Consider the following 288,358-nt stretch of genomic DNA (forward strand, 5'->3'; position numbering starts at 1 on the left):
GCCATTACCATAACCACCATTACAAAACAGCCTACCACAACTACCATAACATTTTCATACCTACCACAGCTACCACAACCATCACAACTATCACAGCCACCACAGCTGCCACAATCACCACTGCTGCTACAGCCACCACAACTATCACAACCACCATAACTACCGCAGCCACCACAACTACCATAACCACCATAACTACCACAGCTGTCATAGCCATCATAACTACCGCAACTACCACAACCACCACAACAACCATAACCATAACTACCACAGCTGCCACAACCACCATAACTATCATCTGCCACAACCACCACAACTTCTGCAACCACAATAACTACGACAACCGCCATAACCACCACAGCTACCCCAGCCATTACTACCACAACCATAACTTCCACAACCACAGCTACCACAGCCACTACTACCACAGCCACCACAAATACCACAACCATCACAACTACCACAGCCACAACAACTGACTACCATCACAACTTCTACAACCACCACAACTACCATAACTACAGCAACCACAGCTACCACAACTACCACAACTTCCACAACCACCACATCTATGACTACCATTACAACTACAAGTACTACAACTACCACAACTTCCACAACCACCACAACTGTGACTACCATCACAACGTCTACACCCACCACAGCTAACACGACTTCCACAACCACCACAACTATGACTACCATCACAAGGTCTACAACCACCACAACTTCCACAACCATCACAACTGCCATAGCCACCACAACTATGACTACCATCACAACTTTACAACTACCACAACCACCACACCAATCACAACCATCGTAACTACCACAACCATAAATACCACAGCTATAACAATCACTAAAACTACAACACCATAAGCACTACAACTACCACAACCACCACAATTATCACAACTTCCATAAGCACTACATCTACCACAATCACCACCACCACCACCACAGCCGCCATAACCACCACAACCCCCCACAACTACCACATCCACTGAAACTACCACAACTACCACACCCACCACATCTACCACAACTACCACCATCACCTCCACCAGTGTTAGACCGCAATACATTAGAATTTAACCCGTTAGAATGTTAGTTAACGGAAGGCATGGGTGTTTATGGTGTTAACTTTAATGTAAATACATATACATATATATATATACATACATGAAAATATATATGTCCATAGTGAGGAGGATGTCTTTAGGTGTATATGTGTGTGTTTATATATATGTGTGTGTGCGTGTATGTGTGTGTGCGTGTGTCTGGCTCATATACATAGATCTATATATATATTTTGCCATGTGTGTGTGTGTGTGTGTGTATGTGTGTGTGTGTGTGTGTGTGTACCGCTGTCTGTGTGTAAGCGTGTATATATATTTACGTTGCTGTTGGTGTATATGTGTTCATTGGTGTTTTTATGTGCGTGTGTGCGTTTTCTGAATGTGTCTGTACGTCTAGAATTGCATATATGCCTGTGTCTTCAAAATACGTGTGTGTGTTTGCGTCTGAAAGCCTCTGTGTGCGTGTGTGTGTGCGTGCAGGGGAATCAACGCTCGGCCTGTGTACGTAGAAAAGGGTACACACGGCTTTATGTAGACATGTTCCCGCCCTCACCCCCACCCATCTATCTGTCTATCTATCTGCCTATCTATTTCTGCCTATCTATCTATCGGAGGGGTGGGAATCTAGAGGAAGCGGTAACAATTATACGTTTTATTATCATAGATGTTCAATATGTGCTTTACACCCTAGCCTCACCCTCACACTACCCCTCACGCACTCACCCTAACGCCCTCACTCCCTCTCCCTCACACCCTCACCTTTACACACTCACATCCTACCCCTCACTCACTTTCACACCTGCCCACTTACATCATCACCCTTTCGCCCTCACCCTTACCCTCACACAGTCACTCCCTCTCCCTCACCCTAACTCTCACCCTTATACATACCCTCACACTGTCACTCCCTCACCCTCGCTCTAAAACTGCCTCACATCCCCAGCCCTCACACTACGGCTCACTCTTACCCTCACACCACACCCTCACCCTCACCCTCACACAGTCCCTCACCCACACCCTCACCCTCACTCAGTCCCTCACCCTCACACAATCCCTCACCCTCACACAGCGCCCCACCCACACCCTCATCTTTACCCTCACCCCACACCCTCACACTCACTCACTCTTACCCTCACCCTGTCTTACACCACCCATTCGGCTCACCCTACACCCTATCACTTATTATTATTATTATTATTTTCTAGGCTAGGGTGTTCCAGAATTCTTGTATCTATGTCGGCCTCACCTCACCCGAATTTTTGAACTTTTTTTTCTATTTTTTACCAATATAAAAAAGTATAAAATCTGTAATATATATTTATGTGTATTCTTATGGCTATGTATATTTGCCCATCTTGAATATTTGTGTATAGTCTTTTTAGGTGTTTATGTATATCTTGGAGTCTATGTATAACGTATGTATAATTTTTTAATTTTATATGAGCATTCTGATATGTATAGATATGTATGGCAGTGTCTTTAAGCTGATTTCACCCATATCCTAATTAAGATATCTATTTTATATAACAGTCTACTTTTATATTTAAGCTCACTATTATCTCTTTCATACTCTTGGTTGTATGACGTGGAATTCATTAGATATTTTTATTATATTCTGAGTACCTATAGATTCAAGAACCCTGTGTTTTTAAGAGTTAATGGAAAATAATATAATAATTGAATTTATGATAGAGGGTACGGGGAATTTCGTTGGTATAATTTGATGTTTCAGGATTCAGTGGTCCAGTTTCTTTGATATTCGGTAGTGTATTTGCATTATCGCTTCAGTTAAGAATGTTCAGATCTGATTATTTTCATTGTTAAGTTACCGAAGACAGTTAGATATGCGTAATAATTTCTTAGAACACTTATCTTGAGAGTATTATAATCTTAGGATAGGTTTCACAGTCATTTGCTTTGCTTTGTTTTGTTTTGTTTTGGTTTGCTTTTTACGCTAATGTGCTACGTTTGAGTCGGTCACGGTACCAAAGTGTGTGAAATTTTTTGAGTACGTTCATATCAAAATGGATAAGGTTTGAGTTGTAAGTTCACAGTGTTTCAGAGTGTTTATGTATCTGCAGTTTACATCATTTTACTTTTGTGTGTATAGAAAGGGAGTTGTTTGCATAATGTCAGTGCATGGCAAGCACCATACATCTAAAAATTGGTTAGAATGTATACAGTAGAATTTGAGTTTTCAGCATGTGTTAAGAGTACTTTTACTTTGAGAACCACATACTTAAATTTCAGTTGAAATACACGCTATGACAAAAGCAGGAAGCAATATATGAATTGTGTATGATGATTTTGAACTAAGTTAAATAACCATTTGTTTGAAATTCGTCAATACTTGCAGCTGCATGGGTTGTAACACGAGTGTAAATTGAAATACGATGCATGAAATATTTCGTTACAGTGTTCAGATTAACTGAATTTGGTCACAATATAGTACGAGAACGTAAGACGTTCAGTTAGAATGTATAAATTAAATTTCTGAAATTATATAATGGAGTTGGAAATCTGGATAAATATACAACAAAAAGTTTATTTTTTTCTCTACATGTGTACAAAATTGTAAGACATATTTGGACTAAATGTACAAATTGTATTCCAGTACCCAACGGTGATGTATATTTGGTTGAAAACCATGTAAGTTGAGTTTCTCGTGCATTATGCAAGAGTCTTTATCATGGATTCGACTGAAACAATGGAACTGAGTTGCTTGCATGGAACAAAAACTAAGTTAATATAAACAAACAAATCTTTGCATTGCTAACTTGGTGTGCGGCCATTTAGTGGACTAATTTTGAGTGTGGTGGTGTGATGTCTCGGGTGAGGTGAGGTAGGTAGCAGAAAGCAATACTCCGGTTGCTTGGGTCTTGGGACGTCACCCCACGCACAGCACGCCCTTGGACACATCTATACTTACTCTGGACAGCATTTTATCAGCATAATATATTACAACTCTAGTGTATCATAAGCTACATACAACATTATCTGTAATGACAGCTTTTTCCGTTTCACTTGCACTACTGCAGTCGTCACCCAGCCACTTGTTCTTGAACACAGTCTGTTTATCTTTAAAAATACTGTCAGTCTAGCCCAACACTTTAATCTGCTGGTAAAACAAAAAAAAAGCCTCGTGTTCCTCATCACAGCTCGATTATCTTTTATGCAGGTATACGGTAGCTTATTTTAACTTAGCTTTACTCGTACCAGTAGATCTTCAGCATAATACTTTCCATGATAGCACATCATAATTCAGGTTCTAGATAAGTCTTTTAATACAGCCTGGTCTTCTTCAAGCCTTTGCCACAGCAGTTTCCAGTATAGTCAGTCTGAAATAAGGTTTTAATAACATATAACACAGCTTGGACCTTTTTTAAACTAAGCCTGGCTAATTTGCTTATGTTTCTGTGCACATTTGACTATTGCAGTTGAAGTTAGTTATCATTGCTTGTTGAACTCAATCTTACCCGACTTACACCCTAATTTATAAGTTTCAGCATAGCTCAGCATAACTGGAGAAGCAGATGATTTATCATATTATGAACTTAACATATATCTTATCCAACATTTGAAAGCATGAATTAAGATTTTTTACAAACAAACCATTTTTATTTTAGCCACTTTTAGTCATAACTTAAGCTGCGAAACCTGTTTCGAATGTAGTCTGTCATTTTCTGATAATCTGTATCTAGACCATACTATAAGCCAGCTTCTAATTTCAGTCGCAGGGGCAGGGTGACTCAGTAGTAGAGCGCCTTACTCGAGACCGAAGGGTCGAGAGTTTGCTCCCCGCCCGGGTAGCTGCCTTGCTGGGAGAGGTAGCGTTCTCCCGTCACCTAGGGGGGCTATATGATCTGTCAAGGTCTAGCTCGGGGAATTCATTTCCCTGTATTTTGTATTTGTAATTTCAATCCACTTGTAGTGCTGCTTTCAGGTGTCGGCCCTTTCCTGTCCTCCATCCTTCTTTCCATTCATCCTCTTCTGTCATGCTTTGCTTCATTCCTCTTCTTCTGCCTGCAGGTGACTTTACACTCCCTCTTGTGTCTTTCCTTCATTCTTTCCTCCTTCTTCTGCCTGTGGGTGACTCTACACTAAGTGACAAACCAAATGGTTTCCTGTACACCAGGAAACCATTTACTACGCTGGGTGGTAACCATATAACCAGATTTTGGCACCTGGTGGTTTAGTGGGTAATAGTGGTGCTCCAATCGGATTGAGCCGGTGAAGGTTTATATCCAAGGGGTGGTTGGGGTTTATTGCTCACGTAATGCCACTCAGAGATGAGTGAGGCTGGTCACTCATCTTAAATGCCAGGACCAACTTGCCTAGCCCCGGGCTCCTACGCTCCTCATGGGTCAACGAAGGATTAGATGATGGATGGATGGATGGATGTAATTTCAATCCATTTTACCTTGTCTGACAGAAGCTGCAAATAACACATCTAATTTGCAACCCTTATGAATCTCACGTCGACTACTTATTCCATCCTCACCCTGCAGTAACCCAATCAGACTTTACCTGCACTAGTTAAATCCCCAGACTCACTCTGTTAAATTCACTTATTCAGACTTGTGCCAGCATATCCTTTCTTCAGTACTAACTGCAGTGTTCCCTTTTCATTTAACCATAGTCGTGCCTGAACAACTGCGTGCCAAGTCTAACCTAACTGTACCGGAGATTCCGCAGTCTGACCATGCCTGTCATGCTCTTTTATTACCTATTTTATACTTAGCCTAATATTAAAAACCAGTGCAGTGTCCAAGGGTAGTGCTGTCTAAGGGGTTCGGTCCAGTGCTTAATATCTGTCCAACATCCTGGGCTTGAGGCGAGTTCTGATTGGCGGAGTAAATTGTGACGACATCTGCTGAATCCGGATTTGAATTTTAGCGTTTTTAGCCGATTGTTTCTCATATTGCATGATCCACTGGAAAGAAAAATATTAGGAAGATTTTTGACATGTTTACGATGTGTCTATTGTATAACGGGTAGTCTGTTGTAATTATCTAACGTTTTCACTGGAATGTTTTCGAAAATATGCTTTGGATTTATATTCTTCCGCGTCTCATACTCTGACCGTCACCTCGTCCTCAGGCTTCGGAAAAAAATGCCAAATATAGCCAAAAGTATATAGATTAAGCTGATGTTGAGATAGCCTATGGTTCTTTCTTTTTTGGAGAGTGAAGCGATACTCGGCTGAGAATACAACCTTGTCGGTGTTCCAATAATATTTTTGTTCGTGTCCAAGTCCCAAGAAGTGGCAACGAAAGCATGTTATTGTTGTTGTTATTTTTATATGGTATGTTGTTGTTCGTCGAGTTTATAACAATAAAAGTATTCTTGTGAACTGTTGGTATCATTAACACCAATATTCACGCTGATAGCTTGGGTTATTAAGATTCATTATGGAAAACCAGTGATTTGGCTCTACATCTTTTCCGTAGCTCTCCGTGAGTAGCATTATATGGTAGGGTTAATCTACTCTTACAACGCAGCATTCGGTATGAAATAATTTTAGGCCAAGTAAATGAATGTAGTATACAGTATCTGTCATCGAACTGACAGTTCATATTAAACACATTTTTTACATCTTTATTTTCAATGGGAATCTTTATTTTCAATGGGAATTCTGATGATATTATTAACATTGTCGAGTGGTTGATCCGCGCCGAGCTTTCACGCAACGTCTGCCAGCAGCTCGTCAACAAGAATCCACTAGACAGTTGTTCTTTGGCATCATTATTTTACTGCGATGTGTCATAACAAGATAATAAACATTAGGTGCGTGTGATATATAGAAGGCATAACTTTCATAGAAAGCATGAAATTTTATTAATTTTGAATCACAGCATGTCTAGTTCAAGACGTTAGCTCCACCTGTTGAGCGTTGTGTGGTGTTCTGTCCAGTGTCCCGTCCTTTATTTCGTCGCTGTTACAGTTCTTTGCATCAGAACCAACAGGCGAGTACATAGGTAAGTCAGTAATGATTTTGTGATTTTGTATGGTTCTTAAGGTTCAAGGAAATGATGTATCTGTAAGGAAACAATCAAGGATTGTGCCATGTCAATCAACATGGCCAAAATACCCAGGGCGACAAGAACGTTGTTTACGGTAGACGCTTCACCTACAGTACTCACACAACACCAATAATACCGGGTGACTGGGACTGGTCAGTATAATTAGTGTATCCTGGTCAGTAAAATAAGTGTACCCTTATGTTTGTAAGACTTTACGAGAAGCCAAATTACCCAGGGTACAAGTACAGTATATCCAAACCTTTGTCAACATTGATCCGAATTCTTGTTGGCAGAAGAAACTTCGCAGCACCTCTTTCGTTGTCATACATTTTGCCAGTTGCACCTAATCGTGTGTCATATTTGTGTGTATTGACACTACATCATTAACATACCAGAGGCTACCAAAGTGTAATATGCTAACTAAATCGAGGAAGCGGCGTTCTGATACGTAACCGACAATACATGGTTAATTTTTCGAAGAGCACGTTCATGGGTTTCACCATTTTTGGCAGGTTATATATAATTAACCCACCACAGTTTTTTTTTTTTTTACCCAGTACATTTCTCTCGCAGATCAGTAATGACTTCATTCCAGCCTAACCTAACTGGGTTTTGAGGCGAAACTCCGCGTGGAACTGGCTATAAACAGATTCTAAGGATGAAAAAAAAAAAATAAATAAATAAATTTATAATGAATTTTGCAATTTTACTTCACAAAAGGATCGCAAAGTATAAAAACAACGAAATCATTGAGCTGTAAAAAGTTTCCAACCATGGACTATTGGCGTGCGTTCGTTAAGTTGGTGAGAATATTAATACCAGTGAACAGTTACGGTGTATTAATTCTACAGACCGCCATTTTGTGCCTCTGGTATAGGGCTGCAAATTAATTAGTTGGCGTGAACGTTTATGAAGGCCATATTTGTTACATAAAAGGTTACGCTACGCGTTTTATTAGTAGGCTACGCTTTTGTCGTACCGGTACCGTACGTTTGTTACTTTCATTATGCCCTCAACTAATATGTTTTACTTATTACTACTGCTGTTACTACTACTATTACCTCAGCTTGGCATTATCAGTATCATAAAAATTCCCCACATCCTGTGAGAAGTTTCTTGTTTTGTCAATAATTTTATTACTTGTTCTTCTTTTATGATTGCGATATTTTCAAGGCTATTTGGCCTAGAGCCTTCAGACTTGGTTAGATTAATCTGACAGCTGTTCGCTTCTTTTGGCCAAGTATGGTGACTCCGTTAACCGGATCTCGGGATATTATCTGGAACACAGATGGTGACTCAGCCACTCTTTTTCAATAAAAGCTTAAGTTTGGAAGCTGAAATTATACTACAGTCTAGCCATAAGGCGGACGCAGTGCGGAAAGGAGTATGGTTCCAATCGGTTAATTGTTCTCTGAGATCGCCATGGGTAAAAAAAAAAAAAAAAGGGGGATTTTTCGGATATTCTGGATGTCACCTAATTGTCCGTGAAGGATTAAAGCTAAAGCCACGAAAATTGGTGGACTTATAGACTGTGTTGACCTAAAGTGACATGCACAAGATAAGTGACCTTGACCTCAAAATCCATTTATAGCTTGGCTTCTAGTAGGCAATGGCTGTAGGAAATTATCAAAAGTTTCCTTGAACTATTTCATGGTATTAGTATTATTATAGTTTTATTATTAATAGTGTTGTTTTTGTTGCTGCCGTTGTGTAGCCTAGTCACTATTTCTGTATTGCTGCAATATGTACAGTTTCTTCACTCGATTCTCCTCCTACTCATACTGCTACTACTACTACTACAACTACATATTTTTCCTAATACTGTGATGGAAAATAATACAAGGTCAGCAAAGTGTCAAAATATTTATACCAGGTGTAAAACCGTGCACAAAATCTCCACACACAAAATCGGAAAATACCCGAATAACAAATTTGGAAGACCAAGTATGGAGAGAGAGAGAGAGAGAGAGAGAGAGAGTTTGTATAACATTATTGTTAGTGTTAAATATATTATCATTACTTTTCATTATATTAATACAGTTACCTGTACTTGTATTATTAGCACGTATTAGATTTCTTAGATTATGGTACGGTAATATTGATATTAGTGTCATTAATATGCACATTACTTATATATTGTGATAATTCTTGAATGTTGCTTTCATTATAGTTATTTCCTGTTCCTCCTCCACTTAACCCATTGAGTAGCATAACTTTTTGTATTTTGTATTGTATTAGTGGTACCGCCAAATTTATTTAATCCAACTTAGGACTGAAGGGGTTAATCAAAGGAAACAAGCACAAGACATGCTTTGTATGACGTACTGAACTTTCAGAGCTTGATTCATTTTCTTATTTACCAGTATATGGTATTGGTCTCGCTTCGCTTCTTATTCGCGTTCTCTTTTTCTTGTTCGCATCTCTTGTGTGTTTTTCCGCGCGCCCAATCATTCCTTGAACATGGGAACATCTGGAACGAGCCTGTCCGTCAGTCACTCACTAATTAATGGACGGTAGGTGCTTCACTCCCGTAGACTTTAACGAAGACTCATGGTACGCACCTGTGCTCCAGTGTCTATACTCTTACACCTGAACTTGACCGAGATTTTCGTTTTTCTGCAGTTTATTTCACATAGCTGGTAGGAAGACAGCACTACGGCTCTACATCCTTTCCATAGCACTTCTTCGTGACTACCACCATATTTAAGTATTTAATCTGCACTACGGCTCTACATCCTTTCCATAACACTTCTTCGTGACTACCACCATATTTAGGTATTATTGCTAGAACTCAGCTTTCAAGGTGGGGAGATGGAAATATTTAGGAAGAGTTAGAGTAAAAAGGTTAAATGTAATAATTTTGTGGCTGGGACTATCTTTGTTAATTATTTTTCATTGTATGTTGTGTCTTAATGTCTGGATAATTTTTTATGATTATTTGGTTTTCCTTTACTTTTGTGTATTTTCATGTGTGTGTGTGTGTGTGTGTGTGTGTGTGTGTGTGTGTGTGTGTTTTGCATACTGCGTTGTGTTCCTGTGTATTTTTGTCAGACTTTTTCTTTTATTCATGAGTCTGAGTCTTTCTCGTGTTTGTTTTATAGCTCTTACTACGGCACTTATTTGTGTTGATGATTGTTAATTCGGCTGTTTTCCTAAGGTGGTTGTTAATTCTTCGTTGTTTTTCGTCCATGTTTTGTGTTTTTTTGTGTGTTTCACGATTTTCTTACTTGCTCTTTCTTTTTTCTGTTTCCTGTCCTCTTCATCATCAGGGTGTTCAATATCCATCTGGGTTCATCTGCTGAAATCGCCAAGCATCCGTACCTGCCATACATAAAATACAGTAGAATAAAATACAATAGCAAGAAATCATTTGAATAATAATAGACACAATACAGTAGTCATACACCACACACACTGAGTAATTCACACAGACCAAAAACATTAGCCATACACTATACATACTCTGAATATTACACCCAAAGACCAAGTACATTAGCCATACACCATACATACTGTGTATAATACAGGCATAGACAAAATACATCACACATACATAATACATGCTCTAGATCAGGGCTACTCAACTGGCTGCCCGCGGTCCAAATCCGGGCCTTCTGAGTGTTGTAGCTGGACCCCAGGCATCAGGAGGAGAAAAATACAATTAAATAACATGAAGGTCCTGGTGATGGATTTTTGCAAGTGTATTTCCTCGACTGACTGTAGGGTAAGTTAGGGGTCAATTGTACATATGTATTTAATCTACAAATGCTCTCAGGGCCTTATATATAAGTTTAGAATAGTTTCCATGCAATAGCAATAACAGTAAATGGGACAAATCAACTGGGTGGTGGTGTTTATGGCGGTCGAGAGACAGCTGAATTTTGGCGTGAGTTGTATTTGACGTGCCTGATGTAAATAGTAGCCTGTGTTCATGAATAAACCAGGAGTACGTTGGTAGGGTACTGAGTATTGAAATATATTGTGTTGTGATGAATCAAATTGGTAAAATCGTTTTTCATCCCCACAAGCGATCGTTCTGGTTGTTTATATTTATGTGGAGTGGAAGAAAACATGATTTATCATAATCGGAGGAAGGCCGACTTACCAAGTTATAGTATTTTTTCTTTAGATAAAGCAAGGTTTTTACCTAGGCCTACTGCTATTCTCATGATTTATCCGGACCTCTGCATACATTGGAACTTGTCGAACTGGACCTTTGCTCATAATAGTTGAGTAGCCCTGCTTTAGATGATACAAGAATAAGCTGTGCATTGGCAGTATTCTTGTGTAATTAGAAGGCGGCTTGTTTAGGTTAGATACTCCGTTGTATATTGTAACGCAAATTGTGGATATCTAGAAATTTAAGAATAACAAACACATCACCTACGTGTACATAGATAAACATACGGGTACCATAAACATACAACATAGGTATTCACTTTACTGGTTGTCTCTCTCTCTCTCTCTCTCTCTCTACTTACACATATCCTCCACACTCCTCGTTGCTCTCCATCCCAGCACCTCCCACGCGCGTGCGCACGAGCACGTGGTCTGCGGCACATCTCCCCTACGCCTGTCCACTACCTCACATTTTATCTCACATCCGCTAGCCCTGGGAAAGAGAGAGAGAGAGAGAGAGAGAGAGAGAGAGAGAGAGAGAGAGATATTAGTGAGGCAGAAAGAATTGGAGGGAGAGAGAATTTATTAGTCGTTGTGTGCACCCCACATCTGTGTGTATGTGTGTTTTATTGTTTGTGTGTTTGTACGGGACCCATGTAAGTATGTATAATAGGTACCGTGTATTGAAGTATGTGTGTGAATTTTTTTACAAGTTGTGAACCTATTATACATTTTTCTATATGTGTGGATATGCTGATGTGTTTATGTATGTATGAATTATTACGTGCGTGTAACTTGTGAACGATTTGTGTGTGTGTGTGTGTGTGTGTGTGTGTGTGTGTGTGTGTGTACATTTTCGTCTGTCTATGTACGTTTGTGTACGGCTGTATCCTGTGACCTGCATTAGTCCTTTATGTATGTATCTGCGTATGTATGAATGTGCGTACCGAATAACCTAGTGAATGAGTAGTGTGCGCGTGTGAATTATTAAAGGCCCTCTCAAACGACCCCTCATTAAGGCTTATTACCACCCGCCACTCTCTACTCTCACGGTAATGACCTCTAATGTACTCTTCGTAATGACCTCATACATTAAGGTCATCAGATGCATGAGTAATTACAGGGCCTCCTAGCTTACGTAACCCCTTCACTACGAGGTCATCCCAAGACTTCATTATTCCACTAAGGTCTTTTTTTTCTGCTCACCCGCGGACGATTTTATTCAGCTGAGGGAAATAGCAGCCACCGAACGATTTTTTTTATTTTTATCTATTTATTTTTTACAGGGGGACTGCTTGTAGTGAAGGGGATAAACATTAATGACATAGTTCCTGGAATTCGAAGTGTCCTAGGCTGAATGAAATCGTCTCCCCTTAGCCAGAGTTTAGTGGGATGGCCTGCGTTTTATTCTCGCTTCCCCCAGACGATTTTCCTCATAGGAGAGACTTTTGGCTGGCAGTGACGGGGTGGAGGGAAGTGCATCACCGCTGGCAGTATCGAGATGTCTCTGCATTTTATTTTCGATACCGCAACACGAATTTTTCCGTTCCTTTTTTCGTTTTTTTTTTTTTTTTTTTTTTTTTTTTTTTAAAGCTCAGGAAACCTCGTAGTCCCCCTACCCCTGCTCATTATGTTCTTTGTTTCTTTTTTTCTATTTGTTTTAACCGAGGTCGAAATTTGTCATAATTTAGAAGACTTGAAAGGTGTGTGTGTGTGTGTGTGTGTGTGTGTGTGTGTGTGTGTGTGTGTGTGTGTGTGTGTTAAGCTGATGATATTTACCCTATTAATTTTGATGTAAGTGGGTATTTAAAGTTACTGGTGTCTGTACTTAGGCCTATTAATGTATTTCATTTTGAGGTTTTCAGCAATGTTTACTTACTGCGCGATCTATTTATTATGTTTACTTATATACTTATCCGTTTGATGTATCCAAGTTACTGGCATTTGTGTTGATCTGTTAGCTACTGGTATTCATCTCTGCATTTATTCATGTAAGCTTGTAATTTTTTTTTTGTTAACGGGATTTAGTTACGTTTATTACCGGTATTTCTATATTTACTAACACTACTTATTTACTTCTTAACGGTATTTATATTTCTTACCGGTATTTATTTTTATATTTACTTATTTATTCACCACCTCACCTCTCAAACGCGTGCACCATCTGCCTGACGGACACTCCCTGGCCGCGCCCCAGGTTGAACACGTGGACACCTGCCCGCGACTCACCCAGCACGTGCCTTACCGCTGCCACGTGACCCTCGGCCAGGTCCATCACGTGCATGAAGTCACGGATACCTGAGAGAGAGAGAGAGAGAGAGAGAGAGAGAGAGAGAGAGAGAGAGATTCAGAACGATGTCACACGGGGTAATACGTGGTTAAGCTAGCATACACTCTCATATTTTCAAGGTTAGACTCAGGTACAAACATAATTACAAAATGCATGCATCCTGTAGAGAGAGAGATGTATACTGTGTGTAATAAAGGAAATCTGGCAAATTAATCAGTCAAAATCGAACTTGGACCTTGCGGGCTCTGAGTCCGCGACTAAACCAAGAAGTGTACGCGACTTGACTAGGAGACAATACGGGTTTTTGTATAGTTCACTGCGTATGGAACGAAGTGGAATTGATAGGGATATTGGGGTTAGTGGAGACGATGATGCCTTTCTTGTTATGCGTGTTACTGCAGACGACTTTATTCAGTTCAGAGGCGATTTTACGAACTGAAGGGGTTACAGTACATATAGCCTCTTCACCACCAGCGCTCTCTCTCCCAAGCTGAATAAAATCGCCCTTCAGTAGCAAGAAATAAAATGAATAAGGCGTCATGCTAGTGAGTGGGAATACTGGCCTATATGACTCACAGGTGCCATCAGGTGTGTTCCAGTCTTGGCCAAACAAGTGAAACACGTCCCGCCTGCCCGCCGCCACCTGCGCCAGGGCAGGTACCAGGTTGACCGGTCTGCCTGCCACCGGGGACTCACCCACCAGGCCGGACGGGTGTGCCCCCACAGGGTTAAAGTACCGCAGCAGCACCGCACACCACCGCTGGGGGGGTTAGGAGGGAGGTTGACAGGGGCGTGGGAGGACGTTAGGAGAAATGTCGTAGATAGGTAAGAGGAGGTTAGAGGGGTGACAGAGTGAAGAGGCTAGTTAATAGGGGTAAGGATTTTGTGTGTGTGCGTGTGTGCGTGTGTGTGTGTGTGTGTGTGTGCGCGCGCAACTTTGGGCATAGGCTTGACAGTCTGTTCTCAGAGACTAAATGCTCCTCCAATCTCCCACACACTGCTGACAAGTCATTACTTGGGCAATAATACAGACCGTCTGTACTGAATACATGCTAAGTCTCGTTCAAAATATTACAATGGCTTTATGAGATATTGGTGTGCCATGAGAAAGACCACCAATACCAGTTGCAAAAGTACTCAGATCATTAAATATTTGTCTCCACACCGTTTACATTTAATCAGCTGACTTTTATTTACCTCAGGAAGTTGACTAATTTATATTTACTTAAATCAACTAACTTCTGTTTACCTTACCCAACTGACTAATATTTACCTTAATCAGCTGATCAATGTTTACCCCACCCACGTGCCTCCCTCTCCCTCACCTTATCGCTCTCCACCACGTCCGTGATGATCCTCTCACAGAAGTGCTTGGTGCGTCCGTAGGGGTTGGTGATAGTGGGTCCGGTGGGGTGGGTCTCGTCCGTGGGGAAGTACGTGGCGGGTCCGTAGACGGTGGAGGAGGAAGAGAACACGAGACGATGACAGCCAGCTCGGTTCATGACCTGGAGTGAGTGAATGACGGAGGGATTAGATTGTAAAAGATGTACAGGTGAAGGAAACTGGATATAGAGATGAAGGAAACTGGATTATAGAGGTGAAGGAAACTGAGTTATAGTTTAGGAATGATGGACACTGGGTTATAGAGGTGAATGAAATTGGACTATAGAGGGGAAAAACCGGATTATAGAGGTGAAGGAAACGATTATAGAAGTGAAGGAAACTGGATTATAGAGGTGAAGGGGACTGGATTATAGAGGTGAAGGAGACTGGATTATAGAGGTGATGGAGACTAGATTATAGAGGTGAAGGAAATTGGATTGTAGAGGTGAAGGAAACTGGATTATACAGTAGAGGTGAAGGAAATTGGATTATAGAGGTGAAGGAAACTGGATTATAGGGGTGAAGGAACAGATATATAGAAGTATGAGTTGAAAGGGAAATAGGTTATAGGAAATTATATGAACTGAGAGGGGATCACATTATAGGAAATATTATACCCTACTGACTGAGAAGGAAATTGAAACTGTATGGAATTGATTATAGTGGTAAATAATTATAGTGACCTCTGACTTTTGGGGCTCGGTGAGTTATAGGAAAATGCTACATTGATTATAGGAGTCTTATCACAAGGGTATAGGGATTCAGTTAACAGCATTGAGTGGAAAATGTTTTATGATTATTGTGCTTTGTGAATTATAGATCTGAAATTTCTGTAACAGTGTTTTGATTAAGTAGAAGGTAGTGGGATGATAGAGGTGTCTGACGATGATAGTAATAGTCGAATAGTTGGTGTGTGAGATTATAATGACGCTTGAATTATAATAGGATGGTGACATGATAGATAAGTGACGATTAGTGATGTGCAAGATGATGATAACTATTTTTTAGATTATAGTGATTTGAATTATAGGGAGACTAAAATGATAGAGGCTTTTACGAACTACCAACACCGAATGAGCGGTAATGAGAGCCCTCCGAATTATAGAACTTTCGCGAATTATGGAGATGGGCGCGATTATACAAGTTTTGCGAATTAGGGAGGCGCGATTATCGGAATTATCGGTTTCCGCGTATAATGAGACCCTTGCGAACTTTGTGCTGGGTTTTGCGAAGTGGTTGTTGCGGACACATTTATTTTTTTACTACCTACGCTATCGAGAGTGGGGTGGTTGTGTGTTTGTTCCATTCTGTGTGTGTGTGTGTGTGTGTGTGTGTGTGTGTGTGTGTGTGTGTGTGTGTGTGTGTGTGTGTGTGTGTGTGTCTACCTTTTATGCATCCATCCATCTCTCTGTGTTCCTCTGTCTGTCTGTCATTCTGCCTATCCATCGTATTTGTCTGTCAGATTTCTATGTCCGAGTGTCTTTATCTATATCAGTCAGTCTATCTATCTATCTCCTTGTTTATTTGTGTAGTGGTATGTATGTATCTATCTGTACCAGTAGTGTTTATCTTTAGCCTATATCTTGAGCTGATAATGTAGTGTAAGAGAGTAACATTTACTGATTTAGGCTGATTTACATTTTAAGTGGAAGACAGGGTTAGGTATGAGAGTTAGATTTACATGAAGAAAACTAATTTACATGGAAACTGAACCACATACTTTTTAGGGAAGTATGATGGTTATGAAGAGCCTACATACAGATGGCTGACTTACATAATTAATGGGTAGTAAGGATGATGATGACAATGATTGTGATGAGGTTGATGATGAAAGGGGTGGTGGTGGTTTATATATGTAGATGATTTTATTTATTCATTTATTTATTTTTTGAGGCGTGGTGCTAGGAATGTGATGATGATAGTTTAAAAAGAGACAGTTAATTTACGTGTAGGTGTTCCATACCTGCATGAGTGTGGTAGTGCTGGTGAGGTTGTTGCTGTAGTAATCCAAGGGTCGCTTCACACTCTCCCCCACAGCCTTCAGTCCAGCGAAGTGGATTACGACGTCAATCTTGTGCTGGGGGCAGATTGGTGGTTATAATTATGAGGACAGTGTTAATAATATGTAAATGCAATAGTGTATAATATTAATAATGTTATACGTAAACAATAAACAGGCTTTGTAGGTTAATCCGCGCCACCAACGCAGTTCCATCCTCAAAGGGTATCTCAAGAGCATTGCAAACGGCCTCTCGTTGCATAACCTGTCCGTGTGTGTGTTTGTGTGTGTGTGTGTGTGTGTGTGTGTGTGTGTGTGTGTGTGTGTGTGTGTGTGTGTGTTTTACCTGTCTTTCTGGTAGTGCCATACTCTACCTTTGTCTGTCCATCCATTCGTCAGTCTTATCAGTCTATCTCTCTGTCTCACCTTGTCAAACACCTCCCTCAGCCCCTCGGCATCTTGCAGTGGGAGGAGATAGAAGTGCAGGGGGATGGGTGAAGCACTGGATCCCTTCTCCCCCTCCCCCTTCCCCTCCCCCACCAGCCTTTGCACTCTCTCCAGGGACGGGGGCACGGAGCAGGGGGGACGGGGGTGCTTGGAGTTGATGCAGTTGTCCACCACCACCACCTGTGAGGGGCAGACAGATAGATTAGTGGATAGAGATACGGATGACGTGATACATAGGTAGATAAATAGATGGATGGTTATGGAGACAGGTGGACAAACAGATATAAGTAGATAGGTCAGTAGATACAGATGAACATAGACAATGAGAAAGACAGATTGGAAGGTATGATGCGGTACATAAACATTATACCGGCATTTATTATGTACTTCTGTATACGTAAAAATAGTGATTTGCTATGGTGTTATATATATATATATATATATATATATATATATATATATATATATATATATATATATATATATATATATATATATATATATATATGTGTGTGTGTGTGTGTGTGTGTGTGTGTGTATGCACCGAATGTATAAATATTACCACGGTATATACAGTATATGCAGTATTCTTTAAAATTTAGGTGTGGTTGTGGTCAGGCCCCGTCTCGTAAAGGAAAAAATGTTGCTGATATTTTTCTTGATTGTGTGTGTGTGTGTGTGTGTGTGTGTGTGTGTGTGTGTGTGTGTGTGTGTGTGTGTGTGTACCCTCACGTTAGTTGGGTCATCAGACACCACTGGCCACATTTCCGTTGGCCAAGGAGTCTCATATCTGCATCTGGCATGTTAACATTTCTCTTCATGTTATTTTACGTTTGTACTGATGTTAGGTGAGACAAGTCATTTACAAGAGAATGTTAAAATATAATATAAAAAAAATGAATAAGTGAGGAAGTGCCAGGAGCCTCCAAAGCCCACAAGAGTAAGATGGCATTAGTCAAAACCCTTAAAACAAACGTATTGGAAATTGAATGCTCGTTTTAAGTTAGCCTAGGTAGCACTTTGAGTGGTAAGAGGAGAACCTCGTGGCTAAAGGAACAGATGAATGTTGGAGTTATAATCAGAATACCATACTGACTGCAACAGAGCTCCATCATTAATATATACTCTTCAGACACTATCCAGAATAATATTGTGAAATGTGTCCGTAGAGGGAAAAAAATATGGACAGGTCTTGGATTCACTTGCAGAAGATAGTCCCTCCGTTCACTGTCAGGGTAGCCATTTCATTACGATGACGGTATTTCTCTTCTGACGATTTTTAGTCCAACACAGAAAGGATCTCGTATTGAAAGAGTTAAAAGAAATACAACTCATGTCATGCTGGGAGGAGCAATTTACATCTTGGACCTGTAATCCTTATTTTTTTTTCTCTCTCTCTCTCCATCCTGACAGTGGACAGATTGGAGGTGCAATAACTCACACGCCTATATCATGAAAGTAACAAGGTGAAGATAGGCAACGTGTGAAAGTTATAACCTGTGGGATAAAGTCGATATACAGTATTAGTGGCTGTCAGTGGTGAATGTATGGATGGAGGGGCCACCAAGGATGAGGTCATTGTTTTTTGTTATTATTAACAGTAACCAGACGTATACCGCCCCCCAGAAACTCAATACCTATTTCTGTCAGATATATTTGAAACCCGGGTAAATATTGTAATCCTATTAACCCTCTTTATTAACGTGTTGGTGGTTCCGTCAACCGTCAGCCAGAGTAACGCTGGTCCGGTCAGTTCAGGAATGCAGACAAACATGTAATTGATACTTGGGTTGTAAAGGTTTCGTAAAGATGTAGCTATCTTATTTATGGCATGTGTACACTACTTCGTATTTTCAGTGTACTTATTATTCATTTCCTGAGAATTTTGAACAGTAATTCACTACTTAACCAAGATGAGTTGTGTAAATGTCATTACTTAGGCGTACAGTGCCAAAGTAATTACCCCATGCCTGTGACCTATAGCACGGGACACTGGTGGTACTTTGTCCTATTCCAGTATTTTGCATGTTCTGGATCCAGCCCATCCCATGGTAATGATGGATCGCTGAAATTTGACGGGGACCAACTGCTACATAAACTCACAGACACACTCATGAAATATACATTGAAGATAGAAAGATGTGTAAAGATAGAAAGGTAGGCTTGTCTACATAGATGGATTAAAAAAAAAAAAAAAAAAAAAAAAAAAAAAAAAAAACGATATTGCCACGTCTTACCTCATATCCAGCTTGCAGTAGTACCAGCGTGGTGTGAGAGCCAATGTACCCAGCTCCTCCCGTTACCAGCACCGTTGCTGGGGCGTTACTAGGCTTCTGGAGACCGTGACTGGGGTCGTGGAGTGCGGTGATATTAGTGGTGTTGCTGCTGATGGGGTTACTGGAGGCACTGTCGTTACCATTGTCACAGTTTCCGTTACCAAATCCGTTACTGGGCTTCTGGAGGCCATTACCAATACCTTCAGGTTCGTTGATGATGATGATGGTGTTACTCCTGAAAGTGTTACTGAGGTTGCTGTTGTCATTACCGTTATTATCAATGTTACCGTTGCCAAACCCGTTAACATGGTCTTGGAAGCCGTTGCTGGTGTCTTGGGACTCGCAGACGTCACCGTTGTCACTTCTGACAGGGTTATTGAGGCCAGTAATATTGCCATCGTTAGCAAATTCGTTACTGGACTTCTGGACTGGGTTGCTGGTTTCTTGTGGCTTGGTGTCACTGTTGTCACTTCTGATGGCGTTACTGAGATCGCTGGCCTCGTTACTAGCGTTATTGCTGCCGTTACAACCTCGTTCGTAGCCATTTCTCCTGTTTCTAAGGTGTGGACACTCGCTGGCGTCATTCTGGATATCGATACTACCGTTATTGATACCGTTATGACCGTTACCTGAGTCGTTACTGACTTTTGAATGCCTGTTGGTGTCACTGATCTCGTTACTACCAATACTGCTACCATTTCTACCACTACTTGAAGCGTTACTAGTGCTGGTTGCTTGTCCACTATCATTACCATCACAACTACCACCATCCCCAGCACTTCCACAACTGTGACTATTTATTTCACAGCTACCACCAATACTACCACCTCCTCCATCACTACCACAGTTACCACTATCACTTTCACCAGTACTGCCACAACTACCACCACCATCACTGTCACAACTACCACCATCACCTTCACTATTTACCACACAACTAACACCATCATTACCAATACTACCACAACTTGTCAGATAGCTACCACCAGCATCACTACCACAACCATCACGATTTGTAACATAACTACCACTTGAGTTATCAATATTCTTTAGCTTCTCAGCAGTACGACCAGCGTCCCAACCACCACCACGATACCTACCATCATTACCACAATTAGCAACGCTACCACAGCTACCAACACTACCACAACTACCAACACTACCACAATTACCAACGTCTCCCTTCATGTTGACCATCACAAATTCTGTAAAAAAGAAAAACAAGAAAAATTAATATAGCTTACAGTAAGAACCATACATATACATTGATTTTCCTGTGAACGAAATTTGTTGTGGGGATAATAATAATAATAATAATAGTAATAATAATAATAATAATAATAATAATAATAATGTGATGAAAATAGTGATGTTATTGGTCTCTCTCTCCCTCTCTTTCTCTCTCTCTCTACACACACACACACACACACACACACATACACACACACACACACACACACACACACACACACACACACACACACACACACGCGCACGCACGCGCGCGCGTGCGCGCATCCCTTCAATACTCTTTAATTACTTCCATTAAAGTAAATGTGTGTATATTTATATATGTATATGTTGGGTGATGTGCTGGTGTTTAAGTTATATACCGCACCGTAGCTGTGTGTGTGTGTGTGTGTGTGTGTGTGTGTGTGTGTGTGTGTGTGTGTGTGTAAATATGCTTACGTATAGCCTTTTCTCATGTATGTGTTAAGTATTCGTAACAGAAGAACCATCTATGATTGTCTAGCCTAATGTTTATCTTTGTATCACCTTTGTTTATCTATCTGCCGGTGTTATATCTATCTATCCATTCATCAGTTGGTCCATCTATGCATTTCAGTCAATCCATTAATCCATCCATTCATCTAAATCCATTGTCTGTTTGTGTGTTTTGGTAATACTTGTTTACATGTGTACGACAGTGTATATTAGCCAGAGTGTTTTCCATTCTATATATTTCCAACGTTCGTGTGTGTGTGTGTGTGTGTGTGTGTGTGTACGGGAGCACAATATTGCATACAGCGTGCGAGTCATGCAACAATGTTAATAAACTGTTTTGATAAGCTGTATATTCTGGTATGCACGGTATGCCAGGGGCCTGTGTACGTGTATATGTATGTGTGTATTTTACGCTTGTCTCAGTAGGTGTTTACAATAATGGCTGTTTGTGTGTGCGTGTGTATTTCTCTCTCTCTCTCTCTCTCTCTCTCTCTCAGCTATAAAGACAGAGTGGTGGTGGAGCGGGTGGATGGAGGGTGTGTTGATGAGTGGTAATGGAAGGGCTTACAGGCTTTACCATAGCGGCCACCATGGATCAGCTCTGGGATCAGGCATACAGCAATAGAGTTAGATAGATAGGCAGATAGATAGATAGTTAGATGGGTGGATAGATGAATGAATAGATAGTCAGACGTATACTCCTAATTGTTGATAGAATACATTGGTACTAGTAAAAAGAAAGCCTATATATATATTTTTTTTGTTACATCTTCCCTTGTAGGCCTATACGCGTCCTAACGGGATACTAAAACGAATCCACTCTATGATGTACCCAGATTTATATGTTAATATTGAAATATCTCGATAATAATTACGTATATTTGATGACTGAGTTTATTTTCTTTTCTCATATTTGTCACATACACCTGAGTTGAAATTTGTGGTTAGTACGAACAAATAAATCTTGGTACTATCTCAGCTGGGAGGCTTTCTACAAACAACTCCTCGGCAAAAATTTTCGATAATGCATCCAAAGATTTTTTTTCTTGTCACTTTCACTGCAACATAATGCCTTTTCATTTGGTTTTAGGTGGTGGCGACAATCCTCCACCCACCTGATGTGCTGGCTACTTCTCCCTTCACCTTTATCGTTCTTTTTCTGTGTCTGCCTTCCTCTTCTATTTCCTCTCACCCTTCCTTTCACTTTTTATTACTCTTCTTTCCACTTCAGGTGACCACACTGGACAAGACTTATGGTTCCCTATACGCCAGGAAACCGTTTAAAATGCTGGGTGGTAATCATAAAACCCAGATAACATGGTGAAAGCCTACTGTGGTGCCTCTGTTAACTGGGTGGAGAGACGCAAATGTGGCGTCCACGCAGGAACCACACCTCTACCCCTCGCAACGCCTCGCTGTTATTTAGACGTAACCATTGTTACTGGTATTTGCTTTATTTACCGTTAAACATCTAGTTTTCTGTGTGTAGAAGGAACTTATATACAAAGGTCTTGAGATGAAATTGTTACTTGATAATCTGAAGCAGTCTCTTAAACTCTTATCTTAATTTCTGCTTCTACAACTTCGAGTATTTTTCTCGGCTATCGGTTCTTTGGATGTGAAATGACCTTACCGAGATATCACCCAAATAAACAAGATAGTGTTTATTTAGGCCCTGGTATTTTTGCTTTGACAATTCGACTGCGCATTCCACATAACCTAGCGTGATAAACACATATACATAAATAAATAAATATATATATAATTATAATTATATATAATTATATAATTATTATATATATTAACTTCACGCCACCATTACCAACTTGACTATGTTTAGGTTTTTGCGAGGTTTGAAATGCCGTCCGTCTGACCTCCCCGCCGCCTCTGCTTCGCGCCAGGTTGCATATAGGTGGCGTGGTGTTCGTGGCTGATGGAATTATTAAAGCACTCCAGCCATTTTGACACACGCTATTCATGTTATGCTTATTGGCCGGGATTTTTGACGAATAGTAATGACATGGTAACGCATCTGCCTTTTGAAGACATGTTGGTAGATTTATATTAATTGCGAGTATGTTTTTGCTCTCTCTCTCTCTCTCTCTCTCTCTCTCTCTCTCTCTCTCTCTCATGAATTTATAGAAGCATGCATATTCTGCACGCAGATATATATTCTCTCTCTCATGAATTTATATAAGCATGCATATTCTGCACGCAGATAGATACTGTACATGCAAGCGTACACGCTTTTTCACACCGCACTTGCCCACACACACACACACACACACACACACACACACACACACACACACACACACACACACACACACACACACACACACACACACACACTTTACTAAGGATGCATATCTCACACACACACACAAATACATACATACATACATACTGCACATCGTATCGTTTACAAATGCTGCAACATGTTTGCATGCATCGGCCTTGGTTGCCTGATGGCGGCTGTCCACGCGGCTTGATCTCTGGCAGCCTCCCTATTCAGTCACGTATCCTTGAAGTCACACGCTATGAACTCGTTCCAGGTCATATTCGGTCTGCCTGTCGCAACCCTACCCCCGACGTTCATACTTCTCATCTTTCCCACCTAATTGCTGTCCTCCATCCTCTTATCCTGCCCAAAACCATCCCAGCCTACCCTTCATCACAACACCAAAACACTCCAGACCCATCTTTCCTCTCAACTCTTCAGTAGCAATCCTAGCCTCCCCAGGATTCGTATTCAAGGACCTCCTGCACATCCATCTAATCTTTGTCTTTTCTGTACGTTTGAGCCTATGAATATCCTCTTCCATAACTGCCCAGGTCTCGCTACCATACAGCATTACACTGTTAACACATACCGCATAAAAAATCCCATAGCACGGAGGGAGAGCCCCGTCAGTGTTAGGAGAGGTAATAGCTTCTTGAACTTCCTCCACCCATGCCTTACCCTAGCCACAGAACTTGCTCCAGTCCCACCTCTAGCACATAACATGTACCCCAAATAACAGAACTCCAAACACTCAAAAGACTTTCCGGATCATTCCTTTTACCCCGGACAAACTCTACATTCTTTTCCCGACACACGGCACACACGATATCAGCATTATGTAGCGGTCTACCTCCAGTAACACTGCTTTCCTTATGCGCCCACTTATCACAAACACTGCAAAAGATGGAGTTACACCCTTGTGGCAAAGTGCACGTAGCCACTATCCCTCTGCTTTGACAGTACCGCAACCAGCCCTAGATATTACCACTTGCTTTATCCGCATTTACTCTCACACCCATATGCCCCATTCCGTCTCTCCATGTCCTAAATTTCCTCTTTCTCCTTTTCGTTCTCCGCAGTGAACACCAAGTCATTACGTACACATATATTTGATGTGCTGTATAAACACACACACAAACACGCACGAGCAAACATACATATTGCACATACACGCATACTGTACGTAGATCTTAATGTGTTTATTCACACACAAACACACGCGCACACACATACATACTGCACATACACATGCATAATGTACTGTACGTAGGTCTTAATGTACTTATTCACACACACAAACCCCCCCCCCACACACACACACAGTTCACTCCCACGCAGTCACGCGCGGAGAGAGAGAGAGAGAGAGAGAGAGAGAGAGAGAGAGAGGGAGGGAGAGAGGGAGTGGTATAGCATAGAGAGGGGGGGATATGGGGAGGAGACTGAATAATTGAATGGTTTATTAGTTAATAATGATGGAAATTATCGTGCACCATTATTATTATTATTATTATTATTATTATTACGTAATAGGCAGATAACTCCTCTCTCTCTCTCTCTCTCTCTCTCTCTCTCTCTCTCTCTCTCATATATTAGTTAACAACACTGCATTACCACCTAAATAGCGCCATGTGAAGCAATCAGTTAATTACCTTTAAATAAGACACATTAATTACTCTTGATAATATCTCTCTTAATTAACTCACCTAATCCCGCCGTTATTTACCTGCTCACTTTTTCCTTTGATTACTTTTTATTTATTTATCAAGTATTTACATTTTCTGTATGTCACAAAACCAAACCTATCCTAATTTAACCTAGCCTTATCTGAGCAACTCTCCCACCACTCCCATAACCACAACTACCACTACCATAGCTACTACAACTGCCACCACAACCATTCCATGACGCACCACCACCACCACTCCTATAACTACCGTAACCAGCCCACAACAACCACAACGACTACCTCAGCTACCATTGCCACCCCCACCACTACCACAGCTACCACCACCACCACAGCTACCACCACCACCCCGACAAGAACCACAACTACCACCACACAAGCCACAACAGCTACCACACCCACCACTACTTCCGCATGGCTGTACCATATGCTGAGCGTAAAGTGACTTTGTGGTCTGGGGGAGAGAGAGAGAGAGAGAGAGAGCAGGGGTAGTCCCACCTCCGCTAAACTACCGCCTCTTAACATGCAAATTACAGGGAACGAAGATTTTGAAGGTCAGGTCCGTTTGTTTTTGTTTGTATGTTGGTAAGTTACGTGATTTCTTGTTCCCTCCGACAAGGAGAGTATGTTTTCACCCGTTTGTTTGTTTGCTTGTTAGTTTGTCTGTTAGCAGGATTACTCAAAACCTTAAAGAGATTTGGACCATATTTGGTGGGTAGATTAACCCATGTCCCAGGAAACAATCGCTTAACTTTTGGGACCGATGTTTGTGAGTTTGTGTGTCTGTCAGCAGGATTGCTCACGAACTAAAAGAGATTTGGACCAAATTTGGTGGGTAGATAGCCCATGTCCCAGGGAACAGTCTATTAACTTTTGGGACTGATCCGGATCGTATTACAGATTCTAGATCCGGAAAACACTTTTTTCGAAACCCTAATCAGTAATGAAAAAACTTAACCCATTATGAAGAGTGGTTTGGAAATTACGTTGCCCTTGTCGGAGAGATGCGCTCCACTGAGTGCCCCTCTAGTTTTGTTATGTGTTGTGTTATGCTCTTTTCACTTTAACTTGGCCCAAAATGTCCATCTATTGAATGTCGGGATACAGTAAGAGATCGGCATTTACTGTATTGTGGTCGTCACGAAGAAGTGCTACGGACAGGATGTAGAGTCGTAGTATTATCTTATTGTGCCACTTAGTTATGGTTAAAGAGGCTGAAAAAGACAAATAAAAGCTCAAGTAGAACGAACTAAAGTGGGTAATGCGCTTTTTTTTTGTGGGGGGGGGCTAGTGGGTTGAAGAAAACGTGAGTCGGCTCAGCACATCCTACATCCGAGAACCCGAATTTTTGAAAGAGGTGCTGTGATATATCAGGGGAAAATAGGATACCAAAACTGTAGAATACAGTGTAGAGAAACGATGAAAAAATGTACTGTGTGTTGTTCAGGGAAAGGGGGTGGTCTTGTGGATTGTGACGAAGATATATATATTTTTTTAATGCATCATCCTCTTTAGCTGTCTCAGAACGATTTTTATTCAGCTCAGAATGAACATGAAAAGTATATATCCATTAACTCCTTACGGCGATTACGATTATCGATTTTAGTTATACTACCGCCAAACGATTTTATGAAAGACAGGGAGGATGTCTGGTGGTGACGTTGAGAAAATATGGAGTTTAAGTGATGCCTGAGTTGTGTGATGCTTGGGGTCAGGGGGGAAGTCACGTGGAAAGTGTGGAGAGTTGAAAGATGAAGGAACTGAGTGTTGATATACTAAAAAGAGCGAGGACGCCTGGTGGTCGAGTAGGATAAGATGCTTCAAGTGGGTGTGGCTCATAAGGGGCGGATTCCAAGGGTTGGCTGGTACTATTCACATAATGCCGCTCTGGGAAGAAAGACTGGTCTCCGTCTTAAATATCTGAACTACATAGCCTAGCCCCGGACCACTACACTGTTGATGTAGTAATGTAGGACTGGATGATGGATGGATGGAAAGCAGTATCTTTGACCCCATTGATAAACAGGAGATAAATCAGAAGGCAAATGATATATCGCCTCATGGCATGCGTGGAGTGCAATATTGACAGAATAATGACAGAGGCGATACGGTGGCAAACTGAAGGGTGGATTTTCTGTACGATTGCAAAAGTGATAGATGTGCACGAGCCCTTGTGTCACGCACGACGGTGGTGATATCCTAATTGATCGATGTTGGTCGTGGTGTCCCATAAAGCTTAATGTACCATCATCTGAATATCTACCGTACTGTATATGATAAAGATACTGTCTAGAAAACGGCACAAGCAAGTGATATAATGCATCCTCATGAAAACAGGATTACCGACGTGGTGTGGAATCGGGCATCTTCCAGCAACCATCGCGTGGTGTGAGTGTTTTCGCGCCAAATATGCACCGATAAATTTTGGAGCTTGTATACAGTTAGTCTCTCTCTCTCTCTCTCTCTCTCTCTCTCTCTCTCTCTATATATATATATATAATTTCCGTACCCTGTCTTCAAACTGTCAGAATCTGGTGATATCCTGCTAAATTAACCAGTCATATTCAAGCAGTGATGGACGCTGTAAGAGGGGGTCTGGTGGAATAATGTAGTCTTTATCAGCGTTATCAAAAGGCGTGTGAGACCCTCGTTGTGACGGGGTAGAAACATGCGCACAGATTAACCCCTTCACTACCACAGATCCTTCCAGACATGAACAAAGTCTTCCGTCGGTAACATGAAAATAACACGTACAGGTGTGGTCATAATTATCGATCCACATCAACGATAAATATGGGACTGAGCAATGACTTCTGAAACCCGGTGATTGGATATTCTAAACCCAACACACTTCTCAGAATATTACGTAAGGATTTTATAACTGTTCGCCTAAAGATGAAACGATATAAATGACCATAATATACGTACTTTCCGAATTGGTTAACCCCGTCAGGCCGAGAACGTACCATTTATATTTCTTTGACTAACGGCCGACGGATTTACTGGGTTTACAGGAGAGCACGACCGGATTCGGTTTAAGAGACTACCACCTGGAAATCTGTTGGTCTACATCTCACCATTGCTTTGTAGCTAACAGGGGAACATTATTATTATTATTATTATTATTGGTAGTGGTGATGGTGGTGGTACTACTACTACTACTGACCACCACCACCACCACTACTACTACCACCACATTTTCTTGTCATTTCTATCGTGCTAGTTGTATTAGTGTTGTCGTTCTTGCTGTGACTCGGTGTGAGCTGACGTGACGGCTTGCTGCTTTGATGGCTACAATTTCTGCCTTAGTGTTTAGAGGGATTAGAGACGGGGGGGGGGGGTGATGTCCGGGAGTGTGGGTGTGAGAGGGGTGAACGGGTGTATCTGGGCGAAAGTGCGTAGCGATGAGAGAGAGAGAGAGAGACTATAAGTTGCAGGTACAACGTACATTAGTCATTCTCACTTCATCGCATATCATTCAGATTTGGACAAAAACTAATAAAATCAATATGACGGCCACATTCCGTCGTTCACTCAATGCATATACACAACTACAAGCGTGGTGGTTTTGGAATGCGCATGCAGGAACCTATGGATCGACTTCCGGGAAGCAGCTTGGCAATACAGAAACTCATTTATTCTATTCATTTTTTACTTTTATCCGACGATGGCGTCATTTATAATTTACTTTAGCTGCCGGACATAGAATTTTATGCTAGGAAAGGCCAGGGGTTAATGAAGGCAGTATTTAACTCCTTCATTTAGAAAAGTCTGCTAAGTTGGAGAATACATCGCTTGAATGTAGCTAGAATTAACTAATGAAATACGTAATTGTGGTGAAAAGGCAAATAAACCAATTCCCAGATATGCAGTTTTTGCCAGGTGTAACAATTTACTCATCAGGATACAAAATCATTTAAAATTTCAAAATGCGAAAGGCTTTGCTAGGGCAGTAGTAAATATCGTAAACTGAATCTGCTCATACTCGCTATACACCTACCTGATATACAGCGGATGTCTGTATATATTTTCACTGTCGCATTTTCTGAGTCACTGCGATATGTGTGAAAGCTTGAAACTGCACTGCCGACAAGGGGAGTGAAGTGCTGCTACTGCTTTCGTGGTGTTAAGTGTTGGGAGCGAGTATAGCACCTACCTACCAATGAGGGTGCGGGACGGCCGTAACCATGGCAACCGGGGACCAATCACGGCGCGGCTGAACGTCAACAAACCCGTACGGCGCTACAAAAAATATGCCCAGGCACTGAATAATTCATCGTGGGCTATAAAATTGACCTTACGGGGAGTCAATTTAGCAGTTTTATGATGAATATTGTCAATTGATGAACCCTAACGTTAAAAAACTGTTAATTTGGTGGGGAATTTGATGTTGGCTGTTAAATTTTTCGTTGAAATAGATTCTGACACCTGTTGCCCCACTCGGAATCTGCTTGAGATGTTGATAGACAGCTCCCTTCATGCTGAGTGGCATTTTGAAGAAGTGGTGAGTTTCGCAGGCTGATCAGACTGGTGGATAAAGGCTGTTTCTCTCGTCTTTGTTCACCCAGGAGTTCTACTGTATGTGTGTGATAAATTTTGTGTGTGATAAATTTATTAGGCGCTTTAATATTCAGTTCTCCAGTTTTACACCTCTTCTCTCTAAAGTGAGTCGCAGTATAGTTTATGGAGTAGTTTTCGGTTGATATTCACTGAGTGCTAGTTGTGGATTTACCTGGATATTGTTACATTGATTTTGTATGATAACCATTATTTACCATCTTTTCCCATCATCAGCAGCAGCAACATCTTCCTCCTCACCATCATCATCATCATCATCATCATCATCATCATCAACAACAACAACATTCTCCTGCTCCATCTCCTCTTCATCATCATCATCATCATCATACCAAACTTATTTCCCACTGATGAGTTAAAACTGAGGAAGACCAAGTGGGGGTATGCTGTGAATGAGGGGGGTGGAAGGAAGAGATAAAGACAGAGTGACAGGGTGGAGAGAGAGAGAGAGAGAGAGAGAGAGAGAGAGAGAGAGAGAGAGAGAGAGAGAGAGAGAAAGAGAGAAGGTGTGAGGGTATGGAAGGGAACGGAATGATGGTGTCATGGGAAAAGGGGTCGTTACTGAGTAGGGACAAAACTACTTATCTCTATTTCATTACCAGTCATCATCATCATCATCATCATCCGTACCTCTTTTCCCACCCTTGGATGGGACTGTAACCATTTATTTATTGATTTATTTTATTTATGTATTGTTTATCGAATTCCGGGCGTAGAAGAGGCAGCCCGTACCCCAAGGCCCAGCAGTCCTTCACGGTCCCACCGATGGCGCCCCATTCACTTGCCACCACTTAGGCACTATACTCTTTTCACTTTATCTTGGCCTAAATTGCCATCTCTCCATCGTGAATGCGGAGTTGTAACATTAAGCACCGGTAAACACTAAACTGTCTTTTTATGTCATCAGTCTGTGTGAAATGAGCTGCAGTAGGACGAAAATCTAGTCCAAGTTAAGGTGAAAATTCTCTCATACCAAATCAACTATACTGATATAATATGCTAGGGCTTTCTTGCTCACTCTAATACCAACTCTACTATACTGATATAATATGCTAGGGTTGTCTTGCTCACTGTAATACCAGATCAACTATACTTAGGGCCGTAATTTCAGAGGGGCTTGGGGGGCTATAGCCCCCCCAATGTTTTCTGTATATTAATTTGTCAAAACTTCAACTAAGATTAAGGATTCAATAACAGTTCATGGAATTGCATAAGTTTTTAAGTATAGTATGATACTATGTGACTAATATTATCATAAATCTTGTTGGCACAACTATTTGAGACACGAAGAGAGACTCACCTTGGTAGTGTTATGATGTTTTTCAGTGTTTAAGTTGTGTGGCAATGCTGTTCTTGTCATTCGCCAAGCGTTGTCGATAGCTTTCTGTTGCCTTCTGGCCTGTGAGTTTATTTTCTCTCTATTGTGTTTATAATTATGTTTCTTTGTTTTGCTGTCGTAACTCTGTCTACATATTGAGAGACGAGGAGCATAGTGACCCACAACCAGCTAAACCACACAATGTGTCTGGGTGTTCATTCTAGGGAAATTGCCAGTCTTGATCTGAAGGCGGTTCTGAACGAATTTATTGACACGACGGAGAGAAGAAAAGCCATGTTTGCTCGTGATTGACATGTTGAATAAATGTTAATATTTTGTGTAAATCGTATGTTGGAATCTGCATGTTAAGATCAAGGTTCATATGATGGAATGCAAATGTGTGTGTGTGTGTGTGTGTGTGTGTGTGTGTGTGTGTGTGTGTGTGTGTCAGTTACACGTTATGTTATGGAAGATGAGTGACCTTTAATATGAAAGAAAACAACACTGGACTGAACTTGAAAATAAAAAGGAAGATAAAGTTGGATTGATTTTGTTGAAAATTCAAACAGTTCTACGCGTGTTTGATCGAATATATCTAAATTTGATCCAAACTGATCATAAACCCAATCCTAAAGGTACCGAGATTTTGATTATTTTATCATTACCAAAAGAACAAAGGCAGGGCGGTATATTTCTACCAGTTATCCTACCTCAGGCGTGTAGGCACAATCTTGATAATTATCCAGCATATTACAAGTATGTAAAATGGCCAAATTATTAAAGTTAGTCGCAGTTTGAGTTGAAAGTTCAGATTGGCAGAATGTGAAGCCTTTTAGTTAAACACCCAACTCCATCACTAAACATGTATATACATTTGATCTAGACCCTCAAAAAAATCTGTTGAAAATTACGGGCCTGATACTGATAAAATATGCTAGGGCTACCTCGCTCACTGTCATACCGTCATCAGTATTTGCTTTGTTTACGTCTGAGGATCTCTCTCTCTCTCTCTCTCTCTCTCTCTCTCTCTCTCTCTCTCTCTCTCACACACACACACACACACACACACACACACACACACACACACACACACACACACACACACACACACACACACACACAACTTGAATACTAAGTTATGGTTGCAGGAAATTCAGTGAGCTTTAATTATGAGTTAGGAATGACTGCTTACTTAATCCACCTTCCAGTCTGACTACATTTGTCCGTCAGCTGAGCAGAAAAAGGGATAGAGATTTTTGTCAGATAAAAACAGACAGACTTTAACCTAATTACAAGCAATTTATTTCAGTTAACTCGTCACTTTTCCTTCCAGCTGAGATTTCCGTGTCTGAGGCGGCTAGAACATCGAAAATACTGACATTCGGATCTTCCCCTGTATAATGGACTCTCCTCATGGCCTCTTGGATTATGCTGTAGTCCATTCACCCTAACTAAGGTCAGATTTTCGTCACATTTATATAATAATTTCACATAGTACAATGGCAGAATGTGCATCTTTTATGTTGCTTCGTGAATAGCTCTGTAATGTTAATCTGTTACAGCTCTAAACTCATGGTGGAGAAACGGTAATTTTAGGCCAAGGTAGAGGAAAAAGAATATTCTGTAATCGAATTATATAAGATAATATTCCCAGAGGATGAGGAAACGGTGTCGTGGTGTTAGTAGAGGTAGCATCATAGATGGAATTCGGGGCAGTAGTGTTAGTTTTATAGGTGGGCCCATTTTCAGATAATGTGAACCACTCTTTAGATTAACAATGTGGCAGTTGTGTGGGGTATACGGGGCTTACGATGTTACACTGTGAACTTATAAAAGATTTTAGAGGTACATGTAAGAAGTACTGCGCATCTACACGTAAATATTTACTATCTCATTGATACCCAGGGTTGCTGCGGGTGAAGTGTTTTTGGAAAGATGCTTGGCGTACCGCCTTTCGCCTCTACTCTCATAGTCGCGAATCTCATAGGTCCTAATCCCGGGGTTCCTCCCTTTATTAACGCTTGTAAAGACCTAATTTGGGTCATCCCACTGGATCTTGGTTCTCAGTATATATATATATATATATATATATATATATATATATATATATATATATATATATATATATATATATATATATATATGCTGTGCATATATACACAGAGTGATGCACAGGGGGAAAAATATTCAAATATTTTTAGAACCAACGAAGAAGAGTTAACAACACTAAAAGTATAACATATACAAAGACCCAAGTGTCAGCACTGGTGGGGAGATTGCAAAACACGACGACATCCAACGGTGTGTTTGAAATAATGGCACGAAATGATGAGAGGCTGTTGTATATATGCTGCCGGTGAGGAAAAGGAGGAAAACAAAACAAACCTTTGAGCTGGGCGCGATTGAGTCTGACTCAGTAGTATTAGTAGTTGCAGTAGTTACAACCGCAGGCTCATCTGAAACTTGAACCCAGTAGACTGCAGGTTGAAGTTGCCCGTTTCCAGTAGTTCACCATTTTCCTTTGGGGGGGATGGGAAGGAAGATAAGTGACGTATGTAAGAACTGGGCTGTAGATCCTCCTCCCGGCGCTATCGGTACCACCACACGAAGGCGTCCCTCCAGCACCAGAGACAGGAAACAGCATGGGAATAGCTTAGAGAAGGTGGCCAAAGGATATCTGAATGAATGAGCACTGGTAAAAAAAAAAAAAAAAAAAAAGTGTACCTTGCACATAACACCTAACGACAACTGTGGTATAGGAAGTGTTAGTGGTAAAATTCTAGGGAAAGAAATTGCCATGTTTCAAGATCGTTGCTGGAAAATGCGTCATCGGTCTGAAGGTGTTTAATTCCGGGAAGGCCTTTTATTTATTTATTTATTTTTTTTTTAAAGGAAGAAGCTCAGTCGATACGGATTTATGACTGTAGTTTATGTATTGTTACGTTAGTGTTATTGATGTTGACCATGAAAAAAATATGCATGTGAGAGAGAGAGAGAGAGAGAGAGAGTGGGGGGAAGGGGGAGGGAGGGAGACTAATTATATACTCCCTGGATCCTGTATAGTTCTCTGTGCTCAAGTTCATGACCGTTTCACTGCCTGGCTGTGGTTTGTGGTGTAGGCGCGAGTGACAGGTGGGAGAGAGAGAGAGAGAGAGAGAGAGAGAGAGAGGTTGGCAACATAGAAGAGGATGAGAAACTGTACGGTAATGCGCAAAATAAATGGCAAAAGAAGAGGTATTAGGAAATCTCTCGAGCCACATCAAAACACGCCCTATGCCTGCCATCTCACTCGTCAGCGTACACACCATCTGCCAGAAAAAAAAGAAAAAAAAAAAAGAAAGAAAAAAGGGCGAATCCGAAATAGTTAACTAGTAGAAATATAACGCTAGACTGCCTATAGATTTTTCGGTAACGACTGTTCTGGCATCTGATTCCAGTGTTCCCATTTGTGAATATTAAAGCCATTTTTTCCCTGCCTTTGTTTTACTTCTGTTACCGTTCATCCTGCTGCTTCTTGTTGAAATATCAGTCTCTATATTTCAAATACTTTTTTACGAATGACGTTGGTGACTTGTTAGGCTTGAGAAATTTAAATATTTGAAATATTTCTCAAAATCTGCGCATTTCGGGCAGGAAGTTTTTACTTTCTGTTGTCATTATTCGTTGGGCAGAGGTCGCAGTAATGGGATCATTTCAGTTTTTTGTTTTTCTGTAACCTGTTCATTTTATCTATGCCATTAATTGATTTGCAACGAAAAGTTCTCTCTGGGTTGAATGAAGTCGTCTTATGGTAGCTGAAATGAACTCAAGTGTGGAGAGCTCTTATATAATCCTTGCTACGGGAAGTCCTCCCAGGGAAAATACAATCGTCTTGTCAAGGGAATAATAAAATAATAAAGACGTCATCATACTGAAAGGCAGGATGGATGGATTTAAACCAATGGTTTAAACCAAGTGGTTTACATCATGTTTTTTATAAACCGATTTTTAAAAAAATTGTCTTTATTTTTTAAACTTTGAATACGATTCAGGGAATTTCAAGGTAATGTAACATCATATTCATTGTTACATAATGTTTATTGTATGAAATATTGCAAGAATTGTTAGACAAAGGAAAGTTTTGTTAACATTTTAGCAAAGGGATGACGGATATTCTTATAACTGTATTGTATTTTATTATTACAGATATTTAATGATCAAAACTGGTTACTGGTATTGCAAAATATTAGATTTTATCCAGCATCTGTCTCTGTTAAAGATGTAGAGTTCTTAATTTCAAATTTACCGGTAGGTCTTGATACCCACTACTGTACTTCATAATCTAATGATGGAAAAAGACGTATCTCAAAATTGGGGAAAAACAACAAACTTTAAAACAAGATTATTTATGCCCATTATTTGCACATAATGCAGTTGTGGAACTGGTGCAGGTTCTTAACTTACAAACTTAATTGAAAATGCCAAAAATCATTTACCGATATTAATCTAAATAGAAAAAATATACACAAATATTTCTTTTAAAAAATAGTATTCCTTGCCAAGAAGAAATAACTCAACCACTTTACTTCAGTGTTCTCGATAATATAAGTTAATCACCTTTTTAATGTTTGTTATTTAGAAGGCCGATAGAGCATATAGTATTCATTATCACAAATGTATTTATTCCATGGCAAAATATTTTCACGTGTACATCTTTTCAGCTTTTATTAATAATTAACATAATCACAGTGATAATCTTATGCCAGTAAATTATTAATTACTTTGTCTCAAGAGAAGCAATAAATTTGTGTCTTGGCTTTCCATAAAAAGTAAATTAACCACTGTTTTTACATTCTTATTTCTTATGAGTCAGAACCTACTCTGTGCAGGCCCCACTATCACAGTTTTTAGTAGTTTAGTTATAATGATCATATTCTTCATCCATTTCTACATCTTTGTTCAGTACTTTAAGACGAGCGTCCAGGCACATTGAACAAATCTTCAAGTTACAGCAAGATGGGCAGGAGGCAGCACCAGGATTGCTCAGTCTAGCCTTCTTGTTTTAACCAGTTTTCAACAGGATCAATACAGAGTTTGCTTGTCGCAGTATTTGAAATATTTTTTTTAAATGAGTCTGAGTCTTGTAAATCACTATTGTGATAATATATATATATATATATATATATATATATATATATATATATATATATATATATATATATATATATATATATATATATGCAGTATATCTATCTGTCTGTCTATCTATGTACATAACATGCACAGTCAACGTGATTAATGCGGGGAAAGACATTAAAACCTAACAAAGCATTAAAACATTTTTTTTTTTAATAAAAAAAAACATGGTATTTGGTTTTATGAAAAAAACGTTCTTTTTTTTTTCCCCCATCCTGCTGCAAGGACTGGTGTACAAGGGCTAGTATTGCTGCAATAATCCTGATGTGGTCTAACTTGTAACACATAAACTTTCAGGATAATAAAGTAGGTTTTGTGGTCGAAGTTCTGTACAATATAATAAAGTAGGTTTTGTGGTCGAAGTTCTGTACAATATTTCGTAGCGTTCCAATCACCCCTCCACTACGATGACAGGCATTTTTTATTCTTGTTATCTCCAGACGATTTTACTCTGATTCGGAGATAATTTTTGACCAAGAGGAAGTAGACATAACCGTCATTAACTTCTTCAGTGCAAGCGACTCCTTCCAGTGGTAGAGAAACTTGTCAGGCAGTAGAAACAGTACACTAGAAAAGATTATTATTATTATTATTATTATTATTATTTATTTTTTTATCAATCTGGCTACCCACAAACTGATTTATTGTACTTAGGAGAGACCCCCTTCTGTGACCTGACCCTTGTGTTGTTGCTACTGCCTCCACACCATTGTATTTAATAAAGATATGGCCTCTTAGTGCCATGGTTAGCCTTATTGATGGCCGATGTGGACTGGTATAGACTTATTTAGCTATATTACTGATGACAACACCTAGATCCATAACATAACATAGCCTCACAGCATACCAGCGACATAGCAACTGGACAGCATAACATAGCATAATTACGTAACATACCCTGACCTAAAATAACTTAAAATAAACTAACCTAATCTAACTTACCCAAACCTAACACAAAATAGCCTAACCAAATTTCACCTTAACCTAACTTGCCATAATCAAGAGTTATCGCGCGTTGCTCTTCAGTGTTAAAAAATAATATGATGTTTTACTGATAAATAATTCCTGTCCTTTTATCTTTTACTTCCTTCAGTGCTGAATTAAATATGCCTTAGGGGTGAAGGTTTGAGAGAGAGAGGGGGGGGGGAGAAGTTACCAGAATTTGTAAGTTATGGTATCAGAGAGAGAGAGAGAGAGAGAGAGAGGTTATCAAAGAGAGGGTGATGGGAATATTGGACAGTGGTTTGGTAGTTGACAGCAGGTGTAATTGCTTGTTAGAGAGAGAGAGAGAGAGAGAGAATGTATGCAAAGTATATGCAGTGTGTGTGTGTGTGTGTGTGTGTGTGTGTGTGTGTGTGTGTGTGTGTGTGTGTGTGTGTGTCTGTGCTTTGAAATGACCTGACTTTGATTCGTCATGAGAGAGAGAGAGAGAGGGAACTGTGTGTGTGTGTGTGTGTGTGTGTGTGTGTGTGTGTGTGTGTGTGCTTTGAAATGACCTGACTTTGATTCGTCATGAGAGAGAGAGAGGGAACTGTGTGTGTGTGTGTGTGTGTGTGTGTGTGTGTGTGTGTGTGTGTGTGTGTGTGTGTGTGTGTACACATTGAAATAACCTGTCTGCTACTGTTTTGATGTCATGACAGGTGGTGCGAGAGAGAGAGGGAGAGAGAGTGGAAAACGGCTATGTGTATGTGTGTGTGTGTGTGTGTGCAGTTTGATATGGTCTTCATGTGCGTGTATCCAATGTACGTACCATGACTTGACAGACGGACAGACAGGCTGACGGAGAGTTAGTGTTTGGTATGATGTTCTGTTTGTATGTATGTGTGCGCAGAGAGAGAGAGAGAGAGAGAGAGAGAGGGAGAGAGAGAGAGAGGTCAATAAAAGGAGGAAGGGGGAACGAAAGACAAGGGGGTGAGGGAAGGAAGTAAAGGAGAAAGAAAACGAGAGAGAGGGAGGGAGAGAGAGAATGGAAGGAAAAAGGAAGGAAGGAAAGAGGGGAGAGGAAGTATGGGAGGAAGGAGGTGGGGAGGGAAGGAGGGACACAAATTGCTCCTGAACAAGGGCAGGAGGGAAACTGATGGAGAGAGAGAGAGGGAGAGGGAGGGAGGGAGGGGGGGTAGTTATGAGACAGAATCGGGAACAATCAAATAAATAGATGGGGGAGGAAATTGGGGGAGGGAGGCGGGGGCGGGAAAAAATTGGGAAGGGAAAATGAAGTTCGCCTAATGGAGAGAGAGAGAGAGAGAGAGAGTAATGGAAATAAAGAAGAGGTAGAGGGAGAAGGAGAGAATAAAGAAAAGAGATAGTGAGAGAAAAGAGGGAAAAAGGGAAAGAGAGGGAGTCAACGAAGGAAGTAAAGAAGTGGAATGTGAATGAAGGAAGCAGGAAGGAAGGAAAGAAGAAAGGAACGAAGGAAGGAAGGAAAGAAGAAAGAAACGAAGGAATTTACATGTATGAAGAGTTTGGATCTCGGGAAGGAAGGAAAGACTCAGAGAAAGAAAGAAAGAAGGAAGGAAGGAAGCAGAGAGAAGGGTAGGAAAATAATAAGAGAGGGGAAGGAAGGAAAGAAGGAGAGAGTGATGGACTGAATAATGTTTGTAATGCCAGGGAGGGATGGAGGGAAGGAGGAGGGAGGGAGAAGATGGAAAAGAGGAGGAAGGAAGAACAGGAGGGAGAAAGGAAAGAGGTAGGAGAGGAGGTAAAAGGGGGTAAGGAGAAAAGGAAAACGAGATGAGCGAGAAGGAAGAAAAAAAACCTGAACGGAGGAAAGAAAAATAAAAAGGAGGAAGGGAGGGAAAAAGGAAGGAAGTTGTGTGTGTGTGTGTGTGAGAGAGAGAGAGAGAGAGAGAGAGAGAGAAAAGGGGGGGGACGAGAAGGGGAAAAATGAGTGTATCTAAGTTCATCTAACAGTAATACGGTGCACTTATGAGAGAGAGAGAGAGAGAGAGAGAGAGAGAGAGAGTGATGGGTAGGAAAAGACTAGAGATAATGAACGAGGGCAGAGTAAAGAAAAAAAAAGGTGAGAGTGAGAAGCAAAGAGAGGAAAAGAAGAAAACAGCTAAAAGAAACAGAAGGGAGGAAAAAAAAGAGCTAGGAGGGGAGAGAGAGGGAAAGAGAGGAGGAGGAGAGACAGAGGGGAGAGCAGGAGGGAAGGAAAGAAGAAAAAGAATAAAAGAAGGAAGGAAGAAAGAAGAAGGAGACTGGTTAATGTAAAAAAAGGGAGAAAGACGGGAGGTAAGGGAGAGAGAAAGAGTAAGAAAGTAGGAAGGAAGGAAGGAAAGGGAAAGGGAGGGAAGGAATGAGAGAAGGTAAAGAAGGAAGAAATGAAGAGAGTGAGAGTAGGAAGTATGGTGAGAGGAGGAGGGTTGGAGGGGAGAGGAAAGAGGAAGAAGGGTGAGAGAAAAGAGGGTCATAGAGGGAAGTATGGAGGGAAGGGGGGGAAGGGAGGGAAGGATATATGAGGGAGAGGGAGGGAAGGAGTGACGCAAATTGCTCCTGAACAAGGGTAGAAGGGAAATTGATGGAGAGAGAGAGAGAGAGAGAGAGAGCGAGGGGGGGGGATTCTGACCCCTTCCTGTATGAGGCCTTCCCTGTGCTGAATAAAATCGTCCGTTGTAAGCAAGACAGTAATAAACATCGTACTGAATGGGTAAGAATGTTAGTCCGTTGGGTTTAGAGCTTCACTTACAGGAAGAAGGGTCAGGCAATAGATAAGTAGATAGACAAAGAGGCAACGTGATTGGTGTATTACTGCTAGACAATACGAGTAGATGTAAAGATTGTGTGTTTTGTCTGTGTTTTCTGTATCTGTTTGTCATGTGTGTGTGTGTGTGTGTGTGTGTGTGTGTGTGTGTGTGTGTGTGTGTGTGTGTGTGTGTGAATATTTACAGTCATACATACTCACACCCCATGCTTTATCTGTAGTTCCCTCTTATACATACACACGCAAACGAAGTACTGTGCGTACGTCTAAATATATATATATATATATATATATATATATATATATATATATATATAATATACACACACGCACATACGCAAGTATGTACACACACACACACACGCACATACGCAAGTATGTACACACACACACACACACACACACACACACACACACACCTCTCTCTCTCTCTCTCTCTCTGTCTCTCTCATCCGCATGCAAAAAACTTCCATATGATGCCTTGAAATTAAGCCATTACTTAAAATTAGCTTTCCCTGACCTAATATGACCCTTTATGGGTTCCCAGGGGTCAAATTCACTCCTCTAACATCCCCCAGCCCACCAGCGCTTCAAATCCAGTCTGGCGGTTCAGGCCGTTAAGTTTGATTTTGAATCGTCCAATCAGCGGCCGAGTTTATAGAATCCCGGCAATATTTGAATTTTCCGTTAACTTTTACTGTTGTCCCTGAGCTTTGGATGAGATGGAGGCGGTTGTTTATATAGATAGATAGATATAAACGGAGACTGAGTGATATTTAGATGAATGAATGGATATAGATAGATGGAAAAAGTGGGGGAGTGTGAGGATAAATTGTTTACTTAATACAAAGAATGATAACGAGAGCCATCGAAATTCGTCCCTTCCGAGGAAAATTGAACGGAGAGGAAGCCAGATTCAAAATATGTTCTTTTTGAAATGCCTAGACAATGTGCGTGTGAAAGACTGGAGATGATAAGCTGTTGGAAGGAAAGACAGAGAGAATCAGAGAATGACAGGTAGAGATACTAAAAAATGTATGTAGATAAGTAGATATAGATTGACTGATTATGTAAGGACACGTTAGCGCCTCATTAGGTAGATAGAGATAGATCTAATGTGAATCCACTAGTCCTGTATGAGGCAGCCCTAGCGTGTATTCAGTATGGACGGTGGGTGTTAGCGCCGAAGTGGTGACATGTGGAGGTGTGTGGCATATAGGAGGACTGCTGGGCTCCAAGGAATGGGTGTGTGCCTAGAGTCGAACACATTATTAAAAAAAAGAAAAAAGAAAAAAAAAAAGACCCATCCACCAGCTGACTTACCAACTGACCTACCTGTCTTCCTATCTACCTTTCTACTTACCTACCTACCTACCTGCTCACTTGACTACCTACTCGCTTGCCTGCCTCCCGACCGACCAACTGACTTATATACCCACTCACCCAACTACCTACCTACCAACCCTCCTACCTACCTACCTACCCAGTTGGCTACATACACACATACCTACCTACCTACGTACATAGATACATACATACACACAGTCTACATACATAAACGAGTATACATTATGCTTACGATATGTAACTATGACGCTTCCTGTCTACCTCTGTACCTGTCTGCCTACCTGCCTGCCCACCTACCTACCTACCTACCTTTCATCCCCTCCACTCACCATCCTACCTACCTACCTACCAGCCAACCCACCTGCCCGCCTACCAATCCACCCACCTACCTACCTGCCTACCAAGCCACCTACGCAGCGAGAGAGAGGAGGTTCACAGAGAATAGGCAATGAGCAGGGATCACACACACACACACACACACACACACACACACACACACACACACACACACACACACACACACACACCTCAAAATAAGTCAGAAAAATGAATTAATAAGGGAGTTACAAAAATAGTGTAAATAGTAAGTGTCCATGCATTCATTCTTCCCTTCATTCTTTCCTTCATTTTTCAGTTACTCATTACACTCCTTTATTTATATATTTATTTAATTATTCATTCCCATATTACTTGTACTTTACTCATTCATTGTTCTGTAGTTATTCATTCGTTTATTAATTCTTTCGCTTGTCAGTTCCTTCCTTCCTTCATTCATTCATTCATTTAGCTGTAGAGTCATTTATTCTCATTCACCTACTCATTCAGTCGTTCAGTAAATCATTCCATTCATTCATTCATTTTTTCGTTAATCGGTGCACTTATTTTACAATTCATTCGCTTCATTCACTCATCTATTCATTCCTCCATCCATTCATTCATTCAGTTATTCATTCATTCATTCATTTTTTCCGTCCTTTCATTCATTCATTTTTTTCCACCCATCCATTCCTCACTCATTCATTCATTCATGCATTCGTTTCTTCATTCCTCCATTCACCCATTCATTCATCAGTTCATTCATTTATTTATCCATCTATTCATTCATTCATGCATTTATTCGTTTCCTACATACTTTCATTTACATACATCATCCTTCTTTCCTTCCCTTCCTTCCTTCCCTCCTTCCTTCCCTCCTTCCTTCCCTCCTTCCTTCCTTCCTTCCTTCCCTCCTGCCTTCCTTCCTTCTCCTACCATCCCTCATTTTCGGGATGGAGGAGGGGGAGGAGAGGAGGGAGGATGCTTAAAGATGAGTGGTAGGAGAGAGAGAGAGAGAGAGAGAGAGAGAGAGAGAGAGAGAGAGAAGTGATGTAGGACAGAAAACCATGTATTCAGATATTTTGAGAGAGAGAGAGAGAGAGAGAGAGAGAGAGAGAGAGAGAGAGAGGGAGGGAGAGAGAAAAAGATGATGTGATGTAGGACAGAAAACCTTGCATTCAGAAATTGTGTGTGTGTGTGTGTGTGAGAGAGAGAGAGAGAGAGAGAGAGACATTATTACCGGTCCTCTTCTGCATAATCTCTCCCTCTTCCACCCTACCCCCTCCCTGCTTCCCTCCTTCCCCTCCTTCCTCCTTCCTTGTCTCCCCCTCCTTCCTCCTTCCTTCTCTCCCCCTCCTTCCTCCTTCCTTCTCTCCCCCTCCTTCCTCCTTCCTTCTCTCCCCCTCCTTCCTTCCCTTCCCTTCCTTCCTTCCTTCCTTCCTTCCTTCCTTCCCTCCCTCCCTCCCTTCCTTCCTTCCTTCTACATACTTTCTCTCTCCCTCCCTCGTTACCCTTCCCCCCTTGCTTCCATCCTTCTGAATTCTTCTCTCGCTTCCTTCTTTCTTTCCTTCCTTCCTTCCTTCATTCATTCATTCATTTCTTTAAATCCTTCCTCTTTTCCATCCATCCCTCCTTTTTTCATTACTTCCTTCCAGTTTCCTAATGTCCTTCTGTCACAAACTATCTCTTCCTCTTTCCTTCCCTTCCTCCTTCTTTATTTCTCCTCCCTCTCACTTTTTCTCCTTCCTTCCACTGTCCTACCCACCTTTCCCTCCTTCCTTCCTCCAACTTTCTTCCTTTCTTCCTCTACTTCGCTCCCATGCACTCCCTCCCTTACTTCTCTCCTCCTCCTTCCTTTTCTTTCTTCCCCTTTCCGTCCTTTCTCCACACCCTCCTTCTCCCAGTCCTCCCCCTGTCCTCTCTTCTCTCCTCCTCCTCTCCCTTCCCCCCTTTCTTCCCTTCATGACTCCCTCCTTTCTTCTATCCTCCCACGCGCTCCCTCCCCCCTCTCTCTCTCACACGCACTCTCCTTCCCCTCCCTTTCTCCTCCCCCCTCATTCTCTCCTTCCTCCTTATTCCCTCCCCTCCCCTCCTCTCCCCTCCCACGCACTCCCTCTCTCCTCCCCCTCCCTTCCTCCTCTCTCATCTCACCTTTATCTTTTCTCCTTTATCTTCTCTCCCTCTTCAAACCCTCCCTCTCTCCTTTACACCCTTATTTCCTCTCATCCATCCTCCCAACCTCTCCTCCTCCTCCTCCTCCTCCTTTTCCTCCTCCTCCTCCTCCTCCTCCTCCTTTCTTCCCTCACTCCCTCTCACCGCTTCTCCCTTCCCCCCTTCCCGCCCTTTCCTTCTTCTTCATGTTTTTCTTCCCTCCATCATACCATCATCTCCCCTCCCTCCCTCCTTCACAGGCCTCTTTCTCCTTCACACTCTCCCTCCCTCCTTCACACCCACTTCCCCCCCTCTTTCTTCCCCCCTCCTCTCTCCCTCTCCTTCACACCTCCCTCACTCCCTCCCTCCCTCCTTCTCTCCCTCCTGTATTAATCTCAAATATTGACACTAGGGAAATGTCCTTTCTTGTCTCCCTTCTTCCCTCCTTCTTTCCTTCATCCTCCTTCGTTCGCTCATTTATTCATTTTTTGTCTCCTTCATTCGTTCTTACATGTCATTCACTTCTTCATCTGCCAGCCTTTCATTCATTCATTCATTCGCCATTTTGTTTTTCATTTTTTTTCTTGATTGCTTTTCGTCTTCCTCTACCTTTTTATTTCATTCTTCCTTTTTCTCCCTCCTTTCCTCTTCTTTCCACCTTCCTTTCCTCTCCTTTCATCCTCTCCCTTCTATTCAATCTTCCTTCCATTTCCCTTCCATCTTTCCTTATTTCATTCCTTCCTACACATCCTCATTTAAAAATTATTCCTTTCCTTCCTGTTTATTCTTCCTTCCTTCTTTCATTCACATCTAATCCTTCCTTTCATTCATTCCTGTTTTACTCTCCCTTTCTTTCATTCCTTTATTCATCCTTCCTTCTTCTTCCTATATTGCCGTTCTGTTCTTCCTACTTCCTTCAGTCATTCCATTTTCATTTTACCTTCCTTGTTCCGTCATTTCTTCCACATTCCATCCTTCCCTCCTTGCTTCTATATTCCTTCCTTCCATCCTTCCATATTCTTCCTTTCCATTCTTCCTTCCTCGTTCCTTTCTTCTTCCCCTTTTCTTCCCAGCCTCTTCTATCTTATCTTCAATCTCTCGTTTTCTTCTCTCTGCACCCCACTTCTTCATCTTCCGCCTTTACTTCCATCCTCCCTTCGTTCGTTTATCCATCCACCTACCCTTCATCCATCCATCCATCCACCCATCCATCCATCCGTCCATCCACCAATCAATCCTTCCATCTCTCTCTCCATCCATCCTTTATCGTAATAACTGTTTCTTCAATCACTCCTCGTCATTTGTCTTCATTACTTAACCTCTTTCACGCTAAATGAATACACAAACTTGAGTGAAACTTCGAGGAAATATCACTCATAACTTGAAGTCCCCCATAAAGTTTCGAAACAGATTGGACACCAAGTTAGGGGCATGGAGGTCTTTAAGTACAATATTTAGGGCACTTTGCATAACTAACCCCTTCAGCCCGAGCACCTCTCAGCGGGTTAATTTCTTTCCCTACCTCCAGACGGTTTCATTCAGGTTGGAAAATCGTCTGGGTGTACAGGGGGTGGAGGAAGGCTGTCTCTAACCCCCGCCAATTTTGAAAAAGTCTGGTCTAAGCTAAATCGGATCGTCGGGGATAGCGAGGAAATAATAGCAAGAAAATAACAGCAAGAAAATAATAGCAAGAAGATAATATCAGAATAATAATAGCAACAAAACAATAGCAGAAAAATAATAGCAAGAAAATAACAGCAGAAAAATAATAGCTTGAAAATGGGCAGGAAAATAATAGTAGGAAAATAATAGCAAAAAAATAGTAGCGAGAAAATAAGAGCAGGAAAATACGTCAAATGATAGTAGGAAAATAATAGTAAAAATATATATAGTTGACATTTTCGGGACGGAGATATTAAACATTTCCTGACCAACCAAAAATACAGTATCTCCAAAATTCATGGGTGGGCTGAGATTATAATTTTGAATGAATGTTGGTTTAGTGAAGGGAGGTGTGCGTACAGAATAATAATAATAGTAATAATAATAATAATAATAATAATAATAATAGCAGTAGTAGTAGTACTAGTAGTAGTAGTAGTAATAATAATAATAATAATAATGATAATAATAATAATTGTAAGTCGTAAGGTTTCGTCTCGGCAGCCATATTTATCTGACCTTATACTCCTTTACTCGTAGGCAGATGACCACACCTGACGGATGAGCCTCCTTATAATAATCTGTTCACCTCACCTTGGGCTAAAATTTATATCCCTCCATCTGGAATGTTGAGTTAAAGCAATTCTGTGTGTGTGTGTGTGTGTGTGTGTGTGTGTGTGTGTGTGTGTGTGTGTGTGTGTGTGTGTGTGACTCAGCAGGTTCCGTCAAACTTCAGAGAGAAGAGAGACCTATCACACATCTTTCACATTCTCTCTTTCTTTCTCTCTCTCTCTCTCTCTCTCTCTCTCTCTCTCTCTCTCTCTCTCTCTCTCTCTCTCTCAGTAATACGTCACTCAGATATTTATACAGTATAGTATATTGACTTACTTATAATTGTACAGAGATAAGAGAAGGGAGAACAAAATTACCCACATATTCCCTGGTTGTCATAAGTAAATAAATAAATTCCACCCTTCCCCAAGACTTTATACAGCAAGCAGCCTCGTATCTTTCACAAGCGAGACGGGGATAATATGTTCAGTCACCGTCAATAGCTCCTTCTCGCCGTCTCGAAATCGTGTCGGAACCTAATGATACCTCGCTAAACAAACCTGTAATAATTAAGTCCACTGTACGTCGTTTCGGTGTTTCAGAACCCAAGATATGGAAAAATATCACCCACGGCGACTCTTTACAGTTGTTGTCATAAATCCTGATACACCACGTCGCGATTGGTGACGAAAATGTGAGTGACGAATTTCGAAACCCAGTGATTCGATCGTCGGAGCTCATTGCGCGTTTCAGATTAATATATAAATTTCGTAATTGTGCGTGCAAGATAGAACAATGTTATTATCCGTAACTGTACCTGTGGCTGCTTTTATTATTATTATTATTATTATTATTATTATTATTCCATTTCCCCCTCCGAAGAAAGCAGAATCTGTCAATTTTTCTTTGAGGAAATGTACAGTATATGTGAAGGAAAAGACAATAGTATAAATTAATAAATAAATAAAAGTATATTCAGCGTAGCAGTGCAACAGTTCTGTATAATGGAAACAAACTTGGAAGAAATAAAATGAATTTTTTTTTTCTCTCTCTCTCTCTCTCTCTCTCTCTCTCTCTCTCTCTCTCTCTCATGCATCAGACCAATCACAGGGCTCGAGACATGACGCTCAGGCCTCCACTTTCCCGCCAAATAAGTCGTTCCAAGTATCCGATTTCCACTAAGCAACGCCTTCGGATACGCGCTTTTTAAAGTTCCCGCGGCAATGTTTACGCTTTTTACTTTAATCCTGTTCCAAATTCCTAGTTCATTTTTTGGTTTTTATAATTTTGCTGCTTTTTGGTATATAGTTTTTTTTTTTTTTGTGGGATTGTGAAGGATTTGGGTCCAGTTGGGAAGTCGAAGTCACCGCTAGATGTAAGGTTTCTTGGAGAGGATCCAAGATGGCGCTCAGAAGGGAAAAAAACGCGGGAAACTTTATTGTGATTGGGGAAAAAATTGAGTCAAGTGATGGGGAGGGGAGGGAGGGAAGGGAGGGGAGAGGGTGATGAGATAGGGTGAGAGAGGGGAAGGGGAGAGGTGATAAGTGAGGGGTCAGTATTTGAGAGAGAGAGTCAGTGGTGATGTACTCTCTTTGTCTGTCTGTCTGTCTGTCTGTCTGCCTCTGTCTGTCTGTCTGTCTGTCTCTCTCTCTCTCTCTCTCTTACCATCCTGCCTCCATTCTCCCATGTGTCTTCTACTCTGCTTTGGCTCGCCTGCCCACCTGTGTGAAGTGAGCCCGTTAGTCAGATTTATCATATTGAGGTTTATTACCAAGGAGGCAATGAAATTATGTACAGTTAAATGAGGGATGTATGTGCTTTCAAGTTATCATCATCGTCGCCGTCGTCATTATCTTAAAACTATGGATAGAATGAGGTAAGGTCCAGAAAGCAAGGAATAAGAAAACACGATAGGGGGAGAATTATGAAGAGCATGCTTAGTGTAGTGGGCCAGACATTCATTCAGTTACCATAGAAGGCTACGGAATCCTGTACACACAGAATTCAACCTCAGAATTCCTTGAAGGTGGGATAAACATTGCAACTGGAAATCTATAGGGTCTCTAATGACAACTAAGATCCCCCGTCTTATACTTTATTGTACCGGTATACCTGGGCCAGGCGTTAGTGTGGCATTGTTCAATTGTGCAGAGTTGCTACAAAGTGAGACTTGACTTTAAGAAAATATCTCTGTATCTGTCCGGGTGAGGAAGTGACGTGCTACAATTAATTTTTTTTCCATATTCCTCAGTTTTGGCTGTCTAAATTGGTTGCCCTATATATATATATATATATATATATATATATATATATATATATATATATATATATATATATATATGGTTTAGTAGACTCAGGCCTAAGCTTGCCCATTGGATCCAAAATACAAGGGTGATAGTATGCTTAAAGATGTAGGTATGGAATTCGAATCTTTGAGTGGCACCGTTTATTTTGTCATGTATATAAAGTGAATTGGAACGCACCTGCCACAGTTGGTCTTGTAGATTATGGTTTTTTAGGATCATGTTATTGTGTACTGAATACTTCTGAGTCTTACTGATGCTGGCTTTCACAGTGCCAGAGAAAAAAAACGGACTGTACCGGTTCTTATGGTAATATTGCAGAAAACGTGGCTCGCGAACTTTATCTAAATTTTGAAACCTTAAATCCTCTGCTAAAATTGAAGATACCCTTCCAGAACGGGAAAAATGCATGCACAGTAGATCAGCGTTAAAAATTATCTGATCATTCCCTTAATGTCGATTTGATCGTCTGTCCACGCCCAAAAATTCTTTTATGGGTAAAAGATAATAAAAATTTGCCTTGTCTTTTTTACCCATAATTTTCAGGCATTTTCCGTTGAATTAGTCTGTTTATTGATCCTTTTTTTTTTTTTTTAATTGGTTCGTATATTTTATTGATGTTATTATCCAGGTTCACGTACAGTACATCTAATGAGAACCCCCTCCCCCAGTTGTCGATCTCACTAACCTCTGTTCTCATCTAACCATTTACACTGAGAAGCAAATTTCTCTTTTGTATACCATATTTGCACTGTGAACTAAGTTTGACTTTCCCAGGATGGTTGGTTACCCTTTTTTTTTTTTTTTTTTTTTTCATAAACCAGCTAAAATTATCCTAACAGACTAACAAACAAACCTAATTTGACATAACTCACGAACAAACCTAACCAGATAAATTATCATAACAGACCGAGCAAACTTAACCTGACATTAACTATATCCTAACCCAACCAACTAAACAACATAACCTACTAAACAATCCTAACCCAACCTAAACTGGGCTTTCCTGGATAAGGGAAAGTGCCCACATTAAGTATATCTCAATATACCCAAACGCGTGACATAGACGATAGTATATATTCAAGTCCTTATATATACTGTATACATATTCGCTTAACATAAATGGCCTCCTATGCTAGTTATATGCATCCGCGTGACAGTCGGTACCCTATGGCTAGCCTTATGCTACGTGTGCGTTACGTAGGACGAGAGAATAGCATTCACGATCTATCCGCGCGTGGGGGCAGAGAGGGGGAGGGAGAGTGGTGATCTAGACTTCCTTACGAGACAGGAAGTTGGGCTTATACCTCGTATATCACTTCTATTCACTTCATATGGCCAAAGCAAGAGGGGGGGGGGGAAGGGGCGCGGCACTGATGCTGTCTGTCCCTGTGTAATACTGGGGGGGGGGGTCACACTTGGGGGCGGCCCATGGCCTAGCGCCATGTACTCCGTTCATGAGCCTATTGGTGGGGAGTTCACTATTCCACACGGGGAGGTAACACTGAGGGGGGAAGACACTGGGGCGAGGGGGCGGGTCCACTGGGGTACGGGCTTCCCAGATACTAGGCGACAAACAACCTCAGAGTCTTTTACTCACGGAACAGGCGGAGAGGAGTGCTTGGGTCACGGGCGGCAGGAGGCCCTGCGCCAGGAACCGCAGGTGGTGGCTGGGCATTGGGGGTGGGCTGTCCGAAGTGTATTCCAGGGGTACCCTGTGGGGTCGCCACGAGTCCCATGGGAGTTGGTGGGTGGCGTGGTGGGCGGTCCTTTTTCTGTAGAGGCCCTGGGTGATGCAGGGCTCTCTGGGCTAGGGCCGAAGAGGGCCAGGAGGCGCGCTACTCGGCACTGACCCTTAATCGTCGTCTGGGTCCTGAGAGCAGACCTGGGGTGGCCCAGGGCTGGGGTCAGCTGTGGGGAGGGCGGTGCCCAGACTGTGCTGCCGTCTCACCCTGCAGAGGCAGCCGTCAGGGAGGGCCTGCGGTCACCGTCGCTGGGGGAGCCTCGGCTACTGCAACAGGCGTTGGGGGAGGCCTGCTGACTCCAGGGGCTGCGGTCTCGCCGTCGGGGGGAGGCTGGCAGGGGTGAGCTGCGGCCTCTCGTCCTGGAGGAGTCCGACAGCACTTGGGGCTGCAGGGTCGGGACACTGGACCTCGGGGACGTCACGCCCACTCTGGTCTCTGGTGGGGTTCCTGAAAGGGAGCAGAAACCACCCTCTCGAGGAGAGAGGCGGGGAGAGGGGCACCTGTCCTCGCTCTGCCACCGGAGGGGTGGGCGGGGCAAGAGGCACCATCCTCTGCTGGAGCCTGGGGACAGGCGGAGGGAGAGCGGCTGAGGGCCGACTCTCCTACTTGGCGGGGCAGGGAGGCCCCGCCGGAACTCTGGTCCGGGGTAGACAGGGGAGGTCCAGGTGACTTTCCCTCCATCAGGCAGCCCTGTTGGGCACTGCCTGGGCTCTTACGGGGGACAGGAGGGCAAGAGGAGTCGGGAGAAGTTCCTCTGGGCACTACAGACTCTGATGGCTGGGAGAAGGCCCCCGATGGATTCGCCCGGCTATTGCCACAGCTCGCACGGAGGCTGCACTCCAGCCGTAGGGTCTGAGACTCCTGTCCCGGAGACAGCACTGGGGGACGGCGACGTTTCGTCCCGCGTGGTACCTCTGACAGAGCGTATCCCAGGGCCCGCCTTCCTCCTTGGGGGCGCCGGCGAAGGTTGTCTGGTGGACGTTCCAACGTGCGGGCTCCCTAAGGTGGTTGGCAGAGAATGGCTGACCGACGGTCCTTCCACCCACAGTATACCCGACGGGTGATATTATGCTGCTGCTCCTTTGGGGGAATAGCAACCCTTAAGGCTCCTCCTGAGTCCTCTGTTAAAAAGGAGGCCGATCCAGGGGACTCAGCGTCCAAGGGTTTGCTTGGGATGATCTTGCCACTGCAAGTCCCACCCCGATTCTGGCGAGTGTTCCCTCCGCTGAAATGTAGTGTACCTTTACTGTACACTGCCCAGTGGTCTGGCTGTGGGGAAGAGGGGCATTGGGTCACAGAGGTGATACGTTGTTTATGCCCAGAAGGCTCAGCAGGTGAAAAGAGCCTCCCTGTCATCCTGTAGGGTGGGGGTTACCTCCCTGTACCCTCCTCCTAGGGTGGTGGTGTCTGGCTCACTCCACCGAGCCGGTATTTCGCCCCTCAATCTGAATAAGGAATTATTGCCCTCAGCTGGACCTAGATAGATCATAATATAGCCCAGCTAGGGTTACAGGAGAGCGCTACCCCTCCCAGCAACGGCAGCTACCCGGGCAGGGCGCGAACTCTCGACCTCGCGATCTAGAGTCCAGCACTCTATCAATGAGCCACCCTGCTCCCCTAAGTCCAAGTAAGCAGTGAAGAAAATTGAGCCAAGAGGAATATAGTACTGTGCCCTGCATACCTAACAGGCTGCTTGGGCTTTTATATAGCCCACTGTCTGACAAGGTTGCAAGCAGGTTGGCAGGTTGTAGGTGGCATGATAGATGACAGAGGACACTTATGTGAGACTAGTGATAGCAGGGGTGGGTATAGATACTCCCAGTAGACTGAGGGATAAGTAGACAGACTGCACACATGATTGATAAACTGACAGATAGATAAATATATGCATCTTTGCTTTTTGTGCTTGCTCAAGCACTTGTCTGGACAGAAGGCTTGGCAGGTCACAGAGGTGGGGAAAACCACCCAAAAGAAGATAAGATGTAATGTGCAGTACAGAAGGAACTGCTGAGAGGTATTATGGAACAACTATTGTCCTCTCAGAATACAACCCTGAATGAAATCTAGCAGGATGAATCTGATTCAGAGGACATTAATCTGGACCAAATGCAGTGTCAGCTATCTGACCCATAGTGGTTGCTATTGCAAGGTTGCATTAAAAAATGATAATCAGGGTTCTGAGTTTTGTTACAGACGTATATACAAACAACACCAGCAGTCTGGTTGATAGTGTACACTACATAGATTTTTAAAAGTCCTTCTTTCATGAACCATATTATTTCCAGATACATTATATCGTTAGAGGATTCATGAGTGACCAGTTAGTGAACAGTATTTTTATCTATCTATAGCCAGATGTCATAATCCTGTGAGGGACGGCTGTTTGTCTTTAAGTTAGTTGTTTTATGGGGAGGGGCACTAACCCTCTCCCAACCTACTTGTTGACATGTAGGGAACACGTATGGGTTGGTTATCTGGTTACCACCCAGCTCTGTAAACGGTTTACTTGCCTACAGGAAACCATTAGGCGTGTCAGTCAATGTAAGGCCACCTGTAAAGGAGAGAAAGTAATAAAGTGACGGGAGAGATGGGAAAAATAGGAAGAGAGAAGGGCAGACACAGAAAAAGAAAGATAAAGATTGAGGAAGAAGTAGGCAGCACTACATCATGTGAGTGGATGATGGTCAAGTACAGTATATATAATCATTCATAATCATCTACAGTATATTCAGAAGGACCTTATACTAAGACACAGTGAAGTGGACACAGATCGAGCCAAGTTTGGAACAAGGTGTGTGTGATGTATATGATTGAGTCATAGCTACCTCACTAAGAGGCAAAGAAGAGAAATAGAAAAAATGTAAAAGTAGTGTCCTCGCTGACTTCTATTACTTTAGCTAATCAGATGAAATCCCATATTCTTTGTATCTGCCAACAATAAGCAGAGTTAAAGTTGAAAGGTAGTCAGTCAAGTATGAAATGTGTTGGCTGCCCTCAAGCAGCACTGGACTATGTTTGTTATACGGTAAAAGCTTCTCATTTTCTGAAATGTATCCACATGTCACCAGTACTGTTCAGTGTAACATGTATCACCCACTGAAGCATTAATACAGTACACACACACCTTGAAAATAATGCAAAAACCTGGAGAACTTTTAAACTAAAGAAGGATAGGTTAGGAAATGCGTATTATTTGTCAGCTGTTGTGGCCAGGTAGGTTTAAAATTACTCCCATCCACACTGAAATAGGTCAGGCTGTGGGATCCAAAAGGAAATGTCATAAGTGTATGATGGCCTTGCGTCTTTGAGACTTGCAGTGATGAGGTAGACTTTGAGGCCTCTATAAGGTGTTAAACAGGCCTAGTGGCATACTGTACCTTGTCATTCTGTACGATCAACTATTTAGTGTGTACTTACCAGTCAGCTGTCACTTTTGACACTCTTAGTATGATGAATCCTTTAAACCTCTCATGGTTAATACTGTACAACTCTATTCAGTTAATGGCATACAGTACAATATAATTTAGCTGAAATTGAGTTAGGAACTTTAGTGTTAATAGAAATTACTTGCATTCTGGTACTTGACAGCAACGTGATAACTGGCATTACAGTATTTACACATTTTTTTTTAACCTACTGATGTCATTTCAGTGATAGAGGGTGCCATGTAGTTCCAATATCACCAGTGTGCCACCACCATTGGTGGCCTCATGGTCTTACTGTTCCTTTATGAGGTACAAGTGCAGGCACTAGAATAAGCAGGTTTTATTAATGCGCCATTATCTTTAAATACTTTACTTTACAAAAGAACAGACTATTTTACAGCTGGTCACTACATCAGACTGTGACCTGGTATGTACATATGACCTCACTTCACCTCACCTGCTGTTTGCTACTACTCTGTAAATACACCATCACATACTGTCATAACAATCTTAAAATAATGAGATGACTTGCCATGGTGGTTATATACTTAGGTACTTAAAATATTCATCAAGATCATAATCTCCTGGCACACATAGAGTACCACATGTATAATCAAACTGGTACTCTATTTATACTACCAGTACTTTCTTCACTTGCATTTTTCCGAGGAATTGACTTTTTCTTCACTTAATTCCTTTACCACACATAAAAAATAAAATATTTTCCAGAGAATAAGTACTTGTATTGAAAACCCTCATCTTTGCCAATGCCCCTAATGTCACATCAAATTAATGCCAGACTCTTAAATATAATCTATATTGGCCAAACTACATCAATACTGAGCAGCGCAAAGTCCCTGTAAAAATACAAATTTCTTTTAGGCTATGAGTGTCTACATTAATGTTCTCCCTGCTTGTGGTAATAGTCATACTTGTGATTACTGTACTCTTGCACCTCCCACCAGGTACATTCGAGTCCTCCCTATTCTTTATAACACACAAATGATCTTTCCTCCAACCTCTACTGGTTGTACTGTCAACAGTTTTCCTCAATCATCATTATCTTTACACTCGTGTCAACCGCATTTCACATTCCCTGTCTTTCACTAAAATTTTAGTTTTATCACTTGTTCCAGTTTACATTGTTTTTGAAATGACAGCAAAATACATCAGCTGATCCAGACAGGCCACATACAGTAATAAGTTACATCAGATCAATGTATTATTGGGGATGTGTTAAAATTTGATCAAAAAGAAAGAACAGCAGGATCAGCATAAAGACAGGTTTCATAAGTAAGGGGAATACAGTACCTAGCTCTGTGTTGTTAGATTTAGTATGGCTCAGGAGTTCACTTTGGTTTGGAAATGTGACCCGTATGGTAATTCGGCCTTTGCATTTTTGGTACGGCTCTCACTTTACTAGGTTACATAAACATTACTTCCCATTACTAGGTTACATAAATGTTACTTCCCATCTTTTCATCATTGTCATCATCCCATGCCGTATTCCACCCTCAGCATCAAAAATACTGCACTGTTGTAAACATACTGAACTGTATATATACATTTACAGATTTCTTCATACTGTACAAATTATTGGGGGTTTAATAATCATACACAAGTGACATGGGTTAGATAATTATGGCAAACTGTATATGACTTTCTCTCTCTCTCTTTTTTTTTTTTTTTAAGTTGCTTAAGCAATTGCAGGAGTTCTTCAAGCTGGACTCCACAGACAATGAGATAAAAATGAGTTGTGAATCAAGCACTCGGGATTTACAAGTTTTATTTCCCCATTGGGATTTGCAAATGAGTAGCCATCATAGTAATTTGGTCAAATTAGGCTTAAAAGACTGCTAAGATCTGCTGAATCTAAAATTTCCCATAAAAAAAAGGGTGACATTTCATTAAAAAGTAATACTGTACTGGTGATACAGAATACAGATGCATTATACAGTTATTTAAATACGAGCTGTTAAAAATACCAGCCTGAATGGGTCAGGCAGTGAGACAGTAATTTCTTTCCATCTAATGTCTATATAAAACCAGTAATACATTTAATAAAAAAATAAACAACAAGCATCACAAAGATAATGTACTGTATGTACTACTAGTTACAAGTATGAGGATTTGAAGTGGATCAGGACAAAAGGAATTATAATTGCTGATAGATGCACTCAGGCCACCAGGATAAAATGGAATAAGTTGGTGAAATTAAGGTCCTGGTAGGTTATCTGTGACTTTTGATAAACATATGGGAATAGATGAAAAGCAAGATTTCAGAGTAAGAGGAGGAATATTTGAGCACAAACGTGCAAATTAGGGGGGGAAAAAATAGGGGAAACAAAATATCAAGAGAGTAATAAAGGCAAAAAGTAAGGCATCACAAAAAGTACCTGTATCGCTAATAGACGAATGTGAGAGGAAAAGCAACTCTCACTTTTCAAATGAAAAACTTAGTTATCAAGGCAACACTGACATCACAAACAAAGTGCCAGGACAATCAGTCTGTCAGTCTAACATGAGGAGGTAGACGACAGATGATGCTAGTGGGGATCAAGGGGAAAGGGGGGGGGGGGAGAAAAAAAAAAAAAATTACTGCCTCACGCCTCTGGAAGATCATACATAGCTTATAAAGATTCTCTGAAGACTATACATATTCCTAGGACTTTTAAATAAGTTTTAAAGCTGCTCTTACTAATCATTTATACTTCAAATCATTATTAAAGCATAATATTATTGCAATGGCACCTAACGTAAAAAATCATGACCAGAGACACAACTGATGAGTCTGCCAAAATCTGCTTTAAATTTGGATTTCCTGGACTTGATACCCAATGAGGGCATGCGTAAAACAAGATAAAACACAGGACTGGATAATGGGACATACTTGGAGAGGTGAGGTTTAGCTTTAGCATCACTGAATACTGTCAGTATCAAGGTTCTCTACCAGCCAGTGAACTATACTTTGTCTGTTCTTACTGGTCAAAGTTTTCTTTCATTGTTGGAGAAAAACACACACACACACACACACCTTACTTTACTATATCAGTCCTTGGTTCACTGATGGTAGCAGCAGGTCTGGGAGTACAGATATACAATATAGGATACATTTGGCAACATAAAATCCAATCCTGTGCTGAAGTCAAGGGGAAAAGTAAGAGATCTTTTTGCTAGGTAAGAATTTCCTGCCTACCACAGCTTATATTGTGAAAACTCCAAACAGACAGGCTGGGTACATAGCTTACAAAATTGCAGCAACATCTAGACATAAATAATTGCACAGTCAGGAGCGAGAGTATTGGAACACGTCAATTATCAGTGTGTGTGTTCAGCTGTGTCCACCCACACTTTGTCTCCAGCTGATGAATACACAAGGAAACTTCACCCATCTTTTCGGTCTGTTGTGCAAGATGTACGTAAGTGCTTCACTGATTCAATCACTACTTATCCTTCAAGTCGAACACACCTAGGATCATCACTCCAATGGTGTCTTGATAGTAGAGATGTGTGGAAGTGCTCAGCCAACATCTCACTGTTATACAGTAGGTATGACCTTTTAATTTTGAACTTTTGCAACCACTATTCCACATATTGTCTTTGCAAGAGGGAGATGTGTGAATGCATCATTTAGTTTATGGAGGCTTGTTCTTAAGTATCCAAGCAATCTCTCACCATTTTACTTTACGATCCGTGAGGTTTAAGTTGTGAATGTATCAGCTGACTTTAATAGGAGCTTGTTCTCAATTTTCCATGCACTTTCTGTGTTACTTGAAGGTCCTTATTAAAGTGCAAGATATATACGTGCATCAGCTAATTCAGTCATGGAAGCCTGCCATATTTCCAACACACAGTAACCAACCCAGGGACCGTATTCATAAAACCTTTGCTAATTTCTTCCATAAGCTAATCTTCATTTCAGTTAATTATCAGGAATACTTTTGCTTGGTGATATATTTCTGCCTTATTATAGTTTCTGGTAGTTGTACAGTATTAGTAAAGGTAAAAGTATAAACACTCATATATTTCAATATTTACAGTACAAAGCTACAGTTTGGTTGTGAAGTGATTGTTAGCTATGCAAGTGAAGATAATATGTAAACAAATAATCAGTTTCATTTTCTGTGAAAATAAATGCTTCAACAATCAACTTTAGCAAAGGAATTTTTATGAATACAGTCTCAGGCGTGTGGGGGTTCAAGATATGAGTGTGATCGGCTAACTCACTCACCGCCACGCTGGTCATGGACTCTGTACGGAAGACACTGAAGCAAGAGGGAAACATAGGTAGCAGATCAGCAGTACAAGTCCTTATTATATGCTGGTGATGTTTTCCAAAATGTCAACTTAAAAAAAAAAAAAAAAAAAACTGGCACTGTACATGAGGAGGAACTGGCAAATGAGCTTCACAAGTAGTATTACAGTATACAAGGCAATTTTTCTTTAACTTACCATGGATTGTATTAAAAAAAAAAAAAAAAAAAAAAAAAAAAAGGGGGGGGGGGGGAAGCATATAACAAGGACTGCTGTATGAGGTCTGCAGTTGCAGTGGTAAGCAAGCCATTACTTCCAACCATCTGCCTGTCCATCCTTGTACTTTAGAGGGCAATAGACCACTTGTGAAAATATAGAAATCACAGTAACTCTGAAATGAGGTGTTAAGTATTGTCGTTTGAACACTACAAAGTCACACTCATGTTGAATTGGGCCCAAGTTTACTTCTTCTTCCTCTCTGCTTTCTCTGCTAACTTTTCTGCCTTCTTCTGTAGCTTCTCCCTCTCCTTCTTCTCCTTCTCAGCTTGCTTTCGTTCCTTCTCAACTGCTAACCGAAGTTCCTTCACCTGTGGGACATAAAAATTATGCTAAATGTTAGTGAGGAAAAGTGAAGATAAAGTGTTTGTCTTCCTACTACAGTACTGGTAGATGTCTGTAAAATGTAAAATGAAAATGATATACGATGTGCCCTGAGTCATATGCAGATCTCATTTGCATGAAACACATTTTGAATGGTGCTATAAATCTTGACCCTAAAACGAGCAGTGTTGAAAGATTGCATTTTTGCACAATAAAATTCCTGAGGTGACACCTGCCTTGGGGAGGGGGGGTGACACACACTAACATGGGGACCATGCATATGCACTTTGTTTCCTACCCCCCCCCCCAACCTCATTCATGCACACTGTGTTTCCTCCTTGACCTGTCTCCAAGTGGCCTTGACCTGCTGCCTCACATGTCTATATCCTGTGCAATTGCCATGTTGTGCTTGTGTCTGAGAGTAATTTATCTGTGTGATGGCATTGACTACTCCCACACAACCTGCCAGTGGACCTGCTAGTGACAGGCATGATGAGTTTCACCAAGTTTAGACAAGAAAGGATACTGAGGCTGCTCACTGCTAAAGAATGAGTGACTGACAGCAAATTTTTTTTCATGATAATGAACTGACCATTCAGACTGTGAAGTAGAACAAGAACAAAATCCTACAGGTTAAAGAATTTTGTGGTGGTGGTGAGGATACACTGTACCAGTGGTGTGTGTGGAGTAATATGCTACTGAAAATGGAGGTGGTATATAAGTACATTTGCAATGTGGTAAATCACTATAACAATGAAAATTAGACCCATTTTCAGAATAACAATGGCAGAATTATTGTGAATTTATATTTAAGACGGCGGCCTATGAAAATCTTGTGCGGATGCAGTGATGCATGGAAGCTGAAAGGTAAACATTTGACCTAACACCTGCCCAGTGTTTACAAGTGCAGAACCCCCATCTCAGGCCTCTGTGCAGGCAGCCTCCTTCATGTCACCCCTTTGAAGACTTGGTATCACTCACCCAATTGTTAACATGTCCCATGCCTGTGGTCACCTTCGTATTTGCCAGGCTACCTAACCTTCTCGCTTGGGTAAGCTCACCAAAATGCCATTGAGGTCACCATATAACAGTGCAAGCATGCAATGAATAGTGCTCTGTGCGAGTCAGACGAGAGGGAACTTTGTGAATTAAGTGAAACTTGCATCTTTGAAATTATGTCTGGTGCTAATCTCAGTGGAAAGAGTGGTGCTGCAGATGTTGCTAAGGGCAAGGCTAAAAGGCCAATGTGTAGCCTTTCCCTTACTGTGAAATTAGACATTTTTAAGCGTCACAAGGAGGGGCACAGAGCAAACAAGATTGACAAAGCCCTAAAGCTGCCCCAGTCCTTGGTCTCTACGATGATAAAGAAATAAGATGCTGTACTAGCAGTATCGAAGAACTTACCTGCCCTGACTGCTAAACAACTAACCAGACAGAAAAAGGGAGCCTATAATGGAGGAAATGGAGAATCTCCTAGCTTTGCGGGTTAATGAAATGAACTGTGCGAAGCACCCTCTTTACCAAAGGTTAATATGCACAAAGGTTCAATCTGTGGAAGGATTTCAAGGATAAGCAAGGTATGGAACCCAAGGAGGAGTTCAAGGCCAGCATGGGTTGGTTTGAATGGTTTAAGGCCTGTGCTGTCCTTTGACATGTGACCATGGTGAGGCTGTTAGTGCTGACCATGTAGCAGCTGAGGCCTTCCCTGTAAAGCTGAAAACAATCACAGAAGAAAGGAGATACTCTTCAGAACAAGTCCTCAACTTTGACAAAACAAGCCTGTTTTGGAAACATGCCTCCCGGTTGACATGCATAAGCAAGGAAGAATGATGTGCGCCAGGGTTTATGGCAGCCAAGGACCGCCTTACCCTCTTCCTTGGTGTGAATGCAGAGGGAGACCCGATGCTCAAACCACTCCTCGTGTATTACTGATTAAGCCCCCAAGTGCTGGCAGTGTTTATGAAGGAGAACCTCGGGGTTATCTGGAGGAGTAACTCCAGGGCATGGCTGACCACTGCATTCTGCTGCTCTTACATGGCAGGATACCTATCCCCCGTGCCTGCATAACTATGCCGGCTGAAGCATTCTTGCCAACTGTTTCCTTTTGCTGGTTTGACAATGCCCCAAGAGACCCTGAGGAACTGGAGGACTGGGTGGATAATATCATAGGGGTCTACCTGCACCCAACACATCACAGCTGCAGCCAATACATCAGGGTGTCATCGCCACATTCAAGACCTACAACCTCCGCTGTATCATGGGGCAAATGGTGAGGGTGAGTGACTCTGGCGTAAGTGATGCAGTGTGGAGATTCTGGATGAACTATAGCATCAAGCGTGCCATCAACAACTTCACAGTGGCATGGGAGGAGGTGCAGTCAAGCACAATGAATCCCATCAGGTGTAAATTATGGCCAGAATGTGTGTGCTCCTTCACAAGGTTCCTGGCAGTGGAGAACATCTGTTGTGACATCTTTGACCTCTCACATGAGGTGGGATTTGAAGAGGTTGACAAAGATATGCAAGAGATCATGGACAGCCACACAGTGCAACTCCCTACAGAGGAGCTCGCTAAGATAAAGGAACAAGTAGTGGAGATGCTGGAAGGTGGCAAGCACAGTGGTGGGGACAAGCCCCTTCGTGTTCTCAGCATCAAGATCTTGAAGGGGTTCCTTGCAATAATGGACAAGGGAATTTCATTCATACGGGACAAGAATTCAAACCCGGCAGGGAGTGACGTGTCGATGCACAACATCGAACAACACTTGAGGCCACACAGGGAGCTCCTGACCACTAAGAAGGTATCACAGCAGATCACTTCTTCCTTGCCACCAGCAACAAGGAACCAAGGCTACCAACAAGTGGTGTGCAAATGCAACGTCCTGCATCACCTAGCCTACCTCCATCACATCTGTCTTGTCTTCATCGCTGCCTGGCACACCCGTACGCTGCCCCACTGTCAAATTGCCATGCTCTCCATCAACTGTACCACATTGCCCTCCCTTGGTCTCACCACTTCTTTCTCCCCTGATTTCAACATTTCACTCTCCCCATCTATCTTTATCTTCTCCTGAGGACCTGGAATGATCATCCAGGCCCTCCAGCTGTTCCCTAGCCTCAGGGGGAACCTTTGGTGATGATTCAAACTGGTCTACAACATACCTCTTTTTTAAATATAATATATATATATATAACCCTTTCCTTGCCGGAACCTTTGTCGACTTTTTTGGCCCTCAGTACTGAGGGTTTGGGAGGCTGTGTGACCCACAATGCAGGCCATTTTCATCCCCCACCCCACATGAATAGACCTGGGAAAGTGTAAAAATATGCCCAGTGATCACTCTCATCTTAAATGTCGGGACCAACTGCCTAGCCCCGGGCTCCTACGCTCCTCATGGGGCAATGTAGGATTGGATGATGGGTGGATAGTAGAAGTGCTCACTTTGACTGTTTTCCACCTGAAAACAGGTGCTTTGGTCCAGCACACCAAGATTTGCGTTGGATGGCTACTTTCAGATATCGTCAGCAGCTGATGTGGATAGACAGTCCAATTTGGTGTGGAGCAGATGGATGCAAGTAGTGCTTGTAGCATGAAAATGCAACCTGGTTTACGTAATGTGGCCACAGTCGAAACTATGATGATGGGAAGTTGGGGTTTTGTGCCAGTTTTATGTATTTTCACATTTATTTTTTTTCATACATTATATTAGAATGAGGCACTTAGAGGCACTATAAACACTCGTGCTGCACAGTCACATTAGTTACGGTAAATCACACATTTCTTACGTTATTTTCCTTGCATTACTTGCTTTTATGATTTACTTCAATTTATAGTACTTACATTTGCTTATATTACAGTAAACCCTTCATAAGTTAAACTATATGGGGCTCTAGGATTCAACTTACCAGATTTTCCGACTAACGGGGGGGGGGGGGGACTTGCCTCCCACAAGTAGCAAATTACTATATATGATTACTTCTTTATTACCACTAAACTAAAGATGCATTTTAAGGCATTAAAAATAAACGGTAAAAACAATTCAGTGCATGTCATAGGCTAGGCCAGGATAGGAGGTTGCATAGCCTAGGCTAGGCTAGGTTAGGCTAGACAGATAGAGTTGGGGAAGTACTGTACCATATGTGAATCTCTGAACACAAATCAACAGTGTAGGCTATTATCATGTATAAAGCAACACAAATAAACAACAGAAAATAATTCGGAGCATTTCATTTCTTAAATTGGTGGATGTCTGTGCGAAGAGCTCTCGCTGGTTTGGCAGCTTGGTTTTGGAAATGGAGGTGGGGCAACAGTCAATTACTAAAAGTACTGCACTTATTTACTTCACTTTACAATCGATTAAACTAAAATGTAACACCTGGAATATAATAATCTAAAATGTACACTCACGATCACTTATTTCTGCTTAGGTCCCCCCCCTTACTACCCCTGTATACCCAGGGAAGAGGGGGGGGGGGAATAAACAAGCTCCACCCGCTTCTACCCCAGCTCCCAACCCTCCCCCATACCTCTACCCCCCTCATCTGTCATTCTTAACTAGCAGTTACATCTCAAGCTGACTTCACACTTAACACTCTAGGTCCTACTACAAATACAAACATAGAACACTAGGATATGTAAAAAGGACATTATATAACCATCAACACGCCGCAGCAGGAAATTAATGCAATATGACGTTGACAGTAAAACCAAAACATTAACCATGGCCACCTCAGGCCTCATGCGTTGGGTGCTCTGCTTTGCACACACACACACACACACACACACAGGAAAAGCAAATGGTCTTGACAAAATTTCATGTTGGGTGCTACATGAGTGTGCAAAAGAGTTATGCAGACCAATATATTTATTATTCAAGGAATCCTTGGGTCAGGGTAAATTACCTATTTGGAAGAAAGCAAACATTGTTCCCTTATCCACGAAAGGGAACAGACAAAATCCACTCAACTACCGACCAGTATCACTAACCAGTGTTGTAAGTAACATACTGGAAAAGCTGGTAAGAAAAGTTTGGGTAAACCATCTAGAAGAACACAATATGATACCAGAAGGGCAGACTGGTTTCAGAAAGGGAAAATCATGTGTTACTAATCTATTAAGCTACTATGATAGAGTTGCAGAAATATTACAGAAAAGAGAAGGATGGGTGGACAGTATCTATCTTGATTTAAAGAAAGCATTTAACAAAGTACTGCACCAAAGACTTATGGAAACTGTACCATCAAGGAGGAATCCAGGGCAACCTGTACTGTTGGATGCAAGATTTTCTCAGAAAAAGGGAAATGAGAACAGTACTAAAGGGGAAATTACTCATCATGGAGGGATGTGACTAGCGGAGTTCCACAGGGCTCAGTGCTGGCACCAAGTATGTTTTTAGTGTTTATAAATGACACAGACAGTAACATTGGAAATGAAAGGTACTTAAATGTTTCCTGATGATGCAAAAATACAAAGGAAAATTACTAACAGAGTCTTGTAGACAGCTACAAGAAGAATTAAATAAACTTCATGAATGGAGTAAATGGCAAATGGAATTCAATGTGGACAGGTGTCATCAAGAAAAAATAAATGATAAAGTTACAAATATATAGCAGTTGTACAGTAGCAGTAACCCCAGGTCCATCTGAGTGAACACCCAGTAGCAAGATTGCAGGCTGACGATGCCACCTCCTACTGTCCACCATCCTTTTTCCGGGGATATGAAGTGAGCTGAAGGGCATTTGCTGAACCAGGCAGTGGAGCTTCCCAGCCATGTCAGTGGCCTCCTGTACTGGACTAATTCCATACTGGACAAATAATTAACCTTATAGGGAAAAATGATTAATTCAGACAAGAATTTAACTTATGGCACAAGATTCCCTTGAATGTTGTAAACAATGATAGGCAGACACACAAAACTGTAATTTGGCAGGATGAATATGGGCAGCTTGGGGGGGATCCAACACAACATTATGGTGTTAGCACATTGGCAAGAACAAGGAGACTGAAGGTCAGTGATGTCACCTCTCCCAGCCAATGCATGTTTTCATTGGGGGTGGCACCTCTCAACTTCACAGAATAATGGAAACTCACCCACCCCTCAACAAACCTGATTTCTTGCACATTAGTGGCAGCATCCATCCATCCATTGTCCAATCCTACACTGCCCCATGAGAAGCGTAGGAGCCCGGGACTAGGCAGTTGGTCCTGTCATTTAAGATGAGTGTGCAAACTGTACTAATTAAAGTTTTCCATACCATTTTTTTTTTTTTTCTTAATACTGAGTGTTTACTGTACTTGAGGCAATCAGAACTAAAGCAATGCATGCTGGATGTACGGCCACTGTGTAAATACACACACACACACACATGAAAGACAATAAATGACCTTGCGCTTGAGTCTGGTGCGATCATCGGGTGGGAGGTGGAGAGACTTGAGGTCGCGGAGGTCGAGGTTGAGAAGGCGCGGACCAGTCATGCCAACCTCCAGGAACCTGTTCACACAGCCTTCCAGTCCCTGCACCACAAGCCACTGACCCACCTGAAAACACATCATTATGATCAAAGAGGCTGATTAACTCAATGCAACATTATTATTATTAAGTCATCATCATCTGGACCTCCTTTCCTACTAGGGTGAGGAATTGAAACGTCCAGACAACCCAAGTTTGCCCAATTCAATGGGCCATGCTTCCATTCACTCGTCATTCAAGCCCTTGATATCCTGGCTCCATCAGATATGCCACAAAAAATTTCACCATGTGTTGTAGCTTCACATATACCCATCTGACAGTCAATCCGAGCATTGTCTCATTAAAAAGAGGTGCCAAATCCCTGGTCATGCACTTCTCCGTAAAAAATTCATCTAGCCAGCTCAATCTCTTGTTAGTCCCTTGGCCTCACCAACTTCCATACTTCCTCACACACTCATCTGCCATATCTCTCCATCTTCTTGGCCTACCATGCCTCCTCCCTCCTTCAGATTTGCTCATATATACCTTTTTCACCATTTTATTATTATCAATTCTCTCCATATGACCAAATCATCTCGGTACACTCTCTCCGATTGTGGTGTCCACAAACTTCCTCACTGCATCTTTCACGAATCACATTATTTCGTATCCTGTCCACTCTCTGTACTCCACATACATTCCTCAGTAGTCCCATCTCCACTGCTATTACAAGTGACTTTTCATGTTCATGTCACACCATAGTCTCACATCTGTATCTTAAAGTTGGCACTAACACTCCTTCACGTAAGCCTTGTGCAGCTGCAACGTGCAAGCCTCTGTTTCTTATCAAGCCCCTCATAGCACCAGCAACTTTCATTCCTTGTGTCACTTTACTTTCCACTTCTGTTGCACATTTTCCTCTCTTTTTTATCACTGTTCCCAGGTATTTGAATTCTCTCACCAATTCCAGTCTCTCTCCATTCACTGTAACATCACACTGGAAGTCACCTTCTCTCTCAATAACCATCATTTTATTCTTTTCTACATTGTCTTTCTTTCCTTCATTCTTTCCTTTCCTTCTGCCTGTGGGAGACTCTACACTGAGTGACAAACCATATGGTTCCCTGTACACCAGGAAACCATTTACTATGCTGGGTGGTAACCATATAACCAAATTTTGGCACCTGGTGGTTTGGTGGGTAATTATTGAGCTCCAATCGGATTGAGCCGGTGAAGGTTTATATCCAAGGGGTGGTTGGGGTTGACTGCTCATGTAATGCCACTCAGGGATGAGTGAGGCTGGTCACTCTCATCTTAAATGTCAGGACCAACTGCCTAGCCCCGGGCTCCTATGCTCCTCATGGGGCAATGTAGGATTGGATGATGGATGGATGGATACTCTCAAGGCACAGTGCTCACAGACATCAGCAAAACTGCACTAGTCTACCAACCTCTTGTCCGGTATTTGCAAGTAGCACTGCATCATCAGCATACAACAAATTTGAGATATTCCATCCATCACCATTCATTACCAACACGATCCCTCTCTCCATTACTTGTGTTTTCACTTCTCTCATCATCCCATCCATATATATATATATATATATATATATCTATATATATATGTATATATATATATATATATATATATGTATATATATATATATATATATATATACTGACTGAACAACCATGGGGTCATTACACAACCTTGTCGCACACCCATACTGATCGTGACCATTCACTTAGATGCCCATTTATCCTTACACATGCCTCACTACCATCATAAAAACTCTTCACGGCACCTAGTAGCATCATCAGCTAACATTTAAGTAGCTTTCGTTCCCAATGTTACTGTCTATATCATTTATATACACTAGAAACATAATTGGTGCCAGCACTGAGCCCTGTGGAACTCCACTAGTCACTTCCCTCTATGCTAAGTATATTTTCCCTTAGTACTGTTCTCATTGCTTTTTTTTTTTTTTGGGAGAAAATCTTGCATCCAACAATACAGTTTGCCTCGGATTCCTCCTTGATGGTACAGTTTCCATAAAAGTCTTTGGTACAGTACTCTGTCAAATGTTTTCTTGAAATCTAAATAGATACTGTCCACCCATCCTTCTCTGTTCTGTAATGTTTCTGTTACTCTGTCATAGTAGCTCAACAAATTAGTAACACATGATTTTCCCTTTCTGAAACCAAACTGTCTTTCTGTTATCATATTGTGTTCTTCTAGATGATTTACCCAAACTTTTCTTATCAGCTTTTCTAATACCTTGCTTACAACACTGGTTAGTGATACTAGTCGGTAGTTGAGTGGATTTAGTCTATTCCCTTTCTTGAATAAGGGAACAAAGTTTGCTTTCTTCCAAATATCAGGTAGTTTACCTTGTCCCAAGGATACCTTGAAAATTAAAGATAATGGTGTACTTAACTCCTTTGCACATTCATGTAGCACCCAACATGAAATTTCATCAGGACCATTTGCTGTGTGTGTGTGTGTGTGTGTGTGTGTGAAGGCAAAGAAGGAAACAAGGGCTGGAAGCACACAAACTGTACCCTCCAAGAAAAAATAAAAAAAAGAAAGTTCTGTGGGGTATGCTATGTGCTGGAGGTGGGGCTGGAGCTGTAGCTAGGGTAACGAGTAGTTGGAGGAAGTTTAGGGAGCTGACACTGAGGGCTATCCCTCTGTGCTGAGGGATCTTGTATATGGCATGTGTTAGGTGTATTGCTGTATGGTATTGAGACCTGGGCAGTGAAAGAAAAGGATAATCATAGGCTCAACAGTGAGCAGATGGATGTGTAGTGTGTCCTTGAAGGTGAGACCTGGGGGTGGGGGAGCTAGATTTACGATTGAAAAGTTGAAAGGAATGCTGGGATTAGAGTGTAATGGTGCTGTGGTGAGAAGAAACAGACTAAGATGGTTTGGGCATGTGGAGAGGATGATGACAGTTGGGTGCAAAAAGTAAGAAGTGTGACTGTCAGGGGGTAGGGTTGTGAGCAGCAGACTGAAAAAGACCTGGGATGTCACAGAATGTGACGTCAGGGATAAGGGACTGAATAGGGAGGTTGCCAGAGATCGAGCAGCGTGGACAGCCGCCATTACGTGACCAAGGATGACACATATAAGCATGCTGGAGTCTTCAAAAATGATACGATCCTTGGATTAAAGGGTTAAGTGTGAGTGGAAAAAACAACAAGATGTTAAAACAACTGCCAATCCTACATTACCCCTTTCTATGAGTAGGTAGCCAAGGGCACTATGCTAGTGTAATCTAGTAAATTAAAGGTAGGTGACCAACCCACTTCCCTTGATGGCACTACATGATCACACTAGAATAGCCAAGCTGTTTACTGCCAGACCCTCCAGCCTCTTAACCCAAAAAGGATATAAAAGGACCACTATGAACTTGACTAGACATTCACAAAGAATATCAGGTAATAAAATGTTTAACTTAAGATCACTGTACACCAAAATATTAGGTAATAAAATGTTCAACTTAAGAATATTTATTAATACACCCTGCAATTTTTAACAGTATTAAGGAAGAGAAACCTCAAAGTGGACCTAAAGAGGACAATTCATGAATTTAATTTCTTGTAAATACTGAAATATCTGTACAGATTTTCAACCTAAAATCTTTATGTATATGACTTAAGTCCCTAGGCATAGTCTTGGGAAGTCCTACAAAAATACATGTAAGTCTTCTACAGGCTCTTGGGGTTGGGTCAGTGTGTGGGGAGATTGTTAAGGGTTGATTTCAAACTGGTCCCTCAGTATAACTCATTGCCAGTGGCATTTCTAGGCTGGCCCCTGGATCTGGCAAAAACTGCTATCACCTCTTAGCAATATCTCCAACTGGGGCATTGTATCCACTAGACCACCAGACACAAGCCAAATAAGACGGTGTGTTGTGCACCCATCTGGCAGCAAACTCTCAGCCTTTTCTGTCCAACTTTTTAATGCAGGAGTTAGCTGACACTCCTTGTCTTCCATGTATGCAGGAGGTCAGCTCTGGAACTGCCTTCCTATGTCAGTATTTCCCTCTGCCTATGACCTTCAATCCTTTATATGCGATGTGTCCAGGCATCAAAATGGCTCTTGATCCCCCCCCCCCCCCCCTTGAGGAAAAAGTCTTGCAGGCTTCTAACTTTTGATTCTTTTTCCATACAATATATTGGGGGGGAGGGGGGGGGAGATGAACAAGGTGTGAGGGGGAGTGGGAAACTGAGGATGAGGTAAATGGATGGAGTAGAGGGGTACAGTATGAATGAGGGTGGTGTATGGTGGAGAGAGAGCACTCTGATGGTGCGGGACAGGGTGACATGGAAACAATCTAATAGAGGTACCCACTCTGGGATCAAGGCATCTGGTGATAGATAGGTGACAGTAAGGCTGCTTGACATACTTGCTCCTTGGTCCAATCAACAACAGGCGCAGTCTGCCACATGTGAGCGCGACGTGAGCGATCGGGTCCAGTAAGGGAGGTCTGGGATCCACCCAGTGATGCCCCTGACCCCTCATCACCTGACCCTAGTGAGGCTGGACCACTGCTCAGGTCACCACTGCTCCCACCTCCACCCTCACCCAGACCTGCAACATATAACACATCATCAACATCTCATTCAGTATGTGAGGTGTTACAACATACCACTAGCACCTCATTAAACATTTGGGTAATTAAAAGATGAGTACAGTGTGGTCGGTGGTAGGTGGGGGCACCCATCATCCACTCACTTTATGTAATGCCGCCTACTTTTCACTTTTACCATTCAATTTCTTTGTCTGCCCTCCTCTCATCCTAAGTCCCCCATTTTTCCCTGTCACTTTTTATCACTCTTCTAGCATCCATTCAGGAAGCAAACCTCCACACTTTTTCCTGTGCCTCACTGTAAACCGCAAGGGAACATCAGTTAACCGGACAGGTGAGCCATGCAAGGATGGTTGCTTGCTGCAGCTGATGGGTCTCCTCAGCCTGACAGACTAGGTTTGATCAACAACATAGTATGGTAGTTTTGGTAGAGCAGTGGAGGGAAGGAAAGGATAATGAAGAACTAGCACCAAGCCATAACTGGGCTACATGGCACTAAGGAAGAAGGGCGAGGAGAAATAATTAAATTAAATGTAAGATGTGAAGAGCAATAACAAAAATGGTAATATTAAAACAGAAATAATGGGATAGTCACCAAGGAAATCAGGAAGCAGTGGGGGACAGCACAGTAAGCAAAGAAGGTGCAAAAGTTAAGACAGTGTTCAAGTGTATATGAGCAATCAAGAAAAAGTTGACAGCTAGTAACAGGCCAGTTACAATGGAAACAGAGTGGTTGAGGGTCATGACTCATTAAATGACCATGAGTGAGGCAGGTATGACCTAAGTGAAGACAAGCAGGGATAGTCTCCCATCGACAGCCAAAGTGGGTTGATGTGTGTCAGGGAAGAACTGAATTTGTCGCATTCATGCAGGTTCCATGACGATTGAGAATGATTATGAAAAAGACAGATTAGAAAAAAAAAAAACAATCGAACAGGAATGGTGTGGAGAATGAACCTAGAGGAAAGAGTAGCCAGATGTGCCACCGAGTCAACTTGTTCATTACGGTTGCAAATATGGCTAGGGACCCAGCAGATGCAAACTGAGTTTTCCAAATGGAAGGACAGAACAGCCACTCCTAAGTCAGGGTGATCAGACGATATGAGTAAGATGACGTGTGTAAGGAACTGAGTGCAATATGAGAATCAGAGAAAATAAAGGTAGAGGAAGAGAATTTGGGAAGCGACTCCAGGGCAAAAGCAATAGCATACAGTTCTGCTGTGAGAATACAGTGCCCTCGCACAGAGAACAAATTCAGAGTAAACAATTCGCTTAGTGAATGAGCAGGGGATAATCGGGTCCACAAAACCACAAGGAACAAGTTGAGCCCCGAGTGAACGAAATCTTGGGAAACAGTAGGCCATAACTGCCATCTCTCATATTGAACAAACCACCCCCCTTAGTATATGCTCCACAAGAGACTAGATCTGAGCAACCTGTTGAGCAGAATCCAATTTAGGACGAAGATTTGCCTATGACGAAGATCAGTAAAATTCTAGCGGCAGTGGATGTTCTGAGAAGAGGTCAAGGCAAATGAAACCAGCTGACTTGGAACACCGGAAGTGCTCAGTGGAGTAGTAACTACTTTTCGTTATTACAATGAAAGGCACAATATGGAAGTCAACAGAAGAAAAACACTCATCACACTCTACTACCTAACTCATGAACAACGGGAGCCAGTTGCCTCTACTTCGTCTGCTACACTTCCTGGGGAAGGCGATGATGATGCAATGTCAGTGGTGTTATCTTTGGACTCTGAAGTTTTTATGGGAGAGGTGATTGAGGCAGAGACACGTGGGGATGTGGTTCAGTTGGGTGATGAAGGTGAGACCGGTGACGGGAACGAAGGAGTGGAAAGTCATGTGGCGGGGACACCCTAAGTATGAGTATATCTCCCTGCCTCGGAACCACTTGTATTCAAGCCAAGCAGGACTGGCATCTGCACCATTTAAGGTAAATAACTATATGTTTTATATTTTATATATCGTACTGTATGTGTTTGAAATGTGCCCTTTAGTACATCTCTATGACTCAAAAAGTGGACTTTGAGGGAGCGGTGCCACCCATTTGCTATTTTTCCAAAAAGATATGTTGTTCACAGTGAACAAGCTTGTCTGCCGCCCATAAACTCATTCACTGTGCGAGGGCACTGTACTTGCAATGAAAGGAAGACTACTTTGGAAAGAGTCGGGAACATAACAGCAAACCTGACACCATGATAAAATTTCAAGCCATCAGTACAGTTATATATGGCAGAAGAGTGACAGGCCATGTGTTCAAGAAAAAGGGAGCAAAGAGTATCTGAGGGAAGAAGAGATTCAGAACAAGGGAGAAAAAAGGTAGAAGCCAAAGTGAGAAGGACACTGGATGAAGAGGGAGAAAGGGAGGAAAGATGAAATCAACAGACTGAGGGAGGGTGGGGTGCCAACGGGGAAACAGAAGGGGATGGGAGATCAGTGAAAAGAGCACTGAAGAAGGCTGGGATTGCACAGTAACTTATTTGTAGGGAACTGAAAGATACGCACATGGGACCCAATGGTGAAAAGAGAATGATAATGAGAAAGGGTGGCGAATGCTTGATTCAGCACAAAGACTTGCAGCGGGAGTTGAATGAAAAGTACCTATAGCTAAATGAAGAGCAATACGACAAAGTGAATATAGTTTTGAAGGAGTGCAAGTCAAGGCCGAAGAACAGACTTGGCAACAATAATCAATTTTAGAGAGAATAAGGACAGCGGGATGACATAGAAGTGTGACACGATCAGCATCCCATGAAAGATGAGACATGTTTGCTGCCAGCAAAGACAATAAAGAGTAGAAGACTTAAGGGAAGAAACATACACATTCCAACTTAATCGGGAATAAAAAATGATACAAGAAAAGTGGTTAAGTAGCATTATGGAAGAGGTGTTATACAGGCAAAGAGAAGACTGCAGTACAGCTCGTGAATGGGTAACCAGTACTGCACAGAGCTTATAGGCAGGAAAATGAAAACCATGAGTTGCAGTTGATGTTGAGGCAGTACCAATGGTGGACTGGAGAGGGGACTGGTGATGAGGCAAGTCTGGATCTGCAGTGTAAATAAGAAAATCAACATAGAGTGAGGCCAAAACAGAAGGGGGTAGAGAAAACACAAGTGCTATTTATAGCTATAAGAAAAAGGGTGGTACTTAGGATGAAGCCCTGGGGGACACTTTTGTTGGGGAAGGGCACAGAGCTGCTGGGCTACTAGACAGACATGGAAGGTTCAGCGGGAGAAAAAATTTGAGCAAAAACACCTATGTTACCATGCAGACTAAGGGAATGAAGACAATGAAGAATATGATGTCTCCATGCAGTGGGAACTATTATCTGTGAACAGGATAACTCATCATGGTTATGACAGGTGCTATAAAAGACCTCTCATTATATACCTGCTTTGCCCTATTTTCTCTCATTTTCTATCCCTCTGACCCTTATTTTCTTTCACTGAGTACACTATCTACCCATCTGACCCTCATATTATTTCTTTTTCTTTTCCTCTCTCTGTAATAAGCTACTTGTTTGGTACTTATTTTTTATCCATCTATTTAATTACTTCCAGAATCCCTTTTTCTTCCATCCCAATTTAATTACTTCCGATCAACACGCCTAGGTGCGATGTTACGTACTCTTGTGAAGATGATTCTTTGTGTCTTGACGAACCTGGAGCCATTAACTATTCATCTTTCTATGATCGTTCTTTTGTGTATAGAACCCCTAGGTTATATAACTGATAGCCGTTGTCCATGAGACAACTCTCCTCCGTTGAATCCTTTAAGAGAAAGCCAAGAGTCTTTCTCTTATCAAAATGCTATAATCTGGAAAGAGGCACTGTGACAAATGATTATAGGGTTTAATTATTGCCACTCTCTCTCTCTCTCTTCCTCTCTTTTTTTCTGATGAAATTTTTACTGTATATGAGAAATGTCACAATTCTTGTAGCTGTAAAATTAATGTATATGAGTAGCGAGCGCTAGTGAATTCCCAGTGGAAGAAATGGCACTTTTGAGAAACAAAAGACCAGATCATCATCATCATCACCATCCGGAACTCCTTTACCACACTAGGGTAGGGTGAGGTGCAGCAATGTCCAGACAGCCCAAGTTTGTCCCATTCAATGGGCCATGCTTCCATTCATTCATCATTCAACCCCCTGGGATCCTGGCTCAATCTGATACGCCAAAAACTTTCACCACATTCTGTAGCTTCACATAAACGTATCTGACAAAGTTAATCCAAATGCTGTCACGTTAAAAAGAGGTGCCAAATCCCTGATCATGCACTTCTCCTAACATTCATCCAGCCAACTTGATTTTTTGTTGGTCCCCTATCCTCACCGACTACCATACCTCTCTTACTAACACACTCGTCCACCATATCCCTCCACCTTCTCCTTGGCCTACCCCACCTTCTCACTCCTTAAAATTCATTCAGATATACCTTTTTATCACTCTGTTATCATCCATTCTCTTCATATGACCGTACTATCTCAGTATACTCTCTTCAATTCCAGTGTAAACAGACTTCCTCACTCCACATCTTTCACAAATCACATTATTCTGTATCCTATCCACTCCCTGTACTCCACATACATTCCTTAGCAGTCCCATCTTCACTGCTCTCACTCCTGACTTTTCATTTTCATGCTACACCATAGTCTCACATCCATATGTTAAAGTACACCATAGTCTCACATCCATATGTTAAAGTACACCATAGTCTCACATCCATATGTTAAAGTTAGCACTAACACTCCTTCAAGTAAGCCTCGCACAGCTGCAACACTCAAGTCTCTGTTTCTCATCAAGCCCTTCGTGGCACCAGCTACCTTCCTTCCCTGTGTTACTCTACTTTCCACCTCTTTTGCACATTTTTCTCTCTTTTCTGTCACTGTACCCAAGCATTTAAACTCTCCCACCAATTCCAGTCTCTCTCCATTCACTGTAACTTCACACTCGGAGTCACCTCTCTCGATTACCATCACTTTACTCTATTCTACACTTGCTCTCAAGGCACGATGCTGACAGACATCAGCAAAACTCTGCACTGGTCTACGAACCTCTTGGCCGGTATTTGAAAGTAGCACTGCATCATCAGCATTGAATCAAATTTGAGATATTCCATCCATCACCATTCATTACTGCCATCCACCTCTCCATTACTTGTGCTTTTACTTCTCTCATCACCTCACCCATATATATATTGAACAACCATGGTGACATCATGCAACCTTGTCGTATGCCCACAATGATCGTGAACCATTCACTTAGATGCCCATTTACCCTTACACATGCCTCACTACCATCATAAAAACTCTTGAAGGCACCTAATAGCTTACCATCTACACCGTACATGCAAAAAACCTCCCACAATCCTTCTCTGTCTATTTTGTCATATGCTTTTTCCAGATCATGAATGCCATAATCACCTTATAGTCCTTCTCACAAGCTTCCTCCATTATCTGTCTCACTGCAAATATTTAATCCACATATCCTCTACCATTCCTAAAGCCACCTTGTTCATCACTCACTAGGACTTCTGATATCTCTCTTACTGTCTTTATAATAATTCTTCCATATACCTTCCCTCCAACATTCAATAAACTTATGCTATGATAGTTCTTTCATTCACTTCGCTCACATTTATTTTTGTACAGGGGTACAATCACTGCCATTTTCCACTCTGCTGGCACAGTTTCACTCATCCATGCCTTCTTACATATCTCCAACATGTACTTCATTCTGCTCTCTCCACTACACTTAATCATCTCTGCATACACCTCATCAACCCCAGCTGCTTTCCCATTTTTCAGACGCTTCACGGCGTTCTTCACCTGAGTGAGTTTCACGTTTCCTGGCACTGCATTCCTTCTCTGCACACCCCCAAAAATTAATCATGTTTACAGCTGCACTGCTTTCTCTATTCCCATTCATCAGGCTATCAAAATATTCTCTCCATCTGGTCCTTACTTTATTCCAATGGGTTAATAATCTACCACTTACATCCTTCACACTTTCACATTTCTTTCCACTGTCACTTATACACTTCTGCACTCTTTCAAGAGTAGCTTCATATTTTCAGTGTAGTCTGCATTCATTTTTTCCCCTAGATTATTATGTAAAGTGGAGGGACTGTAAGAAAATGTTCTGGAAAGAGGTGAAGAGAGTAAGACAGGGTGGAAGTGAAGTTAGCAGGGGAATGAAAGATAAAAATGGTAGATTACTAGTGGAGAAGGGAGAAAAAGTGATCAGGTGGAGAGAACACTTTAAGGAATTGTTGAACATAGAAGATGGAAGTGATGCGAGTATAAGTGGCTGGGGAATGGCTAGGAGAAGGAGGGAGGTGAGAAGACAAGAAGAAATCAGTAGGATAGAAGTTGTGGAGGCATTGAAGAAAGTTAAATTGGGGAAAGCCCCAGGAATTGATGGAGTGTGTGGTGAAATATTGAAGCATGGGGGAGAGATAGTTGTAGAATGGATGTGGAAGATGTGCAGATTGGCCTGGGAGAAAGGTAGAGTTCCGGAGGATTGGAAGTCAGGTATAATTATTCCCTTGAACAAAGGAAAAGGGTAAAGAGAAGTGTGTGGTAATCATAGGGGCATTTGTCTTCTTAGTATAATAGGAAACGTGTATGGTAGGATACTTATTGACAGAGTTAGGGAAATAACAGAGGAATTAGTTGGAGAAGAACAGGGAGGCTTTAGGAAGGGAAGAGGTTGTGTAGATCAGATATTCATTCTTAGATCTTTAGTGGGAAAGTTTCTAGAGAAGGGAAAGAAGTTGTATGCGGCTTTCATGGATTTGGAGAAAGCATATGACAGGGTGGATAGACAAGGACTGTGGAAAGTATTAAGAATATATGGAGTAGATGGGAAGTTGTTGAATGCTGTGAAGAGTATGTATGATGGTGCTAAGGCTGCAGTGCGTGTGGATGGTGAACTGAGTGAATTTTTTTCTTTGAAGGTTGGGTTGAAACAGGGATGTGTCATGTCTCCATGGTTGTTCAATCTGTACATGGATGGGGTAATAAAAGAGGTACAAGGTAGGGTAGTGGATGTTGGAGTGGACCTGGTGAGAGAGGGTAGGGCTGGAAACTCCCTGTACTGTTGTTGTTGTTGTTTTTTTTTTTTTTTTTTTTTTTTTATGTGCCCAACTCTGGGCATAGGCTTCACAGCCTGCTATCAAGGCCCAGCAGTCCTCCTACATACCATACACCTCTACATGTTTGCAGATGATACTGTGTTGTTGAGGTGAGAGAGGGTAGGGCTGGAAACTCCCTATACTGTTGTTTGCAGATGATACCGTGTTGTTAAGTGAAGATGAAGGGGAGCTGTAAGGCTTGGTGGATGAGTTTGGGAGTGTGTGTAAGAAACAGAATCTAAAGGTGAATGTACGGAAGAGTAAAGTGATGGTCTTTGAGAGAGGTGAAATCAGTGAATGTACAGCGAGGTTGGATGGTGAGGAATTGGAAAATGTGAGTACGTTTAAGTACTTGGGTAGTGTGATGAGTAATGATGGAGGTTTGGAGGGTGAAGTGCTTGAAAGGGTACAGCAGGGAAGAAAGGTTGCTGGTTCCTTGAAAGCAGTGATAAGAAACAGGGAAGTGAGCATGGAAGTGAAAAAGTTACTACATGACAGTATTGTGATACCAACTCTAATGTATGGAAGTGAAGCTTGGATGTTGTTGGAAGGGCACAAGTCAAGAGTGAGAGCAGTGGAAATGAGTTATTTAAGAGGAGCCTGTGGAGTCACATGGAGAGACAGGCTGACAAATGAGGATATAAAGGAGTGTTGTGGTGTGGATGTGATGGGATGCGTTAGGAGGGACACACTGAGGTGGTTTGGCCATGTGGAAAGGATGGAGGGTCAAAGACTGACAAAGAGAGTGTATGTGAGTAAGGTGGAGGGGGAGGCCGAGGATGAGATGGAGGGATGGGGTGGAGAGGTATATGAGAGAGGGGGATGCAAGTTGGGAGCAAGGCAGTGAAATGGCGGGGGACAGGGCGACGAGGAGGCGATTTGTTTGTGGCCACCCTGAACGGGATTGAGGCGTCTGGCAATAGATAGATAGATAGATCAATCATTTACTATACCTCTTTTTTCCTCTTCACTAGTCTTTTTACGTGTTTCTTGCTCTCAATATATTCAGTTCTTATTTCAATTGAACCCCTGTTCTGTAACCACTCTAGCCACTTCTTCCTCTTTTCTTCCACTGCACTCTTATCCTCTTCATCCCACCATGCCGTACCCTTCTTTGTTGTTACTCTTGCCACACCACACACTGCTTTCGCATTCCCAAGCAATCTCTAAATGCATTCCACAGGCTGTCCAGATTCATTTAATTCCAATTCACTGATTCCACCTCCTCCCCAGTTTTGTCCTGTATTTATATGCCAATTTCTCTGATCCTCAGCTTCTCAACTTTGTCTTTCTCCCTGACTGCTCCTTTCTCTCTTGGTCCACCTCACTCCTCTCAGCTTGATCTTGCATACCACAATCATATGATCTGACAGACCTCCACATCTTCCCCTCACGGCCCTCGTATCAGCAACCAGATTTTTATTATTAGTATTACTTTATCCTCAGCATTTATCCACCTCTCACTACCTGCCTGATCCACATATTAATCTTCATTATTAATTAATCTCTAACTACTGATATACACAGTACCTGCTTCATCCTCAGTTTTCTCTCCTTTGCATTGCCCCTCCCATCTGTGTCTGATCCTTCCATTTGCTTACCTGTGGCCACCTTATGTGAAGATGAGTCAAGGGGCCGCTGACTGAGTAGTACCACGCCTGATGGGTTAGGACTGACTGTGGCGGGGCTGGGGTGATGAGAGGTGATACTGGTGCGGGAGGGCTTAGGGGACGGGGGGCTGCCTCCTGTTCCACTCTCTCGTACTCCATCCCTGTCCCGCAGTGACTCCCGACCAGCCTGGGAGTCATTAAAGATTAAAACTAACAACCAATTCTATATCGCTCCTTCAAGGTGTATAGACCCACGATAGGCTCCAAAGTTCAGTACGTTTAAGCGTAGACAGCCACTTTACTCCCCTGGTGGTGTTACTTATGACTGAAAAAACTTTAAGCTGCTGGAAATCAAACCTATATGATTGACAAAAGTGTCACTCCAACCAGTTAGAAATAAAGGACCTAGTCATCATCATTACCCTGATTTTTTTTTTCCCCTAAATTTTATGGCAAAAGTGCCTTTCTCTCCTTGCAGCTTACTGCAATAAAACATCTCTGCAGGTGCTGATGAGGAGTCCACATGTGGTGGCTTTGTGCACTCTGGGTGGAGTAGCTGCAGAGTCCATGTGGAAACCAAACCTCACAAGTCTCTGCAACTTGCCAAGGGAAGGACCCTGGTGAGGTGCTTTCTACTATGAGTGTGTGTCAGATCCCTACACAGTGTATCTACTGTACAGTACTGTACTTGTAAGACAGCCCCACAATTACAGATGCTTACCTATGGTTGACAGGTCTGCTTGGACAGACAAACCTGAGTTAAGCAAAACCAGCAAAACATTTCTTAGCATTCAACCTTCTGTATCACTGTCAACTTCATATCAATGGAACAAATCTTTAGCCCCAAAGTACAGGAAGAATAAATTACTATCTATCTATTGCCAGACGCCATAATTCCGTACGGGGTGGCCATTTGACTCTGAGTTATTTGTTTTACAGGGAGGGGCACTAACCCTTCACCAACCCACTTGACACGTAGGGAGAATAAATTACTAATTATGATGATTATCAACAATATGGAGTACATACATCTACTCCTGTGTTGCCCCATGAGGAGCGTAGAAGCCCAGGGCTAGGCAAGTTGGTTCTAACATTTAAGAGGAGAGTGACCAGCCTCACTCACCCCTGAGTGGCATTATGTGAGCAGTAAAATTCAACCACCCCTTGAATACAAACCTGCACAAGCTTATTCCGGGGAGCACCTTAATTACCCACTAAACCACCAGGTGCCATATGTTGGTTAAATGGTTACCACCCAGCATAGTAAGTGGTTTCCTGGTGTACAGGAAACCGGCTTGTCATTCAATGTAGAGTCACCCGTAGACAGAAGGAGGAGGAATGAGAGCAGCACTACACCAAGTGAACAACAGAAGTATTTATATATATATATATATATATATATATATATATATCTATCTATCTATCTCTATACAGTACCGGAAATATTATGATGGATTTTTCTGAAAATGAGCATTTTTATGTTTAAACCGCTGAAACTCACTTACAGTTGAAAGTGCATCTGTATTTTGCAAAATCTCTATGTACACATATTTATGTCGGGTTTTGATGTAAAAATAAACCTCTTTATGGCAACACTGATAAAGCAGGGTGGACATGATTGAACTTGACTCAGCTTGGAACCCACAGCGCTGCTTAGAACTTGTTGCAGCATGGATGTGAGCTGCTATTTTCTGACAGCTAACAACATTTATATGCATAAGGAATTTTTTCTATAAAATTTCCACTTTCCTTGTGCATTTATTTTTCTTGTTTTTAATTTCAGGGGCATATTGTTTGTTATACGTGCTTTATTGAAAATGGGAAAGAATAAAGATTTGAGTCCTAGGGAAGTTGGACAAATCAAGATTATGTTGCAGGAAACATGTATGAAACTGCCAAGAAACTGAACATTTCACCATAAGCTGTTAGTTTTTTCATGAAAATAGCAGAAAATGGTTTAAATTTGAACGAAAAAAGGATTGAAGAGTAGCAGAAAAAGGAAAACTATACCCACAGTGAATAGGAAGATAGTACATATGGCTTTAAGAACCAAAGAATATCATGCAGAAATATTGCAAGTTTGACGGATGAGGAGGAAGTGAATCTGCACCCCAGAACAGTGAGTTACAGGCTTCTGGAAGCAGGATTGCGGGCATATTGACCGAGGAAGAAAACGCAACTTACAAAGACCTTGATGCAGTCCCTTTGTTAATAGGCCAAGCAACATGCCCAATTGACTTCAGATGACTAGAAATTGGTAAAAAAGTCTGACTTACAATTCTAAAGTGCAAATATGAGCTATTAAAATAAAATCATATGAAATTTACTAGCATGGAATGATATCTACACAAAAAGTAATGCCTCATCTCAAATTTCTGACACACCACTAGACATCACAATGTTTATTTACTCTCCTTGCATTGATTCTAATGGTTTCTTGTTTCAATTTGCTTCCGTTGGTGTTATCCAATGAGTCCACCATCCAGGTACTTGGCGATTGCATCCAGACTGTCTGACGAAGAGCCGGAGAGGAATTCATGGCAGAATGTCTGAAGAACACCATGAAATTTCCACATAAAATCATGTTCTTGGGGCAATATCAGTGAATGGTATGAGTTGTTTGCACACTGTTGATGGCACCATTAACCAAGACATGTATATCAAGATCTTAGAACTTGCCTCATGCCTCAGACAAGGGAATGGTATGGAAAAAGACCATGGATTTTCCAACAGGACTCTGCCCCATGCAATACACAGAAGAAAGTCAAGACCTGGTGCAAGCAAAATGGTGTTCAGTTGCTACCATGGGCTGGAAATTCACCTGACAGGAACCCAACTGAGAATTTATGGGATGAACTGAAAGATGAAAGAAACAAAGTACCAATAACAGACAAAACTCATCGTATACAGCAACTAATACATGATTGGTTCCATTTTCTAACGGAGACTCAGCTGTCTGAGGCAACTGACAGCAAACCCTTTTCTGTATCCTCCTACTTTCTCTATACTCATTTCAAAGCCAAAGGTGGCTGTTGTGTATACATACGCAACATCTTATCTTGCTCTCGTGTTCCTGAACTTGATTCTTCTGAATTCTCCACTCTCTGGCTTCGGCTTTCCTGTCATTCTCTGACTAAATATATCTGTGCTGTTTACTTATCCCCTAATTCTACTGACTATCAAAAATTCTTCGACTATCTTACTTCTACGATGGAACACATTCTGTCCATTTCTCCTTTCTCTGAAATCTCCATTCTTGGAGATTTCAATGTTCACCACCACCTTTGGCTCTCCTCTCCTTTCACGGATCCACCTGGTGAACAAGCCTACATCTTTTCTATCCTTAATGACCTAGAGCAGCTTGTACAGCACCCTACCCGTATCCCTGACCGCCTTGGAGAGAGCTCCAACATACTTGACCTCTTCCTCACAACTAATCCTTCTGCTTACTCTGTTAATCTTTTCTCTCCGTTGGGCTCCTCCGATCACAACCTTATTACCTTAACCTGTCCTATCGCTCCAGTACGGCCTGCGGACCCTCCAGGGAAACGTCGTCTCTGGCATTTTGGAGCCGCGGACTGGGAGGCCCTCAGGCAGTACTTCTTTGATTTTCCCTGGAATGATTATTGCTTCCATGGCCGTGAGCCATCTGAGTGTGCCTTGCGCATTACGGAGGTTATTCTCTCGGGCATGGAAGCATACATTCCTTTCTCATATCCTTTGACTAACGCAAGAAAGCCTTGGTTTAATCACGCTTGTTCTAATGCTGTCCGCAACAAGGAGAAGGCCTACAAAAGGTACCGGAGCCAACCCACCCCTGAATCACATAATCTTTACATTTCTGCCCGGAATCGTGCTAAGTCTGTTCTTCGCTCTACTAAAAATAATTTCATCCATACTAAATGCTCTCAACTCTCCAACTCGAATTCTTCCCACTCCTTCTGGCACCTTGCCAAAAATTTTCTAACAACTTTACCTCATCATCCTTCCCTCCTCTTTTCTACTCTGATGGTTCTGTAGCTATTTCTTCTACTGATAAAGCAGATCTCTTCGCACAGACTTTCTCCTCCAATTCCACCTTAGACGATTCCGGTGCTGTTCCTCCATCACTTCCCCCCTCTGACTTCCTCATGGCTGACATTAAAATTTCTTCAGTTGATGTATTTTCTGCCATTACTGGCCTCAGTACTAACAAGGCATATGGGCCTGATGGGGTCCCTCCTGTTGTTCTCAAAAACTGTGCTTCTGTGCTTACACCCTGCCTAGGCAAACTATTTCGCCTTTGTCTGTCAACTTGTACCTTTCCTTCTTGCTGGAAGTTTGCTCTCATTCAGCCAGTCCCAAAGAAGGGTGACCACTCCCAACCCTCCAACTATCGTCCAATTGCTTTAACGTCCTGTATTTCAAAAGTTTTCGAGCCAATTCTTAATAGAAAAATTTTAAGGCATCTTTCCTATCACAACCTTCTTTCCGATCGTCAGTATGGGTTCCGTCAGGGATGCTCCACTGGCGATCTTCTCACCTACCTTTCAGACTCCTGGTCATCCTCCTTTCGGGACTTTGGCGAAAGCTTTGCCATTGCACTTGACATATCAAAGGCTTTCGATCGAGTCTGGCATAAATCTTTAATTTCCAAACTGCCCTCCTACGGTTTCTATCCTTCTATCTGTGCTTTCATCGCTAGCTTCCTTTCTGGTCGTTCTATAGCTGCTGTCGTAGACGGCCATCGTTCTTCTCCTAGATCTATCAACAGTGGTGTTCCTCAGGGCTCTGTCCTATCACCAACTCTCTTCCTTTTATTCATCAATGGTCTTCTAAGCTGTACATCTAACCCTATCCACTCATAAGCTGATGACTCCACCCTTCACCTTTCCATTCGGTTCCCGCAACGCCCATCTCAACAGTTACTTCAAGAAACAAGGGATGAGGCTATGGCACACCTAATGTCTGACTTGGCTCATATCTCTGACTGGGGTAAAAATAATATAGTTGTCTTTAATGCATCTAAGACTCAGTTCTTACACCTATCAACCCGACAAAATCTTCCACAGGTATACCCACTGTTTAATAATATTCAGATTAATCCTGCATCATCCTTGAACATGCTTGGGGTTTCATTTACTCGGGACTTATCTTGGAAAGATCATATTACATCTCTTGTAAAATCTGCTTCCAAGAGATTGGGTGTGCTAAGCCGACTCCGCTCTTTCTTTACCCCTGCTCAATTGTTGACTCTATACAGGGGTTTTATCCGCCCCTGTGTGGAGTACAACTCTCATGTGTGGGGAGGCTCCCCACATACAGCTCTTCTCAATAGGGTGGAGTCAAAGGCTTTTCGTCTCATTAACTCTCCTCCTCTTACTGACTCCCTTCAACCTCTGTCTCTTCGCCGCACTGTTGCATCTTTATCTCTTTTCTATCGCTACTTTAATGGTCACTGCTCCTCTGAACTGTCTGCTTGCATTCCTCCACCTCTACGACGGGCGCGTAGCACCCGTCTGGCAGCAAACTCTCATCCCTTTTCTGTCCAACTCTCTAATGCAAGAGTTAACCGTTACTCCCAGTCTTTCATTTATGCAACAGGTCAGCTCTGGAACTGTCTCCCTCTGTCTGTATTTCCTTCTGCCTATGATCTCCAGTCTTTCAAACGTAGTGTGTCCAGGCATCTCAAAATGATCGGATCTTGAATTTGGCTCTCTATTGTATTTTGTTTTTCTCTTGGAGGGAACTGTTACTGCGGGCTCATGGCCTTTGGTTCCTTCTTCCTCGCATTAAAAAAAAAAAAAAAAAAAATCAGCAAAAATCAAGGAACTGTGTTAATCCTACATTTGTGGAATGTCATGAGGTGTCCAGACACTTCTTTCAGCAATGTACTAAAGCAATGTGTGTATATAGATTTAGCAAAATACAGATGCACTTTGATCTGTTAATGAGTTTCAGCGACCTTCAAACATAAAAATGCTCATTTTCAGAAAAATCCATAATAATTTCTCCACAACTGTGTGTGTGTGTGTGTGTGTGTATATATATATATATATAGCCTTGACAAATTCGGAGTATTGGGATTTTCGGATTACTGGAGGCCAGATTGGGGGACTTTTACTGTAGAGAGACAGATAGATAGATATATATGTTATGACTAGAAAAAGAAATAATTTGCCTGCAGTGGGAATCAATGAGCATTTTGGTACATAATACAAATGTACTGGTCATTTTGCTTAATTCCATCAAAAGATCCCCCACACAAAATCAAACTGTTTTGCAAAAAACACAAAAATCGTAAAATGTAGGATGCACACTACATAATTACAGTGTATTTGTTGCCAAGAACCTCACATCTGTGTCCTTCTTGCACTTTCCACTCAACTTCTCTGTCAATTTTACTGCCCTTTCAGCAACGCTGCTGGTCCGTGGTATGTTCAGAGCAGATCTTTCCTTGCTCCAGTGAGTTTCAAGGCACTTCAGTTCTTTATCACTGGTCAGTAGGTTTTCACAGGATATCTCTTTGAATTTCTGATCAGAAAACCACGCCTCTTGCCATCCACAGGCAATAAAGCGTGCTGGTATCTCCAATGTGCCTCCCCAGTTTGGAACCAGAAAATATGCGATTAGGGTTGTAAATTGCCCTTGAATTCAAGTGAGCACTATGTAATGATGGTAGTTTCCTCCATTTGATTTCTGGAAATGCCCCTTGTTCCCTGTAGAATTGGAATGCTTTGCACAATTAATACAGTAATTTGAAGTCATCTCTCCATCCCTGATTTTCACCCATTTCCATTTTCTTACCTGCTTCAAAAGAACTTTGTAGTTCTGCATACTTTTCAATCAGTTCCTCATCGAACTTGTAACTCAAATTTGGCTTAGCGGAAACCTTTGTCACAAAGAAGTCCTAAACATGCATCATGATCCTGTCCAGTATATGATGCTGACATCCAATATATTGAGGCTTGTCCAAACCCTTTTTAGTCATTTTTTCATGTATCCTAACCACAACACCATTCATATGTCCTATGTTTACAGCCGCTGTATCACAAATGATCACTGTAATACTTTACCAGGCATCATATTCATCTAGAACTTTCTAAAGGCCATTGAAAATATCCAGAGCTGATCCACTACTACATTTCATGATTTCCAAACTGATCTTCCTAGTTTTGCTGTGAAGGCAGACTACTTGGTACTCTCTATTGGATAATTTTTTTTCCATCAAACTGCAAACAATAGTTTTTCTCCTCTTGTAGTTGTGATTTGATTTTTTCCTTCTGTTTTTCTCCAGCCCTGACAACGGCACACCATACACCAGACTGCATAGGTGTGGAAACATTACCAACAGTTGAGCACACACTAGATGCTTTATTCGTTGACAACGAATGACCTGTTACCAATTGCATTGCATGGTATGTTGAAGATGGCATCTTCCTTGTACTTGGGGCTTCTTCATTGTTACTGTTCTCTGTATCACTTGTGGTAGTATCTTCAGTTTCAATCTCATATGATGTGCCAACTTGATGTGTTATTGGTGGATGGATTGTCGATAATGCAGCAAGTTTATGTGTAGTGTATTGACTTTTCCACCAGATGTAACTTGTTTATGATACAGTTCCCTATCTTCCCAGCAAAGTCACTCCCCATCAACTTTGGTTATGTCAAAAAGATTTTTCAACTAGCTTTGAAACACTTCTTTTGGCCTACTTTGGTAGCTTTCATATTCACTGATCAGTTTGTTCAGCAGTGCTTTAATTTCTTGCTGACTCAATGCAGGAAAACAATTTTTGCCATAACTGGATTAGTTTGCAATATACTTGCTGAATCCTGCTTTTCTTCAGTTTATCCTCTTCTAATAACAAATGGTACCTTCCCAATATATCACATTTTCATGGCATTCTGACACAAACTTCCTATCCTGGGCAGATTACACCACTTCGTATAATTTGACTTTGGTAGGTTTGCACCCCATTTCTGCGCGTTCTTCACGACAGAATCACAAGATTTGAAGTATGTCATGGTACTGCCATCTCAATAAACACTAGGTACCCTGCAAACACAAATATTTTAAAATATATTGATTTTGACTGAACAGCACAAACTGTAAAAAATGTGCAAATTTAGCCCAATGAAATAAGTTTGTGTGGGGAGGCTTTTTTAAGGGAAATCCAAAACCAACATCATATTTGTGATTTATACATTAAAGTTCATCGCCCAGCATAGCAGGGTTTTTAAAATTAGGGAAATTTATTTTTTTTGTCATAACCCTAATATATATATTAGCGGCAGAGTGACATATGCGCCAAAAATGGCCGATGGTGAGTTATTCCCACCAATATATAGGTGGAGCCTTCTAGATCCTTCCTGTATAAAGCTACATATAAAAAGGACCTTTATGGCTGGCTGGCAGATGGGCAAGCATCGCGTGTTTTAGGCCTTGAAAACCCGTAGAGGAAGTTTGCTCCCACATGGCAGAGGGAAATATGGGCCACGAGCAGCTAGCCATTGGGAGGCTGTGTCTCAGTACTATAGTAGCCGCAGCGAGAAATGAACGCTGTGGTGGGGCAGCCGGGATGACCGGGGATTCCCCCACTGTAGCCATATCCACATGTCACCGACCATAGAGGTAGGATGTCACCGACCATCAGCCACCGCTGCAGCCCCGCTCCATGATCCTTACCCTGTGTCTCTGGCTTTCTCTTTCTCTCTCGGTTTCTATATAAACTGGTGTATTTCCAAAACTAGTTATGAAATTATTATGACTTTTGTTCCACACCACCACTGAGGTAAAAATCAAGGAGAGTTTTCTGTATAAAGGTTTCCCCCCCCTTGTCTGAGGGCAGGTCAGTTCTGGCGAGTGTATAATTATAGGTCAGGCGGAGGTATCGGCAAGGCCGCACTCCCCCGCTCATATGCCACATTTAGGAGGGGGGGAAACCTTTATACAGAAAACTCTCCTTGATTTTTACCTCAAAGGTGGTGTGGAACAAAAGTCATAATAATTTCATAATTAGTTTCGGAAATACACCAGTTTATATAGAAACCGAGAGAGAAAGAGAAAGCCAGAGACACAGGGTAAGGATCATGGAGCGAGGCTGCAGCGGTGGCCGATGGTCGGTGACATGTGGATATGGCTACAGTGGGGGAATCCCCGGTCATCCCGGCTGCCCCACCACAGCATTCATTTCTCGCTGCGGCTACTATAGCCCCCAGCCTCAGCCAGTCCCCCACCAGTGTCCCCCTAAACCTCACACGTGGTTGATGGGCTGCACTGTCCTCTGCCCATTCTAAGTGCTTTTCATTAAAAATTTACAATATGAAAATTAATAAAAAATCAAGAAATTGCATTATTAATATAAAAACTTTCACACTTTATTAGTTTTTATGTTTATTTTTATTTGGATCACATAATTATAACCCATGTTAATATTTTGTGTATGACCCCCAATGGGGGGGGGGTGCATTTGTGTTTGGTTTTGGTTTTTGTTTGTTAGTTTTTCTAAACAGTGGATTCATTAAACTGCATTTTTTGTAAGCATTACATTAATATAAAACAACATTATTTTTTCTTTATATCTTTTATGTACACATTCTTCAAATTTAAGCTTTAATTACTTGAAAATAACCCCCTGGTGCATACGTCACTCTGCCGCTAGACGCTTCATATATATATATACAGTAATCACTCCAATATCCGGATCAATAGAGCCATCGGTAGGTTCGGATATTGGTTTTGTCCGGATATTGGGCCCCAGCTTATGGACTTGTACTTACGGACCCTAACACAGAGAAACACCTATACAACTCCCTCCGGACATGCATAGCACCTATTTAACACCCAAATCACACCAATAAGGCACATAAATGACTGAAATAAATGCAATAGACACATAAAATGTGGGTTTAGAAGTATGTTCATACATTAATAAACATTCTGGTACTTATGGACTCTAACCGAACCTAACCTAACCGAACCTAACCGAACTCTGAAAAACACATTCCTACTGCACATGCATGAGGTAAGTTTAGTATGGAAAGAAGTACAGTATGACACTTTCTGGTAAGTATAGTATGGGAAAAATACAATATGAAACATTCTGGTAAATATAGTATGGAAAATAGTACAACATGAAACATTTTGGCTACTTACAGCAAGTCCCTGGCCACCTCGATGAATAACCGCCTCCTCTCTCGGACTCTGACAGTAAGAACGATTTCCTGAAGCACTTGCACTACACTCTTCCTGAAGTCTTGCACTGAACTTAGTCACTAACACACAGAAGTCCGTTCTTTTCACAGTGTTCACTTTAGTCCAAATAATGTTCCATTAAATTTAAGTGTTGCACATTAACTTTTCCCAAGTTTTTTTAAGTTTCCAAAGCCAAAACAAGAAGGTTAGTTACGTTAAATTTCTTTTCTACTTAGTCTTTCTCCCAACTTGAAAACCTTAACACAACACACCGTTTTTTTCACTGCACAACACTCAAAATTCCCGTGTGGTCTAGTGGAGAAGTTCTTGCTGTTTATTCACTGTCAGAGCCGAGAGTATCACTGGCAGGCGTCCAAGGGTGCATCGGTGGGTAGTGGTGATGGCGTACCGACTACAGAAGACTCTGAAGACAGCCGCAAACTCACGTCGACGGTGACTCCACTGTAGCTGATGTGCTGGGCTGTGGCTCGGAGCATGAGGGCCTGTCTTGGGGAGGCAACGGAGTGGAACCAGGGCTTGGCACAGCGGGGGTCACGGGCCTGAAAAAACTGTCAATCGTTGACTGACGCAAGGACCGACGATTCTGGCGATTGATGATGCGCTGCCGGAAAGCACGCACTTCCTCCACGAGTCCCAAGGGCCCCATCTCCCTGTCGCAGTCCGGGTGTTCCAGGTAGTCTGGACGAACTCTAGATGTTCCCGGAGTGCGCTCAGCTTGGGGATGGCTGGAGTAGTGTCCTGCTGGGCGGAGTCTGCATCATCATCGCCTTCGTCGTCAGGATCTTCAAGTTCGGGACTGACACCAGCAACCGAAGACGCGATCTCGATATCAGACAACGTCTGATACCCAGGATCGCCCTTGTCGTCGTCCAACCACTCACGAACATCGTCCACATCAACATCGTCGCCGTGCGTACGTGGCCGTGCATGGAAGTCATCCACGTCAAACCCTAGGAAATCGTACTCCACATCTGTTCCGAGAAGCAGACGAGACCAACCATTTTCAAGAGTTTTCACAGGGACTTCCTTCCATGCACTAGCCCCAGTTGTACAGCGCAGACTTGATGTTGTAGCGGCGAAAGGTTTTCAAAGTCCGCTTGCCTCAGTGTCACGTCCTTCCCTGCGCTCGTCCTCGTCCTCGAGAACCACCATCACCTCGTCCAGGAACTTCCGACGGTACAGGCGCTTTGTTGCCACGATCACTCCTTGGTCCATTGGTTGAATGAGAGCAGTCGTATTAGGTGGCAGAAACATGCACCCTAATACGGCCATTCTCAGCAACCAAGTCCTTGTCTTGCGGGTGGGCAGGTGCATTGCCGAGGAGAAGGAGAGCCTTTACCTGGTCGCGAGGAATTCCCAGTGTCTTCGTCTGGTAATGTATGACCTCCATGGCTTAGTGATGGTGAAACCAGTCTTTGAAAATCACAGCTGTGAACCATGCTTTCAAAGAATGGTACCATACGACAGGAAGGACATCCATCACCCACGAAGGCACCGAGGCTGCTTTGCACGGCCAACAATAACGGGCTTAAGCCGGTGCATGCCGTTAGCATTGGCACAACACAAAGCAGATATCCGTTCCTTAGAAAGCTTTGCGGCCAGGTACACGCTTCTCCGTCTCATCGGCGAGTGTTCGTTGGCACCGAGCGATAGAATAGGCCAGTTTCGTCAGCGTTATAGACTTGACCGAGAGTGAGGCCCTCCCTGTCGATCAAGCCTTTCACCTTGTGCCGTCCCTCCATCCTCGTTAGCGTCCAATGCTTCGCCATGTGCTTTACGGTTAGTAAGGCCATGTCGCAACGAACGCGAAGAGCCAACCCTCGGATGCCTTGAAGTCTAGGGCGTCGTGAAGCCTTGCAAACTTCTCAGCAGCAGCCTTCAGCTCCGTTCCACGTACCATCACACCAGCTGCACGTTGCTGTCGATACCAAATCAACGTGGGCGGTCGAGTCTGCATGCCCTTGGGAGTAAACATAACCTTCCTCTCACGTTGCGTTTGCTTCTCGACGAAGTCAGCCGTGTACTGCATGAGCTTGTCTCGGGAACGCTTGATATCAAACAAAGTCGACCGGGCCAGGTTGAACTCGGAGAATGCGAGAGGAAGACCAACCCGCATCAACCTTCTCCAATATCTCCCGTTTCTTCTCCAGAGTCAACACCACTCTCTTCCTTTTCTCAGGAGGCGGGGGCCATCATCACACACACTAAGAGTAGGGCAGAGAGCAGCAGGAGGCCTTGCAGCAAGTACGGCACCACCACAAGCGAGCACGTGGGCAGCCATGACGAAGAGCGTAGGTCTTGTCGCGGTGAGAGACAGGCGGGAAGTGGGGAGGATGCAGCGGCGCTCTATCGGACGTCGGAGGAGAATGAACCAAAACAATGCTCTCACGCGGCGCGCGGCAAGTTCAAATTACGGACGGCAAAAAATCGATTTTTTTCCAATTTTTTGGATTTTCGGACCATTTTGGGAATGTTTGATCCCAGGACGATAAGGTTCGGTTAGTGGGGATGTTCGGTTATTGGGCGTCCGGATATTAGAGTGATTACTGTATATATATATATATACACAGTATATATACACAGTATATATATATATATATATATATATATATACAGTAATCACTCTAATATCCGGACGCCCAATAACCGAACATCCCCACTAACCGAACCTTATCGTCCTGGGATCAAACATTACCAAAATGGTCCGAAAATCCAAAAATTGGAAAAAAATCGATTTTTTGCCGTCCGTAATTTGAACTTGCCTGCGCTACTGCCGCGTGAGAGCATTGTTTTGGTTCGTCATTCCTCCGACGTCCGATAGAGCGCCGCTGCATCCTCCCCACTTCCCGCCTGTCTCTCACCGCGACAAGACCTACGCTCTTCGTCATGGCTGCCCACGTGCTCGCTTTTTGTGGTGGTGCCGTACTTGCTGCAAGGCCTCCTGCTGCTCTCTGCCCTACTCTTAGTGTGTGATGATGGCCCCGCTCCTGAGAAAAGGAAGAGAGTGGTGTTGACTCTGGAGAAGAAACGGGAGATATTGGAGAAGGTTGATGCGGGTTGGTCTTCCTCTCGCATTCTCCGCGAGTTCAACCTGGTCCCGGTCGACTTTGTTTGATATCAAGCGCTCCCGAGACAAGCTCATGCAGTACACGGCTGACTTCTCGTCGAGAAGCAAACGCAACGTGGGAGAGGAAGGTTATGTTTACTCCCAAGTATGCAGAGATCGACCGCTCCACGTTGATTTGGCATCGACAGCAACGTGCAGCTGGTGTGATGGTACGTGGAACGGAGCTGAAGGCTGCTGCTGAGAAGTTTGCAAGGCTTCACGACGCCCTAGACTTCAAGGCATCCGAGGGTTGGCTCTTCGCGTTCAAGTTGCGACATGGCCTTACTAACCGTAAAGCACATGGCGAAGCATTGGACGCTAACGAGGATGGAGTGGACGAGTTTCGGCACAAGGTGAAAGGCTTGATCGACAGGGAGGGCCTCACTCTCGGTCAAGTCTATAACGCTGACGAAACTGGCCTATTCTATCGCTCGGTGCCAACGAACACTCTCGCCGATGAGACGGAGAAGCGTGTACCTGGCCGCAAGCTTTCTAAGGAACGGATATCTGCTTCGTGTTGTGCCAATGCTAACGGCATGCACCGGCTTAAGCCCGTTATTGTTGGCCGTGCAAAGCAGCCTCGGTGCCTTCGTGGGGTGATGGATGTCCTTCCTGTCGTATGGTACCATTCTTTGAAAGCATGGTTCACAGCTGTGATTTTCAAAGACTGGTTTCACCATCACTTCAAGGAGGTCATACATTACCAGACGAAGACACTGGGAATTCCTCGCGACCAGGTAAAGGCTCTCCTTCTCCTCGACAATGCACCTGCCCACCGTAAGGGACAAGGACTTGGTTGCTGAGAATGGCCGTATTAGGTGCATGTTTCTGCCACCTCAATACGACTGCTCTCATTCAACCAATGGACCAAGGGGAGTGATCGTGGCAACAAAGCGCCTGTACCGTCGGAAGTTCCTGGACGAGGTGATGGTGGTTCTCGAGGACGAGACGAGCGCAGGGAAGGACGTGACACTCGAGGCAAGCGGACTTTGGAAAACCTTCGCCGCTACAACATCAAGTCTGCGCTGTACAACTGGGCTAGTGCATGGAAGGAAGTCCCTGTGAAAACTCTTGAAAATGGTTGGTCTCGTCTGCTTCTCGGAACAGATGTGGAGTACGATTTCCTAGGGTTTGACGTGGATGACTTCCATGCACGGCTACGTACGCACGGCGACGATGTTGATGTGGACGATGTTCGTGAGTGGTTGGACGACGACGAGGGCGATCCTGGGTATCAGACGTTGTCTGATATCGAGATCGCGTCTTCGGTTGCTGGTGTCAGTCCCGAACTTGAAGATTCCGACGACGAAGGCGATGATGATGCAGACTCCACCCAGCAGGACACTACTCCAGCCATCCCAAGCTGAGCGCACTCCGGAACATCTAGAGTTCGCCCTAGACTACCTGGAACACCCGGACTGCGACAGGGAGATGGGGCCCTTGGGACTCGTGGAGGAAGTGCGTGCTTTCCGGCAGCGCATCATCAATCGCCAGAATCGTCGGTCCTTGCGTCAGTCAACGATTGACAGTTTTTTCAGGCCCGTGACCCCGCTGTGCCAAGCTCCTGGTTCCACCTGCCTCCCCAAGACAGGCCCTCATGCTCCGAGCCACAGCCCAGCACATCAGCTACAGTGGAGTCACCGCTCGACGTGAGTTTGCAGCTGTCTTCAGAGTCTTCTGTAGTCGGTACGCCATCACCACTACCCACCGATGCACTCCCTTTGGACGCCTGCCAGTGATACTCTCGGGCTCTGACAGTGAATAAACAGCAAGAACTTCTCCACTAGACCACACGGGAATTTTGAGTGTTGTGCAGTGAAAAACGGTGTGTTGTGTTAAGGTTTTCAAGTTGGGAGAAAAGACTAAGTAGAAAAGAAATTTAACGTAACTAACCTTCTTTGTTTTGGCTTTGGAAACTTAAAAAAACTTGGGAAAAGTTAATGTGCAACACTTAAATTTAATGGAACATTATTTGGACTAAAGTGAACACTGTGAAAAGAACGGACTTCTGTGTGTTAGTGACTAAGTTCAGTGCAAGACTTCAGGAAGAGTGTAGTGCAAGTGCTTCAGGAAATCGTTCTTACTGTCAGAGTCCGAGAGGAGGCGGTTATTCATCGAGGTGGCCAGGGACTTGCTGTAAGTAGCCAAAATGTTTCATGTTGTACTATTTTCCATACTATATTTACCAGAATGTTTCATATTGTATTTTTTCCCATACTATACTTACCAGAAAGTGTCATACTGTACTTCTTTCCATACTAAACTTACCTCATGCATGTGCAGTAGGAATGTGTTTTTCAGAGTTCGGTTAGGTTCGGTTAGGTTAGGTTCGGTTAGAGTCCATAAGTACCAGAATGTTTATTAATGTATGAACATACTTCTAAACCCACATTTTATGTGTCTATTGCATTTATTTCAGTCATTTATGTGCCTTATTGGTGTGATTTGGGTGTTAAATAGGTGCTATGCATGTCCGGAGGGAGTTGTATAGGTGTTTCTCTGTGTTAGGGTCCGTAAGTACAAGTCCATAAGCTGGGGCCCAATATCCGGACAAAACCAATATCCGAACCTACCGATGGCTCTATTGATCCGGATATTGGAGTGATTACTGTATATATATATATATAAACTTCTGCACCTGTGTCCCATCAACGTTCACCCAATCACAGCTCAGCATTCAAGCTGGAGGTATGGCTCAGTTCTTGTGTCAAAGAAATGGACTTTAATGGAGAGTAAAAATTATCCACAAATCCTAAACACTATATACAGTATTAGCATTCACTTGCTACAAAATCAGGAACAAAGAGATACTATCTCTGAAGAGACAGCAGTGAGAGCAAAATGCATGAGTGAATGATTATAAGTACCATTAACTCACTTACCATCCACTCAATCAATATAGTGCTACTCTCGGGTGCCTGCCCTTTCCTCTCTTCCTTCTTTCCATCCTTCCTCTTCTGTCTTTCTTTCCTTCATTCTTTCCACTTCCTTCTGTCTATGGGTGACTCTGCACTGAGTAACAAGCCAAATGGTTTCCTGTACACCAGGAAACCATTTACTACATTAGGTAGTAATCATGTGACCAAATTATGGCAGCTGGTGGTTTAATGGGCAATTAAGGCACTCCAATAGGATTAAGCCAGTGCAGGTTTGTATCATTCAGGTAGATAGACAAGGATTGTGGAAAGTATTAAGAATATATGGAGTTGATGGGAAGTTGTTGAATGCTGTGAAGAGTATGTATGATGGTGCTAAGGCTGCTGTGCGTGTGGATGGTGAACTGAGTGGATTTTTTTCTTTGAAGGCTGGGTTGAAACAGGGATGTGTCATGTCTCCATGGTTGTTCAATCTGTACATGGATGGGGTAATAAAAGAGGTACAAGGTAGGGTAGTGGATGTTGGAGTGGCCCTGGTAAGAGAGGGTAGGGCTGGAAACTCCCTGTACTGTTGTTTGCAGATGATACTGTGTTGTTGAGTGAAGACGAAGGGGAGCTGTAAGGCTTGGTGGATGAGTTTGGGAGAGTGTGTAAGAAACAGAATCTAAAGGTGAATGTACGGAAGAGTAAAGTGATGGTCTTTGAGAGAGGTGAAGTCAGTGAATGTACAGCAAGGTTGGATGGTGAGGAATTGGAAAATGTGAGTACGTTTAAGTACTTGGGGAGTGTGATGAGTAAGGATGGAGGTTTGGAGTGTGAAGTGATTGAAAGGGTACAGCAGGGAAGAAAGGTTGCTGGTTCCTTGAAGGCAGTGATAAGAAACAAGGAAGTGAGCATGGAAGTGAAAAAGTTACTACATGACAGTATTGTGATACCAACTCTAACGTATGGACGTTGTTGGAAGGACACAAGTCAAGAGTGAGAGTAGTGGAAATGAGTTATTTAAGAGGAGCCTGTGGAGTCACATGGAAAGACAGGCTGATGAATGAGGATATAAAGGAGCGTTGTGGTGTGGATGTGGATGTGATAGGAAGCATTATGAGGAACACACTGAGGTGGTTTGGCCATGTGGAGAGGATGGAGGGTGAAAGACTGACAAAGAGAGTGTATGTGAGTGAGCTGGAGGGGGGAAGAGGGAGGAGGAGACTGAGGATGAGATGGAGGGTTGGGGTGGAGAGGTATATGAGAGAGGGGGGTGTGAGTTGGGAGCAGGACAGTGAAATGGCAGGCGACAGGACGACGTGGAGGCGATTTGTCTATGGCCACCCCAAACGGGATTGAGGCGTCTGGCAATAGATAGATAGATAGACAGAGGTTTGTATCCATTGGGTGGCTGAGGTTTACTGCTCACGTAATGCCACTCAGGAATGAGTGAGGCTGGTCACTCTCACCTTAAATGTCAGGACCAACTTGCCTAGTCCCGGGCTCCTATGCTCCTTATGGGGCAACACTAGATTAGATGATGAATGAATGAATGACCATTATCCCAACCCAATATTCTCTTATTTCAAAGAGAGGAATATAGTATAATCCAGAAATAGGAATATGAAAATGCTGAAGTCAGAAACGTTACAGACATCTCAGTGATACAGTGTATGACTGATCATTAATAAAGTATGACCAAAGAAATGTAAATCCATCAACCTAACCCTATTTCCAACTACGGTAATACATGGGGTGAACAGGATCAGGAAATGAAAGATAAGAACAGCACCAAAGTGGAAGAACTATCAGTACAGTGCCCAATGAAATGACCTCATTATTCACACCTTCAAACATTGCTTCACCTCACATGCTGCTCATCACCACAATCACCAACCCAACCTTCATTCCCAGCCAAAAAATGGGGCGAGACTGGATCCACAGTGAGAAGTACACTGTTAAAAAAAGATATGAAACAGCATGCCATGCTGAATGGGAAAAACAATACGGTAATTCATCTGTCAACTAAGCTTCACACATCCTGGCTCCATTCATCATTCAGGTTTCTCTAACTTTTTCCTTCACTTCATATGCTGTACTATTACAGGCAAATGTTCACCAACAACCCCACCAGCACAGTGTCCTACCTTCGATACTTCTCATTTATCTTCAAATATCTGAAAATATCCTTCCTTCTTATACTCTTTAGCTGTGTGCTTCGTAATGTTATAAAATATTTCATACAACAACTTCCATCACCAAAGTAGGCAGGAGGTGTCAGCGAACTTTTGATTGTGATAGTACTATACCCTTTTTGTCTAACTTTGCCTAAAATTGCCATTTCTTCACCTTGAATGCTGAGTTGAAACAACATATCCGAACTGGAATGCTATGCTAGTCAAGCAATTGCATTATGAAAAAGATATATAACTGCAGCATTAAGTTCCTGCCGCTAAAGTACATGAAATAAGCTACAGAAGGACAAAAATCTGGGACAAGTTAAGATGAAAATAGCATATCATCATCATCATCATCTAATCCTGTGTTGCTCTAACCACAGTCCAAACATATAATTATTCTACAGGTTCCTCACACTATCTCACTTAAACAACCTACTTCTACCTCACAACCAACTGTGCACAACTCACGGGAGAGTAGAAGGCTGATGGTGCCCTCTGTGGTGATACAGTGGACATGACTGAAGACGTGGTGGTGGTGGCAGAGATGTGGTGCGTGGTGGTGGTGGAGGAGGAGGACGAAGTTGAGATGTGATGATGGTGGTGGTGATGGTGAAGGGCTGTGGAGGACACATGGAGAGGCCCGCTGATCATTGGCTTCTTGCCCACTGGAAGAGAAAGTCTCCTGGTTGGTGCACCCACACAGTTGGGACTTGGGGAAAGTTTGACACAACAATTTGTAACCTTGAGCACAACTACTAACAGATGTTATCAGCAGTTTGGAGAAGAATTGGCAATGAACAGCTATAAATTTCAGGTAACTTATAAAATTCTCCTGGTTCCACACTAACAGTACAGGCATCTCTCATTTGTTCCACTTCATTTTACATTGCCGAATTCAAACATTAGCGGACATGTGACAAAAATATCTTACTTAGCCGTGTGCATATACCATGCCGATGTTATTATGTCACATCCTGAACTATTTTCATGATACAAAACTGGAATTTTTTGCCAAGAGCTTGCTGCTACTTCCATCAAAACTAAAGTAGTGCTGCCAATATTAAGTCACACAACGAAATGCCAGTGCTGTATATGCACAGCAAGTACTACACTAATTATTTACAGTCCACAAGGTCAAAAGTGTCTAGGAGTGAAATCAATGTTATAAAGCACACTAAAACTGCACTGATCAAATAATTATAACAAAGGTGAATAATAATGTCTTGTTTTATGGTGCTGTGAACTGCTCAGTTGAGAGCCTTATATACTGTGTTATATAGTATAATGTAGGGAAGATATGACAGGGAGGTAGAAAGAAACAGGGGTAGTGTGCAAGAAAAGTGGAAAGGAGGAAGGGGTGGAGGGAAGAGAGGTGCAGTCAGGAATGTGTGTCTGTCTGTGCATGATGCATCAGACATACTGTGGGAAGGAGGGGGCGAGGGGGATGGTAGGAAGAGGAAAGCAACAGGGGTAAAGTACTGGACAGGTGGAAAAGAAGAGGGAGTGGAGGGAAATGAGGTGAAAGGAGAGGTAAGGTCAGGTTTGTGTGTGTGCCAGTGCATGGCAGTTCACACATATACTGTACATACATATGCAAACATCCCACACACACCTGACCTCATCTCTCTACCTCATCCCCTTTCCCACACACAAGCACTCTCCCACCCCTCTTTCCACCTCTCTCTCTCTCTCTCTCTCTCTCCCTTCTCACCTCACCTCACCCTCTCTAGTCCTTTTCCATCATGAAAAATTTTACATGTAAATTGACTAAAATCTAAGTTAAGTGGGCTTACGCTACACTGGATGATAAGTCTAGACAACAAAAGTTACGGTGTCACAGATCAGCTCTACGGTTACTGCTCAGTCCGTCTAATGTATTAACATCAGTGCTCAGCTACATAAGAGGTGAAAACATGCAACTCTGACTCAAAAAAGTACAGTTTTGATACTTAAACCCTTGAATCTTGGTCATGTCCTCTTTAGTTTATTCTTGCTCCTATCAAATGACTTTATTCAGTTTAGGAATGCCTCTCATACTGAAGGGGTTTATTAAGGTAACATAAACTCTTCCAGTACGAAGTGTATTCTAAGTCGAATAGAACTGTTGGGAAACAGCAAGAAAATGAAAGACATCCCCAAGCTCAGTGGGTGAATTAACTAAAACACAAATTGGTGGAAGTGATACTGAATAAAGTGTGTGTGTGTTGGGAAGGGGGGGGGGTCAGGGTCAGGGTGCACCAATGATACAGGAGGCTTTCATTCCAGGTCTCATTATACAAACTACATAATACACTACAGTACTTGTACAGGCAGTCCTCATCATAAGTCTTGGGTGTTCCAATATACGACAATCAATTCCCCCCTCCCCACAGAACTGGTATTGTAAACTAGGAGAAAACTGGCAAATCATCTTCATAGGTAGAACAGTGAAATGAATTGAAAAAAAAACAAAAATCATATGGTAACTTGTGATGAGGATTTTACTGTACCACGGACCCCTTCAATACAATGCCTTTTATTAAATTCTTCCTGATGCCTTTTATTTTACTCAGCTGATGGAAGAACTTTGCAGTGATGAGGTCAAATGCCAGACTTAACAGTGCACAAAATGAACTTAACAAAGTGGAAGAAAGTTACTGTATTTTAAATATCTCCCAATTCTTACAGACACATGACAGCGTACCTGTACTTGAGTAATCTGTATCTGCTTTGCGTCTGCAGTGTGATAAATTTAACAAATGTATAAATTTGAACAACAGTTTGTAACAACTGGGAGAAAAAAAAAAGCCATTTCAATTATCTTACAAAACTCAACATGCATATAACAGAAACCAGCTTTTATTAAATGTCAACTCAGTACTAACACTGCTGTCTGTAATACTGTGAATCCTGACCTCAACTGTGGCCTACAGCAGACACCCACCTTACCACACAACCATGTGAGTTGTATGAGTATGTATGATATACAGTACAGCTGTAGAAATACAGTAATCTCTTGATTATCTGGATGACCACTCCCCAGACAATCCATTACCCAGATGCTGTGATCTGGCTGTTCCAAACTATTATTTGAACATTTTTTTTTCACTATCCAGACAAAATGCTTGTGTCTATTTGGAACTAATGGCCACATGAAAAATTTCCACCTGGACGACGGGAATAGCCGGTGGCGCTGCCGTGTCTGGCTGGTTAGTTTACCCTACATCTACCTGAGACCTCGCTCACTCAGCCTCAGTTCCCATGAGGCGATGTAAACAGTTTTTATAGTGGCACACATCGTGGTTTTTGTGGTTGTTCCCTACCTGCTTCTGGCCTTGCTATTCCTTGCATGCCTCTTCCTAGGGTGTGTGATGATGGCCCCTTCACCATGGAAAAGGAAGAGGGTAGTGCTGACTCTTTAGATGCGGTAGATCATTGTATGATTGACGCGGGAGAGTCGAATTGTGAATGCTGAAACTGATTTTATTCTAGCTTACTGTACTGTACCATGATTTTATTCCATTTTACCATTGTTTTGTGTGCCACTGGATTTTTAGTCTGTTTGACCAGAAAAAGTAGTGTTAAACAACAGGAACAAATGTTGTACGATGTACTGTAGTGGCCTTGTACAAATGTTGTATGATGTACTGTAGTGGCCTTTTACACTGGCTTTCAAAGTTAGGTTATGTATGAATGGGGGCCAGGGGAGAAGTCCACTATCCTGATGCAGGCACTACCCGAACATGCCTTTGGCTCTATTACGTCAGATAATCAAGGGATTACTGTACTGTTCTATGATTGCCAGCTGCTCATCACAGGTGCATCATGTGTGCCCACTTTAAAAAATGTACAGTACATAGATAGTTAGGATTATTACATTGGACACCTTGTACTGTATATAGTGAGGCTGCATGAACCTCTTTATCCAGAAGCTAACTGTTCATTAGTCTTACTAGGCTCAGTCAACTTGTTCCATGTTTTGATAAATAGTTGATTTAAATGCTATCCACAATATACTCTAATAATGAGGTTTCAAGATGGTAATTAATACCAAATTCTTGACTAACAAATATACAGTACTACACATTTTACATCAAACTCAGATCATGGAATTCATTGGTTACTGTAATCGCGGCATGCAACTCTGAGGTTGTTATTCTCATGCCCTGGCAACCTACCATTCAAAAGTGCATCTGATTTCGTGTATATGAGACGCATGTGATTCGTGTATAATAATATTCGCATATAATATATTTGTGCATAATAATAATATGATTCGTGTATAATATGATATGAAACGACGCACTTTTGAATGGTAGGTTGCCAGGGTACGATAATGGCAGCCTCAGAGTTGTGCGCCACGACTATAACCATGTTTTATCACATTATTTCAAGCATTATAAAACATGATACTGTAAAGTTCTACAAATCCAACATTCAGAATTCTTTAGTCCAGGATGGGGACATTAACTGCCACTCTCCCAAATTTAACAAAATGAAAGCTAATAATGTGTGTGCATGCATCCATTACAATATTTTAGTTTGTAAACAAGGGAACGTCAGAATAATGAGGCTTATAATGAACTGTCAGGCATAAGTAAATCAAAATTGGTTTGTAAGTCAGGTGTCTGCAGCAGCTCAACCTTAAGACTGATAAAGCACTACAGTATCATCCAAAGAAGCATAATATAAATCACTGCTGGACTGAAATGTATAAGAATTAATTACAAGACCCATGCATAATTTTCACACAAACACAAAATCACAGCTATTAAGGATGAAGACTACTGCATGATAGTTATTATATAATACTGTGGTTACTTTTAATATTTACTATACGGGTAAAAATCAGTCTTTTACCACACTGAAAAAAAAAAAAAAAATAGAAGCTATCTGTCATATTCTCATCTGCATACAAACTTCATAATGAAATCAGCATAGGGGGTGAAGTTATACAAGAACTGTGGAAACATCCTCTTCAGTACTGTTATAAGTTTTCTATTTTTTTCCAAGTCCCCTATGATAATGACAGTGTTTTTATTTCATTCTTGCTGATACTAGCTGTGTTGATCAGTTTGGGTGTCTGTCCTTAATTTAAGGCCATGTCCACACTAAATGCCTGCTGACACAGACAGGAGTTTTGCAGGACTGTAACCAACAGAAGTTCTCATCCTCACCCACCCACTTTCAGTGGGAACACTTGCCTGGGTTACAGTGATGCAAAACTCACTTGCACCTGCCTGTGACAGCAAGCTTTGGGTGTGGATGCAGTGTCAGTCTAGGATGTGTGTAAGGAAATTCCATCTTATGTCATCATTGCTTTTGGTTCATGACAGGTGAAAAAAAAAAAAAATAATAATAATAGTAGTCAAATAAATAAATAAATACATAAATAAATAGTGGAAAATAATTTTTAAAAATTATACAGTACTGTCATGAAAGATGAGTTACTTCAAGTGTTACTGGCATTAGTTCACTCTTAATTTAATAACAAAATATCTACTGTATAAAAGAAACAACTACAAATGAGGACTGACTGTTGAAATCTCTCTCTCTCTGATGTGTTCAGTTTGGGACAGACTTGATGGCCCATTCTCTGAGGCCCAGCAGACCTCCTACCTGCCACACATGCACATATCACAACTTGGATACTAATAACTGCCATCCTTATTATATACATACTTCAGCTGACTAAAGGACTAGCATAATGGTATTAGTGTGTTATTATGACAAGTCAGTGGATCTTTTGGATGACCAGTTGTCTGTTTTAATGAAATTCAATTTATTAAACTGTTCCTGCTTTAGCTTGGAAACAAACTTGCATCCCTATGAACAACAGACAACTACTCTTATCATTTGATCACCATCTCCCTCATATTAGCTAAGTCTCTTCCCAAAGCCTTACACTTGGCAACTCACATGAGACGTCTGCTTGCATAACTGCCTGCCGGACATCTTCAATGAGACTGGTGGGGGAGCGTTTGCTTGGGCTAATGTCTCGATCCACCCGTGTTACGCCACCACCTTCACTCTCAACCTCCCTGTACACAGACCACACACATAGTGAATTAAAGGTCGAGGGTAGTTTGCGGCTGGGAGGGAAGGAGAGATATGTAGCAAGGAGAAAGGAAAGGGAGGTATGTAGAAAACATGGGACAAGGAGATATGTAGCAAAAAGTATGGAGAGAAGGTAGAGGAAGGCACTGAGAGAGGTAAGGAGGGGAAGGGAGTGAGGGAATATAAATGAGGAAAGGCAAAGTGAGGTTGGGAAGGAAGGGGAGGCTGGGAGAGGAGGTAGAGGGAAGAGGCTGGGTGAGGCATAAAAGAGCAACAGAATGAGGCAGGGAGGGGGAGGGAAGCTAGGGAGTGTGGAAAGGCAGAAGAGGGGGCGGGAGGGGGCATAGTGTAGGATGAGTGGGGAGACTGAGACTGAAGAGAGAGGTGGTGGTGCATAACACTTCATGATAAAATTTACTTCAGTGTGAGCATAAGCAACTGAGAATACAAGAAAACTCCATGGATAGACAACATAGACAATAGTGTCTTGTAATGTAAAGCTGCTCTGGTCAAGGAGAATGTATTTTATCTGAAAGCTGGTTTTTAAATACAGTTATAATATTTGCCGTTGTGCCAGGGACTGGGATCAGTTTATGTGAATTCATCAGTTAATCTTACTGTAAATGGCATTAGAATTCTCTCAAGTGATGGTGAATGACTGTGAAATCTTATTAGTTTGTTATCTGTGCCAAGAAGCTAAAGAAACTGGTGAAGAAGACTGCATCCAAAGTGCTGTGGAAGAAAGATTTAGAGAAGTCTGTGCTGGATTAACGTACAGATTGTAATTCAATATATTCAACGGTACATACGAAATGCTCAGTACGCTGATAGACATTAAATATTTTCCTTTGTAGTTCACTGCATGAAAACAAACTACATTAGTTTTATGCCTAAGCCACTGATGCTGTCTGAGAAATTATACATATATATATATATATATATATATATATATATATATATATATATATATATATACTTAAAACATGAGTAAATAAAATCAAGACAAAAGACAGCATAATGAAATAAACAGAAAATTAGCAAACCAAAAATGGTCAACAATGGATAAAAATTTAGGTTATCAATAAAGAGCATACCAACAGATTATGAAAGAACATAGCCAAAGGATGGTTTATGTAGGGTGAAAACATCAAGATTTGGCAGGCAAGACTGGAACCAATACCAAACTTACACACACACACACACACACACACACACACACACACACCTGCGACATGACAACCACAGTCTTGTATCCCACATCAGTTCACCATCCATCTGACTCAATGTAGCTTAAGCTTTCCAGCTGAATGTATGCAAGATAGATTATGCATCAAAGAAACACTGAGGCCTCATTAATTACATCTTCCTTTTATCTGATGTGTACAACAACCTTAGTGTACCTTCTAAGGGTTATGAATACTGGTTTATCACAAGATTTTCAAATCATTCAGACATGCATTACATGAGAAAATTTCTTTTGCTGCCAGCTGTAGTCTTCAAACAAACCTGTAGTTAACTGGGTGACAGTACATTATATTATTAGTCTTAGTGAACAGGACAGAGGGTGTACTTAAAGTGGTATACAATTGCAGTCACCTGTACTAAGTTTAATGAGACGAGAGAGTAAAGCAGGCAGACACCACCACAACTACATATACCACCTCTCCCACCTCCACACACACATTAACTGGGCCACACACCTATTCATATAGCATTCAGTTTCACAATTCTTGGCTTAACCACACAATCCCAGCAGGAGTCAGTTTGCTATATCCCAGGATATTCTCTTTAACACTGAATCTGACCCGTGATACTGCAGTTACTAATAATTTCATAAAGAACATCACATAAGCATCATACACACTGAGGCTGTATATAAAGCAAGCAACACACATACAACAATTCCACACGACCTAGCAACTCCACACCATCAGACATGATATACGTACACAAATTTATGTTCTACCATTCAGGGTGGTCAAATGACAACAAAAGATGCAATGCCAAGCAGGGATCTTAATGCACTGGAAAGCAACAACACAGTCCCACCTTCTCTTTCACCATTTCCACGTCCGCCTCTCGTACACAACAGAACTGAGGAGTCTTATCATAAAAAACAAAGCTGATAAAAAATGGCAGTCATTTCACAAGCATGTGCGGCAGCAGCACTCAAAAACTTCAAAAAATGCCCATAATGAAGCTACTTGGTGTTGTTGAGAGGGCGTAAGCTTGGGGAGGAGGCGGGGAGGATGGGCAGTGAGGAACATAAGAAGAAGCAAATATTAAAGACATTAGCACAGATCATACAGTATATGAATTCTCTTCCCCTTCAGCAAAATATCTTGAAAATTAAATAAAACCAAATATAAACAATGAAGGCTACATAAATAACCAGAAGGAAAGATGAACTGAATGTTAAATAATAACCTTTTGAGAAAATAATATAATATTTGACTACTTGTTTCACTGTGCAGAAAAAAAAAAAAAAAAAAAAAAAAAAAAAAAGTCATGAACACTTTTTATTTCACTACTTTTATGAGCGCACCTGGTACATTTTTTTTTCCGCCCCAAGCAGTGTAACAATGGAGTACAGGCAGCCCTCATTACAAGTCAGGGATGTTTTCCAAATGTCACTTTTTCCAATCAACTGATGCCATAAAGTTGGGGAAACTGGCAAATAAGATTAACGGGCAACAGCAAACCACTTACTGGCAATTATTCAGTAATTTACAGTGGACTTAACAGTTCATGAAACTGCCATTAGAGGTGACTATGCATACTGAATGTACTAAGCATGATCACCTGTGTTGTACACTTTCCAAATTTCTATATTATGTGACAAAGTATTACATATTCTTACTCTGAAGTATAATACAGAGTCACTCCTGACATAACTGCTGGTAATCCATATGAACAAGTATATTTTCTGCCATTTTCTTCATCAGCAGTGTTTCTTAACTGTACCTTTTTTATATCTTGTCAATTACTTCTTCAGTGTGATGGAATCTTATAATCATACTCTTCCAGCTGCCAGACTTCTGTTTTGCTCAAAGAAAACTCTCTTAATGGAGGAGTCAATCACACCAGTAATCCCTTCACTATGATCTTTACTTCATGGTAGCATGATGGTCACAATCAGCTTAGGTATCTTGTGATGAAGAGGTTCAGTAAACTATCACTGTAAGGACTAACCAAGAGAACAGTTCTGAAACTAAATCCAAGGCTGTGACACCATTCCTACCTTAAAAGCACCTCCCCCACACCATGTTTGTTCTCTATTGCAAGTCAACTTTTTTCTCATATACTTTTCTCAGTCCATTTCAGCAGCATGGTTCCATGAACTGTTGCTGCAACATTTTCAGCAGAAATTCTATCTATCTATCTATCGCCAGACGCCTCAATCCCGTTTGGGGTGGCCACAAACAAATCGCCTCCAAGTCGCTCAGCAGAAATTAAAACACTATAAATAGTTCACTCCTATCCGCAATTCCAAAACCAAGCTCCCTATTATCTGCTCTGCTCCTAATCACAGGCTCCAAATTTTCTTAACAGTCCTTAGAATGCCAGCAGTGGATTACTTTTTGTCAACATGTGATAACAAAAATTACTGTTTAATCAACTGTCATCAACATTAGTGAAGAGCTACCTAGCCGAAACATACAGCTGCACACATAAGAAACATTCCTTTTCAGTTCACTTTAGTGGCTTTGTGGCAAGAGGAGTTAATATTACATCACTAAATGAGTGGTTCTGTGGCAAGATGAATCATTATTACATCAATAAATGAGCCATTATGACTTAATAACATGATGAGATTTAAATGTAAAAATTCACTGCTCACAGTTACAACTGCTAGCTGCCATAGATTCAACGTTGGGTAAGATGGTTGTGAAATGTTTCCTGTGTGCAAGTGTATATAGTGGTTTAACATATTCTAACCTCGCTAAGGTGTGAAACGAATTTACCTAACCTGCTGTATCTGTTGCTATCCTACCAGAACCATACTCACCTCTCAGCAAGCAGAGCCTTGAGCTGCTCAGCCAGACTTTGCTGCTGGGGTGTGCGTGAGGCCAGGTGTGAGGCCAGGGAGGGTGTAGGGGCGTGACCGGTGTCTGGCCCCTCCCCCCGGCTCACTGGCCCCACTCGTGCCACAGGGGGCGGATGCCGGTAGGGGATGTCTGGCCGGGGCGGGTGAGGTTGTCTGGGGGGTGGGTGGTAGGGTGGAGGGGGTGGGTGATGGGATGAAAGATGGGACATGGTGGCCTGGGTATATGAGGGCAGAGGAGGTTGTGGATAAGGTTGGATAGGGCTGGGAGAGGGCTGGGAGTGAGTGGGGAAGAGCTGCGTAGACTGAGAATAACTAGGTGGCGGCTGCTGGTGACTGGCAGGGGACTGCTGGTAGCTTGGAGGTGGGTGGGAGGGTACAGGGTGGCTGAGGGGCAGTGGTGATGGCTGGGAGAGGCTTGGTGGGAGCTGGGAGGTCTGTTGGTGACTGGATGGTGGGGTCTTTGAAGACTGAGAATGACCCGAGAGGGACTGAGTCACTGGGACATGGCTCATATGGGAGTGACTGAGAGGCTGCTGTGCAGGCTGCAAATGGCTAGGATGATGCTGTGCAGGTTGAGGATGACTGGTGAGGGATTGTGGTGGCTGGGAGTGACTGGATATAGACTGGGAATGGCTAGAAAGACTCTGTGATGACTGAGAATGAATGGAATGAGTCTGTGATGGTGCAGTCTGGTAATGGGGATGGCTGGGATGCTGCTGGGAGTGGCTGGGAGGATGCTGGGTGGGCTGGACATGAGTGGGAGGGACATGAGAAGGCAAAGAATGGGGTGGGTGCTGCTGTGAGTGGGATGGAGGATGCTGTGAAAGGGGTGGGGCAATCTTGGCTGACACTACACTACTGCCTGGTGGGAGGTGTGAGGGTAAGGATTGCTCCCCCGCTGCTGACCTCCTACTATCCTGTTGACCTTCCTGTTTGATGACCTCTGCTGAACCATGCTGCTTCAGAGCTTCCGGCAGTTCATCATCCAGGCTGCTATCGTCTAAACTATGGTCCTGCACAACATATATATAACAATTAATGGAAGTTATTCACATTAACAAATAAATTTTAAATTCATGCTATGTATTTTAATGTGTTTTCACACCAATAAAAACCTGAATTCATGAGTAAAAGTCTTCCATCATTTTGGTGAGCTTCTATGTTCTGTTGAATACTGCATGCATATCTTCCTATAACTTCTATATACCTGAGGCTGCAATAATTGAGATAATGACAATACCACATTTCTCTCCAAACCTTCTCATCCCTGCCTCTTCTTCCTATATCAGTGTGATTTAAAAGCTATCACAGCTCACTATGCGTTGTATATTTCCTATATGAAGGAAGGAAGGATTGCAGCACAGCTGAGATAGGCTTCCAAGGAGTCTTTTTGTTGCAGTCTCCCTAGATGAGATGCTGGAATATGGTACTATGTGAGTATTGTACAGTGAAATCTTGAATTTCAATGGTTTAGATTTCAACTATTCAAATTTCGATGCATTTTCAAGTGGTCCGCCTATCTCACTTTTCGATGCCAAAATCACATTTTTCGATGCTCTCGGGGCCCGACTCCAACCAAAACAAGAAATGTGCAAGGAGATGTTCTATTGTTGGCGGCCATCTTGCGACTGTCCTGCCCTCTCCAGCAAAGCACCACAGTTTAAGCCTGTACCTTCCATGTGTGGACGTGCATTTCACTGCAATTTCGTTGTATGCATTTTCGTTGCAACTTACCTGTTTCAAGATGGCAAGAAAGAAGGGTTCTTCAGGAAGCAGTGGTAATGGACGAGAGCAGCCTGGCACCTCTAAATCTTCGCAGCCAAAGGAGGAAGGGAAATACAAGAAGGGACAGAAATACATCAAGTATACCCTCGCTGGCAAGGAGAAAATCCATAATCTACACTAAAGTATAGCAATACAATGCAGAACTACAGTTACTTAAGCACAATTATAGTTCATAAAGTATAAAGGAGGTGTGGGCAAAAAATCATGATTTTACGTAGTGAGGTTCGGAGGCCCCAGACCCAAACTAATTTTTCCCATAAGAAGTTCAATTTAAATTTTGATTATTTGAATTTCAATGCGATTTTTTGGTACACATGTCCATCAAAATTCAAGATTTCACTGTATGTATTATCTTAAGTCTAAAACTGGCGGCACTTATCATCTACCCACTCGATGTAGTGCTGCTCTCAGGTGACTGCTCTTTCCTCTCTTCCTTCCTTCCTCTTCTGTCTTTCTTCATTCCTTCCTCTTCCTTCTGTCTGTGGGTGACTATACTGAGCAACAAGCCAAATTTATTCCTGTACACCAGGAAACCATTTACTATACTGGGTTGACCACATAACCAGATTATGGCATCTGGTGGTTTAGAGGGTAATTAAGGCACTCCAATCAGACTGTGCCTGGGCAGGTTTATATCCAAGGGGTTGTTGGAGTTTACTGTTCAAATAATGCCAATCAGGGATGAGTGAGGCTGGTCACTCTCATCTAAATAATGTCAGGAACAACTTGACTGGCCCAGGACTCCTACACTCCTCGTGTGGCAACACAGGATTAGATGATGATGATGACAAAAATTGCCTTCTGACAATCTCCTGCCTCTGATGATTTATAGCCTTTTCTAATAGTCAGTCATGTTACCTGATTCCACAGAACATTACCCTGACCTCTTACAGATCACTCCTCACTTGTATATAAAACTGCTTTCAATTTCACATATGGTAGACCTTGACCATCTATCCTTCCATCATTAATTTTCTTTTGCTCCATCAGGAATGTAGGCACCTGGGGCATAGCTACTCTGTCCGGATATTTAAGGAATGAGACTATTTCCTTGAAATAAAACTCTCCCCAGACCTGATAATCTACCCTGACCCACATGACCTAGTGTGAGGGTGTGATCCAACATAGCCATCACCTTGAACTAATACCACATCTGATACAACTTGACACCCTGTTGCAACATGTCCAAATAAAGGTGTGACTCTCCTTTGACTTGCCACTGCCCACCTGGTTCCTAAGTTAGCAAAGATGAGGGTGTGATTCCTGACCTGACTGCTGGCACTGCTCATGCTGGTGGTCTTCTTGAGTGATGGAAGGTGCCTGTTGGCCAGCCCACCCCTTGCTGCCAGCTCACCCTTGGCGCGACTGGCAGACACATCCAGCAGCTCATGAGGTGGCACAGCTTCATCCAGCTCCTCCTTTACTGGCAGCTGATCCACAAATGGTGGAGGAGTTAAGACTTGACTCCATGCTGGCATGCACTCATGCACAAGCATTAATGTGCACACACACACAAAATCACCACTACATTACTTCACTTACACATATCCTAACAATGGCTCTGCTTAGACATTTTCTGAATACTGAGTTTATTGCTTTCTCTCTCTCTCTCTCACTTTTTCAGGTTTAGCATCACACTCAAAATCTTGAAGGTATATCCACTATAGTATATAACATTAATAACATTGCACTGTCATGCACATAAAATATTTCAAGTTAATAAACATCACAGTAACATTTATGATGTTATACTACCCAGTTAACTTTCAGACACTGAGCTTATCCCACCTCACAAAGCTGAAATTAAAAACAGAATGAAATATACAAGGCTAATATGTGTAGTTACATAATAATGAACAGTTATGCGTGTTAGTATTGCAGACCACTGGGCAAAGGATTATACTCCTCAACAATGTACATTACTAGATTGTTAATGTACACAATATTTAGCTACATCACATTATCACAGCCACCTTAGCCGTCAGACACAAGCTTGTAACTCAAAGCTACTGCATTGAAAAGTTACAAACCACCAGCTAACTCACTTCAACATCAAGCTAAACAGTCCTGAGAACAATGCTTTAAACTTACCAACATTTCTTGAATGCTAAATGATAAGAAACTAAGCATGATACCAGTGAAGTTATTACTGTACTTACAAATAAATTATATGCCATACATAAATAAGAGTTATATAATGTACATTTCTAATCATACCTAAGCCCTCTGATCATAACGTAAACACTGCCATTACCATTGCTGCCATCATCACCAGGGGGATATACAGGACACTACTGTAGTGCGAGGCATAGTAACCACTACAACCACCACCACCACCACTACCATACTGCTACCACTACTACCAGCTCTACCACTACAACTATTAGCTCTAGGCATAGCTGTGTTTGTAAAACCTCTCAAAGCAAGGCTTATCACCTAGCTGTATTGAGCACAGTCATATTGATCAACATTTTCCATGTATGTATTTTATATTATCTCAGTTACCACCAACTTTTTTTAAAATGGAATTTTAATAACTACTGTATCAACCAAATGATTGTACAGCATTTTATGGTAACTTTCCAATATAGTCTTGCTACATCCACACAATTTTATTCATCTGGAAAAACACACGGAAGGGGTTGGCTATTACTTTCTCCAACCCCTTCAATAACTCCATCATATAAAACCATCTGTGGACAGTGAGAGTGAAATTGATAAAATGTCACTGTACTAAAATAGTTAAGGCTAAAATTAAACAACTTTGCTCAACTGATAAATCATAAAAGTTAAACACACTGTTGTATTTCTCTACATCAAGGGTCCACAGCCTCTGTATACTTGTTGGTCACTGCTAGCAAGCACTCTTTTATCAGTTACACCAATCACATGTAAAGATTATGTAAAATTTAACGAATGAAAAGTCACAACATAAAAATGAACAGTGTGTGAAATGCAGAGCTTAACTATAATCAACAAAAACCTAAACCATCTTATGTGAAACTTTAAGAAGGCACAACAGCATACATATACAGTATGTCTGCAGGAATAATTCAGCTATTAAAGTACTTCATATTCACAACACAGAAAACCTAAGTTTACTAATTGCCTTTGTCTGCTAAATATATTAGTTTATTGGTACATGTGCCACGAAAAATGCGGGTTGTGGAACAGTGATCAGAAGCGTATGAATAAAATGTAAAGAATTTTCTATTCATTGCATATTCACCTCATTCAAAATGCTTTCTATATCAAATTCTTGATAAAATAATGAGAGATGCTTAGAGAGGTTTTACATATAAAATGATTTCAAGATGTATATGAGAAGATTGGGTTGCTGTGTTTATAAAGCTGCAATATGTTCAGTGTTGCATGTGGACCCACCCACCTGAGAGCCAGTCCAGGTAGCACCCACCTTGCGCTCCACGGTGTTGGCCTTTCCCTCACTGGTGCCTGGGTCTGAGGTCTCCGTGTCCGACAGATCCGAGGCCAGCAGGCACAGGCTGGGCTTGCGGGGAGGCTGCTAGGGCAGGGCAGGGCAGGACAGTGTAGGGTGGGGCAGGGCAAGGAACAGCAGGATACGGTGGGGTGGGACCAGATGGGATGGGCAGGGTAGAGTACAGTGGGGTGAAGCAGGACAGGACAGGGTAGAATGGGACACAGCAAGGTACAGGGGGTAGAGTGAGGTGGTATGTGTATATGGAAGGGGAGGAAGAGGGGGAGGGGAGTTCAGGACAAGGTATGGAGGAACGTCAAGTTGGATAAAGGTAAGGAAAGTCATGGATTTGAGGAAGTTGAGGGGAGTTTAGGATAAGCACGAGGAGAGAAGTGGGGTCAGGTAATAGAAATAAGGGACAAGGATCAATGAAGGGACACAGGGGTGAATGCAGGGAGGGAAGGAGAGGGAGGGAGAGGGATGCAAGCTTGTCAGAGGTGCATGATGTGCATATCAACAAATGTACAGTGAGCATGAAGAGGAAACTAAGCCAAAGTGAAGCTAGGGTGTACAGAGGTGATGGCAAGTCATCTCAAATATGCAGCTCAGACAGGACAAGTGAGAACAAGGACAAATACACTGTACAATGACTTCAAGGGTTTTTCAGAACTCACAACTTAGTAATTCATTATCTAGGAATATTTCCTTATCCTACTATATATATACACACACACACACGCATATATATATATATATATATATATATATATATATATATATATATATAAATATATATAGATACACATATATATATATATATATATATATATATATATATATATATATATATATATATACATATATATATATACATATATATATATATATATATATATATATATATATATATATACATATATATATATATATACACACATATATATATATATATATATATATATATATATATATGTATATACACTGTACCTGTTTATTATATCTCACTACAAGCTACATTAACTGACTGTTTCACTTATTTATGATCTATATGGGTATATAGTCTTGACTGCATCTGGCCAAATACTCTATATAACTAAATTAAAGCTCATTTGTATATAGAATGCTGTAGAAAATTATATAGCTACACTATCATAATAGATCATCTAGGTTTTAGCATTACCTGTAGTTTAACAATATTATTATATTAGTTGACTAGGAGACTAAAGGAGAGGAGAGGGAAAATGTAAGGAAGAGTAAAAGAGGGCAGGATGGAGAACCATGATGCAAAAATGGAAGTTGGGGCAATAAGGAAGTTCAGGAAGAGGGAAGGTAGAGGGAAAAGAAAGGATAGGAGCAGGAAAGGGTAAAAGAGCAAAGGGGATGAAAGGAAAGGAAGTGAGAAGAATGGAGGAGAGGCAAGGAAGAGAGAGGATAGGAAAGGGAAGGAAGGGGGAACTAGTATGTGATGGCGAACTAAAGACAGGGAGACAGAGGGAAGGATTCGTTAGTGAAAGACAACAATCATGGCAATGCTTGTTAGTGAAGCTGCACTGCTATATGTCGCTTGTCTGGTTAGAGGAAAACAAAAATTCATCATATCAATACAAGCAATAATAATAATAATTTTTCTAATCTACATAAAATAAACCACACTGGAGCTATTAATTTAAAACTTTGAGCTGATTTATCAGGGGAAAAAAAAAGACAAACATGAAGCACCATATTCGTGAAAATAATAATTATCAGTAACCAACTACAGGCTCTAAAGAATGTTAAGAGGAAAACCACTTCCTGAACTCACTGACAACACACCACAATTCCTTCAAGTGACTAAACACCCTCCATTACATGACTAACCCTACGACACACACAGCCTCACTCTATTATACCCTGTCTTCATTAACTTGTCTTAAAACTGCCATCGCTCCACTTTCTATACTAAGTTGCAATGAAAAATTACCAGGGTACGGTGCTAGTCATGAAAACTTGCTACAGAAGGATGTAAAGCCACAGCACTGTCTTATACTATCACTGAGCTAAGAGAAATTAGGTGCAAAATGAAAAAATATCTGCCAAACTAGAGAGGACAAACTATAACCTCTGGAAACACAAATGCTGCTGTGTTACACAAACCAACTACTGCATAAACACTTCCTGAAAAACTTCAACACAATGAGATCTTTTTACTTTACTCTCGCTTCTAACAGATGCTTTAATCCAGACTTTGGAAAATCCTCTACCAGTTACGGGGGTTAATAAAGATCATAACTAAACCCTCAAGGTGTATATTTGAACCATGGACAGTTTGCAAGAATACAGTCTAAAAGATGCCCTTGAGCTATACAGGGGAGGGGGGGGGGGGGAAGCTACCCCAGACAACATGGCCAACACTACCAAACCCTTAACCTGCCCCATCCCGACCACTTTTCCACCACTGACTCTCCCCAATCCCGACCATTTTTGGAAAAATATTTTTTTGGCTCAAACCTCCGCTTTTGGTGAGAAACATCGAAAAATCTTAGAGAAATCGCTCACCTGAGGTTTAAAATACTCAATACAGGTAGCAGTACCTCCTCACCTTACTGTGTTTTCTATCAGGCTGGCTCTAAAGAAAATTAGTTCTATGGGAGTGTAACCATTCCACATCACTCATAAACGGTATTTATTTATTTATTTATTTGGTAGGAATTTATATGTAGTACGAGAGAATATTGGTTTTCACACAGTAATATAGGCAATATAAGCATTGTTTCACTCATGAAACACATCAACATACCTGACTTTTTTGGGGGACATTACCTGATCATCATTTCTGACTGTTTCTTCCTCTAATGCTATGTAAAGTTTGTCCTCCACATTGTCATCGATTGGGGAATCACTCTGGCCCTGAATTTCGTACCGTGGCATGACATGGCTTTACTGGCCAGGTCACTGGTAACAGGTGAATTGCTGAGACAATGGGGGTAGGGGGTGGGGGTCATGCTGGGTAAGGCATTGTCCCTGCCTGGCATCTTGTAAAGGAAGGTGTCCCGTGTATACGTACCAAAAATCACTCACGAAAATTTAAAATTGTGCAAATTAGGGACCTTGCAATTGATTCGCATTTATGTACGTCAACGGGTTTGGCAGTGACAAAACGTGTGGACGTTAATTCATGTCGACGGGACGCCACGGGTTAAAACATGGCCTCTTAACCTCTCCTCTACACTGGCAATTGATTCTCAGCCTTACTATTATCAGGCAATTTTACTCAACTTATGCGAGACCCTTCACACTGAAAAGCTTGAAACTACAGTATCTCCATCAACCCCCTCAGTAAAATCCCCCCCCCCCCCGGGCACTCACCATCCACTCACTCGATGTAGTGCTGTTCTCGTGTGCCTGCCCTTTCCTCTCTTCCTTCCTACTTTCTTACCTCTTCCTTTCTGTCTATGGGTGACTACATTGAGTGACAACCCAAATGGTTTCCTGTACACCAGGAAACCACTTACCATGCTGGGTGGTAACCATCCAACCAAACTATGGTGCCTGGTGGTTTAGTGGGTAATTAAGATGCTCCAACCAGATTGAGCCTGTGTGGGTTTATATCCAAGGGGTGATTGAGGTTTACTGCTCACGTAATGCCACTCCGGGATGAGTGAAGCTGGGCACTCTCTTCTTAAATGTCAAGACCGACTTGCCTGGCCCCAGGCTCCTATACTCTTCATGGGGCAACACAAGATTAGATGATGATGATGATGATGATACTGCTAAATTCATTCATTCATTCATTTATTGCCAGACGCCATGTATCCCAGACGGGGTGGCCAAGGGCTTAGAGTTAATTGTTTTACAGGGAGGGGCACTAATCCTCCACCAACCCCACTTGACGTAGGGATGCCAACAGCATCTGGTGTTCCCAGGCGGTCACCCATCCAAGTACTAACCAGACCCAAAGTTGCTTAATGAATGTAATAAAATTTACTGACATTATAAGGGGATCTTCTCTAAGTTAATTACTTCAGTCTAAAACTATAATATCTCTATCTACTGTCTCATCCTGTACTGCCCCATCAGGAGCAAAGGAACCCAATGCTAGGCTAATCAGTCCAGGCATTTAAGGATAATAGCCAGTCACTGTTCTCTAAGTGGCATAATGTGGGCAAAAAAAACAACAACCTTCCCTCGGATTTACACCCTTGTGGGCCAATGTGGCTGAAGCATTTTATCGCACTAGACCACAGACCACCAGGCACCTATCTGATGAACGTATGATTACCACCCAGCCTTGTAAATCGTTTCCTGAGTTACAGGGAACCTTTTAGCTTGCTGCTTTGTTATTCAATGGCAGCACTACAAGAAGTGAGTAGACAGTGAGCATCCTTACCTACCACAAAGATATACTGGTAACTAAAACCCTTATGAAGGGGCTACTGTACTGGAGGTTGTTTTGGGGCTCCATTATATTTTTATCATTATTTCTAAAAAGTGGGAGGGGGGGCATCCTGAGCTGAATTAAAACATCCAGAGGTATCAAGAATATAACAAATGTGGCTTTATCATCCTGATGGAGTTAAGCTACTGAAATATATAAGGATAGTTCCTCTTCATTCTCTGACAATTTAAACTCCAGATAAAATGTTGCTAGCAATATGATAAAACTCATTCTCTCTTTCTGATGCTTTAGAAAAGAAAAAAATATAACATCAACACTAGGTAGTGCTGTAGTTCCTTATTCTAAGCAATTCCCTAAACACAATGCAAGGAAACTTCATCAAGGCTATTCTAGAGTAGTTTTTTAAATCCCAAAGGGTGATATGAGTGAATACGACCAGTGTGTGGTGTTGATGGATTACCAATATCCTCTGCATTGCACATTAACTAAATCTCAGTTGTATTAAAATAAATCCAACTATCTCTTTTTTTTCTTCATTCATTCATCATCCAATCCTACATTGCCCCATGAGGAGCGTAGGAGCCTGGGGCTAGGCATATTGGTCCTGACATTTCAGATGAGAGTGATCATCTTCACTTATCCCTGAGTGGCATTATGTGATCAATAAACCCCAACCACCCCTTTGATATAAACTTTCAATGGCTCAATCTGACTGGAGTGCCATAATTACCCACTAAACCACCAGGTGCCAAAATTTAGTTATATGGTTACCACCCAGCATAGTAAATAGTTTCCTGGTGTACAGGAAACAGTTTGGCTTGTTACTCAGTGTAGAGTCCCCACAGGCAGAAGGAAGAGGAAAGAATGAAGGAAAGAAAGATAGAAGAGGATGGAAAAAAAGAAGGATGGAGGAGAGGAAAGAGCAGACACCCAACAGCAGCACTACATTGAGTGAGTGGATGGTGAGTGCCCCCACCTACCATAATATGAACAATTTCCCAGTGTACGATAAAATTTCTAGGCCTCTCCCTCACAATATTCAAGACTGCCCTTCATAAAACCATACATTATGAAATATCCTTGGGACCAGAGGACAGGGATCATATCTATGTATTCCCTGCTTGTCATAAATGATGACTGAAAGTGGCTGGACCTGGAAATCCATTGTTTTCTACTAGCACAGGAGTATGGTCATTAAGCCTATTGGCACATCCTATGCGGTACAGAATTACACCTCCTACAACAGAGGAAGGGAGGAGATTACATCTGAGGATCCCTTACTTCTCTGAATAATGCCCTTAAAGAGATCTTACAGCTTTGTTCTAATCTGCGTTAACCTCTGACAGTATGAATACGAACTGGGCTTGGATGATAAGCAGATGGTAATAAAACCTACTGTTACATCTACTGTATGTTAGGCAATATTAACTATCACTGGTCGCATATACAGTGTTTTATGATTTTAAAGTCAAGACAACTGCTACAATGAGAAATCAGTTCTGTTGAAGGAAATCCCTGGCAGGTAAATGGTTAGGATTTAATATTCTGTCCAGTTCACTACTTCATCTTCTTATCACCCCAAATGGGAACAAAAGAACAAGATACTACTGTACTGTATATATGAGTTGATAAGCAGGATTAATCCTTCAGACAGAAGGGCCTCACTAGGGTATTTTATTCAGGGTACCACAAGACACAGCTACTCAGCTGAAGGAAATCCCTCCCTACTACAATGTTAAAAGTTCTATTGGTGTATAAAGCATCCAACTATGATAAAAACAGCACAGATATGGCATCTCACAATACTGGTCTCTGGTCCCTCAGGCTCTCTTAATCCCTTCAAACCAATGTCATTTTCCTACCTCTTGATTATATTCAACTTAGGATGGATCTCTGATAGTAAAGGAGTTAACAAAGACTACATCTAATTCCTCCAGTTCAAAAACTCTCCATCCATCCATCATCCAATCCTACACTGCCCCACGAGGAGCATAGGAGCCTGGGGCTAGGCAGTTAGTCCCGACATTTAAGATGAGAGTGACCAGCCTCACTCATCCCCGAGTGGCATTACATAAGCAATCAACCCCAACCATCCCTTGGATATAAACCTTCACTGGCACAATCCGACTGGAGCGCAATAATTACCCACTAAACCGCCAGGCGCCAAAATTTGGTTATATGGTTACCACCCAGCGTAGTAAATGGTTTCCTGGTGTACAGGAAAGCATTTGGCTTGTCACTCAGTGTAGTGTCACCCACAGGCAGAAGGAAGAGGAAAGAATGAGCGAAAGACAGACGAGGGAGTGTAAAGTTACCCGTAGGCAGAAGGACAAGGAAAGAATGAAGGAAAGAAAGAGAGATGAGGATGGCAGGAAAGAAGGATGGAAGAGAGGAAACGGCAGACACCCGACAGCAGCACTACATCGTGTGAGTGGATGGTGAGTGCCCCCACCTACCACAAAAAACTCTCTTCAAAGATTAATAAAATCATCTGGAGGTAGCATTAATATCACATGTGTCACTGTAGTGAAGGGGAAAATACAACACATCACCACCATCTCACCTCTACAACACTCCTCAGTTACTAGAATACAGCTATCAACGGGCAAATTTTGAAGGAAATAAAAAGTTCTATCTAATAACTGTCCAGGAAAAGTTGGTACAAAACAATTTATAATATTTCAGGCAATTATAAAAAAAAAAAAAAAAAAAAAAAAAAAAAAAAAATGAGAGAGAGAGAGAGAGAGAGAGAGAGAGAGGGGGGAGAGGGGCTATCATAATTATACAAGATCTGGCTGATAAATTTTAAAATTGAAACTACAAGTTTTCTAAAAATATACCAAAAACATTTCAAAACACCACTAGTTAATAAGGAAACATCCATATTGTGCTTAGAAAGATACTGTGCAGTACTCTAATCATTATTCATGATCTTGCAATGTGCAAATTAGAGTAATAGAGAAATAAAATAATGAAAGTGTATTTAAGGATGTTTACATCAATGATTTTACTTTAACAACAAACGTATCCGTCCTGACTCCAAGGTAAGACGGTCCATTAGAAAACAATGCCTTTGCCTAAAATGGCAGGAAATGTAGTAAAGATGAGAAAAGTGTAAAACTAACAGGGCTAACAGATTCAGTGATGTGCTTGGGAAAGTATGAAGAGTCTCATATTTCATGAAACATTTATCAGTCAGGAAAAGCTTACATACTGCCAAGAAATTTACTGTGATATGACAGAGTTATAGTGGAAAAACCTTTAAGTCAGTGAAGAAACAAAGAGAACAACTAGCATGCAACACAAGACATACTGCCAACGTATGGAAGACTGACACTACTCTACTAGAACAACACAGTAAAACCTCTGTTACCATGCCCCTTTGAAATCATGGTTTCACATAAATCTCTCTTCCAAGGTAATTAAAAAGTCTTTTGCATAGGGCTTCAGGTGATGTTCAAAAATTATGTAACATAACATTTTCTCGGCACAATACTGAAACAAACCATAAGGGCAAAATGAATATTATTAAAAGAAATGCGTAACTCCATGAATTTTAAAAAAATTAAGAGGTCTAGTAAACAGAGGCTTTAAAAAACTTGCAGGTATAACACTGATCTACAGATCCAACATCGTGCAAATATATACACTAAAACACTTGCTACTAGCCTTAAGAAAATGGGTCAAGGGTGTACACAATGCAGCTACAGCGGGCTACTATGCAATGCTATCAGCTAGTACATGAGCACACACACGCACACGCACACACACATTATTGTGACTCCTTGTGTTTACTTGTGCTGGTATGGGGGACTTTCATGGGGCTCTGTACTAGGAAGTGGTGCCTGGCAGTGCAGTGGTTTAACTATCAGGTGGCAATGTACTACAACTGGTCATATGGCAGTGTGACGATTTAAATACGGTACTCTTCTCACTCAGTTGTATAAACAAAGCCTACACAGCTGGTACAATTATTGTGCAGTTACCTCTCATCCTCTTTGTGCAATTACAGACATACAGTACTAAGGGATTTTAAAGGAAACAGCTCCAAAAGTTTCTCTAACTAAAACACAGTCTGTGGTGACTCCTACCTGCCAACAATATAATCTACATACTGTATCATTGTGCTCATTTCATGTGCTATATTACCACCTCTAAATGATTTCTGACACCTCATCTGTGAATGATTTCTGACACCTCATCTGATCTCACCTAAACTGTGACTTGTCTGACATTTAACCCCTTCAATCCAATGACATTTTATTTTATCCTTGCTACTTTAATGATTTTATTCAGCTTTGAGAGAAAAATGAGGCTGTTTCCAACCCTTTCCCTACAAATGGTTCCTCTAGTTAGTAAAATCATTTGGAGGTAGCAAGAATGAACTAGAAAAATGTGCAACATTGGATTCAGTAAGTTAACTTACGTGATAATACAAGAATCTGCACACAAGCCTCCTTAGCTCACTCAAACTATACTACTCAACCAACCCTAACCTGGTTATCATAGTAAACTTCCAGCTGTGATATTAACCTCCTGCAAGCCGATACACCAATACCGTGGTTTATTAAAAACTCAAAAAGGTACTGTACCAAATCTTCCACATATAACCACCTCTATTTAATTTACTACATCATAATTACCATCTAAACTACCCAATAGAGCATTTAATATGCATTTTAAATTATCTTACTAATCATTTCCACTCTTACCTTCATCCTATCCCACCAGAAACTGACTCTGCTTTACTCTCACAACCTTCTTGGTCCCATCCTGACATCTAAAGCAGGTCTGTCCTAATTCAAATTAACACTATCTCTCCTCCATATTTCACTCTTCTATCATCTCTCAGTGCCTCATTCCTTCCTTCCTCCTCTGTCAACCACTCATCCCTTCCCCCATCTCCATTTGCTCTTTTTTTTTTTTATTTCATTTCCTTCCCTCCATTCTCCTCAACCCCTCTTGTCTTTTTCTCAAGATCTAGCCACTCAATGTTCTTCACCTCTTCCAACTTCCCTGCACTTTCCTATCCCTCCAGGCACCTTCACTCTCCCTCAATTTTCTGTATATTCCTCTTCATGCTCCTGTGTCTCTTTCCTTCCTATCATCTGCTTCTCTAAATCCTTTTCCTCCAGAACTCTTTCCTAACCATACTCATCTTCACCTTTAGATTTCTAACCCCCTTCTGCTCTCCTCTACTTCTCCATATCTACCTTTATTTCCATGCATCCCTCCCCTCCCTGTCTGCATTTCTTCTCCCCTCACTGCTACCTCTCTCATTCTCCTACCTCACTACCTCCTGCCTATCTGCCTTTTCCTTCCATCTTTCTATTACCTTCTTCCACGTCTCTATCTCCTTCTTCTATCTCTCTGCACCCTTCCTCCTACCTTTCTGCCTCCATTTTCCACTCCTTTATTACCTTCTTCCACTTCTCTGCCCCCTTCCTCTGTTTCTCTACACCCTTCCTCTACCTCCTCTTCCTATCTTTCTACCTCCTTCTTCCACCATGGCTCACCTTGGCAGCAGGGTGTGGCTCAGGAGGGTGCCAGTGTGTGGGGTGAGAGGGGTCCGTTGGAGGTACCTGGACCGGCAATCCACCCTTCTTCTGTGCCTTCACCAGTTCTGCCTCAAGCTGGATCACCTGCAGGGACAGTAAAGCATAAGGGTTTCTAAACTGTTCTAAACTATCCTCAAAATGACAACTTTTTAATGCTGTCTTTAGCAAGTAAGTACAAAGTAAATCAACAATAAATAACTTATCAGAGATCTATTGTTAGCAATAAACCCCAACTTTAAACATCAACTGTATGGCTGTGAAACCTCAGATCTCACCCTTAACTTATGAAGACTGCCTGCACTAGAAATACAGTATGTAAAGAAATAGAATGAATGACACAGTACACAGCAAACACTGACATGTACAAATGAATGTTACATACAAGTAACAGCATAAACAGAGAATTCTGTATGCAATATAATAAGCCTAATTTACATAACATTACAAGGGGAATTAAAAATTGCCCAAACTACCTAACAGCACAACCAGCAAAGCTTAAAATTACAACTCACTTGCCATACTGCATTTTTTTATATCACATTTTCTCTTTGAATTTTTATTTTATGTTTTTCTTTGTTTCTGGATCCTAACTCATTTCATTATTTGGTAGGAATAAGGGTTAGGATGGGGATGATGATGATGATTAGCAAAAGGTAGAGGCAGGAAACGAATTAAAGATAGCAGCCAATGTCACATACAGTACTTAACCCCTTCAATCCCATGATGTACATTTTGTTTTAATGAAGCCATCACCAGACGATCTCATTCACATAAGTAGTAGAGTAGTGACTGCCTGTATCAAACTCTCAAGCTCAGTAAGTCTCTTCAAACTGAATGCACACATTTCATGGTAGCAAGAATAAAATATAAGACATCACTGTATTTGAAGGGCTTAAGAAATGAAGTTACAGTGAGGATGCCAGATGTACACAGTCCAGGGGGATTCACATCTACAAAATTCTGGGGCAAGGAAAAGAATATCAAAGTGTGCTTCATACCCTGTCCTTGAGAGCCTTGACGAGAGCGTTGTAGTGCGAGTCCTTGTCCTCCAACTGAGTGATATGGTACTCCTCACGGTGCAGGAAGTCTCGCTCACGACCCTGGTATTCTGTCACACAAACACCTTGACATCATTATTCTGGATTAAGGTGCATCACACCTTCAATGCAGAAACTGTTAACTTTGATGGCTAACTGTACTAATATATATCGTACCAAAATGCTTACTGTAAATGGAATTATTCAACTATTAAAAACTCTCTCTCTCTCTCTCTCCTACAACTGACCTTTAATAATCTTCTTGGCCTTGTAATATTTTTTCTCCAGTACAATGAACTGTCCTTGTGACTGCTCCAGCATGTCCTGGTATGTGGATGCCTCTGCTGACTTGGCTGCCAATCGGTTGTCGAGCTCAGCTGCCCGGCTAATGGCCTCCTGCAGCTGACCCTGACCCTCAGCAAAGCCCTCACCCATCTTACGCTCCATTTCCGCCAGCTGCAAGAACCAAATGAATACTGTATTCTGTAAATATCTTATAAGTTGCCATTATTTTTACAAAAAATTTGGTACCAAGTCCACTGTAAGTTCCACAGAATTTGCCAATTACAGTTCCACTGTGACCTATAATGCTGGCTGACCAGTCTTCCTGAAAATTAAATACTCATGAAGAGTATGTGGTAACAGTGTAAGTGAAGCATCAGCACATATCTGACTTTTACAGTAAACTACCTGTAATGTATTAACAATACACATTTGGTATACAGCTAGTATACCCCTTTAGTATGATGACATCTTTTCTTGCCACCACCAGATGATTTTAGCCTTTCCTCTTCCTGGAAATTTCCCCAGAGGAGATGACCATGACAGAAGTGTAAAATGGGCTCTAAACACTTCTCTTGCTTTCACAGCCAAACTTTTTCCCCTATCAAATTTTACCTATAAACTCTTCAACTTTCTTCTGCCACAAAGCTGAAGGTCTTCCCTTCCAGCATTAATAATTAGTAAATAAATGTATGAAAGGGGTATGTTCCAAACTGTTACAAGTTTTTCTGCACAATTACAGTAGCAGCTTCGGGGAAATTAAATTTATTTGCCAGTGATTCTGTAGTTGTTATGCACCTGATAGCAAACAATTTATAGTATCTACCGACCAATCATTCAATCTTCTTATGCTTCCCAGAAGACAGGCTACTTATTCCAGATATTTAAAGGGAAGTGACAATAAAAAAAAAAGAATATGAAAATGGGTGACATAATGAGAAATACACTGAGGTGGTTTGGCCATGTGGAGAGGATGGAGAGTGAAAAATAACAAGAAGAGTGTATGTGAGTGAGGGGGGGGGGGAGAGAGAGCAGGAAACTGAGGTGTGAGCTGGAGGGTGGGCAGTGAAATAGCAGGTGACAGGGCGACATGGAGACAATTTGTTTGTGGCCACCCCTTAAGGGATTAAGGCATCTGATTATATGAGGTTTTGCACTCCCGCACTTTCAAACACCCTTCCTGTCACTCTACATTCCTACATTCAATCATGTCAATGCCACTTCAGTGCTTCTCTTAAACTGCTCCACACAACTATAATGCATACCTTCTGTTTATTCCTGCTTGCCTAAATTTCCACATACCAATACCCAATAATTACCTATTCCACCTTTAGCTCTTATATTTATGGCTGGTTTTAGGACACTCACCTCCCTTACAAATGAAAATGACCTTAGTACCAAATATCTTTACCTTTTTTTCTTTTTAACAGTAACAAAATTAAAACTATTGGAGTCTTCATTCCTATGTATGACCTACCCCTAACACAAAATAAATTATGAAAAAGAAAAAAGATGTCAAAAGTCTATCATCACCTAAGACTCTCAGATCACATGTTTATCATTTCTCCCACCTCCCAAAATAAAACTATGAAAAATGTTCCCGCACTCCCACAGCACCCTATGCCTGGACTTACCGACATCTTGAGTTTCGCCACCTCTGCTTCGGCCACTGCATTCCTGTACTGAACCTGAGGGTGGGAGGGGTGTTAGGGGCTAGCAAGTGTACAGTATACCACTACACAACCTTCAGTGGAAAATTAATACCCATATAATCACACTGTGTTCACTTTGGAAATAAAACAGCATCTGCTCAACTTCGACTTTCTTGGGCCAAAGCTACAGTGTCTGTGCAATGAACACAAAATAATATGAGTAAATTTTTTCTGCTAAATAACCAATGGCTCTGTAAAATCAAGGCACACTACCTTAGCTTACGCTGGACGTTTGACAGATACACTACACCCTGTTTTCTCATGGGCTTTAGGGGCTCCAATACACCTCTTCCTTACCATTCATAAAAATCTGCATACAGTATGTTGATACTCTCTTGCATGTTTTAAAACCAAACTGAACAGGTGTGAAAAAGATATAAATAACATACTGGACAATGTTAAGGCACACTGTACACAATAATTCATTAAGGCAATGCTACGGTGCCTTCAAAATAGTACTGTAACAGGGCCTATGCATATAATGACTACTGTACATTGCATATTTCCAACAGACACAAAATTGCAGTACAGACCCTCCTCACTTAAACTCTAGGAAGTAAGCATATGAAATGCTTCTTTCAAATTAAAAACTTCAATACCTTTAGTGTGCTGATAACCTGACTGTGAATCCAGCATTGGCTGTCAGTGTTTGTTGAGAAAAGACCAAGTACAGAGCAGGGTACCAGCTTATCCAACATTTCACTAAAGATAGCTTCTTCAAGAATAACCTCATATGTTATTCCTGAAGGAGCCAACATAAGTAAAACACTGAATAAACTAAGCCTCTGTTCTACACTTGGTGTTTTCTCTAAATGTGCTGATAGCTTTTGTATGTTATTCTTACTGCAGCCAGACAAATTTATTAAGCTATGCTGTGGTCACACAAGAAAATTTTTGAGCAATTATAGTTTCACAAGCTGCTGTGTCATTAGATATACTGTGTGAAAATTCAACTGTTTTCAGGCAATAATTTAGGGTTTACTTCAAAATCACTCTGCTAATTTTTACAAAGAAGATTTCAAGCAATATTTCAGAGGTAGGTGGGGGCGCTCATCATCCACTCACTCGATGTAGTGCTGCTTTGGGTGTCTGCCCTTTCCTCTCTTCTTTCCTTCCTCTTCTGTCTTTCCTTCATTCTTTCCTCTTCCTTCTGCTCATGGGTGACTTTACACTCTCTCTTCTGTCTTTCTTTCCTTCAATCTTTCCTCTTCCTTCTGCCTATGGGTGACTCTACACTGAGTAACAAACCAAATGGTTTCCTTACCAGGAAACCATTTTCTATGCTGGGTGACAACCATATAACCAAATTATGGCACCTGGTGGTTTAGTGGGTAATTAAGGCATTCCAGTCGGACTGAGCCTGTGAAGGTTTATCTCCAAGGGGTGGTTGGGGTTTACTGCTCAAGTAATGCCACTCAGAGATGAGTGAGGCTGGTCACCCTCATCTTAAAATAATGTCAGGACCAACTTGCCTAACCCCGGGCACCTACACTCCTCATGGGGAAACATAGGATTGGATGTTGGATGGATGGATGGTAGTGCATATTTTTATGCAAAATTATTATATTTTTTACAATATTCTTAAAGATAAATACTCAAATCAGACTGTTAGTTTGACCAACTTTTGTTTACAGACAAGTCTGCTGCAAGAACATAAATAACTAGTATGCATTACACCAAGATAAAAAATTAAGGAAGAGGTACCTAAAAGCCTATTAAGCCCATGACAGTACAGCTTTCAATGAGATACCCAAATACAACATTACTGATACAAAGATAAGGATATACTACAATATTAATAATACTGTACTTCAAACTACGAGATGCCATAAAGTTACATCTTGCATGGTAATATGACTGATATTAGTTATGCACTTTAAATACTGAAACCATACATTAACTTGTGCCATTATTGTTATACTGGTATTATGGGTGCTATTGCTACCATATTCTAGTTTAATTTCTTACTGTTGTACCACCTGAATGTATTTATACCTCTAAGTTGATGGTAACAATCATCCACTCACTTGCTGTAGAGCTGCCTACAGTACTTCATCCTTCACCTTTATTATTCTATTTCCGTCTGTCCTCCTCTCTTCCTACTTCTTCCTTTCCTTCCTGTCACTTTTTGTTACTCTACAATGAGTGACAAGTCTAAAGGTTTCCTGTACCCCAGGAAACCATTTACAATGCTGAGTGGTAACAATGTAATCAAATCGCAAGGTGAAGTGAAGCCTACTATGGTGCCCTTGTTAACTGGGTGGAAAGCCACAAATGCAGTGTCCATCCAGGAATCAAACCTCCACAATCTTCCCTGCACCATACTGCATCAAGGCAGTCAACCACAAGGAAACACTACACAGGATGGCCCTGCAGGGACAATTGCTTGGCTGTGGTTGATGGGTCCACTCAGCCAGACAGACTAGGGTTCATCAATGATAATTACAACACCCCAGAATAAGGATCTTGTATTGGGTAGGTGTTTTATAACATGAAAATATTCAACTTTTACTGTGCAGTCTATATATGTAGTACAACAGGAAATATCTGTGAAACAAAATTACATTAACATTAAATCCACTATCTGTACAGTATATGCTGCTAAATACTACTTGTAACCAGTTGATGCTCTTACCTTTAAGTGAGTATTATTAACAGTTAACAGCAACCGACAGAAGATTTAATAATACACTGTCCTTGCCTAGAAGTTACATCTGTGTAGCACAGTGCTAGTAAAAAATCTGGTTAGAATGAATTAAGAGTAGAATTTAAGAACTGAAAGTATATTAAGTTGTTAACAGCTGACAGTTCTGATAGCTTGAATGTTGATGAATGTATGGCTATATTCACTGGTCACTTTTTCATAACTTCAGTTAAATTTCTTCTAGATTTCTTTTCCTAAGCCTGTATCAGGATCCTACCAACCCACCCTCTGAAATATGAGAAACTGGTTTAGAATAATGACGATGAAAATTCACTACAATACTGACCAGGTTATAAATTTCATTAGATATGTATAAATGATGTGTAAGAAAAAAGCACCTATGACCTACCTCCTTTAGTTTCTTCTTGAGAGCAGCCACATCATTCTCTGGTGATGTGTCAGTGTCACCCTCAAGGTCAAACACCTCTGGGGTAGGCGAGGCAGCATCAGGTGAAGTTGGGGGTGACTGTCCAGTGCCCTCCATGTAGTGGGGATAGTGAGGAAGGTGGTGGCCATCCTCAGAGCGTGAGTTCTCTTCAGAGGGTGATGAGAGTGGGTCAAAGAGTGCCTGGCCAGTATGGGGGTCGTAGTCCGGACCACCCAGGGCACGACGACGCTCTTCTCTCTCTCGGTCGGCCTTAATGGAGGCCAGGTTAAATAGTTACCATCATCATCTCAGAGAACTGTGTTCTTTGTAATTTCTCTATCTATCTACCAAGGGAATGAATACAAAAGCATCAAAAAGGATGTGTGCAATATTAAACTTCTTAATTATTTACTGAGGAAGTGAACACAATACCATCACTGACAGTTATTAATCAATCTGTTCCATTTTATGTGAGGTGTTGGAGCTCGAGGCTAAGCTACTGCAGCTCAAAACACTAAAGGGTAGGTACCCAACCTACTGGTATGCTCTTTGTGGTATTGCATTATCTTTGTTGACGTTTGATTTTAATTCCTTTCCTTTTTATTCAAATGCAAGTAACCATTAATTTCCTTTTTTCCTTTCTTTCCTCTCTATTTTTATGACACGTCTCTTCAATTCCTTTTCTCTTTATATCCCCCCCTTTCCAACATTCCCTTTCATTCTCTCATCCATAATTTACCTTCTCCCCTTCTTTCACAATACAATTCTCGCTCTCCATTCCATAATTTCCCTTCTCCCCTTGTTTTCTAATACCATATTCTCTCTCTCTCCCCCATCCCTTTCTTTCTCATCTTCCTTCTCTCTCTCTCCCATTTTTCTTTCCTCCTCCCAACTTCCCTCTCCCTCCACCTTCCCATCATACCTGGAGTGACTGTTTGATGAGAAGAGCCACTTCGCTGTTCTCTGGGTCCTTTTCACGCCCAATGAGGAAGTTAACCTCACCACTCGTGTTCTTCAGGACTGATGCTGCGAATACTTGAGTCACTCCCACCAGACTCTTTCCGTCAACCTCAATGATCTAGGGAAAAATGGGCTGTGGATAACAGGTTTGAAATATTTCATTCATTCATTCATTCATTATCCAATCCTACATTGCCCCATGAGTAGTGCAGGAGCCCAGGGCTAGGCAAGTTGGTCCTGACAAATCAGATGAGAGTGACCAGCCTCACTCATCCGAGTGGCATTATGTGAGCAATAAATCCCAACCATCCCATGGATATAAACCTTCATCGGCTCAATCTGATCGGAGCACCTTAATTACCCACTAAACCACCAGGTGCCATAAATCTGGTTATATGGTTACCACCCAGCAGAGTAAATGGTTTTCTGGTGTACAGGAAACCATTTGGCTTGTCACTTAGTGTAGAATCACCCACAGGCAGAAAGAAGAGGAAAGAATGAAGGAAAGAAAGACAGAAGAGGGAGTGTAAAGTCACCCGTAGGCAGAAGGATGAGGAAACAATGAAAGAAAGAAAGACACAATGGGATGGAAGGAAAGAAGGATGGAGAAGAGGAGAGGACAGACACCCGAGAGCAACGCTACATTGAGTGGATGATGAGTGCCCCCATCTATGTACAACATTACAGCAACCAGCTTCCACACACCTAACATAGGCAGGCAGCTGAACTACAGACAATCAAGTCATGTTTTGTGGGTCCAAAAAGGCAACAGGTCCATGGAGGCATGGACCAACACTTCCTGTTACTGGAGAAGTGACCTGCCCCAACTTACAAGTGTGGAAAGCTTTTGAAAGCAGGATAAAAAGATCTTGAGGAAATTGTGTATTGTTGCAGGGGAGGATGGTTTATTTCCGGAAATGTTTAAAGTGGAGGGGGATAGATTAATAATGATCTTGACCAAGCTATTCAATAAGATATGGGTGACGGGGTTACTACCATCAGTTTGGAAGAATGGTGTAATTGTTAAAGTTCCGAAGAAGGGAGACCTGAGTGAATGTGGTAATTGGAGGGGAATCTCTTTGTCACTGATAGCTTTGAAAGTTTTCAGTAGAGTGTTGTTAAATAGGTTGGAGCCGGTGGTTGAGGGTATTCTGAGGGATGAACAGGCTGGTTTTAGAAAGGGATGTGGTTGCAATGATCAGATCTTTATAGTTAGGCATTTGATGCAGCAAGTTAATGAAATGAGAGTACCGTTAAGTCTTTGTTTTGTTGATTTTGAAAAGGCTTTTGATAGCGTTTCGAGAGAGACTATGGGGAAGATCATGAGACATTATGGAATACCAGAGGAGTTTGTGAGGATCATTATGAACATGCATGAGGACACATTTTGTAAAGTGATGGTTGATGGTTGTCTGAGTGATTCGTTTGAAGTCAGTCCGGAGTAATTCAAGGTGGTGTTCTATCGCCTTTACTATTTATATTGGTCATTGATTACATTATGAAACGCGTTGGAACAGAAACCGGTGCAGGTATACTTTGGGGAGAGAACAGGAAACTTTTGGATTTAGATTATGCAGATGATATAGTTTTGATTTGTGATGGGCCAGAAGAGATGCAGAGTGTTGGACTGTTTGGTGAGTGAAGGTCGCAAGGTGGGTTTGGTTATTAATTGTGGAAAAACTGAAATAATCAATATGAATATGGAAAATGCACAGGAATGTGTAATTGGAGGTATGGTTGTAAAGCAAGTTGATAGGTTTAAATATTTAGGTACAGTAATCCCGCATATTTCGCGGTAGTTACGTTCTTGTAACCCCCGCGAAAAGTCAATTCCGCGAATACTCTATTAACAATTGAATCTTACACTTGTGTCCACCATGCTGCCCATCACACAGTCCATGTCCATACTGATTGCGAGACAATTCGCCGTCAGACAACTCCCCGTCAAAACATGGACGATTCCCCTTCATAACAATTCGCACCCTGGACGATTCCCCGCCATTCTATAAATATACTAATCAATACTTTTATCAATATACTTATTAATTAATCAATACTTTAATAACTATATTTCAGGGGGATCCAGCAAAGTCTATGTTCAGTAGCGTAGGTTCTGGATATTATTTATTAGTTGCTCCTTTAGTCAATAAGTAACTTGTTTCTTCCTCGCTGTAGTTGCCTTTGAATTATATTCTAGTGTCACCCATAGCTATCTTCATTAATGAAGGCGAATTGTTTTGTGTTTGTTGTGACTGCGAACTGTCCCGAAACCTCCATACTCATCCCGAAATACCTTCTTACAAGATTGAAAGCACATACTCCATTATGAAGGAAAAACGTAAACACCGTACTGTAATACACAATTATCTACACATTTATTCACAAAACAGTACAAAATAAAAAAATGCATTAACTGGTGATAGCAAACACTCCCACGGTCGTTTCTTAGCTTGTCCAGTAACACAATTTTCTCTGCTAAGGTCATAACTTTTCTTGATCGTTTTGTCACTTTGGAGTTCTTACTAATTGTATTATTAGCCTTTGGTGAGGCTGGCTTACGTCCTGGGGCCATGTGGAAAGCAAGTGGGAGGCAAGAGGCTCGTATCATACAGCGGTTACAAGTATAACATACACGTGAGGCAGTCAGGCGTGGAGTGATGAATGCGGGGCAGAGAGCAGTGTTACCATATCCAAACAACGAAATTATGCTAGGGCAATGAAAAAATTATGCTAGATTGAGCAAATTTGTTCCAAGTAAAAAATGAATTATGCTAACTAGAAGCTAAATGATAAAATTCTATACATATTCGTGCAACATATCAATTATGTATTGTTTACTATGAAAATATTAAAATGAACCTACATACAGTAAGAGGATAAATATCGGTTTTCTGCTCATACTGCTTTTTCCCACGAAACTTACGTTTTTCTGATGGATTTTGATGTGATTCATTCGATTTTGAGCATCATTTCCGTCAGAAATAACCAGATTTTGAGATATGACCCCCCCATCCCCCTGCAATAATGGGGGATCTTTGGGGAATCGGAGGTTATAGGGAGGGGGGGAAACACAGAAAATGGTCATTTCCGACTGAAATGAAGCTGAAAATCAAATGAATCATACCAAAATCCATCGGAAAAACCTAGGTTTCATGGGTAAAGTACAAAGCTCAAACTTATCCTAACCTAACCTAACTGAACCAAACCGAACCTAAAACCTAACCTAACCTAATCCAACCTAACCTAACCTAACCTAACCTAATCCAACCCAACCAAGCCCAAACTGAAAGTAACCAACTATTCAAACATCTTCTTACCTTATTCGTCTCTCTCTCTCTCTCTCTCTCTGATTTGTAGCTTTTATAAAATTATTCCAAAAATATTCCATTCCATTCTATATTATGCTAGAATGATTCTAAAATTTCTAATATGCTAAAAAATATTCCAGACTCGAATATTTGATCAAAATTATGCTAAAAGTATAAAATTATGCTAGATATGGTAACACTGGCAAAGGGGCCGCGGGAAAGGGACAGACTACAGAGGGTGGCGTGAGTTTACCGTGCTACGATTGGAAGCTGCGGGAATTTCAAATTTTTTGTTTTCTGTATATTCAAGGATATTTTAGTTGAACTTATTAATGCTAAGAAAATCCGCGAGAGGGCAAAACCGTAGACAAAAAATCCGCAAAAAATGCGGGAGTACTGTACTTATTTAGCCAAGGATGGTTCTTTGAACTTTGAATTCGAGGAAAGGTTAAAGAAGACTAATCAGGCAATGGGAATGCTTAAAAATATTTGGAATAATAACAATTTTTCTGTGCATACAAAAATCAAACTCTATAAGGTAATGGTTAGGAGTATCTTAATTTATGGACACGAGTCTTGGTACAGCACAGTGACTATGGAAAATAAATTCTTGGTGTTTGAAAGAAAAGCACTTAGAAGAATATTAGGAGTTAAGTGGTGGGAAAGGATACCAAATAGTAGAATTAGAGAAATAACGGGAGTGCAGCCGGTCGATGAATATGTTAGGTTCTCACGATGGAAGTGGCTAGGACATGTGTATAGGAGACAGGGAATAGTACGAGGTACACCAGGGTGGGTGGCACTTGGTAGGAGAGGTAGAGGAAGGCCAAAAGAGACGTGGGTGAGGACAATGAGACGGGAAGCTGGAGATGAGTGTTGGGGAGATCTTGAGGAGTTAGCACAAGATAGGATGTGGTGGTGTGAGTTCATCGAGGCCCTATGCATCCCCGAGGGTGCCACAGGAAATGATTGATTGATTGATTGGGTATCTGTGAATGACAGTCTGAATAAGAAATGTCAACAGGGTGTGGGTAAGCAAGAATATGCTACTACACCCTCTTAAATATCCCCCTTGGGTGGGAACAAATCCAGATCAGGAGGCCTGGTAGACACACAAACTGATGGCCTGACCACTGGAGGGGGGAAAGGGGAGAGAGAAAAAAAAAATCTGAGCCATATAAACACTCTCTCTTTCTCTCTTACAAACACAAAAAACTCTCAAAATCCAGAACCATGACCCAGACTGACCTGATCATTGACCTGGATGCGTCCGTCGCGCTGTGTTGCTCCACCAGGTGTGATGGTCTTGACAAATATGCCCAGCTTCTCCACCCCAGCATCTGCTCCCACGCCCATACCAATGATGCTCAGGCCAAGACCACTCTCACCTGGGGACGACAGAGTATGACAGTGAGCACGACAGCACCACTGGGGGTTGTGTACATCACGAACTTTCTATGGTATCTACCTAATGACACAAATAATACACATGAAAGTGTACAACATGCACGAGGGCTGCTTGGCCTCGGCAAATGAAGTTCACCCACTGCAAAAAGTTTTGCAACACAAATCCCTCTGAGACAGGGCCAAAGTTTTGAATAATTTTTTTTGTATTTTCCTAAAAGCCTTCAGTGCTTATGGTGCTCCCATCACATGAGGGTGCATGTGCATTGTTTCCAGCCCTGTCCACCTGATTTTTAAAGTGTTATTTAAGGACTTCCCTAGTTTTTTCCAGTCCTTCCTCAAAATGCCTGGGAAGAGCACGTCATGTGAGGAAAAGGCCAGAATTCTCACTTTAGATGAAGAGAAGTCCCTGTTAAAGAAACTGCCAGACAGAAAACTTCATTAAATGGTCAGCCAGCTGTTCAATTCCTGTCATCAAATCAATGTATGGTCTACCACCCAAGACTTCTAAGGTCTTGTGTGATTGAAAAGTACTCAAAACCCCTAGTATGACTGCAGCAGTAACAAAGAAACCACTCCAATATCCTGCAAATGTCTCACACCACATCATTCAATATCATCTGCAAAATGAAATGAACTGGCCTGCTGCCATGATCCCAGAAAAAATGCACAGGCTCATCTTGAATTTGCTCATATATATTACCCAAGAACACGACAGCAGTGGGTACATCATGTGGTGTGATGAGAGTTCATTCCAGAGTGTTAAAGTGAGTCCCGCTACGGGAAGGTGTCCAAGAAGTCAGCATGTATTATCATCAGCACTGAAATAACCACACCATTTTATGATCTGGGGATCTTTTACTGATGTTATAGGGAGATGTAGCTTGTATTTCCCCCCACAGAATGTTACAATGAAGAGTGACTGGTATTTGCAGGTGTCTGAATAGCATTTGTGTGCAGTTTATGATATTCATGGCTGTAGCATCATATGCAAGATGGTGCTCTGTGTCATTGGTCCAAAAAAGTTCTCCAGTGTATGTGACAAAAAAATTCATATGACCAGAGAAATGCCCAAACCTGATTTCAGTTGATAATGCTTGGTTATACATGAAACTGAACCTAAATTCTCAGGGTATTTCATCTGTGCTCACCCTCACGAAAGCCATAAAAAAGATATGGATGCATGAATAGTCTGGAATACTTTAAGAGTCTGATTCCAGGCCAAAGGACAATGCACAATAAAGTCTGGACCATCAGATAACAAGTACAGTAGTTAGCAAAATATATTCTCCGTTTTTGCTCTTTCTCCGTCCCTGTCCCAGAGGGGCTCGGGGATGGGAATTGTTTTCACTCGGTTTGTCTGTCTGTCTGTTAACAATTTTGCGTGAAAACTACTGGCGCAATTTTGACTAAAACTACAGGGATGATGGGCTATGAACTTCTGATCACCTGATACATTTTGAGCCAAAGTGGGCCAAGGCCCAGGCTGTACCCCCCCCCACCCCCCATAAAAACTAAAAAAATAAATAAGATGGGTAAAAAAATGTTATTTTTTTTACAATAACTACTTTCAAATTTGTTATATATTGACATGAAACCAAACCTATCAGTGCATCTTCCAAATCTGCATCCTATAACATGCCTCACTACATAAGGAGGGTGACCCCCCAGTTAGCGGTAGGGGGGTCAATGTCAGGTGGGTCGAGCCTAAAATTTCAAATGGGCATAAAATCATCACTTTTCACCTGATTTACTCCAAATTTGACAAGTGACATCTCTGACTAGATATCCTGTTGTGTGTAAATGTCAGCACTAAAATGACTGCTGGGGATGGGTTTGCTCTGCCTTGGAACTGTTTCCCCCCCCCCCATTAAAAACTTGTGTTTTGGTGGTGTGCCCAGAGTCAGGCACATTAAAAAGGAAAGTGGGGGGGGAGGGGGGAGGTTATAGATATACAGTATTACAGATCCCCTGCTATCTACTGGGACAATGAATACAGTAGCAACACGAAGGGTTGTGCACACCATAAGTTTTCTATTTATGTACTAACAATAAATACACTGGCATCACAAAGGGCTCCACATATCATAAAGATTTTAGCTACTATTATCTATGGAGAAAGTGAATATAACAGCATCAGAAAGGTCTCCATACATTATAAAGTTTTTATTTAGGGTACTGGAATCTAAAGAAGTGAATATAACAGCATCACAAGGGGATCCATATTTCTCAATTGTTTAATGAGGCAGAGAACACAACAGGATCTCAAGTGAATAGAAATAAGCCCGTTTCATACTTCCCCTCGAGAACTGTTGGGTCCCACGGCTAGACTACTGTAGCTTATCCCCCAGGTAGCATTCCATTGTCAGAAAAATTCCAGCCACCTCTTATGTAGGGGAAAGTGGTTTATCATGTGAAGAAAGGTCACTACCGGGTAGGGACAGAAATGCCTACAGAACCATTTGGTTAGGCCATCCCTCACAGGATATGGCATAAGGCAATACAGAGCTAAATACAGCTTTCCACAACACCAAGACCCCTACATTAAAGCTGCTCAATCAGGTGTTAAGTCACAAGCTGTACAAAAACTCCATACATCATCAGAAATGCTAAAATCTCTAAAACATCATTAAAGTATGGACAAAGTCTAGAGTGAACATCAAAATCTTGGGCAAGAAAGAATAAAATATCTAAATCTGGTGAAAACTGTTACAATGGTATCCTTATCCTCCATCCCAAACCACAGCTCACCCTTCAGTATCTGTACAGGGAAGAGGTCCATCTTCTCAACTCGCTTCTCCAACTCATACTCAGCGCTGGCGGCCACAGGGTCAACCTCGTCATTCTTGCGGTCGTATTCCGTCACTGAGTAGGTGCTGAACACCTGGATAGGGCAGAGGGCAGGTTTAATCCACTGAGCCAGGGAACTGCTTTTTCAATTGATTCTTGCCATCTGATTACAGTACTTTATTCAGCTTACAGTAGACTTCAAACCGTAGAAGTTGGATACAGACCTAATAAATCCTGATAATAAGGGAGGCCTTTCCCAGGTTGAACAAAATAATCTGGTAGTGGCAATACTGTATTAAAAAGATGTAACTCACATTTAAAGGGTTAAACTTCAGTGCAGCCAGTGTCTTAGAATCTATCTATCTGTTGCCAGACGCCTCAATCCCGTTTGGGGTGGCCACAAACAAATCGCCTCCAAGTCGCCCTGTCCCCCGCCATTTCACTGCCCTGCGCCCAACTCACACCCCCCTCTCTCATATACCTCTCCACCCCATCCCTCCATCTAATCCTCGGCCTCCCCCTCCCTCTTCCCCCCTCCACCTCACTCACATACACTCTCTTCGTCAGTCTTTCACCCTCCATCCTCTCCACATAGCCAAACCACCTCAGTGTGTTCCTCATAACGCTTCCTATCACATCCACACCACAACGCTCCTTTATATCCTCATTCGTCAGCCTGTCTCTCCATGTGACTCCACAGGCTCCTCTTAAATAACTCATTTCCACTGCTCTCACTCTTGACTTGTGTCCTTCCGACAATGTCCAAGCTTCACTTCCATACGTTAGAGTTGGTATCACAATACTGTCATGTACACTCAACCCTCGGCTATCACGGGTTCTGCTATAGCGTATCTCGCTATCATGCCTATATAAAAAACTACCCAAATACCTTTATCACGCACTAAATGCCTGCTATCGCGCACTGAAAATGCTCGAAATTTTCAAGAAGGCCGGGCTCCGGTGCTCCGCCCAGCCAACAAAAGCTTCACTCCGTGACTGGTCGTGTGACGTCAGCGCCAGCCAAGCGCTGATTGGCCGCCCGACCAAGTCTCCTGCCTGCCAAACCATTCAAGTGCGCACCCTCAGACCGTGAACAGTGACAGCGAGAACAATAACCTTTTTTATGATATGACCATGGCCAACGTACTCCCTCCCTGTCCCACTACCATTACCCAACATAATGCTGTGGCACCTGGCAGGGAAATAAAGAAAAGGAAGAACTAAGTTATGCAGATAAACTGGAAATGTGAAACTTATAGATAATGAAGAGACCAAGCGAAGTGTGGGGAAGAAATATAATATCAGTGAATCAACTGTGAGGGGTATTTATAAGAATCATGATCACATCATAAAACATGCTCATTTTTGGACTATTGTATGTTAATATGTGGTACAAAATGGGTATCTTAGGGGTAAAGATTGAGGTCATGGCACCAATTAGAATTATTTCCATAAGTTCTTCAATTCACCTATCACGGTTTCGGCTATAGCGCAGCCATAGGAGGACCAATTGGGAGTGATAGCTGAGGGTTGAGTGTAGTAACTTTTTCACTTCCATGCGCACTTCCCTGTTTCTTATCACTGCTTTCAAAGAACCAGCAACCTTTCTTCCCTGCTGTACCCTTTCAAGCACTTCACCCTCCAAACCTCCATCCTTACTCATCACACTACCCAAGTACTGAAACGTACTCACATTTTCCAATTCCTCACCATCCAACCTCGCTTTACATTCACTGACTTCACCTCTCTCAAAGACCATCACTTTACTCTTCCCTACATTCACCATTAGATTCCATTTCTTACACACTCTCCCAAACTCATCCACCAAGCCTTGCAGCTCCCCTTCGTCTTCACTCAACAACACAGTATCATCTGCAAACAACAGTACAGGGAGTTTCCAAACACTATCCTCTCTCACCAGGGCCACTCCAACATCCACTACCCTACCTTGTACCTCTTTTATTACCCCATCCATGTACAGATTGAACAACCATGGAGACATGACACATCCCTGTTTCAACCCAACCTCCAAAGAGAAAAATTCACTTAGTTCACCATCCACACGCACTGCAGCCTTCGCACCATCATACATACTCTTCACAGCATTCAACAACTTCCCATCTACTCCATATATTCTTAACACTTTCCACAATCCTTGTCTATCCACCCTGTCATATGCTTTCTCTAAATCCATGAAAGCCGCATACAACTTCTTTCCCTTCTCTAGAAACTTTTCCACTAAAGATCTAAGAATGAATATCTGATCTACACAACCTCTTCCCTTCCTAAAGCCTCCCTGTTCTTCTCCAACTAATTTCTCTGTTCTTTCTCTAACTCTGTCAATAAGTATCCTACCATACACTTTTCCTATTATACTAAGAAGACAAATGCCCCTATGATTACCACACACTACTTTTTCCCCTTTTCCTTTGTACAAGGGAATAATTATACCTGACTTCCAATCCTCCGGGACTCTACCTTCCTCCCAGGCCAATCTGCACATCTTCCACATCCATTCTACTACTATCTCTCCCCCATGCTTCAGCATTTCACCACACACTCCATCAATTCCTGGGGCTTTCCCCGATTTAACTTTCTTCATTGCTTCCACAACTTCTATCCTACTGATTTCTTCCTGTCTTCTCACCTCCCTCCTTCTCCCAGCCACTTATACTCGCATTACTTCCATCCTCTATGTTCAACAATTCCTTAAAGTGTTCTCTCCACCTGATCACTTTTTCTCCCTTCTCCACTAGTAATCTACCATTTTTATCTTTCACTCCCCTGCTAACTTCACTTCCACCCTGTCTTACTCTTTTCACCTCTTTCCAGAACATTTTCTTACAGTCCCTCCACTTTACATTCAAATTCCTTCCAAATTCCTCATCCACTCTCTTCTTACTCTCACTTACTAATCTTTTCACCTCTCTCTTTCTTTCTACATATAACTCTCTCTTCCACCTCTCAACTTCTTCCACGCCCCTATTTCTCATCCATTCATTGTATGCTTTCTTCTTTTGTCCCACAGCCTGTCTCACCTCTTCAGTCCACCACGCTGTTCCTTGCACCCCCCTCCATCTTCTCTTCCTTCCACACACCACATCACATGCTGCACATATTTCTTCTGTAAATATCCTACACACACCTTCCACGTCTCCCATCTGCTCCAATTCATATTCGCCCAACCGTTCCTCCACTTCTCTCTCATACTCTGCCTTTTTCTCATCCTCTTGTAACCTTTCCACTCTCCTTGCAACTACTCCTTCCTCTCGTCTTTCCCTTCTTCTATTCCTCCATCTTACTTGAATCCTAATTCTGGCCACCACCAAGTAGTGGTCAGAAAGTCCACTCCCCCAACCTCTATAAGCTCTTGCATCCATTACACATCTTTGCATCCTTTCATTCACACACACATAATCAATCATTGCCTTCCTTTCATTCAGTTCACCACCCACCCTTCTCATCACTCGCCATGTATACCTGTGGATCATTTTATGCCTGAAGAGGGTATTAGCTATCACCAACCCCCTCCCAGCACAAATGTCCACTAACGCACTCCCATTCTCATCTATCTCAGCAGGCACACCCCACTCACCAACTATTCCATCCACCTTCACATTCCCAACTTTACCATTCATATCACCGATCAAAAACACTCTCTCATTCCTTCCAAACTTTTCCATGCACACTTCTACATTTGTCCAGAACTCTTCTCTCACTCTTCTAGCACGATCTTGCGTTGGCGCGTACATACACACAATCGCCCACATATGTATTCCAATACTATATATACCGTACATGATTCTGGCACTCTTTTCTTGAATTTATTCTGTGCAACAAATACCATATCTCAACTTATAAGTCTTTAAGGGAAGGGAAAAGAGGCACAAGGCTAATGAGCCTGATCTTTTAAAAGACTAAGCAAATGATAGATATGGTAAGGTCAGACAAAAATCGTGTCTGGAGTCCTGAGGCATTTGCTTAAACCAAACAATTACCCTATAAAATGTAAACTGCTTCATACATCAGTACCTGTTTTAATGTTAAGACTACCAACATCAAGCAAAATGTCTAAAATATAAACAGCAACAAGCTCAGAAAATTACAGTTCTTTCACCTTAAAATGACTCATATTTTCTGTCCTTCTGTAGCTTGGGATATTTCACATAGCTCAGTGGCAGATAAATGACAAGAGTTACAACTCTACAACTTCTTCATAATATACATCATACTCTGATGTTAATCTACTGCTATAACTTGGCATTCAAGAAGGACAGAAGGCAATATGGGGCAAAATTAATGTGAAAGAGTATAGTACACCGATGCAACGAAGTGGTGGTGTTACCTGGACAGGTTTGGTGGAGAAGGTCAGCTTGGTGTGTGGATGGTAGGGCAAGTTGGGGTCCTCATCCTCATCCTCCCACTCCTCAGCCAAGCCTGGCACCTCCACCCAGAAGTGCCCATCCTCCAGGTAATGCACACCATCCTCCACCAACACCTGACACACACAATGTGCATTACTCCACAAACTCATTTCCATACAATCACAACTTTATAGTCACCTGAATTTCAGCTTAGTCACACTATTTCATGTACAAAAAGAGAAACATACAGTGCTGTCCCTGTAATTACCAGTACTGTGTGTGAACTTACAGCATAACAAAAAATCCAAGCTTACCTGAACTTTACCAATGGTCTACTTCAAAGAGCAACAAGAAAGATGCAAAGGTAAACTTCATAGCTCACATTATGATTAACAGCAAATACAGACTGATACAAATATCAAAGTACATTATAATGCACGCACTAGGCACAATGAAGCATTGCAGTGAAGTTTGAATTTTCATTTATTTTTAGTGATAACTGACAAACTACATACACATAAGTACCATACTGTACAGCACACAAGGGTTTTAAAACAGTTTTCAACAATGTTTATTGAAGTATAATAATGTAAGGCCACTAGTGACAGATCTGTTACCACCTCAAGGAGTAATACTGAGTCAGCAAGGTCTGGGGCAACTCACCTCCTTGACCCGTGTGACCTGCGTGATATCTCCCGATGCCTCTGATGAGTCTGCTTCTGAAGGCTCATCTTCTGGGCTCAGTGGTGAGGCAAGGGATGGGTCAAAGGTTGATCCTGGCTCATACTTGGGTGGGTCTAATTTGGCCACTGGGTCGAACTCCACAGAGCGGTCATAGCTGGCCAGGGCCGGATCAAATCTGGGTGTGGAGTCATAATTGGGGAGCGGGTCAAAGGCAGTGCTCGGGTCATATTTGGTTACCGTCTCGGAGGCGAATCCAGAATCAAATGTCGGCTCTGAGTCATACCTGGAGTCCTCCAGGTCCTGGGTGAGGGATGGGGGTGGAGGCAAGCAGGGGGCAGGAATACTGGGGTCTGACCGTGGCGATAATAACAACACAACTTCCTGAGCCTCCTCATCAGATAGCACACCCTGGCTTTCTCTGCACCAGCACAAAAATACATTAGTCATTTTATGTTTCAGTAATGACCAAGTTGTTGTATTATGCAAATTTTATGACATGTACTTTTAAAAACTAATTTCTGATCACATTATACAACATTTCATGGATATCAAAAGTAATAATAATCATAATATAAGTTAACAACAATAATAATAATACAACAATAATAATGTTACTGACAAGTGCACAAAATAGTTTATGAGCTTTGTAATTTCTCATATGTTTTTCTTGCAACTATTCATGCTAATTTTCTGTAGTGATTGGAGATATCTTACCATCAATGATAACAATAATGTAATTTTGCAAATAACTACTGTAATATGATTTAAGCAGAGGTGAAAAACTGTTTCCGATTACATATATTTAACAAATTACTACATCTGAGTTCAGCCAGAAGAATATACAGTACAACAATACACAGGAATGTCAGCAAATGAGGAAACATTAGCCTGTTTTTAAGTACCGGAACCTGTAATACCAATATCTCATTACAGCAAGTAGCAACAAGCATCTACACTATAATTAATATTGCTACACATGAATAAATGCACTACAACAAAACTTAGATCTGGTTAAAAGTCCTTGAACCTTGAGCTTTCTAACACTCTGAATCTTGCAACCACAAATTTTATAGCAATGCAGTCCAATTCTAAACAAACAAGCAAAAAAGGAATCTATGTATACAAGTGAATAATCATGCCCTTTAAAATGTCCACAAACATAATATCATTAAAGACATCTATTTTCCATAAATCAACTAATATATTAAACAACTTCTGGCAGGCTAGTAATCCTGATCAAAGTTACTTCACAAAACTAATTGCCATTTCATTTGATAAATGCCAGATTTTTAAGGCTCTGTTTTCTGCCATCTTTATTATCATTACTGTTGTGACAATTACTAACGTCATAAAAAAAAGGCATACTTTTACCAGAACTGAATTTCTTAATGGTACTGTACCTGTACTCCTATAACCAAATAATCTATTTATCTGTCTATCTATTGTCAGATGCCTCAATCCCATAAGGGGTGGCCAAAAACAAATCACCTCCACGTCATCATGTCCCCTGCCATTTCACTGCCCTGCTCCTAGCTCACACACACCCTCTCTCATTTACCTCTTAACTCCATCCCTCCTCTTCCTTGGCCTCTCCCTCCCTCTTCCCCATTCCACTTCACTCACATACACTCTCCTCGTCAGTCTCTCGTTCGCCATCCTCTCCAAATGGCCAAACCACCTCAATGTATTTCTCCTAATGCTTTCTATCACATCCACACCACAACACTCCTTCACTCCCTCATTTGTCAGTCTGTCTCTCCATGTGGAGCCACATGGAGAGAAAAACTGACAAATTCCTCTTTTCTACATCTATTCTATTTCAATTGAACCCTGACTTTCACAACCACCATGTGGTGGTCAGAAAGTCCACTCCCCCAATCTCTATATGTTATTGCATCCATTACACCCCTTCTCATCCTATCATCCACACACACATAATCAATCATTGCCTTCCATTCATTGGGTTCACCACCCACCCTCCTCCTCACTCACCACATATACCTGTGGATCATTTAGTGGCTAAAGAGGGTATTGGCTATCATCAACCCTCTCCTACACAATGTCCACTAGAGCACTGCCATTCTTATTGCTTCTGCTGGCACACACCCCACTCACCAACTACTCCATCCACCTTCACATTCCTTACTTTTCCATTCATATCTCCAATCAAAAACACTCTCATTCCTTTCAAACTTTTCCATGCACACTTCACATCTGTCCAGAACTCTTCTTTCACTCCACTTGCATTGGCACATACACACACACAATTGCCCACATTTGTAGTCCAACTTTCAATTTACCCACACAACCCTTGAGCAAGCTGATCCATGCTCTCTTATATTCTCCTTCCATCTCTTGCACACAACAATATACACTCCTTCTTTTGCCCTCTCATTCTCACCTACTCCCACACATATACCCCATCCATATTCCCATTCTCTCATCTTTCCATTTAGTCTCACTTATTCCACACACATACCCTTTTGCATCACAAGCACCTGGACAATCTCTCTCTCTCTCTCTTCCACCTCATCATTCGCACCCCTTACATTCCATGTTGCACTCTGTACCATGTCCTTGGTTCGGTCCTTCGTCATCACCTGTTGGTCAGTCTTGGTCCGAGGCAACTTGTTTATATTTCTAGTTAGTTGTTTTCTGGGGAGGGGCACTTACCCTCCACCAACCCACTTGCTGTCATGCAGGGAACATGTGTTGGTTGTTATAAAGTTACCACCCAGCACTGTCAATGATTTCCTGGTTTACAGGAAATCATTTGGCTTGCCACTCGGTGCTGAGCTACCCTAAAACAGGGTACCGATACACTAAGTGGGTGGATGCTGGGTGCCCCACCTACCACAACCAAATAATGAAATAAAAATTTCTACAACTTGAGCATAAGGATAACTTTGTACACTGTGCCCTAGCTACTACCAGACAATTTAATTTAAGTTAGTAAGGAACTTTCACATGAAGGATATGAACAATATACAGTACTCGTATTAAATGGTCTTATCAGAAAATTTACCTAAATGCCTTAATTATACCTCCCATCCCATCAGTTGAAAAGTTAGACCATTCCATGAGATGTAGCTACACCAGTAACCTGATATGTTTTTCAAGAACAGTGTTGTATGTTTTCTATGTTCAACCACAAATTCATGCAATCAGCAATACCTAGTGAAAGTCATACATGGATAACCAACATTCTACCTCATTATCAACTCCCCCTACTCCCACACCCTATGGTAAAACCTGAGATGTGAGAGCATCACTCCATTACCCCTATGACCAGACTCACCGGAGCCGGCCCTCCACGATACTGGGATGTAGCAACACACGAGGTTTGTTTACATGGTGTGGTAATGCAGGCAGGCAGGCAGGCAGGCAGGCAGGCAGGGGAGGAGAGGAGGCAGGCAGGGGGAATGGTACTGGTTAGTGCTAAGCTGGAAAGGAGGGCTACTGGGGGCTGGAGGGTTGGGAAAAAGGTGAGGTAAATGGGTTGACTGGGAGGGACTGGAGGAAAACTGCTTGAGATAATGAAAGGTGGTGAAATGGGGAAGCCAAAGGCTCAGGAAAAAGGTAGCTATAATGAGGAAAGGCTGGGGGAGTGTGTTTGGAAGTGAGCTCAGAAAAAGAGAAGATTTAGACAGCAAGGAAGAAACGATCAAGGAAGGATGGGGTAAAGGGATGATAATAGGTAAAAGGGCTTGGGGGGAGAGGATGTAAAGACTGGGGGTTAGGGCTAAAAAGATGACATTAAGCTGAAGAAACAATGGTGATTTTTTTTTTTTTTTTTTTGGAGGGGGGGGGGGATTTATTTGGGAAGAAAGGCCTGAGGACTAAGGAAAAAGGGATGATGCCTTTAAAAAAATGGACAAGACTGGAGAGAAAAATGTAGAGTTGGATGAAATAATGTTGAGCTGTAGGAAAAATGTAAACCCAGGAAATGTACAGCTGAGAGGAGAATATATAGCTGGAGGGCAAATGTACAGTTTGAAGAAAAGCACAGATTTTAAAGAGAAAACAGTTTGAGAGAAAATGCACAGTTTGAAGAAAAACAGATTTTGAAGGGAAAAAAGTCAGAGGGAAAATGTGGTTGGAGGAAAAACTGTCGTAGAGATACCGGTAATGTAGTTGGATGAAAAAAAGGCCATGGAGTAGGAAAGGACATGAGAAGGGGAAAATAGAGTAGGTACTGTAGATTTGGAAGTAGGAGGGATGAAAAACAAAACAATACTGTCATAGATACTGATGAAGCTCATAAGAAAAATAATGAAAACACGGAAGGTACCGATAAGGACATTAAAGCAGAAAACAGAGAAAATGAAAATTAAAGGATACAGAATGATAAAGACTGTGGTGAAAGTAATTAATCCAATCAATGTGATTAATGTATTTTATAATTTGCTCTTGCTACAAGTAAATAATTTTATTAAGCTTGGGGAAGCATCTTAGTAGTGAAGGGGTTAAGGCTACAAAATTATAATTTCTACAATTCAAACATTCTCCTTTTAGCAGAATAAAATAATCAGGATATCAAGAATAATATACATCATCAGAATGATGTGATTAAAGGGAAGATATTGATGGAATATATGCAATATAATCAAGGGTCTAGCTAGGAGTTTAAAAATGAGGTAGTCAAGGGATGTCACGATAATGTTGTGACAGTTATAAAGAAATTACAGGAAGCCCTCATTATACCATGAGTGAAGGATGTTAAAAAAATACAGTATCACAATATTTTTCATACAATTCAAACTTTTGTTTTCAGAGAAAACAGCATATACAGTATGCTGCAAAGAGAGCAATGGTACCGAACAGAAACTTTTTCATAGTTTTCTCTGAACTCTATGCCAAAAAAACTGTCAAAAAAGTTGACACTGAAGATTTCCTGTAATGTTACAATGATAATGAAGTACTGTGATATGAAACTGATGAGGGTAAGAACAAGCATAAAAATGCAATAAAAAATATAGTCAAACTGACTGGAAAACCCATGGAACATAGAGGGCAAAAAAGAAAATGAGGGTAAATACCGGTATAAGATACTCGAACAAGGCAACTAAAGGTATTAGACACCACCATTAATGAGTTGGCAATGATTCATACAAAACTTAATCACAAACAAATTAACATCCATAACAGTTCTCAACATCATGCACCATTAACACTTAAATTTCAATGGTGAAAGTTAACAGCTTCTCAACAAGATTTAAAGTAGTAAAATAATTATATTTCACAATGCAAAAGCATGAAAGTGGCTGAATAATAATAATAATAATTAGTGCCTTATATCTTATGACAAAGGTAACTAAGGTCACTAGTATTTTTAAAAGAAAATTAAACCTAATGATGCCAACTGAAGCTTATGGGTTAAAGGTCAAAAAATATCATTAACTTTGTTTAATACGGTACATGACATGAGTACTTGCATTTAATATTATTAAAAATTATCATACTTGCAAGCATTAATGATTATTCTCTACAAATAAACACTGATCTACTAACACCTAGATAGAAGCTAAGCTCTAATAAATACTGGTATCCATTCCACAGATAAACATATCAATTTTTAAGCAGTATTCTAATTAATATTAACAGCCTTTATCAGAATGCAAATATTACTGTAAATGGCAGGCAAATTCAACCAAAATGCATTTAAAAAATACCAAGAATATTTTTTTAAAATGAAATTTGCTACATGATGCAAAAATGTGAACTATTTTATTTATTTTTTCCCACTTACTTTGAACTGAGCAATTTCTGTGCCTCATCCGCCGTCATGAAATCTGGCTCAGGAATGGGCGAGGCGGGAGGGAGAATGGGTGAGTCAGTGCGAGTCAAAATATTATTGTTGTCCACGGTGGGGGAGGTAGAGTCAGCGCGCGCCACCACGTTATTGTTGAGCGTGTTGGGGGAAATGGAGTCAGGAAGCGCGTGGGCGGTTACGGCGGGTGGCGGGGGAGTGGTGATGGTGGCTGGGTCAACACCGTGGGGAGGTATCGGCGGGGGTAGGGGCTCGGGGTCACTGTCATGGCTGCTGCTGGCTGAGTGGTCATCCCGCCGGCCATCAGGGAACCCCTCCACAGTCACTGGGGTAGTGCAGAACTGCCGGCAAAATACCAATTACTCATCTCATGTATTGTATATTTATCAGTTAACTCATGTCTCAACAACATCTCAGGCACTTCAATTATCAATGAATCATCTACTGAATCGTTAATTATCAGTCAGGCCTAATCATCTCATCCCTTATCAACTATCAGTTCACTCTTTCTCTTGCTGATGGTAGACCAGCATTTACTATAAGTAGTTATTCATAAATTACACCACCTCCCTTACAAACTGAGGGTAATATTATGTACTTTACAATAAGGTACACAGGAACAATATATCCACTGTATTATTATGCAGATTATGTTTAGTAAGCCATCTGTTTCACTGGGAGCTGAAAAAGCGACTTACACATTTAGGCTATTGTACAGGAGGATAGATACTACGATTTCAGAACTGTATCGCACAGGCAACAAGACCGGGACATTAGGCAAATGCGTTTTTACTATGAAGCCGGCATTGTTGGTCAGGGACGACGCACGCAAGAACAGTGTGTGAACCTTTCAGCACTCAATACTTGTCATTCCCATCACATTTTGTATTACTTTTTATCAAACACTGCGACTAAATTTAGACACTACTCGATTAAAAAAAAAATAAATTAAAAAAAAAAAAAAAAAAAAGCACGAGGGAAAACACCCACAACCATCCTGGAACTTAAAAGTGTCGGTCCAGATCTGCTATAGCACCCATCGAATCGCAAAGCGATGTTCGACTCAAAGATGTTTTTGCTGGTGCGTGTCATTTTATGCACATTTGTGTCTACAGTATATGTATGCAGCAACAAACTACGTGTCTCCGTGTAATATAATATATAAATGTAAAACTCATGATCACATATTCCATTTCAATCCGTGCTTTGCTAAGGTTCATCGAATATCAAAGCATTTTCAGGTAGTCAGAGGTTACCCACCTTTTTTTTTTTTTTTTTTTTTTTTTTTTTTTTTTTTAATGGTCCATGAATGGTTGGCAATATGTTAAGATACCTGCCACTGCTGACGCATCGTTCAGGATTCGAAGGATGCACTGTTAGTACGTACGTTGTCCCGTGCTGTGACAGTTGTGAGCCACTGGGCCAAGCTAGAGCTAGGAAATCAAGTACTGTGCCACAGAATGCCAGATTTGTCAAACTTCTTGGAAAATAGTTTCAGGATATGGTAGCAGGCTATCAACAAAATGAAAACAGATATCAGAAACACATACCAACCTCCGAAAACGTTGTTAAAAGATTATAACAAAAAATATGTAAGCCTACATCAAAATGAAGACAAAGCTAATTGCACGCAAGACTACAAATAACATGCTTCATTTCAAATTACTTGTTAGTGGACACATTCACGCGAACAAAATCATACATGTCAGGCAGAGAAGCAAATAAAAATTATAGGGTGATTCACCTAAACACGTCAACCAAATTTAGTCAACAAAATCATCGTTACTTTTGCTATGCTTAGCATTCTCAAACAGCGTGATGAAGTTAAATAATGTACTGCAGTGTACAGTATGTCCTACTTACATTTTGTTTTATAATGGTATTTACTGTATAACAGTATAATTACATCAACATTAATTTTTAAAGTACTCAATATTACCCACACATTCGTATACCAAAATACAGAAAAATACTGGTCTGAATTTCATTAAACCTCTTGGCCGTATTCTCGCTGGCAATTGCACACATACTGACTTCATAATGATACAAAACGCAGCAGTGAGCGATGAGTTTTGATACCCAGTAATACGATCTTCCCAGCCCAACAAACTATTCGAATACTACGTTTCACAATTGCTTGACTAATAAATGGGGCTATTCTCTTGTCTCCATCTGTACAGGAAATTTCGTTGCACCTCTTCCTGAGCCATATATTTCCTTTTAATATTACACATTAATATTTTCTGCTATTTGCTGAATTTCAATATTGGCGGCACAAACTGCATCAATAACAGTAGGATATTACGGCGTAATGTGAAAAATAAATTGCTGAGGAAGAGGCAATATAATTTAACGAGAATATACTATACTACCAAACCTTTAAGACACGATCACACAGGAACAATGAACATCAATCTACCTGCATAACAGCAAATACAGCGCGGACATCAATACTATAGTCAACCACAACACCGAGTACCACAAGTCAAGCCAGCATCTCACTATATTCAGTAGCCCGCAGGGATTACACAGCGGGGGACAGCAGATCAGGCTAATCCAGTAATCCATCATCACATTATAATCAGCTAATCAAACACGGTGATCACTTATCATTAGCTGCAACACAACACAGACTGGTTTTTCCCGCCCATTTTCTATATTCCCAACGTCCTTTCGATAGTAAGATTTTCAATCCTGTAATCTATCCTCACGCAGTAATTAATTAATCAAACACAGCGGTACACTGTTAACATGATCACAAGTTTATAATGTAGGAAAATATGAAAAATTTCCCGTCCGTTTTCAAGATTTTCCGCACTTTTTCGATCGTCAGCATGTCGAATAAGATGAATTTTTCCTTCCATGCCTCCTCCTCTCTTTCCCTCCCTTCACCACACCCGTCTGAGGAACACTGGGAGAGGGGAGAGAAAGAGAGGGAGAGAGGGGTGGACCACTCCCGTCACCCCTCTCAACCCCGCCCTGTAAAGTGAGGGTTGCCTACGAGGAGTGAGGGGAAAAGGTGTAAAAGTTCGCGTGTGAGGGATGCAGCAGCTTAAGTCTTGGAAAATGGCGTACTTACTTGCTTAAGCCATTCGCTATTCTTATCTAGATCTAAACACCAATTGTCACGTTTATTTACGTGTGAAATAAATTTTTACGTACTAAAATACGAAACAATGCCAAGAACACGAAAACCTAAAAATAAACCTCTACCAAATCTCCCCGTCTCTCCCACCGCATCAAGTCACTCGCTCCATCATCATCATTTCGTCTTCCCAACTGACAGCTCCATAAGCCTCAAAACTGCGAAATTGTGTTGCCTGGCGAGCCCATAAGTGAAAACATCCACGGGCGACGACGTGACAAACAGAAGCCCATCAGAAAAAAGGTTCCCAGAATGGATGCCAAAGCGACGTAAACATAACAGCTCCAGTCCGGTTAAATGCATCGCTGAATAACCTCAAAAACCGTTCTATAATGCTGTCCTATACTATTCCGGGAAGAATCCATATAACAAATGAATATCTATAAAAACCCTGTATTTATAGACTAATATATTTGTGGGGTATTTACTTGTAACGATCCATGTATCCGAGTTTCATTCTCCCGGATGGCCCCCAACATGGCTTCTATCTAATCAAGGTAAAAACACCTGACATTCTCTCCACTGTGTTTCTCTCTAATAACATAAAAGTACACGGTACTTTGGTTGACAATGCTATTCATTAATATGCACGCTTCCCCATCACACGATTTAACACCGTCAGGATCCTGACTAACATAAATAAAATCGCCTGACGTTACCTGCTACAGAATACTTGGAGATGCCCCGACAATGAGGCGGCTAATAGTACCGGTATAACATTTTGAAGTTCGTATGACTCAACCTCAGCTGAAGAAATCGTCATTCCATCCGTAAGTTAATACACAAATATGGCACTGCATAATAAACTGACTGTGACGCAGTGAATAAATTTATACCGAAAGTTAGTGCACATTCGATCAAAGATATCACAAGAAAGCATGAGTTATCCAAGCAAATGATGCAAAATAATGGAATCTGATGATATACATAAGAGAAAAAAGTTTACAGTACTATAATGTTAAGTAAAATGGGCTGACCGAAGTACGATGACAGTTTCTTCCCTGAAGACAATTTTATGTAACATGAAAATTACTGGACTTTGGGGACTTGAATACAATTTATCCTCTTCACGATTTTTTTTTTTTCCAATGATCAGTAAAATCATTAGACTCATCAAGAATAACAAAGATGAGGTCACAGTACTGGATCAATACAACATATTAACATTTTAATCTTGCTACTGCCAGACTATTTTATTCAGTAAAGGTTGGACCTCTTGTAGTCCACCGGCTAACCCCTAGAAATCAGTGACGTATTTTCGTGGTTTGCTACTTTCTGACGATTTTATTCAACGAGGGCCTGTCGTACTGAAGAGGTTAATGAAAGCTGTATAAAATATTTTCTGTTCAAAAAAGTATCCTGATGCTGAATAAAATCGAGTGGAGACTGCAGTATAAAATATAATGTCATCAGATGGAAGGGGTCGATATTCCGAAGAAACCTCTATGCTTCTCGAAATGATGGAATGAACTGAATTGGAATTTTATGTTGCACTAAGGTGAAGAAATTACTAACGTAACAAAAAACATAATACATGCGGAGTTGGAGGTCAATAAAACTGCCGTTGGGAAATTATTTTCAGGGTTAATTACAGTGGTTACAGGTTGAGAGAGAGAGAGAGAGAGAGAGAGAATCAGTAAAGTATAAGACAAACAGTATTTGAAATTCTACACGGATGCTATTAAAACTCCTCTCAAAGTATCCTAAGCAGGGAAGGGCGTGTCGGTCTGGCATTACATAAAGTGTGAGGTGACTGGTTAATGGAATCGGACACCGCCATGTCATCCCGCGCGATGTTGCCACGTCTCTTAACGGTATTTCCTCCCCTCGCTTCCCCTCAAATGCTTTCCTCATCTTACTAGCTAGCCACTACTGCCTTGATTTTTATTTACTTATTTAACTTTCTTACAACTCAGTATCAGAGGTTATAAAACATTCAATAACACGATGAGATAAGCACGAGTATACTTGAAATTACAGTACCTTTCCTTTTTCTTTTTCCTCTCCTCCTAGGCGCATTACTCGGCTACTGATAACTTGATATACTTTTTTTTTTTTAAACTGAATATTATAAACGGTGTTAACTTTTTGTTTATAATAGGAAAATAAAATCTGAAAAACGTGTCTTTTAAACTAGCTTCCCTGTTTTCTTTTCCGTTCCCTCTTTTCACTCCCTCCTCCCCTTCAGCAGAATGTGGGGGGGGGGGAGTGAGGGAGTGTTTACCTGTGGTGGGGGGGAGAAGGAAGGGATGAGAGGGGAGGTGGGGTGGGGATGGGGGGAATGGAAGGGGAGGAAAGGTAATTTGCGTATATGGAAGATGCCGAGCCGGTGGAGGGGAAGGGGACGAGCGAAGCAAGGGTATGTATGCGAGGGGATAAAACTCTTCACCCCTGTGACGTATTTTTATATTTTATTCTTGCTATCAACCAGACATTTGGCATTGCGAAGAATGCCATCGTAGAAAGGGCTAATAAGGCTATATTTAACTCTTCCGGTTTGAAAAGTCTCTCGTCGGGTATATAAAATTATCCGAAATATATATGCAACAATGCCAGATTCAAGAGGTTAAAGGGTGGCTGGCTCGATCGGTCTGGCACTTGCTTCAGGTTCAGTGGAGGCTCTGGAGTGGGTTTGAGCCTCACTAAGTGCCACAAGGTCTCTGATGTGGACACTTACAAGTCAAAGGCCGCCTCCAACCTAACCCAAACCAGCATCATACCACTGTTTATTATCCTGTTACACCGTCTGGGCCTTGTATCTGTCCTACCCTCCTCCTCTCCCCACCCCACCCCCACCACCATGACTTCAGGGTATTTAATTAAAGGGGGAGGATGATGGGAAGGCAAGGGAGAGGAGGGAAAGGGAAAGGAATGGGAGTAGAATGACAAGATGGGGGGATGGGAGAGAGACATGAAGGTGGAGAAAGTTAGGCTGGTTGAATGAGAAAGAAGGGAAAAATGAGAGAGAGAGAGAGAGAGAGAGAGAGAGAGAGAGAGAGAGAGAGAACTTCCCCTAGCCCTGTATGTCTTGAACCCACAAGGAATGCCACTTCTCCTTATTGCTGTCACCAGAGTATAATGTACACGAGTGGGGTGGTGATACAGGAGTACAGAGGAAAGCAAGTAGCAACAAACATAACCGTCCATTCAAGGCTGTTTGCTGGTGATGATAACGGTGGTGGTGCTGGATACAGTGATGATGATAATGATGATGATGTATTAGTGGTGGTGTTTGTGATTACTCCTGATGATGGTTTTGGCGCGGTTAGGCTAAACTATCCGTCGGGAGAAGACCTACCCCCCCCCCTCTCTATAAGGCATTAGGTGCAGAAATGCAGACACTGGGGACTACCTACGATAATGGTGAGAGAGTTCATGCATAGGCGACGCACTGTATAAACTATATATATATATATATATATATATATATATATATATATATATATATATATATATATATATATATATATTTGTATGTGTGTGTGTGTGTGTGTGTGTGTGTGTCTGTACCGGACTTACCGTATTACACAAATTACGTAAATACGTATGTAGGTATGTACAACGTTTATGTATTTGTATCGTATACATGCATGCATGTACAGTATGTATGTATGCACGTATGTACGAATGTATGTATGTATGTATGCGTGCATGCGAGTGTATAACCATTCTTACTCCCACAGTCGTCTTTTATCCTTGTGAACATGCAAGATTCATTTAATTAGCCCACGCAGAACACCACACCACATTACACCCTCCTCCCTTTAAAAAGGGGGTGGGATAGTTACAGTATGTGTGAAGACGACGACGACGTCAATGATGGTAGTCCCTCTGACATCCCTAGCATCACTTTATTTGACATGTCGGACACATTTCTTTTTCGACGCCGTGAGGTCATAGGCAGTGAAGAAATGACTGAACAGCCAATATTGAGTTGTGTTACTTCAGACTCTGTTTGGTATATACTGTAGGGTTGCACACTAATTATTCCATCCACCGAATTAAATGTGTACAGCTTCAAGGTCTCATTGTATGCTCTACATACTGTATATTGCTGGATTTACTATCACAAAGGTTGCTTCCATGGAGAAAAATATATGCATCAATATATATGTAGTACTCGACAAAACATGCCTTGGAGGACTAATACAATGTTTCTTATACATTAAAGAATTTAAAAAAAAACAAAATCGCAAAGTGAAAGCAACACATTCAAATGTAAAGGCCGTATGATGCTGGCATATAAGACTTCGTATCACCGCTTCCTTAACAATATATTTCGCACAGCACCTTGACATCCTCTTGTACGTTACTAAGGCACTGTCGGTAATAAAAATGTGTAAATAGCATTAAGAGAACATCATGATGTAAGCATAATAAATCACTGAGAAAAATTGTTACGAAGCCTACAGCAGTACCTAGATAAGAGCACAAAGGGCACGACTAGCACACTGGTTCTTCATCCTTTGTAGGGCACGGCGTTACTTAAGTAGTTCATTCTGGCTGCCGCTAAACGATTCTATTCAGCCGACTGAAATCGTTGCCCGATAAAAGAGTTCTTTAAACTCCTGGGAGTGAGAAATTTATTTTAAGTGAGACCCGAGGCGACCAGGTCAGTTAGTCTGCACAATTACCAACTGTTAATGTCTGTCACAAGTTTTGTTGTCTTTTTATTACAAACTTTTCTTTACCTATGATGTACAAATCTTTCTAACACCTGTCCGCTCCAGCAGTTCTCACACTTCCCAGGTCGAATCCTTTCTGGTTTTACCAACATCACCGATCAGGGGTAAGAACAAGTCACAGTAAGAGTGTAGCTTGGCTGTATGCCATTTAAAAGCATTTCAGTATGGTTGGCTGTATACATATGTTTTTTGGCTGTGTACATATGTTTTATAACTTGCCATGTCTGTCTTTAAGGCTGACTGTATTTTTGCATTGTTAGCCACTATAACGTATGCCGATGAGCAATTGTATTTGTGACTGTGTTGTGCAAGTAACCAAGTACTAATAATATACGACTGGTTTTTTTCTTAATATACAGTCCGGAGTATGGAAGGGGCAGGATCACACACAAATAAATAAATAAATAATCGACCAACATCACAGGGAATGGCCGTATTTGTGTCGGCTTCGGAGGCTCCCTAACACCTCTTCCTTACTGACTGGTTTTACACGTTTTAGTATACTATTATATTAAACCCGCAAGGTTTAGTAGTAGAAGAGTCAGCGTGGATATCACAAACAAGAATACAACACATGCCATATGCAAAAATAAACTGGTAACGAAGAGGTGCTGGGGGGCCGCCTAAGCCTACAAGAGACGTCTCATTGCCAAAATCAATATTTCTTTTATCATAACTTGGCCACGACTTTCGTTCTTTCACAACCCATTTAACGTAACTCATTTGCTGGAGACGACAATGCCATGGCTCTACATCCTCTCCATATCATTCTCCGTGGCTAGCATCATAATCTAGTGTTAATCTACTGATACAGCTCAACATTTAAGATGGAGAGGAGTCAGTTTGAAGAGCCAAGTTAGAACAAAGAAGTATAGCAAGGAAGAAGTGCCAGGGAGCCTCCTTAGCATACGAGAATCTAACCTCACTGAACGGCAATTCAGTTCGTGCCGGGTAAAAGGGTTATTGCAAGTCCGGTATGACGAGTTGTACTAATGAGGCAGCTCGTGATCTGACACCTTGAACTTTTGCACACTCCTCCCTCTCAGTGCCTCTAATACAGGAACTCAGTCTTGCTATATAATTACACAAATCACACGGTACGGAATTAACTTTCTCATGGTCGGGACAACTCTTGTATTTCATTACAGCTAAAGCCAGATGATTGTATTCAACCCAATCATAGGAGCCTGACCTGTACTACTTCCTCATGGTCGGGACAACTCTGGGATTTTTATATCAGACAACGCCGGCATATTTATTTAGGTACGAGTGTCACAAGAGCATCAGTATGAGTATTAACCCATCCGCTATGGTAAGCTAATCAACCATAAATCTATTCAATAACCGTACATGATTTATTTCGCAGCGAGGAAAACACATAGTCCTATATACGTATGAAAAACAAACTCACTGACCCTTTCCTAGAGGCATGACGCATTTATTAACAAGAGAAACCCTACGCAGTCACAGCGTCTCATCTCTTTACTACCACCAGACGATTTCATTCAGCCTAAGGGAGATTTCTTGTGGTAACGGGGCCAATGAAAGTTATCTATAGAACAATGAAGGCTATCCGTAACCCCTCCAGTCCGAAAAAGCCTCCCTAAGCCGAGTAAAATCGTCTAGAGATGAGACTACTGGAAAGCCTCCCTAAGCCGAGTAAAATCGTCTAGAGATGAGACTAAGAAAAAAGTATTCGGACAAAACAGAGGAAGTGAATGGCGTTAATTTTAAACCTTCATTACACAGTGGCGTCTTTTCTACTTTATTCATGCTATCGCCACTTCACTTTCTTCAGCTCCGAGGACAGATCTCTTGTTGATGGGCTCAAAGAGTTTCCATTAAGTCTTCAGTGCAAAGAAGTCCATTTTGTTGTATATATATTTTTAAAATCCCGTCACAAGATTATACTCAGTTTATGGGAAGCCTCGTACTGAATGGGTTAATCTGTACGTGCGACACACACACACACACACACACACACACACACACACACACTCTCTCTCTCTCTCTCTCTCGGGGGGGGGAGGGGGAGCAAAGTTCTTCAAGCCTACAGCTTAACACCACTGAAGTCAAAGGATGCGCATTCTCACTGGTATTTAGGCCAATGAAACAAGAATAATGGGAAGAAACAGAAGACTAAGAAGAAGAAGAAGATGAAGAAGAAAACTAATGGGAAGAACAAGAAGTCTGGGAAGAAGACAAGAACGAGATTAAAGTATGAAGCAGTAGTTGTAGTAGTAGTAGTACAATGATGCTTAATACCAGAAGTATCAAAAGAAGACAATCGTTAAAATTAATTCAGTTTGTTCCAATCTTTAAAATTAATTCAGTTTGTTCATTAATCATTATCTCTTAGTAAAATCCATCTTTCCACATAAGTATAGGGGACACTTATCCTCTTACATACACAAAAACACTAGTCTATGCATTTTCCTGTCTACGAGAAACGAAGTATACATGTGTCCGTGTGTAAGTAGGTGCAGGAAGCCATACCCACACACACAGATACAGTCCTTCATTTCAGGGTGAAGTATTCTCTCTCTCTCTCTCTCTCTCTCTCTCTCTCTCTCTCTCTCTCTCTCTCACACACACACACACACACACACACACACACACACACACACACACACACACACACACACACACACACACACAGACTTAAACTTTACACCGTAACTCCTAACCAACAGCCTAAAGAAAGAATTAGCCTAGTTACAAAAGTAAACAAGACGAACAAAAAACAAGAAATAAATATACAGCTAAGTAAACAAAAGCCTATATATTACATCATACGTGAAACTGAGTGCCACATTCTGAGTCGTCCGTTCGTTTGGCTGGAAGTACAAAAATACACCTTCACCTTCACAGCAGCAACCTAAGCACCGTACTCTCTTCCACCATGACATCAGCACGCAACGACAGCACACGAAAAACACCAACTTACCTCATCTCTACTAACAGAGAATCCTTCACGTGGTGACACCGATGTGACCGGACAGTGGAGCTGTCCGGTTACACAAACGTTCGTCAATTCCCACCCTGTCCCCCGAAAGGAGGATAGTGGACTACTTTACCACCACCAAGAACAGTTCAGGCCGAAGCCGAATCAGTAGAGTTGGCCTGCAGTCCTATTGGACCCAGGTTCGAATCCCCGCTGAGGCAGGGAGCAGTTTAAGGACTTGAATTTCATTAAAGCAGACTTTATTGATCTACCAGACGACCCAACGACATGTCATAACAATACCCCCGCTAATACCAATACACCAGTCCTGTATGAGACAGCCCTAGCATGTAATGAGGATGGACGGCGGGTGTTAACGCCAAAGTGGTGACATGTGGAGGTGTGTGGACGTACGAGGACTACTGGGCCATGGTAACGGGCTGTGAATCCTATGTTCAGAGTCGGACATAAAAAAAAAAAAAAATCCGAACAAAGTTGGCAAGAAACCACTGAACGCGGCCTAACCTCTTAATTCAGTCACCCAGGGATCCTACAAGCCTACTTTCTTTTCCAACACGAATACCCAAGGGCCTAAGACTGCCAAACTAGACAGAAAAGAATGAAACCATCCTAAAGCCCCCCGCGACGAATATGGTCTGAGCGGTTGAGCTGAGCAGATTACCGCGAAAATGAAGTCCTGAAACTGTTTCCCCCGATGCATGCTTTCTGCCACGCGCAAAGCAGGGGACAGACGACCCTCCTGTGGGCTTCCGTGTTATTGTTTTTCCCTCCTTCCTTCTTTTACTTCCCCGTTTGCCCCCTTAATTTTTTTCCCTAACCACTACCTTTTACTTAATACCAACCACATTTTTCACTGTCATTGATATAATAACGACGGAAGGTTGCACGACAAAGGAGGAAATTGCAATTTTTCAATTATAATATTCAAATTGCTACAGAAAGAGGGTCAACACACCTACGAACCCTTTCCCAAGTCTTCTACTTTCTATCATAATCGTCTTACATCCTACAGACTTACAACTTAAGTAAATTAATACGAAGCTACAGCGCGTGCTAACATTGCATGGCAGCAAGCTTCATTACTAGAGATCTGTCAACTCGTAAGAATATTACACCAAAATATAAAATCCTAATACAATTAACCTACGCGTATTACAAATTTTTATTTCTACATCAAGCTTACAGATATTATACAGAACGTCTTAACTGTTCCTTTACGATATTACGGAAGCTGGGGCGAAATGCACAAATATTAATCCACTCGCAACCTATGATACTAACATCTCACACTTCTAAAATAGGGTACTCAACGTAAACTCTTGACTTTACTTTTATATACGGTATGGGCACACTGACCCTCAAAAATACAAGATTAATTAAAGAAAACTGCTCCATAGTATCAGATATAACCTTAGTTTAGCAGACTTCCTTGGCATTTCTCCTAGTTACAAGATAAATTTCAAACTTCTATTTTTTTACAGTAAGTACCGAACTATTCCACCAATTACCAAAAACTACACTGATTTAGCAAACAAGCTTATTTTTTCCTGCTCATTGGAAAAGCTAACCGACTCACAATACTACAGCATTATTATCACTTCCATTATCATGGAAATCTGTTTGTTACAATGATGAAAGAATTTGGTATAACTAGGCTATCGGGACAACCTCACTGACAACAGACGTGGGAGTGAAGTTCTGTACCTTCAAATATGTCAGCACTACAGTACAAGCATTTTAGATGCACCTCCACTCAGATATCTAGCAACTATCAACTGGTTCATTTACTTCAGACCTGTATCAGAATCTAAGGAGTATGCATACCAATCTGGCCCAAAACCCAGTTGGGGTGGCATCTTGGCTCTGGGAACGTCGGAAGAGACCCAGTCGCCAGGAGGAGGAAGTGGTGGAGGTAGGGGATGAGGGAGAAGAGGAACAAGAGGCACTACGCTGAGGTTCTGTCTTCTTTCTCCTCTTCAATTTTTTCTTTGGCTTAATTTCCTTCTGATCATCAGGTGACGTTGCCATCGAACATCCATTATATGCCTCTGTCAGTTCTGTGGCAACGAGTAGTGTGTGTTTGTCTGAGCAAATGTCATGTGTGTGGCCCTCTCGGTGGGCAGATGCACATGGCTGGGACAGGAGGAATGCATGCATATTCTCGCTGCAGCTCACACTCCTCTCACGAACCTCGTGCTCGCTATCACAGACACAATCACTCCTCTTGCACAGACTTCGACTGCGGGTATTCTCAGTGATTGGAGTGGTGTCTGTGGTAGTGATGTCTGCGGTCTGCGAAGTGATTATGTCTGTTGTTTGTGTAGTAGACGTGACTGAGGTGGGACTGATGATCGGAGTAGATGCTACAACTTTGACATCAGCCTCTTCTATGGCTTGAGTTGCAGATATTAAATTCTCTGTAGCAATGGCATCTTTTGCGTAAGCTGCTGTTGTGATAGTGGGTGTGGGCGCAGCAGGGGCAGTCTGTGTGGCCTGTGTGGTGCTTGTCGTCTTGCCAAGGGTGACAGAGGATGGCTGGGTGTTGACAGGCCAGTCCAGGGAGGCGGTGGGATAGTGTGGGTCAAGAAGTGTCTGGAGGGTGTCCTGGGGGTGACTGGAGGTAGGGGTGGAGGTGTAGGAAGCCGAGAAGTCCAGACTGATGTCCTGGGGTGTTGGGTCAAGGACAAGGTCATCACAGCTGAGAACGTCCTCATTGTCAGTGAGGAGCAAGAGGTCGTCTGGGTCAAGATGGTCGGCCTCCTGGTTGAAGCTGTCCTCTTCACTCTCGGTTATGTCCACTGAGCACAGGTAGTGTGTGATGGCCTCCACCACCTGGCGAGGTGGGTTGGGTGAGATGGGGGACGTGCCCCCACTGGTGTTACTGTTGCTCCTGGTGGTGGTGGTCGAGCTGTCCTCAAAGCTGCTGCCAATTCCGCTCTCTGGGGCAGTGTCCAGGCTTAATCTTGGCACGTGGTGGTGGTAGGAGCCATTCTTGTGCCATCCTGTCTGTGTGGTGAGGTGACTAGGAGTGCCATAGCTGTGGTCCAACGAGGAAGCCTTCAGCTGCTGCCGAGCTGCCTTCACATTACCTGCTGTCTTGAAGATCTCGCTGAAACGTGGTGGGCGACGCTTGGGCTGGCAGGGGGTGGGAGGGTCTGAGATATGCCCCTCAACCCACTCACTGGTGTCTTCACCACCATCCTGGCAGATATCTGGGATTTCACACTGTCTCAAGGCCTTCTCCTGCAGCACCTTACGCCGCAGTGCCTCCCAGCCCCTCCCCTGCTGCTGCACTGGTTCTCCAGTTGACACCACTGGAGTCTGAGGCTGTGTTCGACTAGTCTGGGGATGCAGGGTTTGCTGGCCGAGTATCAAGCGGGGAAGGCTGACCCAGGCAGACAGAACTCTAGCAGTGGTGGACTGCACATCTCTCTGAAGGGCTGGGGTACTGCCACCTATCTTACAATATCGCTGGCTGCTCCTCCTAGTCCTTACCCCACCTCTGGTGCTGGTAAGAGAAGGGGCACTGCTGCGCCAAGAGGAAGAGTGAGCATTGATGAAGCTTCGCTGCCAGGCTGCCACCACATTGTCCTCACTGCCACAGCGCATAGATCCATTACCCACCTGCAGTGGCCAAAGTGGCGGGCTACTGCTGCGGCTGCTGGCACTACTGCCACCACTAGTATCAACATCAGCGCTGTAATCCTGTGAGCAGTCTACGGTGGCCAGCAGCTGGTGGTCAGCCCACACTTCTGCCTGCCTGGCTTCACTCTCAGTCTCCGAGTCACTTGTTTCGCTGGCTCCTTGTGGCTGCCATGCTGCCTCCACCTCCAAAGGTTCTGGTGTTGTCCATGATGATCCTGTACATTCATCTGGGCTTTCTGAATCCCCATAGTTTTGGAGATCCCACTCCTCAGGGCAACTCTCATCCCCTATGTCAGAAGAAGTCAGGTGGTAGGTCACAGCATCAGTATTCATACTGCTGTGGTGTCCCGGCCCACTGGTGTACTGGAAGTGGTGTACAGCAGATAGGGGATCCAGCTGCTGAAGGCTGTAACACCGGTGTAACTCCTGGTGCACTTCACTGACCCCTGCATGCCAGCTACTGCTCATACCTGCACTGATTTCATCCTCTGGCCACCCCTTGCCCATCAGCCCATCCTCACACCCTGACCCATCTTCATCCTCTGGCCACCCCTTGCCCATCAACCCACCCTTACATCCTGACCCTTCTTCATCCTCCGGCCTCCCCTTACTAATCAGCCCACCCTCACACCCTGACCCTTCTTCATCCTCTGGCCACCCCTTGCCCATTAGTCCACCCTCACACCCAGACCCTTCTCCATCCACTATCACAACACCTGACATGCTAAGCTCTTGTGTGCCTGATGTCTGGTTATACATGAGAACCTCCCCCTCACCATATGCTGTGTGTTGTAGCGTTATCTCATGTGACTCCGACAGGTCACAGATCGTCCCACACAGGCCACTCTTTTCCCCCTTACTCACCTCCATCACAGACAGGCCCCCCACATGCCCCTGATTAACCTCACATTCCACTGGTGTAACCCAGTCACTGTCTCCTATTCTTAAATCATCTGTCATTTTTAAGTCACTACCATCCACTACTTTTGTATGTTCTGTTATTTTCAGGTCACTACCATCAACAACCTTCATATCCTCTTCTGTCCTCTTCAGGTCAATACCATCTATTATTTTTCTCTCCTTTTCTGCCATTTCCATGTCACTGCCATCATATAATGTTATGTCTTCTGTCATTTTCAGGTCGCTACCAAGAACTACTTGCACGTCCTCTTCAGCCATTTTCAGTCCACCATCATCCACTACTTTCACGTCCTCTTCTATCATTTGCAGGCCATCACCATCTGCTACTTTCACGCCCTCTTCTGTCATATTCAGGGCATCCCTACCAGCTACTTTCACATCCTCTTTAATCATTTTCAGGCCGTCACCAGCTGCCACTTTCATGCCCTCTTCAGTCACCTTCAGGCCATCAGCATCTGCTATTTTCACGTCTTCTTCAGTCATTTGCAGGCCATCACCAACGGCTACTTTCACATCCTCTTCAGTCATTTTCAGGCCATCAGCATTTGCCACTTTCCAGTCCTCATCAGTCATTTTCAGGGCATCAACATCTGCTTCTTTCACATCCTCTTCTGTCATTTTCATATCATTAATATCAGTCAACTGTAAGTCACTTCCTTCAATTACTTTTATGTCCTCTTCTGTCCCTATCATGTCACTACCATTTGCTACTTTCACGTCCTCTCCGGTCACTTTTGCCAGAGCAGTATCATGGCTTGTCCTGACATCAAAAGACCCACCGTGACTGCCGGACCTGAGGTTATCACCATGAGTGACTTCAGGTGGATCTACTTGAATAATAATGGTACCTTCACTAACGTCACTGCTACTGGTGAACTGCAACTTCTTGGTGACTTCAAATACATTAATGGATACATCGTCAATGCTGCTACCGATGTCACTGGTATGGAGGTCATATGCACTCCTGCTGACTTCATCTGAACTAACTTCCTCGCGGCTGCAACCGGTGTCAGACAGATACTGCATGACATCTCTTTTTTCAATGACGTCACAATCCTTCTGTCCATTCCCTGGGTGTACAGTGACATCATCTGACTTTCTAGCAACGCTTACACTATCACTACTGTCACACATGTCAATGAAGTCACACAGCTCCGTCATGGCATCCAACGAGGCCGTGGCGCCACTGACATCATTCGCGATGTCACATGTGCTGGAACTGGCATCATGATGCTTGGGTATAATGGAATCCTTAAATTTGTTACTGGATGGGGCATTCATCCTGACATCACAACCTGCAATATTGATGCCAGCAGAACAACTCTTCGACCTGACATCAGTACAGTTCGTCTTCGGGGATAATATATCATCTACGGAACGTCTGAAATCACTAGCAGGCCCCGGACATCCTCTGACCTTACTGACGCACCCAATGACATCATCCAACATACTGGCCAGTAACTGGGCATCAGCAGCTAGGACATCAACTTCCTGGTTCTTCATTTTGCGACTTTCAAGTTTACTGACATCGCCTGATGTCTTGGATTGAGTGGTACTGCCTCTCAAGCATTTGTCGTTGACATCACGAGAGCACACTTTTTTATTCTCGGTCACAGTACCAATATGCTTCTTGGCATCATTCTTTCCCTTGACCTCCGAGGCACTGCTCGACTTCCTGACATCGCTGATGTTCCTACTGGCCTTCTTGACATCTCCAGCCTCAACTCTGCTCTTCCTCTCCCCTAGCGACATTCTCCTTGACTTTACAATATTGATGATGTTCCTGAATCTATTGCCTGGTGTGTCTGCAGCTGACTTCATCGGTTTCCCTGAACTCAACGTGACATCAGAACATCCATCACGACCATCCCTGACAACCTTACCCCCCCGTGACTTGCTAGTGATGTCATTCCTCACACTGATGATGTCTCTGGTGACATCAGAACATGAGCTGTTGGACCTTGAGTAACTTCTGTGTTTAATATCTTTGCTGTTGATTTTGTTGACCAGTACACGCTGGTTAGAATTTTCGCTGGAGTTTTGGTTGGAATGCAAAGAGGAAAGGTGGTTGGAACACTGTTTCAGATGCAGGTTGGAATGACAAGTGGAATGTTGGTTGGAACGCTGGTCAGGATGCTGTCTGGAATGTTGACTGAAGTGCTGTTTGGAACGATGGCTGCGATGTTGACTGGAATGCTGACTTAGGTGGCCAGAGTGACGCTTTAGCTGCGGTTCTGAACGTTGTGTGGAATACTGTTTGGAAAGATGGTTGGAATACTGTTTGGAGAGTTGGTTGGAACACTCAGTGACCCCATCTAGCATCTCGAGTGACAGTCCCTTCATTCCCTTACCCTTCCCCCCACTGGCCACGTCCCCAAGTGATCTAGTATCTGGGCTGAGTGGACTGCTGACTAGTTGGACTGGACTGCTCCCCCACCCACTGTCAGGGCTGTTCAACTGACTGACTGACCGGCTGACTGGGGTTGTAACTGGGGTGCCGACTGGGGTTGTAACTGGAGTGGACCTGTTAGACCGACTGACTGTTGTAGCACTGTTGGATCGACTGACTGGGGATCTAACTACCGTGCTGCTGTTAGATCTACTGAATGGAACTGTGACTGGAGTTCTGACTGGTGTGGTACTGTTAGACCGACTGACCGGGGATGTACCGGTAACTGATGTAATGCTGTTAGACCGACTGAATGGTGCTGTAATTGGTGTGATGCTGTGAGACCGGCGGACTGGGCGACGTACTGGGTGACAGGATGGCAACCGGTGATTGGGACTGACTGTTTTACCCAAGGAGGGAAACTGGGACCTTTCACGTTTCATCTCTGGCTGGTTACTGACTGTTTCATTCAAGGGGAGACATTGGGGCCTCCTTAGTTTCACTCCTGTTTCCTTTAAGGGAAGAGACTTGGGTCTTTCCAGTTTTATTTCTGACTGGTTACTGACTGTTTCATTTATGGGAAAATCTGGGGGCCTCTCTAGCTCCATATCCGTTTCAGTTATTGGGGGAGACTGAGGCCTTTCTAGCTTCATTTCTAACTGATTACTGACTGATGCTGTTTCGTCGGTGTTCTGACGGTTAGTGTGGGTGACTGGTACGTTGATCTGATTGGCTTTTGGGATCTCCATTTGAGGCTCTGAATTAACTGTCTCCTGATGCAAAGATCTGGCTGCCACGCTGACTGTACCATCTTCCTGACCGTCCACTGTCTGTTTATCACTCTTTTCAACATCACAATCAATCACCTCACAGTCTCCCATTCCATTAAACTTTCCCGGTTGTGGACTGGTGGGGTGACTGTGAGGGTGATTAGTACTAGGAGTGGTTAAATGACTGGTGACTAGACTTGTGAATGTACTGGGAGGGTGACTGGTACTAGGACTGCTTACAGGAGTGGCCAGGTGACTGGCGTTTGGACTGGTAAGGCGACTAGAACAACGGCTGCTGCTTGGAGTGGTAAAATGACTACTTCTGGGACTGGTGAGGGGACTGGGGGAACGAATCGTGTGTGGACTGGTACTAGACCTGGTAATACTGGTACTGGTATCAGAGGGCGGCCATCGAGTACCATGCCTACAATGAGAACTACACTTGTTCTTAATCTGCCTCAAACTGCTCCTTGCTCGCTGCCATAGAGGGGGTCTTGACACTTCATCTCTCTGTATTTTATCTCTTGGTGCTTCAATTTGCCCTGAAACTTCACATCTTGACACTTCAGTTTTCTCCGACGCTTCCCTTGTCGATACATCACCTTTTGACCCCACCTGACCTAGCCTCACCAGAGTGGTTCCGCTGACGTGATCTGATCCAACACAAACTCCAGAACTGACCTGCTCTACTGATACTTCCTGATTTAATGGTATCCCCTGAGTCCCTAGACTAACCTGACTTTTACCTGTGACCTGACTCTTCCCGCTGACCTGACCTGGTGTCCTGGGAGTGTGACCGTACTTGGCCCTCACCTGACTTGGGTTGAAGGAAACCTGACCGCGAACTGGCGAGACATTATTCACCTTGGAGGTTACCTGCTTAAAGTCCGGAGTGACCTGACTCAAAATACCTGTGAGCTGACTTGGCTTGACATGACTTGCTAGCGGCTTGACCTGACCCAGTATACCAGTGATGTTACTGGCCACCGGGGAGACCTGGTCTGATCTGACCTGACCTCCCATGGGTATGAAGTGACCTAAGATTTCTGTGAGTTGGCTTGGCACGGGTCTGTGGGGTTTTCCTGTGACCGTAGGACTTGACCTCGCCTCATGTAAGGTCAGATAGAAGGGATTGGAGGGGCCAGTAATCTCTCCTCCACTCATGTCCTCCTTTCTTGCTGTTCTCATTCTTCCTCCTCCTCCGTCTTCTTTACTTGCTTGTAATTTCAATGTTTCTCCTTTTCTCTCCACATCTCCTCTTCCTCCAACAATCCAGTTCTGTCTAACTTCCTTATCTCCTCTTCCTTCTCTCAAGTCATCTCTCCCTCTGGCCCAAGTGTCTCTTCTATTATCCTTATCTCCTCCCCCTCTCCAATCCTCTCTCCCTCCTCCTCCTCCTCCTGTCCCTCCCCCGAAGAGTCCGAGAAGTGTAGTGACCTGGCTCATGACCTGACCTCAGCAAGAGGTTGGCTGGTCAAGTTGCTGGCCCAGACTGGGTGAGGAAGGAGGGCGAAGGGTAAAAAATCAGAATGGTAAGGTGTTAATTATAGACAACACTCATATTAATCAAACAAGTGTAAATTATAGCTATATATATACGGTATACAGTAATATATATATATATATATATATATATATATATATATATATATATATATATATATATATATATATATATATAAAACCAACCGCGTAAATTTAAAAAATACTGTTTAGGACAAACAAATGAACACAAAATCAATCACCCAAGTAACCTACGTGTTAATAAAAAAAAACTCAAAAACATATCAGAACACTGAATCACCCATATAAACCAAATAACTCAATAAAAAACTCAGTTAATTGACACTATGAACGAAAAACACGTTTCACAAAAAATCGACATAAACAAACAAACAAACAAACAAAAACTCACGGAGCCGAAAGCGGTGACATCCGGGGCTGTCCACACACGGCCTTACCAACACCAAACACTCCCAACCCAAAAACAAACACTCGAGTAAACACGTAAACAAAGAGAGGGTCAGAGAGATGGGTGGGTAACTGTACGAAAATTTCTGAACTGTTGTTGTGTTGGGCACTTTTCCTTTTTTTTTCTTTTTTTTTTAAGAAGATTCGAATTAGAGCTGGTTGCTGGGGCTGGGTTGGGTTGAGTTAGGTCACGTAAGGTAAGGTCAGATTTAGTTAGGTTAGATAAGGCTTTGGATAGGACTATGGTGAGTTTGGTTAGGTCAGGATTGGTCAGGTTACTGTGTCTCTCTGGTTACTGAAGACACAAACACTGGGGGTAATAAAAGGGTGAACAGGAGTGAGATGGGGCGCTCTGAGGCGGTAACTGTCCTTGTGTACTCTCTCTGGGAACTGCCTGCTAACTGAAGCCCCACATTCGTACCGTGGTGTCTTGGCAGGGGGCTTTGAGAGACAGACTGAGGGAGAAGGGAGGGGAGAGAAGGGGGCAAAGCGAGGGGGAAGAACGTGGGAGAGAAGAGGGGTAGAGGAAAGTTACAGACGATACAGGAGACGGGAAGAGAGGAATGGGTGAGTAAAAATAGGGTGGCATAAAAGGGAGCAGATTTGAAGAGGCGAGTGAGTGGAAGTGAGATTTAAGTAAAACTAAAGAGGAAACAGGGAAAGGAGAAACAGGAACAAGTAAACAGAATGGGAGGAGCAGGGAATGGGGGTGATGGGGAGAGGTGGGAGAGAGGGTAAAAGAAGAAAATTATAATAAAATTAGAGGGTCCAAGGAATGGGAAGAGAGAAAGAAATGAGTACCGTACGTAGACTGGGATGCGACAGGAAAGTGGGGAGGAAGGGTGAGGGTAGGGGGAAGTATGGGGGTCAGATGCGGAGCAGAAGGGAGTGGGTAGAAGGGAAGACAGCCAAGGCAACGGGTAAGTAGGTAAGGAGGGGAGGGATGAGGAGGGGGAGGGAAGGGGAGAGGGTTGTGACAGGAAGTACGTAAGAGGATTGAAGCTTACAGACAGAAGGTTAAGGTGAGGTATCGTAATGAATAAGGTTGAGGGGAGAGAAGAGAGAGTGGCCTATTTGGGAGAAAAGGATGGGAGAGAGGAAGGGGAAAACAGTGAAGGCGGAGAAGGGGTGGGAAAGAAAAGAGGGAATGATCGTTAACTAATTAACTGAGTAGATAAATAACCGTACGAATACTAGCTACATCCCGGTTGTGGCAGGGAGTAGTAAGAGGATTAAAATATCGATAAACATACACAAACACAAAATATCTATATCTAATATATATATATATATATATATATATATATATATATATATATATTTTTGTGTGTGTGTGTGTGTGTGTGTGTGTGTCTGTGTGTGTGTGTGTAATTCCCTCTACGGTATTCTACTATACCATCCGCCGACTCATTAAAACACCACCGTTAATGCCACCACACCAGTCCTGAATGAAAGAACCCCAGTGCCATTTATCTCAATCTAGAAGGTGGGTATTAGTGCCCATGGGTGAGGGTGTCGGTCCAACCGAGGCAACTGATGCGTGGGAGAACTGCAAGACATCATGCAACGGGCGGCCTGGTTTATGTTCAGTGAATACGTTACTGAAAAAAAGAAGGCCGAGAGGATATTATAAAGAAAAGCAGGAGACATTATAGAACTAAGAAAGGAATGAGGGAAACAACTACGACATAAAACTTTGTCTTGGATTTGTAAAAGAAAAAAATAGACAACTGAAAGACTGAAGAAGGAAAACGACACATTTGCAATGAAAACACACACACACACACACACACACACACACACACACACAGAATTGGGAACATTATCCTTATTGGGCGGCATTGGCTAAGCCATAGAAGTGCCTTGAGAGTCAAGGAGAAGAGAGAGAGAGAGAGAGAAGGAAGGAAAGCATTACTCTCCTCTGTAAGGCCTCCTCGCGTGTGCTTGTGCGTGCTTGAGTGTGTGCGCGTGCATGTGCAAGTGTTCTTAGGCTGCCCCATCCGAGTACGCGAGCGCGCACGTGCGTCCGTCCGTCCGTCCGTCCGCGCGTGCGTGCGTGTGTGTGTGTGTGTGTGTGTGTGTGTGTGTGTGTGTGTGTGTGTGTGTGTGTGTGTGTGTGTGTGAATCAGACCTCACAAGTCACCACCTGGACACTAATCCCTACCGTCTGTAACGTGGCACGCTGGGGATAGCACAGTCAGAGCTGGCGGGATGGAATTAGCGGCGATGTTTTTATGACGTGTCAGTGGGGACCAAGGCCGTGGTGGGGACATACGGAAGGAGCAGCCAACACGGTTACAGGGAATTCAGATACATTATCCTTTTAATAATCCAGTGACCTCATATTCCAGTTATTTCTTGCTGCCTCCAATGATGTGACCGTAGTTAGTGAAAATTTCTCGTAGCGGAGGGATTAGGCCTAGTGAAGCTGTTTCACCCCTCCCGGTCGGGAGAGAAAAGTCTCAAAGCTGAATGAAATTATCAGGACGTAGTCTAAAGTGAATAAGACTGTCATGAAATTTTCATCATTAATCGTTTTAACAAGTTTTATTTTATCCAGATACATAAAACTTTCGTTCTGACAGGGTTAATGAAGGCTCTTAAGCCTCTCCTAAACTTAATAAAACCGTCGGGAATTAGCCTGAATGAGTGTCATCATTGTGAAGGGGTTGAACTGTTCCTTGCAACATCCGGGATGAAACCCACAACTCCACTGTTCATTTACTTATATGTGTTTATTAGATACGTGTGTAAATATTTATGTGAACATGTCAACACAACTCTTTCCTCACTTCCCACTGTTTCATAAACTAGCCTTGAGTTGTTACAATGTTATCACGGCGACTATTATTCTTATTCTTATTATTATTATTCCAACCTTAATTCCTACCAAATGGATGGTGTGATGTGGGACGATGAAACGCAGCATACGACAGCACATACCCGGTAACCAAAGTATCCCACAGCATGCCAAGGGATACGCGTCGCACTAGAAATCTTACCGTACATCACTCATCCCTTCCAAATACTAACTTCAACTCTTCAGCAAAATCATATTGGATTTTTTTCTTTATTGATACCCTCCACATACGTCTTTGCGATTGCCATTCCGTCGCCCACGAAAAAAAAAAAAAAAAAAAAAAAAAAAAATCGATGTGGGGGAGGGGGCAGTGTCAGGTGTTTAACCGTTGTGCTTACATATTATTATTTCGTCTATAATCAACTATCGGTACTTCATTTGACGCCGTACCAAACCTTCAGAATTTATCAAAGGGCTATGTGAACCAATAATCTGTACTGGTATGTGTGTGATCAAATATAAAGTCAAAACAGACAGCCTAGGCATACGGGTACCATAGACACCGTTATAAGCAGAATCGTGTAATGCTACTGATAACTACAACGGTTTCGGCTAAACGCCACTCTCTGTAACATAGGAAATTAAAATGAATGTACCGTAAGAGATCCGAGTATGTACACTTACATAAACTGTTATAGAATTATAATCTAAAGCAAAATGTAATCGAGTTAATGGGTTAGTATTCGTTAACGGTGTATTTACAATCTACTAATATTAAAACAACGGTAGGCCTCAAATTAATCGATTATGAAGTCCTCCAATATTTTCTTGCACACTCAGCTGTAACGTAACTCGTCCCTTAATGGTAATCCCTCATATGCAGTACAAGTAGCAACGTGACTGCAAAACTAATGAATTACATACAGCACAACAAACAAGCATGTGAATCACCTTTAAGCCTGCCATACATATAAATGGATATTAACTGTGCATACATGCATAAATCAATACCCAGTAGCCTAGTAAGAGCCAGATGGTTAAGATACCGGTACTTTTATACCTATGGACTGGACAAGGAGCTTTAGTGCAGATAATTAATCATTAGCTAAGAGTTTAGAAATAAGGTGTAAGTTCAGCAACCCCAACATACAAAAAATAATAATATATAAATAAACAACGAATAACACACTCAATTTATACACAACCAGTTGCACATTTTGCGTCGCATAATATTAAATACCGGGTATATACTACTTTCAGAGTATTGAGTACCGGGAACTACATATTTGAATAATGTAATTTCACATACACACTACACTTCTGCATTCCGCAACTTTGTAAATACTCTGTAATAGTCGGCACTAATGCTTGAACATACGCTTAAACTTCTGCATTCAGTATTAGCGATGAAATACTTCTACAATAAAAAAAGATTTTTTAACCATTTTCTAAGCCATCTAATTAAAAGACCTACATTCATCAATATTATGAAACAAATTCACTATGGATGTTAGTATCTACAGTAGGCTGTGGGGTGGAGTCGATAATTTCAGCGGCTTGACTGATGACTGAATGGAGGGTGGCCTTGCCTATTTTCACTGGCCACTAGTGATATACAGTTCCCTTGCGTGCCATTTCACTCTCCCTTTCCTGGATTCTACAAACCTAATTTATGGTGCACGGGAACTGGATGATGATGATGATGATGATAATAATGATGACTTTAAATTAACTGATCCTATCAGCATAATGAGTGATGACACTAATTCGTGTCTGATAATTTCCCTATACTCAATAATGACCTATTTACCTGTAAGGGGGTAGTTATGGCTACAGTTGTGTATGATACTCAGGCAAGTAAACGTGAATAATACATAGTCATACATTCTGGTAATCACCGTGACCAAAATGAAACTGTTCAGGATATGATCGCTACAGTTCTACTTGCAAAACCAAATAATTCTGCTACTTTATAAGATATCGTGATCAAACTTCCTTTTGTGGCACAGATATGCTATCTGGGAGTACCAATTTCAAGTCTACTCATCATTATCACCATCATCATCAGTTTTATCGATTCATTCATCAATCATCATCCTTATCGATTCATTCATTACCATCACTGTTATCATTATTATCTTTATTCCCGCTATTATACGTATGGTGGGAATGATCTAGAACGGAAATCAATGATCACAGTCTTGTCAGTCCAATGGTGTCCTAGTTATGCTAAAAATGACATCAGTTTAACTCCAGCAGCCATCACAGTTTAAGTAGATAATTAATACATAAATAACCCCATCATTCCGGCGACCTACCGTACGTTTCAGTTTATTCTCCCTAACTCCAGACGATTTTATTCATGTTGGGCCTAGCCTAATCTCTGAAGTGAAGAGGCTAAGGAAAGGTATGTCTAAGTATTCTCAAAGTACAGTATCTAAAACTTAATAAAATCGTCTGGAGGGATGATGAATAAAGGAAAAAGGACGTGCTCGTAGTAAATGGGGTTAATCTGAACATGTAGACAGAAAAAATGAGCTCATGTGGTTGGAATGTAGCAGGTGTGTGGAACAGGTGTTAACTTGTACACATGTGCGTCTGCTGCCCTAGGAAACTGCGTTAACTCTCTCTCTCTCTCTCTCTCTCAATTTCTGTAACCAATGACAAAGCTTTTCAGCTAACATTACACCCAGGTCATATAGAAAGGAATACAGTTTATGTACCTATGCCCTCTTCTCTCTCTCTCTCTCTCTCTCTCTCTCTCTCTCGACGTGAGGAAGCTTTTGCGCTGTTACCCCCGGATCATAAAGAAAGACTGCAAAGTTGGTGTAGGCTATCTATGCGTTTTTTTTCTCTCTCTCTCTCTCTCAACCACACCCTTCCACCCATCCACCCCTCTTCCGCAGTGCGCCAGGTGTCAGTGCAACAGGTGTGACGAAGCGTGGGGCAGGTGTGTGGGTGGTACCAGCGCTCGGCTACCTGCACTGCTTTGCTTGTTCAGGGGGAGGGGAGGGAAGGCGTTAGCGTTGATGTGCAATAGGTATTATCACACCAATACACACAACTCACACCGCTATATCTCACAGTCCCATTCCACACACTGCCTCACCTCACACTGCACATTGTCACACCTAACACGTCACATCTCACACCAGTATTCTCACATTGCCACATCTCAGTCACACCTCACACTGCCACATTTCACATTACTACACCTCACACTGCCACAGCTCACACTACTACACCTCACTGTCACACCTTACACTGCCACACCTTCCGTCTTCAACTGTACAAAATGTTTTCTAACACCCTGTAGCCAAGAATCCCATACCCACAATATTGTCTTGACCTTGGATATCCCAGACCACATTATTCTGGTTAGGCAATAAAGGATCCATTAATCGCCGGGGTTTTATAAATACCATTAGCCTCTTCACCTCATTATGTCTATTATTGGAATATTCTATGTAACTCTAGACGGTTCAATTATTAGCCTATGAAAGACCTCTCGGACTTTCGCTAAAGGATTTCAAAAGGAAGAAATTACCAAAAATTCATAGCCTCCCTTCACTGCATAAAGAAAAAGGAGGAGGAGGAGGATAAAATAATAATATAATGAAAATAATAATAGTAAACATGATAAAAAATGTTGCCCCTTTCAACAGACAACAATATGAAGATCGTTTTTGTTCGAGAAGGCCGGACATACAGATTTTGAAAGACCGGAGGTTTAGGTGACAATAGCTTCAATAACGGAAATGTGTTAAGCACTGGAATAATAACAATGGGTGATGATGATACATGGCTAGTGGCTGTAAAAATAGTAGACATTTACGATACGTTATATACAGTATAACATCAGCACCATGAACAATGATATGTATCTACATCTATAACAGTAAGAAAATTATGATGATGATGATACGATGATAATATAATAATATTAATAATAGTACTGGTAATAATAATAGTAAGTAATAATAATAATAATAATAATAATAATGAGTAACAGTAATAATAATAAGAGTAACAGTAATAATAATAATAATAATAATACCTACAAGTAGTAAGGCAAGAGTTAGAAAAACAAGTACCGGTATGCCGACACCCTCCGTCTGTAGGGTAAGGAAAGTGGAGACACCATCATTAGTAGCCACGTTTCCCCAGGCTATGATCAGTGGCCACATTACCTACTTACGGGCCTGAAAGTACGAGTAGGTTTGTATAAGTGACCCCTTTCCCATCCCAGCCACTCTTCCGGTGATGTCACGGTACTTCCCATGGCTTACACACTCACCAACACCCCCTCCATCATCGCCTCATTTTTCTCCCCGCTCAACATTGTCCTCTTTCATTTGCCTTTCTTCCCTTCCACCTTTCCCTTCCTGTCACCCTCCTCATTCCTCCCACCTTCCACTCCCCTTTCTTCTACCTCCTCACCCCTCGTTCTCACTCATCTACCGGTACCGGTATCCCATTCTACACACTAAGCATTCCCTTCCTTTCCTGCTTATCTCCTTCTGACCCCTTCTCCACTTTCCACCTCCCTATCCCCCTATCGTCTCCTAATTCTCCCCTCCCTACTTTCATTCTTTCCCATCCCCCTACCATCTTTCTTTCCCTCCCCCAGCCCCTGTCCAATCCCCCCTCTCGACCTCCCTTCCTCTCCTTCTTTCCTATCTCGTTTCGATCACCCCTTCATCTCCTTGCCTCATTCCATACACCCCTGCCCACCTCCCTTTCTTCCCTATCCACCTCCACTTCTTCCTTTCCTACTTTCCACACCCCTATCCTACCCACTTTACTTCCCTCCCCCTTGTCCTCTCATCAACCCCTTCTCACCTCCTTTTCTTCCCTCTCTAACCCTTTCCTACCCCCAACTCCCTCCCATTTCCTACTGCCCCCTTGTACTCCTCCCCCTCTTCCGTCCCTCAAGCGACTCTCTACCCTCCCCTTCTTCCCTCCACCCCTACCTTCTCCCTCCTCATACACCAAGGATAAAGGGCAAGACTGACCACCCCTCCTCCTCCCTCTAACTCAACTCACTCTACCACCTTCGGATTTTCCCTCCACCCTCTTTCCACAGACACTTCCATGACCTTGTTTCGTATGCCTCAAAACGCTGGGGCTTTTATAGTTTGTTTTTATCTGACAAAACTGGGCCACTCCCACAACTCGCATGAAGTCGTGGTGGCATGAAATTCGGTGAGTTTCATTTGGAGGATAGGAATGAGCCTCCTTGATTACTATTTACGACTCAAATCGACCCTCCAGTCTGATTACACTTGGTCATCAGTTGAGCTGCAAGTGGTGAGGGTTCTTCGTCAGATTTGAATAAATGCAATAAAGTAACATTTTTTATATTTATCAGTCATTATCACTGTCACTAACATCAGTCACCAACCATTAAATACCATCTTCACCCACCACCACCATCATCACTATCTTCATCACCATCATCGTCGTCGTCGTCATCTTGGGCCATCATCACCACCTTAATTTTCATCATCATATTTGCCATTATCACCATCACCTGCACGTTTGCCGTCAGCATCACGTTTGTCATTTTCCATACCGGTAACCATCACTGTCATAAGCCTATCAGCACCGCAATAACCTTGGCCACCATCTTCATTTTCATTATCTTCAAAACAAAGGTGACATCCTGATTTTACCATCTGATTGAAGGTTATATCAAGAAAGATGTTTTGATATCCCATGAGGTAAATTCAAGGGTGATCCAAGGACAGGCATAATAGAGGTAATAGTATCCACATCGCCATGAAAGGTCTTTCCTAGGCTAATAACTGTAACTGATAACAAAAATATAGTAAAAAGAAAAAATCGTGAAGTGACACCAATTGACGTCAAGCAAACTACAGACGCTGACGTAAGAAGGTCGATGTTAATTGGGGGTTGAGTTGTTGTCGAGATTTTTCCCTTAAATATAAAGACGTCTTACCTTAGGCTGGCTATCTCTAGACCTTTTTTTTCTTCCACCTTCAGAGATACTTTCGGAGAGGTTGGATTCACACGTCATTATTCTCTTCATGGTGAGGCTTCCCCAGAATAAAATCGTCTAGAGAGGCGCAGTATTGCATCTACAGCCTGAGAGATTTTACGGTCGATGCACAGATGACAAGAGAGGAAGAAGTAGGAGAGAGAGAGAGAGAGAGAGAGAGAGAGAGAGAGAGTCACGTGGTCAAGTGAGGTGCAAAGAGAAATCATGTGGGAGTCAAATGAGGTGAGTGAAGTAAGGTAACGTCAAGGAGGCTGCCAACTTACCCATGTGGCGGTGGGTTGTATAAGTTTGGTTTTAGACGATTTGGGGCTCCAGAGGGTTGTGCGAGAGAACAGGAGGTTGCTGGGCATTGTGGTGGTCGTAGGGACGGTCGTAGCTGTGGTGGTTGTGGGTGTTGTTGTGGTGGTATCGACTAACTGGCTGTGTACGCTTTGGTGACTAGTTTCGGTTGTAGCTGTGGTAGTGATTGTGATGGAACTGTGGTTATGGTGGCGGAATGGTTGTGGTGGTGATGGCTTACCTGCGTTATTTCTAGTTGTGATGGACGTGATGGTCGGTGGGTGTGATGGTGTAGTTGTGGTAGCTTTGTGGTTATTGCTGTTGAAGCAGCCTACTAACTGCGACTGTGGCTGGTCGTGGGTAATGTTTCTAGTAGTATACTAGCCTAGTTGTGATAACTAATGGTTGTAGTACACTGATCGTTGAGATGGTTGTAAGGTACTGTGACTAGTTATAGCTGTGGTAGGATCTGGTTGTGGTTAGCAGTGTTGCTGCTGAGGTTACTAATTGTGTCAGTAGTAACAGGTAGTAAATGTTGGTAGTGCTATTATGTCTACTGGTTGATTGTGGTTGTGGTAATTGTTGCTATATTGACATTAATGATGAGTAAATCCAGTTCTCTATCAATAATTAATGTCTCGCTATGATGATTGTAATCGCAGTGGTTATGGTTGTGATCTGTACACAGGACTGGTTAGAATGGTTGTTGTAAAGGTGGTAGCAACCCGTGTAGTGACTTGGTTTTACAGTAATTGTGATGATTGCGGTTGTTCATAAGCTAGCAATCTAAGGTGCACCAGCGTAGTTTTCGTGACGCTTTTATCGGAGCAATTAAGAGAGATTAAAGGTAGGTTGTGTAGTTAGTTATGGTAGAATGTGTAGTTAATGGTATACTGTGAAGTTATAAGTAGTAGTTGTGTATCATGATAGGGTAGGTTTTCTGTGGCAGGGGTAGGCAGTTCACAACCACACACATTTTCCCAACACTGAATCCACTTTATCCTCAATTGTTCTCATTTTTCCAAAATTCGCCTTCACCCAACGCGCATCATAATCAAACAAGGATAAACAGCCAAAAACCAGACCAGCCAACTTTCACCAAGCAGCGTTCGTAACTGCACCAATCCTGCCAGACCACAATTCACAAAAAGTTATCCGCAAAAGGTTTCTAGATTCAACCCGCACACAACCTCCCACCACCAACTCCAAACGGGCACTGAGGCTGGCGTTCATGTTCATCCCATTCACTTCATTAAACCATCAAGGCCTCAAAAGTGTCCTTAAACCCACGCGATGATTTGTGGGGATATTACGATGAACAGAGGGGAAGGGAGGGGTGGGGGAGCTGAGTAATTGGGCTCATCCTTTTCGTGTTCCCAATTTTATATATATCGTGTACGGCACACCCATACCTCCAGCGACATCCGGCATCTCTGCCTATTTACCCTAATCCCTTCTAATCCAATTTATCAACGTATCTCTTCCCAAAGAAGTAGAAATAACTAATAAAACTGATGTATAACGCACAGGATGCTTTAAAAATTGTGTACGGTCGCAGACAAAAGCATTATCAGATACTGCATTTTGTTTTCGTCACTGTAGACAGAGATGCGAGATATTACGGAAATATTTGTAAACTTAATATCCAGAATACCGCTAACTACGAAATACTAAACACAATCCATGACTCAATAGTGCATAATCCAACCATTTAGCAAACTACATGTAACCCCCCCCCCCCCCGGAAAAAAAAAAAAGTGAATAAATCACCCATGTGAAATGCTTGCATTGGCAACCCTATTAATTCAACACTTCCCGTAGGACCACTGTTGCCATACTCTACCCGCAGAAACAACTCTGCAGAGGCATGAAAATTTTAGCGAAAACATACCTTCACACTACCAAAATTGCACCGAGATATATAAATACTGAATAAAATTTTCTGGACGTAGTGATATGAAAGAAGAAATGAGAATCTGTTGAGGTGGAAGGGGTACTACTGTGACAGACATCTGGCAACACTGATCAGAGCTAGTCAGGCGTACACACATGCTGTTTCCCTCCCCGCTGTGTACAAATACTAAATATACACCGATTCTGTAACACACAGCTGCACACACACGTACAGATGATGGAAATTCAGTTAGGTTACGTACTGTAAAACACACACACACGGACATGCAAGGCCTATATTAAGATTCAGTACACGCACATACACACATACGTCATGAATTTCATGCACATCAGTGTTGGGTTCGGCGTCCCTCCCTCACACACAAACTAGGATATGCATAACAGGATATGATGCACGCATTGTCACCTCTCTCTCTCTCATTACTTAGATTTATGTTCTCTTAACTACGCGTGTAATTAGGTCATGTTTGCCAAAACATAACACACACACAAACACACACACACACACACATAACCTACGAGAAAGCATCAGCAGGAGGACACTGCAAAAAATTGCATACAAAGTGAGGCAATAAAGACGTTGGGAAATTTAGTTTCCCAAATACGGCAATAATTGATCAGTGGAATGCACTGCCGAATGAAATAGTGTGCCAAAACAATTAATAAATTTAAGGATATGTATGATAAAAATGGCTTTAGACACGGGACAGTACGAGTCTGACTCATTCCTGTAAAGATAGTTAGGTAAGAACAAGTGGGTAAGAAGACACACACACACACACACACACACACACACACACACACACACACACACACGGAGAGAACTATCAATGAATATAACTAACCAGCCATCTAAGAATATAAATGCTAAACCTGAAACTCACCATTCCTTAGCGAATCATCCAGGGCTTCAAAAAGATGTCTATTTTTCTACATGATTCTCTTTACTACAATACTTGGTTTAGGAAGGATCTCTCTCACTCAGGGTATACAAATGATCTCCGTACCCCACACCCCTATGAAAGTCTCCCATTCATTCATCATCTAATCCAGTGTTGCTCGATGTGGAGCGTGTTGAATATAATCGTCCGGAGGATACAAGGTATTTTTTTTTTAATAGGCGTCATCGTGTTATATTCAGTTGTCCCTCAATAACCACTTCACAATTACAGACTCTTTTTGAGTTTGCTCTTCCTGCTACAAGGCAATTTTATTCTGCTATGCAAATCCCCATAGTAATGCAGTTAATGAAGGCAATGACTAACCTCTCCAACTCCAAAGGTCTCTAATTTACTAAATAAAATTTTGGTTTCCAGTTTGAACAAAATCGTCCGATGGCCAGAAAACACAAAATACGTCATCGTAGGTAACGCCTTAGACTGTGTAATATGGCATGGACCTAATTATTTACTCAGTTACTCAGAATTACCAAACACGACGAAACGCACCAACAACTATCTTCCAAGTTCAATGTATCCTTTCAGTTCGATGACGGATTTTAATTGCACTTGCCACCACCAGGCGATTTTATTCAGTTTAAGAAAGTCCTCTCTCAATGAAGCGTTTTAGGAAACGATTCGAAACCTCTGAATCTAAATATAAAAATCGTCTGGAACTAGTATCAATAAAATGAAAAATACGTCATCAAACTGAATGGCAATATATATACAGTGTATATGTACTGTACTGTACTTGGTCCAGTTACCCGGGTGATGATGATCAATATGCATCACAAGTCCTGTCGCCTTTTCTGTCCCTCTTTCCTTACTTGAATATCAATCTGGTAAATTTGCAGAAACCGACACTGATGGCAGTTCTGTGGCCAAATACAGCCATCAGTTAAGGTTGCTGCGGATTCTCCACAAACTCATTTTCAAAGTCCATGGAGAAAGAAGGTGGTGAAGCGACAAGACTTTCGATGCCGATTTAGTTCTTGATACACAAGCTTGTATCAGCCTTACTTTCTTCACTCTAGATATTTTTCGTTTTCTTCTTGATATCACCTCTCACCTAATGTTTACATTGTGCTTCTGAGGAGAGAATTCAGCATCATCATCATCCCGTCTTTTTTTCTTAGCTACGTGTGGGGAGAGGAGAGTAATTTTGTGAAGGAATTTAGTGGAAACGGTTTCACTGCATGATGTTTCCTCGTAGTAAAAAAAAAAAATAATAACAATAATAATCGTCTGAAGGCTGCAAAAAAAATATAAAGAATACTGTACGTACGCCTTCGGTCTGACAGGGTTTAATAACACGAGTCTGACCATTACGCCTTCAGTCCAATGACGTATTATTTCTGCTCTGATATATAGACATGGAGGATTTAACTACAGCCTTCATTAACACCTCTTATAGGAGAGGTCTTTCCCATGCTGAAAAAAAAAAAAATCGTCTGGAAACAAAGAATAAAAACGTGTCATTAGACAGGGGAATAAGAGGCTGTTTCAGCCCATTCAGCCAGAAGTACTATGATTTACAGAAACACATAACCTTCTGCTATATCCTACTGTACACGATGTTAACCACTGCATCACGGACCTGTGAATGGATCTGTGTTGGGGCCGTATTCTCGTGGGCTTGTGAGTCCCCCAGGTTACTTTTCCTCAGTTGTTTGTTTTGCATACTACATCACCGTCCTGCTCTTAATTTCCCTCACATCAATGGGGGTGCGTGTTACCTTTAATCATTCTTCTTTTGTATGTTACTTGCTTTTATAAAGACAACCACAAGTACCAAAAGAGTATATTAAGGTGCCACAGCAAAAATAAAACAGATAAGAGGTGCTATGGTGTCACCCAAGGTAAGACAGAACAGGCCAAAGATATAACACTGGAAAACATCAACATCAGCATCAAATAAAAAGAATGGTCTATCGGTAACTTCCTTATCATGCTTTTCAGGCTTTAAACAAACCATATGTACATGTATATCAACATAATGACATGTACTGTACAGTAAATAAACCTACAAGTATAAACAAATACAGCAGGCTAATCATTCAATGCCTTACCTTGCCTCTAACCTGTCCCGAACCTGAATGAACCCCTGAAAATGGAACTAACTAGTGTGTGGTTACTTACCTGCTGTATCTTGTGCTGAGCTGAGGTGACAGTGTGGTCGTACATGATCTCGTCCTCCTCTGGGTGGGCGGGTCTTGAGGGCGTGACTTCCTGTTGGGCGGGTTTGATGGGCGTGGAATCGAGTTTGGGTGGCTTGATTTCTTCAAGTGAGGGTACTGTGGGCGTGGGTTCCTGCTGGGAGGATTTAGAGGGCGTGGCTTCCTGCTGATCTAGCTTCGTGGGCGTGATTTCTTCGTGGGCGGGCTTAGGGGGCGTGATTTCTTCGTGGGTGGGCTTAGGGGGTGTGATTTCTTCGTGGGTGGGCTTAAGGGACGTGATTTCTTCGTGGGCGGGCTTAGGGGGCGTGATTTCTTCGTGGGCGGGCTTAGGGGGCGTGATTTCTTCGTGGGTGGGCTTAAGGGACGTGATTTCTTCGTGGGTGGGCTTAGGGGGCGTGATTTCTTCGTGGGCGGGCCTAGGGGGCGGGATTTCCTGGTGGTCAGGTATGGTAGGCGTGGGGTCGGGTCTTGTGGGTGGGGGTTCTTGGGGTCGTCCATGGATTAGTGCGTCTAGGGCGGCTAATGATTGTGCTCTAGGGCTCAAAGGGGGCGTGGTCGACCTCTCAGGCTCTGCCCCTCTTGCCTCAGTAGCTTCCTCATTGGCAGAGTCATCAGGGGGCGTTGAATCGGGCTCCTCTTTTGGCCAGTCAGGAGTGGGTATAGTTGCCTCAGACTCTGCCTCCTGTGGGTGTGTCTCCCTAGGCTCCACCTGACTGGTTCTCCTGAGATCAAGCTCCACTCCCCGGCCCTCGCACTCTGCCACAACATCAGGGAACAGTTGTCTCCTGACCGTCGTTGTGTCAATATCTCTCTCCTCTTTCTCCTCTTCTTCCTTCTCCTTGATATCCTGGTCCTCCTTGATCTTGCCTTCAGGGGATTCCAGCTTCAGCTCCCTCTTACTGCTGTCCTCCTGAAGTGAGAGGTCCTCAGTGCTGGATACATAGACGGTTTCAGCCTTCAGGACGCTCACCACACCCGCTACAACCACATCCGCGGCGGTGGGGGTCGAGGGCGTAGTTCCCTCGCTTTTCACTTCTTTCTCCTCGCTTTCCACCTCTTTCTCCTCGCTTTCCACCTCTTTCTCCTCGCTTTTCACTTCTTTCTCCTCGCTCTTCACCTCTCTCTCCTCACTCTTAGCTTCCCTCTCTTCACTCCTCCTGGCCCTAAGTTCTCTACTGCGTCGCAAAGGTCTCACTCTTTCCTCACTACCGTCTCTCCCCTCCTCCTCACTGCTTTCTCTGGTCCTCACCCTCCCTCTCCCCTCATCACTTCTGTCTCTCCTTCTCGCCTCACTCTCTTCACTACTCTCCCTTTCCCTGACCTCACCGTATTTTCCCCTCACGCCCCTGTGCGACCAGTCTCTCTCCCTCCTCCTCCTGCCCTCCTGTAGGATTTCCTCCTTCCTCCTCTCCACTCTCTCCTCCCTCCTTATTCTCCTCTCCTCCAGTTCCTTTCGATAATCTCGCTTCTCCGTTACCTCAGTTTCCCCTAAAATTGTTTCTTTGAGCCTAGCATTTACCACTTCGGACTTTTCCTTGGACTTTCCTATTTTTCTACGGTCGGAGGAGTACAAGTCACTCAAGTCTGTTTTCGCTATGGATTCAGTCTTTTTCTCCAGGTCCTTATCCGAGTCTCTTACCGCGGTATCAATGGTAAAATCGGATTTAAACTGCTCAATGTCCTTCTCTTTGACAGAGTCCTTAAGCACCACACTCTCAGTTACTATTAAATCAGTTTCCTCCTTTTTCTCCACGGCCACCACAATGCCTGTAATTTTCTCACAAGTTTCCCCTAAAACGCCACCGCGGGATCCGTTCTCTCTGATCCCATTTTCTGTGAGGCCGCCGCGGGATGTTTTCAAACGTTCGGTTTGCGCCACATTGTTGACATCCTTCAACGTTTTGGCACCCGGCTCCTCACCCTCGGACTGGTTCTCATGTGACGAGGCTATGGAGCTCTCCGACTGGCTCTTACGTGACGACGCATAGCCTTCTGATTGGTTCTCCCGTGAGGTGGTAGTGGTGGAGGACGTTTCGGACTGGGTGTCCTGCTTGTCGGCCTCTGTCTGACCATACTGGTGGGGAGGTGCCCAATGGGACTGGAGAGTGGCGGCGTCCTCGAAGCGTGAAGCACAAGTAACCCCGACTGGTTGCTGCTGCTGTGACCTGAGCTGCCCCTTGATCTCATCCTCACTCGCGCTCTGACGCTGACCCGTCCGACCTGTAATAAAACATGATTATTTTGCATATATTAAATAAATACAAAAGAATATCCACTTCCTCTTTACATTTCCCCATAGTATTCAAGCTAAGTCCTTACTGCACATGCACGGAAACACCGATAAAATATCAATAATGAAACTGAGTTACGCTGGTAACTAACGCAGAATGATGTATACCTTTCTTATTTACCAACAACTGGCTAGGCCATTGTTCTTATCCACTTATATTTGAGCTCTGAAATTTGAGTTCACCATATTTATAAACTGTATCACTATATCTAGATTGTATCATTTCTCGAAAAACAGAATAATCCGAGCAATGGAGTCCTTGTTCATACAGTACAATTGAATACTCACCGACATTCAGTAAGTAAAAAACTGTTAAAAAAAAACAAAAAAAAACAATGAGCCTACTGAATAACACATAAGGATTTTGCCTGGCCTAAACACAGAACTGTCAAAAGCACCAAACTCTACAGCTGCCCTGACATCCTACATTCCATGGGCTTAAAATCATTCCTCAAACAGCCTGTCCTCCTAAATCCCTTAATAACAACCCTAACACTGCAGGTAGCCTATATAAAGAAAGCCTTCTACACAGACTCACAGCTAAATAGGTCTGCCAGTTGTCTGAGGCTGAGGCACATGGTGGTGGGGGGATGAAGGGGAGGTGGGGGGCACACGTAGGGGTACTCATTGGCATCACTCCTTCACTGTGGTCACGCCTTCCCTGAGGTCATCTTCAATTAGGCTTCACAATTCTATCAGCTTCATATTCGGGAAGATTCACTTTCATTGGCGCTATTTCTCGCAGGGTGTCATTATAATATGGTCATTTTTCGGTGTCATTAATCCACTGGGGTCATATTCAGATAATAGTCACATGCACTGGGTTCATTTATTGCAGATCACTTTTACTGGAGTCGTAAGAATCAAGGTCATCTCAGGGGTTACTCGCACATTAAGGTCATCTCTAACGAGCTCATTTTCACCTTTACTATGGAGGTTGCGTTTCTATTTAAGGCATATCGTTCGAGTCGCACTGCTGTCTGGTCACATTTGCAATGACATCACAATAATTTCGACTTTCAATTGAGATCACACAAAATTAAAGGACTCACTAACTTGAGATCAAACTAACTTAAGGCCTCACTAAAATGAGATCATATAAAAATGGTTACAACAGCATAAGGTAACATTTCTCTGGGGGCACAAACTATATTATTCACCCCTAACATTTGATGATTTCGTTTCCTGTTCAAAGTTTTTTATGGCATAATAAGCATATGTAGTCGTTTTAATGTTCTGAAGTTTACTCTTCGATTACTGTATACTTTCCTGTGGGTTAAATATTTATATTTTACTGCATCATTCACGAGGAAGATTTACAGTATCCATTAAGGATTATATATATATATATATATATATATATATATATATATATATATATATATATATATATATGTATATATATATATATATATATATATATATATATCAACAACTGAGGTGCCCGTGGGGAATCTTATACTATATATCCAGCCAAGGAGAAGCAAGATGATTTTCCACTTCATATTTATTTCAGGTGACTAGTTTCGGGATGCTTATCCCATCTTCAGACCTAAAAGCATTTAAAACAATATTGCAAATTACATAAAGTTTTAAAAAACATTTTAAAATATCCATAAGAAATACAAAAAAGTTACCAAAAAAGCATGTGACAATGACCGATTACTATAAAAAATGTATTTTTTTAAAATAACAGACTAGAGTAATAAAAGTGAGAGTGTTACCTCTGTGAGTTGGCAGCTAACACTGAAAATCCTGAACACAGTGTTTCATAAAGAAAAGTGTCATAAAGCTTCTGAATCGTCAACAAAGATGGGATAAGCATCCCGAAACTAGTCACCTGAAATAAATATGAAGTGGAAAATCATCTTGCTTCTCCTTGGCTGGATATATAGTATATATATATATATATATATATATATATATATATATATATAATCACTACTGTATCATCCACTTCTAACGAGACTGATTTACACACACACACACACACACACACACACACACACACACACACACACACGAGATCTTTACTAATATTAGGGTATGGTATTAAGAAAGGTTTCGTGTCCCATGACTCGGCGACGGTTTTCTATAATATGTCCTCGTTTTCTTTCCAAGCTTTCGGCTGAATTACCTGTTTTAACATAAGTAATGATGAATGAACTGAAATATTGCTGTAAAGGTTCGAGTACTTATACAACAATAGAAGGATGTTGGGACTTGCCACACACCTTCATTAAATAAAGTTACACACAGCCAGTGGTTATAAACTCATGGGTGCAGCCTCAGGCCCTTTAGCAAATTAACTTTGATTAGCTCTGACATTTCAAAGTACTTATGCCAGAGAGAGAGAGAGACAGAGATCGGGGGGGGAGGGACTACCTTAAACTATTTTCCCTCTTCCTCTTCTATTTCCTCTAATACGCTGCACTTCCTACTTCCTTGAAAGAGAGGGGGGGGGGAGAAGCCTCTCTTACACTCTTTTCCCCTCTCTTCCTCTTCTATTTCCTCTCATCCGCTACACCTCCTACTTCTTTAAGAGAGAGAGAGAGAGAGAGAGAGAGAGAGCCATAACGGCAGCCTGCCAATGAAAACAAGGCAATGCATTCTATCCCTCTTATGGCCATCCTGTGTGTGTGTGTGTGTGTGTGTGTGTGTGTGTGTATTTCTTGTCCAATTTTAAGCGCAGATTACACACTCCGTTCCCGAGGGTCAGCGGTCTTCCTAACCCTATATCGCCACAGACCTTCCCATGTCAAAGATATTCCCAACGGCAGGTCCCACATCCGTACGTCTCAGCTGGGATTGTACATAGGATATAAACTTTTTAAGTACATACATACTGGCAAGCTGCATTTCACGATGTCTCTATGTTTACCAAAAGCTTTCCACCCAACTGTAATCTGTCTTTTTATTTCGTTTTCATGGCCTTTCGCTAGTTTTAGTATTTACCCCAAGTAACTGTACTCAAATTCTTCAACAGTTTCTTAATTTATTATGATAACGCTCTTTGGTGTATTTGAATTAAACGTCAATTTAGTTTTACTCCGGCTCATCTTCATCCCTAACTTGAGACTTTCTCCACATGTCACTCAACATTTCTTGCAATATTTACTGTTTCTGTGACTGGGACAAGGTCGTCTGCAAATCTTAAATGGTTCAAGTTTTCTCCAACTCTTTACTCCTTGTTCTCCCATACTACTAGTAGCTTTCTGAAAATGCATGTTGTAAATTGCTCGTGTGTGTGTGTATAGATAGATAGACAGAGATAAACAGATATACTGTACATACATAATATATATATATATATATATATATATATATATATATATATATATGTGTGTGTGTGTGTGTGTGTGTGTGTGTGTGTAGAGAGAGAGAGAGAGAGAGAGAGAGAGAGAGAGAGAGAGAAGAGTATGCATGAGAAAGCAAGAAACAAGTACGGATCAAGCTCCAGCAAAGGCTCGGGTAAGTTGGAGTGAGTGAGTAAGTGGGTGTCAGTGCCTAAGTGGCCCCACACTCCACATGAGTAACTGACCGAGTGCAAGTGCCTCAAGAGACAACCATTCACTGGCAAAATGTCCGCTAATTTTAACTTCATCAGGCACTATGTACTTCTGTATTCTTAACAAGGCCTCAACAATTTCTATATCTAAGCACTGAGCATCCTCCCACCTCTATATAGCTGGCAATGCGGTAGTAGGATATCAGCCTTTGACTTTTTATACTACAAGGATCTCGTCACTAAAAACGACCCAACTGAAAAATGTAGACTAGTAACAGAAACGGCTTGTATTCTTAGCAAATTCTCACAACCCAATCAAAAAAGAGAACGACTGAACAAAAATACACCCACTGCTTCAAAATTTTTAGAAACGATTCTATACTGCTATTCTATGCACAATACCACCTCCCCATTACAAGCTGCAGAAAGGGTTATCAACAGATGAAAAGACAATGATTCAAAAAAAATACTACATTTCTAAATTCGGAATGTACATGTTTTGTATTCTCTCCAAAATCTCACTCCCTGATCACTACATGTCTTACCGTGCTTGGGGGAGGGGAAGGGGTTTCGGTGACCATAAGAAAACACACACTGGGTTCAAAGCAGATATTTCCCCACCTAATTTACTTTTTTTTTTTTTTTTTTTTTTTTTTGGGGGGGGGGATGGGTGGATGTTACATATAAACTTACGTGGCTTGCTTTGTTCACTTCGTCGCCAAAATGTTCATTTTTATAATAACAAACTCATCACAGGCGCAAGAACTACTCATATGAGAAAATCGACTCAAAAGATGTATCTGTTCTTAACCGTGTCCTTGAATCATAAATAAAGATCAGGGTGTTGAAAGTTCGTTTGCAAGTCTTCAGCCTGATCGCCTTTGCAAATTACAACTTATCTCTATTCAGTCACTAATACATAAGTACCAACACCTAAAGAAGTACCGGTACAATATATCTCTCCCCAATCACGGTATTGAAGCCAGGATGAAGCAAAGTATGACCAGATAAGGAGAAATGGCGAGATGAGGGTGTCCTTGGCGCCCCGTCCGTACTTATCAAGGATTTTAACCAAACCTCTGGATGAGAATATATCTACCAGTTTTCCTGTATGAAATGTTTTGTTGCTCTAGTGTACAAAGCAAAAGTCACCCCAAGTACAAGAAAGTACGCTGATGCATAAACAGCAGACGACACGACGCGGTATGAAACGCTGCAGCAAAACAGCAGCCCATGAGTACCAGCATCCATCAACCTCTTCTTTGGACGTTTTTTCCCATATCAAGCCACTCTGCGCAGCACTGAGACCTGCCCCTTAAACCCCAGGCCATATTGTAGAAAGGAAAAACTAAGAAGTGCAGGGGGAGGAGAAAAATAAAACGAAAACAAAACGTGCTGGTGTCGGGTAGGAAGTGGACTTTGATCCTTGGCGCGTGACGTCATTTACTAACGGTCCTCTTAACCCCTTCAGCACGAGGAGGTCCTTCATTTTTACAGCCTCCAGACGATTATATTGAGCTTAGATAAAGATCCTTCACACAAAAGGAGTTAGAAAATCGCCATTAACGCTTTCACGATAATAAATAAATAATTACACGCACAATTGGTGTTTATATAATATATACCGGTGTATGTGTGTGTGTGTGTGTGTATAAATATATATATATATATATATATATATATATATATATATATATATATATATATATATATATTCTCACGCTCGTATGACGCACTCTCAACAGATTAAAGCTGTCTGACGTTAACTGCAACAAAATACTACAGTTGTCTCGGCCATAAGAGGGGTTACAAAGGTCATGGTGGTGGTGCATGAGACGATATTTGCAACCATAAACAACCGGCACAAGACGTAAACACTCTCGGCCCAACATGGCAATTAACTGACCTTTTGGCGGCCATCCAGCCAGAGGCTTTTCAGCTTTACTTCAGCTAACGCCAAACGATTTTACCTGGCCCTGCTACAAAAACAGCAGAAATAATGGCGGCCATAATTTTACTGAAACTAAAGCCTTATGATTTTATCCTGATCAAAGAAAAGGTCGAGAACAAAGAACTCTGCATTAATTCTGGCCGACACCAGTCAATTTTATCTCAACTAACATTATGGTCAAACATTAAGATGCTTTATCACATGCTCGTTAAGGCCACACGATTTTCCTCCAAAGTTTTAGCGGAAAACACTTTACATTTCATTCCAACTATTGTCATACGGTTTTACTTGGCGCTGAAAACCCTGCCACACCCAAACGTCCAAAAGACTTAACTTGCAACTATAAAGGTCTCTCTTTAAACTAATAAAATCATGTGATGGCTCAAGAATTAAAGAAAATAAACGCACTCTTGCTAAGGGGGTTAATGGAGACTCCTAACAATTTTACTACCACGGCACGTTTAATCTGACAAGGATCTCTAACACATTTCAGTCCAGTTAATGACCAGATGCCGTCACACTGTTGTGCTGATTTACCTGGTAATCAAGGTAATTCACTCCAATCCAATATGGAAAGCTCAACGAATTTATGTATTCATGACATATTGTAGTATTTAATTTGTGAGTGACTGGGCTCAATCACTTTTAAAAGGCCACTACGGAGTACTAAAGCTTACAAAAAAATGCGTAGGGGTGGCATGGATAATAATTTAAAAGTGTTCTACCATCCTCAAATCACTTGTATGCTTGATAAAACTGTCTAGTTGTAGAAACATCATCATCATCATCACCCTGACCTCTTTTTCCCCCCAACAATAAAAGCAAAGACACCCAGGACATACAACATACACTACTGACTCAACATGGTAATTAAAACTATATGACATGCGATACAGTGCTGCATGCTTGAATACACAGCAATAGCCAGGCTGTCACCAGTGTACACAGGAGAGAGAGAGAGAGAGAGAGAGAGAGAGAGCAGCCAACATAAACAGCATAGTAATAATCCTTCGTGCGTCATCTGCCCCAGAAAAAGACTAATCCCTCCACTATGACAACGTCTTTTTAAAAGTTTATTCTTCCAATCTTGGGACGATTTTATTCAACTTGGGGGAGATTGTAGAAACTCCAAGAATTACACACACACACACACACATATGTGTATATATATATATGTATATGCAGAATGACAGTTTGCAACATACCATCAGGTCGATTAAACACCTCTAAGAGCGAGGTCTCTTAGAGGTGTTTAATTGACTTGATGGTATACTGAAACTGTCTTTCTGCATACATCTGTTAACCATCGTGGCCGCATTAGCTTAAAATTCACTGGCGCCCCGACTGCAATGGGTCGGGGTGTGGGAATCCGAAAGGAAACCACGTTATGTGATGCTCTCACACCTTTTAGACCCGCAAAGGAGAGATGGTTGCTCGGCAATCGACCTGATGGTATACTGCATATATATATATATATATATATATATATATATATATATATATATATATATATATATATATATATATATATTTTGTGTGTGTGTGTGTGTGTGTGTGTGTGTGTGTGTGTGTGTGTGTGTGTGTGCTGTACAACCTTCAGTTAACCTTTCGCATAGAGATTAACTTCCTAGGTTAAATAAGATCCTCTCAAGACATCACACACACACACACACACACACACACACACACACACACACACACAGACTCAAGGGTTGATACCCTACACCATTCGTCAACCAGAATCACTCGGATAGTATTTTCTGACGCAAGACGATTTTATTCAGCAGTAAGAAAATCTTAATTGGTAAAGGATCGTCGGTTACCCACAGTGTTGCTACTTATATCTCCTGCACTACGGTCTTTTTTTTTCTCTCTCTCAATATATTCCTTCTATTTTCAGCCAATTTTATTCAGCGGAAAACGCTTGTAGTGAAGGGGTGATTATTATGCTTGTGCCTTTAACACATCCAGATATATAATCCTCCCTTCTATTGAGTAAAATCATCTGCCTGTGTCAAGATTTTTAAAAGGATGGCATAAAATGGAGAGGGTTAAGTCTTTAACTATCAGTCCAGTCATAAGGTTTCACAGAGAGACTACACCTAGCCTACTAGCAGTGCTACTCACGACACACGATATACTTTCATATAATTGTGTTCTCAGTAAACATTATCATCAGTATTATCATCATCATCATCACATTACCCACACTATCATACCCATACGGTGGGTAGGATCCAGACACAGGAAAACGAGCCATAACGCCAGTCATCCTTCATTCCAGCCTTCTAAATTCTCAATAAAGACTACATCGACATAAATACTCTCCTGGTACAATCAAATAATAAAGAACTATCACACAGGAGTAAAACTTTAAGAATAACCAGTTACTTAACGCCTTCAGTAAATGAAACATTATCTAGTTTATTCTTGTTACCTTCAGACAATTTTATTCTGCTCAGGGAAGACTTTTCGAACTGGAGGGATGAAATACAGCTAACTTTAACCTCTTCAGTACGAGAGATATTTCCTACACTCGATAAAATCAGCTAAAAGAAAACATAATGAAAATTTAAAAAAAAAAAAAAAAAAAAAAAAAACACACCGGAGCGGAGGGGTTACCATAGAAATTGTTCTTTCAAATCATCGCCGGACATTGAATACTGATTATATATATATATATAATTTTACGTAGAAGCTCTTTAAGTCCACCTTCCGCATTATCAGTAAGAGGAATAATAAATAAGAATATGAACCTCTAACTGACAGCTCATATTACAGCATACACAAACGAGAGACACTTTCTTCGCTCATTTTAACTTTTTTCTACGTGAACTCAATGTTCCTCAGCAATATACACCAAACATACACCCTGAATATTTACATTACTAACAGACCTAGAACTGAACAAAAGATATGTAAATGGTAATGCAATACCAGCTTTACAATATGCAGCTAAAGTAAGACAACAACAAAAATACAGCACATTCCTAACCACCCCAGTACCGTGCTGAAAATAGGTGACCACATCATAGCGGAAAGGTGCGGGGATAAGTAGTGGCAATACCTAATATTAACTCATACACATCATACATACGACACACACACACACACACACACACACACACACACAGACACAAACCCTATATACCACATTCTTACACAACCTAGTACAAAATAAAGGCGGGCAAATCGTAGCTAAAAGGTGTGGTAATATCCAAGTTTAACTCCTTCAACACAATGACGTCAATCCAATCTGATCTACCCATAGACAACATAACCAAGCCCAGCATAACTTTACCTTGTCTATCTAAACCTAGCCTAACCTAAACTAATCTATCCAACCTTTAGTATTTAACAAGGGCGACCAGCTAATGCTGAAGGTGTGTGGATAAGTAGCTGGTGGTAATGTCAAACTCCCACACCCACCACCAGTGTTGATGAGGTCACACACGCCCGGATGTGGTCCCGACGCTAAATACAAAAACAGTTTACATTATCGCACGCCACGTAAAGCAAAAAAACACATACATCTGAGGTATGCGAAGTAAAAAAAAAGAAAAAAAAATGAAAATACTGGACGGAGCCAAAAGATTTACTTGCTACATTAATCATTTTTCTTGCCCTTAACGGTTTTATTTTTTGCAGTAACGATTTACTTCTCACACTTAAAATGTATTTCTTACCTAAATTATATATTTCCTCCAATAACGGCAACTTCTTACATTACTGGGTTATTTCTTGCAATACTGTTTATTTCTTTGGCTATATCCACGGTGTTAATTAAATCAAAGATGTATTTCATACTTACGATTAATTCCAAACATTACACACACACACACACACACACACACACACACACATATATATATATATATATATATATATATATATATATATATATATATATTAGTATATTAGTATATTTTGGCAGAATGTTTTCTTTTATACAAAAATCATTAAAGACCAAGGCGTAGCCATTGGTCTTTAATGATTTTTGTATATATATATATATATATATATATATATATATATATATATATATATATATATATAGATATATATATATATATATACACACACACCCACACACACACTGCCTTGAATGACGAGTGAATGAATATAATGCTCAGTTCTCTGAGGAATATATTGCTGGCTCCCTCACTTTTGTTTTCAATTTCCTATTTCTGGGTTCCTCCAACCTCATTTTTAGCGAAAAACAAGACGATAAAGAAAGAAGAAGAGGGATGATGATGATGATGATGATGATGATATATTATTTACATACATTATCCATCAGAAAAAATAATACTGGTGAAATTTGCCAGATAATTGAATGATAAGCCAATTACAACCTGCTTCGATTTAACTACCAGGAATCATAATTACCTAGTTCCAGACATCATCCAGGGTGCCCTTAAAAATAAATAAACAAATAAATAAAATGCCTCAAAGCCTCTCTGTCACATTTCATCACCACTCTCTCCAATCGCTCAAAGCAGTCCTCCTTCATAGATAAAAGCATAATGAGCTGGATATCTATTCTCATACTCATACAGTAATTGTTAGGCTGTGTGACTCATGGCGGGAACCAATTAACTGTTATAAGAGAATTTACGATTGTACTGAGGCATAAATATACGAATGAATGAATGACATACACAGAGATCATGCGCTGCTTCTTTTTACACAGATTAATAGATAGACTGACATTTATATTATATATATATATATATATATATATATATATATATATATATATATATATATATATATATTAGAGAGAGAGAGAGAGAGAGAGAGAGAGCGCGCAAATATGAGAGGTAAAGGTTAATATCAGCAGCCTTGATACATTAACCTATAAAGATTTCAAGACGGGGCTGATGTCATTCATTATTTAGCCTCAAACCGGTATGCCTGGATCCTAGCCGACTGGGAGTGCTACTGGGGGGTTCTGGGGTGTAATGGGAGGAATTGGGGGAGGTCGAGGAAGAAAAAATGAGGCGTGAATAAGGTGCTGGTAGGTACTGGGCAAACTTGGGTGGTCTGAGTTTACTGGGATGGCATTTATGATGTATATACTGGGAGAAAGTAGGATGGTGTAGGAGGGCAAAAGAAGGCTGATGTCCAGGGAGGAACCGGACAAGTCTTTGAAAACTAGGACAGTGTGAGAAACTTGCAGGACCAGGGAAAAACTGGGAGAACTGGGTAGGCTGTGCGTCTGGGGAAGTACTGGTGAGGACCTGGAATAAACTAGGGTGTACTGGTGAGGAACTGGAATGTACTGGAATGATTGGTAAGTACTGAGAAGACTGGGAGACTTGAGGGACTGAGAAGAATGACAAGAGAATGAAACGGTGGGTATTGCGACAGGTGCGGAACTGGGTAAGTACCGAGAGAACTGGTGAGGAACTACGAGGACTAGGAAGATACCGAGTAACAGGACTGTACTGGTGATGTGGGTAACAGGACTGGCGAGGTACTGGTGGATTGGGTAGAGTGTACTGAACCATCCCCCTAAGACCCTTTGGTAAGTGAGGAGTGGTGGTTACACAGGGACGCCTTTATTCTATCACACCCCTCCTCTCTCTCTCTCTCTCTCTCTCTCTCTCTCTCTCTCTCTCTCAGTTTTTGTCCCTCTTACTTCCTCATATTTCTCGCTTTGCTTCTTTTTGCTCTTCTCTTACCGTTCTCTCTCCCTTCATACCTCTTCCATCTCTCTCTTCCTCCTTTAAGTTTTCTTGCTCCTCTCAAATCTCCACTTCCCTCAGCCTCGTCCACCACGATCCACTCTCTCTCTCTCTCTCTCTCTCTCTCTCTCTCTCTCTCTCTCTCTCTCTCTCTCTCTCTCTCTCTCCTTTGCTATTCTGTTCTTAAACTTTGTATTTTGAGAATAAATCTTTTTCAAATAAATAAATAAATCTTTTTCATCAAGGCTAGTCCAATTAGTACGTAACATAAGGTTTGTTTATACATGTAACCAACCAGAACTGTCTATCAATTTATCAATCTTTACCTCTGCATCGTTCTCCTATTAATATACTGCAATTAACATCAAGGGAGAACAAATAAGAATACTAAGGTCTGAGTGTCTATGCAACTCTCTCTCTCTCTCTCAATACCGTAACACAACTGCCTGACCTGTTTTCCTTCCACCCCCCCCCCCACCTTCTCTTTCTCTCCACCTCACACCTTTTAACCTTTCCACAATTTCCTCCTTCTCTCCACGCCTCCCTCCTCAAGGTAAACAAGCGACAAACAAGGAAAACGGGGGGGAAACAATCCAGATTCCCTTCCGTAGTAACAGTCACTTCCCGACGTTTAATAATTACAGTTTTCGGCCCAAATATTCACATAGCTATAACATGCATATGCCTGAAACTGAAGTATTCTGAAAAACATCGACAATACTGAATGTTCCCCGGCCATTTTCTCATTCGAGTTCGGTAATTTTTCACGCAAATGGGAAATACAACTTACAGAACAATGTCACGTCTGTTTATTATATACCGGTACGTTAATTGACAATTTTCATTTATAATACATGTCTAACAATTCCTTCACTCAGTTATTCAATCCTGCTGTAAACGGCGTTGTAAATGAGTTTCATTTCAAACAACTTAGATAATTTCGTATTAAGTACCCATTTATTCTGTGAACACTCGAATTCAAATGGAGAACAAAATCACATCCTGTGCAAACATTTAAATCATCCGAGAACACGTGAATCGAACAGAAAAACTATTTTCGCCGTCTCATAATACTTGAAAGAAAATATAATACTTTTGAGGGTTAGGTATCAAAGTTCGTTGAAATCGTACGGTAAAGTGATAACCAGTGGCTTTTACTGAAGTGTTTTGAAAATGTGAGGGGGCGGCCATATTGAGTGGTACGGGAACGAGTCTCTGGATGTAAACAAACACCGGGCTAGTCTCTTGAGCTTAGCCACTCCCCTCGCTAGGACTACATTCCTCACTCAAAAGATATTCCGGCAAAAAAAATCTTGCTTTCTCCAGGTACATCACAAAATATTTATGGAATGTGTTTATGGTTTTGGAATTTATTTTTACTGCATCATTTTCCTTTAATCTGATGCAGTTTCTACTTGCAATGAATTTCAAATGCCTCTGATAAGTCGTGTTCCTTCGGTGAGTTCATCCATTCCTACTCCCTTGTTTTTTTTTTTTTAATTCTTCCATCATTCATTCTTTTGTCCCTTTTTTTTCGTGCTTTATTCTCCATCCCACTTCTCACTCATTTTTTCTATCTTAATATACCGGTATATGCCATCTTATTCCTTTGCATCCAACGACACTTTCCTCTAACCTTCTTTCACTATTACTTTCATAAATGCCCCCCCCCCTCTCTCTCTCTCTCTCTCTGCAAAGACCACACCACATCTCCCTATCTCCATTCACATCAAAGACCTCCCTTCTCTCCCTCCATCCTCTTCCCCTCCCTTCCTCTCCTCTGATCTCCCTCCTCCACCTCTCCTTTCCTCCACGTTTTTCCCCCTTCTTCTTCATGGATATAGTATGAAGGGCAGAGGTTAGGGTAGGAAGGTATAACAGGTGAAGGGGAACATAGCGGCAGAGCACAGGTGTATGATGTAGGCTATTTGGAGTGTACAAGAACTTTTTAATATGTTCTTCTGGCACTTTATTTATATACCCAAGGTTTGCCGTACCTCACCCCTCACCCCAGCACCATGTCTCACCCTTCCTCCATTCTCGCTCCTCTCCCCTTCCTTTACATCTCCCTTCCCTTGCCTCTCCCTCAGCTCTTCTCCTACCTGTCTCATAATTATCTCCTCTCCTCCCTCAGCCCCTTGCCTATCCCCTCCCTTGTCTTTCCCTTTCCCTTCCCCTCCTTCTTCCTCCTTCTCCCCTAACTTGTCTTTCATTTCTCTCTCCTCTTGCCTCCCTTTTCTCTCACTTTCTCTCCTCCCCTCCACTCTCTTCCTTTCCCTCTTCTCAGCTCCCCTCTCTCCCTCTTTTCCCTTCCCTCAGTCATTCGCTCCCCCTTTTCCGTTTCCTTGAAAATACACAAAGAAAAATTAATAAAAAAAATAATGAATTCTAATATACCCTGGATCCTTGGAGATAAGGATGTAGCCTAAAAAAGGGGTTCTCTCTCTCTCTCTCTCTCTCTCTCTCCGCCAGTCTAGACATACCGCACCGCCCACACACTTCCCTTCCCTCTTTCTTTCCCCTCCCTTCTCCCTCCAACTCTCCTTCCCCCTCCCTTTTTTCTCACACTTTCTCTCCAATTCTTAAACTTGTGAAATTTACAGAATAAGTCTTTGTAACAATTTTAAGGCCGGACCACCATGTATGGACCATAAGATTGTAATTATATGCAGCACTGTAAATGCAACTCCTCCTCCCCCCCACCTCTCATTTGTGCACTCCCCTCTTCCACCCTTTCCTTCCCACTCCATATTCCCCTCTCTCCCTTCTTCTATCTTCTTCCCATTCCCTACCATCCCTCTCCCTCTATCCTTTCTCTTCTCCCTCTCTCATTTTGATTGATACTATCCCATTTCCTCTCTCTCCTTTTCCTTATCCTGCATCTCCCTTCATCCTTTCTCTCCCCAGTTCCGCTCCTCTTTCCTTCCCTCTCTCTCCCTTTCCTTATCCTAAATCTATCTCCATCATTTCTATCCTCACTCTTCCTTCCCTCTCCTCCTTTTCTTCTCCCTCTCTCCTTTTCCTTATCCTCCATCTTCCTTGATCCTTTCTCTCCCCACCCCCCTACCCACCCCTCCTTTCCCATACTCAGATACTGTTCCGTCTACACGTGCTTCTTCTTGTTTTTCCCTTTCTCACCACACAATTACCACCAGGGAGTACGGGAAGGGGAGTGAGAGTGGGAGGGGGTGGGGAGGGGAAGAGAGAACGAAGAGGGGGTGGAGAGGAAGGGATAGACTGAGAAGAAATGGGAAGGTAAGAGAGGAGGGAGGGGGAGGGGAGGTGAAAGGAGAGAAGTAGAGGGGAAAAAATGGGAGGGAAGGAGGAGAGGATGGAACTGAGATACAATGAGGAAAGCTGAAGAGGGGAATAGGAAAGATGACGGAAGGAATGGAGTAGAGAGGAAAGGAGAGGAGAGGGGTGGCTGGAGATCCTGGAAAGGGGAGGGGAGGGAAGAGGTGGGGAAGGGGAGAGGAAGCACATATTCAAACAAAGAGAGAACATTATCCTCAACACTTGTTCTGCTTTCACTCGTCATTTACAAACCATCTACCTACTTGTCAATTTATCAGTTCATGTTTATCTATTTATCTGTCCCACCATCCACTATTTCAACCCCATCTGTTCACCGGTATCGACCTATTTCATCTATTTTCGTCTGCATCAAGCATCTACTACTACTACTACTGTTCACCTGTCATCCCCCTCCCTCTACCCCCCCCTCTCTCTCTCTTCCATAATCTATACTCTCTTATTCTCTCCCTCTTCTCGCTTCAAGATCCTGCCTCACCATTTTTGTACTCCCTTGCACTCCTCCCCTCCCTCCTTCTTCCTTTGTGCTCAACATTCTATCGATTATTTGACCTCCTCCCACACCAGTTTTATATTCCTTTGTACTCCTCCCTTCCCCCTCTTTCACTCTCCTCTTCCTCGTCACCTCTTCTCTTGCCTCTTCCTCCTCTTGCTTCTTTTTACATCACCGGTATTCACTCACTCTCAGTCCTCTCTCTTTATTTTCTTTCCACACCATTTTGTATTCCTTTGTACTCCTCTCTTCTTTCTTCCTCCTCCTTCTGCCCCTCCCCTCCTCCTCTCCCTCCTCCCTGCTTTCTCCTCTCTCAAGGCTGCTGGGTATAGGAGTCAACACCTTATAGCGGAATCTGGCACCCCTTATAACGGTATCCGGCTCTACATATCAGCATGGGAGAGAGAGAGAGAGAGAGAGAGGGGGGGGGGTTAAAGATGCCAAGAATAATTTCAGACATAGCGAGATAAAGACATGCAGAGACACAGATAGATAGATAGATACATAGACTGTAGATTGATACAGGTACACAGGTAGATAAAAAAAATATAGTTTGGGACTGTGTGTGTGTGTGTGTGTGTGTGTGTGTGTGTGTGTGTGTGTGTGTGTGTGTGTGTGTGTGTGTGTGTGTGTGTGTGTGTGGAGAGAGAGAGAGAGTTAATGAGAACGACTAAGCAAGTGCATGAAAGTCAGAGTGAGTGCGAGTGAGGGGAAAAAAAAAAAAAAAAAAAAAGGACGAGAGAATGAATGCGCGTGATTTATTTTTTTATTTTTTTTTTTTTTTGCATTTTTTTTTTCATTCCCAAGCACCACAGCCACTCCCACATGAAACACTGCCGTTCAGAAATATGAAAAAAGGTCAAAATACATGAAATCAACAGAATACTTACAACTAAACTCAGAAGTATTAAGTTACTATTATCTAGTTACTAGTGGTGATGGTGGTGGTGATGTGATTTATTGTTCAACCTCTTTGGTGCAGAAGGTGCATCATGCAAGAGGTGACCTACACTAAGGGGGCTCTGAAGCACTTATTTAACTGCTCAGTAACAATCCCTCCTCCCACGACACACACTCTCCCTCATAACCCCACCTTACACTAGGTATACCTCTTTTATCTCCCAAAATTCTACTCTCAACCATCCCATCTCCCCCACCTACAGTCGGTTCACTTTCATCTGAGGAGATCGGGCCACGCCAAGAACTTGGGTCCTAAGTCGTGGTTAAGTATGATTTAGTGAGGCTTAGTTATGAGGCAGGAATTGCCCTCCTTGGTTACTCCTGTTGGATTATTTTCACCGGACGATACTGAGTCACACCCACAGCTTGATGCTAAGTCGTGGTGTCATGAAATTCGATGAATCTTAGTTAGGAGGAAGGAATGGGTCGCCTTGGCTTCTAAATCAACAATCCAAATCTGACACTTGGTTATCTATTTGGCTGAAATGGGTTAGGTATCGTTCTCAAAAAAAAAAAAAAAAAAAAAAAAAAAAAAAAGCTACAACCCGTCCCTCCACCTCGTTCTCGGTTCAATTCTTCTTTCAAGCATCCCGCTCTTACACACTCTCGTAACCAATCTCTCAATCTCCATTCCCTCCATTAGCACAACCATCTCAACGAACAGAATAACCTCCATTATCTGATATTACACAAAAGATGTCATTTATAACTTATTCTTGCTGCTGCCAGACGGGTTTACTCAGCTTTGTCATTTATATCTTACTCTTGCTGCTACTAGACGATTTTATTCTGACTGCAAGCCCCCGAGTAATGAAGGTTATTCTATCCCCTCTAGTTCGAAGTCTCTTCTGAGCTGAATAAAATCGCCTAGAAACAGTTAGAATACATACATACATACACATACATACATACATACATACACACACACACACACACATATATATATATATATATATATATATATATATATATATATATATATATATATATATATATATATAATGGCATCACCAGGATGAAGAGGTTTTCTTAACACCTAACCTGGTTCATGAGTACTGATGTTATCCTTACTATGACACTGTACAATCACAGTGAAATGCATTAATAACCTCAAAGCTGTCAACAACTAAACTTCCTCAACACTATTTTAAACACAATTTACAAACCTTGCAATAACTCAATATAAAACAACAGCCTTTATTTTTCAAAAGATTTGTTCATCCGTCAGTACAAGTTTCTTCTTATTTTATTCTTCCTACTGACAGACGATTTTATCCCGCTTATGGAGTAACTTAGAAGTGCTGCGGTTTGAATCACTGTCCATTAACCCTACATTAGCTATCAGTAGGCTTCCCTACGCTGGATAAAATCGTCTGATGGCAGCAAGGATAAAATGCAGAAAGTAAGATCTTGAAACACGTAAATGCAAATCAGCACAGTGGCAGAACTATCATAAGTGTTTCCAACGCAAATTCTCTGCATTCACTCCATACCATCACCATACCTCAGTATTTACTTACCACACACATTGCCACAAACCTTTACTACGCCACAGCCTCATTAAATCACACACACACACACACACACACACACACACACACACACACACACACACACACACACACACACACACACATTAACTTACAACACCCAACCATCAATCTACCGCATGCACCACACCACCACATTATATCACATTAAATCACCACACCACCACATTGCATCACATTAAATCACCACACCACCACACTGCATGACATTAAAGTACCACACCACCACACTGCATCATATCAAAACACCACACCACCACATCAAATCACCACAACACCACATTAAATCACCACACAACCACAGTAAATCATCACATACCACCACATTAATCTCATTCATCACACCAACACCTACACATCACTACATCAGCCTAACTCATCACACATCATCACCATTTTGACTCGTCACACATTAACTATTCACACATTCATATTTGTCACCATAAACTACAATCAACCCTACTGTCACACATCACCACGGTCACTACACACCATCCTATTAAATCACCACACACACCTCACATTAATTCGCATCACTACTACAACTCTTCATCACACATTTCAATAAAGTCCCACATAAGCAATACAAGACATTTCCAAGCCATCACACTCACCACATTCGCCACATCACAACCAGTCATCACACGGAAAGACCACTGATAACACCACAACTCACACCATCACAAACACACACTTTACATTTAAGGTACTAATGACGTCAGCATTGAAATGGCTGGCCTACCACTTGAAAACACACACACACACACACACACACACACACACACACACACACACACACACACACACACACACACACACACACACACACACACACACACACACACACACACACACACACACACACACACACACACACACACACACACACACACACACACACACACACACACACACACACACACACACACACACACACACACACACTGCACCATTAAATATAAAGCCAACATTATGCCGACGGCACTTTTCCCACCAAACAGAATCACTTTCTTTAACCCCTTCAGTACGTGGGTTTTTTTCTTTCTGTTTTTGCTGCAGCCTAACAATTTTATTCATCTTATGAGGGACAACAGAAACCTCTCGTAGTGAAGGGGGTTACAACAGTTTTTCATTAATTCATTCAGCAGCTGTACCAAGACGTGTATATATTTCTTGATCTTGCAACCGCCAAGCTATTTTCTTCAGCTAAGGGAAGGCGATGCGTCCTGATGGCTTTAAGCTTATTTTGCCAACTATACTTCCCAACCAGAGCACGTTTCCTGCACTTATACTTTTCGCACTGTCCTACTTTTCCTGCCAAGTGAAATACGTCTTATTTTACTGTGCATACTTTCGGCCAATAACTCCTCGACACCTCTGAGATTCTGAACTAACGAGGTGAATATCCAACTCATCTTATTGTTAAATACTTCGGCAGATTCTCATTAAGTCTGAACATTGTTTCTAAAACAACGTATGAGAAATAATGGTCAGATTCCAACTGGACGAATTATTGCTGATTACTTTAGCTACATCCAGTTAGTCATTGACACGATTTGAGACGGTGTAAATGAACTAATGACGGTAAATGTTCTTGTCTGAGATTCTAGCCTATTTGATTAATGATTGGTTATTAGTTTAGCAGCCTCTAAACAGTTTTTGATAATTTCCAAGCGGGTGCAAAGGAGCTAACTGACAGCAACTGTACTGCCTTCACACACAACATTCTTTCGTAAATACAGGCTAACATTATTTTCCTCTCCCCTCCCCCACATAACCCTAGAACCATCATTCCGACAAACATATCACAGTCCTCCCCTACATGCACTTTCTCTAACAAATTCCAATTCAATCCTTCACTGTGGTCTGTTTTTCACATACAACACTTTTTACGCTGCCAGCATCACTTATAACACTTTTTACGCTACTTGCATTACTGATAATTTTTCTTTGCGCCATCAACATTGCGTACACTTCATGTTCCTTGTATCACTTGACACTCTTACGCCGTCTGCATTATTTAAGACACTTGTCACGCTACTTCTTAAGCTATAAAGACTTTTGTTTACACTACTAGCTTCACTTATGACACTTTTCCGCTACCACAGTCAATTATTTCTTCGATACCTAGTCTACTTACTGCACTTTTTCATTACATCACTTAATACACTTCAACGCTACCATCATTAATGACACTTTTACGATACTGTCCTTATTTAACACACTTTTTACAACACTTCATACGACACTGTTTTTTAATCGACCACTATTACATAAAAACACTTTCACAACCAGCAAAAAATTCTTCTCATCAAACAAATCACTTTCCCTGTCAAACCAAGCACTTTTTCTCACGTCCAACGAATCACTCTCTTTCTCTCTCTCTCTCTCTCGTTCTTTCCTCTGGCAGTCTGTTGTTTCCCCTCCTGCAACCTGCACTGTCATGCTGGCTCAGGAGTGGAGCAATTCTCTATTTTCTCTCCATCTCTCATTCTGCTCTCTCTCTCTTCAAAGGAAGTGGGAAGTTTATATGATTTTTCTCAATGACTTTTCGTTTCCTGCATGCGCTAAAATGTCTCACATTTGTTCACTGTTCAATTAACTCCGCATTACCTTTCAGGGGGGTAATTGTGATTAAAGTTCAATGCGACTTTTTGTCTGTTTCACACACACACACACACACACACACACACACACACACACACACACACACACACACACACACACAGGGGAACGATGGCAAGACGTACACAACCACCCAAACATCCAGACACACACACAAGAGGCGCACACAGATACACACACACACGGACGCACACGGATCCAGTCATGTACGGATGGAAAGAGCCAGACTTGGAGGAGATCTAGTGCCCACCAGTGCCAGAGTGCCACTGAGTCTGAGTCTTCTTGGCATGCTGTACTGGTATTGCCCTCCCTCCACCCCCTCCTCCCTTCTCTCTGCCCATCCTCCCTCTCCCCTTCATACCTCCCCCGCTACCTCCTTGTCTCTCTCCCTTCCTCCCTTCTTACCTCCTTTCATACCACTTACTCTCCCTCCCCTTCCTCCTTCACTTCTTACCTCCCTCCCCCTCTCCCTCCTTCCCCCTTTTGCCTCCCGTCCTCCCTTACCCTTTCTACCCTACCCGTTTTCCCCTTCCGTCCTCTTTACTCCTCTCATTTCATCCTTTCTCTCTCTCTCTCTCTCTCTCTCACACACACACACACACACACACACACACACACACACACACACACACCTCCCCCCGCTTTCATCCTTCCTCCCTACCTTACTATCCTTCATCCATCAATCACTCCCACCTTCCTTTCCCTTCATCCTTCACCTCCTCCTTTCCTCTCTCACATCCCTCCCTCATTCCTTCTTTTCCTCTGACCATCTATTTATCTCTCTCATACTTTCTTATCTTCCTTTCTCCCTCCTTCACATTCAACCTCTCTCTCTCTCTCTCATACCCTTTCTATCCTAATCGTCTCTCCCTCCCCGCTTCCCTTCCCCCCCCTCCCTTCTTTCTATGTATGCGGCACCCTTCCCCATTTTCCTCTCTCTCTCTCTCCCTCTCTTACGCCATCCGACCCTTGACTTGACCCTTCCCTCGCTCCTCTCTCTCTCTCTCTCTCTCTCCCTTGCACCTCCTCCCTATCTTTATTCTTTATTTTACCTTCCCTCTCGTTCTCTCCTTTATTTTGTTTTTTTACTTTTCTCTACTTTCACTTCCCTGTCCTTTCTCCTCTCCCTCTCTCTCTCTCCCTTACTGTCTCTTCTCTCCTCCTCTGTCTTTTCTGCTCTTTTTCTCTTCAACCTTTTCTTTATTTCCCTCGTCTTTCTCTTTTCCTTCTCATCCCCTTCCATACATTACCTGTACATGTTCCTTCTCCTCTCCTTCCATCCTCTTCTCCCTCCCATTTCCTCTTTTCTCCCTAGATCCATTCTGTACTCGCTCCTTTCCTCCTCCTTTCTCTCCCTCACCTTCCTTCTGCAATTGCTCTTTCCCTCACTTATCACACTCTTCCTTTCCTTCCCCCATTTTTTTTCTTTCTCCGTTCTAACCTTACCTCTCTCTCTCTCTCTCTACCCCCCCCCCCGGTCCCTTCCCCCCTCGTTCTCCTTCACCTCTCACCTCCTCCCTCACGTTCCTTGGCAATTTCACTTTCTTTCCTATTTCCCTCCCCCTCCTTCGTATCCTTCCTTCCTTCTCTCCTTCCCTCCCTCTCTCCTTTCCTTCCCTCCCTCCTTTTCTTCTTCCCTCTCACCTTCTCTCTTTACATCCTTTCTTCTTTCATTCCCTCCCTCCTCTTCTTCTCACCCCCTCCTTCCCTCTCTTCTTCCTTCTCTCTTTTTTTTTTCCTCTCTCTCCTACCTTTCTTCTCCGTTTTGCTCCCACCTCAACTTCCCCCTCTCCCTCCCTCCAACTAATCCAGACAAATTCTTCCCTCTCACACATCCCCTTTTCATGACTCTCTCTCTCCCTCTCTCTCTTTGTTTCTCTCTCTCTCTCTCTCTCTCTCTCTCTCTCTCTCTCTCACACACACACACACACACGAATTCTTACTTCAAACACACTTAAAGCCAGACACATTCACTTCTCTCTCTCTCTCTCTCTCACCCACACCCATACCTCCCCCCCACACACACATTCTAACTTCAAATAATTTTTCACGCATCCAGACACATTCATCTCTCTCTCCCTCCCCCCCTCCCTCCCTCTCTCTCTCTCTCTCTCTCCGTGACACATGGGTGAGCTTTAAATGGCCTGATGTCTGTGTCTGGCAGATTTGGCGCCCCCTCTCTCCACCCCCAATCCCTCTCACCCCTCTTTCCCCCACCCTACCCCCTCTTTTATCACCCTCAACCCCTGTCCCTTCTTCCTCCCCCTGTATTAAGCGCCCCCTCACTCTCCCCCTCACCAACCCCACCACTCCCCTCTGTTTTCTCCACCACTCTCCTCTCTGTCACCCTTCTTTCCTACCTCTATGCTTCTTCCAATTATTACCTCTCCCCGTCCCCCACCCTTCCCTTCTTTCTGCACTCACCCCCCACTAAGAGAATTTCCCCTCTCAGTCTCTATTACTAACCTGACTTCTACCCCCACTCTCTTCAACCCCTCCCCCTTCCCATTCCCATCCTCTCACCTCCCACTGAGACAAATTCCTCTCTACATCCCCTAGCAATACTTTCTTCCACCCCCACCCTCTCCACCCCTCTCTCCCCCACCCCCTGCCCACACTGTCCTCTCTTACCCTTCAAACTACAGCCTTCTCCTTTCCTCCTTTCCCTCTGCTTTTCCTTACCCCCCTCTCTCTCCTACCACTCCCCTCCCCTCCCTTTTTGCTCAGTCCATTACTCTCCCCACCCTCACCCCGACCTCCTACCTCCACCTCACCCTCATCTCTTCTCCCCCACTAAATGATCTGACGTCCCCTCCCCACCTCTTCCCTTATGTCCTCTCTGCTTTCCTTTCTCCCCTTCCCTTATTTACCTAATATTCACCCCTCTCCATACTTTCCCCTCACCCTCCCTTCTCTATCTTCTTTCCCCTCCTCCATTTTCGCTTGTCATTTTCCTCTCCCTTTCATTTTTTTCTTTCCGAGCTTCCCTCTCCTTTCGCACAATTCTCATCCTTACTCCTTTTCCTCTCTCTCCTCCCCTTCCCCCAGCCCCACTCTTCTCTAGTCCCACTCCCCCTCCTCATCTTTCTCTCCCTTACCTCCTCTACCTTCTCTTGAACCCTCCCCCCCTCCTTCTCTCTATCTATCTATCTACACTTCCTCCCCTCCACTCCCCCTAACTACCCTCCCTATCTTCATCCCTCCACCCCTACCCACCTCTCAGTACATTCCTAACTGATATTTATTGACGTCAGCTGAGCCTCCAATTATTACTTTTAGTTCCAATTGCAATTATTCACAATTAAAACAATGATAAACGTATATACTGTTAACTAATTAATGTATGTCAGAATAGCTGAGGACATTGAAAAATAAATATAAAACAATTCATGAGCACTACATCTTCAATAAATTCTGATTTACTGTAGACACACATTTACACAACTTCAAAAATACACAGGCGATGCACAAACAGACCGTATACCCAAACATACATTACTATCCACACTAAGACCTTATCCATACATAAACCACGTACATGGCATAAGCACATCCGGAACTCTACACGCACATACACACGTACACCGCATCCCATCCACATACACTGTACACCCTAATACATTCTGACATACACATTCCTCACACACACGACTACACTATCCCACATGCATAAACACCCTGAAAATACAATAGTTCATACACTGCACACACACGCCTTCAATGTATCCCACAGAGACACACCCTATCAAAATACATTCCATCATACACTACTTCATACACTCCGCACACGCACGTACCCACACCCACTTGACGTCAGAGGCCGACTGGGACCGACTCCGTGTCTAACCGACCACAGTTGGCGCGGTTTTTTGTCTCACCGCGATGCCATAACTTTAACTTTCATTACTATTTTCACTCTCACATCCCATTTATAGACGCTTGATTTATTACTTTTCACCTTTAGCAAAACCCGAAATAGTTGTCAGCACGAAGGGGAGAAATTAAAACGTTGAAATAAGGCGGGAAATGTGGATAATATGTATATAAATTTGGAGATCTCGTGTTTGTCGATGCTGCCACATGAGTTGCCGTAAACGCATTTTCACACCAATTTTCCTGCGGTTTTCCCACTTGTTTCGTCCTTTCAGCAATTCCAAAACGATATAATTAAACTATAAAATACTGGGTTAATTTTCAATGCACATTTCCAAACCCGGTACTCATAATCAAAGAAATTATGATACATATCGACGATAATTCAGCTGCTAATAACTTTTATTCGTGTTGTGGGTGGTGTCTAAGAGAGAAGGGTAGGAGGGACGAGAGGGGGAAGAAATAATGTAAGGCGAAAGGTGAAGGATAAGAGAAGGATAGGGAAGACGTGAAGAGAATGCACATGGAAAGAGAGGCAGAGAAGAAAATTATAAGGATATAGGTATGAAGAGGAGATGGGAAAAATGGAATCACTGGCCATGGTTCCTTTGAAGAAAAAGCAACAATTCCAGGTGTAAACAGGTACAGGTGAAAACAAAACCACGTGTACACAATCGCAGGTGTGTAAACAGTAACCATGACAAGAATCACATAAATCGCGGAACTCAGCCACAAATAATCAATTACAAATCAAACATAAAACAAAAATAAAGGACTCAACGCAAAGTTTATTTTTCAAACTATTTTCATATCCAAATAACTTTTAAACATTTTCAGAAGTATATTTTTTGGAGGTTAATTACGGTTTATGGATTACAGTATTTTCAGTATGTCGTATTTCACATTATTTTCCGACAATATTTTAAGAAATATTTTTCCACTATATCTTTCGAACTATTAATCACTATTTTTCCGTCTCTGGTACCACTCTCCTGCCTCTCCCGGTCCCTGCCTCACACTGCCCCTGCCTCACACACACTGCCCTCCTCAAGGCCGCGCTGTCCCCCTGAAAACACACACACACACACACACACACACACACACACACACACACACACACACACACACTGGTATCCACACAGGTACCTACGTTCAAAACACACATACACACACACACACACTAGTATCCAGCTTCAGTACGTACAGACACACAAGTACCCACGTTCAAAACACGCACATACGTAGCCACATTCAGAAACACACACACACACACACACACACACACACACACACACACACACACACACACACACACACACACACACACACACTCGCACCGCTTTTTAATGGTTTTGAAATAAAAATAAAATTAAAACTGGCTTGACAAAGGTAAGATAAACTCAATCGACTTTACTTGCTAAATCTCTCTCTCTCTCTCTCCGCACTGATAAACAGAACACAATTACCCACACGCACTCTGCATACACAAGTACAAAAGATGAAGCATACATACACACACAGGTACACACATACAGACACAAGTACACACACACACACACAGGTATCCGCGTCACACACACACACACACACACACACACACACACACACACACACACACACACGAGCAAAGAAAACAAACACGTCATAAGAACGCACAGGTGGGTAAAATGGCGGCCAGGTGGATGGACGGAGGGATGGATGGACAGACAGTTGGTTGGTTGGATAGCTGTCTGGTTGATTGGTAGGTTGGATGGATAGTTGGTTGGTTGACTGGCTGGATGGATGGATGGATGGTGGAAAGGATGGATGGATGGACACACGGTTTTATGCACAGATGGGTAGATGTCTGCACGGAAAGAGTAAACAGATGAATCAAAGAATGGATATACAAACAAATAAATGGCTGAAGTGACTGGCAAACAGAGAGATACGGACATACATACGGACAGACAAATAACCACGCACGTATTAGTATTATTAAAAGCACCGATTAAAAAATTAAAAAACAAACATAAAGATAGATAATAATGGATACACAGCTACATGGGAGGGCAAATGGATGGATGGAGAGCCGGCTAGTGGATAGGAGGTGGGTTACGTCATCCACTGTCCCTAGAGGTGAGTAAGGACGCGGGGGAAGGGGACGAGAGAATGGGAAGAGGGGTAAGAGGAGAAATGGTGAGGAGGTGATGAGAGCGAAAACAGGATGGGAGGAGAAAGAGGGAGGAACGATAAGAAGGGAGGAGGAGGAGACTAGAGAATAGGAAGAAAGAGAGGAGAGGAGGAAGGATAAGAAGGGGGAGGAGACGAGAGAATGGGAAGGAGGAGAGGAGAGGAGAGGAGAGGAGAGGAGAGGAGAGGAGGAGAGGAGAGGAGAGGAGAGGAGGGGAGGGGAGGAGAGACAGAGGAAATTGTAAGAAAGAGAGGATGATGGGGAAGGGAGGGAGAGAAGGAAGAGGGAATAGGATAGGTGAGGGAGAAGGAAAGGAAGGAAAAAGGACAGAAGTGAGAGAGAAGAGGAGGGGGAAATAAAGGTACACAGAGGACAGGAGGAGTAAGGAAGACAGAGGAGGTGGTAATGGAGGGGAGATGTGTTCGGAGTCAAGGGGAGGAAATGGCACGAGCGGATGGAATGGGGGTGGGGAGGAGAGGGGAGGGAAAGAAAGCAGAGAGCTAAAGAAGGTGCGAACAGAAATGAAGGAAGAAGAATGGAAGGGAAGACGAGGAGGAAATATGGAGGGTGAGGGAGATAAATAAGAAGGGGAAGAGAAAGAAAATGAAGAGGGAATGAATGGAGATGGGGAAAAGAGAAAGTACGAGAAGATAAAGGATAAAGGGGGTGTGGAAAAGAAGGAATAAGAGATGAAACGGAAAGGGATTGAATGAGAAGAAACGAATGGAATGGGAAGGAAAAGAAAGCACGAAAAGAGAAACAGGAAAGAAGAGAGGTGGAGAGGAGGGGAAAGAAACGAAGGGGAAAAAAGGATACGAGGAAGGAGGATGAGGGAGGGAAAATGAGGGAGAGAAAGCGGTAAAGAAATCAGTTTACAAATAAGTGACTGAGAGAGTGAGTAGAGGTGGAAGGTCAAAGGTATCCAAAACTATTTCCTCTCTCTCTCTTCTCTTCCTTCTCTCTCATATCTTCTGTTCTCATTATCTTGTTACTTCCATTCCCTCTTTAGTTTGTCTAACGTATACCTTAATCTCTCTCTCTCTCATATTCTCTTCTCATTTCCTTGTTTCTTCCATTCCATCTTTATTTCACTTGTCTAACGTGCTTAATATCATCTCTCTCTCTCTCTCTCCCTCTCTTTCAATACAAGTGGCCGTTGTTGTGGTGCTGTTGAGTCACAGTAAATAATAACGATATCACACAAGAGCCAACACTTATAAACAACACATCCCCAACACACACACTCACCTCATACAACACATTCACAGCACTTCCATCACATTACCTCAAGTCTCTTTCCCTCTGCCTATAATCTCCGTCTTAATGCAATGTGTCCAGGCATCTCGAAATGAGCGGATAATGAATTAGTCCTCTCTCTCTCTTTGAATCGGATGTTTCGCATGCTCGCTGTCTTGGACTTTCCTTTTTTCTGCATAAAAAACACAGTTCACAACATCCAGCTAATTCATTCCAATCAATATTCACATTCCAACTGGCCTTCAACATTTATTCACCTTGTACAACTTAACTTCAACTAATATTAAGTTTAACAGCACACCTAAACTGAATACTTAAATGTCAATTTCGTGTCGTGTCATTTATAAAGACTTCACCACGCTTGCATGCGTCAGACTTGGTCACCTAATGGTGGTTCTCTACACTGCTCGATCTCTGGCAGCCTCCCTATTCAGTATTTTATCCCACTTTATGACTTCCTCCCAGGTCTTTTTTTTTTTGGCCTGGTTCTTGCAACCCTACCCCAGACATTCACAACGCTTACCCTTTACTCACAACTGTCATCCTCCATCCTCTCAACATGCCCAAACTATCTCAATCTACCCCTCCTCATCACAACACCAACAATCAATCGCAATCCTTGCCCATCCAGGCCTCGTATTCAAGGACGCACTACACATCCATCTACAGTAATCACTGTCATTCCTGTACGTTTGAGCCAACGAATATCCTCTTCCTTTACTGGGCAGGTCTCACTACCACACAGCATTACTCAACATGCCGCATACAAAGATCCCTTAGTAGGAGAGGCCTCTCAATATTAGGAGAGACAATAGTTCCCTGAACTTCCTCCGACCATTCCTTACCCTAGTCACCCTATTACACGCACACACACATATAGATAGATAGATAGATAGATAGACAGATAGACTGATAGATATAGATATATTGATAGATATACCGTACACACACACACACACCTTGAACAAGCTTCCAGAACTTAAGAATTCTAGCCATCAGTCCACTGCCAAATGCCTGTATCACAATTTATCCTGGGTGGCCGAGATAAAAATACCTCAACGACCCCCTGTTACCATACACCACCATCACCTGCACCATCATCAACATAATCCCGACCTGATTTCCCTGTAGGGTCAGTAAGCGGGGTGGCTTTGGATCCAGCGATAGGACACAGATGCGAGAACTATTAACAAACCCATGCAAAATCGCTCTCATTCATTTCCTCGCTATTTACAGGAATATTCTGGGACCCTTCTATTACCACAAAGAAAAAATTCTGTCCAGTTAATGTAACGCCATATTCAAGGACTGACATTACCCTCAGTAACCTTAGTGACCTATGATCCTGCCCGACCTCACATACACCTTACCTTCACCAGTATTAGCACCTATGATCATGATGTCCTAAATATTTTATATGAGAACAAGAAAAAATGATGCTCTATGAGTAATGATCTAAATATTTCAAATACAATAGTTACAACAGCAATAATAATAATAATACTAACTAACGGTTACATTTACTTACCCGACAGTATGGCAGCACGTTCCCTTCTCCAGTCTGAACTAGTATCCCCTTCGCTCCCCCGTGCTCTGTGAGTAAAATAAGAGGCATAACTTCAGTAATACTGACTCTCACGCTTAACCACAATTCACTGCCCTATCCTCTTTTTTTTCTCTTTCTATTTACTGACAATACATCTTTTTGCCAGGTTCTTTTCCGCCTTTCCGTCCGCCCATCTCTCTTCCCTCCTTTAATTCTTACTATCCTGTGTCCCGTTTTTCGTTCCTTTTAATAAAAATTTTGTTCATGTTCTATTTACATAATTACAGATGTCTCAATTTCAATCCTACCTTCTAATGGCTTTTTGTAATTACGTATTCTGTACATTTTCCAGGTTGAATTTTTCCTACAGCTTTCCCCAGTCTAAGTTTGTGGCAAAAATAATGAACATAAACGAAAAAGCTTATACTCAACTGCAGTGCAACTCGAGCACATTATGAGGGAAAAAGAAACAGGATAGAAGGGTTACCCCTCACTCTCCTGTGCCGTCACCAGGCACATCTATCAACGCCAAATCCGTACAAAATGAAACTGAAAGAGTTTATATTTATGTGTTGTCTCTACTCCCGTACGCTCTCCGAGAGAGATTAACAATAACACTAATAAAGTGAACACTAAAACATATGACAACCACAAAAAAGGCCTAAATTATTTGCTAAAACTCGTGCAATCGACCGAATCAGTCAGTGCACATAAAGTCCACTGCAGAACCAGACTCTCGGAATGGAGAGAAGGATAACTCGTACCACACAACACCAACTAAAGACTGGAGGCCGTATTCTCAATGGCATACGTGGCTTCGTATTTTCTTCCTTTACTCTTTCTTTTGCCTAAACGCTTTAATATTATACAGTATTTTACCTACATCGTTCTGACATTACCTACCGTAGACACAATTACACCAAATACACACAAGAGGATACTGGGGCGTAAAGTGCAAAACAGATCGCTAAGGAAAAGGTTTTATGAAATCACCAAAGCCACTTAAAGTGCCACGCTGGCTGGCATGGGAACCACCACTTACAAGACACAAGATCTCTAAATTCAATTACCACGCTAATATCTAAATCTGGGGAACTCTTGACTATCAGGCAAAGAATCTCTCTCTCTCTCTCTCTCTCTCTTCTCGTCTAGTCTCAACACGTCTGTCTCTCTCTTTTTTTCTCTCTCTTCTAACCTGTTAGTGAGTAGGTCTTGGCGTGCCCTTGGTCCGTATCTGCTCTGTAGGACCGAAGACCATGCCTCCTGTTCACTGCTGCTGCTACCTCCGCCTACTATCCTGTAGCTGTCGTCACCATCCTCTCGTCCCCGCACCCTATCACTTTCATCACCTCCACGGGGCGACCTGGCCCAGAAGATAATTTCAATAGTGGAAAAATAACATCATCATCATCATCATCATCATCATCCCACATGCCGAATTCACACGTAAGATGAAGCGAGGTAAAAAAAAAAAAAAAAAATGAAAAGGGGAAACACAAAATTGGGAGAACCATCAAACAGCAAATCCATTGAACTGTGACACATAGCCATACTGATTCAATAATGCATTAAAATATTTGCCTCAATACCCCAAACAATATTCATCCACATTTCTTTTAAATCTTTGATGCGCTTCAGACAGACACAAGCAAATACTTCGTTTTCAAGTTAACAAGGAGGCGTAACCCTTGCCATGTGCACTTTTATACATATTCCATCCATCCACTTCGTCTCCTTGTCAAATTCTCAGATTTCTCGACTTCCATACCTTGCCTTCTCTAACATTCATTTAATATATTATTCCACCTCTTCCTTTGCTTACAATGTCTCCTAATACACGCAAACTCATTCCTATACACCCTTTTCACCACCTATTGATATCCTTTTTTTAATACAAAAATACAAGCAAGCTCTCTCCTACCCTTTTAAAATGGATTTCCTAGCACCACATTCTTCATGAATCTATTTCCTACTCACTCCAATATATGCGACCAACACATATTCCCTAACAGTCCCATTCTCACTGCTCTCACTCTTGACATTTCCCACTCATGCCATGTCAAAGTCTCAAACCCGTAAGTTAATGTGGGCACGAACACACTTTCACGCAATCCTCTTCCAGCCTCTATACTTAGTCCTCTGTGGTGTGTAAATGCCTTCTTAGTACTGGCAATCTCATTTCCCCGATCCACTCCACTCTCCACTACCTTAGCACTTCTCTTTTCTATTCTTACACCGAGGTTCATCATATTTGAAAAACTCTAACCTCATTCTCCGCCCATTCATCACTAGTTTCACTCCCACTTCCCTAACTCATGTTTTGACACTTCTTATTACCCCAGCCATACTGCACGGAGCAACCTGGGACACATCACACACCCTTGTCTCATTTCATCCTACCACACACATTACATTATACCTTCCATACCTCTTCACCTTTATATATATATATATATATATATATATATATATATATATATATATATATATATATATATATATATATATATATATTACAACTATCTTCCTATCCTTCTCACAAAGCAACTTCTCCATTATCTGCCTCACACCAATTATTAGACCCACACATCCCTAATACTATTAAAACCACCCTGTTCATCACTCACATGACTTATATTTAACTACTTTTATTATTATTATTATTATTATTATTATGATTATGTTTCTCACAACACTCGGTTCCCTTTATTTTTGTACAAGGGTACAATAACAGTCTGTTTCCACCACAATGGTATACACCTCCACTCATCGATTAACAGTTCACTCCACTCTCTCCACTACCACTAACAGAATCCTGCAGGCACCTCATCAACACCTGTTGTCTTGCCATTACATTCTATTTGCATCATACATAAAAAGATGTCTCAGTGCTACTCTTTCCTTACGGTGATAACTGAAGGTGCATCTCATCAGATTATGCTTTGTAAACTGACTCCCATAATGGAACTCTTAAAAACTCTCCCTTACAGACACAGCAACTATGATGATGGGGGATATGTACAATATTCAAACACGTGCTGTTCAGGTGCTGTGCTAGGTGTGAGGCTGGCAGCAAGATAGTGGTATAAGTGGTGGAAAGGTTCTACTATATAATGCAGCTGTGAAGTAATCATATGTATCGTTGTCTATGTATGACGATGGGGAGTTGCTTTACTGATGTGTTCAAGGATGCATATTATGGGTCCGGCCAAGCAACTTACTGTTGTGCAGTGTCGTGCCCTACTGTGACAGGAGGGGATATGTTGCGTAAAGAAGGGGAAAAAGTGCACGGTAATATACAAAACGGCAGGGAAGGGAGGGGGGAAGGTGCAGTGCAGTGCAGTGCTGTGTAATATAATATAGCTGGAGGATGTACGAGTATACTATAATTCGGCCACACGTGGTGTAACGTTGTGCAGTATGTGAAGGCAGACATGTAATGTGAGTAGCTTACTTGAGGTCGAGGCGTGAGGTGAAGCTGGTGCGCCAGTCTGGCTTATTGGGTGAAGGTGGTGGTGCCTCAGTCTTGGTGGGTGAGGATGGGGCTTTACTGGCAGCGTCCCTCGTAGGTGATACAGGACCCAGCTCTAGGGTGGTTGGGGCGGCGGCGGGGATGGGGGTTCCCTCCCCCTTGGTGGGTGAAGGTGCTGAGGTGCGGTTCTTGGAGAAAGACTGGAACCAATTCTTGTGTCTGGCCAGCAACTCCTTGTGCTGCTCGTGTGCCGACAGCCGCCGCTCCACCCCCGTCCCCCCACCACCCTGGGGCTTCACTGGGGGCTCTGGGCGCAGTCGCTGCCCTGGTCCCAAACTCGACTCCTCATTCTCACCCGGAGGTGGCTCTGGGGGTTTCTGTTGTCCTGAGTCCAATTCCTGGTCTTGGCGGGGCTCCGGGGTGGTGTCCTGGCTCCTAGTGGTGGTAGTGGTGGTGGAGGGGGGCCAGCGGCGGGGTGGGTCGGAATCTGTGCTGGAGGTGGAGCTGGGGCGATAGGGACCCACGGAGGGGTGGTGGGGGGCGTGGCCATTCGCGGTGCGGGGCGCCCCAGGGGAGGGTGAGCGTGAGGACGTGTTGGAGGACCTGGCGGGGGACACTGATTCCCCTCGTACTCGGTCTCCTGGCCCCAGGGAGCGCCGCACCCCATCACCAACCCCAGGGGCCTCTAGCTTGGTTTGCAGGCGGGACACCACCTTCAGCTCAGGCCGGGCTGCCAGGTCGGGCTTCTTTACAGCCGGGGTGGGCTTGGCGGTAGTGGGCACTGGGGCTCGGCGGGGCTGGGCGGCCTCACCCTGGCCCATCTTCTCAAAGAGCGCCCTGGCTGTGTTGAAGCGTGCCAGGTGCGACTCCGTCCTGACCACCGTGGCGGCCTGCGGTGCCTCACTCCCGCTGCTGCTCTCATCACGCCCACCACCACCCTGGAACATTCCCGCGATCTTGGACACCTTACCCGTGTGCGGCCGCCCGCCACCCTCATCAATCACGCCCTGCAAACAAAACAGCAATGCTATTCAAACCACATTTACCGAACAATACAAACTCTAATGGTACATTCCCATAACATCTATGCATTATTTTTAAACACTCTAATGACTCCAATAAAATATACAAAATCTTGTAAATGTTCACGAGAAGATAGTCCCATAAATAAAAGTAGTGATGATGATGATGGTAACATAAACATGATGAGGCTCAGTAAAGTCAAGCACATCGCCACCATCTCATCCAGCTAAGTCTGCCCTATACTGCCGTTCTCTGTGAGTGAAACCTGACGTGCACTGGCCGTAGAATTGTTGGTCAGGCATGGTTGAACGACCTGCCTACCTCGTCACGCAGGGGGTAGGCAGGTGGCTGGACGGAGAGGGAGGGAGGTAGGCAGCGGGTAGGAAGAGGGTGGGGAGATAGATACCGGGTAGAAAGGGATGGGGAGAGAGGCAGAGAGGGTGGGCAAAGCGGGTGGAGAAATAGAAGTTTGCCAGAGGGTGGGAAGGTAGGCTTGGAGGTGGGAAGGCAGGACTTACATGGGTAAGGAGGTGGGATGAAAGATTACAAGCTTAATAGCACAAGGGTCGATAGACGGGGACAGATGCAAATATGATAGGCAGAGACAAAGAGAGAGAGGATGTTGCCTGAGTTGGTACGCGGAAGAGAGGATGGAGGCAAGTGGGATGGAGAGGGAGGTGAGAAGGATAAGCGTGGAGGAACGGGAGGTGGGGCAGACAGGGAGGTAGGGAAGCTAGGCAAAACTTACGTGGTTGGGGAATACAAGTGACGTATTGAAGGATGGGAAGGAGAGGGAGGAGAATAGGAAGGGATGCAGGGAAGAAAGAAGGAAGGGATGCACCCCGCAAAGAAGGCATGTGGAATGAATGAAGGGAGGAAGGGGAAAAAAAAAAAAAAGGAGGAAGGGGCAGGTGGGCACGGAAGGAAAAAAAGAAAGAAGGAAAGGAGAGGAGACAGGAAATAATGAATAAACGAATGAATGAAGGGAGGGAGAAGGAAAGCGAGGGAGAAGGCATGAAGAAGATATACAGTTAGATAGCGGTTGGAGGAACTGAGATGCAGCGGAGGAGGAGGAGAAGGAGGAGGAGAAGGAAGGTGGGACGAGAGGGAAGGGGAGAGGAGGGAAGGGAAGGGAAGAGAGGGGGAGGGAGGGAAAAAGATTATGAAGAGGAAAACGGGAAGGTGAAGTACTAATGGATAGGGTGGGGTTATGAGGGAGGAGGAATGGTGGAAATGAAGGGGAAAAAAAAGGATAAGAATAAAGGCAGGAAAAAATAAAAGCACGATGGAATGAAAGGTGGAAGAAAAAGATACAAATAAGTTATAGAAACGAGGACGAAAGGGAGGAAGAAAAAGATAAAAAGGGGGGAAGAAAGGGGGGAAATTAAGAAATAGCAGGGGAAAATGGAAGGAAAAGTACACAAGATGCGGGGACGGATATGAAGTAGTGAGGGAAGTAAACACAACACAATCAGACGAGGGAAGAATGAAGTGCAGAGGATATAAAAAAAGAGAGTGAACAGAGAGAGGGAAGAATGGACAAGTTAAGACTAGAAGAAAAACGAAGGAAAAGAAAAAGAAGACATCGATGGATAAACGGAGGATGGAAGGAAAAGAGAAAAGATGACGAGGGCAGAAAGTAAGATACGGAGGAAGGCCCACCCCAAGAACAAGAAGCAATAATAATAATAATAATGATGTACGGTAATATAATACACATACAAACCAGGTAAACTAAACCATTTCAACGCGTAAATCGACTATAATTGACCAACTTTAACTTCCTGCAACGACAAATTCACAACCTTCACCCCCAAAACACAAGCAAGCCGTGCAAACAACATAACAGTTGTGTAAATAACTATGTGGCAACTGTGGGTGTTTAATTTCTTAGCTTTTGTACAAGACAACAACTGACACCGCCACCCGACACCACGGTAGGTAAGCTGGTAGGTAGACAGGTAAGTAAGGTGTCTGGCAGGTAGGTAGGTACGGTAGGTTGTAGGACAGGAAACGTGTGTAATGGATGTACCGGATATAGATGAAGACCTATGTATACTATAGGAATTATGAGAAGAGGTAGGAAGACGATATTACCAAAGAAGTGTGCATGTAGGGTATGTATGTATGTATGTGCGGTAACAAGCAGGTAGACAGGTAAGTGGGGTAGGGCAAGATGAATGTATACATCTGTCTGCATGTATGTATATGAATGTATGTGTGTATCATTACGTACGTGTAAGATGACACGTACAGTAACTGGATGGGTGGGTAAGTAGGTCAGTAGGTTGATAAGTAGGTACGTAGGTGGTAAAGCTGTGGAAAGGTAAGAAGGATGAATGTATGTAAGTATATGTATGTCTGTATGTTTGAAGTCACACGTAACTAAGTATACAGATCATTAAGTACCGTAAGACTATTTGTAAAGATCTAAAAGTTAAAAAAAAGTAGGATTTACATGTTCAGTATGTACAATATAATTATAGCTCCTGTATGTGATGTTCCTTCTTGCAGTTTTTGTCCTGTTTTTCACGTTTTAACATCACAGTAATTTTCCGTTCATACATATTTGCACCGATCTAATTCCATGTTACCTTAACCATTAATGCTGCAACACAGACACAAATCCACACAACTTCATTCCTGGATGGTATGACAACTGAAGGGCTGCTGTGGCACCTCCGGTCAGGGCAAGTCAGTTAATCAAAAGCGGTTAGTTTCATTAACTACTTAAGTTGCCTGACTATGATTAAGTGATGTGACACAGCTGAATAGTTTGAGTAAACACGCAGCCAATTGCTGCTTGTCTACGTGATCGCATAATGCCATCATATCATAGAATTACCACCACATCGCAAATTAAGTGCCCAGTCACCCATACACTTAGGACACTTATATATTCTTTTACACGATGTATGCATGTGTGTGTGTGAGTAGCCTACGTATGCTAGTAAGGGGTTGAAAGGTACACAGACAAGCTGGCAGGCAGGGGATGAACTGATGGAGGCAGGTACCGGCAACAGGTTAAATGCAATAAAACAGGGAAGAAGAAGAGGAAGGGGCGAGGATAAAGGATAATAAAGAAGTTTTGTATGTATGTCAATGGTGCAACTCATACGTGAATGGGTAGGTAGGTAGGGAAGCAGGGAGAAAAATATAGGAAGGAAATGAAGTAGGCAGGTAAGTTCACGAGTGCCAGTAATTAATAAAAGGAAATGAGTTAATAAATGAATAACAAGAATCGGATCTGTACTTATGCAGGTAAGTAGGTATCACGGGAGGTGTGTGTGTGTGTGTGTGTGTGTGTGTGTGTGTGTGTGTGTATAGAAGGTAGGGTGTGATGGAGGTTGAGTACGTAGGTAGGTATGTAGGTAGGTGGGCAGTCGGGTAAATATCTGATGAGTGAAATATATTAAGGGAGAGAGAAATTGCGAGTGGAAGATGGGAGAGAAGAAAAGGAAGGTAGATATGTAAGTACATTAGGTAGGTAGGCTTAAAGGCAGGGCAGTCGATACAGATAGGTACACAGGTTGGACGGTTTATGCAGAAGGATACATAAGAGTAGTTATATGACGAGGCTGATATAGTTAGATAATGTAAATAGGCAGGTAAGTTCATCAGGAAATAACCACACAAGAAAGTACCGGTACAATAAACATATAAGTAGGTGTGTAAGTAGATAGATATACTGGTTGAAAATAGGGTAAATAGCAGAGAGTACCAAAGCAGGGAGGTAGCTAAGCAGAATTAAAGGAGATGCATCAGGAGTGTGGATTGGTATGGTACGTGGCCAGGAAGTTATGTATGTACGTAGGTAGGGAGATAAGTTAGTAAAATGTAATGAGTAGGAACGGAGAGATGGCATGATGGTAGAGTAGCCTGGCTGGTAGGTAAAGTGGGATGGGATGAAAAGGAAGTATGGGTAGGAACACAGGTGGGGAAAAAGGAAAGTATATTTAGAAAGAAGATATACAAATGAGAGAGAGAGAGAGAGAGAGAGAGAAAATTATGACTACGTGAAGAGGAAGGAAGTATCAACTATCCAGCAACGCAAACATCACCAGGCCTATGTAAACATAAATCAGCTGACCGACTGTAAACAAAAACCACGTGATCGACTGAGGGAAATTCCGGTCAGCTGTCCAAACTAAGTAAACAGCTGATGACAAACAAAACAGAGCCTTAATCGGCAACTCAAAATTCCAAACAAAATACAAATGATGATAAATATTAATACAAATGGGCCCCGTTTTATGTGTATATGAATTTCTAGAACCAATCAATATATAAAAAGGCCATGAAGGGATAAATAAAAGAAAGTAGTGAAATATTACCTCCAAGTATGCTTGTCGTTCAATACAGTCAATGTCACTATACCTGCACTGATACACACACACACACACACACACACACACACACACACACACACACACACACACACACACACACACACACACACACACACACACAACTAATACAAACAAAGGCTACAGTGACACACAAAATCACTTTCCATGGCCTATGTGCAGATAATTACATCTATGCGCAAAGAATTCTCTCTCTCTCTCTCTCTCTCTCTCTCTCTCTCTCTCACACACACACACACACACACACACACACAACTAATACAAACAACGGCTACAATGACACACAAAATCACTTTCCATGGCCTATGTGCAGATAAAAGAACTCTCTCTCTCTCTCTCTCTCTCTCTCTCTCTCTCTCTCTCACACACACACACACACACACACACACACACACACACACTTCAAAAGCAATCGTACACACTTCACACTGACAAATACCACACGTACATGCACCCACACAGCTCTCTGCGTTGTTGGATATGTGCAAATGTAGCGCACCTGCAAGTTTAAAATATTTTTACACACACACACACACAATCAAATCAAAAGCAGACAAACTCACAGTCATTTTTACACGACAAAATTTTAAACAAAGAATCTCTCTCTCTTCTCTCTCTCTCTCACACACACAGACACACACAAACCACTGAGGCATCATAAAATACACATTCTCATACACACTGTCACTCAATATATGCAGATACACATTCTCTCTCTCTCTCTCTGGCACACACTACAAGCAGCCACCGGTCCACAGTGCTGTATTAAAGTAGAGCTGACGGTGCGTGGCCTACACTCTCACTCACCCTCTCACACATCTACCTTACTCTCCCTCCTCTCTCTCTCTTACCTTAACCATATTGTCACACATTTTTTACAGCTACTCTCCTACACCTCTCTCTCTCTCTGTCTCTCTCTCTCTCTCTTACTTTCTCTTACTCAATGACATATCTTCTCCATTCTTTTCTCTTACTCAGTGACATATCTCTTCTACAATCTATCCCTACTTCATTAATTCATCATCTTGCTACCTCTCTCTCTCTCTCTCTCTCTCTCTCTCAATATAACTTGTCACACACTCACGTACCGTATCACTCCTAGTTCATTTTCTCTCATACCTCCTTTCTGGTTTGCACTCTCTCACAAACTTAGTCACATATCCATCATCTTTCTCAATCCCGTTTTGACACATCTTTGCTACCCTACTTTCACTCACAATCTCACACATACCGGTATCCTCTCTCTCTCTCTCTCTTCTTCTAGTTTTCATACTCTTCGTTACACCTTCTGGTTTTCTCAGAGTCACTCTTTCTCTCTCATTTTCTCTACTTCACTTTACTTCTTCCTCACATTTCTTTCTACGGTAAAATGCCAACTACTCTCTCTAATCCCTCTCTCTAATTTTCCCTGCTCTTGCTCACTCACTCACTGGCTCACTAGATCTAATCTCTATACGTCTTTCATCATCCCTTACCTCGGATTTTCTTCTACTCCATCTAATTAACCCAAATTACTATTCCTCAACTCTCCCCCCTCCTCTCTCACTTTCTCACAACTTGCTCTCCTCCCACTCTAACTCTCTCTAATCCAGTCTTTCATCAGTCACATCCCCTGTCCCATTCACTTCCATCTAATACCCCTCTCTCTCTCTCTCTCTCTCTCTCTCTCTCTCTCTCTCTCTCATACTTCCTTATACATTGTAACTAAATTATCGGTACTTAAGAGAGGTTATAGGTGACTATCTGAGTGTACCGTAACTAATTCATATCAGTAAAGGTGCGCTCTGCGAGCCCGTGACGAGCGAGCGCGCGTTTGCACATACGCCTATCATCATAATTTCATCTCGGTGTAAACTTTCAACATTTCTGGTCAGGTTGCTGAACAGTAACTAAATAATAATCGAGCTAAAATATTTGCTTTCTCACATTTTCTCACATGTTTTCTCCCTGGATGTGCACATTGATCGCATGAAAAAACCCAAAAATGGGGCGATTATCCTTGGTGTTTTTGCCCCCTAAACACAGACAAAAACGTTCATGTAAAATTATGAGTGTAATATCCGATACTTAATTGTTAGAATTCATGCAACAAAACAGTGTTACAAGAGGAAATATTTTTTAGTTCGATTTCATAGTGAAGCATGTCAACTGAAGCCCTCTGCACATTCCCTTGGAAAGCTGGGATTTCGAGGGGTTTCTTTGGTATCGAGTAAATATATAACTAAAATAAAATTTATTGAATGTATCTACTACCTGCTGCAAGAATCTCTTCTCTATCTCACATAATAAAAAGTTACTGGCCTCTGAAAACCATCGCAGTCGGGCCGTGACGTGTCGGGTTGCTCATTTCTCAGCTGAACGGAAACATCGCTGCGCTCGCTCGCTCGCTCATAATAACAGTAAGGTTAAAAGAAAAAGGAGGGGATAACTGATAAACTAGAATGGCACTCAGTAAAGCGCATACCTCTGCCATCAACATCCATGCAATATTCACTGAAAATTTTACGAAAATGTCGAAAAACGCCATATCTCGCAATGTTAAAGAAAGTGAAAAAAAAAAAAAATCCTGGATCCGCACCTTTATCCGGATTTGCACCATAATTTAATGGAGTCTATTCTGGGCCAAGGCCCATTCTTCTGCCAAGTTTCGTGGAAGTCCGTCCAGTAGTTTTTGTGTAATCCTGCTCACAAACCAACCAACAAACAAACAAACGGACAGGGGTGAAAACATAATCTCCTTAGGGGAGGTAATAAAAGTAATACAGTAGACTGTAAAAGGAAAGAGAAACATGATCGTGAAAATTAAAAGAAAAAACATCATTATGAACTGATAGCGATGAGAAATAATTCAATATTGGCCCAAACAGTAAAGGAAATTGACCCACACTGGAAAACACAGATCATTATATAATTAATCAGATAAGACAGACTGAAAGACAAAAAATAAGTCATCTACAGTAAGGCTGAGGAGATAATGTGATTAACAGGATAAGTGGGCTAATAATCAAGTTCATGAGCAATAAAAGTAGCCTATGTAAATATACAAAAATGACCGAGATCATTTTAAGATAATGGTAATGAAATAATATCCTGACAATGAAGCAATGATAATGTCACACACACACACACACACACACACACACACACACACACACACACACACACACACACACACACACACACACACAACTGACTGACAAGATAGTTTACTGTTCATACACTGAGATAAAGATAAATACACTGATGATAGTGAAGGTACTGGGCATACAATCTGCATCCTTCATACTCTCTACCCACTTTAAAATCCTCTCTCTCTCTCTCTCTCTCTCTCTCTCTCTCTCTCTCTCTCTCTCTCTCTCTCTCTCTCTCTCTCTCACACACACACACACACACATACACACACACACACACACACACCTACTACAGCCAACGGAACCCTTATAAACTGCAAGGATAATAACTTAGACACTAAAGATAATGACTAATATAGCAAAGATGGCTTGAAATATCTTACCAGGGCGAAGCAGGGGAGGTACACGTTATGGAGGCAGGCCAGGCCCCCCACCCCTACCCCCTCCCCACACGACATGGTGGAGAGAGAGAGAGAGAGAGAGAGAGAGAGAGAGAGAGAGAGAGAGAGACTATAAAACAAAAAGGAGTTTAATTAGAAGTGACAGTAACTACTATGGAATAAATAGATAGATATGTAGAGGGCTAAAACAGTGAGAGCAAATGAGGTAAGGCAAAAACATAGATTAAATAATATAACAGAATCAGAGAGAGAGAGAGAGAGAGAGAGAGATCAAAGACCAGAGGCTTGTGAGCGAAGAGAAAGAGCGCAAAAAGTGTAGCGAGAAAGATGGACAGTTACGAGACAAAAGAACAAGAACGCCAAGGAATACCGGTATGTTTCAGTAAAAATATGTTGGTAAAAAAAGAGCATAAAGAGAGGTATTTACCAGTACTTGTAAAAATATAAAGTTCTACAGGTATACAGGAAAATACATGTAAAATAAGGAAGAAAAATGTTACCAGATTACTGAAGGCTTGAAGGGTAAAACAAGATAGCTTCAAAAACAACGAATAAAACTGGAAGAAAAAAAAAATGGAGGAAATATACTCGAATATAATTTGAAAAAACGATCGTCAGAAGGTAAGACTCGATGAAAAGAAAAAATATAAGAATAGGTACCGGTAGCTAAAAATAGCAACAGCTCAGAATATGACAGAAAGCCTATTCCGAAAATAGATGTGCGGAAGACAGAACGTGTGGAAACCCTGAACCAAGATTCTTAAACGAGGCTTGTAAACAAAACCAACAATGCACCACAAAAACTCAAAGGAGAACGAGGGTAAAAATATACTCAAGGAAAAAATACATTTAAGATGAAAAAGAAAAGAAACTTCGAAATGCTACAAGGAAATGAGAAAAAGATTGCAATTAGAAGCACTCAGTGAATGAACGCCAAAGGCAGTGGAAACTGAAAAATAAAAAATGAAAATCCGTTACACGTACGAGAAAAGAAAAAGTAGAAAGAGAGGAAGAACTAAATTAGACGTTATAAACAAAGACTGGTCTGCGTTGGAGAGAAGGAAGAGTGCTAACAACATGGTAGAGTAGTGGAAGGCGAGGAGACGGTGGAAACGAGGGAAAAAACAGAGGGGGAGAAGGAAAACTAGCCTAAATAAAAGGTATACACAAATTTCGAGCACTGAAGTCAAATGAAACCACGAAAAAAAATACAAGAAAGGTGTAAACAGGGATATTTGTGAAATATGTGAAGTACAGTATCAAACTAATATTTTATAGCAGTCAGCTTCAGAAATCAGAGATACAAGGTTTCAGCTTAAGTACACCGGAAAATTAATATATCAAAGCAGAAATAAGTGGAAGAATTTATTACACTGACAAGAAAATTAATAGGATATTTACATGAGACAGAATAAAAAATACTGAACAGATATAGCTCACAAGACAAAAGCAGGATAACAAGTGAAATCTCTTAAATTGCGTAAGATGATAAAAACAAACTATAAAAAGACAGTGCACAAAAACAAACTATAAAAAAAGTGTATAAAACAGACTATATGATACAGTTTGAATGCAGATTGAGGCAGACAGACAGACAGCTCGACAGATCAGTCTGGGGTGGGTAGGCACAGCACCACCCGGCCCTTACGCATCTCCACCGCACAACAACAACCAGCTTATGTTCTTATCAGCCGTGATGGTTTCTGTTTCACTTCTCCTGCTCGCTTTTCATCTCTTTTTTTCTCTTTCCTTTTTTCTCTCTCTCTCGGCTAATATTTCCTTCTTTAGCTTATTTTCTTCCTATCTGATTTCCATGTTTGTCATCTGTTTATACCGATTTATTTATATTTCCTTTCTTCACTTCTTTTCTTCTTTGATATCCATTTTTTTTTTAATGGTAAAAAAGGTGTTTATTTTGCCATTACTAGTTGTTCATATTTTGCTATTTTATTTATCTGTTTATTCAAATGTTGTCACTCAGTACATCATTCATACACTTTTTTAAAATTCTACTGTCATTTCTTAACTGTAAAGAATAACATCAATTAATTCCTCTTACTTCCCCATTTTTTTTAAGTATGCATTTATTATAAACTTTTCCTTTATATTACTAGCTGATATATTTTGCTTCAGCTTGTGCTTTAACTGATTTTACGCCTTAAGTCACTTTCTTTACTCAATGCTTGGTTCACGATCTTCCCAAGTATTCAGTGGTCTAATTATGTCACCGGTAACAGATATAATTAACTGGTTATTCACAGTTCCAATTTATACATGAAAGCTGGTGAGTTTCCTATTTACTTGTACTTGCTTGCTGTTTGGTATATTCATTCTTCATGTTACATTTATTCATGCTATTACTTTTTCACATTTTTCCCAATGTTCTCGTTTCTTTAGGCCAACCTTCAGTCTCTCCTTCAAGTGTACACATCACTTAGAATTCGGTCAGTCTCTATCATACCGGTGGTCAGTCTTGCCTAACTTACTCCACACCAAACAAGATCATAAATGCTGTGTAGATTAATTACCCTAATGCTATGAACCTGGACTGCACAGACCACGTAACTAGGCTACAATTAACACCATCAGCTTTCAGGATCATTCTAGTGAAATTTTAACTCACAGAAATTGTACAAACTACAACCATTTTGCACAGCTATAATTCCACATCATTCCGGTCAGAATGAGAGCAAATGAATCTGATTCACTTAATTCCAGAAAAGGTATTCTCGTTCGTGCCCCATTCATTTCCATTCACTTTAGGTAGAATTCATCATTTTTCACTTCATTCCATTACAGTTCATGGCATCTTCATGCACCCAGTTCTTGTCCAAATCAAGCTTACTCCCATTCACTTCATCCAATTCAGTTAAGGACATCCCCATTCACCCATTTGTAGACCATACTGACCAGCTCTAACTCATTCACATTTACTTCATTCAGTATCAGTCAAGGACATTCCCATTCACCCTTTCTTAGTTTACTCCATTATCTCTAGTTTACTTCATGTCTCACAACCTATTCCTGTGTAACTACCAGCTAAGGACACTCCCATTCCAACCAAACCCATCCCACCCATCATTCCAGTCCACCCAACACCAACACATTCCCTTCAGTTCTCACACAGTCCCAATTCCCAAATCACCGGCAAAATTACACTGGGAATAATTATGCCCAAATTGCCCAGGCTATTTAACATGCAAATGAATTATGAGGCGATAAATGAAATGGGAACTTTAGAGATTTTTAAACACTGTTGGTGCTTTGAATTATCATTGTTGTTGTAATACCCGGCATTGTTATAAGAATGACGATGTATTAATATTGCACTCATTGTTCTCTCTCTCTCTCTCTCTCTCTCCTCCATTCGACCCATGCCATTCTTTCGTCTTTCTGTCCCCTTCCTCCCAGTTCTCCTCCCCCTGTTACCTCTTTAGACAGTAATTACAGTGGGAGGAAATGCGCTTCTCCTCTTCCTCCTCCTTTTCTTTCTTTAGTTCATTCCTTTTTTCTCCACCTCCTCCTTCCTTTTCTCTTTCGCCTTTTATCCTTCTGCTTTTTCTCCTCCTCCTCCACCATCTTCTTCCTGTTTCTCCTCCTCCTCCCATTCCTCTTCCATCCCGCTCCCAATTTTCTTTACGACCTCCATTCCATCTTCCGGCCACATTCACTTCTCTAAATGTATTTTTAATGTTTCTTTTTACCTGATTCTTTTTCTTGCCTGAATTTGACAACACTTTCTCCTAGCGTTCTCGAGGTTCTCTCTCTCTCTCTCTCTCTCTCTCTCTCTCTCTCTCTCTCTCTCTCTCTCCCCTTGTATCTGCATGTATCTTTAACACATATCACACTCCCTGTATTGTGCATCTGTATTATTTTTCTTTTTCACACCATCATTGCCATCAATCTCTCTCTCTCTCTCTCTCTCTCTCTCTCTCTCAGATACCGATCTCCGTTCACTCCGATTCTATTTTAGTTCCTATTTTTGCTCAGTCAATTTTCACTTTGTTTTATCGCACCCAACATTCTTTCTACCCAGTTTCCTTGCAAATCAAAAAACAATGCAGCTTGACTGGCCAATTTCGTCCCCAATTTCAACTAACAGACAATTTTTTAAATGGGGGTCTCAGCAATTTTTACCTTTAAGTTCAATGACGTATTTTATTTATTCTTTGTTCCTGTAGGACGATTTTAATATTGAATCAGTCCCAAGTAGTGTAGGTTCAATCAAGTCTCTATCCAACCCACACAGTTCGAAAAGCACCTCCTAATAAGAAAATCGTCTGCAAACTGGAAAAATAAAATGGAAAAAGACCTCACCCGACTGAAGGGGTTAAATCCTAGACCGTCTGTTGCACCAGTTCAAAACACTTTACAGTGATAGAAGATTCAGTGTTACTACTAACTGTAATCTTTTCTAACCCACCTTAATTAGTGCCAGTTTTACACAATCCGCTCTTAGTCACCATCACTGTTACCAAATCACAAGCCCGTCCGTATTACCCACTATTACAACGCATATGGAGTGGGCAGAATCCACAGTACACTGACTTTACCACTCCTTTATTTACCTTCTGTGTCGTGTATGAACTGTATTTTCACTGGTACCCACAAGAGACCTCGTTGCAACTCTTCTTCTGCGACTCATGCATACCTTAGTAATTTCTTGTCAGCTATTTATGGTGCTTTAATATCGACACAGCTTGCATCAACAACATGAAAGATAATATGGAGGTTTGATAGGAGAAATAAATCGCAGAGGAAATCCATCTTAACAAATTTCAGGCTATCCGTCATTCTAATAACGATATAGTTTGCATGAATACCTTATATGATGTGATGTAATGTGCAAAATAAATCGCAAAGGAAATGGCCTAAGCTACTAACAAGAAGGCCCTTTATTCTTCTGCCCCACTCCATATTTTCTATACAGTTCCCAATCCTCTGTTCTATTTCAAGCCATAACCCTATTTACCCGGCCTCCCCCTTGACCTGCGCCATTTGGAGCCAGGCAATTCAGTTCTCAACCCTTTTAGCCACTGCCCTTACTCCCATTAGGACACAGTAGCACATCCACCCTTCAGTATCCTTCCATCCTGCAAATAATTCTCTCTCTCTCTCTCTCTCTCTCTCTCTCTCTCTCTCTCTCATTTCCTCCTGCTGCTTTTTGCCTCCTTCAATATCCCCCTCCTTCCTCCTCACATCCTCCCCGTCTTTCATTTCCTTGTTCATTTTCTCCACTTCTTCATCCCTTCATTCTCATCGTCTCCTCCTTCTTCCCTTATCTCCCTGTTTCCACTCTTATTGGTTCCTTCCTTAATCCCAAAAGTACTATTTTCGCTTCATTCCCTATATAAGTACAACCATATATTCCTGTTGCGCACATCATCCTCCTCTTTCTGTCTGTCTGCATGTCTCTCTCTCTCTCTCTCTCTCTCTCTCTCTCTCTCTCTCTCTCTCTTAAAAATCTAAGGAAAACTTAATGTGTGTGTGAAATAACTTGTTGACAGAAGTGTTCTAGGTAAACAAATAAACTCGATTTTTAATAACAGTCACGGAGGAGTTGATGACGCTATTATTCTCTCTCTCTCTCTCTCTCTCTCTCTCTCTCTCTCTCATTTAAACATTTTTCGTACCCACAGTTATGGTCAAAGAAGTGTCACTACAATCACATCTCTCTCTCTCTCTCTCTCTCTCTTCTCTCTCTCTCATACACGCCCTTTAAGTTTCCTCTCACAGTGCCAGCCTGCGTACCTTCCTACCTCCTGCCTGTCTCCTTTACGCTACCTCGCCACTGCCTACCTACCTTCTTGTCTTGTTCTCTGCCTTCCTACCTCCCTCCGTGCCTCACTCCTTGTGTTCTCCCTCTCTGCCTATCTCCCTATCACCCTCCCTCCCTCTCCGCCCACCTGTTTTCCTCTCTCCTTGCTTGCCTGTCTCCCTGCCTGTCTCACTGTCTTCTTTCTCGCCTACCTCCTCTCCTTGTCTTCTCCCTACCTACTCTCTTTGTCTTCCTCCCTGCCAAACAACTTCTAAGCCTCCTTCCTCTTCCCTCTTCATTACTTTCTGCCTCTCCAGGACCTGCCTCCCTCCTTGTCATCCTCCCTGTCTCTTAGCGGCTAGCCTCCCTCTCCACTAACTCCCTTCCTCTCTTCGTTCCTATCTCTCCACTTTCTTCCTCCCTGTCTTCCTCTTGGACTCGAACTCCCTCCCTGCCCTCCTTTCCTCTCCCTCCATCTCCGCTATATTCTTCCCTCTCTCTGCCTACCCCTGTGCCTTACTCCCATCTTTCCTACCTGCCTGTCATTCTATATTCATGCCTGCCTCTCTCCCCTCGTAAAAGCCTTTCCCCCTGCCTACCTCACTTATGACTCTCCCAGTGCCTGCATCACTACCGGCTCTCTTCCATCCTGCCTCACTCTTGCCTCTTCCTCTGCCTGCCTCACTCCTTCCTCTCTCCCTGCTTGTCTCATCCCTGCCTCTCCCCCAGTGTGCCTCACTCCTTCACCTCTCCCTGCTTGTCTCATCCCTGCCTCTCCCCCAGTGTGCCTCACTCCTTCCTCTCCCCTTGCCTGCGTCACCCCTTCCATTGCCTACCTCGTTACGTGAGCTCGTATCTGCCTACATCTCCTTCCTCTTCCCTATAATCTCACCTACCACTCTCTATCTATGGTTCTCTCCTTGCCTCTTCTTATTTCTCTCCCTCATTTCCTCATTCTCCCTATCTCCCTTTTCTCTGCTGCTTCTCCTCCCCGTCTCCTCTGTTTCCCTCCTTCCCTCCCTCTTCCTCTCTCTGTCTCTCCTTCTTCCTACCTCCCTCCTCAAAAATTAATGTTTCCCTGCATCCACATATCTTCCTTCCTCTCTGCCTACGGTATGTCCTCTACTGATCCTTTCCCTCTTTCCCTTTCTTTGCTTCTTCCTTGCCTTCCTTCTCTTCTCTCTCCACCTTTTTCACTTATCTTTTTCCTACCTCTCCCTTCCTTGCCTTCTATACCCACTCTTCCAGCCTCTTCCTCCGCTAGATTATCTTCCTCCCTTCCATGCCTCTTTCACTGATCCACTTCCTACCTATCCCTTCCTTCTCCCTTTCCCTGTCTATTCCTTGTCTTCTTCCATCACTTCTCTGCCTCCCTTTCCTCTCCCCCTAACCTGCCTTCCCTCACCCTTATTTCTCCCACTGGTGCTCTTCTAATGAGTCAATTACCTACGTGTCCCACTGACTCCCTGCTTTCCTCTTGACACCTGCCTCCCTCCTTATTTCTCTTCCCTTTTTTATCACTTCTTTCATTTCCTTTTTCCTGCCAACCTGCATGTCTGTCTCTCTTCACTCAACCTCCCTACCTCCTCTGTTCTCTGACTCCCTCTTTGCCTCCCTCTTCTCTCCTTTCCAATGATTCTGCCTCTCCTCATCTCTCCCTCCTTATCTATCTCTGCTTGTCTGCTTGCTTTCCTGCAAGCCTACTCTACCTTCACATATTTTCTTTCGTTATATTCTTGCCTACTTCCTTTCCTTTCCCATCTCTACCTCCCTCTCTACTTCTTCCTTCATTGTCTGATCTTTCCGTCCTCCCTCCCTCTCCCATTCTCGTCCTTCCACATCTTTCCCTCTGCCTCTCGCTTCTCTGCTTTCCCCTGCCTGCCTTCCCCCGCCTGCCGTCCCCACACCCAATATTCCAAGACAGCCAAATTTACCGTCTCCTTCACTCCTCCTCCCACCCTCTTTGTGTGTGTGTGTGTGTGTGTGTGTGTGTGTGTGTGTGTGTGTGTGTGTGTGTGTGTGTGTGTGTGTGTGTGTGTGTGTGTGTGTGTGTGTGTGTGTGTGTGTGTGTGTGTGTGTGTGTGTGTGCGCGCGCGCGCGCCAATCAAGTATGGTACGGTACGAGAACTGACAGACACAGTATAGCTACACGATATATGTAAATGCACTTATTATACATGTGAATGGAAATATATTAAACATACATACACACACATTCATTTCATGTATACACACAGAGAAGAAGAAGACGAAGGACACCAAAAATGATGAAGCAAGGAAAGACTGTAAAATGGAGGGCGAAAGAGGAGAACGAGAGAAATAAAGCTAAAAGGGGACACAACACAGACAAACGGGGCCCTCACGAAAACACACACCGTACCTTCACCACCTCAGACACTCCATTCAGGTGTTTCAAGTCGATCCCGTAAGAAAACCTATGGGAATCAATCTTTATGCAGGTATTTCTAAAGTCGACCTTGAGAACCCTCGCTCCTTCCTAGGGTCTGAAGGAGCATCATATTTTCTGTCCTAAAATCCCTTTTTTTTTTTTTTTTCTTTTTTTTTCCGTAATTCGGTAGAGAGAGAGAGAGAGAGAGAGAGAGAGAGAGAGAGCATAAGACTCTGTGCGTGTGCTGGCGGAAGTAATAAAATAAGGCTGGAGAAGCAGCAAGGAAAGCGGGGAGAGAAAAAATGTAGGGAAAGGGAGAGAAAAAGAGTAAAAATGAGAAGCGGTGAGAAACGAAGATAAAAGAAAATATATATAGGCGAGGCGGGGATAGGAAGCCAAGGAAGAAATATGTGTGAAGAAAAACGCGGAAAGGAAGGAAGAGAAGACAAATGGATGGCGACAGAAGTATGAAGTGAAGGAAGAAAGAAGGATGAGGAAGGAAATGAGATGGTGAGGCAAGAACGCGAAGGAAGGACGAGAAGGGAGAAACGGAGGGTGGAATGGAGATGTTAAACAGAAATAATACAAAAACAAATGAGGAAGGAAGTGAGAAGGAAAGAATGATGAAGAAGGAAGTGAAGGAGAGAGAGAGAGAGAGAGAGACGAAATATAAATGGAAGGTATGAAATGAGCTGGAATTCGAGGTAAGAAAGTGAAGGGAAAGAGAGAAGTAAACGATGAAATAAAGATGAGGAAGGAAGCAAATAAAGGGAACATAAAGTAGTAAGCAGAACGTTAATGAAAAAAGAAAAGTAAGGATCCAGTGACACGAAGGACGAAGACGGACGTGTGTGATGAATACGATAATGAAGTGAGAAAGGAGAAAGGAAAGGGAAGTGAAGTTAAGAGAATGAGAAACATAACGTGAAATGCTGAAAGGAGAAGGATGGATGAAGAAGGATGAGAAAAGAATGAAAATATAGAACAAAATGGTAACAGGTGAGGAAAATAAGAAGAAAAAGGAAGAAAAAGAACGACGGAGAAGGGCTGAAAGAACTGAATGAAGGAGGATTATCAAAGACCAGGGAGGATTGTGAAAGACGAGGGAGGATTGTGAAAGAAGTATGAAGGAAGTGAAGGAGATAGCAGAGAATAGCGTCCCTATATTCCGTGACGCGCCTCTCACAATACTTCCTTCATACTAACAGCCACACTATTCAGTCTCCCCCCCCCCTCCTCTCTCTCTCTCTCTTCACTTATTTTTTTCCTATTCCCTCCTCTCTCTTGAACCTGCATTTACATTTTCCTTACTACTCTCTCTCTCTCTCTCTCTCTCTCATCCCCATATCTATCCACCAACAAATGTGTATCAATAAACTGTAAGACACTAAAAATGATATAGCATCTAAAAGAAAAAAAAATCCTTGCCTAACTTCTAACATTCCCACAAAATTTCCTAACACAAGTTTCCAGTAATGCTCTCACTCTCAACACGTCTTCCTGGCACTTAGTATTACACTCATCGGAGGGAGAAGTGGGTGGGGGGAGAGCCTTCTGGTTGGCTGCTCTTTTTTAATTCTCAAGTGGCTGGGAATTAATGGTTTGAGAGAGAGAAACTAGGGTGTGTGAGGTTTAAGCAACTCCTCAAACATTCTTCTGTCTTTCTCCCCTCTCCCTCACTCTCTCTCTATCTCCTGACTCAGCTATGCTACTGTCTTTCATAACCTCATTCTCTCTCTTTCTTCCAATCGTGAGCATCTCACTGTTCCTACTCTCCCCCTCTCTCCTCCCTCTGTTTGAAGTACGTTACTGTCCTTGTATTCCCCCCTCCCCCTCCCCTCTCATCATCATCATTATCATCATCTTTCCTTTTCGCCTTCCGCACCTCCCTTATCCTCCAATCTCCCTTCCCCCTTCTTCCTCAATCCCTATTTTTTTTTTCCCACTCTTGTTCTTCTTCCCTCCATCCCTCTTTTCCACCATTACCATCATCACCCTCATTCCTTATCTCCAAATCTCTTATCGAGTTTTTCATTTTCCCTTCAATTCTCTACCATTTCCCCTAACTGCCTTCCTATCAATCTTTTTCCTCCATCCTTTCTTTTCCTCATTTTTTTCTTCATATTAACTTCCTCTCAATCCCCCTTCCTTCCCCTCCATACTTTCTTCTATCCCTACCCCGTCCTTCCCCACCCGCCACTTTTCCACTCCATCACAACTTCCTCTACCACCGTCTCTCATAATTCATTCACCCTCTCACCCCCCCTCCCCTCTCATCATTCGATCTTCTCATCCCTTCCCTTCTCACTTTCCCACTTCCTCTTATCCCCTCACATTCTTTTCTACTCTACCATAACTTCCTCTTCCACACTCTTAGTTCATCACCCTCTTCTCCCTTGCTTCGCACTTCTTATTCCTTCATCTTCTCATTCCTTCTCTACATTCTCCTTCCAGTTCGTCTTATCCCTCACCCTCCTTCTCACATTCATAACATCTTCTTCAACACTCTCACAGTTCATCACCCTCTCCTCCCCCACACATTCCTTTTTATCCCTTCACCTTCTCATTCTTTCACCACATTCTCCTTTCTTCCACCTCCTCTTACCTCTCCGTCTTCTTTCCCACTATCATAACGTCCTCTTCCACACTTACAGTTCATCACCCTCTCCTCTCCCACCCCTTCCTATCATTTCATCTTCTAGGCTTTCCCCTTATCTACCCTCCCTTCCCTTTGCTCCCTCCCTTCCACCTCCTTTTATCCTTCCACTCTTCTTCCCCACCTAGTCACTGTCTTCCTTCTCCGTCCTCCCATCCCTTTCAGCTTCGTTATACCCTTCCACATTCTCCTCACTCCCCTTCCCTTCCTGTTTCTCAACGCTTCCCTTCTTTCTTTCCATCTCTTCATGTAAGTAACGAATTATTCTCTCCCTTCCCCTATCCTACTTTTCCTTCCACCTCCTTTTACCTACCCTTTCTCTTCCTCCCCTATCCTTCTCTCCACTATTCCCATTCCCTCTCCCATTCCCCTCCCCGTCCCCTCCTCTCTCCCCCTCCATCCAACCCTTTCCTAATCCAGCTCTCCCCCCTCCCCTCCTCCACTATTCTCTCCACTCTCACTTCCATCCCTTCCCCTCCACCATCCTGCTGCTAGACAGGAAGAGGGGATAGTGACACCTGTACCCCCACCCCGCTTCCCTAACCCTATCCACCCCCTCACCAGTTCCCAGGCTCACCACCCGAGCGTGTAGCCCCACAAACTGGCCACATCTTTTACGCGCATACAACTTTTTGTTTGCCTACTCTTACATCTTGAGATTCAAACTGTACTCAGATTTGTGCATTTATATCCTGCTGTCCTTAACTACTGTATACTTCATTCACTTTAGCTTAGTGGGCAATTTCGCCCTACTGCAGCCTATTCCACGTAGCATAATTGCAATAAAAGGCGGCAATACTTCAGCTCTACATCATTTCGATAACACTTCCTCGTGACCACCACCATATTCTTGTGTTAATATATTGTTACAGGACAACATTCAAGCGGGAAAAATCGCAGCTTTTGCCTAGTTTAAGCAAACAAAGCACACGTATAATTATATACCTGATTATATATGTTTATATATGTACACATACATACATATAGATAGATAGATAGATAGATAGATATGTATATGTATATATATATATATATATATATATATATATATATATATATATATATATATATATATATATTATATACGGTGTATATACCGTATATACATACACACACATATATATATGGCAGTAATGAAGGTATTACTTAAGATATTTAGCTATATTTTCAACCTTTTCTATAAAATTTCATTAAATTTAGTACCGTAATGCAAGACCGGCTGGCATGTATTGCTGTTTCATGTCGGTTCATTACCAGGGGCCTGGAGGGTATGGGAGAGACTTCTTTGTTATCCTATTATTAAACTTCCGTAATTCAACTTCTATAATTACAAAGCAAGTTTTTCCATTAAAGCCAGGCCACCAACGAAAAGGACCGTAAGGTCTGCAACTCGATGGAACACTCGCTCATCCTCTTCTGCTTTACAATCCTTTCTTTCATCATCATCATCCTCATCCTACACCGACTGCTACCATTACAAATCGGACATATGCTGGATTCAGGAACAATATGGCACAATAAAGTATAATCAGACTACCCTGTAACATGGTCCATACATCCATTCACTCCTTCACTGGGGAAACTAACATCAGAGTAACTTGTAAAACAGTGCATACATCCATTCACTCCACATTCACAGAAAATCTCACCAAAGCACCCTGCGATATCAGCTCACGTCAAACTGGGGTATGATCTTATTCAGCTCAGGGAGATCTCAGCATTTTATTTCCGCTGACAACACACAATTTCTTTTACCTCAGAGAAACCCACCGCATTCAAAGAGTTAACCCTTTCGCTACGAGACAGCTTAAATAATCTATATAATAAGTGTCTGTGGTCAGCATGAATACAGCTCGCAAATACATCTTTATATGGAGGGGGCTTAAATACGTCACTCCGATGTCATATATTTAGTTCTTGTTATTTTTAAAGGATTATATTCAACTTATTATTTTTTTTCCTTTTTTACTGGAGGAGTCGGAACATTTTCACCCTGAGAACCCTCCTAAAGCTGAGTGAAATCGTCTAGTGTCAGAAAAAATACAATGAAACGTACGTCATAGCGCTAAAAGTTGATGGGAAATATTCTAAACTTTTCAACACGCCTAAGCTGGAAAAAAAAAAAAATCGTCTGACGGTAACAAAAACAGAATGAAAAATGTTAAATCCAAATACAAAATAAAAGGCGTCGTTGTACTGAAAAGGTTACCGCTCTCTCTCTCTCTCTCTCCTCAACTCTAATATACGAATATAGAGATCATCAGTCATAAACCACCTGGTACCCTATTATAAAGAGCTTCGTGTGGATCAATAGGTCTGCTCGCTCTCTCTCTCTCTCTCTCTCTCTCACTCACTCTTTCTCACTCTCTCTCTCTGCTTACGAGAACATATTCATATCTATCCATCAAACTGGTTAAAAGTTTTCCCCTATCAATCTATCCATCAAATGATCTCTATCTATCAATAAATCCACCCATTCATCCACCCATCTATCTGTCTATCTATCTAGGGCATCCATCTTATCCAGTTCCATGAATCTACAAAAACAGTTAATTTATCAAACTCATACACTAACATTTCACCTGGTCTATCTATCAAATCTATCTACTGTATCTATTTATCTATCTATCTACTTATCTATGCATCAGACCTATCCGTTTAAGTACTGATAACTTGAGTCTGTTTCTATATCCATTCGACAAACCATAAGTACCGGTCTTTTAATCCATCTACTCATCTACTTCATCTATCATTCTATAAGGAATACCAATGTCTATCTATCTATATATCTACCTGTGTCCGCGTAATTTATCTACATCAATCTATCGACCTACAAGCCTACCTATTTTCTAAGTTTTTATCTATCTCTTACCTCGACTTACAAACCAGTGCCTGTCTAACACCTACTATCCTTAAACCTATCTACCGTCCTTCTATCTACCACCCCTCAATCTGTCTATCTATCGAGCATGTGTCTATCGGGCTATTTTTGAGAGCGGATGTAGCGGCCAGGAAGCGTGATGGTAATACTAAATTATATAAATCATATTATACACTTATTCTGCTCTCTCTCTCTCTCTCTCTCTCTCTCTCTCTCTCTCTCTCTCTCTCTCACACACACACACACACACACACACACACACACACACACACACACACACACACGCGCGCGCGCCGACTCATCATAAATACACAAAACAAACACACACAGACAATACTACACCAGGCAAAGAATGTTAATTATAGTGGCAAACATACACGCACACACATACATACACACGCTACCTGACTACGTAATATGACCACAAAAACACACACACACACACACACACACACACACACACACACAGCCTTCCCGGACCATACACAAAACACAAACTTCAGGCATATACATACCTACATATTTCCACACACACACACACACACACACACACACACACACACTAAGAGCTCCGCCTCGTTGCCCTCAAACTTTTTCTCCATATCCCCGAAAGTGAAAAACATTAAACAGGCTTCAATTTATAAACCACCCTCAGGTCATTCATCGACCCGTGGCGGTTTTCAGAAGTTAGTGGACGATTTATTGAAGTTATTGGCCCTTAACCCCTTCAGCACGAGGACGTCTTCATTTTTCCCCCCCACCAGAAGATATTTTTAGCTCAATGGAGGGATATAGCCTTCATTAACCCTTTCAGTACGAGGGGGTCTAAATCGAGTGAAATAACGGAAAATAATAATGATAATAATGATGATGATAATAATAATGATAATAATAATAATAATAATGATGAACGCCCCCAGACTGAGTAAAATATGGTAACGGTAAAAATAAATAAATAAAATAAAATGGGTGTTATCAACGTAAAAATTACGGGGCACTTAATCAATTCACCTCAAGGACACCCATATCGCTATTTCTGCGACCATCAGACGATTTCATTCAGCTTAGGAGAGTCCCCGCTGTAGTGACGGAGTTAATGATCCCTATAGCTAAACCCTCCAGCTCTAAATACATCTCCGAAAGTGAATGACATCGTTAGGATAAAGAAAGAATAATTTAAAAAAATAACCGGTAACTAAAGGTATAAAATAATTGAGGTTAAGTGGAGTGTGGTAATTATAAGAGATGATTAATGTAATGTGGAGGCTTTAATCTGTTACGGGCCTCACTGTGTCATACGGTACGGGATTATCAACTACACGAGATACCGTACTGATTTAACGGTGTCATTAGTTGTTTTTATTATAAACATTAGTATATTTCTATAATAAGCTACTGTTACTTCCATATCGCCCTTTTCATTATCACCATACTGATATTTATATGCTCATCATCATTATCATTCCCCCTGACCTCTAAAATTTAACTACTACTACTACTACTGCTGCTGCTGCTGCTAATACTCCAGTTACTACTACTACTACAACTACTCCCTCCTACTACTGCTACAATCACTATTTACCGTTACTACTCTCACAACTGCTAGCCTACTTAAATCTAACATCTACTGGCCTAGTAAACCTTTCGTATGATGCAAAGCTCCTTCGTTACTGACACATGATTTTGTGCAGGTGCCTCCAAGGTGAGAGGGTTAAGTTCAAGCATTAGCATTAGCATCCTGGCCTCAGTTAATATTCCTGGCGTCCTTACCATTATTTTCCTCATTAATATTGTTATGAGAGTATTCCCGGCTGAGGACACAGATGGGTGTATTGTGGGAACAGGTTTGCAACGTAACCCTCATCCCTACACCACTCCCTCCCACCCACTAACCACCCTACACCACCCCCTCCCACCTACCACCCATCCCACACCACCTCCTCGGACCCACCAACCACCCCAAATCATCCCCTCCCATCCGCCACCCAACCCACACCACCCCCTCCCACCCGCCACCCAACCCACACCACCCCCTCCCACCCACCAACCACCCTACACCACCCCCTCGCACCCGCCACCCACCCCACACCACCCCCTCCCACCCACTAACCAGCCCACACCCACATAACACACCCTCTCATCCAAACTTACTTTGCTTATTTTCCACACACACAATTACTAACATCATCTTCATCCACACCCACACCATCCCCACCCAACCATAACCCTGCCCCACACCCACACCATCCCCACCCAACCACAACTCCGCCCCACACCCACACAACCCTCACACCCTCTCAACCACAAATACTCTTGTTGTTTCCCACCCACACATCTAATAACATCACCTTTCACTCTCACACCTTCAATTCCCACTCAGCCTCATCCACCCACAACCTCACATTTCACTCACTATACTTCCTAGCTACACATCTACCAAACTCATCCTCTTGCACTAAACCACTTCAACCCCCACTCCTTTCATCATCATCCCCATCTTCACCTTTACTTACCCTTCCTTAATTCCCATCCTCACTCCTACCAATACTTCCCTCTTTCACTCCCACCCCTACCCACTTCCAACCAGCACATCCTCCACCACACATCTGCTAACACTAGCCTCTTTCATCCACACCTTCACCACTGCCGCATCTATCCTTACCTCACTTCCCCACCCACTAACCCCTCATCTACTGGAACTTCATATTCCCACCCCCACCCACCAATACCTGCGTTCACACCAGTACATGTCCACCCACACACACTCCCATTCCCCCACCCACACTCTTGCACACCCACCCCTCACCCTCTCCCACTCCACACCCACTGGTCTGCCCTCACCTCAAATTCTCACTCCAACCATATCATTTTTATTCTCACTTCCACCCCACCCCTACCCACTCCCTGCCTCACCCAAACCCTTCCCATCCATTCCTCCCCACCTACCCTGACCCCAACCCACCCCACCCTACCTCACCACCTCAAGCCTACCCCTCCCTCCAACCCATCCTCCTGCCACCCAAATCCTCTCCCTTCCTCCCTACAACCCACCCTCTTCCCATCCCATTCCCCTACCTTCCTCATCCCACCCCTCCCATCCGCCTCACCCCAGGCCACCCATCCCCTCACCTTGTAACCTGAGCACTCCCAGCCCACTCACACTCCTCCTCCTCTCCAACACACTCACTCTGTCACACACTCTCCGCGCCTCTCACTCTCACTTTATAACACACATACTTACACACAACACTTGTACCCACGTTCCAATGCTCACCCACACTCTATAACACATCCCTACACATATCAACACACTAATTCTATTCGGCATTTTCACTGTCACACATTCTCTGCTTCTGTCTTACACTATATTACATTTGCTTTACACCTCGCCACCCTCATTCTCCAAAACACACACACACACACATACACACACACACACACACACACACACACACACACACAACACTGCATCTCTTACTCTCTAACACCTACACTATCACTCCAAACACTACATCTCTTACTCTCTAACACTTACACTATCACTCCAAACACTACATCTCTTACTCTCTAACACTTACACTCTCACTCCAATACACTCAGTCACATATATCCTGCATCTCTCTCGAACACCTACATTCACACTCCAACACATACTTCTCAGACTACAAAATAATTCTCCTCACACTTCAACAAAATCATTCTCTAACATTCTCACTGCCACACAACTCTGCATCACTCACGCTTCCATCTGTCCAGCACATTCACTCTTCTCACTCTAAACACTTCTCTATGACTTTTTATTACTCTATTCTTCCTTCAAATGTGTTTCTTTAGCTCGAGACTCCCGGAAATGGAGGAGTTAGGTAAAGCCTTCTTCATCTCCTTCAATAAGAGAGGTATGTCCTAAGCTGAAACAGTCTGGGGAAATCAAGAATATAAAAATTTATCATAAAGAATGGGTTAACACGAGTTAATATGTTTTCCTAATCCACTTATTCATGGACCCCAAATCCTTCATAATCATCCTCCATTGTTTTTGTAAATCACCTTTTCCACTTTCTTTTACTCCGATATCTGCTTTGGCCTCATATCCTTCACGCCTCTCTCCGTTTCACCCTGCATGCCACAACCATATAGTCACACACACACACACACACACACACACACACACACACACACACACACACACACACACATATATATCCTTCTCTGCAGCCCACTCACATTGCTCCACCAAACTTCGCTAAACAATCGTATCTACAACACTCTCCAACACACACACCCTCACAACACTGAACACGCTCAGCTCTTCCAACAAACTCAGCTCTTTTTAAAGCAATACCCACACTCTAAAGTCAACACACTCACTGCAACACTCACGACACACCACAGGTATACACTCTCGACACACACAGCCTTCACAACACACTCTCTTACACACTCAGGTCTCAGTAAAGCAACACTCCCATTACACAATCACGCCCTCATAAGAGAAGACACTCAGGACACAGTACACTCAAACCAACACTCCTACACACACATTTTTCCTTAAAGCAACACACCTATCAGGCTACACGCTCACTCACAATATATAAAGACAAGCCCCTCTCAATATAACACGACACACACACACACACACACACACACTACACACACTCAAAGCAACACACCCTCAAGTCATTCTCACAACACAATACAACGCACATCCTTGCAAATACAATCAATATAACAGTCCTCACAACTAAGCTCTCTCTCTCTTTCCCTCTCTTTCTCTCCCTCTCTCTCTCTCTCCACTCTGAACTATCGACTGTTAGCCTGTTCCATCCAGTCCCAGTAAACTGCACCACTCTTATCTTGCTCCGTGTCTGCCTCTTCCTCTCACTCCATCTCTGGGTTGCCACTCCGTTATCCTGGCTGTCCATCTGCTGTACGATCGACGTTCCTTGCTCAGGTCCAATTACTGTTTTATTTTTGTCTGCGTCGTGATCCGCAAGGTATATAAGAGCGTCGGAAGATTAGCTTTTGTTGGTTTTTAACATTGTACAGGAAATATCATCTACCTTCTTCCCTGTCCAATAATCTCTCATTGAACTTAACGAACGCGCTCCCATTTTCACAAAACACACTCATTTACCTCTCTCTCTCTCTCTCTCTCTCTCTCTCTCACACACACACACACACACACACACACACACACACACACACACACACACACACACACACACACACACGGCCCGGCACTCTCCAATCTCTAAGCCGCTTACCACAGCCTACACCCATTATTTATTGAGACTACCATTAACCATCGCTACAACCACTACTACCACCACCAAGGCACCTCATTTATATGCACATCTGAACTCACCAAGTACAGTACGTCATCCTTCATCCTTGCTACCCTCAGACGATTTTATTCAGCTCGGGAGACTTTCTGAACTGGACAGGTTAGATATTCTGAAGTCTCCATCACCTTCAGTATCAAATATCCCTCCTAAGCCGAATACAGTCGTCTGGTGATAGCAAGAACTTAATATAAAGTGCCTTGTTATGGTATGATACAGAAGGGGTTAAATGTTAGGGGAGGAGGTTATGAGAGGATACATTTAATAATATGATAATCAAATGTAAAAGCTCAAGGTTCCTGTCGTAATTATTTAGGTTAAGTTTAATTATATAATCTCACCTGCTTATTTCGTAGCTAATTATTATGCACACTTGAACCCCTGCACGACGGAAGGTTCCCCAATACCATGTAAAACCGAATGAAGTTAGCCAGGGTTGAATACATAAATCGCTGGGCCTCAGTGAAGAGTTTAAGCGGTGTATATTACGTGCGGCACTCAGCCTATCTGCTTATCAACTTTACTTCCCGACGCCGCATCCTGTGAGAGGCGGCTTCGATACATGGACCTCCCGGCGTGCGTGTCCCTACTCAGCAACGACCCCTTCCCACTGGGCCTCCCTATCATATTACCCTCGGAACACACCCCACCACCCTGTCCTGCCACCTCAGGCTTGGTCTACCTCTTCTTCCAAACACGCAACTCGTAATACTGTATTCCGAGTGGCTATGAAGATTTCGTAACACCACTTCCCTTGCGATTTATTCTCCACATCACCCCTCAATAAGCATATCCTCTTGTATGTCACTGCTATATTAAAACTATATCAATAACATATAGGTGAATATTCTGGTGTAGTAGGCAAAATAAATCACTAAAGAAAGGGTGCTACGAAGCCGTCTATGCCAACTAGAATACGACCCTTACCAAGATGATTTTTTTTTCCTGCAAACATTAAACGATTTTATTCAGCTTAGGAGAGACTTTTCGAGGCGGAGGATTTAGATATAGCATACATTACACCCTACATTACTTGACACTCCTTCCTTGGCTAAATAAAATCGTCAGAGATGGCAGGTAAATGACGTCCTCGGGCTGAAGTGATTAAAAGCTCTATTCTACATCAAGTATATTTACACTGAGCTACATATTTACGTAATCTTAAAATCTGTTGGTAATGAACTAAGGCAAATAGTTATAATTACTCTTCACAATTCACAGTAATGATGAGACGCTATGCATTCAATTACACTCACTAAAGCCTCGTTTCCAGAGAATCACGCCATTCACACCTGACTGCAGTTACAAAAAGCAAGCATTTACAAGCAATTTCACCACTACTACGTTTACAAACCACTAATATCCAGATTTACAAGCAGTAATCACCACTACTACGTTTGTAAATCACTACCACCTACAATCATTACTACCATAAAACACAACTCCGATTTACAATCCTACTTTCTGAGGTCGCGAGCAATTCGAACGCGTTCATTTCTGCACAGGACAGGCCTGCTACTGATCGTTCTACCGCCAGTTAACTCCTCATTTGCAAGCAGGGAAGGCGGCTCATTTACAAGCGTTTACACGATCACAGGTATATCCATTTGCAGAATCACCACCAGAGCACAACTAACAAGTCAATGCTGAAACGTCATTTACAACAAAATCTCTTCTTCATTACGGTGCATCATATTTGAACGGCTCTTTACACGACAATTTACAAAGTCACAGCTGAAACACACACGTCATTTACAACACAATGCAACGCCTCTGATATTCCACGCATCTTAAAGTCATTTACAAAGCTCTGCATACAGCGGCCATCTTCAAGGTCAACATCACGCCTGGGACGCCATTTACAGTACATAACACTGGTGATCGTTTACAGGGGAAATTTACAAGCAACTTACCGTTTATCATTTACACACTTCATACCTCGTTTACATTATTCTAAATCGCACTTTCACAACTGGAGACTTCGTTTTACCATTCACATTTCATTCACTATTCACAAACTCTCATTTACAAGCCATTGTTTTTAAGCATCGTTGAGCTTCCACAAGGAGTCTACAAATTTAAAGTTATCTTGCAGTTACACACACGATCCAGTATTTACAAGCTGGGGTGGACATTTTAAGCTACACACTGACGCATTTACACTCACTAGGGAGCATTTACTAGGCCTAGTCCTGCCTGCATTTACACACTACAAGACAATTACAAGCGTCGTACACTATCTACACACGATCGATCATTTCCATACAGCAGTGGGGCTTTTTTTTTTTTTTTTTTTTTTTTTTTTTTAACAACTCAAGCATTTACAAACGCGGTCACAACGGAAGGAGTATTTTCACGCCAGGCTGAGGATGCATTTACACTCGTTATCGATTATTTACAAGCCGAGGCCAGCATTTACAGAAGGCGCATTGCGAACACTACAGTATAAATGATATCATTTAAACATGAGTGATCATTTACAATGGTTAATCTAGCATTTACACACCATCATTTTATATGTCAGGTGAAGCATTTACAGAAAGCGCTAAGATTCTGCACTTCCGGTGGAGTAATTTACACAGGCGTGATCATTTACAGGTCGTGGTCCAGCATCTACACTCACTAACTAGCCTTTAAACAAGATCGAGCCATTCACAAGCAAGGCACACACAAGGCGTTACGAGATTCTGCGCTTACGGTGCGAGCAATTTACACAGGATCGATCATTTACACGCCGCTGCCGCCGGTGGATTTACAGCAGCGGGGAATAGGGGGCGGGGGAGCGGCGTTGGTCGGTGAGAGAGCATTTACGAGGAGGAGAGTCGGAGGAGTCTACACCAATGGCCACCAAACCGAACCAACTTACACATATCCTAGCCTCCTACAGTCACCCCTCTCGCTCTCAACCCACCCCACCACCGCACTCACAAGCACACCACGGCCCTCCTGCGGGTGTGTGGGGGCCCCTGGGTGTGCTGGGGACCTTGTGTTGCCCTGGTGTAGGCCCAGGTTTGGCACAAGGGCTGGGGAGGGACAGGGGCGTACGTCCTCTCCCAACCAATGCCAGGGGAGTACTGAGCTAGCCATTCCCGACATCACCCACCCGGCCGGCGTGCGACGGGAGGTGGGGGAGGAGGGGGAGGAATAGAGGACTTGGGGAGAACACGGGAAGTAAGAGGGGACAAGGTACGAGGGAGGTGGGGGAAAGACACGGGGAGGCAGAGAGGAGACAGTATGTGTGGGGTGGGGGACGATACGGGGAGGAAGGGAGGATGAGGAAAGCAAAGTATGAGGCAAGAAGGACAGGAAGGGAAGCCAAGAGGAAGAGGGAAGGAAGGGACAGGGATGAGGGCGCGACAAGAGTATGGGAGAAGGAGGAAGAGAAAGAGAATCAGGGGAGAACATGGGGAAGCCAGACTGGGGGAAGATGGTTGGGACAAGAGGAAAGGTGCGAGGGAGAAGAGGAGGACAGGGGGGGGAAGGTGTGAAGGAGGGGGAGGACAGGAGGAGGAATGTGTGGGGGAGGAGGGGGAGGACAACAGAAGGAAGGTGTGTAGATGGGAAGGAGGTAGAAGAAGGAAGGACCACAGGGGGAAGAAAAGAGGTAAGGCACGTGTCTGGGGGAGGCGGGGAAGACGTGTGAGGGTTGGTTAAGGCAGGGAATGGGGAGAACAGATGCGACGGGGAATATGGGGCAGGAGGAGAGGAAGGTGTGTGTGGGGTGGGGAAGGACATAGGAGGGAGGGGTGAGGACAGAGGGGAAGCTGGGAAGGGGATGTGGGGGAAGAAAGGAGGCCATGAAGGTGTTAAGTATAAGGATAGATGGGGGAAAGGAGGGGAAGATGGACAAGGGGGAGGGAGAGAGAGCAAGGGAAGGGGAGGAATGGAGGACAGGGGGAGGTAGGAAGGACAGGGGGAGATGGAAGACACGGAAGGGAGGACAAAGGAAGGACGTGAAGACAAGGGAGAAGAAAGGGAGGACAAGGGATGGAGAGGAGGAAGAAGGGACAAGGGGAGGGAAGTGTGAGGGAGGGGAAGGAGATAAATAAGGACGGTGGGGGTGTGAAGATGGGTGTAGGAGGGAGGGGTGGGGAGGGAAGGACGAAAAAGAAATAGAGATGGGGAGAAAGGGAGGTAAATGTGGGAAAGACAAAAGAGAATAGTGTGACAGATAGGAATGCAAAGAGAGGAAAGACAGGAGACAAAGAAGGGAAGAGAGAGGAAGAGAAAGAGTGGGAATGGGAGGAAGGGAAGAAAGAAACGAAGATGGGAAGAGGTTGGAAGAGGTTTGAAAGGCTGAGGAAGTGAAAGAGAAGGGAAGTCAAGATGAGGAACAGAAGTAGGAGGCACGGAGAAGACTGAGATGGGAAAAAATGAAGGAAGGGAGGAGGCGATGATAGGGAAGAAAAGAGAATGAGGGAGAGGGACAGAAGGAGGGAAGAGGGAGAGGAGGAAGGGAGAGGAAGGGTGAGGAGAGACAGGGAGGATATATAGACAGTGGGGGAAAGGGGAGGGAAGTAGCTGAAAGAGGGAGCAAGGAAAGCAAATGGGGAGGAAAGTAGATGGCAAGGTAGAGAAGGGAGTGATGTGTGAGGGAGAAGGGGAGGAGGGAGAGAGGCACATGGAAGCTTGGGAAGGAGAAACACGAAAGAAAGGGAGAGGGAAGGGAGGAATGTAAATGGGAGCAAAGGAACAGAAGGGAAGGATGCAAAAATGAGGAAGGAAGGGAGAGGAGGGAATGATGAGGGAGAAGAATGAAGGAAGAATACAAATGGAACTGAGAGGAAGAGACAAAGATAATTGGACGGAAACCGGAAAGGAATGAAAATACAAAAAGGAGGGAAAGAGGGTAAACCACACACACACACACACACACAGTATATGACGAGGAACGGAAGGGAGGGAGAGGGAAAGGGGGGTGAATGGGGAAGGAAAGGAGAGCCAGGAAGGCAGATGGAGTGATGGGAAGAGGGAGACAGATGTGGAGAGGGAGCAAGGAGGAAAAGGGAATGACGGAATACAAAGGAGTTTATACAAAGGAGAGCAAACAGTAACAGATGCAGTGGTTCTTTTCGAGGCTGTCTGTTAGACGAAAATATAACTATGGTATCTATTGCAATGAGTAAAGGTTAACGATAGTGACGAAAGATTGAAGGAGGGGAAGGAATAATGGAAGGAAGGGGAATGGAGAAGGAAGGAAGGAAGGAAAAACTGAGGGGGTGAGAGGAAGTAACCTAAGAAGGGGAGGAAGAAGGGAGGGAAAGTGTGAAGGAGAGAAAATGAAGGAAAGGGAGGAAGAGAAAGGTAAGAAGGTGTAAAAAGGGGAAAAGGAAGGGAGGAAAGAGAGAAAAAGGGGGAGAATGGTAGGGATGGGAAGGAAACAGGGTAACGTAAAAGGAAGGTAAGGCAACTAGGAAGAGGGGAAGGGAGGAGAGAAAATGGAGGTGAAGGGAGGGAAGCTACGAGGGAGGGAGAGGGAGGGAGAGGGAGGGAAGCTACGAGGGAGGGAGAGGGGAGGATACAAAACGAGTAGATACGCAGTTGTAGGGGGAGGAGGGGGGGAAGGGAAGGAAAGGGAGGGAAAGGGAGAAGAGGGAAGGAAAGGGATGGAAGGGGAGGAGATTGGGGATATGAATAGGAAGTGGAAGGAGGAGGGAGGTGGTGGGATGGAGGGGAAGGGCTGGAAGTGGATAGATGGAGGAAATAGGAGGGAGGGGAGTGAACAGGGCAAGAGGGAGGGAGGAAGAAAAGTGGCAGATATGCAAAACAGGGAGAGAGAAGGAAGGAAGACGGAAGGGGAGTGAACAGAAGGGAGAGAAGTACGGTAATAGATACGCAAGAGGGAGGGACGGGGGAGGGGAGGGAGGGTTGGGAGAGGTAAGGGAAGGGGAGAGGGAGGGAATTAGTAGCTACGCAAGAGGGAGGGAGGGAGGGAGGCAGGGGAGGAATAAATGGGGAGGAAGGAGGGGGGGGGCATGGGAAGGGAAGGAGACAGGTGGAAGGAAGGGATGGAATTGGTAGCTACGCAAGAGAATGGGAGAAGGGAGGAAGGGAGAAAGACGGGGAGGGAGTGGAAAAAAAAGTGAGAGGGAGGGAGAGAGGGAGAATAAGGGAATAAGTAGATACGGAAGAGAGAGAGAGAGAGAGAGAGAGAGAGAGAGAGAGAGAGAGAGAGAGAGAGAGAGAGAGAGAGAGAGAGAGACAGACAGACAGACAGACAGAGGGGGGGGGGAAAGAGATTTAGCGTGGGAGGGAAAAATTCAAAGGTAGGTACTAGAGAGGATATTAGAGGGAAGGGAGGGAGGGGGAGGAGGAAGGGGGTGAGAAGAGAGGGGAAAGTGAGAGGAAAGAGGGAATGGACAGGAGGAAAGCTGGAGAGGAAAATAAAAAAATGGGAGGGAGGGTAAAGGAGGAAATGGCGAGGGAAAATGACGAGAGAGAGAGGGGGGGGGAGGGGGATGGAGGGAGGAGAGAAGAGAGACGGACGACATGGAGGGAGGAAACGGGGAGGGAGAAGGAGGGAGAAACTGTGAGAGGGAGGCAGGTGACAGGGAGGGAAGCAGATGACGAGGGGGGAGGAGCAAAAGGAAACAGGAAGGATGGAAAAATGAAGGAAAGAAGGAAGGATGGATGAATGGGTAGCTATAACGAAAGGAAGGAAAGAAGGATGGAAGGAATGATGAATACATGGATGGATGGAAGGAGTGAAACTGAAGAAAAGGACAGGGTGGAAGGGCAGAGGGATGGAGGGAAGGAACGGAAAGAGGGAGGGAGGAAGGCAAGGGAAGAGCGGGAGAGGAAAGAGGGAGGTAGGGAGGGAGCGAGTGGGAAACCAAGAGGAAAAAATGAGAGATTAAAGATCGAGTTGGGAGGGAGGGTGGGAAGGATAACAGAGAGGGAGTAAGGGAGCGAAAAAGGAAGCAAAGTAAAGGAGAGGCGGAGGAAGAAAGGACGGAAGGAAGGAAAGAAGGATGGGGGAAGAAGGGAGGCAGGATAAAGAAGGAATGTAGAGAAGGAGGGAGATGGAAGAAACTCAGCATGGAGAAAAGCACATTACGGATGAATTAATGTAAAATCTGAGAGAGAGAGAGAGAGAGAGAGAGAGAGAGAGAGAGAGAGAGAGAGGATAAATCCCACTATGCAAGGAGTTATCCATCTCACACTCTCAGCCTTAAAGACGATAGACACCACTAGGCCTTCTTCCCTCCCTCCTTCTCCTTCTCCCTCTCCTCTCTCTCTCTCTCTCTCCATTATCATTTTGTCTTATTTCCTTTCTCTCTCCTTCACATTCAGTTTCCCTTCCTTCCTACATCTCTCTGCCAACTTCCCTCTCTCCCTCAACCTCCCTTTCCTTCCTCCCTCCATAATTTTTATTTTTTAATGCAAGAAGAAGGAACCAAAGGCCAGGAGCCTGTAAATTGTTCCCTCCAAGAAAAACAAAAACAAAAACAAGATAACAGAGCCAAAATCAAGAACTGTTCATTTTTTCACTCCCCTAAAGCTCTCTCTCTCTCTCTCTCTCTCTCTCTCTCCTTCTTCATAGTTTTCTTTTATTTCCTTCTTTTCATCCTTCCTTCCTCCTCTGTTCAAACATTTCTTTTTTTTCCTTCCTTCCTCCTTCTTTATCACGCCCGCCTTCACAAACAAACGAGGAAACGACAGATAACGAAGATAAGGAGAGGGAGAGAGGGGGGGAGAGGGAAAGGAGGGAGAGAGGACAAGAAGGAAGGGAGGGAAGAGAGAACAAGAAGGAAGGGAGGAAGAGAGAAAAAGAAGGAAGGGAGGAAGAGACAGCAAGAAGGAAGGGAGGAAGACAGAACAAGAAGGAAGGAAGGAAGAGAGAGCAAGAAGGAAGGGAGGAAGAGAGAAAAAGAAGGAAGTATGGAGGGAGAAAACAGAGAATGAGGTGGGAGGGAGTGAGGAAAAGGGAGAAAAAGGAGGAGGGAAGAAGGACGAGAGGAAAGCGGGGAGGGAGAGAGGGAGGGAGGCAGAGAGGGAGGGAGGAAGGAGACTGGGTGGAAGGAGAAAGGGAAGGAAGGAAGAGGTAAGGAGGAGAGGAAGATGGAGATAGAGAGGGGGGAGAGATTCGATTCCTGCTCTTTTAAATCTCGACTTTAAATCCATTAAGCTGTGAGGTAAAGTGGAGGAGGAGGAGGAGGAGGAGTGCACGACTGAGACAGCCCGTACAAGAGAAAGAGGAAAAAAAGGAAGATGGGGAAAATGAGGGAAGGAAAAGAAGGAAGATGAAAGAAAGGAAGATGCATAGGATATAGAGAAGAAGGAAGAACAGAAGGAAGATGCGGTAAATGCAGAGGGGAAGGAAGGAGACAAGGAAGAGGAAAGGGAAAACGCGAAGGATGCAAAGAAGAAATAAGAAATGTGAGAGAAGAAGCAGTAACAAACAAACAAGGCGCAATGGGACAAAATGGAAGGCGATGAGGGAAGAGGGAAAAATACAGGAAGAGGAAGGAGGATGTGCAATAAAAATAGATGATATGAGCAGGAGAGAAAACGAAGAAAAAAGGAACTGGAGAAACAAAAAAAGTGTGTGTGTGTGTGTGTGTGTGTGTGTGTGTGTGAGAGAGAGAGAGAGAGAGAGAGAGAGAGAGGAGAATTAATTAAATGAGGGGAAAAATTATACTGACAGAAAACAAGTTATGCAGGTTATTAATGAATACGTGAAGGAAGGAAGGAAGGAAGGAAGGAAGGATGGAAGGAAGGAAGGAAAGGAAGGAACAAATGAAGAAAAGACTGCAAGACAACGAATGAATGGATGAACTGTAAAAGACAAAGAAAAAATAGTAATAAAAAGAGGAACAATGGATGAATTTGAGAAGGGTGAAAGAAGAAACGTAATAAATGAAAGACTAAAAACACTGACGAATAAATACATGAAGAAAGGAAGGAAGGAAGGCAGGAAGGAAGGAAGGCAGGAAGGAGGGAAGGAAACGAGGATAACACGTGTCTGTCTACCATGTATATTGATTGTCAGGAAGGAAGGAAAAAAGCAGGAAGAAAGTAAGGCAAGGCAAGTGCAAAGGAGAGAATAAACAGGAAACAGTAAAAGAAAAAGGGAGAAGAAGGGAGATATAGAAAATGAATAAACGAAGGAAGAAATACGGACAAAAAGGGGGAAAATGAAGGAATAAAGGAAGGATGGACTTATGGATCAAAGGAGGACGGGGAAGTGTGAAAAAGAGTAACAGATATAAATCAATAAAACACGAAAAATAAAGGAGAGGACTAATAAGACAACAAAATGAATGAATGAATGATGGAAGGAAGAATGGAAAGGAGTACGAAGTGGATACCAATTGGAATCGAAGGGAAAGCAAAAAAAGAGACGATTATAGTAAACTGAATGAATGAAAATACAAAGAAAGAATAAGTGAATGAAGGAAGAAAGGAAGAGCAGAAGGAAAGACGAAACGAGGAGGAAGGCATGAACCAGACGGAGCACGTGTCTGGCCGTGTATTGATTGTTGAGACACACACACACACACACACACACACACACACACACACACACACACACACACACACACACACACACACGGCAATCGCAAACATATCTGCATGCACACCAGCCAACTGTTACTCGTACCCGGTATGTGTACACAAAAAGCAAAACAACGGTACACACATACACGCTAGGCTACATAAAAATACACCGTACAAATAATATAACCAAAACTAAAAGATAATTATTGTTACTGACTCTAATTTTCAATAATCTAACAGCATTTCAACAAGAGAACTTATATTAAAAACTAGTAACAAGGCAAAACTACATGAGGCATCAGAACACAGCAACAGACAATCACATAAATACAATATAGATAAGGCAATTACTGATCACGGAATATGTACACACGTGGAATAATAAACAAAGAAAAAAATAAATCTATACTAATGGCACTAATATGTAAGGTCGATAATGATAACTTAATTAGCCTAGGTAGCCAATTAAAAAAAAATTACAAGAAGCATGACAAGCATGGATTTTTTTTTTTTTTTTTTTTTTTTTTTTTGAGAGAGAGAGAGAGAGAGAGAGAGAGAGAGGCTACGTAAGAGCAGACTTTAAGGTAAACCTATGAGAGACAGACAGACAGAGGCTACATAAGAGCAGGCTTTAAGGTAAACCTATGAGAGAGAGAGAGAGAGAGAGAGAGAGAGAGAGAGAGGCTACGTAAGAGCAGGCTTTAAGGTAAACGTGAGAGAGAGAGAGAGAGAGAGAGAGAGAGAGAGAGAGAGAGAGAATATTATCGTAAGAACAACCATTATAGCGGGGGATTTTGGCTGAGTGAGGCTGAGGGGGGGTAGGGGGAGGGAAATTTAAGAGAGGGAGGAACTGGAGGAAAGGGAAGAGGCGAGGGGAAAGGGTGAAAATAAAGGAGAGGAGGAGGAGGAGGAGGAGGAGGAGGAGGAAGAAGAAGAAGAAGGAGAGAGAGAGAGAGAGAGAGAGATGGGGGGGTAGAGAAGAGAAAACAGTATTAAGAAACAAGAAGACAAATTACAGGAGGAGAAACTATGTGGAAGCGAGCGGGAGTAAAACAGAGAGAGGATGAGAGTGAGTGAAAGTGAAGACCGAGAGAGAAAATTAAGATGAAGAAGAGGGAATAAGGGAGGATGAGGATAAAAAATATATGGGGAAAGAGAATAATTAAGGTAGAGGAAAGTATATGGAGGGATGGGAAATATACAAGGGAAGGGAAGTATAATAAGGGAAGGGAAAGTTAAGTTAAAGCTAGTGCAATGAAAGGAAAGAGGAGAATTGGAGAGGGGAGGGGAAACAGAGGGAGGAAACAAAGTGAACTGTGAGAAGTGGAGGTGAACATAGGGAGGCCAGGGAGGAACAGTGGGATGGAAAATGGAAGGGAGGAACAAGTGAGAAAAGATTAAAAAGAGAAAAAGGGAAGAGGGGACAGGGAGGAAAAGAAGGCAGCAAGGGAAAGAAGGGGAAGGAGGAAGAGTGAGGGAAAGTTGGAGAAAAGTGAAAGCGGAAAAGGAAGGAAAGGGAGGGTAAAGTGGAGAAAAGGATGGGAAAGATAGGTAAAAGTAAAACAGAGGGAAAGTTCTGGAGAGAAGGAAGGAATGAAATGAAGACAGGAAGTGAAAGAAAGATTATGATGGGAAAAGAAAGGGAAAGGGGGGGAAAGGCTGGGAAAGAGGGAAAAAGAAGAGGAACTGGTGGAAAAGAATGGAAACGAGAGAGAGAGAGGGGGGGGGGAGTCGTACAAACAGAAGCATCAATATCTTTTAATAACTTACCAATAACTTGTCTTCCTCTCCCCCCTCCTCTTTTCTTTCTCCATTCCTACCGTTATCATCTCTTCTTCATCCGCCCTTACTTCCATCCTTGTCCTTTCTCCTTTACTTCTTATCATTTGTTTCTTGCTCTTCTTCTTCTTCCCACTCTATCCTAATTCTGTTCCTAGTTTTCTCCCTTCCATTTAACCAAGCAAACCAGCCACTCATCAAACCGTCTATCTATCTATCTATATATATATATATATATATATATATATATATATATATAAAATATATATATATATATATATCTATATATATATATATATATATATATATATATATATATATAAAAGCATCCATCAACGCATCCACCCACAGAAGCCAACCATTCACCCAAACAATCACCCATTCTTATTCTCACGTTCACTCTCTTTCCCTCCCTCCTCCCCTCCTATCCCCTCTCCCTCACCCTCTCCTCCTTCCCCGACGTCCCTCCCCCTCCTCATTCTATCGATTCCTAAGCGACCGTCCCCCGCGCGAGTCGGCATCAGCTGTTCTGTTTACATTCCCTAGGTACTGTCTTGCCCTAGGGAGGTTGTGGTGATGGTGGTGAGAGAGAGAGAGAGAGAGGTTGTGTGTGTGTGTGTGTGTGTGTGTGTGTGTGTGTGTGTGTGTGTGTGTGTGTGTGTGTGTGTGTGTGTGTGTGTGTGTGTGTGTGTGTGTGTGTGTGTGTGTCCGCTGCCATTATGCATTACAAGGCCAATAAAATCAGTTCCACACTGACAAGGGATGTCACCGATGATGTATACTGTATAGGCTACATTAATTAACCTCTTCACTACGATAACGTCTTTTACTGCATCGTATAATTTATTCCTGATATCTCCAGACGATTTTATTCAGCTTTGGAGACCCTTTTCGAACCCGTAGGCTGAATGAAATCGTCTGCATCAAGGTCTAGTAAGAGGCAGGAGTGAATTTCATAAGGGTCATCGTACGGAAGGGTCAAATAATCTATCACACCTGGCAGGAGGATGAGAAGGGCAAATTACGAAGGAAAAATATAAAGGAGTACATGAGGGAGGATGATCTGAAATGCCAAGAAGGAGTGGTAATGGTGGCGCTTACCTATATATTACTTCCTTGGATTATACTGACGTTTAGGGCAATTTTAATAATGGAAAAACCTGACCTCTGGGATTAAGTGTCCGCCAATAGACAGACAAACAAATAGACAGAGAGATGGATAAATAGACAGACAAACAGATAGACACAATGACAGAACGACAAACATACTATTTCATCATTCTGGGCTTCGACACAGGAATGGTCAGTAATGTTACACGGTACAAGACAGGTGCAGCCATACCACGTGTTCCTCTCGCCATATCTCCTAGACTACGTGAAAACACACACACACACACACACACACACACACACACACACACACACACACACACACACACACACACACACACACACACACACACACACACACACACACACGCCATCACCCCTACCCGAACCACTAGATCATCCTCCCTTAACAAAACAATATGGGAGAAAGGTGAATAAAAAGAGAGAGAGAGAGAGAGAGAGAGAAAATGAAATGGACAATAAAAGAGGAGGGGTACAGGAAGCGAGAAAGGAGACAAAGGAAGGAATGAAGGTGCTGCAGACAAATGGGAAAAAATCAAAAATGAAAAGAGGCGAGAGGAAAAAGAGAGGCGGAGGGAAAGAGAGCCACGAGAGGCTGAGGGATAGAAAGAGGAGGTGACCACGGAGCCAGACCCATACCAAGAGGCAGACCATCTTCAGAATAACCTGTCACGCCCTCAGTTGCCACCGCCTTTGACGTGATGGGATGGGAAGGGAGAGGAGGGAGGACGTGAGTCAGGGAGAAAGTGAGAGGCAGAGGAAACAAGAGAGAGAGGGGGAAAAGAGGGGGGGTGGAGGAATGAGAGAAGAGTGAAAAATGAAGACGGAGTGTCAGAGAGGAAGGGAAGAGAAATGGAGAGAAATGGGGTAGGGGAGAGAGGCGTTGGAAGAGAAAAGGGTAGTACAGGGGGGAGGGGCTAGGAAAGTGAGAAGGCAGGCTTGGAAATAAGGGCAGCTAGGGAATGGGACAGAAGAGTGGGTTGGTCAGAGAAATGGGTCAAAATAAATAGTGGGGGTGTCCAGCAAAGAGGGAGTGGTGAGATGCAGTAAGAGAGAAATGAGGAGGGTGGGAGAATGAAAAGAATAATGGGGGAAGAGGGAAGGCAACGAGAGAGTTGGGGGGGAGGAGAGACAGAGCGAGATAGACAGGAAGGAAGGAGGAGGAGGAGGAAAAGGGCGTAGGTACAGGAAGAGAGAGGAAGCAGGTGAGGAACAATGGATAATATGTAGGGAGACAGAAGGGGAGGGGAGGGGAGGGGAGGGGAGGGGAGAGGAGGGGAAAGGAGGGGAGGGGAGCGAAGGGAAGAGAAGGGAAAGTAAAGGAGAGGTAAAAAGGACAAAAAAGGAGGGAAGACTGACATGACAAGGAATAAAAGTGAAAAAAAGGCGAAGAGGAAAAAACGACTAAAAGACTAGGAGGAGAGGACAGAGAGGAAAACGAAAGAAAAAGACGGGATATGAATAAAATGAGAGAGAGAGAGAGAGAGAGAGAGTTATGAAAGACACATAAGATCAATAGTTCAGGGCAACCGATCAATTTTTCTCCCCTCCACTGTCACATATATTTTCTCCCCTCCCTCCCTCCCTCTTTCCTGTAATTCTCCCTCCCTCCCTTTTTCCTGTAATTCTCCCTCCTTCCCTCCCAATCCCTCATCATCCTTACCTCCTTTTCTCTCATTCTCCCTCTTTCCCCCTCTGTTCTCTGTCAACCTCTCTTTCTGCCTCTTTTCATCCCCCCTTCTCTTTTATCTTCTCCCCCGCTCCACCCAATCTCCCCCGCCCTTTCTTTTTCTTCTCGTTTCCCTTTCTTTTATCTCCCTCCTCTCCTCCATTTTATTGGTCATTCTATCTTCACCTTCCCATTTCCCGCCCCCAGTCTGCCTCCCTCCTCTCCTTCCCTTCCTCAGCCTGCCTCCCTCCTCTCCTTCCCTTCCCCAGCCTGCCTCCCTCCTCTCCTTCCCTTCCCCAGTCTGCCTCCCTCCTCTCCTTCCCTTCTCCAGCCTGCCTCCCTCCTCTCCTTCCCTTCCCCAGTCTGCCTCCCTCCTCTCCTCTTCCTTCTATTCCTATCCCTCTTTCTGTCCAGTCGTTACATCCTATCGACCTACCTACATTCTTTCTCTCTCTCTCTCTCTCTCTCTCTCTCTCTCTCTCTCTCTCTCTCTCTCTCTCTCTCTCTCTCTCTCAATTAGGCTACTCTTAGGCCACATAGTTAAATACGGGTACTTGGCGTATTTATTATAAGTAAATGTATCCTGATAACGCACATGAAAAAACAAAATCCGCTAATTGTAATATCAGTTAAACATCTCTCAATTAACATTTTTTTTAGCATTATTTTCTACAATTACTATAAAATTTCCTCGGGCATTTCAGTCCTCCAAGGTGTTGCAATGTTAGTATACCCTTTTTACTGCAGCTTGACATGAAACTGCCATCTCTCCATCTTCAATGTTCACTTGTAGCAACAGATTAATGCTAGAACAAGATACTAGTCACAAAGCAGTGCTATGGCGAGGATGCAGAGCTGCAGTATTGTCTTCTTCTGTCACTAAGTTCAGCAGAATAAGCTGTAAAATGATGAAAATCTGGATTAAGTAAAGGTGAACTATTTCTGTTTTCTTGTACGACGGATTGCTCATATTTGGTGGGTGAGGGCAGACCTTCTGTTATTTTATGCTTAAACTTCTGTATATGACGAGTAAGTACATTTATATTCATTAACTTTCTCAGATTACTATGATTCACTCTCAGTTGAAGGAAATTGTTTTACGTTAACTATAATTAAATAACAGATTTGCCTCGACCACGGAAGGGTTACTATTGGTCGGATTGCCTGAAAAGCACCCAAACTGTAGCTCTCTGTTCCTTCCTTCCTTCCTTCTCTCTCCCCCATCTCCCTGCCTATATCTCTCACGTTACATCTTATCTCTCCCGACCTCCAGCCATTCCTCCCTCTCTACCCCTCAGACCTCCCCAGTTACTATCTCCTTCCCTTCCTTCCGTCTGCCATTTACACAACTGTTCACCTCTGTATCAGTGTCTCATTCCATTTTTACTTCTTCCTACCATCTTCGTCTCGGGCAACTACATATGAACAAAGATTAAAAGGAAATTCTCTCTCTCGTGGACGATTTTTTTTTTTTTTTTTTTGTAGGTGTTGGGCTTCTGATTCCTTTTTCCTACACAAAGGACAAAAACACATTCTATCTCCTTTCTTCCTAACTCTCTCTCATGGACGATTTTTTGTGGGTATTGACCTTCTGATCCCTTCTTTTTCACAAAGGACAAAAACAATATCCCTCCTTTCTTCCTTAACTCTCTCTCTCTCTCTCACACACACAAACACACACACACACACACACACACACACACACACACACACACATAGTTTCCTTCTCTCCCTCCGGTACCCGCGATCCGACAAATTATCCCAGACAACCAGTCTAGGTAAGTCACCCCATTAATTAAAGACGCCTAGGTTCGTTTTCTATGATAAGTATACGTTCTCTGTGAAGCGCGGGAAGGATTATTCGATTCAAGATTATTCACATCTGGCTATAATTACACTAATTAAGGCTGTCGCTTCTATGCTACTTAACTGCAGCAAAATCACACAAAATAATTTTTACATAGCTGTAGGAAAGGACGAAAATATGCTGAAAAGTTGATAAATGGGAGATACTCAATTCTAAATACATCATCCACAGAACTAATTATTATACGGTAATCAAAACAGACTCTTCGTTATACCGATCCCCGAAATAAACACCGTTATTGATCCTGACCTTTGACCTAAATATACTGGGAGCTTAAAGCAGAGGTCTGAGGCAACGTATAATACATGTAAACAAAACACTATAGCCTACAGTATATATATATATATATATATATATATATATATATATATATATATATATATATATATTCTACGCGGTATTAAAAAAAAAAAACTTCTCTAAGTCTTCAGTACGATAATGTGTTGTTTATTTAACTCTCCAGTACACAAAGCCTACTGAGATGAATTCTATGTAGCAAACACAACGCGAGAAAATACATCACTGGAAAGAAGGGATTAACGTTGCGCGCGCGCGCACACGCACACACACACGCACGCACACACACACACACACACACACACACACACACACACAACTACACTGACAAATTGTCAAAAATAAAATCAGGGATAATATCAGTTACACTAAAAATGACAAAATTTTATGAAAACAACTGACAGCCCCAGCAGTCACTCATGTTCTGACACGACATGAAAATATCTGAGCAACGAAAAATATGAATCGCCGTCACCGTCACCGTTATAACTACACAGGTCTTTATCATCAGTAACAGTATCATTACTCTATTCGTTATTTTAATATTATCCAACTCCTCATCATACCACTCTTTATCATCACCATCAGTATTCTCGCCTTCGGTAGTCATTACCATCATCATCATTCATTATCCTAACCATCATTACCATCATCATCATTAGCTTAACCATCATTATCATCACCATCATCACTCAATATCCTAACCATCATTACTCATTATACAAACCATCATTACCATCATGATCACCAGCACTCACTAAAACCATCATCATCATCACTCATCCTAATCATCATTACCATCATCATTATCATCCAACCCTATCAAACCCCAAATACAGAAGCCCTAACCTATACCAACACAATACTCCATCAGTCTCCACTCCGACCTATTAGCAGCACATGACACCTACCTGAGGGAACCTTGAGGTGGTGGTGGCGGGGGTGGTGGTGGAGGGGGGGAAGGGTTTACGGGGGGCCAGCACATCCCCTCCACCTCCCCCTCCCCCTCCTCTTGTCCCCATACTCCCCTCCGAGCCCTGTGAAGAGAGAGGGATGGTTAAATTGTGTTAATGGTGTGACTGATGGCAAAAGGCGATGATTTTCTTTAATGCAAGGAAGAAGGCAGCAAAGACCAGGAGCCCGCATACATGATGATGATGATGATGATGATGGCTGGGAGATTATGGAGAAAGATGATGATGATGATGATGATGATGACTGGGAGACTAGGGGAAAGTGATGATGATGGTGATCATGATTATGAAGCAAGAACATTATTGGTATTAGTATTAGCAACAGCAGGCCGAGGACAGGGTATCGCAGTCCACAATACTTAAGCCAAGAATAAGGCAGTATTTTCAATGGTAGATAAAACAACCCGAATTCGTACTGTTGTGGGAGAGGCATGGTCGACTCCCATCCGAGAACGTACTACTAGACCACCAGGCGTCTAAACGATTGCTAGAGGACGCCTAGTAATCAAAGGAAGGGGAAGAAAGAGTTTGTAGCTTTGACAATAAAATGCAGTTAACAATAAATATAATAATAATAGTAAACATGAACAATAAAGGAACATCAATAGCAGCACCATCATTATACTCGTAGTCTTAATCAACCCCAGACATTCAGGACTTTATCCCCTCTATATTTTCGTCAACCGCCAGACGATTACATAAAGCTTTGTATAGATGCCTCGGCGTGCATGGGTGAGCTAGAATTTATTAACTCCTCCTGTAAAGTGATGTCTTTGAATATTGCACCCACACGGGTTAGATGTGTCTCGTTCGTCGGTAAAGAAAAAAAAATCCCCCGGTTTCTGTTACTTTAATCTCCACATAAAAATAATTGACTAAAGCTGGAGGAGCAACACGGGGGTACGATGCCGCAGACTTTCATTGTCGTCCCGCGAGCAACATTAACAAGAGGAGGAGGAGGAGGAGGAGGAGACAGGAGGAAGGGGATGGAGAAAGGAGGTGGGGGGGAAGAGGAGGAATAAGACGAGGAGAAGGAGGAAAAAAGGAGAGGAGGGTAAGTAGCAGAGAGAAAGGAGAAGGACGGGAAGGAGAAAGAGGATGAAGTGAGTGTTACATTATTCTTGGTCAAAAGATTTAAGGTCAGTACACGTCACGTCTGCCAGGTACACCCAAATGCCACACCATTACATTAACTTAATATGCCTTCCCCTTCAACCTCCCCGCACGACGCTGTTTCCCCTTCGTGTTGGTGCTATCTTACCAGGCAAACTCCAATGTAACATTTCTGGATGATTATGGCTTCTCTTCGTGTCTTCCCTGTTCTGTTTTGCCTTACTGTTTCTATCTTATTTTACCTTAGTGTTCTCTGTTTAGTTTTGCCTTACTGGTACTTTTTATTTTGCTTTACTGTTTCTCTTGTCCTGCTTTCTTTTTCCATTTCGCTTTACTGTTTCTCTCATGTTTTATCTTGCTGTTTCTTTTTTAATCTCTGTCCCCCGTTTTTATTCTGCCCTCTTGTTTCTTGTTATTTTGACTTATATTTACCCGTTTTTGCCCTGCTTCTCTCTTACATTCCGCCTCTGCTTCTTATTTACGTGCGTCACAAAACTTACTCCGAACGTTCATCTGCGGCTCACATTCCCGAAAAATTAGGAGACCCTCAGGCACCCCATCCCTTCCAGTTTATTTATGCATACAGCAGGTTCATCATTTATATCATCCTGTATTTACGCTACGCTGGCGAAACTGACACTATTACAACACAGTACCGGTACCAGTAAATCAACATAGGCTACCGCTACACTAGAACACTGAGGCCATTAATATTCTATGTAGGCTATTTACGCAAAACTAGATCTATCTATCTCTCTCCCTATTGCCAGACGCCTTAATCCCGTAAGGGGTGGCCAAAAACAAATCGCCTCCAAACAAATCGCAAAACTAGGTATGTGTTAAAATTATATACTGTACCAGCAAATAAACATACTAGGGATTACTGAGGTGATAAATATTTCCCTCTACTCAATCTACCCACTCAAAAGGAAGGCGCTATTGAAATACAAAAAACAAACACGGTAATACTAAGGCATGCTGACGACTTCAATAACATACAGGTGAATATTAAGATGATACTGAAGACTTAAATAACATACATGGGAAACAAATTACTAAGGGGAGACACATGGAGACAGCCTTCTAATTTCATGACGATATGGGTCTGTCTTTCTTGTATACATGTACTGTACACCTGCTCTACCTCACTGGATTGTAATTCTCTCTCTCTCTCTCTCTCTCTCTCTCTCTCTCTCTGTCACAATAGGATACTGGCGGTCGTGGAGAGGAATATTATGGAATCGTTCATTCGAGGCAGCGTAACTGTGTGCCCATGGTTAGAGAGAGAGAGAGAGAGAGAGAGAGCGTGTGTGAGTGTGATAAAGGCCAAGAAAAAGAGGAGGAGGAGGAGGAGGAAAGAAAAAAAAAGCATAGTTACTCTCACTGTGCTCTGCTTTCGGTAACACTGGAAGAATACTGTACATTTGAAACTGTACCGTACTTTGACGTATTTCAACAACCATTCATTATCTTCTACTGCCATTCATTCCATTTAAATTACATAGAATTAACCTACATATATTTTGCTACCGCATTCAGAAGTATGGGGCATGTTGAAAAATACTAAAAAATATCGCTCAGGTCCATTTTTATTGATCCCTCTTGTATTCTCGAGTTTATTCTTGCTACGCTAGGAGGATTTTTACTCAGAACTGGAGACACGTTTCGAATTGGAGGGGTTAGATGTGGGCTTCATCAACCCCTTCACTAAAAGTCGTCTCCCCTACAAGTAAAAGAATGTCTGATAGCAGCCAGAATAAAATATAAACGTCTGCTATTCCCTTGTTGACTTTACAGGACTTCTGGTAAAGACAACTCCCAAGGTAACTCATGATATCGTGCAAAGATCGACTGGCAGGGAAAAAATAGAACGTGCAAGGTGTGTGGCTGTACTTGGCGTGGTTATATATGGTGTTGGAAAGATCCGTCGTGTGCTGGGACGCGGGAGATGTGGTAAATTGGTAATATGAGGTGTGGCTGGGAATCTGGTACGGTAGTGTGTGGTGTGGTAGTGTGTAGTGTGACTGAGGAATATATCGGTGTGTGGTGTGGTAGTGTGATGTATATGGCGGTGTGTGGTGTGGTAGTGTAATATAGCTGTGACATATATAGCGAAGTGTGATGCTGCGGTGTGCAGTGTGGCTGTGTGAGGTAAACAGAGGTGTGTAGTGTGTTAATGTGTGATGGTGCGGTGTGTAGTGGCTTTTAGGCATGGTATCGTTATCTCTGGTGTGGTAGTAGTGTACAGTGGCAGCGAGGTGTCTTAGTGTGAAGTCTGGTATTGTCAGGGCTGGGAGTGTGATGGGGTAGTGTGTAGTGTGACTGGGAATTTGGTGGTGTTGAGATGTGGTTATGTGTGATGTTGTAGTGTTCTGTGTGTTTGTGTACGTGTGAAAAAATAATAGTGTGTGGTGTGGCCGTGTGTGTTGTGGTAGTGTGAGGTGTGCAGCTTGTGTTGTGGTAGTGCGAGATGTGGCAGTGCGTGTGATGTGTGGCTGTGTGGGACGCAGCAGTGTAAAATCTGTGACCTGGTTTAATCTTGAACATAACCACTGATCTATCCCCAACTATAGAGTAAAGAAGATTTATATTTAATCTTACATATTTGCATTTTACAACTTGATCATAATTTCCTCACAAAACCATTCTAGGTTTACATTTTTCTTACAGGATCTGTACCCTCCTCATCATATGTTAGCGTAACGGTATGACACAATAAACTCTCTGAACATTAAGGCAGGAACAAGAACAACAGAATACAAAAAAGAATGGAAACTGTGATTCTAGGAAGTGAATCTCTCTCTCTCTCTCTCTCTCTCTCTCTCTCTCTCGCTCTCTCTCTCGCTCTCTCCTTTTTCATTCTCCCTTTCCTCTGCTCCTTCCTTCATTTTCCCCCTTCCTCCACTTTTGTTTACCTTCACTTTCTCTTCCACCATTCCTTTTTGTTTTATACTGTCTTCCCCTTCCTCACTCTCCTTTTATTCTCTTCTTTGTCTACTTCTCTGCTTCCTTCCTTCCTTCCCTGGCAACATCTGACAGAGTTAACACTTATATCCTAATATTATTAACGAAGACTTGCTTCTTGCTTTCCTTCCTTTATACAACTTTCCTCCCTCTTCACCTCCCTCCTTTCTTCGCTTCCTCTCTTCATAATCATTTCCTTTCTTCGTCCATTTTCCCCTCCATTTCTTGCTTCCTTCCCATTCATCGTCCCTCTCCTCTGCTCTTTCATTCAGTGTCTTCCTTCCTTCCCTCCTTCACCATGCCCCTTCTACTATCAAGTTGTCTCCCTCCTTCCTTACCTACCCTAACTCACTCCCTCTTTTCCTCTTTCCCTCCCGGATTTCCTCCCTCCCTCTTTCCCTTCACATTCCTTCCATAAATGACTCTCTCCTTCCTTTCTTCCTTCTGTTTCTTTCTCCTTTTCTCCTTGCTCCAGTAATTCCTTCCCTATCTCCCTCCTTCCTTCCTTCCTCCTTTTCTCCTTGCTCCAGTAATTCCTTCCCTATCTCCCTCCTTCCTTCCTTCCTCCTGTCTCCTTCACTCCTTCCTTCCCTGGCCACAGTGATAGTGTTACTGTGGTGTCCTAAGGTTATTAACGGCGTCCCGCAAGGTCTCTCTCTCATCCCTCCTTCATTCCATCCCTTCAACCATCCATCTATCCATCCCTTCAACTATCCATCTATCCATCCTTTCAACCATCCATCTATCCATCCCTTCCACATTTCATCTATCCATCCCCTCAACAATCCATCTATCCATCCTCTCAATAATCCATCTATCCATCCCCTCAACAATCCATCTATCCATCCTCTCAACAATTCATCTATCCATCCTCTCAACAATTCATCTATCCATCCCCTCAACAATCCATCTATCCACCCCTTCTACAATCCGCCTATCCATCCCCTCAACAATCCATCTATCCATCCTCTCAATAATCCATCTATCCATCCCCTCAACAATCCATCTATCCATCCCCTCAACAATCCATCTATCCATCCTCTCAACAATTCATCTATCCATCCCCTCAACAATCCATCCTTTCAACCATCCATCTATCCATCCCTTCAACCATCCATCAGTCCATCCTCTCAACAATCCATCTATCCATCCCTTCAACAATCCATCCTTTCAACCATCCATCTATCCATCCCTTCAACAATCCATCTATCCATCCTTTCAACCATCCATTTAGCCATCCTTTCGAGCATGCATCTATCCTTCAATCATTTCACCATTCCATCCCTTCATTCATCAATCCTTCCTTCCACATCTCATTTCTTATACCATGCTTCCATCACTTTTCCATCCTTTCAACCACCTATGTATCTTTCATTCTATCCCTCCATCCCTTCAACCAGTCATCTGTTCTTCTTTCATTCTATCTTTCCATCCTTTCAACCACCCATCTGTTCTTTCACTCTATCCTTCCGTCACACTAACCATCCATTTCTCCTTCATTATACAGTATACGTCCATCCCTCAACCATCAATCTATCCTAGTCTCTTAATTCACTCCACCCTTTTATTCCTCCAACCACTATCTATCCTTCTCGTCTCATCCTTCATTCCTCCATCCAGCTGCTTATCCTTCCTTTTAAGTCATCCTTCATTCCATCCTCTGAACCATCCATCAATTTATCCTTCCTTCTGCAATCTCCCTCCACCCCATCCTTCCTCAATCTATTCAGTTTTCTATCCATTACTGAATTCCTCTTTAGTCTATCCTTCATTGTTGCACTTCTTCCTTCCTTCCCTCATTTCTCTATTTCTTTTTATCTTTCCCATCTCCCTCTCTCCCTGCTTCAGTCTCTACCTCCCTCCTTCCTTCAGTAACACCTCTCTACTTCTTTCCTTGGCTTCATTTTATCCCTCGTAATCTCAAACAGTGCTTCCTTGAGAGAGAGAGAGAGAGAGAGAGAGAGAGAGAGAGAGAGAGAGAGAGAGAGAATGTGCGTAGGCGTAAGTCGGAGAAAGGGAAGTAATGGAATGGACAGGGAGGGGAGGAGAGGGGAGGGGAGGGGAGGAGAGAGGGGAGAGGAGGGGAGTGGAAGGGAGAGGAGGGGAGGGGAGGGGAGGGGAGGGGAGGGGAGGGAGAAGAAGTTAAAGGTCTTGTGTCTTTGGTATCACGTTGCAAAAATACAGGTTTGGGAGAGTAGGAGGGAGGGAGGGAGAAGGGGGGGGAAGGGAGGATTGAGAAAGGACGTAAAACATGGTGGCCGAAGTGTGGAGGTAAGGAAGGAAGAAAAGAGGGGTTGGAAGGAACAAGCGAAAGGGCAAGGAGACGAGAAAGGAGCAAGGAACAGGAGATAAAGGAGGAGGGATGAAGGGGAAGAGAAAGAAGCTGGAAAGGGTACTGGACTGAAGGAGGGAGGGGAAGGAGGAAAGGGATATAGTGGGGGGAACGGGGGGGACGAGGGGTGAGATGAAAGGAGTGAGACAGTGAGGGAAGAGATGATGACACAGGGACAGGAAAAGGGGAGGAGAGAGGGGAGGGGTAAAGAAATACAAGGGGAATGGAGAGAACAGCTGAGGGAAGGAGGGTATGAAGGAGAGTGGAAAGAAGAATCATTGAAAAGAGGGGAAATAAGGAAGAGGAAGAATTAAGGAAGGGAGAAGAATGGAAGGCTTGAGAGAGATGGAAGAAGGGGGAAAGCAATGGGAAAGAAAGGCTGAAGAAATGGGATATAAGGATGAGGGTGAGGAAAGAGGAGAAAGGGAGAGAGATGGGAGAGAGAGACAAGGAGGGGAGAGAAGGAGGGGAAGAACTGGAGGATGGACGAGATGTTGTGGGAGGAAGGTACCTGTTGTGAGGCAGAAAAAAAAAAAAAAACAACCTTTCTCTTTCACTACCCCTCCTGTAACTTAAAACTCTCTCTCTCTCTCTCTCTCTCTCTCATTATAAGGAGTGTAGATAGGAACTCAGACAAGAAGACAAAAATAAGAAGCAGGGAAATGTAAATAAATAAATAATGACAAAAATAACAAACAAAACGGCAATCAAAGGAAAAACGAGAAAACGAGAAAAATAACTGGACAGCAAACACAACAACTACAAAAATAAACAAACACAGAAAAACAGAGAAAACCCCGGGGAGAAAAAAGATACTACCCCATAAAACTCTGAGACAAAAGAAAACACACACATAAAAGCGGCAAACACGAACCTACAAAAACTGGACAGGAAAAGTAAAATCAAATAAAAGAAAAATGAACACTTTACCCTACAAAAGTCAGATAATGAAAATAAATACAAACCTACAAAAGCCAGACAGAGAGGTAAAAAAAACGAACACATTGCTATACTGTACATACACAGAAAAAAAAAAAAAAAAGAGAAAAGATAAACAATGACAAACACAAACCTACACCACCAAAAAAAAAAAAAAAAGGGAACACAATACTATGCCTAAGAAAAAAGAAAAGTGGAAAAAACAGAAACAAAAAACAGATACTAATCAATACAAGCCATATTAAATGAGACAGACATAAGGACATACCTAGAAACATAATCCTACAATACGCAATCAAATTAATAATAATAATAATAATAATAATAATAACAATAATAATAATAAAAAGCATACACTAACCTACAAAAATCCCAGCATGAGTTCCGTCTCCGGCTGCCAGTCACATCTTAGCAGTCCTGGGGAGAGAAGAGGTCATCAGCAACGACACAGGGTTAAGCACATGTTGGGTAACTTAGTCATCAAGGGGTAATTATATAAGACAATTAGTAACGTCAAAGGGTAAGTACATGGAGGAGTTTGTAAAATCAAAGGACAATTACATGCAGCAATTCGTAAAATCAAAGCGCAATTACATGGGCTAATTAGTCAAATCAAAGGGCAATTACATGGGACAATTAGTCATATCAAAGGTCAGGCACAAGGGCAATTAGCCACATCAAAGGTCAAGCACAAGGAGGGTCACATCAAAGGGATAGATATTACACGGAAAATGCCACAGCAAAGGGCAATTAGTCACAGCAAAAGGGCAATTACGTGGGGCAATTAGTCACAGCAATGGGCAATTACTTAGGGCATTTCGTCACACAAAACGGCAATGACTTGGGGTAATTAATAACATCAAAGGGCATTTACAAAAGGCAATTAATCATGATATAAGTAAACAGTCACATACAGGCAGCAAATACTAATCTTAGGTGGATATTAAGGTGTGTTATTGGAAGGCTATTTTGATGCTTATTGGCAGACTACGCTATTCTGGTGTTTAGTGCAAGATTATTTTTGTTTATTGCAGACTATGGCATTTTTATGTTAACTGCAAGATTATTCTTATGTTTATTGCAGGCTACGGTATTATGATGCGTTTATTGACGTTTATTCGCAGACTATGCTATTTTTATGCGTTAATTGCAAGAATATTTTTTTATGTTTACTGTCAAACTACGCTGTGTTAATGTGTTTATTGCACGATATTTTTTTATGGTTATTGGCAGACTACGCTATTTTGACGTGATCATGGCAAGATTTTCGTTTACACTACGCTTTTTTGAGTTATTGCAAATTTTTTTTTTTAATGTCAAACTACGCTATTTTAAAGTGTTTACTGCAATATTACTTTTATGTTTATTGGCAGACTATAATATTTTGATGTTTACTGCAAGCTTACTGTATATTCTAAAAACATCTGCTTGCTCTTGCATGCTACTGACATTTCAATTATGTCAGATATTATGGGCAATTAGTCGCGTTCAAAGGGCAATTACTGGTACCGGATAGACTCTTTATTCATAATTACGTGCGTTGACTAGAGTAATCAGCAAACAAGCTACGGTGATTATCCAAATTAACTACGATGTCAATATTTAGTTACATTACATCGGACAGTGCAACCTTATTATTCACAATGAAAAGTGTAATTACAATGAACAGTCTAATTAATCATACTATATAATCTATTCAGTCACAGTGGATTGTCTAATTAGTCACACCGGATATAACAATTAGTCACAATGGATAGTTATTCGCGATATTAACCCATGCACTGCTAGGATTTCTCTCAGCTCAAACAATATAATCTGGTGCTAGACTGAATAAAACTCCAAGAAGCACCGATTACCCAGAAAAGTTTACTCGGTATACTTTTTGAAGCCTCTGACAGCTGGGATTTCTATCGGCTGAAGAAGATATTTTGACTTTAGCAAGCATAACATAACCCTGTGCACCAAGCGTAGTGAAAGAGTTAAAGGGCACTGATGCTTCACTGACACATTCTCACTGACATTATGCACCAGACATGAGAAATCAATAGCACATCATCATATAAGCTGTGGAAAAACACTTCTCAAACACAGAGAATAAACTCCACATTAATAATACATACATACATACATACATCATCTAATCCTGTGTTGCCCCAGGAAGAGAGTAGGAGCCCGGGGCTAGGCAAATTGGCCCTGACATTTAAGATGAAAAGTGACCAGCTTCACTCATCCCTGCGTGGCATTACGTGAGCGGTAAACCCAACCACCCCTTGGATATTAACCGACACAGGCTCAATACGGTTGGAGCGACTTAATTACCCACTAACCCACCAGGTGCAATAGTTTGATTACGTGGTTACCATCCACCGTAGTAAATGGTTTCCTGGTGTACGGGAAACCATTTGGCTTGTCACTCAGTGTAGAGTCACCTGTTGACAGACGGAAGAGGAAAGAAAGACGGAATGAAAGACATAAGAGGAAGGAAGGAATGAACGACGGAAGGGAAGAAAGGACAGCCACCCGAGAGCAGTACTACCGTATATCGAGTGAGTGGATGGTGAGCGCCCCCACCTACCACTAAATTTATTTTGCAATAAATAAATCAAAATAATCCGTCAATAAACATATCAAAGTACAATTTCAATTAACATTTATATAAATCTGCAACAGACATATATACAGAGACTATCTTTCAATAAACATACGGTATCAAGGTAATCTTTCAATAAATCTAACTATAAATATGTAATAAACTATAACCAAAATAATTCTAAATAACAGCTAAATTCACGCATACATACATACAAACATACACATAGTGTGTATATATAGGTAGATAGACAGATAGATAGATATGTAAAACCAAACACAAAATTCGAAATAAACTTATATCAAACACTAAAACTCAATAATTAACATCACATTAACATCATTTTGCAATAAACATCCAAACCAACACATATTAATATCTACCCCTTACACAAAACCAAACACAGAACAGAGAAACAAAGAAAGAGATAAGGAACAGTGATATTGAGTGTCTCCTTAATGGTATCAATAATACTAATGCCAAGTGGAACAACCCTCCTCCCCCCCACACTCTCAACTTCCTTATGTATTCAGTAACTAAGTGCTTCTCTCTCTCTCACTCTCTCTCTCTCTCATAATTGTAACTTCTCAATTACATTTATTTCTACGCTGAATTTCTCTTCACACACAAACAATAAAACACAACTCTCTCTCTCTCTCTCTCTCTCTCTCTCATAATCCGGGGATGAACAGATCTCAGGAACGAGAGAGATTGTGGTCATTGTCCGGAAAATGAGGCGGGGGGAGGGGGGGGGAGAGAGAGAGAGAGAGAGAGAGACAGAGAGACAGACAGACAGACAGAGACAGAGACAGACAGACAGAAAGAGAGAGTCATTAAGGGAAACCATGTAGTTAGCATAATGACCTCTCTCTCTCTTTCTCTCTCTCTCTCTCTCTCAATTAAACTAATCCTCACTTAGATCCCTGTTATTAAGTCATTCGCTTCTCTTCACTCGTTCATCTCACTTTCCCCATTTTACTAACTTTACTTTCACTCAATCATTCACCTGTTCAATCCGGTAACATCCCTATATTTATTCTTGCTACTTCCAGACGACTTTATTTAAGACAGGAAAGGCATCTCGTATTAAGCAGGTCTACGAAAGCTAAATCTAACTCTTCTTATTTGTAAAGTCTCTTCCAAGTTTAACATAAGGGCCTGAAAGACGCAAGAATATAATAAGCTGCACAGCGCGGTGAGGGAATTAGAACCCTTCAGTTTACGACCAAATCTAAACCCACTCACCTCTCACTGTATCCAAACTAATCAGTAACTCACCCACTCCCCTTATCCCCCTTTTCACTCAATCCTTCACTCCCACTACATCCACTCCCCTCTCTCCCTCACTCACACACACACACACACACACACACACACACACACACACACACACGGGCGCTATCTAATCGGTATCTTATTTTCTCCCTCACTCGCTGATCCTGTAACACAAAATAATTTCATTCCTCCCCTTCCTCACTCTCTCATTCACTCAGTCTCCCTAGTCTCTACATCCCTTTCTCACTCACTCACTTATTCATCCACTGTCCCTACCACACTTTGTCCATCTCCCAACTCTCTCTCTCTCTCTCTCTGCTCATCACAATACAGCACCAAACTAGAACCGGAAGAGCTGATCCGTTTAGGCCCGCTTCGACGAAACTGGGCCAGGCAATCAGATTTACTACCATGGTGATCAGTGTACGGATTTCAGTGTAAGGGTACTCACATGCCTCTGAATACACATACGTACATACATATACATACCAACATATACAGTACATACTTCCGGACACAAACTAAAAATTCTTACACAAAGCATATACATACAACCAAGAACACACAGTCACATACCTACATATATGGATAAATACATACAAAGCACAAATACACATGCATACACAAACGCAAACTGCTAGACTTATACACTATGCATAAACAAAGCGATCATATTTAACATACATATAAGAAAATACCAGCAGCACACAGAAAATACAAAGCTAAACACACACACACACACACACACACACACACACACACACACACACACACACACACACACACACACACACACACACTGGCGCTGGGTCTCAAACCACCAGACCTCTTGGCGCCACATTTGAAGTAACTTTATACATTCCCAATTCACCTCCATCTACAGCCTCAATGCTACCCCCAATATAAAGACATCTTCCAATCTACCAACTCCTACTCTGACCTGTACTCAACTGCCACGTACTAAGCCATAATTTACTCAGTCAATGCCTATATATATTCTCAGTTAAATATTCTGACATATTCACTCAGCCATGCACTCAGAAATTCATTCATTCATTCATCAAACCACTGAGACATTCATTTTCAGTAACTCCACTTCACTCACTCAGCCACGTTGTCACACATCCCAACTCAATCACTCAATTTCTAACTCAACTACGTATTCAGACATTCATTTAGCAAATTACTCTAACGTAATTATTCTCTAACTCAACTACGTATTCAGACATTCATTTAGCAAATTACTCTAACGTAATTATTCTCTAACTCAACTACGTATTCAGACATTCATTTTGCAAACCACTCTAACGTAATTATTCACTCAGTCATGCACTAGCTAGGACAGCCCCTGACTCAATCATGCACTGCAACACAGCTTCACCTCACTCTGAAATGCACTGAATTATTATCATTCACTCAGTAATGCACTCAGACAAGACCTCTCGCTCAAATATGCACTCAGACATTCGCTCAACCATGCACTTACACCACCTTCAATTCACTTAGTCATACATTCAAAAATACACACACACACACACACACACACACACACACACACACACACACACACACACACACACACACACACAAACACACACACACCACCTCCAAGTCACTTAATGATACACTCACAAACACATATGCCAACTCGACCTCACACAATCATCCACTCATACATCACGTCCTCACTCAATCACACACACACACACCACCTCACTCCATCATGCACTCAACATTTCAAGGCACACGGTCCACTTTCACTGCCAATCAATCACTGGAGCCATCACACTCACTCTCTCACTGTCATCCACTCACTCACTCACTCAATCATGCTCTCTCCCTCACATATTCCCTGGATCTATTTTGTTTTGCGTCTAAGAGGCTTTGTTTTACACCGGTATATGTGATTCTCTCTCTCCCTCTCTCTGAAAAAACACATCTACAATTATTCATATCCTGGCCTACCATGACTTCCTGAATATAAATTCTCTCTCTCTCTCTCTCTCTCTCTCTCTCTCACACACACACACACACACACACACACACACACACACACACACACACACACACACACACACACCAATATTTCATTTTACGATCTACTTACTATACATGGGCCAACCTCACCCATTTCTCAATATATACTTTTATACAGCCTGTACTGTATACTGCACAGCTAGGCCTATTCTCCACTATAAGCCCAGTCTCTCTCTCTCTCTTTCTCTCTCTCACACACACACACACACACACACACACACACACACACAAACACACACACACTAAGTATTTTATATATGTAGGCCTATTTCCTCAATATAATCCCTGCTCCCCCCCCCCCTCTCTCTCTCTCTCACTACCGTAATTTTTCATGTCCGCTTCACGAACATAACCAACAAAAGAAAAAAAAAAAAGTCCAATCTCCTCGGGTAAACAGTGAAACAATCCCTCTCTACCCCCTCTATCTTTTCCTCTCCCCCGCCCCCGCCCGCTCCCTTACAGACCCCTCTGCCCTCTCTATCTTTTCCTCTCCCCCTCCCCCGCCCTCTCCCTTCCAGACCCTCTACCCTCTCTATCTTTTCCTCTCCCTCTCCCCCGCCCTCTCCCTTACAGACCCCTCTACCCTCTCTATCTTTTCCTCTCCCTCTCCCCTGCCCTCTCCCTCCCTTCTCTTTCCGTTCATCCCCCTCCTCTCTCCCTCCCCCTCCATTCCCTCTGAAACCAGCAAGAAGGGTTATGGGAGGCCATCTTGGATGTTGACATAAATCAGCTGAGTGGCAGCCATTTTGGATATTTACAATAATCAGCTGAGTGGTCGCCATCTTGTTTGTTCACATAAATCAGCTGAGTGGCGGCTGTCCTTTAATATTAACAAAAATCAGTTGACGGACGCTCACTCTGATAGCCAACCTTACGACTATTTTATTCTTACACTACCTCCAGGCGATATTAATTAACTAAGGGATGAGTATTCGAGCTGGAGGTGTTAGGTATAGCATTATTTATCCCCCGAATCACTAGGAACCCTTCATAAGTTCAAGGACGTCGTCTGAAGGTACCAAAACTATGTAGTACATAAAGGCGTCAACGTACTGAAGCGGTCAAAATTGAGAGTAGCGGCCATCATTGTTGTTTACATAAATCAGCTGGAAGGCAGCCATCTTGGATATTTACGATAATCAGCTGAGTGGTGCCGTCACTAAAATGTCCACTCATATCAGCACACTGACGGCTATACTGATTATCTATAAAATTTAGGTGAAGTGAGCACCTACGAAATCTAGTTAAGCATAGCATCTACAAAATTTAGGTGACAGAAAGCCATTTGGGGAACTTGAAGAAGTAGTAGAAGTAGAAGAAGAAGATGATGATGATGATGAAGAAGAAGAAGAAAGGGTGAGAAAAAAAGAAGTAGCACCACCACACAACACAAAAGACGATGACAATTATATATATATATATATATATATATATATATATATATATATATATATATATATATATATATATATAAAAGGTAAAAGAATAAGTGTTTTGTGGACCATGTTGTTGGTCTGTTTACAGGTAATAGGTGACCTGATGACCGTAAACTGTGACCAGGCAACACAAGGGGTGACGGCCATTGTGTTGTGGACGGATGTGGGCGAGTGGCCTACTCTCTCTCTCTCTCTCTCTCTCTCGTCAGCATAACCAGTGTAACTCACTTTTCCCATCTCTCTTCTTCTCTCTTTCCCTCTTACACACACTCTCCTTTCCCCTCCCCTGCCCCACTTTCAATATTTCTCTTCCTCCCCTACGCATCTTTGCAGCTCCCCCACACCACTTCACTGGTTTCCTCTGTACCCCTTCCCCTCACTCCCTCCCCTATCCCTCACTTTTATCTCCCTCCCACTCTCCCCACTCACTCTCCTTCACCTCTCGCCTCTACTCCCCCTCCCCCATTTGCTCCATTTTCTAGAGCAGTATATATATTGGACGGCACCAGAACAAGTTTTTACTTTTATCACGTCATACCCTATAATCTAATTCTCTCTCTCTCTCTCTCTCTCTCTCTCTCACACACACACACACACACACACACACACACACACACACACACACACACAAAGGCCGCCCTATATATTACGAGGATTTTTTTTTTGTCAAGTTTATTATATAAGGACTCTCTCTCTCTCTCTCTCTCTCTCTCTCTCCAGCTGCTACAAGCCCCAGTCTGACAGGATGCTGCTGATTTGCTAAGCGAGACATTCTGTTTGTTTGCCTTTCCTTAGCGTTCACAGCTTTCAGTTTCGAGCTTTACAGTATTAAGCGATATTATTATTATTATTATTATTATTATTATTACTGTTGTTATCTGTTTCGGGTCCATCTCGTTGGAGCCGTGATGTATCTACGTAACTAAATGAACTGAACGTCAGTGTCTAAACTCTCTTCATCAATGTCCCACACCCTCTCTCTCTCTCTCTCTCTCTCATCAGCATTAGTCAATTTTTCTCATCAAGCTCATTTTCGTCCTCCGTCTTCCTCCTCTCCCCACCTCCTCACTCATCAACTGATCCTATCTCTATCTACTTAAACTCTGGCTTTTTATGCCCCTTTATCCCCCCAACTCCCCCCCTTCTCTCTCTCTCTCTCTCTCTCTCATCCATAATGCCTCTCCTCCCTTCCTTCGTAATACCCTTTTTTCACTCTCTTCTCTTCCTCATTCTCCTCCACCTTTTCTTCTTTACAGTGTTCATATTTTGATTCTCGTTCTTTCTCGTCCTCGTTCTCCTCTTCTTCTTCCTCTTGTCACTTACTTCCTCCTCCTTTCTGTCACTTCTCCTCTTCCTTCTAATTACAGTTCCTTCTCCTTCCTCTTTTCCTCCGCCTCTTCCTCATACTGTTACTCTTTTTTATCTGTTTTCCGATTATTTCACATCCATCTCAGTCTCCTCTTAATACTCCTTGCCAACACTTTCTTCCCCATAGCCTGCTTGTTCTTCATTTTCCTCCTCTTCCTCTTTTTCCCATCATCTCTTTTCCTCCTCCTCTTCTCCCTCCTTCACCATCGCTGCTTCCGCCTTCTTACTGGCTCCTCTCCTCTTTCCCTCATCTCCTCCTCCTCCTCCTCCTCCTGCGTCATCAATCCCCTTCTCTTCCTCACTTGTCCAAATCTAACTTAACTCCCCCCTCTCTCTCTCTCTCTCTCCTCCTCTGCCTTCTTTACCATGATCATCCTTTTATTTTCTCCTTTTATTTTTCCTCTTCCTCCTCACTCGTTCTGATCCGATTTATATCATCTCCTCCCCATTCATCTTCCTCCCACGCAACCTCCTCCTTTAATTCTTCCTTTTCCTCCTGATTCATCCTGATCTCATTCCTCTTCCTACCTCGCATCCTCCTCCTCCTTCTCTTCCTCCTCCTGACTGGCCCTGATCTGACTCCTCTTCCCTCCCTCGCATCCTCCTCCTCCTCCCATAATACCTCTTGAAGGCTCTCCTCCCTTCCCTCCTCTGGATCAATGTGTGGAGGTGCTTCTTTCACTTCTTCCTTCCTTCCATGTCTTCCTCCCTTCCATCTCTCTTTAGCTTTCTCCCTTCCATGTTTTGCGTTTCTCGCATCATCTAATTTTTCTTTTTCCACTCCTTTATCTTTTTTTCTCTTCCATTCGCCTTCGTCCTTCCTTCTATATAGGTTTTCTTTTTCTTTGCCCCTTTTACTATATATTGCTTCATTTTGCTCTTCCTCCTTTCTGTTCCATCTGATTTCTTTTTCCCCTTCTTTCCTGCTCTTTCGTTTCTTCTCACCTGTCTTCCTAATCCTGTTTTCTTTCCTTCCTTTCTCTTCTTTCATTTCATATATTTTCTTACTTCCTTGTTTTCATTCTTCCCTTCTCATGTGTTTTTTTCCGCATTCCTTACTTTTTTTCCTCTACTTCCATTCATTCTTTTATTTCTCTTGCTTTCGTTCGTTTTTACATCTTTCTCTCTCTAGTGTTTTTTCACCCTGTCCTTTATTCTTCCTTCTGATTTATTTTATTTCTTCCTTTCGCCTTTCCTTCTCTTGTCTTTCCCTCGTCTCTCTCTCTCTCTCTCTTGTTTACTCATTCCTGGTTCTCGTTCTTCCTCCCTCCTTTCTTCATCTTGCCTTCCGTCCTTCCCTCTTCCGCGTGCGTATTTTTCTTCCTTAATTGTCCCACTTCCACTGACTTTTCTTTTTCCTCACCCATTGTCTCTCACTTCCCTCCTATTTTTTTTTTTTCCTTTCATCTCCAGCCGCCATTATCTTCCATCCTCCTATTTCCTTTCGTCTCCTCTCCATCTTCCCCTACTCTTTTATTGTCATCTTTTCCTCCTCCTTTATTCCTTTTATCGTCATTCATCTTCCTTTCCCGTCTTAAGCTGTCCTTCGTTTCTTCTTAATCCTTTCTGTCATGCCTCGATTCCCTTTTCCCATTTGCACATTCATTTCTTCCATCCATCAAATTCCACATTTTTCTTCCTTCTTTCACTTTATCCTTCCTTTCTATCTTCCTTTCTCTCATTGTCATTCAATCCTTCCCTTGCGCTCCCCCTCCTTTTCTCATATTCCTTCCCCTCTGCATCCTTCCCTCTTCCACTTTTCCCCTTCCTTCTTCCTATCCTTTCTTACGTTTAATTACCACTCCTTCCTTTACTACTCTCAGTTCCATCCCATTTTCCCTTCTTTCCTCCCAACATTCTTCCTTCCTTTCTCCCCGTTATCACCCCTTTCTTTACTACTTCCTCTCTCCTTTCCTTCCCACGTTTATTCATCTTTCGTTTCCTTCTACGCTTTCTCTGCAATCATCCTTCCATTCTTCCTTCTTTCCATCATCATTCTTTAACACTTTCTCTTTTCCTTTCCTCTCACATTTATTCGTCTCTCTCTCTCTCTCCCCGTCCCTTCCACTTCAATCAAGTGAAAATATTACGCTGCTGTCTCTATATTTTTTCCCTTACTTTCTCTTCCCACTTTCTCTCCCTCGCCTTCCGTCTTTTTTTTTTTACTCCTTTGTTTCCTTGTCAATATCACATTACACTTCTACACAACCACTACCATCACCATCATCACTACAGCCACCACCACCACTGTCCATCCTCATTCCCATTATCAGCATCAAGTTTCCCTCATCATTCCCTAACACACACACACACACACACACACACACACACACACACACACACACACACACACACACCATAATCAGAATCACCACTGCGCATACTGCCATCACCACCACCATCTGACCACCATTTCATACTGTTAATCTCCAACACTACTACCACTACCAACGCTACCATCACTGCTACAACACTGCACCATCACTATCGCCACAATATCACCCTATAACACACTACCATCCCCACTGTAACATTACCATAACCACACACCACCATTTCACCATTCCAACGCTGCACCATCACCATCACCACCATAGTATCACCACAAATTCAACACTACCACCACTACACCACACTGTCATCGTACACTACCACCATCACCACTACCCAAACACACGCTCCCAGTCGCTCACCACACTCCCACACCCTCCCACCGGTAACCCAGATTCGGTGAAGCACAAAAACAAAGGCGTAATAACGCAATCAAACCCCAACGCACACAATTATTACAATATCGGAAAGTATTAATTCATCAATATCATTTCCGGGATACTAGATTACAATGTCAGGTGCATTTACATATTACCGAGTTTTGATGAGGCGTAATTACTGACCGAACAATAATTAATGGAGCTTAAATTCCCTTTCAAATACCCATTAGAAGTCATAATTTCAAGGGTAACAGTGAAATAATATAAAAAAACGAAAACGTGATGTCCGCCCGCCTGCTGCAAGACCGTTAGTTTGACCGATGTTGTCCGAATTCTTTAATTATTTCCCCGCCCTCCCTATAATTGCCAGCGCTATTTTCCGTTATTTCCCTGGCTTTAACGAAATCGCATATCACTACCCAGACACGGCTGAAAAAATAAAGTTTGTTTGAAAGGAATGGAAAACCTTAGTATAAAAATAGTAAATAAAAGGATACAAATATAGCGGTTCCTGGCAACATTACGCGAGCTGGCAAAAATATGAGTTACCAGATGCGCACGGGGGAACGTTTTAAAATTATTCTCGCCAGTCTATCTCTACGCAACCGAATTAACATAATAGTTAGCTATACACAATTCTAAGCAGGTAATTTCTACAGATATGTAATTGTAGAGGATGGGCGGAAAATATGGAAACAATACTTGATGTTATTGTACTAACTGGAAACCGTAGCGACACTAAGCAGCCAGTCAAATGCTGATCAAAGACATTTCAGGCAACTAAGGTGTGCTCTCGCTCTCTCTCTCTCTCATTGCAACCTGGCAGTCATGCCATAACCTATGTACAGTAGTATCTACCATTTATCTTCGATCTATCGCTTTAAAGCCAACAGTATCCACTACGGAACTTTGCATTTCCTCGCATCCACTTCCCATAACGTTTTTCTCCACCAGCCTGTGTACTCTCTCTCTCTCTCTCATATATTTACACAATAATCGAACATTCTCTCTCTCTCTCTCTCTCTCATACATTTTTACACAAATAATCGAACATTCTCTCTCTCTCTCTCTCTCTCTCTCTCTCTCTCTCTCTCTCTCTCTCATACATTTACATAAATAATCGAACATTCTGTCATAGAGAGAGAATCATATTTTTTCGGTTTCCGGTGAATAGTTCTTGCCAGTTTATCGTTTTTTTTTTTTCTGTCCATTTACCTATTCTTCCATTCATTTCTATATATATACATAATTACTAGTCAGCCTATTATCTCATTACGCATTTACTCGTCTATCTACATATCTACTCACTTTTCAGCCACCTAAAACTTTTTACCTTCCATCACGGTGCCGTCATTATTCACAAGGATGACAAGTTTAAGTAGGCGTACGTCGGCATAACTCATTTCATTCAGTCCTAGTAAATCAGTCCTATTAGCCTACATGCCTATCTATTAACCTGTGTCTATCTACAAACCTCTAACAATTTCTCTTTTTAATACATATCTAATAATCTACTTTATAATTATAATCCGTTTTTTTTTTTTTTTTTTATGTGTCCGACTCTGGGCATAGGCTTCACAGCCTGCTCTCAAGGCCCAGCAGTCCTCCTACATACCATACACCTCTACATGTCACCACTTCGGCGCTAACACCCACCGTCCATATTGAATACATGCTAGGGCTGTCTCATACAGGACTGGTGTATTGGTATTAGCGGGGGTATTTTTACGACATGTCGGCGGGTCTTCTGGTAGATCAGTAAAGCCTGATTTAATGACATTCAAATCCTTAAACTGTTCCCTGCCTAGCCGAGATTTGAACCTGGGTCCGTTAGGACCGCACGCCACCTCTCTACCGGTTGAGCCACCGCCTCCCCCACAATTATGTCCTACTCTATCAAGCTACCTATACACCCACTAAACAATCTACCTCTTCCTCTACCTACCTTACCTATGTACAGTACTTGCCCTCCTACCTAGCTATCCCACCACCTACTTACCTACCTTCCTGCCTGTCTACCTACCCACCCCTTTACTTACCCGCCTACATATTTCTTCCCCCCTCTCCCCCATCTAAATTTATAGCTACTTAACATTTACACCAATTTAACCACGTGTTTATTCTCTCTCTCTCTCTCTCTCTCTCTCTCTCTCTCTCTCTCTCTCTCTCTCTCTCACACACACACACACACACACACACACACACACACACACACCTTTAATACACCCTTTCCCTTTCCTTTAAAAAAAGCTTTCCCATTTGCCTTCCTGGCCTTCCCCCCCTCCCTCCCTCCCTCTCTGTCGTGGCATTTTCTCTACAAGGGCGTCAAAGGGGAAACCACTTTACGCAATAAGGAAGGAAGGGAAGGAGGGAGGGAGAAAAGAAATGAAAGAAATAAAAGGAAAGGAAGAGACGAAAAGATGCAATAGGCAGACACAGACTGACTGATAGAGACAGACAGACAGACAGACAGAGAAGGGGGGGGGGAGACAATGGCGAAAGGGAGGGAAAAATTAGGAAAGACAGCAGGGAGGGGAGGACCGAGGGAAAAGCCGTTTAAAGTGAGGGGAAAGGCTGTATTAAAGGTGAGAGAGAGAGAGAGAGAGAGAGAGAGAGAGAGAGATCTTTATGACGCCATTTCAATTATTCTTAGCCATTTCAAGATGTTTATTCAATTTTGGAAGGACCTCAGAAAAATGACTCCACTAACAGCTATTATATTCCCGTCACCCCAAGAGAACATTTTTTATAACCTGGAATTTCGTAGTGAAGGGGCTGACACAAGAGGAATGAGGAAACTTGAGACAATGAGGATTGGAGGAAATGAATGAAGCTAAAGAACGATGATAAATGAGAATTGTATATGAAGTTCAAAGGTCAGAAAAGATAAAAGAAAATAAACAAAGAAAAAAACAAAGAAAGGGAGGAAGGAAGGAAAATAGAAAGAAAGGCAAAGCAGGTAAAAGAGGTGATGAAAAACACGAACGGAAAGATAAAAGTGTAAGGACAGAAAAGAACAGAAGAAAGACTCCGAAAATGAAAGAGCTAGAAGGTAGGTAAAAGAGCTGAATTGAGGAAAGGTGAGAAAAGAAAACGAAATATAGACGGCAAGAGAAAGTGACAGAATAAAAAGTGAAGAGAAATGAGATAAAACAAAGGATGGATAAGTAATGAGAAATGAGGAAGAAAAATTGCAAGGAAGGGAAGGGAGAAAGCAAGAAATGAGTCAGAGAAAGTAGGGAAGGGAAGAAAGAGGTAATCACGAAGAAAAATGCAGTATGGGAGTTGGAAGAAAGAAAAAGATGAAGCACAAGAGATACATGAAACAGGAGGGGAGGAAGAAACATGGGGATAGGAGGATGAAAAATAGAAGACAACAGAGAAGGGAAGTCTGAAGAAATAAGAGGAGAATACTGGACAACAGAAAAATCTGAAGGAAGGGAAAAAGAAATAATAATAAAAATAAGATACGATGGGGAAAGGAATATGAAAAATACAGGAACTGAGAGAGAGAGAGAGAGAGAGAGAGAGAGAGAGAGACAGACAGACAGACAGACAGACAGACAGACAGACAGAGAGACTAGAAAGACAATGTGCTCCAAAGGTAAAAATAGGTACAGAGAGTGGACGGAAGTAGCCTAACCCAACAGCATGCGCTAATAGGAGACAGACAGCAAAACTAACAGATCAACAGCATTCAGATCATCAGCAACGGTAACAGATCAGCAGCAACAGATATTAATTGAACACAAACGTAAACAGATCAACAGCATTAGACACTGAATTATCATAAACGGTAAGAGATCAACAGCAACATATGCATTCAGTATACCTTCCTACTTTTCTCTCATATCATTCTCTAATTCTCTCAGTGTAATCGTTATAATTTTTTTTTTTCCTGGGGCAGCCTCACATAACCGGACTTGTGCAGTTAACCTCTTGATGGTCTTATAGCTACCGACTAGCCTATGTACTGTAGCACCTCTTTCTTTGCGATTTATCCTGCATATTACACCTCAGTATCCTCTAATATCTTGCTGCTCCAATCCATATCGATACAAAAAACGACATATGATACAAAAACAAAAGAACATTCAGCCGTAATATATTAAAACAAAAGAACATTCAGCCGTAATATATTAAAACAAAAAACATTCAGCCGTAATATATTAAAACAATAGAACATTCAGCCGTAATATATTAAAACAAAAAACATTCAGCCGTAATATATTAAAACAAAAGAACATTCAGCCGTAATATATTAAAGCTAAACAAAAAATGAATCACTATGACAGATGCTCCGACGCCCCCTATGCCACTTAGAAAACAGAAAGAGATTACAAGGCAGAAATGAAGCACGAAAGCACATTCAAAGGCAGAACAGATGCAAATTTAAGAGCAGATTATGGGCAGAGGAGGTTATCGGCGAGCAGACTAGGCAGGCCATTAGCAGGGTGAGAACGGGTTATAAGCAGCAGCAGAAGCAGGTTTTAAGTGGATTAAGAGCAAGTTATGTGAGGGAGCAGGTGATGATGATATGAAGAGAGAGAGAGAGAGAGAGAGAGAGAGAGAGAGAGAGAGAGAGACAGACAGACAGACAGACAGACAGACAGACAGAGGGGGGGGAAGTTGAGTGGGTGAGACGAGGGGAGAGGAAGTTGAGGGGGGTTAAGAATGGGAGGGGGAGGGAAAAGAAGTACTTCACTGAAGGTGAGGAAAAGGATAGTGAGAAAACAGGGTGTTGGAAGACATAGGTAAAGAAAGGAAAAACAGAAAATAAGGATGACAGAGTGGAGGAGGAGGAGGTGGTAAGTAACAAGGGAGAGGAGAGGAAGGAGAGAAAAGAGCGGGTGAGAGTGATGGGGAGTGGGGAAGAGTAAGTATAGGAAGGGATGATCACAGGAAAGGCGTACAAAGGAAAGCAAACAGCAACAGACCGGTTGGGCCTTTCGTAGCTGTTTGATACAGGGAAGATTATAATTAACAAAACTAATCTATCAGCTAAAGACAAGGATAGAAAAGCAGGTGAGGGTGAGGGGAGGCATAGGTGAGAGGAGGGCGAGAAGGTGGACTCAATATCAAGGAGGGGTGAGGGAAGGGGGGATGAGGATGGGGTAAGTGTAAGGGAGGGGTGAGGGAGAGGAGGATGTGGATTGGGCAAGTGTAAGGGAGGGGTGAGGGAGAGGGGGGTGAGGATGGCGGGAGGATAAGGGAGGGGTGAGGGAGAGGGGGGTGAGGATAAGGGAGGGGTGGGGGATGAAGGAGAGGAGGGAAGGTGGGGTGAGTGTAAGTGAGGGTTGAGGGGTGTGGGTGAGGTGTGGTGAGTATAAGAGAGGGGTGAGGGGTAAGGGGGGTGGTAAAAAGTGTGGTAATGCAACATTGTGGTGTCACCCGCCTAGCCTGGCCTCTACTCCACTACCCACCACATCCGCTACCGCACACACGCAGTCGAACTCACACGTGCACTCACACGCATACACGCTCCCTTTCTCATATGCACACACCCGTACACTCAGAACTCTTAATATTATCATTATTTCAACTATTTTCAACGTTACTGCCATAAAACACACACACACACACACACACACACACACACACACACACACACACACGTGTGCGCTCATAGTCTTAATAATTTTGATTAAGATCATCCCATCCTTAGGCGAGATATTAAACGGTCATGATGATGATGATGATGATAACAATTACTCAACAAATGCACACTCACAAACGCACACACATAATCTCACACCCGCACTTAAACTCTTATGCAAACCCACACCCACACTCAATCTCTGACGCCTGCACTCAAACTTAACATTCATACGTGCATACACACCCGCAAACTCGTACGTGCACTAAAACCAAACACACACACACACACACAAGTGGTCCATCCTATCCTGTGTACACAATCACATGTGCACATCCGCCCAAATACAGGCACGCACGCACCTGCACGTACACATCAGCACTCAGACATATACACACACGTAAACATCCGCTCCTAAACTGCTTACATACACTCATGGACGACCACATAATGTAAACGTAACCATTTAGTTACATAATTTCCTCGCTCACACACACACACACACACACACACACACACACAACCACAACACCTACAAAGTAGCACATACACATAAAAACTACTAAACGCTAATATGCAAACAGTCACACATTAATACTTACCAAGATTCAAGCAAACGCCCAGCAATTAAACACACACACACACACACACACACCGGCGCAAAACAGACTCATACATAGCTTACACACAGAGCGACTAAATGGATAAACATATGGGTGCCTGACGTTCAAAAATTACATACACACCCACACACACTTAAGTATATCAAGCATCAACAACCCGCACACATAAACACACACACACACACAGTCACTTCTTATGCACAGACATACACGTCCCGCTGTTCAAATCTTTATTACACACACACACACACACACACACACACACACACACACACACACACACACACACACACACACACACACACACACGCACGCACGCACGCACGCACGCACGCACACACTCGAATTTTCCTTCTTTTCCTCTCATTTTTGTTGTTCCCCTTTTCCTCTCTCGATCTCATAATTTTCTCGTGGGCTCCTTAAAATCTCTTTCTTACAATACATTTCTAAAAATGGAATGCTAAAATGATCTTGTATGCTATTTATTTAAGATATGTCGACGTTAATGTGATATACGTATGAGGAAGAAAAGAAGAGTAACCTGCTTTTTCGTTATTAATGTTGTCTTGTATAAACCGCGCTCATAATAACGTAAGTAACATATATGTATAATTGAAAGGCGAATTTAGAACAAATATATATATATTCTCAAGGAAGGGGTTTGAGCATTCTTTCACCAAGATAAAACGGCCGAATGACACAGCAGTTGTTATTATTCTAGTCTCAGGCTCACCTGGATGTGAACCCGGTGTACTGGAGGCTGACGATGCCCTTCTGCAGTCCACAATGCCCCTTTTGGGGGACAGGGAGGGAACTGAGAGACGTCTGTGTAGCCATGCAGCTGCATATAGAATGTTTTTTTTTTTTTTTTTTTTTTTTTTAACTAATTTTTTCCCTTTCCTCTATTTATATACCGGTATCTAATTATCTGTTTGTGTATCTCTATCTAGTGGAAAGGAAATCAAGTGCAAGGGCAGGGGGTTGCTGACGGAAAGGACCTGAAAACGATTCCGGTCTGGTACCGAGAACAAGCTCAGGCCCTGGATTTCGATAAGACAGTCTTACCTGATCCTTCACAGCACCCACCACGAATACCACTACACAAATCCTGAATGAAACAGTCCTGCCACGTATTCAGTATAGCTGGTAAAGTATTAGTGCTGAAGTGGTGATATGTGACGATCTGGCGCCAGTTGCGGGATGCATTACTGTTCGTAAGAAAACGGATTGGTCTAGTGAGTCCATGCCCAGGGTCGGATACATCGGATTCGGTACTTAAAAAATAAATTAATCAAACTTCCCTCTCCCCGACCTGATACTGTCCCCCCATCTCCCCTGACATATCTCATTCTCTTCTTTTCCCCCTCTTCTCCCTTCCCCCAGCAAACTCCCTCCCCCCTCTCTTCCATTTTCCCACACATTTTTCCATCGTTCATTCTTTTGCGTTTCCCTTTCCCCCCCTCCCCTCCTCCCCATCTCCCTCCAGAAACAGGACACCAGACCGGAAAGTGACAGTTCCCCCCAACCCCCCCACCTTCCCTTTCTTGATTCCTCCCCCTCTACCCCATCCTCCTGCCCTCCCACCTCTCTTACCCTTCATTGTTTCTCTCCTCAGCCCTTTTCATTCTCCTCCCTTTCTTCTGTCCCTGTCTTCCCCTTCCCCTCCTCCAC

The 288,358-nt window shown here is 42.4% G+C and overlaps 2 protein-coding genes and 1 long non-coding RNA gene across 3 annotated transcripts; all 3 read right to left on the reverse strand.

Moving 5' to 3' along the window:
- Positions 1–10,362: 10,362 nt before the first annotated feature.
- On the reverse strand, positions 10,363–49,862 carry LOC145405009 (UDP-glucose 4-epimerase-like). The gene is made up of 10 exons (XM_080276509.1): positions 49,835–49,862; positions 29,473–29,554; positions 19,581–20,274; positions 17,323–17,523; positions 16,861–16,974; positions 14,840–15,019; positions 14,091–14,274; positions 13,369–13,522; positions 11,587–11,717; positions 10,363–10,426 (listed from the first exon to the last, which is right to left on the reverse strand). The coding sequence occupies exons 1-10, from the start codon at positions 49,860–49,862 to the stop codon at positions 10,380–10,382; spliced, it is 1,815 nt and encodes a 604-aa protein (XP_080132635.1). The 3' UTR covers positions 10,363–10,379.
- Positions 49,863–58,101: 8,239 nt separating this feature from the next.
- Spn (protein phosphatase 1 regulatory subunit spinophilin) lies at positions 58,102–217,484 on the reverse strand. The gene is made up of 26 exons (XM_080276511.1): positions 216,520–217,484; positions 214,261–214,428; positions 213,048–213,112; positions 183,164–184,057; positions 182,300–183,073; positions 181,800–181,870; positions 147,193–147,554; positions 141,423–141,861; positions 140,741–140,893; positions 136,357–136,489; positions 133,450–133,589; positions 128,856–129,011; positions 127,916–128,203; positions 124,785–124,838; positions 123,117–123,324; positions 122,830–122,939; positions 121,790–121,915; positions 111,878–111,982; positions 109,731–109,892; positions 106,639–107,690; positions 102,492–102,613; positions 97,062–97,258; positions 78,246–78,441; positions 69,301–69,485; positions 64,825–64,977; positions 58,102–58,427 (listed from the first exon to the last, which is right to left on the reverse strand). The coding sequence occupies exons 1-26, from the start codon at positions 217,482–217,484 to the stop codon at positions 58,302–58,304; spliced, it is 7,404 nt and encodes a 2,467-aa protein (XP_080132637.1). The 3' UTR covers positions 58,102–58,301.
- Positions 217,485–227,102: 9,618 nt separating this feature from the next.
- On the reverse strand, positions 227,103–247,572 carry LOC145405011 (uncharacterized). Its single transcript, XR_013898257.1, has 2 exons — positions 247,414–247,572; positions 227,103–227,485 (listed from the first exon to the last, which is right to left on the reverse strand). It is a non-coding gene; the product is annotated as an uncharacterized LOC145405011 (long non-coding RNA).
- Between the last annotated feature and the right edge of the window lie 40,786 nt (positions 247,573–288,358).

This window comes from Coenobita brevimanus, chromosome 65 (assembly GCF_032717465.1).
Source record: "Coenobita brevimanus isolate Jiangsu-jjx chromosome 65, ASM3271746v2, whole genome shotgun sequence".
Classification (NCBI taxonomy): domain Eukaryota; kingdom Metazoa; phylum Arthropoda; class Malacostraca; order Decapoda; family Coenobitidae; genus Coenobita; species Coenobita brevimanus.

What these genes read in the sequence shown, in the direction of transcription:
- LOC145405009 (XM_080276509.1), bottom strand. Translation starts at nt 49,862, where the DNA reads ATGGCGCTAGGCCATGGGCCGCCCCCAA. An exon ending in GCCGTCCCGCACCCTCATTG is followed by an intron (nt 20,275 to 29,472) that starts GTAGGTAGGTGC and finishes TGACACCAACAG; the next exon opens with GCATTCAAAAGTCAGTAACG. An exon ending in GCACTACCACACTCATGCAG is followed by an intron (nt 15,020 to 16,860) that starts GTATGGAACACC and finishes CACTCACTCCAG; the next exon opens with GTCATGAACCGAGCTGGCTG.
- Spn (XM_080276511.1), bottom strand. Translation starts at nt 217,484, where the DNA reads ATGTTCCAGGGTGGTGGTGGGCGTGATGAGAGCAGCAGCGGGAGTGAG. An exon ending in TCTCCACCAAACCTGTCCAG is followed by an intron (nt 136,490 to 140,740) that starts GTAACACCACCA and finishes TGCCCTATCCAG; the next exon opens with GTGTTCAGCACCTACTCAGT. An exon ending in TCAAGAAGAAACTAAAGGAG is followed by an intron (nt 124,839 to 127,915) that starts GTAGGTCATAGG and finishes TCCCACCCTCAG; the next exon opens with GTTCAGTACAGGAATGCAGT.